The 248,518-nt window shown below is 34.6% G+C and overlaps 6 protein-coding genes and 1 non-coding gene across 9 annotated transcripts in view; 3 read left to right on the plus strand and 4 right to left on the minus strand.

The window, feature by feature from the left end:
• LOC136028626 (uncharacterized) overlaps positions 1-4,318 on the minus strand; it is a 14,400-nt gene extending 10,082 nt beyond the window's left edge. The window contains exon 1 of the mRNA XM_065706457.1: positions 4,199-4,318. The gene's annotated coding sequence lies outside the window, so the exon portion shown is untranslated. The remainder of the gene's footprint in view (positions 1-4,198) is intronic.
• A 32,348-nt stretch (positions 4,319-36,666) lies between these two features.
• Positions 36,667-80,354, minus strand: LOC136029282 (uncharacterized). 2 transcript variants are annotated; one of them, XM_065707534.1, is made up of 4 exons: positions 80,202-80,354; positions 67,474-67,585; positions 45,075-45,481; positions 36,667-36,937 (listed from the first exon to the last, which is right to left on the minus strand). In XM_065707534.1, exons 1-4 carry the CDS (start codon positions 80,240-80,242, stop codon positions 36,730-36,732), a joined length of 768 nt encoding a protein of 255 aa, XP_065563606.1. In that variant the 5' UTR covers positions 80,243-80,354; the 3' UTR covers positions 36,667-36,729. The 2 variants fall into 2 exon arrangements, with proteins under 2 accessions (XP_065563606.1, XP_065563607.1); XM_065707535.1 differs by lacking the exons at positions 67,474-67,585; positions 80,202-80,354 and adding an exon at positions 50,246-50,405.
• Positions 80,355-80,470: 116 nt separating this feature from the next.
• LOC136029283 (crossover junction endonuclease EME1-like) lies at positions 80,471-136,400 on the plus strand. The gene is made up of 7 exons (XM_065707536.1): positions 80,471-80,626; positions 86,862-87,279; positions 93,446-93,619; positions 97,388-97,674; positions 125,121-125,252; positions 131,826-132,024; positions 136,174-136,400. Exons 1-7 carry the CDS (start codon positions 80,589-80,591, stop codon positions 136,336-136,338), a joined length of 1,413 nt encoding a protein of 470 aa, XP_065563608.1. The 5' UTR covers positions 80,471-80,588; the 3' UTR covers positions 136,339-136,400.
• A 14,955-nt stretch (positions 136,401-151,355) lies between these two features.
• Positions 151,356-151,428, plus strand: Trnam-cau (transfer RNA methionine (anticodon CAU)). Its single transcript has one exon. It is a non-coding gene; the product is annotated as a tRNA-Met (tRNA).
• An 8,755-nt stretch (positions 151,429-160,183) lies between these two features.
• LOC136029286 (DCN1-like protein 4) lies at positions 160,184-182,083 on the minus strand. 2 transcript variants are annotated; one of them, XM_065707541.1, is made up of 3 exons: positions 182,023-182,083; positions 165,407-165,612; positions 160,184-160,916 (listed from the first exon to the last, which is right to left on the minus strand). In XM_065707541.1, exons 2-3 carry the CDS (start codon positions 165,514-165,516, stop codon positions 160,304-160,306), a joined length of 723 nt encoding a protein of 240 aa, XP_065563613.1. In that variant the 5' UTR covers positions 165,517-165,612; positions 182,023-182,083; the 3' UTR covers positions 160,184-160,303. The 2 variants fall into 2 exon arrangements, with proteins under 2 accessions (XP_065563613.1, XP_065563614.1); XM_065707542.1 differs by having other exon boundaries at positions 181,920-182,031.
• Positions 182,084-187,534: 5,451 nt separating this feature from the next.
• LOC136029287 (synaptic plasticity regulator PANTS-like) lies at positions 187,535-208,314 on the plus strand. Its single transcript, XM_065707543.1, has 3 exons — positions 187,535-187,716; positions 196,884-197,060; positions 208,051-208,314. Exons 1-3 carry the CDS (start codon positions 187,615-187,617, stop codon positions 208,282-208,284), a joined length of 513 nt encoding a protein of 170 aa, XP_065563615.1. The 5' UTR covers positions 187,535-187,614; the 3' UTR covers positions 208,285-208,314.
• Positions 208,315-213,099: 4,785 nt separating this feature from the next.
• On the minus strand, positions 213,100-245,682 carry LOC136029285 (beta-1,3-glucosyltransferase-like; the record flags this gene model as incomplete). Its single annotated transcript, XM_065707540.1, is given in 8 exon segments — positions 213,100-217,580; positions 222,930-223,045; positions 225,694-225,847; positions 231,390-231,525; positions 235,506-235,686; positions 239,232-239,356; positions 242,068-242,170; positions 245,502-245,682. Coding segments are annotated over 8 exon segments (1,292 nt in total), but the record flags the coding sequence as incomplete, so codon positions are not given.
• Between the last annotated feature and the right edge of the window lie 2,836 nt (positions 245,683-248,518).

Raw genomic sequence — 248,518 nt, forward strand, 5'->3', positions numbered from 1 at the left:
TGATTTATTTGAAGCTTCAACCCAAGATTCACTTAGCTAAACTCCCATTGATCTAGAACTTTGGTGTTTCAATTTAAAAAAACAAAAACAACAAAATTGGCCTATCCCTTGGATCTTAATAATTATCATCACCCTCTCATTAAAGCCTTGGAAATTGACACAACTGCACGTAACTCAAGATCATGTATGTCCCTCAAATTCATTTCCTCCCTCGGGAAAATCATCATCTATTATTTAACTTAAATTTTGATTTTGTCCAAGACAAAATCCTGATTTTGTCCAAGGCAGTTTGTAAAGGATGTTTTAACTAGTAATGTTTCTATATTATAGATATTCCTTTATTATGAAAAAAACGCTCTCCGAATCAAACATCTTTTTATAAAAGTGGTTTTATGATCTTAGGGTATCAAAGCTCTAAAATGAACAGAAATTAAATTATTCAATAATTCAAATTATGCATGCCAATACAATAAAGAAACATAATTTTCTGTGAATGGATACATGAAATCTAGTAAATCCAATAACGAGAATAAGCAATTACATGAAACAAAAATATCACAAAAGGCGTCATTTGTACCTTGCTGAAAAAAAACAAAACAAACAAACCATATTTTTTCCTTGTATGAGGGGGAGGGGTACCCCTTCTGGAACTAATTGCTCTTTGTATTGAAGTTTTAATACGCTTTATCAAAAATTAAATAAAAATAAAACTAGGTTTTTTAACTGAAAGTAAGGAGTGACATTAAAACTTAAAACGAACAGAAATTACTCTGTATATGAAAGGGGCTGTTCCCTCCTCAACGCCCCGCTCTTTACGCTAAAGCTTGACTCTTTCTCTCAACTCTACTTTTCAAAACAGTGAAACACTTGAGCGTAAAGAGCGGTGGCTTTAAGGAGGGAACAACCCCTTTCATATACGGAGTAATTTCTGTTCGTATTAAGTTTTAATGTCACTCCTTACTTTCAGTTTAAAAAAAATTGTTTTTTTTTACTTAATTTCTGAACTTTTTTGAATTAATACATGTTTTGATTTTGGCTCTCCACACACGGATAATTAAAACAAAATTTGCATATTAATTTAATTTTGACTAAATGGCTTTCTCATAGTTTTCATCGGATGATTTTGATAAAAAGGAGCAGGGGAGTAGGCCTAGTTATCCTCTAATTTTTTGGTTACTTAAAAAGACAACTGGAACTTCTAATTTTACGAAAGTGTTTATTATTAAAAATGTACATAACTTAGGAATAACTTACGTAACGAACTTCTAAATTCGTATGTTTTTATTACATATATGAGTGGTTTCGTCCTCTCGTCAATACCTGGCTCTTTACACTATAGCTTATATTGTGTCCCAATTCCCTAAGAATGACCCCTGAATTACAAAGGCCGTAGAGTAAATAGTTGAAATTAATAAAATTACTTTAGTGTAAAGAGCAAGGTATAAGGAGGAGGTGAACCCCACATATGCGTAACAATTTCTAAAATTCCCAGCAATAAATGGAAAAACAATCAGGAATTAAATAAAAAAATAAGTCTATTTGACAGAAAGTAGGGGTAACATTAAAACTTAAAACGAACAGCGATTATTCTGTATTTGATGGGGTTATCCTCTCTCTAAAACCCCACTCTTTGCGCTAAAGCTTGACTTTTGTCCCAAACTTGATCCTGAGATTTAAGACTTTTATGCCACAATTTGGAATTTCTTATGATGGGAGGGGGGGTGGACTTTCCAAAGAAAAGAACCTTGGGGGAAGTTATCGCTGGGGAAATTACTTGCAGACAACTTTATACTGGAGAGGGGAAAGAGGAATTCAGGAAAATTTTACCACAGGGAGAGGGTGGAATTTCCAGTATGATTCTGAAACGAACAGAAAGAAGTCCTTTTCAAACATGCTAAGGAGATTTTTCGCGCAAATTCTCTGCATGAAATTTCCCAGGGACAAATTTCCGGGCGGGGAGTATCATAAGTGGGATAAACTTTCGATGGAAGATCTTCCTATTGGGAAGGGAGTTGTACATGGAGGGGGTACCAAATTTCCCGGCATTATTTGAAAATCTGTCAAAAATTAAATTGAAAGAAAATAGTTGTTCAGCAGAAAGTAGGAAGTAACATTAAAACTTATTGCGTCATGAATCGTTTCGTATATGAGGGGTTACCCTCTCTACGACAGTCTGCTCGTTATGCTGAAGTTTTAGTTTTCGCCCCATTTCTTGAAGAACAACTCCTGAAAAGCAAGGGCCGTTTAATTAGAATAAGAAGTTTTTTCAGAGGAACTAAAAACTTTAGTGCAAAAAGTGAGTTTTGAGAAGGGAGTCCTCTCATACACGGAATAATTTCGGTTTGTTTTCAGTTCTCATACTATTTCTTGCTTTTAGTTGAGAAAACTATTATTTATTTTTTTATTTGGCACTAAAGACAAGGCTAGATGGTTGTCTTTGATAAGCTCAAAAATATGAAAACGAAGCAAAAACTAAGAAGATAGTGTTATGTGAAGTAACAGAATTGATGCAATGAATATTGATACAATGACGCAATTACAATGGATATTGACACAATGGATATAATAGAACGGAGTGTCACTTTACTACGCAGGAATTATTCCACATATGAGAGTGGTTTTGAACTTTGACATTAGATTCTTTCTAACGCAAGGGGTCATTGAGATGGAATTATAAATAATTACTTTTAACACAACATCACATATACATAAACAACAGGGGATTAAGGATAATCTCACTGTATTTTCAGTTTTAGTTTCACTTTCTACTTTTACCTGAAAAGAAAATTTTATTCGATAAAATCTGAAGAAGGAGTGAGGTATATAGCTAAAAATTTGATGGAGGATTTTTTGCCCCGCACTGAATTGGAAAAAAAACCTTAAGAGTGGACTTGGAATTTTTGTTGCATCGCCTAGGACCAATTAAAATAACCAAAATAAATGAAAACAGATGCACAAAAAAGGAGCCTTAATTTCTGTGTCTTCAATCAGCTTTAAATAGATGTTTCATAGATGACCGAGAAGAAAGAGAATAACGTATATAGATATATATATATATATATATATATATATATATATATATATATATATACGTATATATATATATATATATATATATATATATATATATATATATATATATATATATATACATATATATATATATATATATATATAATATATATATATATATATATATATATATATATATATATATATATATATATATATATATATATACTAGCTGTTGGGGTGGCGCTTCACGCCACCCCAAGCCCCCCCGCGCGCGTAAGTCGTTACGCACCATATTAGTTACGCGCCATTGTAGTTGTGTCCCTGTGTCCCACCTGTGAATATAGATAGATTTATATATGTGTTTCAAACGACGTAAAACTTGCGAATATACAACATTCTTGGCTTTCCCATTGTCTGTGCATATACAAAGCCTTATGTACTAATAATGACGCCATATGCAAACGCTCTTTTTACAAACAAAGAAACAAACATGCATACACACAACTTGTTTTTATATAGATAGATAGATAGATACAATACAAATTAACTGCGTAAAACTTGCGAATACACAACATTCTTCGCTGTCCTTGTCGCTGCATATAAATAGATTGTCAGGTTTGCGGACCCTCGAACATGCAACGTACAATTGTCCATGGGAAAAACAATCAGTATTAAGATCTATACCACATTTTTCTAATGATTGACCTTGAGCTTTGTTAATGGTGATTGCAAATGCTAATCGAATTGGGAATATATATATATATATATATATATATATATTATATATATATATATATATATATATATATATATATATATATATTATATATATATATATATATATATATATATATATATATATATAGTAGTATATAACTCCATTAACTCAAATTCTATAAAACCCAATCTGGAAACATCAACTCCAAGGAAAGCCGGGGATAACTTAACTTAGTTTTAGCGCTATAACATAGTACTATATCTTCGCACTCAAGGTGGTAAATTATTTTAATTTGAGTTCGGTTTGTGCTGCATTTAATCATTTACTACATTTATTTATTCAATTTCTGTTGATCTTGGTTTTTGACACGTACAATTGTCCATGAATGGACAATTGTACGTGGACAATTGTACGAATGGACAAAAATGAATAATTTTTCTAAGCAAATAAAGTGTAAGGACATACCAGAAATACGATGCTTTACTAAATCCTCGATAAGAAATAACATTAGCTCTATGACATGGTCTCTTTTATTATCTTCTTTTACCACTTCCAGTCTATTTTTAGCAGTTTTTAATCAATACTATCACTTTCAGATAATTATAGGCCTAGTTATGACGAATGGTGTATGCCTGTATTCCGGTTTTTTTTTAAGTTTCACAACAAATATTGCACAATTTAGTAGAATATGTCATACTTGTCATACATATGTCATACATACTGCCGTTTAATTGCGCTAACTAAATAAAGAGAGATATAGCTCCTAAGAGTCATATTTATGTTTTTTAGTTTCCCTTGTGTTATTTCTCGTTAGTTCATATTATTTCTCGGTTACTATTGAGCCGGATCGCGCTCCTTACTATAGTTCGTTACCGCAAATTGTTTTATATTTACTTTTTTCAATTTTTCTCATTTTAAGTTTTGCTCATATTTGGTTTCTCTATAAATGTCTATACTGACAATTTATCTTGAATTGACTGTTCTACTCCTGCTTTCCCTTGGTAAAATCCTTATAGGATATTAAAAACGGTCCAGGAGCTTTTAATGTTCGATTTAGCTCTCTCCAGATTTTCTAGGATCTTTGGTTTGATACGATCGAACCTAAGAAAAAAATTCAAAGGGAATAAGTATCAAACAGTTCGTGGTAACGAACTGTAGTAAGGAGCGACCCGGCTCAATAGTAACCAAAACTCTAAGAAATGGAATTTTGATACCAATACCTACATCAAAAGAATCGCATTTTAATGCTGATTTTAAATATATAAGTTTCATTAAGTTTAGTCTTACCCATCAAAAGTTACGAGCCTGAGAAAATTTGCGTTATTTTAGAAAATAGGGGGAAACGCCCCCTAGAAGTCATAGAATCTTAACGAAAATCACACCATCAGATTCAGCGTATCAGAGAACCCTACTGTAGAAGTTTCAAGCTCCTATCTACAAAAATGTGGAATTTAGTATTTTTTGCCAGAAGGCAGATCACGGATGCGTGTTTATTTGTTTTTTTGTTTTTTTGTTGTTTTTTTCCCAGGGGTGATCGTATCGACCCAGTTGTCCTAGAATGTTGCAAGAGGGCTCATTCTAACGGAAATGAAAAGTTCTAGTGGCCTTTTTAAGTGACCGAAAAAATTGGAGGGCATCTAGGCCCCCTCCCACGCTAATTATTTTACCAAAGTCAACGGATCAAAATTCTGAGATAGCCATTTTATTCAGCGTAGTCGAAAAACCTTATAACTATGTCTTTGGGGACGACTTACTCCCCCACAGTCCCCATGGGAGGGGCAACAAGTTACAAACTTTGACCAATGCTTACATATAGTAATGGTTATTGGGAAGTGTACAGGCGTTTTCAGGAGGATTTTTTTGGTTGGGGGAGGGGTTGAGAAGAGGGGGATATGCTGGGGGAACTTTCAATCGATAATTTGTCATGGGGGAAGAAAATCTCCATGAAGGGAGCGCAGGATTTACTAGCATTATTTAAAAACACAATGAAAAATAAATATGAAAAAGTTCTTTCAGCTGGAAGTAAGGAACAGCATTAAAACTTAAAAAAAACAGAAATTATTACCCACTTGAGGGGCTCACCTCCTCCTAATACCTCACTTTTTACGTTAAAGTATTTTTAGTAATTTCATCTATTTATTCTACGGCTTTTGTGATTCTGGGGTCATTCTTAATGAATTGGGACAAAATTTAAGCTTTAGTGTAAAGAGCGAGGATCTGACAAGGGGGCGAACCCCTCATACATGTAATAAAAATATGAGAATACAAAAATTCTTTACGTAAGCTAATTTATAAGTTACGTAAATCTTTTACTAATAAAAATATTCGTAAAAAATTAAAAGTTCTAGTTGCCTTTTTAATTAACCAAAAAATCGGAGGGCAACTAGGCTTCCTCCCACGCTCTTTTTCTCTCAAAATCATTCGATCAAAATTATGAGAAAGCCATTTAGCCAAAAAAAAAAAAAAAAATGCAAATTTCGTTTTAATTATTCCTCTGCGGAGAGCCAAAATCAAAACATGCATTGATTCAAAAACGTTCAGAAATTAAATAAAAAAAACAAGTTTTTTTAACTGAAAGTAAGGAGCGACATTAAAACTTAAAACGAACAGAAATTACTTCGTATATGAAAGAGGCTGCTTCCTCATCAACGCCCCGCTCTTTACGCTAAAGTTTTTTACTGTTTTAAAAAGAAGAATTGAGAGACAGTGTCAAACTTTAGCGTAAAGAGCGGGGCGTTGATGAGGAAGCAGCCTCTTTCATATACGAAGTAATTTCTGTTCGTTTTAAGTTTTAATGTCGCTCCTTACTTTCAGTTAAAAAAACTTGTTTTTTTTTATTTAATACATCCAAGGTCTTCTTCCCTGGGGTAAAATACAAAATTTCACATTTTTGTATATAGGTGCTAGATACCTCTAAGGTAGGGTTCTCTGATAAATCTGATAATGTGATCTTTACAAAAATTCTTATTTTTTTTCGAGCCACCAAAAGGTTTCCCCCCCCTTTTTTCCCAAAATTACTCGATTTTCTCAGACTCGTAATTTTTATGGGTAGGCAGGGACGGTAACTTTTGAGTATGAACCTTTAGAAATGTGAGGATCTTGACGAAAACCCACCTTAGAGGCTTCTGAGGTCTTGGAAAGGCTTCCTGGAATGAAATCAGAGCTTAAAATTTCCGCTTGGAATTTTTTTTTAAATTCCTTTCTATATTTCTTCTGTGGCCTATTCTATGGCTATTAAAATTGCATAAAAACATTTCTGCGGATATTTTAACACTGGAAAACAATAAATATTTCCACGGTTTTGGCTTGAGTTTGATTTACTTTTACTTTAGATTTCGGACACAATGGATTACGAATAAACGCCTATTAATTAATAATGATAAAACATATAATATATTAAATGAATGAGTCTTTTAACACTAATCATCGTCGTTAAAGATTTTATTGAGTTTTGTGTCATTTTGCTAGTATAATTAATCGCCCTTTCTATTTACGACATTTTTTTTTAAATGTATGAAAAAAGAAACTAAGAAAATGGTTCCTAAAATATATCCCCCACCCAAGACAAATATTTTGAGCTGTTTTCCCCCGGTGGAAAATCTTTTCAATTTTTCTGCAGGTGCCCCTGAGCACATGTGAAAGTTGTTTCGAGAGGAAGGGGGGGATTAATTACAAAAGAAGTTCTAGTTGGCATTTTGAATAAGAAGTATATACATATATATATATATATATATATATATAATATATATATATATATATATATATATATATATATATATATATATAATTGATAATAAAAAATTAAAAATAGACAAAAAGTGCTTTCTTTTTGTGCAAGTCTCTGGTCCACAGACTTATTATGTGAATTGGATCAATAGGTCACGAAGGCAATAATCTAACAAGTTATATCTTCTTTAATCTAAGTTTCTTCCAAATCTTTAGATTGTACGATTAAGTAACATCAAGCTATATTTTAATTAAATTTCTGTCTAAGATAGAACATTCTACCTGTAAGTTCAAAGCCTCATTGAAGAAAGGGCTTGGCTGTGAAAAAAAAACCCATCAATATTGCATGTCAATTAAATTCCAATTAGCTAGGTCTCAATTTAGAACACATCTGATTGATGTTAAGGCTTGGCTGTTTTACTTGTCATGCCAACGGTACTTTGGTTATTATACAAAATGTAGGTAAAAAAAAAAAAACAAGCCTAAATTTAGAATACATAATGATGAATTAATGAGTAAAGAAAATATGTGTCAATGTGTATCTAATTTTCTAGTTCAGAAGATTTGGTTTAAGCTTCTCTCAAGATAAGATAGAAAATATTTTACTAATTCAGCAACCCAAAATGGAATTAAACAAAAAATCAAACATCTATAAAGAATGCTATATGATATTACTAAATCAAAAAGGTGTCCCCCGTATTATTATACATCGCACAGATTAGAAATCAGACTTCTCAGAGAAAAAAAAAATCAGAAAATAATCAAATCATACATCAGTCCTCATAAAAGGATCTATGGTCTGTATGTGTTTTTGTTGAATTAACCTGTATGTAAAGTTGCTGTTTGTTTCTTTTTTTATAAATTTGTAGTTTTACAGAATAAGTTTGCTTTATTTATCTAAAAAGAACTCAGTCACAGACATCAAGAAGCTTCTATTCTTTTGTGAAAATGCATCGAAACTTTGAAACTACCAAATCTTGAATTCCATTGAGTTGTCAAAATCCTGATAAGTTGTCTATTGTACACTTCTATTACAGCATCTGTGGCTATTGAGCTCTTACTAACAGCGTTCCAGAGAGTAGTACATTTGACAGAAGCGGCATAGTACTGCCACTTATATGCAACATCATTTAAGAATTTATCAGTATCTATGGCTATTGAACTCTCACTAACAACGTTCCAGAGAGCAGTACATTTGACAAAAGCGGCATAGTACTGCCACTTATCTGTAACATCATTCAAGGCTTTATTAGCATCTGTGGCTAATGAACTCTCACTAACAACGTTCCAGAGAGCAGTACATTTGACAAAACCGGCATAGTACTGCCACTTATTTGCAACATCATTCAAAGCCTTATCAGTATCTGTGGATGCAAGCAAATTGAGTCTATTACTGATACATTTGAAATGCAAAGGAGGTGGGAGATACTCAAAGCATTCTTGCTCACTCCGGCTACTAAGAATATCTCCAAAATTTTAAAATGAGAATAAGCCATTTTGACCTGCCTCATCTTTAATCTTTTCGCCACTTACTTGACCTTTATCACTGGAGATCGTCGGAAATTCTCAAAATGCTTTACCGAAATTTAAAGCCTGTCAGTTAATATCCCGCTAACCTTTCTTTCAAATACAGTTTTATGTCTCGCAAAGACACCATTCGGTTACTCGGTGACTTTGTCGTAAGTATTTGAGTCCTTAAAACGTGAACATACAAGAGCAAAAGATTTTCACCTAAGATATTTATCAAGCAAATGGGCAGTCATTCCCAAGCACGTTATTCGGTTATCAGACCAAATGTCTAGCTATTTCAGGAAAATGAAATCCCTTGCTCAACGATCCAAAAGCGTCGCAGTGAGTGTCTTCCCAATGAAGGTACTATTGAATTAGAACACTGGTCTAAAATTACTTGAGTACTTAAGTACCCACAAATGCTTCTAGTTTTTGCCTAAGCACGAATATTAAGTTTTTTCAAAATATTTTACTCCAGTAGACTGCAAGTGCCGAGTACTTGAGTAATTACTTAAGCACCTTTTACATAAATAATTTCGAACACTGCTCTCGATAGTCTTTCACCGACTAATATATCGTTATGCAACTTTTAGTAGTATCATACAATTTTGGTTCTAAAAAAAATTTCGGTGAAGTACTAGCTTTTAGAATTGTGCTGATGTCATCACAAGTCAGTTTGTTTAAACCCGCTTTGTGTCTTGCTCAATCTGCAAAGTAATACTTTTTGTTCATTTAAATTTTCAACTTTGCTCTCCATTTCCGTGAAAAAAAAACTTTCGTTTTTGTAAACAAAACTGTTATGAAAAATAGATGGCTTTACATGGGTCATAAATAAAAGAAATGAACTGTAAGAAATCAAAATAAATCAGAAGAAATCAGCTTTTCGTTTGAATATGACTAAAAATATAGTATTTACGTTTTACCTCCCTTAAAGATTTTTACAAGATGTTTAGAACTTCATTGAATTAAGTTTTTTTTTTTAAAGATGTTTTTTCCCACTTGCTGAAAGGGCTTGGATGGGACTATACAAAAGGAGGTATTGTAAGCCTCCAGGTGGGGGTTTTTACTCTGAATATTACAATTTTACCCTTGTTTGCATCCCAGCCTTTACCCACCAAAAGGTGTCTAAAGACACAATACGTTTGAAAAATTAAGACTAACTTACGAGAGGTACGCAGAGGGACACAAGTAGGTTTTAGTGACTTTTTAGTGATATCTGTTTACGATCTTTCGGCAGCTTGCTAGCCTTGTCAGGAGAACAAATTTAGACATAAATAATAAGATGTACGTTATCCAAGTAAAAAAAATGATTTTCTTCTTTTTCCAAGATGAAGGATTCAAAACCTTCAGTGAAGAGTTTTGTACCACAATGATTATTTCTTGATGTTCTTGGCCTTGCAAGGGAAAAAGTTATGGTCTCTGGCCCAAAATGGCGGAAAATACCATTTTGCTGTTGCCCGGTATCTTTTGTTTCTAAAAAGGTCACCGTTTACTGATGATTATTCCAAACCCTAAGTAAATATTGCAGCACTTAGCTCATTATCAGCTTGTGATTTTTTTTTGTCATAGATTTTTGACTCAAAAATTGATTGGCTATCTTAAAATATTATTTTTAGGTATTTTTACCTTCTTTGGACAAAATTTGGTAATTTGTGACCAAAATACATAGAACATACCCTTTTACTAAGAAATGGTCCCTTAAGTATTTAGAATGGATACTAGATATGACAACTTCCTTTCATTCATTAGAATGGAAATCTTCCAACATATTACCTCTAGTAGTTCCTTGTAATCCCCCATGCAGGAATAAAGGAAACCGCGTCAGAGCTACCCATGCAAAAAGTCATTTTCCTTACTTTTCACGATAGGGGGCTGTAGTCGTTATGAGAAAGGTTTCCAATTATAATGATTTAATCGGTGCACTTTTTATTTTGATCAGACGCTATTTTCAGGGGGATTTCAGATTCTTTTTTCGGAATTTTGAAACTTAAGAATCCCAATAAAACTTTTCTCTCAAGATTATTTGAAATAATGATTACTACTCCTGAACTAGCATCAAAAGGCAATTTTCATTTAGACAGTTTTTTTTTTATTCAGATAAGTGACCTCTTGTTCGGTTGCACCTGTCACTGCAACCATAATATAATCAAACAGTTCGTGGTAACAAATCTTAGTAAGGGAGCGACCCAGCTCAATATTAAAGAAAACTCTGAAAAAACGGAATTTTGATACTAAGAGATACATCAAAAGAATTGTATTTTCATGCTCATTTTAAATGTATAAGTTTCATCTAATTTAGTTTTTGTCATCAAAAGTTACGGGTCTTAGAACATTTGCCTTATTTTGGAAAATAGGGGGGATACACCCCCTAAAAGTCATAGAATCTTAACAAAAATCACACCATCGCATTCACCGTATCAGAGAACCCCATTGCAATAGTTTCTAGCTCCTATCTACAAAAATGTGGAACTTCGTATTTTTTGCCAGAAGATATGATCATGGGCGCGTGTTTATTTGTTGTTTTTTCCCCAGGGGTCATTGTATCAACCAAGTGGTCCTAGAATGTCGTAAGAGGGCTCATTCTAACGGAAATAAAAAGTTCTAGTGCCCTTTTCAAAGGAGCAACATTGATTAGTAAAGAGTGGAGTTGAGAGAAAGAGTCAAACTTTAGCGTAAAGAGCGGGGCGTGGATGAGGAAGCAGCCCCTTTCATATACGAAGTAATTTCTGTTCGTTTTAAGATTTAATGTCACTCCTTACTTCCAGTTAAAAAAAACTTGTTTTTTTTATTTAATTGCGTTATAAATGCCTTATGAGTACAATGTTTTTTTTTCCCAGAGGCACTTCATATAGAAAAGGTGGTCATATAAACTTTGGAGAGGGTCATTTGATTTTAAATTGGAAGTATTAGAACCCTTTTAAAAGTGATGGGAGAGTAACTAGCCCCCTCCTGCCCTTTTACCAAATACGTCCCATAACAATTTGAAGATAGTCATTTTGCTAAAAATAGTTCAAAATAAAATAATGAAAACCCTGGGGTCGGCAAAACCCCCCAGAGCCCACGGGCAGGTATTGTAAGCTATATGGAAGGATTTTTAAAATAGTTCAAAGATCAGATAAGCCGAACCACCCCCATCTCCACTCAAAAGTATTAATAATATGTTATCCCAAAAATTATGAAAGCTCACCCTCTGGCTCTACTTGGTACCCCCCCCCCAAAAAAAAAACAACTTATTAGCAATAATTTATTCAAAAATTTGTAGGAGCTGACCCCTGGCCCTCCATTGCCGAATCTCCCTCCCCAAAAAATGCTTTGTGATATTTTATTTAAACGTAAGGGAGCTGATCCCTGGCCTTACATGCCCCACTCCCCTGACAAAAAACAACAGCAAAAAACAACTTATTAACGATATTACATTCCAAACTAATGGGAGCTGATCTCTGGTCCTTCATGCCCCCCCCCAAAAAAAAGAAACTAAGTGTATTTATTCCAAAACCTAGGGGAGCTGATCTCTAGTCCTCCGGGACCTGACACGCTACCCCCAAGAAAACTATTAATGATATTTCATTCCAAACCTTTGGGAGCTGACCTCTGGTCCTCCATTTCCCAATCTCCCTCCCTCCCCCAAAAAATTACTGATAGTTTATTCCAAAACCTAAGGGTGTTAGTCCTTGGCCCTTCATCACCCCCCCCCCCCAAAAAAAAAAAACAAAAAACAAAAAAAAACTTTTAACAGTAAATTATGGGAGCAGACCCCTGGACCTCCTTGGCGTGTCCCACTCCCCAAAAAATACCTATTAGCGATTCCTGACCTTGGTCCCCCTCCCACAAAAAATTTATAAATGATATTTTATTCCAAAGTTTAAGGGAGCTGACCCCCCGCCCTATATAGCCAGAACCCCACCCTCAAGAAAAATTTATCACCGATGACTTATTCAAGAGCTTATACGAGCTGACCAATGATCCTCCATGGCCTAACCCCCTCTTCCAAACAGCTATCAGTGATATTTTGTTCCAAAATTTATTGAAACTGACCCTTGGCCCTCCGTTGGCTGACCCACTCCCCTCCGAAAAATAATCACAGTATTTTATTCCAAAACTTACGTGAGCTGACCTCTGGCCCTCCATGGGATGACTCCTGCACCCCCCCTAAAAAAATTAGTAACGATATTTTACTCTGAAACTTGATCGAGGTAATGCCTGGTCCTCCACGACCCAACCCCCCTCGCTTAAAAAAAAAATAACGACACTTTATTCGAAAACTGACTGGAGCTGGAGCTGACTCCTAGTCTTACAAGGCCGGACCCGCTTCCCCCCAAGGAAAATATTAACGAAATTTTATTCCCAAACTTACGGGATGTGAACCCTGGCTCTCGATGGTCAAAGCCGCTCTCCCCAGAAAAAATTAATTGTATTTTATTCCAAAACTTGTGGGAGATGACCCCTGGTTCCTTCATGGCCTGAACCATACCCCTCCCTCAAAAAGAATTACTAAGGATATTTTATTCCATAACTTATGGGAGTTAATCCCCAGCCCTCCAGGGTCTGATCCCCCCCCCAAAAAAAAAAAACTTAATGATGATGATTTACTCCAATATATATATATATATATATATATATATATATATATATATATATATATATATATATATATATATATATATATATATATATATATATATATATATATATATATATATTTCACTAAGAATTCCCTCCAAAATACTCATGATATGTTATTCCGGAGCTTATGTGAGCTAACCTCTGGCGATCCATGCCGCCCCAGAAAAATACTCACGATATATTATTCCAAAGATTATGGGAGCTTACTTCTGACCCTCCACGGCCTATATCCCCGCACCCTCCGTCCAAAAAGTTATTAACAATATTTTTTCCAAAACTTGTGGGAGCTTACTGCTGGCCCTCCTCGGCCTGCTCCCCTCCTTAAAAAATATTTGCGATATTTAATCGCTGCTCCCCCAAAAAATATTAGCGCGATTTTATTCCGAAACTTATGGGAACTGACCCCCTATCGCTCCATGACCCAACCCGCTTCCCCCAGAAAAATATTAACGGCATTTTTTTTTCTTTCATTCTATTTCGTTTCATTGAACTGCCTCGTTTCATCACAATTTATTTAACAGTCCTGGTGGAACTTCTTTGAAGTAAGGATGCTAGGACTGTTTTTAAACAAAATTATTTTTGTTATAATGGTTGTATCTTGTTGTAAATTTTTCTTCTTCTGAGGACGGTCCTTGGACATTGGGCCGAAATAGTCGTTCTAATTAGTTTCCAACTGTTTCAAACAGTTCGTGGTAACGAACTGTAGTAAGGAGCGACCCGGCTCAATAGTAACCAAAAGTCTAAAAAATTAGTTTTTTAAAGTCTAAAAAATTAAGTTTAGCGACACTAAAACTTAAAACGAACAGAACTTACTGCGTACATGAAATGGGTTGTCCCCTCCGCAATCCCTTGCTCTTTACGCTAAAGCTTTTAATTGTTTAAAAAAGCAGAATTTTGGCAAAGAGTCAAACTTTAGCGTAAAGAGCAAGGGATTGCGGAGGGGACAACCCATTTCATATACGGAGAAAGTTCTGTTTGTTTTAAGTTTTAATGGGGCTCCTTACTTTCAGTTAAAAAAACTAGTTTTTTTATGTAATTCCTGAACGTTTTTGAATTAATGCATGTTTGATTTTGGCCCTCCACACATAAATTATTAAAATGAAATTTCCATATTAATTCCTTTTTTGGCTAAATGGCTTTCTCTTAGTTTTGATCAGACTATTTTGAGAAATAAGGGATGGGGAAAGCCTAGTTGCCCTACAATTTTTCGGTTACATAAAAAGACAACTATATATTTTAATTTTTAACGAATGTTTTTATTAGTAAAAAATATACGTAACTTAAGAATTAGCTTACGTAACAAATTTTTATATTCTTAAATTTTTATTATATATATGAGGGGGTTTGTACCCTCGTTAATACCTCGCTCTTTGCACTAAATTGTAAATTTTGTCCCAATCCTTTAAGAATGACCCCTGAATCTGAGAGGCCGTAGAGTAAATAGTTGAAATTACTAAAAATACTATAGCATAAAGAGCGAGGTATTTATCTCCTCCTAGATACCTCGCTCTTTATGCTGAAGTATTTTAGAGCCCCTCATATTCGTAATAATCTCTGTTCGTTTTAAGTTTCAATGCTACTCCTTGCTTTCAATTGAAAAAACTTTTCCATGTTTATTTTTTCATTGTTTTTTTTATAGTAATTAAATAAAAAAAAACTAATTTTTTTAGCTGAAAGTAAGGAGCGACATTAAAACTTAAAACGAACAGAAATTACTCCGTATATGAAATGAGTTGTCCCCTCCGCAACCCCTCGCTCTTTACGCTAAAGCTTTTAATTGTTTTAAAAAGTAGAATTGTGGCAAAGAGTCAAACTTTAGCGTAAAGAGCGAGGGGTTGCGGAGGGGACAACTCATTTCATATACGGAGTAATTTCTGTTCGTTTTAAGTTTTAATGTCGCTCCTTACTTTCAGCTAAAAAAATTAGTTTTTTTTTATTTAATTTCTGAACGTTTTTGAATTAATGCATGTTTGGTTTTGGCTCTCCGCACTTAAATTATTAAAATGAAATTTGTATATTAATTCTTTTTTTGGCTAAATGGCTTTCTCTTAGTTTTGATCAGACGATTTTGAGAAATAAGGGGTGGAGAAGGAGGCCTAGTTGCCCTCTAATTTTTTGGTTACTTAAAAAGGCAACTAGAACTTATAATTTTTAACAAACGTTTTTATTAGTAAAAAATATACGTAACTTAAGAATTAACTTACGTAACAAACTTTCATAACCTTATATTTTTATTATGTATACGAGGAGGTTTGTACCCTCGTTAATACCTCGCTCTTTACACTAAATCGTAAGTTTTGTCCCAATTCTTTAAGAATGACCCCTGAATCAGAAAGGCCGTAGAATAAATAGTTGAAATTACTAAAAATACTTTAGCATAAAGAGCAAGGTATTTATCTCCTCCTAAATACCTCGCTCTTTATGCTAAAGTATTTTTAGAACCCCTCATATGCGTAATAATCTCTGTTCGTTTTAAGTTTCAATGCTACTTCTTCCTTTCATTTGAAAAAACGTTTTCATGTTTATTTTTCATTGTTTTCTTATAGTAATGCTAGAGAATCCTGCGCCCTCGTCATTGAATTTTTCTTCCCCCATGACAGATTCCTCCAAGAAAAGATCCCCCAACATAGCCCCCTCTCCTCAGCCCCCTGAATAAAATCCCCCTGAAAACGTCTGTACACTTCCCAATAACCATTACTATATGTAAACACTGGTCAAAGTTTGTAACTTGCAGCCCCTCCCCCAGGGATTTTGAGGGAGTAAGTCATCCCCAAAGACATAGTTATTATGGTTTTCGATTATGCTGAACAAAATGGCTATCTCAAAATTTTGATCCGTTGACTTTGGGAAAAAAATGAGCGTCGGAGGGAGCCTAGATGCCCTCCAATTTTTTTGGTCACTTAAAAAGGGCACTAGAACTTTTCATTTCCGTTAGAATGAGCCCTCTCGCGACATTCTAGGATCACTTGGTCGATACGATGACCCCTGGGAAAAAAAACAAAAAAAAAAAAAACAAACAAACAAATAAACACGCACCCGTGATTTGTCTTCTGGCAAAAAATACAAAATTCCACATTTTTGTAGATAGGAGCTTGAAACTTCTGCAGTAGGGTTCTCTGATACGCTGAATCCGATGGTGTCATTTTCGTTAAGATCCTATGACTTTTAGGGGTGTTTCCCCCTATTTTCCTAAATAAGGCAAATTTTCTCAGGCTCGTAACTTTTGATTGGTAAGACTAAACTTGATGAAACTTATATATTTAAAATCAGCATTAAAATGCGATTCTTTTGATGTAGCTATTGATATCAAAACCCTATTTTTTAGAGTTCTGGTTGCTATTGAGCCGGGTCGCTCCTTACTACAGTTCGTTACCACGAACTGTTTGAAAAAAAATAATTCGGTATTTCGGGGCTTCTGACATTATTACTCCTTTGCGGAAATTAGGCTCAAAATTGGAAAAAGATTTTATTTTTTCTCTGGGCCCCCTTCCACCTCTTAGTTTGTTTATTTTCCCGTTAGTTTTCACCTGTTTTCGCTTTATAGTTGTGTTATCTCTTAGCAGTTCTTTCGTTAGTTGAGTTATGGTTGTGGTATATATGTTTTATCGCTCGTATAGTTGTGTTATTTTCAAATCGTACTCCATAATAGAGAGGCTCTGAACACCAAACATTGCATATTAAGCTCTGAATTTGACGTTTTTTCTAACGTGACCAGATTCGTCCTGCGCCCTTTTCATTGAATTTTTCTTCCCCCATGACATATTTCTCCAAGGAAAGATCCTCCCATATAGCCCCCTCCCCTCAACGCTACCCCAAAAACTAAAAAAATCCCCCTGAAATCCTCTGTACACTTCCCAATAACCATTATTATCAAACAGTTCGTGGTAACAAACTGTAGTAAGGAGCGACCCGGCTCAATAGTAATCAAAACTCTAAAAAATGGAATTTTGATACCAACAGCTACATCAAGAGAATTGCATTTTAATGCTGATTTTAAATATATAAGTTTCATCAAGTTAGGCTTAACCATCAAAAAGGTTTTTCAAAGAAAAATAAAGGCCATACTAAACTAAAGATTAGAGAAAATAAACTCCTACAATAATTCAAACTCAGAACGACCATAAATTATGAATATAGAATAAATGAAATCAAACAGTTCGTGGTAACGAACTGTAGTAAGGAGCGATCCGGCTCAATAGTAACCAAAACTCTAAAAAAATGAATTTTGATATCAATAGCTACATCAAAAGAATCGCATTTTAATGCTAATTTTAAATATATAAGTTTCATCAAGTTTAGTCTTACCCATCAAAAGTTACGAGCCTGAGAAAATTTGCCTTATTTAGGAAAATGGAATATGCATTCCTTTATGTCTTACCCATCAAAAGTTTAGTCTTACCCATCAAAAGTTACGAGCCTGAGAAAATTTGCCTTATTTAGGAAGATGAAATATGCATTCCTTTATGCCATATACCAATACCCTCCAAACAGACCCACAACCAAATATCCTCCCTTTTTCTTCTGATAAATCCTGCATTTGCAAAAGGAAAAATAGTATAATTTACAATCTCCTTAGGGACTAAGGAGAGCATTGCATTCCCGGAAGCATAGTTACTGGACCTTTTGTCTGTTTTGAACAAAATTGCTTGTTCAAGATTTTGATCGCTGAAGAGAGAAGGAAGCATTTGAAAATGGGTAAGAGGACTCATTGCCCTCCGATAGGTCTTCGACATCTCCCAGAAGTTTTAACTAGTAGCATAGTAATTTCAAACAGTTCGTGGTAACGAACTGTAGTAAGGAGCGACCCGGCTCAATAGTAACCAAAACTCTAAACAATTGAATTTTGATATCAATAGCTACATCAAAAGAATTGCATTTTAATGCTGATTTTAAATATATAAATTTCATCAAGTTTAGTCTTACCCATCAAAAGTTACGAGCCTGAGAAAATTTGCCTTATTTAGGAAAATAGGGAAAAACACCCCCTAAAAGTCGTAGGATCTTAACGAAAATGACACCATCAGATTCAGCGTATCAGAGAACCGTACTGTAGAAGTTTCAAGCTCCTATCTACAAAAATGTGGAATTTTGTATTTTTTGCCAGAAGACAAATCACGGGTGCGTGTTTATTTGTTTTTTTGTTGAAATGAAAAGTTCTAGTGCCCTTTTTAAGTGACCAAAAAAATTGGAGGGCATCTAGGCTCCCTCCGACGCTCATTTTTTCCCAAAGTCAACGGATCAAAATTTTGAGATAGCCATTTTGTTCAGCATAGTCGAAAACCATAATAACTAATTCTTTGGGGATGACTTACTCCCTCACAGTCCCTGGGGGAGGGGCTGCAAGTTACAAACTTCGACCAGTGTTTACATATTAAATAAAAAAAAACAAGTTTTTTTAACTGAAAGTAAGGAACAAAATTAAAACTTAAAACGAACAGAAATTACTTCGTATATGAAAGGGGCTGCTTCCTCACCAACGCCCCACTCTAGACGCTAAAGTTTGACTCTTTCTCTCAACTGTTCTTTTTAAAACAGTAAAAAACTTTAGCGTAAAGAGCGGGGCGTTGGTGAGGAAGCAGCCCCTTTCATATACGAAGTAATTTCTGTTCGTTTTAAGTTTTAATTTTGCTCCTTACTTTCAGTTAAAAAAAACTTGTTTTTTTTTATTTAATTTCTGAACGTTTTTCAATCAATGCATGTTTTGATTTTGGCTCTCCGCAGAGGAATAATTAAAACGAAATTTGCATATTTATTATTTTTTTTTTGCTAAATGGCTTTCTCATAATTTTGATCGAATGATTTTGAGAAAAAAAAGCGGGGGGGGGAAGCCTAGTTGCCCTCCGATTTTTTGGTTAATTAAGATAAAGGCAACTAGAACTTTTAATTTTTTACGAATCTTTTTTTTTAGTAAAAGACATACGTAACTTATAAATTAGCTTACGTAAAGAAGTTTTGTATTCTCATGTTTTTATTACATATATGAGGGGTTTCGCCCCCTCGTCAGTACCTCGCTCTTTACACTAAAGCTTAAATTTTGTCCCAATTCATTAAGAATAACCCCTGAATCACCAAAGCCGTAAAATAAATAGTTGAAATTACTAAAAATATTTTAGCGGTGAAGAGCGGGGTATTAGGAGGAGTTGAGCCCCTCATAAGGGTAATAATTTCTGTTTGTTTTAAGTTTTAATGCTGCTCTTTACTTCCAGCTGAAAAAAACTTTTTAATATTTCTTTTTTTATTTTTTTTTTTTAAATAATGCTAGTAAATCCTGTGCTCCCTTCATGGAAATTTTCTTCCACTATGACAAATTCCTCGATGGAAAGCTGCCCCAGCCTATCTCCCTATTCTCAACCCCTCCCCCAACCAAAAAATCCTACTGAAAACGCCTGCAAACTTCCCAATAACCATTACTATATGTAAGCACTGGTCAAAGTTTGTAACTTGTAGCCCCTCCCACGGGGACTGTGGGGGAGTAAGTCGTCCCCAAAGACACAGTTATAAGGTTTTTCGACTACGCTGAATAAAATGGCTATCTCAGAATTTTGATCCGCTGACTTTGGGAAAATAATTCGCGTGGGAGGGGGCCTAGGTGCCCTCCAATTTTTTTGGTCACTTGAAAAGGGCACTAGAACTTTTCATTTCCGTTAGAATGAGCCCTGTTGCAACATTCTAGGACAACTGGGTCGATACGATCACCCCTGGGAAAAAGAAAAAAAAAACAAACAAAAAAAAACAAACAAACAAATAAACACGCATCCGTGATGTGCCTTCTGGCAAAAAATACAAAATTCCACATTTTTGTATATAGGAGCTTGAAACTTCTACAGTAGGGTTCTATGATACGCTGAATCTGATGGTGTGATTTTTGATAAGATCCTACAACTTTTAGGGTGTGTTTTCCCCTATTTTCCTAAATAAGGCAAATTTTCTCAGGCCCCTAACTTTTGATGGGTAAGACTAAACTTGATGAAACTTATATATTTAAAATTAGCATTAAAATACAATTCTTTTGATGTAGCTATTGATATCAAAATTCATTTTTTTAGAGTTTTGGTTACTATTGAGCCGGATCGCTCCTTACTACAGTTCGTTACCACGAACTGTTTGATTTCATTTATTCTATAATCATAATTTGTGGTCGTTCTGAGTTTGAATTATTGTAGGAGTTTATTTTCTCTAATCTTTAGTTTAGTATGGCCTTTATTTTTCTTTGAAAAACCTTTTTTCGGAAAATTTTTTCATTAGTTAAACAGAAAAATGACTTTATTACGATGTTGAATTCATAGCCTTAATGAAGTGGTAGTTCATTTTACAAGATGTCTATGCCTGAAAATAAAAAAAATAGACGAATTTAACTAAACTAAATTGAATCAACTTTTTTGTTAATAAAAAAAACTTTAGTTTTCATTAAAAATGCTGCCCACTTGGTTTAGAAAAAAAAATTTTTATGTTCACTAAAAGAAATTGGAGCAAAAATTTTCAAAACCTGTTTTTGCGAATTGGCAAATGAAAAATTGTAGATGAACCACGATTAGGAATTTTTAGTTTTAAAAATCAAAGCAAAGGAAAAATAATAAACATAAGCATAAACTTTCTAGTAAGCATAAGCATAAACTTCATAAGCATAAACTTCATAAGCTTCATAAGCATAAACTTCATAAGCATAAACATAAGCATAAAGTTTCTACATAACTGTAGAGACTTCTGGTTTTCGCGTTAAGATATTTTGTCTAAATAAACCCTTTCATTCAACACATATCAAACAGTTCGTGGTAACGAACTGTAGTAAGGAGCGACCCGGCTCAATAGTAACCAAAACTCTAAAAAATGGAATTTTGATACCAATAGCTATATCAAAAGAATCGCATTTTAATGCTGATTTTAAATTTATCAGTTTCATCAAGTTTAGTCTTACCCATCAAAAGTTACGAGCCTGAGAAAATTTGCGTTATTTTAGAAAATAGGGGGAAACACCCCCTAAAAGTCATAGAATCTTAACGAAAATCACACCATCAGATTCAGCGTATCAGAGAACCCTATTGTAGAAGTTTCGAGCTCCTATCTACAAAAATGTGGAATTTTGTATTTTTTGCCAGAAGGCAGATCACGGATGCGTGTTTATTTGTTTTTTTGTTTTTTTGTTGTTATTTTTCCCAGGGGTGATCGTATCGACCCAGTTGTCCTAGAATGTTGCAAGAGGGCTCATTCTAACGGAAATGAAAAGTTCTAGTGCCCTTTTTAAGAGACCAAAAAAATTGGAGGGCACCAGGCCCCCTCCCACCCTAATTATTTTGCCAAAGTCAACGGATCAAAATTCTGAGATGGCTATTTTATTCAGCGTAGTCGAAAAACCTTATAACTATGTCTTTGGGGACAACTTACTCCCCCACAGTCCCCATGGGAGGGGCAACAACTTACAAACTTTGACCAATGCTTACATATAGTAATGGTTATTGGGAAGTGTACAGGCGTTTTCAGGAGGATTTTTTTTTGGTTGGGGGAGGGGTTGAAAAGAGGGGGATATGCTGGGGGAACTTTCCATCGATAATTTGTCATGGGGGAAGAAAATTTCCATGAAGGGAGCGCAGGATTTACTAGCATTATTTAAAAACACAATGAAAAAATAAATATGAAAAAGTTCTTTCAGCTGGAAGTAAGGAACAGCATAAAAACTTAAAACAAACAGAAATTATTACCCATTTGAGGGGCTCACCTCCTCCTAATACCTCGCTCTTTACGTTAAAGTATTTTTAGTAATTTCAACTATTTATTCTACGGCTTTTGTGATTCTGGGGTCATTCTCAATGAATTGGGACAAAATTTAAGCTTTAGTGTAAAGAGCGAGGATCTGACAAGGGGGCGAACCCCCTCATATATGTAACAAAAATATGAGAATACAAAAGTTCTTTACGTAAGCTAATTTATAAGTTACGTAAATCTTTTACTAATAAAAATATTCGTAAAAAATTAAAAGTTCTAGTTGCCTTTTTAATTGACCAAAAAGTCGGAGGGCAACTAGGCTTCCTCCCCCGCTCTTTTTTTCTCAAAATCATTCGATCAAAATTATGAGAAAGCCATTTAGCCAAAAAAAAAAAATGCAAATTTCGTTTTAATTATTCCTCTGCGGAGAGCCAAAATCAAAACATGATTGATTCAAAAACGTTCAGAAATTAAATAAAAAAAACAAGTTTTTTAACTGAAAGTAAGGAGCGACATTTAAACTTAAAACGAACAGAAATTACTTTGTATATGAAAGAGGCTGCTTCCTCATCAACGCCCCGCTTTTTACGCTAAAGTTTTTTACTGTTTTAAAAAGAAGAATTGAGAGACAGAGTCAAACTTTAGCGTAAAGAGCGGGGCGTTGATGAGGAAGCAGCCTCTTTCATATACGAAGTAATTTCTGTTCGTTTTAAGTTTTAATGTCGCTCCTTACTTTCAGTTAAAAAACTTGTTTTTTTTATTTAATCTGCACAAAAGTTGAAAATAGAATATCAAAAGTTTAAAAAGAAAGTTTGGATGAAGGTAGATTATGGAGGTACAAAAGGCACGAAGGCACGTACCTCTTGAAGAGGCACAATTATAAAATCAAGACTGTGGATTAGCATATACTGATTTTTTTTTATTATTTTTGCATTAAGTCATCTTTTACCCTTCAAGTTTTAGCGAAGAGGTGGTTTCATTGTCAGCTCCTTTGCTGTTTTTTCCAGTATTTTTTTTTCAATAGATTTATTTGTTTATTGAATTTTTTTGGAGGGTTGGTCATTTATTATTATTAATTCGGACACACACAAAAATGCTTTTTAATCAATAAACAATTTCAAAAGCTTTGAAGTGCCTTATTGAAACCTTAGATAAGAATTCCATATAAACTGTAAAACGAACAAAAATCCTATCAATTAATAAATTAAACCCCAAAATGAATAGAAAAAGGGTTACCATCGTTGGTGATTTCCCAATCTTTATGTGATTTATTTGGCGTTGTCTTTAATTTGGTGATCTTTGGGGATTTTTTACTTCATATCGGTGATTTTTGGTGATTTTCTTCCAGATTTTTAGAGTCAGATCAAAACAAGAAGTGCACTATTAGAACCACCTTGTTCGTAATACCTATATAGAAAACTTACCGTCTTTTGACTTGAACAACAAGGGAAATATATTTGCTTGAAAATCAAGAAAATTGATTGAAATCACATTCTGCAGATACGGCATCTTTTTTTCTCTTTTCTTTTCCTCAGATAGCGGGGCACTGGAACAACGTAGAGAGCTGTTTAATGAGTCTTTTTAAACGATATTAATATGATTAAAAGCTTTTTGTAATTAAAAAGCCAAATTTAAGAATATAATGAATTTTTGCACAAAAACCTGTATTTTCCCGTACAAGATTGATGAATGACGTCATAATCATAGGTTGTGGCCAGAGTGTCTCTTACTATTCCAACTAAGATAAATACACAGGCTTTTCCCTATTTGTTATTCAATTCCCATACTAAAATTTCCCATACCGAGAATCAAACCCGGACCAACTGGGTGAGAGTCAGCTATCCTACCCACTAGACCACTAGGCATAGGATTAATGGAAATATTCGATTTATGAATTTTTAGTTAAACAACCAACAAATAACAGATCAATATAGTTTTACATAAAGGATCGGTATCACTCCATATTAATGGGGATTACTTAAATTGTAACAACTTAGTAATTATATTAAAGAACAAGCTATAGTCTGTAATAATCCACTTAGTTTTTTAATAAAGAATAAACCTTAGCCTAAAATAACTGGATTACGTAAAGGATCTATATAGTTCAATATAAATGGGAATTATGGAAGTTTGTAAGTTTGATTGGTTATATCATAAGACAATCGTAAGAAGAACAAACCGTTGCAAACATTGGACTTAGTTAGCTGCCTAATTCTTTGAGGTCCGTTTCATTCTATTCCTAAGAGGAAAACCCATAGGTTTTTTCCTGTTAGTAATCAGGTATATATCTAGGTATACCCCGAAACTCACTAAAAATTTGAAGAAAAGTTTGCAGACAATCTGGGTTGCAGTGGTAGTTAGAAACTTAGTAAGAGACAATCACGTCCAAAACTAGAAATACAATAGCCTATAACTCCATGAATGGGTTAGAACAAAACTTATGTCGTTTACTATGAATCTACTCGCCTTCTTGATCCCACGGCTTTTACGGTGATTTCTTTTAACTTAAAAGGATCGCTTATCTTCCCCATTATAAGCTTATTTAGTTTGTGTAGCCAAACTATTCAGAATTGACTGGATGGTCTTAGCCTGTGTTCGCTGTTCTAACCTACCCATTACTACTTTATAATCCATAAAATAGTTCAGAACATTATACTAAAGAAAGAACTCTAGCCCACAGTAACTGAAATATTTCGTTTATTCTTTCTTTACAGGTATCGGGACACTGGGAAATCATAGTTAGCTGTCTAAGCGCTCATTTCATAAGGAAATTGCTACATTTATATGCTTTTAAAATTAACAAAAAAAATAGAATCTACTACGAAGTATTTGCATGACTTCATAAATACCAGAAAACACTTTTCTTTGAAAAGAGGTAATTTATGAAAGAGGCTTTTCCTCCTCAACACCACGCTCTTTACACTAAAGTTTGACTCTTTCTCTTAACTCTATTTTTTAAACCAGTAAAAAAAATTAATGTAAAGAGCGGGGTGTTGAGGAGGAAAGGCCCCTTTAACATACGAAGTAATTTCTGTTGGTTTCAAGTTTTAATGTCGCTCCTTACTTTCAGTTAAAAAAAACTTTTTTTTAAATTTAATTTCTTGACGTTTTTGAAATAATGCATGTTTTGATCTTGGCTCTCCGCAAATAAATAATTAAAACGAAATATGCATATTAATTTTTTTTTGGCTAAATGGCTTTCTCATAGTTGTAATCGGAAGATTTCGAAAAAAAAGAGCGAAGGAGGAGGCCAAGTTGCCCTACAATTTTTTGATTACTTAAAAAGGCAACTAAAACTTTTAATTTTGTAAGCACGTTTTCATTAGTAAAAAATATACGTAACTTACGAATTAACTTCCGTTACGAACTTCTATATTCTTATGTTTTTATTGCGTATATTTGGAGGTTCACCCCCTCGTCAATACCTTGCTCTTTACACTACAGCTTAAATTTTGCCCCAATTCCTTAAGAATTACCCCTGAGTCACAAAAGTCGTAGAATAAATAGTTGAAATTACTAAAAAAATTTTAGATTAAAGAGCGAGGTATTATGAGGAGGTAAACCCCTCATATGCGTGATAATCTCTGTTCGTTTTAACTTTTAATGCTGCTCCTTACTTTCAGTTGAAAAAACTTTTCATTTTAATTTTTTCATTGTTTTTTTTTTTAATAATGCTAGAGAGTCCTGCGCCAAAAAAAACAACCTGAAACGTCTGTACACTTCCCAATAACCATTACTATAGGTAAACACAGGTCAAAGTTTGTAACTCGCAGCCCCTCCCACGGGAACTGCGGGGGAGTAAGTCGTCCCCAAAGACATAGTTATTAGGTTTTTCGACTATGGTGAATAAAATGGCTATCTCAGAATTTTGATCTGGTGACTTTAGGGAAAAAATGAGCGTGGAGGGGGCCTAGGAGCCCTCCAGTTTCTTGGGCACTTAAAAAGGGCTCTAGAACTTTTAACGAGCCCTCTCACGACATTTTAAGACCACTGAGTCGATATGATCCCCTCTGGGGAAAAAAAAACAAACCAAAAAAAACAAACAAATAAACACGCATCCGTGATCTGTCTTCTGGCAAAAAATGCAAAACTCCACATTTTTGTAGATAGGAGCTTGAAACTTCTACAATAGAGTTCTCCGATACGCCGAATCTGATGGTGTGATTTTCGTTAAGATTCTATGACTTTTAGGGGATGTTTTCCCTAATTTTCTAAAATGAGGCACATTTTCTCGTGCTTGTAACTTTTGATGGGTAAGACTAATCTTGATGAAACTTATATATTTAAAATCAGTATTAAAATGTGATTCTTTTGATGTAACTATTGGTATCAAAATTTCATTTTTTAGAAATTTTTAGAAGTTTGGTCACCTTATTACAGTTCGTTACGACGAACTGTTTGATTCAGTTTAATTTATTTGTATTTCCCATGACTGTTTGAGACACATATAGTTTTCAGTAAAGCGCCTATGACGCAGGAGTTCATAAACTTTTACAGTGGGAGAAGAAGGCAAAACCTAAACTTTTTTTTGTAGTGATTTTTTATCTGTTTAAGCTTGATTTGCCTATTCAATTTAAGTTTAACTCATTTTAAAATTAATGTATTCATTTGTATTTGTACATTTTGTATGTTTGTTTGCTATGATTATTTATTTAATTCCTGTTTGTTTTGGGTTCCAATTATACTTCAATAGGAAATGTTTTTGTTCGTTTTAGGCGTGATTTGTATATTCAAATTAAGCTTTACCTGTTTAAAAGATGTATTTATTCATTTATATTAGTACCTGATGTGTGCTTTTTTGCTGATTGTTTATTTAGGTTTTGTTCATTTTAGGTTTGATTGATTCTTTAATAGTAATTTCTGGTCGGTTAGAGTTTGAGTTATTTCGGGTTTCTGTTTCTTCTGATCCTATTCTTCTGATTTTAATATGGCCTTTATTTTTCTTTAAAAAACGTCTTTTTCGGGAAGTTTTTTCTTAATTAATACCGGAAAAGCCCTTGGCTTTTCATAGCAGAAATTAGTAAAGCACAAACTACGTTGCCATCGATATTACACAAGATACCCTTTAAGTATATTTACATAATGTCAATTAAGTCAATAAAGGAATGTCCATATAGGAATGTATATAATGTCAATAAAGGAATGTAAAGAAAGTGGAGAAAAAATTAAAATATGAACTAAGGAGATGTGAATTGGAGGCCGTAGATAAAATTGCTGAGGATCTGGAAGATGCAGCTAGAAGGCATAATAGTAAAATATTTTACTGGTATGTTAATAAATTGAGAGGGGGTGGTCAATCCGGACTAGTCCCAGTTAAAGATAGGAATGGGGGCACAATTAGTGATAAGGAAAAAGTTAAAGAAAGATGAGGGGAACATTTTGAGAATGTGTTAAACAGAGATACAGTTGCAGGAAAAGATATAGATGAAAATGAAAAAGTTTGTGATACCTTGGATGTGAAGAAAAATTTGTTTTGTGAGGAAGAATTAGTGACAGTACTAAAAGGATTAAAAAAATAATAAGGCTCCAGGTGCTGATAGTGTGATAAATGAGTTTCTTAAATATGGTGGCTCTAAGGTTAGAAATAAGCTACTGAAGATCATGTATATGATTTTTGAAAAAGGGGAAGTACCTAATGATTTTAGGAAAACCTTAATTAAATCACTGCATAAAAGAGTAAGCGTAAGAGTAAGTGTCCCTTCGCTGTCAAACACCTTTGGTCCTCAGTTTTATCGATTATGAGCAAGCTTTCGATTTTGTTGATAAAAGAGCGTTAGCAAAAGTCTTATCCTTATATGGTATTAAATATAAAAAACAAGTTTTTTTAACTGAAAGTAAGGAGCGACATTAAAACTTAAAACGAACAGAAATTACTCCGTATATGAAAGGGGCTGTTCCCTCCTCAACGCCCCGCTCTTTACGCTAAAGTTTGACTCTTTATCTCAACTCCACTTTTTTAAAACAGAAAAAAAAATTAGCGTAAAGAGCAGGGCGTTGAGGAGGGAACAGCCTCTTTCATATACGGAGTAATTTCTGTTCGTTTTAAGTTTTAATGTTGCTCCTTAATTTCAGTTAAAAAAACTTGTTTTTCTTATTTGATTTCTGAACGCTTTTGAATTAAAGCATGTTTTGATTTTGGCACTCCGCGCTTGAATAACTAAAACGAAATTTGTACATTAATTAATTTTTTTGGCTAAATAGCTTTCTTATAGTTTTGATCGGACGATTTTGAGAAAAAAGGAGCAGGGGAGTAGGCCCTGCTCCTTTTTCAAAAGGCCCTGCTCCTGCTCTAAAAAATCGGAGGGGAGTTACCCTCCAATTTTTTGGTTACTTAAAAAGATAACCAGAACTTTTAATTTTACGAACGTTCCTATTAGTAAAAATATACGTAACTTAAGAATTAACTTATGTAACGAACTTCTAAATCCGTATGTTTTTATTAGGTATATGAGGGGCTTCGCCCCCTCGTCAATGCCTCACTCTTTACACTAAAGCTTAAATTTTGTCCCAATTTTGTAAGAATGACCCCTGAATCACAAAGGCCATGGAATAAATAGTTGATATTAATGTAAAGAGCGAGCTATTAAGAAGAGGTGAACCCCTCATATGCGTAATAATTTCTGTTCGTTTAAGTTTTAATGCTGCTCCTTCTTTCAGTTGAAGAAACTTTGTCAAATTTATTGTTTTATTGCTCTTTAAAAAAATGCTTAGGAAATCCTGCGCCCCCTTCATGTAAATTCTCTTCCCCCATGACAAATTCCTCAATGGAAATTTCCCTCACATAAACCCCTCCCCTCAACCCCTCCCCCAACGAAAAAAAACCTGAAAGTGTCTGTACACTTCCCAATAACCATTACTATGTATAAACAACTGTCAAAGTTTGTAGCTTGCGGGCCCTCCCACGAGGACTGTGGGGGAGTAAGTTGTTCCCAAAGACATAGCTTTAAGGGTTTTTGACTATATTGAATAACATGGCTACCTCAGAATTTTGACCGGGTGACTTTGGGAAAAATGAGCATGGGAGGGGGCCTAGGTGCCCTACAATTTTTTCCGTCACTTAAAAAGGTAAACACGCATCCGTGATCTGTCTTGTTGCAAGAGATACAAAATTCCAAATTTTTGTAGATAGGAGCTTGAAACTTCTTCTGCAGGGTTCTCTGATGCTCTGAATCTGATGGTGTGATTTTCGTTAAGATTCTATCACTTTTAAGGGGTGTTAACCCCATTTTCCAAAAAAGGGCAAATTTTCTCAGGCTCTTAAATTTTGATGGGTAAGACTAAACTTGATGAAACTAATATATTTGAAATTAGTATAAAAATGCGATTTTTTTATTTAACTATTGGTATCAAAATTCCTTTTCTTAGACTGTTGGTTACTATTGAGCAGGGTCGCTCCTTGCTACAGTTTGTTACCACGAACTGTTTGATACCAGAAAAATACACAAAGTGATTTGTGCTATTTAAGAGAATAATACTGCTGCGGTTAAGGTGGGAAATGGAAAGGTGGTTTTGTATTAAATCAGGAGTTTAGCAGGGTTGTGTTCTATTCCCCTTTATATGGATCATTTTGATGGAATTCGTCTTAAGGAGCAAAGGAAAGGCAATTGGATAACACGGAATCAAATGGGGAGGGAAAACGCTACTGTACTTAGATTATGCTGATGAATTAAGCATATTAGATGAAAGTGTGAGCAAAATGAATGAATTTTTAGAGGTTTTGCAAGTTCAGGGTGCTAGAAATGGCTTGAAAATTAATGTTAGGAAGACTAAGTCACTAAGGCTAGGAATAAGTGAAGATGAAAAAGTGACGTTGGGTTACGAAAAGTGATCAGGTTGGCAGCTTCATTTACCTTGGTAGTATTATTAATAAAGACGGTGGGAGCAGCGAAGATTTTAAAAGTAGAATAGCTAAGGCTCAGGGTGTTTTTTCACAGTTAAAAAAAGTTTGGAAGAATAGAAAGATAAGTCTACATACCAAGATTAGAATATTGGAAGCTACAGTGATGACAATGGTCAAATATGGCTTTGAAGCATGGGCGCTCCGAAAAGCAGACGAAAATTTACTAAATTTTTTCCAGAGAAATTGCCTACGGATTGTTTTGGGTACCCGTGTGACTGACCGTATTTCAAACTGTAGGTTGTACGAAAAATATGGTTCAATTCCGTTTTCTAGGGCTATAATGAAAGAAAGGATGAGATGGCTAGGTCAATTTCTGTGGATGAAGGATGACAGATTGCCGAAGATTTTCCTTTTTGGCCAACCTTCTGGGGCTACACGGAAAGCAGGTTGTCCTCGTCTGGGTTGGGAGGATGCAGTTACGTCATTTGCAGATGACACAGCCCTTACAGTGATCGTGAAATCTGTCGAAGATCTTATAGAAATACCTAAAGTAACTCTGGAGAATTAATCAGTTCACAAGGCATAGTTTTCTTGCACTGAATGTTGAAAAGACTAATTATATGATCTTAATCGTACTGGTAAAGTTGTAAATAATTGTCATAGTATTCTTTTATAAGGTGTTTCCATTAGTCAGGTTTTTCAATGTAGATATCTAGGATTTTATTTTGATGTAAATTTTGGTTGGATTCATCATTTTAAAGTTTTTATCTTCAAAATTGGCTTGCGGAGTTGGTATTTTAAGAAGATTTCATAATTTTTTTTCCTCTACGTTGTCTGAAAGCAATTTATTATTCAATTGTTCATCCTTATTTAGTGTATGGTTATTCATTGTATGCAAGCAATTTTTCTAGTCATGTGAAAAGGGTTCAGATTATGCAGAATAAGGCAATTAGAAGTTTAGGTGAGTATCTTGAGTGTGGCAGTACTAGATAGTGTTTTAGAGATTTAGATATTTTGAATATTGATTTTATTAAGTCTCAGCAGATTTTAATTTTGTTTACCAGGTTCTAAATGGATTGTCTTATCAGTATTTCAGAAGTTTTTATCGATGTAACTCAAATTATCACGATTATTCTACAAGGAATTGAACAATTTACTAATGAAATCAGGCATACAACGAGATCTGGGCTTATGATTAAACATGTAGGTGTTGATATTTGGAACTAAATTCTAGAGAGTGTTAGGTGGTCTGAAAACCTTATCAAACAGTTCGTGGTAACGAACTGTAATAAGGAGCGACCCGGCTCAACAGTAACCAAAACTCTAAAAAATGGAATTTTCATGCCAATATCTACATCAAAAGAATTGCATTTTAATGCTGATTTTAAATATATAAGTTTCATCAAGTTTAGTCTTACCCATCAAAAGTTACGAGCCTGAGAAAATTTGCGCTATTTTAGAAAATAGGGGAAAACACCCCCTAAAAGTCATAGAATCTTAACGAAAATCACACCATTAGATTCAGCGTATCAGAGAATTCTACTGCAGAAGTTTCAAGCTCCTATCTACAAAAATGTGGAATTTTATATTTTTTGCCAGAAGGCAGATCACGGATGCGTGTTTATTTGTTTTTGTTTTGTTTTTTTTCCAGGGGTGATCGTATCGACCCAGTTGTCCTAGAATGTCGCGAGAGGACTCATTCTAACGGGAATAAAAAGTTCTAGTGCCCTTTTTAAGTGACCAAAAAATTGGAGGGCACCTAGGCCCCCTCCCACGCTAATTATTTTCCCAAAGTCAACGGATCAAAATTTCTGAGATAGCCATTTTATTCAGCATAGTCGAAAAACCTTATAACTATGTCTTTGGGGACGACTTACTCCCCCACAGTCCCCACGGGAGGGGTTACAAGTTCAAAACTTTGACCAGTGCTTACATATAGTAATGGTTATTGGGAAATGTACAGGCATTTTCAGGAAATTTTTTTGGTTGGAGGCAGGGGTTGAGAAGAGGGAGATATGCTGGGGGAACTTTCCATCGAGGAATTGGTCATAGGGGAAGAAATTTTCCATAAAGGGAGCACAGGATTTACTAGCATTACTTAAAAAAATAACAATGAAAAAGTTTTTTCAGCTAGAAGTAAGCAGCAGCATTAAAACTTAAAACGAACAGAAATTATTACCCATATGAGGGGCTCACCTCCTCCTAATACCTCGCTCTTTACGCTGAAGTATTTTTAGTAATTTCAACTATTTATTCGGCGGTTTTTGTGATTCAGGGGTCATTCTTAATGAATTGGGACAAAATTTAAGCTTTAGTGTAAAGAGCGAGGTACTGACGAGGGGGCAAACCCCCTCCTATATGTAATAAAAACATAAGAATACAAAAGTTCTTTACGTAAGCTAATTTATAAGTTACGTATATTTTTTACTTATAAAATGATTCGTAAAAAATTAAAAGTTCTAGTCGCCTTTTTAATTAACCGAAAATCGGAGGGCAACTAGGCTTCCTCCCCCGCTCTTTTATTTCTTAAAATCATTCGATAAAAATTATGAGAAAGCCATTTAGCAAAAAAAAAATACAAATTTTGTTTTAATTATTCCTCTGCGGAAAGCCAAAAATCAAAACATGCATTGATTCAAAAACGTTCAGAAATTAAATAAAAAAAAAACAAGTTTTTTAAATCAAAGTAAGGAGCGACATTAAAACTTAAAACTAACGGAAATTACTCCGTATATGAAAGGGCTTTTCCTTCTCAACGCCCCGCTCTTTACGCTAAAGTTTTTTCACTGTTTTAAAATATCGAGTTAAGAGAAAGAGTCAAACTTTAGTGTAAAGAGTGGGGCGTTGAGAAGGAAAAGCCCCTTTCATATACGGAGTAATATCTGTTTGTTTTAAGTTTTAATGTCGTTCCTTACTTTCATTTAAAAAACTTGCTTTTTTTATTTAATCAAACAGTTCGTGGTAACGAACTTTAGTAAGGAGCGACCCGGCTCAATAGTAACCAAAACTCTAAAAAATGGAATTTGATACCAATAGCTACATCATAAGAATTGCATTTTAATGCTGGTTTTAAATATATAAGTTTCATCAAGTTTAGTCTTACCCATCAAAAGTTGCGAGCCTGAGAAAATTTGCGTCATTTTGGAAAAACCATCAGATTCAGCGTATCACAGATTCCTACTGTAGAAGTTTCGAGCTCCTATCTACAAAAATGTGGAATTTTGCTTTTTTTGCCAGAAGGCAGATCACGGATGCGTGTTTATTTGTTTTTTTGTTTTTTTTCCAGGGGTGATCGTATCAACCCAGTTGTCCTAGAATGTTGCAAGAGGGCTCATTCTAACGGAAATGAAAAGTTCTAGTGCCCTTTTTAAGTGACCAAAAAAATTGGAGGGCACCTAGGCCCCCTCCCACTCTAATTATTTTCCCAAAGTCAACGGATCAAAATTCTGAGATAGCCATTTTATTCAGCGTAGTCGAAAAACGTTATAACTATGTCTTTGGGGACGACTTACTCCCCCACAGTCCCCGTGGGAGGGGCAACAAGTTACAAACTTTGACCTGTGCTTACATTTAGTAATGGTTATTGGAAAGTATACAGGCGTTTTCAGGAGGATTTTTTTGGTTGGGGGAGGGGTTGAGAAGAGGGGGATATGCTGGGGGAACTTTCCATCGAGAATTTGTCATGGGAGAAGAAAATTTCTATGAAGGGAGAGCAGGATTTACTAGCATTATTTAAAAAAAATAACAATTAAAAAATAAATGTGAAAAAGCTTTTTAAGCTGGAAGTAAGGAACAGCAATAAAACTTAAAACAAACAGAAATTATTACCCATATGAGGGGCTCGTCTCCTTCTAATACCTCGCTCTTTACGCTAAAGTATTTTTAGTAATTTCAACTATTTATTTTACGGCTTTTGTGATTCAGGGGTCATTCTTAATAAATTGGGGAAAAATTTAAGCTTTAGTGTAAAGAGCGAGGTGCTGACGAAGGGGTGAATCTCCTCATATATGTAATAAAAACATGAGAATAAAAAAAGTTCTTTACGTAAGCTAATTTATAAGTTACATAAATCTTTTACCAATAAAAAGATTCTTAAAAAATTAAAAGTTCTAGTTGCCTTTTTAATTAATCAAAAAATTGGAGGGCAACTAGGCTTCCTCCCCCGATCTTTTTATCTCAAAATCATTCGATCAAAATTATGAGAAAGCCATTTAGCCAAAAAAAAAAATAATATGCAAATTTCGTTTTGATTACTCCTCTGCGGAGAGCCAAATTCAAAACATGCATTGAATAAAAAACGTTCAGAAATTAAATAAAAAAAAACAAGTTTTTTTTAACTGAAAGTAAGGAGCGACATTAAGACTTAAAACGCACAGAAATTACTTCGTATATGAAAGAGGCTGCTTCCTCATCAACGCCCCGCTCTTTACGCTAAAGTTTTTTACTGTTTTAAAAAGAAGAATTGAGAGAAAGAGTCAAACTTTAGCGTAAAGAACGGGGCGCTGATGAGGAAGCAGCCTCTTTCATATACGAAGTAATTTCTGTGCGTTTTAAGTTTTAATGTCGCTCCTTACTTTCAGCTACAAAAATTAGTTTTTTTTATTAGTTTCTGAACGTTTTTGAATTAATGCATGTTTGGTTTTGGCTCTCCGCACATAAATTATTAAAATGAAATTTGTATATTAATTCTTTTTTTGGCTAAATGGCTTTCTCTTAGTTTTGATCAGACGATTTTGAGAAATAAGGGGTGGGGAAGGAGGCCTAGTTGCCCTCCAATTTTTCGGTTGCTTAAAAAGGCAACTAGAACTTTTAATTTTTAACGAACGTTTTTATTAGTAAAAATTATACGTAACTTATAAATTAGCAACTTACGTAACAAACTTTCATAATCTTATATTTTTATTATGTATATAAGAGGGTTTGTATCCTCGTTAATACCTCGCTTTTTACACTAAATCTTAAGTTTTGTCCCAATTCTTTAAGAATGACCCCTGAATCAGAAAGGCCGTAGAATAAATAGTTGAAATTACTAAAAATACTTTAGCATAAAGAGCGAGGTATTTATCTCCTCCTAAATACCTCGCTCTTTATGCTAAAGTATTTTTAGAACCCCTCATATGCGTTATAATCTCTGTTTGTTTTAAGTTTCAATGCTACTCCTTCCTTTCATTTGAAAAAACGTTTTCATGTTTATTTTTCATTATTTTCTTAAAGTAATGCTAGAAAATCATGCGCCCTTTTCCTTGAGTTTTTCGTCCCCCATGACAGATTCCTCCAAGGAAAGATCCTCCAACATAGCCCCCTCCCCTCAGCCCACCCCCCAAACAAAATAAAATCCCCCTGAAAACGTCTGTACACTTCCCAATAACCATTACTATATGTAAACACTGGTCAAAGTTTGTAACTTGCAGCCCCTCCCCCAGGGATTGTGGGGGAGTAAATTATCCCCAAATACATAGTTATTATGGTTTTAGACTATGCTGAACAAAATGGCTATCTCAAAATTTTAATCCGTTGACATTGGGGAAAAAATGAGCGTGGGAGGGGGCCTAGATGCCCTCCAATTTTTTTGGTCACTTAAAAAGGGCACTAGAACTTTTTATTTCCGTTAGAATGAACCCTCTTGCGACATTCTAGGACCACTTGGTCGGTACGATGACCCCTGGGGAAAAAAAATAAATAAAAAAATAAACACACACCCGTGATTTGTCTTCTGGCAAAAAATACAAAATTCCACATTTTTGTAGATAGGAGCTTGAAACTTCTACAGTAGGGGTTCTCTGATACGCTGAATCTGATGGTGTGATGGGTAAGACTAAACTTGATGAAACTTATATATTTAAAATCAGCATTAAAATGCGATTCTTTTGGTGTAGCTATTGATATCAAAATTCAATTTTTTAGAGTTTTGGTTACTATTGAGCCGGGTCGCTCCTTACTACTGTTCGTTACCCCGAACTGTATGAAAAAGAAACCACCAATGCAACTGCACAAACACAGAAATAAACGTAAACAATAAAAAAATACAAACAAAAAAGAAAGACAGAAGGAGAAAGGAAGATTGTTTTCCTACTTTAGTAATAAACATAGATCAGTTCTTGAATGAGGCCTTAACCCTACTCATCCATCCAATTACATAGATCAAACAGCATAGCCATGCACAATCAAGCATAAAAAATAATCCATGGACAGGCAGTCGTGTCGTTCAAATAATATACATTATTTTTTATTAACAAGGATAAAATTGAATTTTGTTTTGCAACACAGCTGAAGGTCATATAGGCTCTTTTCAAATCTTATTTGAGCGAACTGACAAATATACTAGATAGCAGAATATCTTCAAAATTTTAGATTTAATAGAATATAATAATTTGGTTGTTAGGTCACGAAATACCCTAGTTTGAGGACTTAGTCAAATTATAGCTATTGATGCCACGAATTTTAACCAAACCTGTTTTTTTAAGAAGTATGCAAGATTTATAAATATCTGACGTTTTATTTAACAAAGTAGAATGATAAACGTGTGATTAATATATTCATGAAAATTATATTTATTTGACTCAATAATATAATAAATATGCAAAGACTCGACAAGGATTTAATTACTCGGACAAGGGTCAAGTCCAAGTTCCAACGGTGTGCATGTTAGGGTCACGGATTTTAGCTGTGTGGTTGTAATTATTGTTGAAATCGCCGTTAACGTCTGAGTAACAGTGTGAATCAAACTCAATGCTTTTATGAATCTTGGCTCAATTTCCTTCAATTCACGGGAACTTTCAATATCAGAATCTGCGGCTTTGCTTGTCCTGCAAGAAAACAAACTTAGTGGCAAATATTATTGAAAAAATAATATTCAATATTTAAATAATATTAAATTATAATAAAAAATAATATTAAAAAATATAATAAAAAATAATAATAAAAAATAATATTTAATATAAAATAATATGAAACACCGTCAACGATATTGTAAACATTTACTGTCAACATCTACTGTTACTGTCAATGCTACTATGAAGGTCTCAATTCTAGTGTGAATCAAACTCACTGATTTTATCAATCTTGGTTCTCGTTCTTTTAATTAATCTAAAAAAAAAATTCTGAAAAAGAAGCTTTTCAAAGAAAAGTAAGGAGTGACATTAAGCTTAAGAATAGCAAAACTAATTTCTATAGCAATTTTAAATTCAAAACGACGAGAAATTAATGCTAAATAATAAGTGACACCCAAACCGAACAGGAATTAAATATACAATCATAGCAAAGATAGAGATAATAGGTACTAATACAAATGAATAGATAAATCTTAAAACGAGTAAAACTTAAGTTGAATGCTTAAGTCAAATTTCTAAAGAACAAAATCACCGCAAACAGGACTTTGGCTACTGGCCCCTTTCCCCTACCTCAATCATGAAAGTCTAGGGGCTACTGTGTCTTTTGCATTTTATTGAAAACTATATGTGTCTTGAACAGTGGCCCTTTGTTTTTCCTAACAAAGACGACAAATAAAAAAGTTAATAACCATAGTAATCAAGATGACTGAAACTAAACTGATTATTTGATTTACATATAACGGTATTAATTGCTTAAAACTCAGCAAATCTAGATTCTAATTCACTGTAATTTTTATTTTTGTTTTTCAATGCTGTTATTGAAAAGAAAATATTTGCAATATAATTTGTTTTCTGTAAAATGCAAATGTAAAACCCAATTGACACAAGTAATTACTGTAGCAAGTGGTCAAAGTTGCAATTAGTCGCATCAGCAGATTCAAATAGTCATGGCCACGATGAATAAGTAATCGCAATTGCAATTAGTCCCAAGAAATCATAGTCGAAGTTGCAAATAGTTTCAGTTACACTCACAGTAGTAGTAGCAAAAGTGGTCATGAAAGTGTAAAGTTATACTCTTAGACGCTCTAACATATTGCAGATATACCATTTTGATAACCTGGATACACATAGTGGACAAAGTACTGGTCTGAAGTATAGGCAGTCGGAGTCACAAGTAGTCACACTTGAAAACAGTCCTGAGTAGTCATAGTTACAGTCACAGGTAGCCGCAGCAGCAGTCGAGTTGCATTTGTATTGGCAGTCGTAAGTAGCTGCAGTCATAGCTGTAAACTGTCTAGATTGAAAATAGTCTCAGTCACACGTATTCGTAGACTTAAGAACTCACAGTCGCAGGTAGTCATTGTCAGTTTGAATCACAGTCAGTTATAAAAGTTGCAAATAGTCTCAGTCGCAAGCATTCGTACTCACAGTTGCAATTCCAAGCAGTCTTAGTCACAGTCAATAGTAAGCACTTTTACTAGTATTTGTAGTCACTACTACAGTTGAATTATAGTAACAAATTGTTAAAGTTGTAAAGTAGTCGCATTAGCAGATACAAATAGTCACAGCTGCAGACTATGCGGCGACCAACTGCTTTGCAACTTGTATAGCTTACGCCACTTGCCTTAGTGGCTTTGGGAGGTCATGTCATCCCAAAGGCATATTTACTTGACTTTCCCACTTTTTTGGACAGGATTACTCAACCAAAATTTTTATCAGATATCTTTGGAGGGAGAGCAGATTAAAAAAGGAAATGGGACGGAACCAGTCACCCTCCGACCACTTCTTAACACTCCTTCAACATTTTCTGAGTCTTTAAACTTAATACCCTTGGCCGTTCTTGAGACATTGTAGATACACTTTTTTGATGAACTAGATGCACAAAGTATCTTTTGATTTAGTTCAATATGCCCCTCAACATTCCCCAAAGATTCACCTCAATACCCTGCCCTCCATATACCAATACCCTCCAAACAGACCCAGAACCAAATATCCTCCCTTTTTCTTCTGATAAAATTTGCCTGCTTGCCTGCTTGCCTGCTAGAACGGAGCTTTCCACTCGAAAGCAGAAACATGGTTTGATGAAACGAAAGCTTGGCTGCATAACTTCAGATAGTCCTCTCTGACATAGGCTATACAACTCCTCTTCACTTCACACACTATAGGCTCTGGCTCAAGGACAAGCAAAAACCATCCTTTTTGGCCCCAGGCAAGAGTTCTACGAAGCATTCCAAAATGTAAAGTCATATTCATCAATCCGGCCTAAGGTCCACACTTTCCGTAAAAACCGCAGAGGTTAGACCCTTACCACTTTCTAGGAATAAGCTGAAATCGGGGTGCTAGGAACAAAAAAAAAAAAAAACCACGACAAAACCAAAGTGTTGCTCTCGCAACACAATGAGCAATCATAGTAAAAAAAAACACAACAAGCACTAATATAGATGAATGAATAAATCTGAAAACGAGTAAAGCTTGAATTGAAAATGCAAATCAAGTTAAAAATAAAGCTCTCAAAAATTAGTCGAAAAAAAAACTGAATTTGGGTTGATACTGATTTATAATGTTATTCTAAGGTTGACACAAGTTTCAAGCATGCTAACTTAAAAACAACTTTTCGAAAGAGAAGATTTTCAAAGAAAAGTAAAAGCCATATTCAACAATATTGTACTTAATATTGAAAAAAAAGCATGAATATTAACGTAAAAATATGAATTGATGAGCTTTTAGTAATTAATGTCATTACACATTAATATTCAATCTAATTTTATTAGTTATTTCCAAGACTGTTCAAGATAAATATAGTTTCACTACAAACAAGAGTTTGGATATTGCCCCCTTCCTTAACTGTAGAAAATTAAAGCCTACTACGTCATTGGCGCTTCACTGAAAACGAATAATATTATAGATATTTTCTTTTCCCTTTTTGGAAATTAAAATAAAAACTACAGTGAAATAAAATCTCAAACTAATGATCTTTACCAAATCTATACCATTATTTTCACTTATCTTTACTTTCAAATATTCTTATCTTTACTTTTTATTTATTTTTATCATTATCTTTACTTTCAAAGACTGTTTTTTTATTCATTACATCTTAAAACGATAATAAATCATTGTTTAAACTAGAGGATAAAATGATAGACTCAATTCAATTCAATTATACTAAGTATAGTCACTGCTTCACCGAAAGCATTTAGAGAGCAAAAATACAAGCTCAACTACAAGCTTTATTAAGCGTAATTATGAGCTTAATACTAATTGATTATAGTTCAAGACATTTTCACCGAAAGCATTTAGAGAGCGAAAATACAAGCTTAACTACAAGCTTTATTAAGCGTACTTATGAGCTTAATGTTAATTGATTATAGTTTAAGACATTTTAACATAAGATTTTTTTTTCTTTGAAGCAATGTAAATAGCCCTGACGAATTATAATAAAAAAGCTTTTTTAATAATTATATATTAAAGCGACACGTAATCATTATTTAAATAATTGAACATTATGATACACTCAATTCATTGCTCATTATATTGAGTATAGTCAGTGCTTCACCGAAAGCATTAAAGAGCCAAAATGCAATTTTAGTTAAAAACTTAATTAAGCGTAATTACAAGCTTAATATTAATTGATTATAGTTCAAGATATTTCAACATAAGATTTTTTGAAGCAATGTAAACTAGCCCTGATGAATTATAATGAAAAACGTTTTGTTTTAATCATTATCAAACAGTTCGTGGTAACGAACTGTAGTAAGGAGCGATCCGGCTCAATAGTAACCAAAACTCTAAAAAATTGAATTTTGATATTAATAGCTACATCAAAAGAATCGCATTTTAATGCTGATTTTAAATATATAAGTTTCATCAAGTTTAGTCTTAACCATCAAAAGTTACGAGCCTGAGAAAATTTACCTTATTTAGGAAAATAGGGGGGAAACACCCCCTAAAAGTCGTGGGATCTTAACGAAAATGACACCATCAGATTCAGCGTATCAGAGAACCCTACTGTAGAAGTTTCAAGCTCCTATCTACAAAAATGTGGAATTTTGCAATTTTTGCCAGAAGACAAATCACGGGTGCGTGTTTATTTGTTTGTTTGTTTTTTTTTTTTGTTTTTTTTTCCCAGGGGTCATCGTATCGACCAAGTGGTCCTAGAATGTCCCAAGAGGGCTCATTCTAACGGAAATGAAAAGTTCTAGTGCCCTTTTTAAGTGACCAAAAAAATTGGAGGGCATCTAGGCCCCCTCCCACGCTCATTTTCTTCCCAAAGTCACCGGATCAAAATTTTGAGATAGCCATTTTGTTCAACATAGTCGAAAATCATAATAACTATGTATTTGGGGATGACTTACTCCCCCACAGTCCCTGGGGGAGGGGCTGCAAGTTACAAACTTCAACCAGTGTTTACATATAATAATGGTTATTGGGAAGTGTATAGATGTTTTCAGGGGGATTTTTTTGGTTTTGGGGGTAGGGTTGAGGGAGGGGGCTATGTGGGAGGATCTTTCCTTGGAGAAATATGCCATGGGGGAAAAAATTCAATGAAAAGGGCGCAGGACGAATCTGGTCACGTTAGAAAAAAACGTCAAATTCAGAGCTTAATATACAATGCTGGGTGTTCGGAGCCTCTCTATTATGGAGTATAATTTGAAAATAACACAACTATACGAGCGATAAAACATATATACAACAACCATAACTCAACTAACGAAAGAAGTGCTAAGAGATAACACAACTATAAAGCGAAAACAGGTGAAAACTAACGGGAAAATAAACGAACTAAGAGGTGGAAGGGGCCCAGCAAAAAAAATATAATCCTTTTTCAATTTTGAGCCTAACTTCCGCAAAGGAGTAATAATGTCAGAAGCCCCGAAATACCGAATTATTTTCTTTTCAAACAGTGCGTGGTAAAGAACTGTAGTAAGGGGCGACCCGGCTCAATAGTAAACGGAACTCTAAAAAACGGAATTTTGATGCTAAAAGATACATCAAAAGAATCGAATTTTTACGTTGATTCTAAATATATAAGTTTCAATTAATTTAGTCTTTGTCATAAAAAGTTACGAGCCTGAGAAAATGTGCCCTATTTTGGAAAAAAGGGGGAAACATTCCCTAAAAGTCATAGAATCTTAACGAAAATCACACTATCGCATTCGGCATATCAGAGAACTCTATAGCAAAAATTTCAAGCTCCTATCTAAAAAAATGTGGAATTTCATATTTTTTGCCAGAAGACAAATCACGGGTGCGTGTTTATTTGTTTGTTTGTTGTTTTTTTTTCTTTTCCCCAGGGGTCATCGTATCGACCAGGTGGTCTTAGAGTGTCGAAAGAGGGCTCATTCTTACTGAAATGAAAAGTTCTAGTGCCCTTTTTAAGTGATAAAAAAATTGGAGAGCAAATAGGCCCCCTCCCAGGCTAATTTTTTTCCAAAAGTCAACAGATTAAAATTTTAAGATAGCCATTTTGTTCCGCATAGTCGAAAACCCTAATAACTATGTCTTTGGGAATGACTTACTCCCCCACAATCCCTGGGGGAGGGGCTGCAAGTTACAAACTTTGACCAGTGTTTACATATAGTAATGGTTATTGGGAAGTGTACAGACGTTTCCATGGGGATTTTTTGGTTTGGGGGGTGGGGTTGATGGGAGAGGGCTTTGTGGGAGGATCTTTCCTTTGAGGAATATGTCATGGGGGAAGAAAAATTCAATGAAAAGGGCGCAGGATTTTCTAGCATTACTATAAAAAAAAACAATGAAAAAATAAACATGAAAACGTTTTTTCAAATGAAAGTAAGGAATAGCATTGAAATTTAAAACGAACAGAGATTATTACGCATATGAGGGGTTCAAAAATACTTTAGCATAAAGAGCGAGGTATTTAGGAGGAGATAAATAGCCTCGCTCTTTATGCTAAAATATTTTTAGTAATTTCAACTATTTATTCTACGGCCTTTTTGATTCAGGGGTCATTCTTAAAGAATTGGGACAAAACTTACGATTTAGTGTAAAGAGCGAGGTATTAACGAGGGTACAAACCCCCTCGTACACGTAATAAAAATATAAGAATATAAAAGTTTGTTACGTAAGTTAATTCTTAAGTTACGTATATTTTTTACTAATAAAAACGTTCGTTGAAAATTAAAAGTTCTAGTAGCCTTTTTAAGTAACCGAAAAATTGGAGGGCAGCTAGGCCTCCTTCCCCACCCCCTTATTTCTCAAAATCGTCTGATCGAAACTAAGAGAAAGCCATTTAGCCAAAAAAAAATTAATATACTAATTTCATTTCAATAATTTGTGTGCGGAGAGCCAAAATCAAACATGCATTAATTCAAAAACGTTCAGAAATTAAATAAAAAAAAACTAGTTTTTTTAACTGAAAGTAAGGAGCGACATTAAAACTTAAAACGAACAGAAATTACTCCGTATATGAAATGGGTTGTCCCCTCCGCAGTCCCTCGCTCTTTACGCTAAAGTTTGACTCTTTGCCACAATTCTACTTTTTAAAACAATTAAAAACTTTAGCGTAAAGAGCGAGGGACTGCGGATGGGACAACCCATTTCATATACGGAGTAATTTCTGTTCGTTTTAAGTTTTATGTCGCTCCTTACTTTCAGTTAAAAAAAAACTAGTTTTTTTTATTTAATATATTAAAAAGACAAGAAATCATTATGATGACAGACTCAATTCAATCCAATTATATTGAGTATAGTCAGTGCTTCACCGAAAGCATTTAGAGAGCAAAAATATAAGCTTGAGTAAAAACTTAACTGAGGGCAATTACGAGCTTAATATTTAATGGATTACATTTCAAGATATCTCAACTTAAAAGTTTTGTTGTTTAAGGCAATGTAAACGAACCCTGAAAAATTATGACAAAGAAAGTTTCTTTTTTTATCACTACACTCTTGTTTTACACTATTTACCCCTAAGGCACCGCGAAGAGCATTAGTTCCTTTCTTCTAGCATTTTAAAATAATTAATTTTTATTATTATTAAATTCTATTATTTTGTGTAATTATTTTAAAATTATTAATAAATTATAATTAGTATTGAAAGTATTTAAATACTAGTAGTAGTCTATTTTGAAACTTGAAATTATCCAAGTTTTAGCTCTTTACCTTAATTTGAAAAAATCTTGTTAAACAAGAACAATTTCTATTTCTTTATAATACCATATTTAGAATTATCCTAACCAGAAAAAAAAACTGTGCCCCTTTGTCATGTATAAAAAGAGGGAAGTTGGAGTCAATTTCCTAATTCAAATGAAAATGACTGTAAAAGCTGGAAAATTAGCCATTTGGTACCGTGAAGGTACTATGTAGTACTATAAAAGTACTATAAAGGTGCTTCATAGTGCTATAAAAGTAAATATAAACTAAATAAATTTTTCCGTTTCTGTTGAATTATGGAGGCTTATCTTAGTTTTGACAAGCTTTTTGAAGAAACTAAATTTCAGCTGGGAGGAAAGGCAAACTGGGGTCTGCGGGGGAGATAAACTTAGGTCTGGGAGGTGCGGTTGCCGCCCTTGTCCCATAGCAAATTACACCCCTGTTTTTACCTCCTTAGGTTTTGGAAAATACTATCTTCTGTGATATTTTCATTCAGAACGCGTTTTTTTGATGTTTTTTGATGTTTGCATATGAGAAACTAAAATACCAAAAATTTACCTCCCTCGCCAATCTGAATATAGAAAAATCCACCTCACGTCTAATATTTTGAATTGACGCCATTAGTTCCAAACACTTTCTAAAATAAAGAGATGCCCGTAGGGGGTTTAAGGGGATTAGCAAACATTTATTTCAAGTTATAAAATGGTTGTATTCACATTTAACTCGAATCATAGCAACATCCCTGACATAGATCTTACTTTCTATACAATTTACTGATTGATGGGTCTTTATTTATTTACAATTCTTCATTTATTTAAAAAAAAATTATTTACAAAATTTACAAAACATTGTTTACAAAATTTACTTCATTTATTTACTTCATTCATTTATTTACGAAAAAATTATTTACAAATTATAAAGATGGGTCTCTATTTATTAACAAATCTTATTGATTATTAATCTTAAAATTAAAATCTTGTGATTGATTAGGGTCTTTACTTACTTGTCAAGCGTAACAGCTGCGGTTATGTCCCCTTTTTCCCCTTTGGCGGCAACAGCAGATGGAAATAAAATTTCTTTTAATGATTTGTCAAAAGGGTTTTCAAAAGACCAGCGTCTCTTTCTGCAAGCAGACGCTGAATTGACAAAAATCGTATTTTCTCCAAGGTATGCATCAGAAGAAAATGTGCCTGTTGAAAACACTGGTATAAGACCCGAAACAACTGTGTAGCACCATGTTCGAAGACCCCCAGAGGTGGTGCTAGTTGTTATAATTAGGTTTGTAATTGTTTTTGTGATGAAAATGAACCTCGCTTGGCCATTCACGCTTTCCTCCATTGTGCTTTCAATTTCCGCTGCTAAGCTTGGCGAAAAAGCTACTACGCTGAGGAGCAATAAAGTTGTTCGCATCTAAAAAATAATAAAAAGTGATTTTTAAATGAGTGTTCAGCAAAAAAAAAAAATCTGAAAAATTCTCATAGTTTTGGGTTAAAAAGCACTCTTGAATTCTATTGGCTCATATTTTATTTTCTTGAATTTAGTATTATTTTCTGTTTTCATTTTAGTCTTTCTTTGGGACATGAATTTTGAACCCAGTCGCATTGTTGCTTGAGCAGAAAGAGAAGTAAAATAATCCTGCCTTTTTACCCGTTGAATATTTATTCCTAGTTGCTATGTCAACTTTTCAGCCCCAATTTAGCAAGCCCTTTAACAATTTTAGCTTAATACCCTTAGCCGTTCCTGAGATGTTGTAAACTTCGGAAAAAACTGCATGTTCATAGTGCCTATCGATTCAGTTCAACATCTCCAAAAATCTATACTACTTGGTGCCACCTGTGTCACAGCAAAAATTTATAGTCTGTAAGTCTGAAGTAATAGTGATATGAAACGTTCTACATTGAAGTATGGAAGCATCAAAAGGGCAATCTTCTTCCTTATTGCCGTTGATGATAGAGAAAGCCGATAAGATATAGAACATTACAGGGTTAAAAGTTCTTTTAATAAATCAAACAAAGAAAAACAAGCTTTTTCAATTGAGAGAAAGGAGCAACATTAAAATTGAAAAAGAAACAATTTTTTTTTTTAACTGAGACTAAGGAGCAACATTACAACTAAAAACGAACAGAAATTACTACGTGTATGAAGGGGGTTGCCCCCTCCTCAACACCTCGATCCTTAAACTAAAGTTTATTAGTACTTCTAAAAAAGTTTCCTATTGTTCTAATTAAGCGACCCTTGTATTTTAAGAGTCATTCTTAAAGGATTGGGACAGAATTCAAACTTTAGCATAAAGAACGAGGTGTTGAGGAGGAGACAATCCCCTTCATACACGTAATAATTTCTTTTCGTTTTCAGTTTTAATATTGCTCCTTACTTTCAGTTGAAAAAACTTGTTTTTAAAATTTAATTTCTGATCATTTTTTAGTAATGCCAGGAAATCTGGCCCATCCTCCATGAAGAAATCTCCCTCCCCACGGAAATATCTTGTAGACAATTCAATCCAAGTGAAAATTTATCCCGGACAATTACCCTTAACAACTCCACGCGTAAAATTGAGACGGAAAAGTAAAGCAAGACATTTAAAAAGAATTTTGTATAGGAATTCTGGCAAATTCCCCCATTGTACAATTCCCCAATGACAAGTACACCCCTGGAAACTTCCCTCCCCATAAAAATATCCCGTGGAAAAGCACCCAGCAAAAAATCCCCCCCACCCGAGGATGTATACATACTTCACAACGACAGATACTATGTGCGAAAAAGGGCAAATTTTATGACTCAAAGAACTTTCACCTGGGGCTCAGGGGGGTTATGTTACATCCAAAGGCATAGACATCGGGTCTTTTAAATATGATGAGCAAATTTCCCCTTTGGGAAAAAAGCAAAGGGGACAAAGGGGACATAACCGCAGCTGTTACGCTTGACAAGTAAGTAAAGACCCTAATCAATCACAAGATTTTAATTTTAAGATTAGCAGGAGGCAGATTTAAGATTAGGAGGGCAGGTTCCCATCCAATCTTTTTGGACACTTTAAAAGAGCACTAGAACTTTTAATTTTCGTTTGAATGAACACTCTGACGATATTCTAAGACCACTGGGTAGATGCTATCACCCCTGGTAAAAAAATTAAATAAACACGCATCCGTGATATGTCTTCTGGCACATTTTCCACATTTTTGCTGATAGGAGCTTGAAACCACTACATTAGGGTACTCGGATACGCTAAATCTGATGGTGGTTTTTATTAAGATTCTAATACTTTTGGAAGGGGATGTTTCCCCTTTTTTCGAAAATTAGGAAAATTTTCTCTGGTTCTTAGCCTTTAATCGGTGAGACAAAACTTAACGAAACTTATATATTTAAAATCAACAAAATAAGCCGATTCATTTCATATATCTATTGGTACTAAAATTACGTATTTTAGGGTTTCGGTTACTATTGAGCCGGTTCGCTCTTGACATACGGTTCGTTACCATGAACTACTTGATCCTAGCCAGATTTAGCACACAAGTACCGTTTAGCCACTTAATTATTCAGCACTGTATAAGTATTATTGATACTTGTCTGTTAAACGAAACACACTCAAGAACTACGCTGTGTAAGATCTGACAGAAACCGTTGTGCCTCTCTGGAATCGGTTATGATTTGCTTACTTTGAGTGAGAAAAACTACGATCAGTGTATATTTTTATTAAATGTTTAATATATTGAGGTGGCTAGGGTTTAGGTTAAGTTAGATTATTTATCTAAAATCATGCTTTCTGTGCGGCCGGCTTTCCATAATTCTTTGTCGTAGTTTCTATAATTTTGCTATTATATTGTCATCATGTTTTGGTATATTTCATTAAGACTAACTTCACTTCTTGGGTGTGTTTTGTTTATCAGACAAGTACCGTACTATTGACTTCAAACCAGAATAATTTACATAACAGTTTTTTTAAAACAGGACATTCGGTTAATTTTCACCCAAAATAAAGCTTTACACTATCTTACATGAGACATCTCGTAACTATGATTCCAATTAATCACTGCCTTGCTGCAGTAACAGCACGTATGTACATGTACGTATGTATGTACGTATGTACGTAGTGTACATGCAGTATGCTACAGTAACTTGCAGATGCAAGAGGTGTAGACCATAGAATGAGTATACCACTAGAGGGCTATCAAAAAATAGGCTCTTGATTGTTCTTCTAAGATTTTGTCGTTCTTATGACGAATACAAAAATCTGTTATCTTGTTATTTTTTTCTGTTGTTTTATATACACTATATTAATTTTTTTCACTCTTAAATTGACTTTCAATTACAACCCTCGTAACTAATCTAGGTTTTCACAATTTATTTCACTCTGAAAATTTTTCTCCTCTTCAAGAAAAAATTCTTTAGTTGTGGTTTTGGTGATTTTTAGCTTTGGAATTCTAAAGCTAAGATAATGATTTTTTTAGGTTACTTAAGAACTTTAACTAACAGACCTTACCAACATACAAAAACAAGTTTTATATCCGCTCATATTCTATTTTGTTCTCAAAATTAAGTAAGAAACCCTATTGCTCATAACTTAAAAATGATGTTTTAGTATAAAGAGAAATAATGATACTTCCTTGTTAGCTAGTGGACGCTCAAGAATTGAAGTTAGGTCAATCATAATGAAATATACCAAAATGTGGTAAAAATATAATAGTTTATTAACAAAATTATAAAAACTACAACAAAGAATTATGGAACGGGGCGGCCCAGACCATATTATATTAAATAAGTAACTTAAACTAACTTAACCAAAATACCAACTAAATATTCAATTAAAATATAGCTATAATGTAGTTTAGAACCGAGTCGAAGCTAATTGTCTGATAAAAAGACCAGGAAAACCGGTTATTGTCTCATGTTCACGATACAAATTCTCGAGTATTTACTAGCTAACAAGGAAGTACCAAAATAATTTATTAAAATTCCGCTATTTTGGCAATTGAGTTAATCCACATAAGCCTGTACGGTATGGTGACCCCCTAGGACACCAACTACTAAATATGAATCACAGCAATAAGCCGCGTGGGGCCGTCACAACTGCTCACGGATGTTTTCCACCCCAAGCCAGGCAAAGAGTAATTATTGCATCAATGGTTCTCCAGCTCCTTTAAATTCTGCCTTATGACCTCTTCTCCCTTCATTCGGAGGCAACCCCCTCCCTATTTTTGTCCCAATATGGATGGCCAAAAAACAGAATTGTTGAAAATTTGTAATCCTTCATCTTTAAACTTAATCAAGCTATGTTGACCGTTCCTTTGCTACAGCCCAAGAAAGCGGGATCCAACCATATTTCTTGCAAAGTTTAAAGGAGTAAGTATGCCTCTCTTATTATTATTCAGGCTTTTCTTTCCCTTTTTATTTTCACTGATGTTCTATTCTTTCTATTTCTCATTTAATTCACCATGTTATCAAACAGTTCGTGGTAACGAACTGTAGTAAGGAGCGACCCGGCTCAATAGTAAACGAAACTCTAAAAAACAGAATTTTGATGTTAAAAGATACATCAAAAGAATCAGATTTTCATGCTGATTCTAAATATATAAGTTTCATCAAATTTAGTCTTTGTCATCAAAAGTTACGAGCCTGAGAAAATTTGCCTTATTTTGGAAAATAAGCGAAAATAACCCCCTAAAAGTCATAGGATCTTAACGAAAATCACACCATCGCATTCGGCGTATCAGAGAACCCTATAGCAAAAATTTCAATCTACAATATCTAAAAAATCTAAAAAGCTCCTATCTACAAAAATGTGGAATTTCGTATTTTTTGCCAGAAGACAAATCACGGGTGCGTGTTTATTTGTTTGTTTTTTTTCCCAGGGGTCATCGTATCTACCAAGTGGTCCTAGAATGTCGCAAGAGGGCTCATTCTAACGGAAACCATATGGTTTCCATAACGGAAACCATATTTCTTGCAAAGTTTAAAGGAGTAAGAGTGCCTCTCTTATTATTATCCTGCCTATTCTTTCTCTTTTTATTTTCACTGATTTTCTATTCCTTCTATTTTTCTCATTTAATCCACCATGTTAGTTAATGATACAGCCCGTATAGAAGGTACACTATTAATGGTCTTAGAATATATTAGGCTTTATGATTCTGATGAAAATAAATGGTAAAAAAGTGGGAAAAATAAATAAAAAAAACTTACCATAAACATGGCGTTTTGTTACGTCCTTTGCAAAGAATGATCATAGAAATTTTACGACGGCCTATTTTATTCTCTTCGTGTTCCAGTTTTTTACGACTAGTTTTTAATTAAAAAAAACCACTTTGATGTTAATATAGGCGTGACAGCATAGGCCTGTCTTCCAGTTTTCATATACAACATAACTTGTCTTAAATCAAGTTTAGAAATTTAATACGGTCGTGTATTGACCAGAAAGTTATCAGCACAGACAAGCTAATCTACGTCTCAGTGCAGGGATGTACTCAAATTTGGTGGGGGGCTCAGTACCTAACCTTCCTCTTCGAACTTAGTTTCCTTAAGTCTATTGACCCTTTTATTCAAATAATTAAGTAATTCTTAATAAAATTAACCCCCCCCCCCAAAAAAAAAATTGTGCATGGACCTGACCTAGTGCATACTTTGGTCCTAACTTCTAAGTGTCTGAAAAATAAACTAGTTAAGCCGTGATTTGCAAAAGAAAGACTCCTAGAGTTATTATTCAGTGCAAAAATGATTTAAGGCCTGGTTCAACGCAAAACACTCGGTGTAAAATCAAGCTAACTCAAGACTGCGTAATTTATTTCCCATTATCAACTCTACTAGCAAAAAGGTGAACAAGAAAAAACTTTACTGAATTGAAAATATGGAAAAAAAAATTGTTGTTGGTACCAAGAAGGTGGGTTTTATGGTTGTTGGTGCCACAAGGTATTTTTTGATGCCAAAAAAGTGGGTTATGAGATTTCCCTTTTCTTCTTGGAAATAGCTTTTACGCTAAAAAGTGAACGTGCTACAGGTTTTTTCCGGATTGAAATCGCACAAGGACTTTCAATTTGGTTTATTCGAAAATCAAAGTGGGTCAGTTACCCCTTAAACGACTTTCCAACTCCGCTGCACTACCATCTTTGAACAGTAAGGTTGTACCTTGTTTGGAGTTTAATTGACCAAGAATTTTCAATATATGTGATTAGAAGACCAGTGTGCCTTCCAGCTCACTATAGCATTCTTGCCAAGTTCCAACTTCTTAGCATAAAAGTAGGCACCTGACACTTTGTTTAAGGTGTAATAATCCTTAGGTTTTCAAAGTATAAAATTGGAGGTAAGAATAAGTATATAGTAACTTCGACCCAATCGTAACTGACAGTTTTTCTACAGAAACGTGGACCGGTTTATTTTCTCCAATTAACTTGAAATTTATTAGGCAAGTACCTTAAGGCAATAACATTTTAGAATGTGGACTTTTCAGTCTAAGCTCATTTTTGAATTTTTTTCAAGAGAATGCTTGAATCCACATAAACTTTATGAGTCAAAAATCTTGAACATTAAATTTTCAAAATACAGAATCCTTCATACTACGAGCTTTAGATTCTGTTAATGCTCATTAGATGAGTGCCAGGGGGCATATGCACCATTTGGGCATTGACACGCCAGTGGGTGTATCAGGTGGTTACGCCTGGAAAGGGCAAAATTTTTGTTTTTGCATCTTATCGGCTAGTAACTCACAGTGCATGTAGAATGGGCTAGATGAACCTCAATGTATAACCAAAACATTTTAGAGATTAGTTGAATCGATTTTAGGATGTCATAAACTTTGCCAACATGACTTGTTTGCTCATATTAGCTTAAACTTAGCCTACAGTGCGAGCAGATAAGGGCGACCTTGTATTTTTTCAAGCTCTGTAAAAACAAAATTCTGTCAAGAATTGAGACTAGATACTTGTTTCTACCCTAATTTTACCAATTACACTAACTAAATTAGCTATTATCATCACTGCACTGATAAAAGTACCAAGTGTCGCCAAACGCTAGATGGCAGTGATAGTTTTTTGTCAACACTAGTGCCAGTTTCCACTCGTGTAAGTTGCTCATACTTTTCAGCAAAAGTGACAGAAAAAATTATTGCATTAATTCATAGCATTCAAAATAATCTCCGGTTTATTCAGTTTCGGTTATTCGGTTTTGACTAGCAGCCTAATACGATTTGTGAAACCTTGTGAATTTTCGATGCATGAAATCTTGCAATAGGCCAAACATTGTTTGTGCATCTGTGTCAAATACCATGTAGACACTTGACTTCAAATATCAGAACCTAGCGACCCCATTTATGATGAAAATAAAGAAATAAATGTGGTTGCAGTAATTTGTAGGAAAGTGGGTCATGTTTGACCCTGACTTTCTGAAAAGGCTATCAGTTAAAGCTTTAAAGAAATTAATTTGAGAAACAAGCATTTGGAAAAAAAAAGTTTTTCAAAGAAAAGTAAGGAACCCCTAATTAGTCTTTTTCTATATTCAATCCGTTATCTCTGTCTTAAATTGAATGAATGATTGAGCATACAAGATATTCTTGATAGTAAAGGAATATGCAACAGAATCCAGCGCTGCATAAGTGTTGCCAGTTGTTTAGCCTAAAGTTGCGCCACCTAAAAGTGAAAATGCGCTGAAAGCTCCATTTTTTTAGTGAAAATGCGCCAAATGAACGATTTCCCCCCTAAAAAAAAAACAACAAAAAAACGTCGTTTTGAAAAAGTCAATATATAATCGTCTAAAAAGATAGTGCAATTACGCGCCATCTAGCCACTCTGGCCCTGCAAAAACAGTAGCCATAACAAAACCAAGTGCCTACAAACTACAAACAGGGCTGTAACCAGACTGGGGACAACGAAACTTTGCATATTCCTTGAATGCCGAGGTTGCATTTGTTCTCAAATATTTTTTTTATTTACTGAAAATAGTCATTATAATATCAGCAAACATGGATGTTATCAATGCTGTACCATATAAACCAAGATTAATGAAAAGAACTAATGAAAGTGGACTGATTATTTAATCTATAATAATATTCATTCCTATACGTCTCAGCAATTTTGGATTGAATAATGTTATAAAAGTGTACAATACTCTAAAAATATATTTCGAATTCAGTAATTACGCTTTAATCTTTAGAAGGTTTAGGAGGTGTTACCCTTAATACAGTTTTTGATAATTTATGTTTGTTTTATGTTTGACTTGATTATTTCTTGAAAATTCTGCTTGTTTTGAGTCTCATTAATTTATGGATTGAAATCTGTGTTTGAATTTTGAACTCTTATTTAGTTTCTGGTTGTCTTACTTTGCCGTTTTATTTCTGCTTCTCAACTTTGAAAATTTTACTTTTCACTGAGCCACTTTTTTTGGGAAGTTTCTTGTTTATTTTTTTTTTTAGCTTTAGTTAACATTGCTTTCTATACTGACTATTAAAGGTATATTTGGGATGTTTCATTCAGTTTTTCTGCACAAGAATTTTGGCTTGCTATTTACTAACCAAATTTGGAACAAATTTTAATAATATTTGTACTATGGAACTTAGGATGGATGGGTAGAGGGAGCATTATTCAAACAAATGAGTTGGGAATCTGCGAAATTTTGCCCCTACCATCATTTGCAGGGCTGAAGGCATACTGACTTCCGTCATGTTACAATTTTGAATATAGACAAATACTGACAGAAATGATTTCATTATAACCATCTTGTTACGTTACATGTTATTTTGAACAACAAGCCAAAATTAAAAAAAAAACGACTTGTAGGAAGTCAAGAATCAATACAACCCGATTTGTTTCCTGTTGAGATTCCTTTGGTTCTAACAGTAATTGAGATGTGTTCATGGTCGAAAATGTTTCGCACATTAACATAAAAAGAATATTTCGCACCAAGAATTAATACAGCCACATTTTTCTAAAAAGAATTTATTATCCGCAATGAGCTCCCTTTGGTTCTTCTAAATCAAAACACAATTCATCTCCCTGTCCTACACTCCCTCATAGCTTCAGATGGGTCTCTTGAGCTGTTAATCTGCACCAGATGGGAAACCAGAATCTGCACCAGGTGCTCAAAGCTTCAGATGGGTCTCTTGAGCTGTTAATCTACATCCTTGGTCGTAGCTGGAATATTGAAGACACACCCTTTTGAACGCCTGGATGTCTGTAGTGCGTTTTGATTTAATCAAATGTCCCCTGAAAGTTTCGGTAACACCCCTAGCCATTCCTGATATTAGAGATACGCTCTTTAGACAACCTGCGTGCACGTGGAGAGCTTGATTTAGTTCAAGATAACCCTCAACATTACCTGAAAGCTTTATCTTAATAGTCGTCCCTGGGATTTTGCAGATACGCCATTTTGACAACCTAGGTACACATTGGTGTCTTTTGATTTAATTCAACATTTCCTAAAAATTTCAACTTAACACACGTAGCTACTGCTGAGATATTGCTAATAGGCCCTTTTGACAACCTGGATGCATATGCTGTCTTGTGGGTTAGTATCAAGATCCATATGAACACTAACTAAAAGATAGAACTAAATATTGTTAGACAATCCTGATTTATTGCAGATACACCTTTTTGACATCCTGGATGCACACAGTGTCTTCTGATTTAGTTCAACATGCCACTCAGTATTCCATGAAAGTTTCAACTCGATGCCCTTAGCCGTTCTTGAGATATTGCACATGCACCCTTTTTGAAGATGGACACACAAAGAATCTCCTGATCTAGTTCAATATACCCCCCATCATTCCTTAAAAGTTTTAGCTGGTTACCCTTAGCTATTCCTGAGATAATGCAGATAAATCCTTTTCATACATGGACATATTTTGTGTCTTTTGATTTAATCTAACATCCCTCTCAACATTCTCTGAAAATTTGAATTTAATATCCGTAGCCGTTCCTGACATTTTTCAGATATGCCCTTTTGACAGCATGAATACACTTAAGTGTCTTCTGATTTAGTTCAACGTGGCCTGAAAGTTTAAACGTAATAACCTTAGTTATTCTACAGATATTGGAGATATATCCATTCGAAAATCTGGATGCAGAGTTTCTTTTAATTTAGATCAACACCTCCCTGAAAGTTCCAGCTTGATACCCTCAGTCGTTCTCTAGATATTGCAGATACGTCCTTTTGAGAGACTGGATATGCATAATGTCTTTTGATTTAGTTCAATATTCTCCTAAACATTCCTTTAACGTTTAAACTTGAAACCCTTAGCTGTTCCTGGGATATTGCAGATACTTTTGAAACCTGGATACACATAGTGTCTATTGCTTTAGTCAAACATCCTCCTCAACATTCCTTCAAACTAGTCAACTTAATAACTTTGCACAGAGCCGTTTCCGAGACATTGCAGATACGCCCTTGTGACAACATGCACAAACTCACTTTCTTTTGATTTAGTTAGACCTCACTCCTCAAGATTCCTCGAAAGTTTCAAGTAACCTTAGCTGTTATTGAGACATTCCAGACACCCTTTTTACCGCTGGTAAAAAAACATTCCAGACACCCTTTTTACCGCTGGTAAAAAACATTCCAGACACCCTTTTTACCGCTGGTAAAAAACATTCCAGACACCCTTTTTACCGCTCTTGACTCAGCAGCATCACCCCTAACACCTCTATAGTAAGAACATCCACTGAGTACCAAATACAAGCGAAAATAAGTATTCAGTTAACATGTAAAAGGACAATTACCTAGAAATCGTAAATAGTAATTGCTTAGAGTATTCTGGTGCCTTGAATATCACAAAAAAACTCTCGTTACATCACTTTATTTGTACAAATCGTAATATAAATTACAAATCCGTTTAAACAATGACAATATTAGAAACGCAATTTTCGCTTTATCAAAATAAACATACTTTTTTTTAATTATTTACAGTCCTTCGTAAAAATAAGAATACAAAACATCAATTAAACTAGGTTCTGACTGGAGTCGAGTTGGCTTCGGCAGCCGGATTTTACGTCGCTCGACGAACAAAACGTCTTCATTTGGCTAAAATTTGCTTCACCTCTGTTTCAGATTAGTTTTGACAATATCCGTTATCCGGCCGGCAAAATTGGGTTTGAAAACTCCATGTTGTAATAATGCTCCATTGACATTTTTTTTTGAAAATAGTTACTCCAAGGCGATTTTTTTTCGAGAAAATTTCTAGGAAGACCTGAGATGGTTACAATAAAATCCTAATAGGAATTCACAAAGCAACGCTGCTTGGTCGTATATATTTGAAAAAAGTGTAGCAAAGAAGCGCTCGTAAAACTTGGTCATTGCCTCAAAGGAGATTCATAAGCGCCAATTTATGTCAAGAATTAAAAGCTAATAAAAAATTACAGCTTAAATAGTGCTTAAACAGCTTAATAACCATCACAGCTGTGTAAAATTACAGCAAAAAACTGTTCAAAATCAAAATCGTGGTTGCAGTGGTAGGTGAAGATAAGTAAATTGAAAATCCAAAGTCACTGAATCAATTATCTAGTTTTCAAAGTTTGATTTCAAATTAAATGACTATGTTATTTTGATTACGTAGCAAAAAAAGTTTGATTGCCACTTTTTTTTTATCTGACTTCTATTTTTTCTTCTGAGGTTGCGACTGTTTTAGTAGAACTGTAAATTCAAGAATTCAGTATTAGCAGTAACAATAAAAAGTTAAAATATGTAGCCCCAATAGTTTCAATTTTGAGGTTCAGTTCTGGTAACTCCACAATCCCTCTAAACATCCCTAATTAGCACCAGATAATATTCAGTAGTCATCAAAATTTGCTTTCATCATTTATCCTCAAATATTCACGTCTTTTGCGAAATAATTCAAAGAGCTTTAAAAAAGAAGAAAGAAATAAGGCTAGTTGAGATAGATCCCCAAACAAGAAACTAAGAAATTCGAAATCCCACTATTTCTTTGCTCTGGCCCCCTCCCCAGAAAGATTTTTTGATCAGAGCCCCATATAGAAATTTATAAATAAAAAACACGAAAAAGAGAGCCAGAAATAAAATCAGTGCCATACATGAAAAATAAGGAATATACATGATTTCAAAGAAAAAACAGCAAAAATACAACTTAATGAAGCATGCGAAAAAAAAAAAATAATCAACAAACATGATTCCAGAAAGAGTTCACCTTTGACCAATGTCCAATTTATTTGTACTTCAGAGAGTTTAAAAAAGTTTCAAATTTTAATCTGAAGTGCCATGTCAACATACTTAGTGCTTACAGGTTAATGAATATTTGACAGCAGCGAAATTTTTACACTTGCGAAGTACATAAATTTGACGCTTATGAGACTCATCTGAGTCCGACCGTAGTTTTATTCACTAGAAACAATTCGACGGTTCAGGTACATCACCCATCATATTTACTTGGTTGCCAAAATACCCCACCCCTCTTTGTTCTCTCAACATACAGTGCAAACAACATTTTATTGTTTTTATAATAATGGGGGCTGGCTTCAGGGGTTAAATCACAATTCATTTCAATATCCAAATTCGACTGACGATTATTGTTCTCTTCACAAGTTAAGTAGGGTCGACACAGGTTACAGCTATTCTCAAACTGAGATGTACTTGGGCGGCTATGACACTCACACAAAATGACTTCACCTTGTGTCTTTTGACCATAGCAACCCTAAAATGAAAACATAAAATGAGACACATGAAAACTGAATACATAGAAAATGAAAAACGGAAGTGGAATGAATGCGAAATGAAAAATGGAAGTGGAGAAAGAAGTAGAAGAGGTGAAATCTGCTATTTGAAAATAATTAAGCAAAAAACACTCATGAGCCAACATAAATACAACATTTACAATAGGTCATGATGTGAGTTTTCGAGACTTATTCATATAAGGCATGAGCTCCCTTGTTAGCAAATCGGCCGTAATCAAAAGGTCGTATCTTCATTTTCCGGTAAAACAAGTTAGTCTGCCCAAACTACACTGAAACTACAGCGCTATCTTAAAAGAATATTGCTTTATCACGTTTATGCGTGCAGTTATTTTTGCAAAAGCTAAGGGCACTGTTAAAAGTGATTTATACCTAAATTTAAGGCCTTTGCTGTGAATTTATCTCAAAGTTAACGTTAGATGCCAAACATTGTAGGAGCGCAGCTGCTCTTAGAAGTATTACAGGGTGTTTGAACAGCATCACACAGGCTGTTCTTTTCCAGCAACTCAACTCGCACAGCACAGGCTGTCCCAAATTCTGCAGCAACCGAAGTAGAAGCTTCAGCTTGTTCGAGTTCTGCTGAAGAAGACATAAAAGCTCCAAATACTGATTATACTTATCCTAAGACTCCTAGGAAAGCCAATAGAGACAGCTGAACACGGATTCGAAACAAGAATAAGCCACATAAGACAGAAGGAAACCCCTATATATTTTAAAAGAGGGAAGGGGGTAAGTCGAAACTGACTGAGAATGTAGAAGCTAAACTGAAGCCGACATGTGCCTCGACGAAATACCTGAACACCGCAGTTTTATAGAAGCAAATTCACAGAAGCAGAGAGACAAGAAATGCACAGTAGATTTTGGAGGATTGTCAAAAAAAAGATTACGTGTCCGGCCTTGTCACTGTGAGCAGCGCAAAAAGAGATCGAAGCCAGCAAGACAACTCAAGAATAAGTCTAACTTTTGAAAACTGTTTGGAAGATCAGTCCGGCAACACTTTTCGCGTTTATAAGAAAACTTTTCAAGACATGTATTCGCTTGAAGAGAGACAAGTCCACAACTGGATGAAAAAGGGACAGGCAGCGCATGGCACCCAGAGATTCCCACATCTTTATGCGAGAGTTCGGGGAAGGAAATGTGCAAAGGAGAAACAGAGCAGCTCTGACAAAGGGGTCCTTGGTGCACTTCTTGACAGCTTGTCGAAGCTGTCCAACCATTACTGCAGGGCAAATGCTTCAAAACTATATTTTGAACCCTGCTTCAAGTCAAAATCGGAAGCTTATGCATTCTATAAGGAAAGTTGCGTCGAAAAGAAGCAGAAACTACCAAGTGTAATGCTGTTCGATGACACCTTTTATCAGAAAAACATATCGATTTTTTCACCCAAGAAGGATTGCTGCTATACTTGTGTTGCACACAAAAAAGGAAATGTAACCGACGAAGTATGGAAGGAACATGTTGCATTGAAAAACAAAGCATGCGATACAAGAAGTGTAGACAGGACTACAGCTAGAATGTTATTGGTGTCTATACGTAAGATCAGCGGACTTTGTTACAGCTTCTGAAGATCAATACTGGAATGATGTACTACTGGAGCAAAATCAACGCGCACAGGGATGTAAAGTTTCTATTGTCACATCGGGGAGAAAACTCAAGGTAAAATAACGAGTGTTATTGTGGACTTCATAGAACCAGAGATTCAAATCAGAAAGAGGGTTCTTATCTTTTGGTCCGATAGCCGTGGTTAATAGAATAGAAACTGCACTCTTTCTAACGCTTCGGCCATTCCTACTGACAAATATAAAGAAAAGTATCTGATTATGGGACACTCGCAAATGGAATGCGACCCCATGCACGCTTGTATAGAAAGGAAAATCCCGAAGGAGGAGCCGTACCTCCCATACGAGCTTGTGAACCAGATTAAAGAGCCCGACAAGACAGGCCATACGACTGCAAGATCGCAAAAGTTTTCAAGGATAATAATACTCTAAATTTCATTCAATCCATGAGACCCAGAAGACAGGCCGGCGATACTCATGTACAGAACCTAAGAGGCCTCCGTTGTCATAGTGGAAACATCAAGTTCATCCTGAACATCACCCGGGAATAGTGCCCTCTTCCTCAGAAATTCAGAAGAGTGGAACCGTAAGCAGTTCCACGTACATACTATGACAGACAGCAGCTGAATCCACAGATGAACCACCCTTTTCAATAACGCCATATTATGCCTCCTGAGTTATGGTCTCACTAATAGCACATAGCTGGTGAAGAAACCGAGTAAATGTGCCAAATGCCAGTAGTTTTTTCCTTTTTTGATTATTTTTTAACGTTTTATGAGTGAAACAAGCAGTTATTGTATTTTTTTTAAAATGATAATTCAAACAGTTCGAAATGACATATCTCCTTGTTTTCTAGATTCACAAGATCGCCCCTCCCTTGCCATGTTTTCACACTGAATTTTTTGTTTTTGATTGGCTCAGTACGAACAGAAAACACTTTTACATATTAATCCAATCTTTGTTTTACGGTTATTCGAGGGGAAATAAAAAAAGGTTGTGAAGTCTTTGTTGCCCCTCTGAATATTTTCAAATATTGAGATGAGACCTTTTGAAACCCAACTGACCAAATACCAGTAGATTTTTTCCAATAAAATAAGCGTGAATGAAGCATCACAAAAAAGTGTGTTCCTTACATAGGAGTTAAAAGGTATTTCCAGGAGGGAAGGGCAAAGGGGGAGATAATTTCTTGTAAACAGACGCGTTTCAAACTTAAATAAATTCTGGGAGGTAGAAATGACAAGGGTTAACCTTAATATGGGTCCTTACTCGTGCCCCAGATAGTGGTAAAACAAATATATACCTCAACTTATAATTGTTAACAGAAAAGTAAAAGAATTGACGTTTGAACTCTATAAATTTTGATGGATACATAGGAGTCATATATACGGTAGGTGATGAGACCCCCCCCCAAGTATTCATCTGACAGTTAGAGCTTCACTGCATAAATAAAAGAAGCTGCTACTACATATTTTATGCTAAATCCTATTATTTATAGTAATAATATTATTTTAAGCCACACTTGATATTTAGTGAAAATAACAATGATTTAAAAATAGGATTCTGTGGAGCAAGGCATATTTTTATGACCGATTGTGTGGCTTTTTAAGACTGATTCTTATTATTACCTATTTTTTTTACGGATTGTCATATAAAGACAGAAGTGGAACAATGTAAACCCAGTCTCTTTAATTGAGCAGCTGTGTATTTATGTATACACATTTTATTCTTGAAGAGCTCCATTTTTTTTCTAATTGGCACTGTGGGATTTTCTGGCCTGAAGAAACAATCAAGATGAGAAACCAGTTTGAGAAAATTCGTTTAGAGCCTAAACGAATTTGGAAAAAATTCCATGCGAGTGACTTCACATATGAATTAAAATGAAATAGTTGTGATCATCAAGTCAATTGTAAATCATCAAGTAAAAATCATCTTGTATCATCAAGGCTAATTGTAGAAAAGGCCAAGACAGATAGTTCAATTGAGTGAGAAGCAAACCTGGCATTAATCCCCCCCCCTAATTAGGATTGTATAAAAATGATGCTAGTTCATTTGTTAATAGATATGTCTATCTATTATAATACATTTCAAGAGTAAAAATTAAGTCATTTTTTTCCTGGAGTGGTCGTATTGTAAATATTTTTTTTTCTAATTGGCACTGTGGGATTTTGTGGCCTGTAAAAACAATCAAGATGGGAAACCAGTTTGAGAAAAATTCGTTTAGAGCCTTTAATTTGGAAAGAAAATTTCATACGAGTGACTTCACATTTAATACATTTCAAGAGCAAAAATTACGTCATTTTTTTCCTGGAGTGGTCGTATCGTAAATAGTCTTTTTTTTTTGAATTGGCACTGTAGGAATTTCTGGCCTGAAAAACAATCAAGATGGGTAACCAGTGTGACATAAATAGTTCAGAGCCTTTATTTGAAAAAAAAAAAAATCCATTTGAGTGACTTTACATTTAATACATTTCAAGAGCAAAAATTACGTTACTTTTTTCCTGGTGTGGTCGTATCGTAAATAGTTGTTTTTTTTTTAATTGGCACTGTGGAATTTTCTGGCCTGAAGAAAACAATCAAGATGGGTAACCAGTTTAATAAAAATCGTATAGAGCCTTTATTTGGAAAAAAAAATTCCATGCGAGCAACTTCACATTTAATATATTTCAAGCGCAAAAATTATGTCGTGTTTTTCCTCGAGTGGTCGTATCGTAAATAGTATCTATACTACACGCAAAATTAAATAAGATGACATATAACTCTAAACGGCTAAGGGAAAAGGCATGGAACAAGAAATAAAAAAAATCACATTAAATGGCAAAGGAAAACACTGCACAACGGAATCTGCGGTTAGAGGACAAAGCAAAATTACAATAAAATGAAGGAACGTAAGGATTTTCTGACCTGAAGATAACAATCAAGATGGGTAACCAGTTTGAGATAAATCGTTTAGGGCCTTTATTTGGAAAAAAATTCCATGCGAGTGACTTCACATTTAATACATTTAAAGAGCATAAATTATGTCATTTTTTTCCTGGAATGGTCGTATCGTAAATAGTATCTATACCACACGCAAAATTACATTAGATGACAGACAACACTAAACAGCCAAGGAAAAAGGCATGGAACAAGAAATAGCAAAAATCACATTAAATTGTAAAGGAAAACACTGCAAAACGAAATCTGCGGTTAGAGGACAAAGCAAAATTAAACTAAAATGAAGGAACTTGTTAGTTTAGCTCGCTTAAGTCTGAGAAGGATAAATAGGAAGAAAGAGTTGAATTCATGCCAAAATTGCTTAAATCAATTGAAACTGCAGATTTTTCGCCTAGAATGAAGAAATGTTATTTTAGCGTCTGCAAAGATACACAATAAGAAGAAAATGAGATCACAACCGAATTTCTTAGCCACCCTGGAACGGAATGAAGTTATTTTGCTGTCTGTGAATAATAAACAGGAAGAAGGAATCAAATTCATGCTAGAGAAAAAATTGTGTGAGTGACGCCACATTTATATACATTCAAAGAACAAAAATTAAACTATCTTTTCCCAGGGCTGGTCGTCGGAACAAGAAACAGCAAAAACTACATTAAGTTAAAAACGAAAAGGTGACTTAAAACTAAAGAATAACATGATAATAATGCTATTTCGTAATTTAAATATTTCAGAAGTTACAATGGATTAAGAAACGTGTTATTGTAGCGTCAGTAAAGGATAAAACAGGAAGGAAACATTGATCTCAAACCAGAATTTGTTAATTAAACTGAAATTACTGATTTGCCACTGATAACTTGAAACTAAAGAATGAAACGATAATTCTGCCAATGAATAATTTAGATATTTCAGAGGCATATGCCTTGGCAACACCAGGTTGTTACTGAATTATATAACATTGCAATTAAAGGAAAAATAGAACAACTGGGGAAAGGCTGGAAAAGAAGTTTTTGGTATATATGACGTCATGTGAAACTACACATGATTATGAATGAATCCAAAAAGCAAAAACAAAAGGCACGGGAAAATGTCTGAGATAGTGATGCATGAAAATGAAGCATATCGAGATCTGTGGCTAGAAGACATGCAACAACAAACGCCACAATGGATTCCTATCGAAAGTAATCGACAAAAACTGCGGTTAGAAGAAAAGCAACAGTGGTGATCACATCGAATCATAAACGAATTCCGTGATTATTAAATAAGCAACAGTAAGAATCACAAGTCCCAGGAAATACCTAAAATGAATGATTCTTTGATGAATTACCAGGAAGGAGCAACAGGAATGACCTCTTTGTAGGAAACGATGCATACAGAGGAGTCATATACATGGTAGGGAGTTGCAAATGGATCCCTCCCTAAATGTGCTTATCCGATGTTAGAACCTTATCCTGTGAAACATAGGGGCCTGCTTTTACATCCCCTATTGTAAACGTTGTATTTACACTTGTCATTTCTTTTCCACTCACCATTCTGCTGAGGTTGTAGCCGCAGGAAATTCAAAGCTAAAACTTCGAATTTAATATTTGAAAAACTAATGAATCTGGGTTTGGATACCAAATTTTTTATTTAGGTGTTTCAATTTCAACAAACAACCAGAGCTAAGAGCTCATGTGGTATGACCTCTAAAAAATCCTAAGAATCGATAGATTGATTTAAAAGAAAAATCAAGGGTTTTATGCCGGTCAGGATTTAAAATAAGAGCTCTGAGTCACGATGTCCTTTTAAATATCAAAATTCATTAAGACCCGATCACCCATTCGTAAGTTATAAATACCTCATTTTTTTCTAATTTTTCCTCTCCCTTTAGCCCCCCAGATGGTCGAATCTGGGAAAACGACTTTATCAAATCAATTTGTGCAGCTCCCTGACACGGCTACCAATTTTCATCGTCCTAGCACGTCCAGAAGCACAAACTCGCAAAATCACAGAACCCCTCCCCCCAACTCCCTCAAAGAGAGCGAATCCAGTACGGTTACGTCGATCACGTATCAAGGACATTTGATTATTATATCCATCAAGCTTCATTCCGATTCCTCCCCTCCAAGCTTTTTCCAAGATTTCCCCCTCCAACTCCCCCCAATGTCAACAGATTTGGTCGGGATTTGAAATAAGAGCTCTGAGATATGAATTCCTTCTAAATATCAAATTTCATTAAGATCTGGTCACCTGTTCTTAAGTTAAAAATACCTCAATTTTCCTAATTTTTCCAAATTAACACCCCCTAGCTCCTCCAAAAAGAACGGATCCCTTCCAATTATGTCAATCACGTATCTAGAACTTGTGCTTATTCTTCCCATCAAGTTTCATCCCAATTTCTCCACTACAAGCGTTTTCCAAGATTTCTGTTTCCTTCCTCCAGCCCCCTATGTCCCCGGATACAATTCGAGTCGAAAATGGAGCATCTGAGACATAAGATCCTTCTATATATATCAAGTTTCATTAAGATCCGATCACCTATTCGTAAGATAAAAATATACGAATTTTCACGTTTTACAAGAATTCCGGTTTCACCCTCCAACTCCCCCCAATATCAAAGGATCTGGTCGGAATCTAAAATCAGAGCTTTAAAACACAAGATCCTTCTACATATTAAATTTCATTAAGATCTGGCGAACCATTCATAAGTTACAAATACCTAATTTTTCCGAATTATCCCCCCCCCCAACTCCACCAAAGAGAGCAGATCCGGTCCGGTTATGTCAGTCTCGTACCTTAGACAGGTGTTTATTCTTCCCATCCATTTTCATCCTGATCTCTCCTCTTTAAGTATTTTCGAAGATTTCCGTCCCCCCCCCCCAACTGCCCCCCCAATGACACTGGATCCGGTTGAGATTTAAAATAAGAGAACTGAGTTACGACGTCCTTCTAAATATGATGTTTCATGAAGATCCTCAACCCCCCACCCCCAATAGAGGGGATCCGTTCCAATTATGTCAATCATGTATATAAGACTTCTGCTTAATTTTCCCACCAAGTTTCATCCCGATCCCTCCAATCTAAGCGTTTTCCATGATTTTAGGTAACCCCCAAACTCCCCCCAATGTTACCAGATCCAGTCGGGATTTAAAATAAGAGCTTCGAGACACGCTATCCTTCTAAATATCAAATTTCATTGAGATCCAATCACCTGTTCGTAAGTTAAAAACACCTCATTTTTTCTAATTTTTCAGAATTAGCCCCCCCAACTACCCCAGAGGGAGCGGATCCGTTCCGTTATGTCAATCATGTATATAGGACTTGTGTTTATTTTTCCCACCAAGTTTCATCCCAATCCCTTCACTTTAAGTGTTCTCCAAGATTTTAGGTTTCCCCCTCCCAACCCAACCCCCCAATGTCACCAGATCCGTTCGGAATTTAAAATAATAGCTCTAAGATACGATATTTCCAAATATGAAATTTCATTAAGGTCTGATCAACCGTTTGTAAGTTAAAAATACTTCATTTTTTCCGAATTAACTGGCCCCCCACTCCTCCCCAGATGGTCAAATCGGGAAAACGACTATTTCTAATTTAATCTGGTCCGGTCTCCGATACGCCTACCAAATTTCACCGTCCTAGCTTACCTGGAAGTGCCTAAAGTAGTGAAACCAGGACCGACAGACAGACCAACAGAATTTGTGATTGCTATATGTCACTTAGTTAATACCAAGTGCCATAAAAAATGAAAATATGTACACTGAATGACAATTTATCATGTGATAAATTTTTATTTGAAGTAAGAGTAAATTGTCAAGTGATTGTCTGAACGAAATTTGAAAAGCCATAAAACGGCAAACCAAGTACTAGCCTCACTTTCTGTCCTAGCCACAGCAATACTACTCCCATAAAGATTACTAATCACTTGAATACACTTATCTCATATAGGAGAGGTAAGAAGGGGTAAAACTGGTGAATTAGAATTGGACAATAAAGAATGATGGGACCTTTACTTAAGCTTATTTATTAGCTGAGCCAAATGCCAGTCCATTCATCTATAGAGCTGAGGACTAAAGGGATCTGACAACGTATTGTCATGTCAACGAACTGAGAGGAATTAGTCATTCTGAACTTTTCCTAGTTAAACATAGGAACAGGGCATCACTTAGTGGTAATAAGGCGCCAAGAGCGGAAACTATTTAGTGACCAAGATAGGCCCAGGATTGCACAAAGCCTCCATTCAAATGAGATCCTTAGAACATTGGTTCCTAAGAACGAAGAGTACCTCTTCTGTTGTAGATCCATTTTTTGGCCAGCGCACCAGAATAGCTTGTTACTTAAATCCTGTACCATTGTTAGACTCGTCCAAAATCGTAAATCTTAAGACATTTGAGATGACAGTCTAGGCAAGTTTCTAGGCATGATTGTAGTTGACTGACACACTCCTAGGCTGGGAGCGTCTTTGTGTGGTTATTTTGATGTTTTTGTGTGGCTTGTGTGTCTAAGGCTGAGTAAGCCAAGCTCTTTTTGTTATTTTTTCTTTGAAAAGGGGCAGTACCCCACATATACAGAATAATTTATTTCCATTTTAAGCTGGGACTTCTTGCTGTCCACAGGTAATTTGAATTACAAAATATGACTGCCATGGATATTTCTATCAAATTTTTAATATGTGTTTTATTACAAATTAAATTACAAGTTAAATATTTTAATCTGTCCCACAATTTTTCATGCTCAAGTTTTTGGTCAACTTTGTTTTAAGAAAGCAAAGTATAATTCCACTAATTCTGGAAAAATCCCTTAGAGTTTCAAACATCAAAAGATTTCAATTTGGTAAAATTTGGACTGTAACAAACATGAGACTGACAACAAACAACAGACGATTAAATATTGTTTTCAATTATTGTGAAAGCATATTTACTAAAAATAAATGTTTAATAGCCAAACATCACTGCTGGTACTGGGGGGGGAGGGGGATACCAGGCTTGACTCACCTTAAATTTTTGGTTGACTTACAAAATTTGACAAAATTCATTGCATGTTCTTAAAGTTTTTTTTTACCCCCTCCCTGGACAAAAATTCTGGATACACCCTTGGGCTGAAGACTGTCGAATTCTTGCAGAGACACAAAAATTAAGAATAAATTCCTAGATCATATTTCTTTCAACTATGATTAGGATAATGCTTAATCTGGCTAAGTTAACTGATACGTCATTAAATTTCACATGAGATTCCACAAAATGTGGTTTTTGACAGATTCAATGAAAAATGTGCATACCTGGTGTGATAGCTTTAAAACATTTTCCTGTTCAAAACTTATATGTAAATTATTCAGCTTCTTGGACAAAGGCAAGAACTCTGGACCATCTGCTTGTGATCTTTGCCGCTTCCTGTAACACAACAATATAAATTGTCAGTTTAAACTAGGAAAAAATGAAGTTAAAAAACCAAAGACATATATAAACAATTTTTTATGAAGACCTTCAGTAACCACAGATGGTGTCCATGGCAGGGTATATAAAGTTGATTATTGCAAAAATGTATTAGTAAAGAAATGCCTTGTAAAAAAAATAATAATTTTGTTTGTGTTTTTTACAACTATGAGTATTATGTGTTTGGTTTTATTGTTTAAATTTGTTAAACAAATCAATACTTTGACCATTAGTTTATATATATATTTTTTTCTATCCTCTGTTTAATGTCGACTTTTACATATTTAAATATACAACTGAACATTGTGTTTTACCAAAATCTTTGCACTTTTTTTCAAAGCCACCAGTCAAGTCTCCTAAGTTGTTTTTCCCAGTTATTTGAAGTACAGAATGTTTCCTATTTATTAAATATATCATCTGTTTTTTTTTTTAATTTCTAATTGCATACTTTACAGATTGAAAAATTGCTATCCAAAACATGTTATTCTTCCAAGGTTTACCAAAATCATTAAGTAAATATCCTGAATTAAAAAAAAAAAAAGAAGAAAAATGAAAGATATGGAAAGACAATAACATAGTTTTCATGAATACACATCTCCTATTCTGGGGGCTAACATGAAAAATTTCAAATATGACGTCCACATTATGTTGCATATTTGGAACCCACAAAAAATTTATGATTTTTTTTTAAATATATTTTTCAGAAAATAATCCTATCAAAAATTAAGCATACATCTTTTCAGTATTTAGCATTAAAATTGACCAAAAGCAAACTTTAAGAACAAAAAAAATCTTCAAACACAGTTTGATACAGTTATGGTATAATTTTCTCACTTTAACGAACAAAGAATAGAGAGAGGGAGAGAGAGAGAGAGAGAGAGAGAGAGAGAGAGAGAGAGAGAGAGAGAGAGGGAGAGAAAGAGAGAGAGAGAGAGAGGGAGAGAAATTTTGCTAACTAACTGAATAGATTTAAACCCCCCATTGTCACATTGCCCCTTCCCTTCACACAAAAAATGCTCTAGATCCTCCTTTACCTTCAGTTGGCATGAGACAGGACAGGAACTTAATTTCTTCATACCCATTACCTTTCTCACACCCTCCCTGGTTACCATTTGCCCTCTTCAACCAGTTCAAGCATGAATAATTTTCCTAGGAGGATGATTCTGTAGTTTTTTTTTTATGTTACAAACTTTGCTAATTTAGTTGTATGCTGCACAATTTAAACTAATTTACCCTAGAATCAGTTTTTTATTTTTTTTTTTTATTTCCTTTCATCACAGGCTTCTTATCAGAAGCGAGTTTGCTCCAACCTTATACCCTGGGATGTTTTTTTTTTATTTACGTCATAGTTACCCTCAATGTTTTAATCAAATAAAATGACCATCCATGTCCTGGGTGGGGGGAAGCTACCCCTCCCCCTGCTTTCCTGACGAGAACTTCATTTTATTTTACATTTTTACACTTCTTTGGTATACCTTGCACCCCCCCCCCCCGATTATGAGACCAAAAACCACAATTGATCAAATACTAAATTAAATTCTGAATCCAAACATAACAGAATTCCCCCCTCCCAGTTGATAACTTCTGCTGTGGACAATTTCACCAGGGAAAATTTTTCTCATGGATAATCCCCCCTCCCATGGAAAATATCTTCCATTACAATTCCAACCCAGCTGAAAATTCCCCAGAACAGAGAGAAAGTAAGACACATGAAGGATTCATTTAGGATTTTTTTTTTTTATTATTATTTATGCCATAGGTTATCTCACTTTTTAATCAAATACATTGGCAGTTATAAGCCTTGGCAGGCGGGGCAAGTAGTTGTATTATTTATAAGTACTATTATTTATTGTATTATTATTTATTTATTATATATTAAATAAATAATATATATTTATTATTTATTAAATAAATAATTATTATTTATTTATAATTTATTTATTTATTTATAATAAATATAAATATATAAATATAAATATAAATAAATATAAATATAAATATATAAAATATAAATATAAATATATATAATTTATTTATAATTTATAATTTATTTATTAATAATTAATTATTATTTATTAATAAATTATATTTATATATTTATTATATATTGTATTATTATTATTTATTATATATTTATTGTATTATTTATTATTATTTATTGTATTATATATTGTATTATTTTATAGTATTTATAAGTAGTTGTATTATTTTACACCATTCTGGTGCATCTCTCCATTACAAGGCATAAAACCGCCACTGATCAAATATTAAACCAAGTTATTAATCCAAACAATTACATATAAACTATATACTTCCGACAATTGTTTTAGAGTAGGCCATCATTTGCCAATCTTTCTTCTCCTAGTCATTTTTATGTGATTCTCTCAACAGTCAAACTCAGATTAAATATGTTTTAACCCGTTTCTAGCCTTGGGTATGTCTCCAGCCAGGGGTGTAAAGTGGGGTTACATAAAACTGCAGAAACAAAATAAAAATTTCATCTGTTCTATAAAAAAAAATACAAAATTAACAATTTGGATTAGAAAGCTGAAAAGTTGGAAATACTGAAAATAAACGAAGAGTTACAATTTGAAGTTAATTTCAAGTTTGTTGCTTTTATTCACAACCTGCAAAACACCAAAATGTAAAAAACACAAAAATAATCATGGAGGAATAAATCTGAAAAATGTGGAATTTTCAATCCAGCCAATTGATTTTGAAGTATTTTTTCTTGGTTTTTAGCAGTTCTGATGTTTCCGAATTTTTCCATTTTTAACACTCCAGATCTTTTTCAAAAAAGCTACCAGGTTTCACTTAGGTTTTTTTGTCTATTTCCTGGGAATTAAATCAGAAAAGATAAACCCACAAAATTTTAGATCCTTTTTTAAACATTGCTTGTGCAAAAACTCATTTTGATGACATGTTGTGTCAGAGAGCAAGATCTCTTTTCAAAGCATATGAAAATTAACATTGCAATGAATTTAGCAACTTTCACATTAAAACAAACAGAAATTATTACATATAGGAGAGGGGTTCCCCCTTCATCAACACCTCACTCTTCATGCTACAGTTTTTTGGCACTTTAAAAGAAATTACTTATTGTTATAATTAAACAACACTTGTGTTTCAGAAGTTGTTTTTAAAGAACTGGGACAAAATTCAAACTTTAGTGCAAAGATTGAGCTGTTGAGGAGGGGGCAACCCCCTCATACATGTAATAATTTCTTTTCTTTTTAAGTTTTAATGTTTCTCCTTACTTTCAGTAAAAAAAAACTTTTTTTCTAAATTTCTGATCGTTTTTGAATAATGCCAGGATATCTTGCTTCACCTCAACAGGAAAATCCCCCTCCCCACAGAAATATCCTCCAGACAATACGATCCTGGCGAAAATTCACCCTGGACAATTATCTTTAACATCAAGCATAAAATTGAATCAGTAAAGAGAAAGCAAGATATGTAAAGAAATTTTGTATAGGAATTCTTGCAAATTCACACAGTGTAAAAATCCCCTGAAAAGTTCGCCCCCTGGAAACTTCCCCCCCCTGAAAAATTTCGTATATGAATTTTGACAAATTCACCAGGTGTAAAATTTCCCCTGAAAACTTCACCCTCTGGAAACTTCCCTCTCCATGGAAAATTCTCCCAGCAAAAAATGCATCCTTCCCTCCTCACCCAAAAATGTATATATACTTCCCAATAACAAATACTATACATAGGTAATGGGCAAATTTTATAACTTAAAAACCTATCCCTAGGATCTGTATGGGGTCATTTTATCTCCAAAGACATAGTTATTTGGTCTTTCAACTATACTGAAGAAGATAGCTATCTCAAAATTCTGATCAGTCAATTTTGGGAAAAAGTGGCACAAGAGGGGGCCTAGCTGCCCTCCAATGTTTTAGGTCATTTAAAAGGACACTATGCATAATAATTAAATATATTATTGATTAAATAAATTAATCACTTTGCCAGGAATCCTTTTTGTTTACAAATTGCTGTACTTTGTTTCATTTTGCAAGCAATTTAATTGTTCTTTTATTTAAGTTTTTTCCTAAAAATATTCAAAAATAAACTTATTCCTACAAAAACATATCATGAAATGTATTCCCTGTCACCCAACCACCACTGCTATTTTGGCGTCTGCCCCCCCCCCCTACTAGGAAATTTTCTGTTGTTGCCCATGCTAGAGCATGCACTCAATCCTTTCCATCAGGAATTGTCAACAGCTGGAAAAAAAAAATATTAAAGACTGGATGCTGAGTGGTCCTCCAGAGAGTGTAAACTCAATTGGGATAAAATCCTTAGATTGCTCCTAGCTGCAATTTAAGATAATTACTTTAGATCTTTATTACCTATGCCTTTTTTATTCTCTTTCTGAATATAATAATTGCTTTACTTGGAAATTCAATTTTAATCCAATTTATGGGCCCTTAAAGATGCTGTTTTTGTTGTATTAAAGGCTGCATTTTGCCATGCATCATTCTTGCTTCAAACTGCAAACCTATGAATTGAATAAACTATGAAAAAATCAAATACCAGAAAACACGTAGGAAATATATAATTTGAGCTATAGGGCGACCCCCAGTACTTGGCCAGATATTGTGATTAAAAAAGTATCTTTCCTATACATAGACAGCAAGCTCCTAATCTTTGACAATATGTGTATAGGGTTAGATTGTTGTGATTGGCTAATGTTTAGGACTAGAACATTTGGGATTGCCTGACTACAATCTTGGGAAAACTTGGTTTTGAGTGTCTGAGTTTATACACAAGTTATCTGTACACCCTAGCCTATTTAAATGCATTTATTCCATTTCACAGCAATTGTCTTATATTAAATCCAAGACCCACAAAAAATCCAACACAACCTAGACAATTTAAATTATTGGACTCTAGACTGGCTTCTCCAATTCAATACAACCAAATACTGTCTTTTGCACCTTGGACCCAATAACCCTATGGCTACCTACTCAGTTTTAAATCTCATCACTAAAATAAGGGAGCATCTAGAGAATAGAGAAGAAAAAAGAAACATTAGTGCCATCATTGATGACAGGTTGAGGTTCTACAGCCATGTTCAGCATGTTATCTCCCAAGCATATTCCATCCTTGGCCTATTTAAAAGTACCATCCATAGCCAAAAGGCAACAACATTCAGAACAATTTTAAGACTCTTGTTTGACCCCTTCTTGATTTTGGCATGTGCCTGGTTGGTCCCTCTTATCAGCAAGATGTAAGCCTCATCAAAAATGCCCAGAGGTGAGCAGCAAAGTGCATAAAAAGCCTAAAATCAGCTTCATACAAGGACTGCAACAAGCAACTCAAGCTACCTATTTTTGTCTACAGACACAAGTGTTGTGATATGATACTGACTTATAAATTCCAAAAGGAAAATTCTACCATCTTCATCAGCACCCACAGTACCAGCCATCATTTCACAAGGGGACAAAGAAGCTGCCAAAATTAAGCTCCAGATCAAGGGTTTGCAACATTTGACAATAATAGCCATTGATCCTTTATATACTAAGGATCAAATATTGCCATTTCCTACTATATAGAAAGCAGTATAAAGTCAAACAAAAGACAATATCATGCTTTCTCTTGTTATTTAGAATGACAGTCATACATACAACTTTTTACACCTCATTCTATTATAGACCCTTTATATACTAAGGATCAAATACTGCCCTTAGACAATATTTATGACATATTACAGAGCAAGCATGAATAAAGTCATACAGATGACTTTTTATGCCTCATTCTATTATAGATCCTTTATATATTAAATAAAAAAAAACAAGTTTTTTAAAAGAAAGTAAGGAACAACATTAAAACTTAAAACGAACAGAAATTACTCCATATATGAAAGGGGCTTTTCCTTCTCAACGCCCCGCTCTTTACACTAAAGTTTGACTCTTTCTCTTAACTTTACATTTTAAAACAGTAAAAAACTTTAGCGTAAAGAGTAGGGCATTGAGAAGGAAAAGTTAATTTCTGTTTGTTTTAAGTTTTAATGTTGCTCCTTACTTTCATTTAAAAAACTTGTTTTTTTTTTATTTAATTTGGCTCCCCAGAGAGGAATAATTAAAACGAAATTTGTATATTTATTTTTTTTGGCTAAATGGCTTTCTCATAATTTTGATCAAATGATTTTGAGAAAAAAAGAGCAGGGGAGGAAGCTAGTTGCCCTCCAATTTTCGGTTAATTAAAAAGGCAACTAGAACTTTAATTTTTTACGAATCTTTTTATAATTAAAAGATATATGTAACTTATAAATTAGCTTACGTAAAGAACTTTTGTATTCTCATGTTTTTATTACATATATGAGGGGGTTCGCCCCCTCGTCAGTACCTCGCTCTTTACACTAAAGCTTAAATTTTGTCCCAAATCATTAAGAATGACCCCTGAATCACAAAAGCTGCAGAATGAATAGTTGAAATTACTAAAAATACTTTAGCGTAAAGAGCAAGGTATTAAGAGGAGGTATGCCCCTCATATGGGTAATAATTTCTGTTTGTTTTAAGTTTTAATGCTGCTGCTTACTTCCAGCTGAAAAAACCTTTTTCATATTTATTTTTTCATTGTTTTTTTTTTAAGTAACGCTAGTAAATCCTGCACTCCCTTCATGGAAATTTTCTTCCCCAATGACAAATTCCTCAATGGAAAGTTCCCCCAGCATATCCCCCTCTAATCAACCCCTGCCTCCAACCGAAAAATTCCTCCTGAAAACGCCTGTACACTTCCCAATAACCATTACTATATGTCAGCACTGGTCAAAGTTTTGAACTTGTAACCCCTCCCATGGGGACTATGGGGGAGTAAGTCGTCCCCAAAGACATAGTTATAAGGTTTTTGGACTACGCTGAATAAGATGGTTATCTCAGAATTTTGATCCGTTGACTTTGGGAAAATAATTAGCATGGGAGGGGGCCTAGGTGCCCTCCAATTTTTTTGGTCACTTAAAAAGGGCACTAGAACCTTTCATTTCCGTTAGAATGAGCCCTCTCGCATCATTCTAGGACAATTGGGTCGATACGATCACCCCTGGGAAAAAAAACAAAACAAAAACAAAAAAAACAAACAAACAAATAAACACACATCCATGATCTGCCTTCTGGCAAAAAATATAAAATTCCACATTTTTGTAGATAGGAGCTTGAAACTTCTACAGTAGGGTTCTCTGATATACTGAATCTGATGGTGTGATTTTCGTTAAGATTCTATGACTTTTAGGGGGTGTTTCCCCCTGTTTCCTAAAATAATGCAAATTTTCTCAGTCTCATAACTTTTGATGGGTAAGACTAAACTTGATAAAACTTATATATTTAAAATCAGCATTAAAATTCGATTCTTTTGATGTAGCTATTGGTATCAAAATTCCATTTTTTACAGTTTTGTTTACTATTGAGCCAGGTCACTCCTGACTACAGTTTGTTACCATGAACTGTCTGATTTACTCATTTATATTAGTACCTTTTTTTTTTGGTTATGATTTTTAATTAAGTTCTTTTTGTTATATGTTTCATTTACATTCTTTTGATGTAACTATCGATATCAAAATTCAATTTTTTAGAGTTGTGGCTACTATTGAGCCGGGTCACTCCTTACTATGGTTTGATACCATAAACTATTTGATGATATAAAAGAACACGTTATTTTAGCTTGCATGAGTAATAGAGTAAACAGTAATAAAGAATTAAAATCACGTTAGAATTATTTAATTCAGTTTAAATTACTGATTTTTCACCATGGAATGAAGAAATGTGTCATTTTAGCGAATGCAGAATAAACAAGGAGGGGAAAATGAATTCACCCCTGGATTTATTAACCAATCATGAATAGAATGAAGTTATTTTAGCTTCTGTGATGGATGAATAGGAAAGAGGAATTAAATTTATTCAGTTTGTTACCACAAACTGTTTGACTAAGTATCAAATACTACCCTCAGACAATATGTATGACACTACTACAGAGCAAACATGAATAAAGTCATGCAGATAACTTTTTATATCTCATTCTATTACAGATCCTTTATATACTCAGGATCAAATATTGTCAACAGAATAAAGTCAAATAAAAGACAATATCATGCTTTCTTTCACTATTCAAAATGATAAAAAGTCATACATATGACTTTTTAAACTTTATTCTTTTATAGAGCATAAATAAGTCATACAAATCACCTTTTATAGCTTACCTCATTCTATTATAGAGCAAACATAAAATAAATAATATTGATAACTTTTTTATACATCATTCTAATATAGAGCAAATATAAATTAAGTCATACATATGTCTTCTTATACCTCATACTATTACAGAGCAAATATGAATAAATCTATACAGTTGGCTTTTTCATGCCTTATTATAGAGAAAACATAAATAGCCATACATATGACTTTTTATACCTTATCTCTTAAGGAACAGCATAGAAAAAGCCATAGAGATGACTTTTATGGTTTTCCTTATATATTTTAAAGCTTATTGTAGGCCTAGGAATATACAAACATTAGTATAAATGTATGACAATTCCACTACATAAGGAGACATGCTAAGAAAACAATTTCTACTTCATAATATGCAAAATAATCTCAGTAAACATATTTTCCAGCAGGAGAACCTTTATCTTCACTTCTTTTTCCAACTTTGTAATAAAACTTGTATAAAAAGCCATGCATTTGATAAAAGTTTTGTCTGTTTTCAAATTTATACTGAAAGATATGCCATCCAACAATTTTTTTGTAGATGGTATTCATCCAGGCTGTTCTGGTTTTGTAGTTTCCTAGTACCTTTTTTTTTTTTTTTTTTTTTTTTTAATGGTTGTTGAAAATGCTGTGGTGAAAATACATAATAAAGCACAATCTACATATTTGCTAAAAACCAGAATTGAGAACAAACATTATGAAAATGGATACAAAAATTACCCTTTTTGATTCTAGGATGATCTAGCAGTTTCACATTCAGAGGGAATTATGCATATGATTAATTTATAATAAATATAGATGATTATTTTTGGCTGAAATGTTATGAATCAAGATAATACATATGATAATTAACTTGATTTAATTTGATCATTGGCTGGTGCCAGGTAAACTTTGAACTAATGGCTACAAAACACATGGATGGTTAATAGATAGACATATGTATTAACAAATGAACTAATCTCCTTTTTATACAATCCCTATAAGGGGGCAATCAATGCCAGGTTTTTCTTCTCACTCAATTGGACTATCTGTCTTGGCTTATTATACAATTAGCAATGACTTGATGCCCACAACTATTCCATTTTAATTCAAACATCAACATATCAAAATATCAATTAAGCTCTGCAACAAAAATCAATTAATTGAAGAAAATCAATTCAAAAATCAACTTATCAACTTGTAGAGCTCAGCTGCCTATAGTAATAAATGATGTAATCTTATAGCTTTATTGGGGAAAAGTTTTCTAATAAAAATTGGCAAGATATTCAGCCATGTGGTCTCCCATTCTTGGGGATTGCTTCATGTATTGAATACAATATAAATTTGATATTTTTTGTGGGCCCTAGTCATAGGGTCCACAAAATTCAATGAATGGTTAACTGTTAGGAACTGAAAACCTTGTCTGTTTAATCTACTGTAAGCTCTCCAACAATCTGACATTATGGTTGTTTCTGGATGAATCTAATCACATATAGTGTATTAATTTAGATGGGAGATCTTAAAAAAAAATAAATAGGAACAGCCAAAATGAATGCATAATATAAAAAAAATTGGGTAAAATTATATTTAATTGATTTCTTGCTATCTCCAAAAGGGTTTAGGTTAGGAAAATGAAACTTTCAGGGATGAATCTACAGACTAAAGTATGTTCAGGGAAGATATTTTGAAGCAACTAGGCCTATCTCTACTCCTTCTTCCTCTAGAGGGCCCTGACCTTTGATGACCTTTAAAATATGTGTGTTATAGAAGTGGAACCATCCATTTTCTTTAGTTATTGCATTGTTGATTGAAAATTTATTTCCCTTAGTACTTTTTCAAATCAAATGCCACAAAGCTGAAAATCTTTAATTTGATTTGTAATTTATTGAACTTGCTTTTAGAAATCAATGAACTGATTTTTTCCTTATGCTTTATGTCTTAAAGCTACTGAACAATGCAATCTCAAATTCACCCTTCCATATTTTATACAAAAGGCAGTGATATTCAAAAATTGCTAAAAAACAGAATTGAGAATAAACATTATGAAAATGGATACAAAAATTACCCTTTTTGATTCTAGGATGATTCCTTTTTTTTAATGGTTGCTGAAAATGCTGTAGTGAAAATACATAATAAAGCACCATCTACATATTTGCTAAAAAACAGAATTGAGAACAAACATTATGAAAATGGATACAAAAATTACCCTTTTTGATTCTAGGATGATCTAGCAGTTTCACATTCAGAGGGAATTATACATATGATTAATTTATAATAAATGTAGATGCTTAATTTTGGCTGAAATGTTATGAATCAAGATAATACATATGATAATTAAAATGATTTAATTTGATCATTGGCTGGTGTCAGGTAAACTTTGAACTATTGGCTACAAAACATATGGATGGTTAAAAGATAGACATAGGCATTAACAAATGAACTAACCTCCTTTTTATATAATCCCTATAAGGGGGCAATCAATACCAGGTTTTTCTTCTCACTCAATTGGACTATCTGTCTTGGCTTATTCTAAAATTAGCAATGACTTGATGCCCAAAACTATTCCATTTTAATTCAAACATCAATAGATCAAAAAATCAATTAAGCTCCAGATTAATTGGAGAAAATCAATTCAAAAATCAACTTATCAGCTTGTAGAGCTCAGCTGCCTGTAGTAATAAATAATGTAATCTTGTACCTTTATTGGGGAAAAAAGTTTTCTAATAAAAATTGGCAAGATATTCAGCCATGTGGTCTCCCATCCTCCCATTCTTGGAGATTGTTTCATGTATTGAATGCAATAGAAATTTCATATTTTGTATAGGCCCTAGTCATAGGGTCCACAAAATTCAATGAATGGTTAACTGTTAAGTACTGAAAGCCTTGTCTGTTTAATCTACAGTAAGCTCTCTAACAATCTGACACTATGGTTGTTTCTGAAAAAATCTAATCACAGATAGTGTATTAATTTAGATGACAGATCTTTTGAAAAAAAAATAGGAACAGCCAAAATGAATGCCAGCTATAAAAAAAATTGGGTAAAATTCTAGTTAATTGAATTCTAGCTATCTCAGAAAGGGTTTAGGTTAGGAAAATGAAACTTTCAGGGATGAATCTACAGACTAAAATATGTTCTGGAAAGGTATTTTGAAGCAACTACCTCTACTCCTTCTTCCTCTAGAGGGCCCTGACCTTTGATGACCTTTAAAAATATGTGTGTTATAAAAGTGAAACCTTGCAAAATAGATGTTCTGCTTAATTGAAGTACAACAAAATTGTTTTCAGCTTCATAACTTTGCTCAATTCTATTTTATAAGGTTTTAAAGATATGCAAATACATCTCCTAAATTTTGAAGAAAAAACATTAATATGGCTCAAAATTCTACTCAAATAACAAGAATTACATTTTCACAACTAAAGGCAGAGAAAAAGCAAATAGTAACTGAAAATTAAGGTAAAATGTTGTTTTGTCAAGATTTCAATAGGTATTGACCTGTCATGTAGGCAAATTTCAGGGCCCTCTACAGGGAGAAGGAGTGGATGTGGGTACTTTAAAATACCTTCCCAGGATATACTCTGGCCTGCAGACCCATCTCTGAAAGTTTCATTTTTTTTAACCTAAGCCCTTTCCAAGATAGCAAGAAGTCAATTAACTAGAATTTTACCAAAAATAGTACTATGGTATATCTTTCAGCAAAAGTTTTAAAATGGACATTATGTTTATCAAAAGCATGACTTTTTTGTAAATTTTATTATAAAAATGGTGAAAGAAGGAAAAAAGCACTGCTGGGAAATATGTTAAATAAGATTTTATATATTATGAAAGAATAATTGTTTTCTTAATATGTCTTTTTATCCAGGGGAATGGTCATAAATTCACACCAAAACATATTTAAAATAAAAGCATATTTTGGTTTACTAATGTATGAATACATTTTTGGCTTTCCTTCTTGAAATTACCTCTCCCCCCTTAACTCTACCCTCAGGAATGGTGAAGAGGGGTCTCTATACCTTCCTCTTGAAGCAGGTCCCATTTATTTTCAATTCTGAATATTTTTAGTTTTCCCTCCAAAATTGACCCCTACCCCTGCCCTCAGAAATGGGAAAGGAGGGGTGTCTGAGCCTTCTCAGCTAAGGGATAACTGTAATAATATTTCATATTTTTTACATAATACATTTTTTGTAAAGGGCTGATAATTCCAGGAAGAGAGGTTTTGCCTGGCAGGTGTCATTGGAACTTCGTGCTGATCCCTGAAAGTTTGATTGCTAAGAACTTTCTTATGTAAATATTGCAAAAAGCCCTAAATATATAATCAGAAAAGGGATTGAGCCTAAATTCAGATTAACATCAGATCATTTATGGTTTAAATTTGGGTAGTCATAGACTCTACCTTCCAGCCTCATCTTCAAACATGCTGCTTAAAAGTTCCATCCGTTTTCTTTACTTTCTGGATCGTTGATTAAAATTTATTTCCCTTAACATTTTTCAAATCAAATGCCAAAAAGCCGAATATTTTCAATTTGATTTTTAACTTATTGAATTTGCTTTTAGAAATCGGTGAAATTATTTTTCCCTTATCTTTTTTTTTCTTAAGGCTACTGAACAATGCAATCTCAACTTCGCCCTTTCATATTTTATATAAAAGGCAGTAATATTCAAATATTCAGTTTGTGACGCTGGAAATGAATCATCCTTTCTCTTGGGCTGATAAATAATCATAAGAGCTGAAGAATAGCATTATCTGTGGAAACGGAAATACATATGGTTCAATATAGAAATGACTGAAATGTCATCTGATGAAGACATTGAAACTCTGTAATTAATCTATCAAACTAGCCCATTTGAAGACTGATATTAGGCCTATCCAGCTACCCTATAGGCTACTGAATTTTAAACTAAAGTAGTTGTAATATCTGTATTTAAGATTCAGGGTCTGCAGAACCAGGATTTAATTTGTAAATAATATTATACATAATCCATGGTGAGATTAAAACTAGACTAGCCTACAATTTAACTTTCTGAAACAGAAAAGTTGGGCAAATAAAAATATGTTGCTTTCAAAACTGCTAATCACTCTATATAAATAATAGCATTACCATTAAATTTCTTAGGCTATTTATGTGATTTTCTAATACCATAGTTGTTGTTAAGCAATCAAGAAATAGATAGAGGCTAGGCTAGTTATCTAATACAGGTAGCCTAAGCTATTTGAAAAGTTATTTCCAAGGAGATTTCAAGAATAATTGCAGAACCTGAAATATAAATCAGGTAGGTAGGCTATTACCAAGTTACCACATCTACTCTTTTCTTATTTCTAAGTTTTAAAAGAGGACACAGGCTACATGACAAAAGGATTAGCCTAGTATCTGTGTATGGCTAAGGCTGTTGAGAAGGAAACACCTTAGCATTTTAAAATAACTATAAAAAGTAGGCTTGGCTACTCAAATACTTAGACCTACTTACATCACTCCCAAAAGTATTACACTTTACTTTAAATTTAGGAAATGTTTTTGTAGATCTTTGAAGCCTTTTAACTTGGGATTGAGCAAAGTTATTAAACTGAAAACCATCAGCCCTGCAAAAATAACTGAAAAGCAAGCCTTATTACAAGCTGATGTTAAAACTTCAGAGGTTAGAATTATACATTAAGAAATGCAGGAAATTTTTTTTTGGCAAAAAGAATATGCTGGGTTAGTATCACATGTGTGGAATAGATAGTGTCGGGCAAATGGTTGGTTCCTCCCATGCTGAAAGAAAGGCCTGGGTAGACTTGTGGGTAGTAAATTGAAATTTGGTAAAATTGACTACTTGCTATCTTGGAAAGGGTTTAGGTTAGGAAAATGAAACTTTCAGGGGTAGGTCTACAGGCTACAGTATGTCCTGGGAAGGTATTTTCAAGTACCTACCTCCACTCCTTCTCCCTCTAGAGGGCCCTGACCTTTGATGACCTTTAAAAATATGTGTATTATAAAACTGAAACCTTACAAGATAGATCTTCTGCTTAATTGAAATATAACAAAACTGTTTTCAGCTTCATAACTTTGCTCAATCCCATTTTATATGGTTTTTAAGATATGCAAATACATTTCCTAAATTTTGAAAAAAAAACATTGATACAGCTCAAAATTCTACTCAAATAACAGGAATTGCATTTTCAGAAGTAAAGGCAGATAGAAGCAACTAGTAACTGAAAATTTCAGTTACTTTGCCTACCTGTCATGTAGGCAAATTTCAGGGCCCTCTAGAGGGAGAAGGGGTGGAGCTGGGTACTTTAAAATACCTTCCAGGACAAGTAAAAAATTTTACTTGTTACTTGTTACTTACCATTTAAGTTCTCCAGGGTAAGTAAAAGTTTAGCTTAAAGGTTAATGATACATGCAGACAAAGATTACAACAACTAAATTGAGTGTATATGCTCAATTGCTAACAGTATTACTACTACTACTACTACCAACTCACCATAGCACAAAGCTGCTGGAGGCCAACACAGCTACACATGCTTCTCCTCCATTCTAATCTACTCAAAGACTCCCTCTTTACATCCTCTCTGGAAGATCCCGTTTTCCTTAAATCTTCCTTTACAACATCCTCCTACCCCAACTGTGGATGACCTTCTTTCCATTTAGTCCTTGATGGTTGGCAGTAATTGACAATATTTGGTAATCTGTCAACCTTCATCTGCAGCCTGTGCCCTAGTCTTATCAACTTTTTTCTCATTATAGCCCTAGAAAGCAGGATTAAACCATGCTTTTTGTACAGTGTAGTGTTTAAATTATGGCTAATCAGACTGGTATCCAAAATAATTCATAGGCAATTTCTCTAGAAAACATTTAGTAAATCTTCCTCCATTTTTTTTTTTGAGAGCCCATGCTTCAGTACCATATTTGACCAGTGTTATCACTGTTTTATTACTGCTCATTTTTTTATGGCACTTGATATTAACCAAGTGACATATATATTAACTATCTGTGTTGGCAATAAATTTTATGAATTAACAAAAAAAAATCCTCAATTACTACCTGTTATTGCAACATGTATGTCATTGCTGATGTTTTTCATGTGTTTTTTTCTTAATATTAAATTTCTGTAAAAATAATTAGCAATTATTTAATAGCATGTTTGGATTTTGTTTGCAATACCTATTAGAACAACTACTTTCTTCTTTCATTCAGATATCCTTAAATGTAAACCAGTTATAAAGTAAAATTTAACTTTGATGTTGGGAATGATTCTTATAGATTAACTTAAGAACAGTAAAATAGAGCACATGTGGTCATTTATCATGAATATAGGAAGATATATATTGTTGCTGTTGAAATTTTTTTTAGAAATTCCCAAATATATAAAATAGTTCAGGTTAAATGTAAACCGAAAGTGTATATATATATATATTTAGCCACCTCTAAGAAATTCTCCTTTCTTCTTTTATTCAGTGATCCATAATTTTAGACAAGTCTTAAAGTAAAACTTTAACTTCCAGTTGGGTAATGATTGTTCTTGATTAGGCTAATATAAGAACAGAAAAAAATAGGCCTACCCTCTTGATTAACAGCAATGTTTAAGATATATTTACTTGTTGCTTAAAAATTTAGTTGAAATGTAGGATGAAAGTTCTTAAGCTGAACTGGCCAGACATGACAATAAACAAAAGTCTTTCCTCTCCACTGGCCGTCGTCTCGCTTGAAGTTTTCTTTTTGTAGAGTTTTATCTCTCTTTGTTGTTTATTGAAATGTAGGAATTTGTAAAATAATTATCTATAATTAAAAATTGTATTGGGATCTTCTTAGCTATATGCAAAAGAACTGCTGTTGTCTTATTATTACTCAGTTGTTTTTTACCTCCATTTTGGTGACCAATCTTGTAAATTAACTTAAAATGGTAAAACTGAGCAGATATGGGCAATTGCCACCCATTTTAGGAACATGTACTTCATTGCTGCTGATTTTTTTTAATGTCAAAACTTAATAAAATGATTAATATTAGAGTAACTGCAAAGCATATTTAGATTTCGTTATGTTTATTTCTTTATGTTTATGTTATGTTTTGTTATGTTATTTTGTTATTGGTTTGTTATACCAATAAGAAGAACAGCTTTCTCTTTTATTCAGCTGTCCATAAATGTAGACCAGTCATAAATTAGAAATTCAACTTCCATGCTGGTAATGATCCTTGTAGATTAACGTAAGGACAGTAAATTGGAAGATGTATTTGGTTATTTTGCCTTCAATTGCAGCTTGGAGTAATATAAGGATTTTTTGTCTTGTGAAACTTAAGGGTCAATGATCTATAAGTTGTTTTCATGGTGTTTAGTGACCAGGTGCAATTGGCTGACCAATAGCTTCTGAGTCAAGTTTTTACTTCTTCAATGGCCTACTCAGCATCCAGCCTTTGCTTGAAAATATGCCAGCCTTTGCTTGAAAAACTCCAGAGAATTTGTTCCAGTCAGTGAAGATTCATGACCAGAAAGCAAATAAGAGCTGCAAGGATTTTTTGTCAAAGTGAGCAATTTGGCACTTTACAACATTAACATTCAAGATGGTAAACCTCAGCCCATTGACCAAGCAGATCAAGATTATTCCATGAAAGGGTATGATCTTCACTTGAGAAGGTTTTTCCAAGAAACTTTGAGTCATCATTAAAGAGTGCAGTCTACTGCTGATAGTAAAAGGAGGATCATTAATAAAGACAATATACAGCATAGGGCCCAATACAATTTTCTTAGGCACTCTGCACAGAACTAATTTTGAAGAGGAAAGAATATGGTGACAAGAGCCATCAAATCGCCAAACATACGGATTTGGGATCCTTTGTCTGACAGGACGTGGGTTCGAATCCCGGTGTACCCAATTGTTCAGTTTGGGACGGGAGTCAATGGCGTGACTCTGTAAGCTTAGCCAGAGTCGACCCAGCTTTAAATGGGTACCTGGAGAAATCTGGGGAAGGTAAACAGGATGGGTGTGCGAAACCACAGGATGGTTGGCCCCCAACCCCCCATTGCACTTCCTGGCTGAAGGGCTAAGAAACGGAGATCAGCACTGCAGGTAGGGACTGTAAAGTCTAATGCTGTATCCTTTATCTTTTTAATTATATATATAATCATACATATATAATTATATATGTATAATTGTTATATATATATATATATATATATATATATATATATATATATATATATATATATATAATTGTGACAAATTTTATTCAAAGCCTTTGGAAAGTCATACAAAATCATATCAGCAGGCATCTCAGTATCAAGTAACTTAATAATATAGTTGTATGATTTCAGAAAATTGGTAATAATATAATTTTGCAATTTCAGAAGACAGATTTTCCATTACAATAGTGAGGCAAGTTTCCATGACCTTAATAATAATGTAAGCAATCCTTCTATGAACCTTAACAACCATAGATGTCACACTTGTGGTTCGATAAATTTCAGCAAGGTACTTTCTACCCTTCTTAAACGCAGGAGTGATATCAGCAGGCATCTCACCATCAAGTAACTTAATTTTATAGTCGTATGATTACAGAAAATTGATAGGAACCAATTTTCCATTACAAAAACAATGGACCATGCTATGCAAGATCTTGTTTTCTTCATGGTGCTGGATTACTGCAGAATTGTCTATTCTTTCATGAACCTTAACAACCATAGATGTCACACTTATGGCTGGATAAATTTCAGCAAGGTCCTTTCTATCCTTCTTAAATACAGGAGTGATATCAGCAGTTTCCCAGTCTTTTGGTAGTATGGATAGCAAATGATAAGCTGAATAGCAAGGAAAGTGGTCAGGGAAAGACTGCTTGGCATTCATGCAGAATACAAGAATGAATGCAGTCAGGATCCATCACTAAACGAATAGTAACCAAAGTAGATTCAATGTCTAAAAATTTTACTGCTAAAATATTTTGTAAAAATGTAAAAATTTATTAAATAATTTACTTCAAATAAAAACCTAGTTTGTATATTCTTTGTAATACCCATAAGAAGTACTGCTTTCTTCTTTCAGAACAGTAAAATTGAGCCAATGTTCTCAATTATATGCAATTTTGCTGATGTATTTCATTTCTGCTGAAAATTTTTATAAAAATTTGAATAATTGTAAAATGACTAACTGTAATTAAAAAGTGTATTTGGATTTGTTACAGACATAAGAAATATAGCTGTCTTCTTTTATTCAATTGTCCTTAAAGCAGATGGGTTTTAAATTGAAAGTTTGACTTTCATTTTGGTGATAAGTCTTGTAAGTTAACCTAGAATGGTAAAATTGAGCACATGTGGTCAATTGGCACCCAATTTTGAAGCATGTTTCTCATTTGCTGCTGATGTTGTTTTTTTTTTTATTTTACCAGAACTTTGTTAAATTATTAACTCTAATCAAAAAGTGTATTGGGATTTTTTTTGTAATACATATAAAAAGTACTTCTTTTTTCTTTTATTCAATTATTCATAAATTTATATTGGTTTTAAAGAAAATATTGGTTGGTGATGAATATGGCAAGTCAGTTTTGAAATAATAAATTGATCACTTGTGCTCAAATTTCTATCAGTGTTGGATTATGTATTCTATTGTTGGGTGAAATTTGAGGTAAAATGCATCAATTGTCAATAATAAAATATCTTTTAAGATTTCCTTTATAATATCAAAGAGAAAAAGAATGATTACTTTTCTACAGTTCCATAAACGTTGCCTCAATTTCATTGGTTACATCTGTGAATTATTTTTGTCTGCCAATCACATCATACCTTAGCATTTGTCAAAAAAAGAAGCCAAATAACTTCAGCTTTTTGAAACCCAAATAATTTTACTATCTTACTCTGCAACATTTTAAACCAGTAAAAAAGAGAGAAAAGTTAAAGTCAACCTGATTGGTTCTTCTATACAAAAATTTAAGTCAGTAAAAAGAATGAAGCTTTAAAGTCACAAGATTTTATACAAGTAGTCATTATGTTGCTTTGTGGTGATATTTGTAAGAAATTTTGCCATCTTCCTTTTCTTCAGGTGACATGACCCCTATTTTGCTAAAAATTATTTACACCCTTTTTTAGGTTATCTTTGCCACCTCTAAGTGAAAGACTAGCTACAACAACAAAATCTAATGAATTTCATAAAGGAAGTGATAAACCTCTGTTTGAAAAGCAAGTCAGTGGTTTATCAACTTCTAATGAGATAGAAGAAACTCTATCCATAGAAGATTATCAGAAACATCATCTATATGATGTGGAAGAAGGTGTTTTAATTAGATCAGAATCTCAAGACGAAACAGAATGTTGGACAAGCCACAGTAAAAAGTCCAGAAAAGATAGAACTACGAAAAAACTAGCTGTTAGTCAAGAAAAGGAAAGGAAAAGGCAAGAAAAGCTAGAAGAAAGGCAGAAGAAGATGGCTGAAAAAGAAAGGTTAAAAGCAATAAAAAACGCAGAAAAGGCTGTCAAAAAAGCAGTTAAACCTGGTGAAAACCTCAAGGTAAAGTTTTATGAAAACAAGTAATCTTTCCATTAGAAACCACACAATACTTGGACACAACAAATATATTCAATAATAAATAGAAAAAAGAGTCAAAGTAAAAAAAAAAAGAAAATACTATCACATAACTAGGTACCATTCTGTCACTTTCTCTTGAAATATGAGTGATTTTTCTTTTATTTTAGAAGCTAATGTTTATGCGTAACAAATTTCTGTCGATCTGACATTATTTTGATGGTTTTAAGCTTAGATAGGGGTTAGGCCTACGTGTTTTTTTGCATTTTATATAAGATGATGACAAGTGTTATTAGCTTTCCTAACTGTGGTTCCAAAGAATTTCTGCTCCCTTGATGGACGTCTACTTGAGCTGAAAAAATACTGAGCATACCATACCAGTATGCTCAGTATGAAACCATACCTGGTTTCATACCAGTATGAAAAACACACTGGACATTTTGAGTGTTGTAAATGATTTTGTATACCTGGACAATAGAAATACAACATTTTTTTTCGCCTTGGTAAGTTATCAATGCATTTCCAATTTAAAGATTGTTACTAAGTGTAATGAGCATGTTTAGGTGTTTATTGTCTTTCTGATGTTAGGACTACATGATGTTATTAGGCTATGTGAAACCTTTCTGAATGCTAGAAATGAAAGGTTGCTGGATATAGCAAATGTAAGATGGATTGACTAAATTGGTGGGGGACGGCAAGGAGTCATGCAAAGCAAGGAGTCGTGCAAGGCAAAGAGTGGTATATGTCTAATGACCTTCTACACACCGTCAGAATTTATCCATCCAGAATTCAGGAAGTGGTCTATGGATCAATTTTCATTGAGTATTAGACACTTGGGAAGGACCTCATTATAGGCAATGTTTACCAGTCTATTCACGTCTTTAAGATCCTTAATAAGCTGTTGAAAACAATATAAAGAATTCTCTGTGAGTTTACTACAACAAGTGATTTCAACCTTAGCTTATATTTTGTATCTTTGGCGACAAAGGATTTTTGGTCAATTTTGGCTTAATCTGAAATTCTACCAAAATTATGTATTCCGTTCAATTCAATTCAATTTATTTTCAAAACGGGCAGCAGACAAGCCGAATATTCGTTTAGTCGTCAAAACATAAATATACATACAATCTATGTCAACACTTATGAAATGATTTAAAATAGTTCTAGTCATCTGCTTAAAATCAGTACACAATAACTGACTAGTCAAAACATAATAAAATATAACTAACAAACTAACACAGCAGACAAGCCAAATATTCATTTAGTTGTCAAAATACATGTACAATCCATAGTCAACACTTATGAGATACTTTAAAATAAATCTAATTGTCCACTTAAAATCAGTACACTGTAATCAGTACGTCCACTTAAAATCAGTAAAATATGATATAACTATATAACATAACGAACTAAAGCTGTAGCTATTCTTGCTTACTAGCGCAGTAACATTAAAAAACTTCACAAATGAGGGAACAAAGCTTTTCAAATATAAGTTTCGAGACATATTGATTGGCCGTATACGAGGTACAGCTGCTGTCACTGCTCTTGCTGGTCTTTCTTGATGTGGTTTGAAATCAGAGGGCAAACCAAAGGCGGATCTAGAGCAAAATGCTGGGGGTGGCCCAATGTGACAAGAGTGCTAATAATTGACCAAATTAATAAATTTATTTAAAGAAGGTAAAAAAAAGATAACAAAAATTGTGGTGGGCCTGTAGTCTCCTGTCCCCCCCCCCCTGGATCGCCCCTATTCCAATCTGTGTAACTATGACTACACTATCATTGATCAACGTTGTTTTCTTTTCTCTTCTCTTTGATGTATTATTTTGGACCAGTAAATAACAGATCTGATCAATTTTCTTGTCTTTTCTCTATTCTCTTATAAAAAGATATTGAGTTGGAAGACCCCTACTTTATGTTCATGTGCCCTAAATTTGACAGAATTAGCCAACCCCTCTCAGATCCTGGGTATTAGCCCACAGAGACTTCATGGAAGGTTTTTGACAAGGATACGGAATTTTCCGCACAATGCTATTTTTTTCTACAAGCTTTTAAAACTTCTATTATCGTTGTAACTATATCCTCTTGTGCTTCTGTGTAAAAGACTCATTCTCTTGAATCCATGGATGACGCCAAACCATCTCAAAAAACCAAGCAGAAAAAATAACCTCTAGAAATATTACAATTCCACAAAGTCATTATGGAGTGCTGTTATTGTTCATCTTGAGCATTTGGAAGTCTATACAAAGATCCACAGTTCTTTGATTTGGAAGGTTAATCTCTTTGTTATTTCGAAGAATTTTGAAGTGTGGATAGGATATTTACAAAACTTGGCAGGTTGTCAATTCCATCCTTAGCTCTTTTTCTTCGTCTTCTGGCATTCCTCCAAGTTTGGTGGTTGATTGCCTGGTTGTTAAAGGTCAACTTAACGTTCAGGAAGCATTTACCTGCTAATTTGCTGTCATCAACTGCTGCTTCAGTTAGATCATCTCCTTCTAAAGCTCATTTCAAGTAGTATCTTGGTCCCTCGTGCCTGAAGTCGGTGGCCCTAAAGCTAGTGTCTGAGGTCTAGATAACTAGACTGGTTAGCAGGTTGAAAGGCTCAGCGTCTTCTGCTCCTACTTTTATTCCCACTAAAGTAGTTAAATTTGTCCTTCTCTTGATTTGTTCTCCTTTGACAAGACTTGTAAATCTGTCATTGGTGAGTGGAATTTTTCTCAATTTACTTGAGCGAGCATGTTTTATGTAAAGATGAATCTTGGAGTGACCAGCTAATTATCAGCCAGTATCTATATTATGTGTATTTAGCAAATCTTTAGAAAACGGCAATGGTTTCCCAAATGCTTGTCTTTTTCTCCTTGTCTTTTTCTTGTCATCTCTGTAGATCCTCTTTTTCACTCACCATCTCTAGTTCAGTATGGTGTTCTACAAGATTCGGGTCTTGGACTAGTTTTGGTATTGATTTATGATAATAATTCTACTGTTGCGATTAGGAACTAAAAACCAGAGGTTTATTGTCGTCTATGTTACCCTGAATCATCCCTTTCCCAGAAACGCAGATTTTCATCAGAAGATGATGACCCTTCTAGATGCTTCCACTGACAGCTGTACCCGTGGCACTGGTGTCAGACCCGAGTCTAAGGTTCGTATCAAATTGGTTGTTATGTTTGAGGGAGTAACTCGATGGTTTGAGGCTAATTGCCAGGTCCTAAATGTTTTTAAGTCAAGCTTTTGGAAACTGAAACAAATTTTTCCTTGAGAAACTTATCCTTGAAACAAATTTGGTGTGTTAATTTGCTGCTACTGGATTTAAAGTCTCTCTGTAGTCTTGCATTTTTCTTCAACTAAACGGTGATGCTTTTGTGACCCTCAGAACTAGTTCATCTCTTGTACCTGATTATTTTATTTATTATCTTTGTTATTGTGCCAGTATTCAAATTCAATTTATGCTGTCAGTTTTATTGGATTTGAATCCTTTTTCTGCCTGTAATACTCTGCCTGAATTATCTAAACAGTATCACTTTGGTACCTTCTGAAAAATTGTAAACACATTTTTAATTTCTGAGATTGACAACCTAAAAAAGATCACTTTGAATGAAAGTTTTTTTTCTGAGGGTTTTCTCATGCTATCATATTTTTTTAATACCATGGATCATTGATGTCCCCGGGCCAAGTTTAAATTGCATCCTGGTGTTATTTGCGCATGGTGCTTTGCTCTGACTTGGTTTTCGATTGATAGTGAGTTGTGGACGTCAGTTCTTCACTTATTTTTTAAAAAACAGATGCTATCAAGGATAGACGTCTGATTTTCCATTCTTTATAAATGAACACAAGTTTATGTTGGTCTGTTTTTCCTGCATGCATTGCTATACTGTTCGCCAAGAAACTTTAAAAAGCTGTTGAGCTCACTTTTGCAAAGGTTATAGGTTTATTATTTTTTGCCTAAATAAAAAAAAAATTGTTATTGTTTATATGCCTACTTAGCGCAGTGGATGGCGCGTCGGCCCTCTTTTCCGAGGGTTGCGGGTCCGACTCTTGGAGAAGTCGAGTTTTTCATTGGAATGTTTTTTTCTATGATCGATTTTTCCCAAGATTTTGCATATTAATGTCGTCACAAATACATGGAATAGCTCTAATATATTTTGCTGAAGACGAGTGTCTCTGCTAAACATTTTTAAAAGCACATCGCAGTAAATAAAGAAAATAGACACAAAAAATAAAACAACTCATTCAAATTTGTTCATTTTAATGCTCTTTATTTAATGCTTTATTAGTTTAATTATTTAATTTTTTATTTATTTAATTTTATTTAATTATTTATATAATTTTATTTATTTAATTGTTTATTTAATTATTTAATTATTTGATTTTTTAATGCTCTTTATATATATTTGTTTGAGTGCTTTGGGTGCTACAGTTTTTTTCGTCTGGCTTGTATACGAATATATCGGGAGGTTCTCCCACGTTTGAAGTGGCCACATACAGTTATCCAAGTGAGAAGGATGGAATCCTTAAAATCATTGGGTTTGCCAGGTATTCCACTGAACAGTTTAATATTAACAATTGTAGCGCCTTTCACTCTTCTCAAAAAATTAATTCACTAGGCTACGACTTAGTAATAATACAAGACCTTTGGCAATGAAAGAAAAATGAAAAATGTGATCAAAGGCCCAATTTTGTATGGCTTCATTTTCCAATCGCGCTTTTTTTTATTACGTTTATCGAATCGCTAAGAAACTCAATAAAGTTTGTCAACAGATATGCTATGTGAGTTTAAATATTTGTGGTTTCCGTTAACGTAACCATTAACATTTACAGGTCCTTTTGTAAGGAAAATAAACAAGGCATAAGGACAATTCCTGCAAGTATGTAGAATAGATTTCGAGTATCCGTGCTTCTCAAACGGACAACTGGGTGTGGCCACTTACTCGTGGCCAAACCTTCCGATTTATTCATCAGACGAAGTCATCAGATTTCGTCATCGGACGAAAAAAATATTGTACAACCAAAGTTCTAATAGATAAGTAAATGGTATTCAAATAAACCAGTTTCAGAGTGTTGTTTTAATTCCAAATTTGGTTAAGTACTAGTGTCACTCCAGCAACTAGTGTCACAACCAACACTAAGTACTAGTGTTGGTTGTACAATATAAAAAAATATTGTACAACCAAAGTTCTAATAGATAAGTAAATGGTATTCAAATAAACCAGTTTCAGAGTGTTGTTTTAATTCCAAATTTGGTTAAGTACTAGTGTCACTCCAGCAACTAGTGTCACAACCAACACTAAGTACTAGTGTTGGTTGTACAATATAAAAAATATTGTACAACCAAAGTTCTAATAGATAAGTAAATGGTATTCAAATAAACCAGTTTCAGAGTGTTGTTTTAATTCCAAATTTGGTTAAGTACTAGTGTCACTCCAGCTTCTGATATTTGACTTGAGGAATCGGACAAAAGAAAAACAATACATTTTCTTATTGGCATAGTGCCAAGCTGGACAAGACTGCTCCAAGGCCCGATGCATGAAAGGACAGTGTGCCTTTGGTAATTGATGTAGAGGCATCCCTTTTCTGGAAAGGAGCTTGAGGGGACAAAGATCTAGCAGAGGCCTAAGCAAGTTTTAAATACCTAGAGGCAATGTCAGTTTGTGTGCCCTTCCCTTTTATTAACGTTAATGGGCCTATGTTTCTTAAATTTGTCATATATATATAGATGATGCCCAACAGGTGCTGTGCCTGGGGGCTACTCCATTGCTCTTATAGCAATGACATTCAGATTTTGATAGAATTTTGAATTGTTCATCTTTTTGTTCTATCACAAATCCAAGGTAAGGCAGATTTAAAGGTGTTTTAGTTCACATCCGAAGACTTAGAGGGAATGATTTCATGGGACGGGGAGGGTGGCTCTAAACATGTACCCATTTTAGGAACGAAATTACCATTGCAAAAGACTTATTCATATTTTAAAGTCATTTTAAGCTTCTAGTAAGTTTTTGTACCCGTCCTCCCCCTGAACAATTTTTTCTTAATTTCTTATTTTGTCCATTGAAATTGCTCTTATTCTGTTTTGAAATGTGTCCTCCCAAGTTCTTGCGTACATACCTGATTAGTTGTGTAGTTTTTAAGTATTAAATAAATATATTTTTATTTATAGTATGTGACGGTCTTTTTAGATGCCAACATTCTAAATTTGTGGAAAAATAGTGAAATTATTGTTCAACTCCTAAATGATGCCAGTATTCAGTTCAAATTCGGTGATAATCTACTCCCAAATTCTGTCGTATGGGAGAAGAAATCTATTCAACATCTTGTATCTGAAGATGGAAAGGTAATCATTGTCATTAGTCTCATCATTTTATCAGTTCTGTAATTGTTATTAGTTGTCATTAATTTGTTGTTATTTCATCGTCATTAGTTATCATAATGTTACTATTAGTTTTCATTACAATGTCGTTAGTTTTCATTTTTTTTTTCCTCCTTCATCACGGTCATTAGATTTACTGGTCATCAATTTTTGACGGTACGCTTCCATTCCTGACATATAGGCTTTGTGTGTGTCTAGCTTATAATATTATCCAGAGACAACAGTGCTTCATAGTTCTGTTTTCTTTTTTTTCTTTTTTCAGCTAGAAAAATTTAAAGAAGTAAAAATATCCAGGTTTATATTTTAGGTATCAACATCAATATCAAGTTTTATGTAATAGTGATGATTGTGTCATATCATGTGAAATATTACGTAATAGCAAATGTCATGATTGTGACATGAATGATGTATGTTAACCGGATTTCTTACGTTCAGAGCTTGGAAGACTTATGAATCTGGCTTCAATGTGATGTATTCAAGGTGTTTATTTTCAATGTTCTAGGGTTTTTCGACATCTAAAAAGGGCATCATAACCGCTGTAGCTTATGCTATTTTGATGGTGATGATGATGAATATCGTGGAATTTTTGGTTACAAAAATTGAACTTCTTGGAAAATACTCTGTTTTTGACGTTACTCTTTTTTTAGTAATGCTTGTTATGAACGTTTATCGTCAGTTTTGACCTAAGCTCTTTTAATGTTAGAAAAGTCTCCATTTAGTCTCACGGATTCTCTTTACCCCATACACTACAAAATCCTTCTTGATATCTTGATGCTTTGACATCGTGTGACATGTTGGTATAGCATGTGACATCCATGATGCTACGATATGACATCATAGAATCAAGATGCTATGATGTCATGTGGGGATCCACTCACCTCTTTTCTCTCCCAATTTCTTTTAATGACTATTTAGCGTCCCTTTTTGAATTCACTTAACATTTGAAAGTATATTATGCTAGTAATAACAATCTTTCCTAAGGATTTTTTTCGATTGTTTAATGAAAATTCAAAAAAAAATTGAGCAACATTGAGCTAATATAACAAAACCAGAGGGTAGCAGTAATGTTGTGGCTTGGACATCTACTAATCTCCCCAAATTCAATGGAGGGAGCAAAAAAATATTTACAGGAAAAAATACGTTTTGTGATAAAATTGCAGCTGTAACCAAGAGCTTTGTTTTTGCTGATATTTAAATGAAAATATTTTTCACCTCTTTTATTTACATACTCCTTAATTTTTTCTTGTTCCCTGGGGTATTTTAAGAATGGCACCGTAATTGTCAAGTGGTGTCAATTTCTTATCGGTGTAGTTGATTAAGTTTAAGGTCTTGTGTAGTTTTTAAGAAACCATGTACAATGCGAAATGTATCATCCGTTGGGGTGAAGGTAGTAGATTTAAGGAAGAAAGGAAGCAAGTCTGAGGAAGTAGAAAGTGGTAGAAGAAAGTGACTGTCAATCATAGAATTGACTACAATTTCAAGTGAGTTGTCGAAATTTGACATACTGTCAAATATTGTCGTACTTATTGTCATATTTTCGTAGTTTATATGATCGTGAAAAATTCTCAAATCTTGCTTTGAAATAAGAAAAATGAATTATGTATAATTATGTATAAATAAGATTATATGAACTGTAACAGCGAAAATATTGATCCATTGATTTAAGAGCATATGTAAACCATCTTTAATTCGTTCTTTTCGAAAGCCTATTTTTTTTTTTTTTTTTTTTTTTTTTTTTTTTTTTTTTTTTTTTTTTTTTTTTTTTTTTTTTTTTTTAAGACAAGTCATGGTACAACAAACCTTGTTTTGGCTTTATTTTTGCAAATAACAGTTCAAATAGGGATAAAACTTTTATTAGACAGAGAAAAACAATGATAAAAAATCCGGATATTTCGATCACATATAGTGCGATAGTCATCGACAGATAAACTGATGATAAATTATTTATTTGCTGATAACGGTCGCTGTGTATGTGATTGAAATACTCAATTTTTATCATTGTTTTTTACAGTCTAATAAAAGGATTTATCCCTATTTGAACTGTTATTTGTACGTCATGGAAAGGGAGTGTGATCTTCGAAAATATACACATGGCTTTGTATTTATTTTAAATTTGGGCATAGCCTTATTTTTTGGGGGAGAGATGCCTGGGCCAGTTCGCCAAGAAGAGAGGACACTCCCAACAGAGTTTTGCAATACTATTTTGCATGTTCTTAGGGGTTTTGTTTGAGTCAATTCTGTCTCTCTTCTTCTTTTTCAGTTATTCGCTATAGTTAAATAAAACTATCATTCAGTTTTAACTGGATATGGAGAGGTACCAGTCATTTGCGTGATATTATAGTTAGGCATCTGGTAATATCTGTTGTGTTATTGTGAACACAGATTATCGATGCTTACACAGATTTCTCACTTCAGTGGTTTTGGAAACCTGAAATGCCATCCAATCAGATGACTTGAATTCATAAAGGTCGGCGATGTCTAATGACATTGAGTGGGCGGTGCATTTTTCAATTCAATCTAAGTGCGGATGGAGCGTTTTGCAATGCAATGACATTGCGTGGACGGGCTTGTTTTGTTAGATAATCATTATAATTGAGGAACCCCTCGGCCTTTGTATTTTACTAGGAGTAAGATATCTGGAGAAACCTAATAGTAAGTCTGTGATATGACCTCGCTGGCTGGTGGTGAGTCTTGCTGCCTTATTAGCAAGCGAATCACTGAACTTAGTGTATTTGATGCTACGAGGCATGTTCAGTGGGTCAAATAACCATAAAGGGCCGGTAAAAGTATATTTATTTTTAGTTTGAGTAAAATGCTTGATTGATGATCTTTTGACTAGTGACGTTGCCACTAATACATTGCCCTGAGCATATAAGAATCATGAATTTTTCATGTCATTTCGCCTCTAGTTAACCGACAAGTGTGCATTTTGTATTTGATTTAAAAAAAATCAAAATCAAATGCAAATGTGTGCGGTGTATAAAGTATCTGGAAAAATGTAAGTATGACGCAAAAATGTATGACGTATAAAAAAGTTCTGACTGTATAATTGTATAAATTAGCGCATGATTTGAGCCTTCTCGTGAGAATGTTTTGTTATTTCTTCCGGCAAAAATCTTTACTTTTGGAAAACACTTGGCTAAGGAATCTCTGTAAAATAGATTTTTATTTTATGCTATATTTTGTGCTTTGTCTGCATTTTATTGCAATCAAACAGTGAATTCCAAAAATAAAATGATCATAAAATTATTAGGTTCTGGTTTTTCAAAAACTGCAATTTAATAGAAAATAAAATGTGTTCTGATACGGAATGAACGGATTTAATATGAGCTTGCCCTGTCCGTTCTTCTAGAATAACTTAGTTATCTGTCTTTTTTATTTCTTTTAAGATAATTGTTTTGAACATAATTATAAGTTGTTGTTTTTTCAAAAAGTATTTTCTCAAATGCAGAAATGGGTAGAATTTGAAGCTTTTGATATCTTCATTGTTGTCATTTTATGTCACCACGAATCTGATTTAGTTCTTTAGATAATTTTGAACTTTATATCATTTTAATTTAAACAAAGAATTTTTCAAATGCAGAAATGGTTACAATTTAATGTCTTCGATGTCTCAACCGTTTTTATCTTATGTATCCTGTATCTAAGTTATTAAATGCAATGATTGGGTCAGAAACCTCTCTAAGAGGTCCGCACCTCCATTTTAATTGATTCATCAACTATGTATTATAGGTCAAAGAAAACGTCACAACCATTACAGAAGATTACGTATTGATAGTCGTAAGATTTTCAGAGTTTCTGGAAAGGATGGTTGGGGCTGATCAGTCTCTGCGCAGTTATGTAGCTGATTTGAGAAACTTGTTTAATGATAAAAGGATCACCTTGTTTATAACAGGAATGGCAGCATACTTCAGGTCAACTAAGGCAGCTGATAACAGGCATTTCCGTGACCAAGTCCGTGATACAACGTCTGGCACTCAAGGAGGAAGGAGATCAAAAAAGGTCCCTTGCGTTTCTAGGTAGTTCCTCCCTTTTTTATGCGCTGGTAAACGAAGCCAGAATGATGTGACTCGTGGATCTGTCAACCTTTTAAAGTTTGTTTTAGGTTATTTTAAACTTAAGTTTTTAAAGTAACTTTTTACAATATTAAAATCGGCCTTTCTGGAGCCTCATATGATCGAGGTAAAAGCCTGAATAGCGTAACTAAATAGTCTTAGATAATTTTTAAGAGTTCAAACGACAATCAAGATGTCGTAACGCATTCTCTGTTCGAAACTTGGCTTGGAATTCTAGTTGGGCTTAGGGTTTTTTAGGTTTTTTTTATACTTAAGTTTCTTTAAGTAACTTTTTCTAAAAGTATTAAAATTGGCCTTTCTGACGCCTCATATAATCTAGGTAAAAACCTGAATAGCGGAACTAAATAGTTTTAGATAATTTTCAAGAGTTCAAATGACAATCAAGATGTCGTAACGCCTTCTGTGTTTGAAACTTGGCTTGGAATTCTAGTTTAGTTTATGGTTTTTAAGGTTTTTTAATACTTAAGTTTCTTTAAGTAACTTTTTCATAAAGTATTAAAATTGACCTTTCTGACGCCTCACATAAGTTTTTGAAGTAATTTTTTTACAGTATTAAAATTGGCGTTTCTAACGCCTCATATAATCTAGGTAAAAGCCTGAATAGCGTAACTAAATAGTTTTCGATAATTTTCAAGATTTGAAACGACTATCAAGATGCTGCAACGCATGCCCTGTTTGAAACTTGGCTTGGAATTCTAGTTGGGCTTAGGGGCTTTTAGGTTTTTAATACTTAAGTTTCTTTAAGTAACTTTTTTTAAAGCATTAAAATTGACCTTTCTGACACCTCACATAAGTTTTAAAGTAACTTTTTTTAAAGTATTAAAATCGGCCTTTCTGACGCCTCACATAATCTAGGTAAAAGCCTGAATAGCGTAAAGAGTTCAAACGACAATCAAGATGTCGTAACGCCTTCTCTGTTTGAAACTTGGCTTGGAATTCTAGTTGAGTTTATGGTTTTTAAGGTTTTTTAATACTTAAGTTTCTTTAAGTAACTTTTTCTTAAAGTATTAAAATCGACCTTTCTGACGTCTCACATAAGTTTTTAAAGTAATTTTTTTACAGTATTAAAATTGGCGTTTCTAACGCCTCATATAATCTAGGTAAAAGCCTGAATAGCGTAACTAAATAGTTTTAGATAATTTTCAAGAGTTCAAACGACAATCAAGATGTCGTAACGCCTTCTCTGTTTGAAACTTGGCTTGGAATTCTAGTTGAGTTTATGGTTTTTAAGGTTTTTAATACTTAAGTTTCTTTAAGTATCTTTTTCTTAAAGTATTAAAATCGACCTTTCTGACGTCTCACATAAGTTTTTAAAGTAATTTTTTACAGTATTAAAATTGGCTTTTCTAACGCCTCATATAATCTTGGTAAAAGCCTGAATAGCGTAACTAAATAATTTTAGATAAGTTTCAAGAGTTCAAATGACAATCAAGATGTCGTAACGCCTTCTCTGTTTGAAACTTGGCTTGGAATTCTAGTTGAGTTTATGGTTTTTAAGGTTTTTTAATACTTAAGTTTCTTTAAGTAACTTTTTCTTAAAGTATTAAAATCGACCTTTCTGACGTCTCACATAAGTTTTTAAAGTAATTTTTTTTACAGTATTAAAATTGGCGTTTCTAACGCCTCATATAATCTAGGTAAAAGCCTGAATAGCGTAACTAAATAGTTTTAGATAATTTTCAAGAGTTCAAACGACAATCAAGATGTCGTAACGCCTTCTCTGTTTGAAACTTGGCTTGGAATTCTAGTTGAGTTTATGGTTTTTAAGGTTTTTTAATACTCAAGTTTCTTTAAGTAACTTTTTCTTAAAGTATTAAAATCGACCTTTCTGACGTCTCACATAAGTTTTTAAAGTGATTTTTTTTACAGTATTAAAATTGGCGTTTCTAACGCCTCATATAATCTAGGTAAAAGCCTGAATAGCGTAACTAAATAGTTTTAGATAATTTTCAAGAGTTGAAACGACAATCAAGATGCTGCAACGCATGCCCTGTTTGAAACTTGGCTTGGAATTCTAGTTGGGCTTGGGGTTTTTTAGGTTTTTAATACTTAAGTTTCTTTAAGTAACTTTTTTTAAAGCATTACAATCGACCTTTCTGACACCTCACATAAGTTTTAAAGTAACTTTTTTTAAAGTATTACAATCGGCCTTTCTGACACCTCACATAAGTTTTAAAGTAATTTTTTTTAAAGTATTACAATCGGCCTTTCTGACACCTCACATAAGTTTTAAAGTAACTTTTTTTAAAGTATTACAATCGGCCTTTCTGACACCTCACATAAGTTTTAAAGTAATTTTTTTACGGTATTAAAATCAGCCTTTCTGACGCCTCACATAATCTAGGTAAAAGCCTGAATAGCGTAAAGAGTTGAAACGACAATCAAGATGCTGCAACGCATGCCCTGTTTGAAACTTGGCTTGGAATTCTAGTTGGGCTTGGGGTTTTTTAGGTTTTTAATACTTAAGTTTCTTTAAGTAACTTTTTTTAAAGCATTACAATCGACCTTTCTGACACCTCACATAAGTTTTAAAGTAACTTTTTTTAAAGTATTACAATCGGCCTTTCTGACACCTCACATAAGTTTTAAAGTAATTTTTTTTAAAGTATTACAATCGGCCTTTCTGACACCTCACATAAGTTTTAAAGTAACTTTTTTTAAAGTATTACAATCGGCCTTTCTGACACCTCACATAAGTTTTAAAGTAATTTTTTTACGGTATTAAAATCAGCCTTTCTGACGCCTCACATAATCTAGGTAAAAGCCTGAATAGCGTAAAGAGTTGAAACGACAATCAAGATGCTGCAACGCATGCCCTGTTTGAAACTTGGCTTGGAATTCTAGTTGGGCTTGGGGTTTTTTAGGTTTTTAATACTTAAGTTTCTTTAAGTAACGTTTTTTAAAGCATTACAATCGACCTTTCTGACGTCTCACATAAGTTTTTAAAGTAATTTTTTTACAGTATTAAAATCGGCCTTTCTGACGCCTCACATAATCTAGGTAAAAGCCTGAATAGCGTAAAGAGTTGAAACGACAATCAAGATGCTGCAACGCATGCCCTGTTTGAAACTTGGCTTGGAATTCTAGTTGGGCTTGGGGTTTTTTAGGTTTTTAATACTTAAGTTTCTTTAAGTAACTTTTTCTTAAAGTATTAAAATCGACCTTTCTGACGTCTCACATAAGTTTTTAAAGTAATTTTTTTACAGTATTAAAATTGGCGTTTCTAACGCCTCATATAATCTAGGTAAAAGCCTGAATAGCGTAACTAAATAGTTTTAGATAATTTTCAAGAGTTGAAACGACAATCAAGATGCTGCAACGCATGCCCTGTTTGAAACTTGGCTTGGAATTCTAGTTGGGCTTGGGGTTTTTTAGGTTTTTAATACTTAAGTTTCTTTAAGTAACGTTTTTTAAAGCATTACAATCGACCTTTCTGACGTCTCACATAAGTTTTTAAAGTAATTTTTTTACAGTATTAAAATTGGCGTTTCTAACGCCTCATATAATCTAGGTAAAAACCTGAATAGCGTAAAGAGTTGAAACGACAATCAAGATGCTGCAACGCATGCCCTGTTTGAAACTTGGCTTGGAATTCTAGTTGGGCTTGGGGTTTTTTAGGTTTTTAATACTTAAGTTTCTTTAAGTAACTTTTTCTTAAAGTATTAAAATCGACCTTTCTGACGTCTCACATAAGTTTTTAAAGTAATTTTTTTACAGTATTGAAATTGGCGTTTCTAACGCCTCATATAATCTAGGTAAAAGCCTGAATAGCGTAACTAAATAGTTTTAGATAATTTTCAAGATTTGAAACGACAATCAAGATGCTGCAACGCATGCCCTGTTTGAAACTTGGCTTGGAATTCTAGTTGGGCTTGGGGTTTTTTAGGTTTTTAATACTTAAGTTTCTTTAAGTAACTTTTTTTAAAGCATTACAATCGACCTTTCTGACACCTCACATAAGTTTTAAAGTAACTTTTTTTAAAGTATTACAATCAGCCTTTCTGACACCTCACATAAGTTTTAAAGTAATTTTTTTTAAAGTATTACAATCGGCCTTTCTGACACCTCACATAAGTTTTAAAGTAACTTTTTTTAAAGTATTACAATCGGCCTTTCTGACACCTCACATAAGTTTTAAAGTAATTTTTTTACGGTATTAAAATCAGCCTTTCTGACGCCTCACATAATCTAGGTAAAAGCCTGAATAGCGTAAAGAGTTGAAACGACAATCAAGATGCTGCAACGCATGCCCTGTTTGAAACTTGGCTTGGAATTCTAGTTGGGCTTGGGGTTTTTTAGGTTTTTAATACTTAAGTTTCTTTAAGTAACGTTTTTTAAAGCATTACAATCGACCTTTCTGACGTCTCACATAAGTTTTTAAAGTAATTTTTTTACAGTATTAAAATCGGCCTTTCTGACGCCTCACATAATCTAGGTAAAAGCCTGAATAGCGTAAAGAGTTGAAACGACAATCAAGATGCTGCAACGCATGCCCTGTTTGAAACTTGGCTTGGAATTCTAGTTGGGCTTGGGGTTTTTTAGGTTTTTAATACTTAAGTTTCTTTAAGTAACTTTTTCTTAAAGTATTAAAATCGACCTTTCTGACGTCTCACATAAGTTTTTAAAGTAATTTTTTTACAGTATTAAAATTGGCGTTTCTAACGCCTCATATAATCTAGGTAAAAGCCTGAATAGCGTAACTAAATAGTTTTAGATAATTTTCAAGAGTTGAAACGACAATCAAGATGCTGCAACGCATGCCCTGTTTGAAACTTGGCTTGGAATTCTAGTTGGGCTTGGGGTTTTTTAGGTTTTTAATACTTAAGTTTCTTTAAGTAACTTTTTTTAAAGCATTACAATCGACCTTTCTGACACCTCACATAAGTTTTAAAGTAACTTTTTTTAAAGTATTACAATCGGCCTTTCTGACACCTCACATAAGTTTTAAAGTAATTTTTTTTAAAGTATTACAATCGGCCTTTCTGACACCTCACATAAGTTTTAAAGTAACTTTTTTTAAAGTATTACAATCGGCCTTTCTGACACCTCACATAAGTTTTAAAGTAATTTTTTTACGGTATTAAAATCAGCCTTTCTGACGCCTCACATAATCTAGGTAAAAGCCTGAATAGCGTAAAGAGTTGAAACGACAATCAAGATGCTGCAACGCATGCCCTGTTTGAAACTTGGCTTGGAATTCTAGTTGGGCTTGGGGTTTTTTAGGTTTTTAATACTTAAGTTTCTTTAAGTAACGTTTTTTAAAGCATTACAATCGACCTTTCTGACGTCTCACATAAGTTTTTAAAGTAATTTTTTTACAGTATTAAAATCGGCCTTTCTGACGCCTCACATAATCTAGGTAAAAGCCTGAATAGCGTAAAGAGTTGAAACGACAATCAAGATGCTGCAACGCATGCCCTGTTTGAAACTTGGCTTGGAATTCTAGTTGGGCTTGGGGTTTTTTAGGTTTTTAATACTTAAGTTTCTTTAAGTAACTTTTTCTTAAAGTATTAAAATCGACCTTTCTGACGTCTCACATAAGTTTTTAAAGTAATTTTTTTACAGTATTAAAATTGGCGTTTCTAACGCCTCATATAATCTAGGTAAAAGCCTGAATAGCGTAACTAAATAGTTTTAGATAATTTTCAAGAGTTGAAACGACAATCAAGATGCTGCAACGCATGCCCTGTTTGAAACTTGGCTTGGAATTCTAGTTGGGCTTGGGGTTTTTTAGGTTTTTAATACTTAAGTTTCTTTAAGTAACTTTTTTTAAAGCATTACAATCGACCTTTCTGACACCTCACATAAGTTTTAAAGTAACTTTTTTTAAAGTATTACAATCGGCCTTTCTGACACCTCACATAAGTTTTAAAGTAACTTTTTTTAAAGTATTACAATCGGCCTTTCTGACACCTCACATAAGTTTTAAAGTAACTTTTTTTAAAGTATTACAATCGGCCTTTCTGACACCTCACATAAGTTTTAAAGTAATTTTTTTACGGTATTAAAATCAGCCTTTCTGACGCCTCACATAATCTAGGTAAAAGCCTGAATAGCGTAAAGAGTTGAAACGACAATCAAGATGCTGCAACGCATGCCCTGTTTGAAACTTGGCTTGGAATTCTAGTTGGGCTTGGGGTTTTTTAGGTTTTTAATACTTAAGTTTCTTTAAGTAACGTTTTTTAAAGCATTACAATCGACCTTTCTGACGTCTCACATAAGTTTTTAAAGTAATTTTTTTACAGTATTAAAATCGGCCTTTCTGACGCCTCACATAATCTAGGTAAAAGCCTGAATAGCGTAAAGAGTTGAAACGACAATCAAGATGCTGCAACGCATGCCCTGTTTGAAACTTGGCTTGGAATTCTAGTTGGGCTTGGGGTTTTTTAGGTTTTTAATACTTAAGTTTCTTTAAGTAACTTTTTCTTAAAGTATTAAAATCGACCTTTCTGACGTCTCACATAAGTTTTTAAAGTAATTTTTTTACAGTATTAAAATTGGCGTTTCTAACGCCTCATATAATCTAGGTAAAAGCCTGAATAGCGTAACTAAATAGTTTTAGATAATTTTCAAGAGTTGAAACGACAATCAAGATGCTGCAACGCATGCCCTGTTTGAAACTTGGCTTGGAATTCTAGTTGGGCTTGGGGTTTTTTAGGTTTTTAATACTTAAGTTTCTTTAAGTAACTTTTTTTAAAGCATTACAATCGACCTTTCTGACACCTCACATAAGTTTTAAAGTAACTTTTTTTAAAGTATTACAATCGGCCTTTCTGACACCTCACATAAGTTTTAAAGTAATTTTTTTTAAAGTATTACAATCGGCCTTTCTGACACCTCACATAAGTTTTAAAGTAACTTTTTTTAAAGTATTACAATCGGCCTTTCTGACACCTCACATAAGTTTTAAAGTAATTTTTTTACGGTATTAAAATCAGCCTTTCTGACGCCTCACATAATCTAGGTAAAAGCCTGAATAGCGTAAAGAGTTGAAACGACAATCAAGATGCTGCAACGCATGCCCTGTTTGAAACTTGGCTTGGAATTCTAGTTGGGCTTGGGGTTTTTTAGGTTTTTAATACTTAAGTTTCTTTAAGTAACGTTTTTTAAAGCATTACAATCGACCTTTCTGACGTCTCACATAAGTTTTTAAAGTAATTTTTTTACAGTATTAAAATCGGCCTTTCTGACGCCTCACATAATCTAGGTAAAAGCCTGAATAGCGTAAAGAGTTGAAACGACAATCAAGATGCTGCAACGCATGCCCTGTTTGAAACTTGGCTTGGAATTCTAGTTGGGCTTGGGGTTTTTTAGGTTTTTAATACTTAAGTTTCTTTAAGTAACTTTTTCTTAAAGTATTAAAATCGACCTTTATGACGTCTCACATAAGTTTTTAAAGTAATTTTTTTACAGTATTTAAATTGGCGTTTCTAACGCCTCATATAATCTAGGTAAAAGCCTGAATAGCGTAACTAAATAGTTTTAGATAATTTTCAAGAGTTGAAACGACAATCAAGATGCTGCAACGCATGCCCTGTTTGAAACTTGGCTTGGAATTCTAGTTGGGCTTGGGGTTTTTTAGGTTTTTAATACTTATGTTTCTTTAAGTAACTTTTTTTAAAGCATTACAATCGACCTTTCTGACACCTCACATAAGTTTTAAAGTAACTTTTTTTAAAGTATTACAATCGGCCTTTCTGACACCTCACATAAGTTTTAAAGTAATTTTTTTACGGTATTAAAATCGGCCTTTCTGACGCCTCACATAATCTAGGTAAAAGCCTGAATAGCGTAACTAAATAGTTTTAGATAATTTTCAAGAGTTGAAACGACAATCAAGATGCTGCAACGCATGCCCTGTTTGAAACTTGGCTTGGAATTCTAGTTGGGCTTGGGGTTTTTTAGGTTTTTAATACTTAAGTTTCTTTAAGTAACTTTTTTTAAAGCATTAAAATCGACCTTTCTGACACCTCACATAAGTTTTAAAGTAACTTTTTTTAAAGTATTAAAATCGGCCTTTCTGACACCTCACATAAGTTTTGAAGTAACTTTTTTTAAAGTATTACAATCGGCCTTTCTGACACCTCACATAAGTTTTAAAGTAACTTTTTTTAAAGTATTACAATCGGCCTTTCTGACACCTCACATAAGTTTTAAAGTAATTTTTTTACGGTATTAAAATCAGCCTTTCTGACGCCTCACATAATCTAGGTAAAAGCCTGAATAGCGTAAAGAGTTGAAACGACAATCAAGATGCTGCAACGCATGCCCTGTTTGAAACTTGGCTTGGAATTCTAGTTGGGCTTGGGGTTTTTTAGGTTTTTAATACTTAAGTTTCTTTAAGTAACGTTTTTTAAAGCATTACAATCGACCTTTCTGACGTCTCACATAAGTTTTTAAAGTAATTTTTTTACAGTATTAAAATCGGCCTTTCTGACGCCTCACATAATCTAGGTAAAAGCCTGAATAGCGTAAAGAGTTGAAACGACAATCAAGATGCTGCAACGCATGCCCTGTTTGAAACTTGGCTTGGAATTCTAGTTGGGCTTGGGGTTTTTTAGGTTTTTAATACTTAAGTTTCTTTAAGTAACTTTTTCTTAAAGTATTAAAATCGACCTTTCTGACGTCTCACATAAGTTTTTAAAGTAATTTTTTTACAGTATTAAAATTGGCGTTTCTAACGCCTCATATAATCTAGGTAAAAGCCTGAATAGCGTAACTAAATAGTTTTAGATAATTTTCAAGAGTTGAAACGACAATCAAGATGCTGCAACGCATGCCCTGTTTGAAACTTGGCTTGGAATTCTAGTTGGGCTTGGGGTTTTTTAGGTTTTTAATACTTAAGTTTCTTTAAGTAACTTTTTTTAAAGCATTACAATCGACCTTTCTGACACCTCACATAAGTTTTAAAGTAACTTTTTTTAAAGTATTACAATCGGCCTTTCTGACACCTCACATAAGTTTTAAAGTAATTTTTTTTAAAGTATTACAATCGGCCTTTCTGACACCTCACATAAGTTTTAAAGTAACTTTTTTTAAAGTATTACAATCGGCCTTTCTGACACCTCACATAAGTTTTAAAGTAATTTTTTTACGGTATTAAAATCAGCCTTTCTGACGCCTCACATAATCTAGGTAAAAGCCTGAATAGCGTAAAGAGTTGAAACGACAATCAAGATGCTGCAACGCATGCCCTGTTTGAAACTTGGCTTGGAATTCTAGTTGGGCTTGGGGTTTTTTAGGTTTTTAATACTTAAGTTTCTTTAAGTAACGTTTTTTAAAGCATTACAATCGACCTTTCTGACGTCTCACATAAGTTTTTAAAGTAATTTTTTTACAGTATTAAAATCGGCCTTTCTGACGCCTCACATAATCTAGGTAAAAGCCTGAATAGCGTAAAGAGTTGAAACGACAATCAAGATGCTGCAACGCATGCCCTGTTTGAAACTTGGCTTGGAATTCTAGTTGGGCTTGGGGTTTTTTAGGTTTTTAATACTTAAGTTTCTTTAAGTAACTTTTTCTTAAAGTATTAAAATCGACCTTTCTGACGTCTCACATAAGTTTTTAAAGTAATTTTTTTACAGTATTAAAATTGGCGTTTCTAACGCCTCATATAATCTAGGTAAAAGCCTGAATAGCGTAACTAAATAGTTTTAGATAATTTTCAAGAGTTGAAACGACAATCAAGATGCTGCAACGCATGCCCTGTTTGAAACTTGGCTTGGAATTCTAGTTGGGCTTGGGGTTTTTTAGGTTTTTAATACTTAAGTTTCTTTAAGTAACTTTTTTTAAAGCATTAAAATCGACCTTTCTGACACCTCACATAAGTTTTAAAGTAACTTTTTTTAAAGTATTACAATCGGCCTTTCTGACACCTCACATAAGTTTTAAAGTAATTTTTTTTAAAGTATTACAATCGGCCTTTCTGACACCTCACATAAGTTTTAAAGTAACTTTTTTTAAAGTATTACAATCGGCCTTTCTGACACCTCACATAAGTTTTAAAGTAATTTTTTTACGGTATTAAAATCAGCCTTTCTGACGCCTCACATAATCTAGGTAAAAGCCTGAATAGCGTAAAGAGTTGAAACGACAATCAAGATGCTGCAACGCATGCCCTGTTTGAAACTTGGCTTGGAATTCTAGTTGGGCTTGGGGTTTTTTAGGTTTTTAATACTTAAGTTTCTTTAAGTAACGTTTTTTAAAGCATTACAATCGACCTTTCTGACGTCTCACATAAGTTTTTAAAGTAATTTTTTTACAGTATTAAAATCGGCCTTTCTGACGCCTCACATAATCTAGGTAAAAGCCTGAATAGCGTAAAGAGTTGAAACGACAATCAAGATGCTGCAACGCATGCCCTGTTTGAAACTTGGCTTGGAATTCTAGTTGGGCTTGGGGTTTTTTAGGTTTTTAATACTTAAGTTTCTTTAAGTAACTTTTTCTTAAAGTATTAAAATCGACCTTTATGACGTCTCACATAAGTTTTTAAAGTAATTTTTTTACAGTATTTAAATTGGCGTTTCTAACGCCTCATATAATCTAGGTAAAAGCCTGAATAGCGTAACTAAATAGTTTTAGATAATTTTCAAGATTTGAAACGACAATCAAGATGCTGCAACGCATGCCCTGTTTGAAACTTGGCTTGGAATTCTAGTTGGGCTTGGGGTTTTTTAGGTTTTTAATACTTAAGTTTCTTTAAGTAACTTTTTTTAAAGCATTACAATCGACCTTTCTGACACCTCACATAAGTTTTAAAGTAACTTTTTTTAAAGTATTACAATCGGCCTTTCTGACACCTCACATAAGTTTTAAAGTAATTTTTTTACGGTATTAAAATCGGCCTTTCTGACGCCTCACATAATCTAGGTAAAAGCCTGAATAGCGTAACTAAATATTTTTAGATAGTTTTCAAGAGTTCAAACGACAATCAATATGTTGTAACGCATGCCCTGTTTGAAACTTGGCTTGGAATTCTAGTTGGGTTTAGGGTTTTTCAGGTTTCTTAGAGTTTAAGTAAGTTTTTTTACAGTATTAAAACCGGCCTTTCTGACACCTTACGTAATCTAGATAAAATCATGCCAACGCTTAGAGGGAAAAAAACTTCATTACCCAAAGAGGAACAGAAAAAGTCAAATAGTAACTCAAGCTTAAAGAGGACAATTCACTCTAAATAAATAAATAAGTGAGACCCAAATAGATCAGAAATTGCATTAAATAACCAAGTTAAACTTAAAATAAACATAAACCATATGCACCCTAAGCACCAGAGCGCCATTTGTACTTTGCTGTAAATAATTGTTACTTAGGGTTGTGTTTTCATTTGTCACAGCACCAATAAAACAGAAAAAGAAAGAAAATTACCATAATAGTTAAGATTACTGAAAAGAACTAATGCGGTTTAGATTGACAGTTTGATATATTAATTCCTGGAAACCTTAGTAATATCTTATTTATTCACTTTATGAAAGTGAAAAAGTATTTTGTTTTCAGTAAGCTTTACCCCTGTTTGTAATAGTTTCTGTTCGATTAATTATTATAATTTCTGTTGGTTTCTGGTTTTGTTTTTTTTATTTATTGTGATTTTTGCATTTACGCATTTCGCATTTACGTTCGTTTTATGCATGAATTACTATTGAATCGTTTGAATTACTATTGACCCCGTGCACCCCCGTGGCCTTGAATTAGAATTTTCAGATACCCATTTCTCTCAGAATTGTCGGAAGATCCATCAAGTTTGCCTTTGGGGATGACGTGAAGCCATCTGCACCAGGAGTAAGGGTCTATACTTATGAACGTTACCAATAGCTGCATATGTTTTATAATGGAAAAACGTTGCATTCTCGATCTTAGATGTCTGGTTGATCTGAAACTTTCAGGGATCATCATCTAGCCCAATGGTACCATAAATTTTTACTGGGGGGCAGTGTTGCCAATTGCTTGGTCTAAAGTTGCGCCGCCTGGTTGTGAAAATGTGCCGAAAGCTCTTTTTTTGTGAAGATGTGCTGAATGAACGATTTTCTCCCTAAAGAAATGCGCCAATTTGAAAAATTCAATGGGCGACCGCCTCAAAAAAGTGCCAAAATGGCGCAAATTTGCCCATCTGGCCACTCTGCTGGAATGACGTGATGTAAAGAGAACTGGATTTCCTGATAAGCTTGAAACTTTCTGGGAAAATATTATATTAAATAAGGGAACCTCACACAATATTTAGGGTAGACAGGAGGATGCCCAAAAATGGTAGGCTTAAAATTTGCATGTCTACAGGACAAAGGGAACCTAGTAGACAAAAAACGGGTTTGGGGATGTACCCCCCCCCCTTAAAAAGTGCCAAACACTTTAGGTAACTTGAAGCTTCAATCCATATGCTCCTGGGCCAAAACGGGGACAGTTTAAAACAAATTATGTGTATTTCTGCATTTGCCTCTTGAAATTGGCCAAAAAAATTCCGATCAACTTGAAACTTTGAGTTCTTTTTGTAAATGATCTAGACAAGCATGTATTTAATACAGTAGCAGCTGTTACAAAACAGAAACTGAAAAGACTCAATGACTAAAATGGCCAATCAGAACACATCTGTATTTATAATTCTCTGCAGGATGGGACTTCGGATGGGTTCAACCCTAGAGAGGACAATGGTTTTGCAGATTTTCTATCCATGTGATTGAGAATTACCGTTCCCATCCACTTCAGATACTGAAGTATAATAGTATTAGAGAATCAATACATGTGATTGAGAATTATCGTTCCCATTCACTTCAGATATTAAAGAATAGTACTATTTTGGAATCAATAAATGTGATTGAGAATTACCGCTCTCATCCACTTCAGATACTGAAGCATAATAGTATTAAAGAATCAATACATGTGATTGAGAATTATCGTTCCCATCCACTTCAGATACTGAAGTATAATAGTATTAGAGAATCAATACATGTGATTGAGAATTATCGTTCCCATTCACTTCAGATATTAAAGAATAGTACTATTTTGGAATCAATACATGTGATTGAGAATTACCGCTCCCATCCACTTCAGATACTGAAGTATAATAGTATTAGAGAATCAATACATGTGATTGAGAATTGTCGTTCCCATTCACTTCAGATATTAAAGAATAGTACTATTTTGGAATCAATAAATGTGATTGAGAATTACCGCTCCCATCCACTTCAGATACTGAAGCATAATAGTATTAAAGAATCAATACATGTGATTGAGAATTACCGTTCCCATTCACTTCAGATATTAAAGAATAGTACTATTTTGGAATCAATAAATGTGATTGAGAATTACCGCTCCCATCCACTTCAGATACTGAAGTATAATAGTATTAGAGAATCAATACATGTGATTGAGAATTATCGTTCCCATTCACTTCAGATATTAAAGAATAGTACTATTTTGGAATCAATACATGTGATTGAGAATTACCGTTCCCATTCACTTCAGATATTAAAGAATAGTACTATTTTGGAAACAATAAATGTGATTGAGAATTACCGCTCCCATCCACTTCAGATACTGAAGTATAATAGTATTAGAGAATCAATACATGTGATTGAGAATTATCGTTCCCATTCACTTCAGATATTAAAGAATAGTACTATTTTGGAATCAATAAATGTGATTGAGAATTACCGCTCCCATCCACTTCAGATACTGAAGTATAATAGTATTAGAGAATCAATACATGTGATTGAGAATTATCGTTCCCATTCACTTCAGATATTAAAGAATAGTACTATTTTGGAATCAATAAATGTGATTGAGAATTATCGTTCCCATCCACTTCAGATACTGAAGCATAATAGTATTAAAGAATCAATACATGTGATTGAGAATTACCGTTCCCATCCACTTCAGATATTAAAGAATAGTACTATTTTGGAATCAATAAATGTGATTGAGAATTACCGCTCCCATCCACTTCAGATACTGAAGCATAATAGTATTAAAGAATCAATACATGTGATTGAGAATTGTCGTTCCCATTCACTTCAGATATTAAAGAATAGTACTATTTTGGAATCAATAAATGTGATTGAGAATTACCGCTCCCATCCACTTCAGATACTGAAGTATAATAGTATTAGAGAATCAATACATGTGATTGAGAATTATCGCTCCCATCCACTTCAGATACTGAAGTATAATAGTATTAGAGAATCAATACATGTGATTGAGAATTATCGTTCCCATTCACTTCAGATATTAAAGAATAGTACTATTTTGGAATCAATAAATGTGATTGAGAATTACCGCTCCCATCCACTTCAGATACTGAAGCATAATAGTATTAAAGAATCAATACATGTGATTGAGAATTACCGTTCCCATCCACTTCAGATACTGAAGTATAATAGTATTAGAGAATCAATACATGTGATTGAGAATTGTCGTTCCCATTCACTTCAGATATTAAAGAATAGTACTATTTTGGAATCAATAAATGTGATTGAGAATTACCGCTCCCATCCACTTCAGATACTGAAGCATAATAGTATTAAAGAATCAATAAATGTGATTGAGAATTACCGCTCCCATCCACTTCAGATATTAAAGAATAGTACTATTTTGGAAACAATAAATGTGATTGAGAATTACCGCTCCCATCCACTTCAGATACTGAAGTATAATAGTATTAGAGAATCAATACATGTGATTGAGAATTACCGTTCCCATTCACTTCAGATATTAAAGAATAGTACTATTTTGGAAACAATAAATGTGATTGAGAATTACCGCTCCCATCCACTTCAGATACTGAAGTATAATAGTATTAGAGAATCAATACATGTGATTGAGAATTGTCGTTCCCATTCACTTCAGATATTAAAGAATAGTACTATTTTGGAATCAATAAATGTGATTGAGAATTACCGCTCCCATCCACTTCAGATACTGAAGCATAATAGTATTAAAGAATCAATAAATGTGATTGAGAATTACCGCTCCCATCCACTTCAGATACTGAAGTATAATAGTATTAGAGAATCAATACATGTGATTGAGAATTATCGTTCCCATTCACTTCAGATATTAAAGAATAGTACTATTTTGGAATCAATACATGTGATTGAGAATTACCGTTCCCATCCACTTCAGATACTGAAGTATAATAGTATTAGAGAATCAATACATGTGATTGAGAATTGTCGTTCCCATTCACTTCAGATATTAAAGAATAGTACTATTTTGGAATCAATAAATGTGATTGAGAATTACCGCTCCCATCCACTTCAGATACTGAAGCATAATAGTATTAAAGAATCAATACATGTGATTGAGAATTACCGTTCCCATTCACTTCAGATATTAAAGAATAGTACTATTTTGGAAACAATAAATGTGATTGAGAATTACCGCTCCCATCCACTTCAGATACTGAAGTATAATAGTATTAGAGAATCAATACATGTGATTGAGAATTATCGTTCCCATTCACTTCAGATATTAAAGAATAGTACTATTTTGGAATCAATAAATGTGATTGAGAATTACCGCTCCCATCCACTTCAGATACTGAAGTATAATAGTATTAGAGAATCAATACATGTGATTGAGAATTATCGTTCCCATTCACTTCAGATATTAAAGAATAGTACTATTTTGGAATCAATAAATGTGATTGAGAATTATCGTTCCCATCCACTTCAGATACTGAAGCATAATAGTATTAAAGAATCAATACATGTGATTGAGAATTACCGTTCCCATCCACTTCAGATATTAAAGAATAGTACTATTTTGGAATCAATAAATGTGATTGAGAATTACCGCTCCCATCCACTTCAGATACTGAAGCATAATAGTATTAAAGAATCAATACATGTGATTGAGAATTGTCGTTCCCATTCACTTCAGATATTAAACAATAGTACTATTTTGGAATCAATAAATGTGATTGAGAATTACCGCTCCCATCCACTTCAGATACTGAAGTATAATAGTATTAGAGAATCAATACATGTGATTGAGAATTATCGTTCCCATCCACTTCAGATACTGAAGTATAATAGTATTAGAGAATCAATACATGTGATTGAGAATTATCGTTCCCATTCACTTCAGATATTAAAGAATAGTACTATTTTGGAATCAATAAATGTGATTGAGAATTACCGCTCCCATCCACTTCAGATACTGAAGCATAATAGTATTAAAGAATCAATACATGTGATTGAGAATTACCGTTCCCATCCACTTCAGATACTGAAGTATAATAGTATTAGAGAATCAATACATGTGATTGAGAATTGTCGTTCCCATTCACTTCAGATATTAAAGAATAGTACTATTTTGGAATCAATAAATGTGATTGAGAATTACCGCTCCCATCCACTTCAGATACTGAAGCATAATAGTATTAAAGAATCAATACATGTGATTGAGAATTACCGTTCCCATCCACTTCAGATACTGAAGTATAATAGTATTAGAGAATCAATACATGTGATTGAGAATTATCGTTCCCATTCACTTCAGATATTAAAGAATAGTACTATTTTGGAATCAATAAATGTGATTGAGAATTACCGCTCCCATCCACTTCAGATACTGAAGTATAATAGTATTAGAGAATCAATACATGTGATTGAGAATTACCGTTCCCATCCACTTCAGATACTGAAGTATAATAGTATTAGAGAATCAATACATGTGATTGAGAATTATCGTTCCCATTCACTTCAGATATTAAAGAATAGTACTATTTTGGAATCAATAAATGTGATTGAGAATTACCGCTCCCATCCACTTCAGATACTGAAGCATAATAGTATTAAAGAATCAATACATGTGATTGAGAATTACCGTTCCCATCCACTTCAGATACTGAAGTATAATAGTATTAAAGAATCAATACATGTGATTGAGAATTATCGTTCCCATTCACTTCAGATATTAAAGAATAGTACTATTTTGGAATCAATAAATGTGATTGAGAATTACCGCTCCCATCCACTTCAGATATTAAAGTATAATACTATTAAAGAATTATAGCTCAAGATTTTAGCTTTGACGTATAGATTGAATATTTAAATTTTCACTAAAACCTGATTTGCAATTCAACGTTTTAACTTTTTGGCGAAAAATCAAATGTTCCTTCGTAATATTCAAATACTCCAACAGTTAAACCATCATAAAACTACGTCAAATAAAAAATAAACAAAAATTAATCTAAAAAATCTTTTTAAGACCAAAGCAAACACCGATACTAAATCTTATAGGTGCAGACATAAAGTCATTTAATAAGTTAAACTGAAAAAGAACTGAAGCTACAATTAATGAATAGACGAAACCTAAAACGGAAAAAAATTAAATGAATATCCGAATCAAACTTTAAATAAACAGAATTACCACAAATAAAATTTGGGTTACCACCAATTAAAACCACCGAAAGGCTAGTAAAAAACAAAGCATATTTAAATACATTTTTATTGTTTATTGTTATTATTGTTATATTGTTATAAAAAAATTAATTTGTACATAATAATACTTTGAACAGTCAAAATAGTTCTGTTAGTGTGTTTTTTACTTTAAACACATTTCTTTCAAATGGATAGATATATTAATATTATAGAGTAATGATATATAGTAATGATAATGAGTATAGAAAATTTACTCATAGAGTATATAGTAATATGTAATGAGCATAGTATATAGTAATGATATAGTAATATTTTGAACAATTAATATAGTTATGTTAGTGTGTTTTTTACTTTAAATACATTTCTTCTTTCAAATGAATAGATATAGTTATATTATGTAGTAATGATAATGAGTATAGAGTATATACTCATAGAGTATATAATAATATGTAATGAGCATAGTATATAGTAATGATATTGTTGTATTTTGAACAATTAATATAGTTCTGTTAATGTGTTTTTTACTTTAAATACATTCCTTCCTTCAAATGAATAGAAATAGTAATATTACATTTTAGATACATTCCTCCCTTCAAATGAATAGAAATGGTAATATTATATAGTATTGTTAATAAGTATAGAGTATATACTCATAGAGCATATAGTAATATGTAATGAGCATAGTAAATAGTAATGATATAGTAATATTTTGAACAATCAAAATAGTTCTGTTAGTGTGTTTTTTACTTTGAATACATTTCTTTCAAATGAATAGAAACTTGTTTGGTGAATTATTATTGATTATATTATTATAATCGTTTTTTGATTAGCTAATCCTTGCTTCAACACACTAATACACTAAACATTAAACTAATACTAAACATATAAACACATTAAACAGATTGCTTCAAAAATCACCAATGCTTGTTTTAAGAGTTTTGTTCAGGCTTCAATTTTTGTATCCTTTGGTTTAAACAGAACTAAATGGAAAATTGTTTAGTTTAAAAGAGTTTAAATGAAATAAGTTCAGTAAAGTGGCAAGATGAAATGGAAAGTAATAATTCAATTAAATTTTTTTCGTTTCCTACAACCTTGATTAGTATTTACATTTTCTTCTTTTGTTGGAAGACGATAAATAAAAGACGTTGTTCGAAATATCTGTTGTTCTTATTATCGTGTAAATGACATTGACCTGTTGGAGCATTTGAGGGAGTGGTAGCCCAACTCTTATTTGTGAATTTTATTTGTAAAACTTTAATAGTATTTTTATTTCTATTTTCGTTGCTGCTGTTAAGAAATAAACTGTCTTAAATTCAAGTTGTTTTCAGTAAGGAGCAAATGACACTGTCCTTTTGAGGGTTTGTAGAAGATGGTAAATCCACTTTTATTTGTGGTAATTTCTGTTCGTTTATCGTCTAACCTGATTATATATTTAAGTTTATCTGCATTTGGGTTATATCTATTCACCCGTAATAGTATCTATTACTTTTATGTCGGATCCAACTATTTATATAGTTCAATTCGTTAGGTTTGTAAAGTTTTAATTATTATATGACTATTTCTTTTTTATTTTTCTTTCTTTGTTTCTTCTGTGTGTTTTCAGTAAAAAAAATAATGCAGTCTAACCTTAAGAGGGTTACAGATCTAAGGAGGTGGTAGCCCCACTTTTGTGTCTGTTAATTTCTGTTGAGTTACTATATGGCTTTATTTCTCCTCATTTTAGGTTTAATTGGGCTCTTTACTTTATTTGGAAAAACTTTCGTCTTGAAAATTTCTCTCTTAAATTAATACCGTGGAACTAAATAATTTGAAATAATAGTTAAACACCGAATATTAAAACTAAAAGTTGTCCTTCAAGATTTTCAGGCGAAACTTAAGTTAGGAAAACTTGTGAAAACTCACTTTGGGAATTATGAAATTTCCTTTTCAGTAAACTCTGTATTTGGTATTCAAAATACTTCTCAAATTTAAAAGTAATGTCGTTACCTTACGTGCGGGGGAAATTTTTCTCGGGATGGGGGGATTTTCCATATTAAAATGTATTTAATCTGCATATCTTTTTTTTTGGCTCTTTGCGTATTTAATCAAAATAAAGTATTAACACAAATCATCAATAGACAAATCCATGAGGCTACGCCAACGGCTTGAAACCTTTCGTTTTGCCTTGGCTCACCACGCATATGATACCTTCGCCATTTCATTTTATTTGATAAAACTTTCATTATTGTCCTCGTTAAAGGCACCGTGCAACTTTTCTGGGAGGGGGTTGAACATGAGGAACATTTACACCAAAAAATGCCCTTAGTAGAGATACCGGTAAATCTTATCTAAGCCCCATTTATAATGAACTTACAAATTCCGATCCTTTAAGACTTATTTCTTCTTCACTGTTTTATTAATTTTGTCATGCATAGCCAGTATGTTCTCAGAAATTATTTACGCTATTATTTTAAAGAATTTTTTTTATATATTGTTCAAAAACTGCTCGTATATCAGTATAAAAGCAGCAGGACCTGTTGTACGACAATCATATAAAGTAAAAATGTATACTCACTTGTGAGGATAGGAAACTTACTTAGTCCGATATTATGATGGACAAATACTGGCTGCAGCTAGTCTCTGTGTAACAATACCAAGTGGTGATCGTGGTAACTCTTTAGAAGTCATTCATTAGCACTTAATATATATTTATTTTTCTATTAACTATTTATTACATATTTTACTCTTTTTTTTGGGGGGGGGGGGTTAAATTTTCAAGTTTTATAGGTGTACTCTTTGAACCAATTTCAGGGGCTAATGGGGGGGCTGGTGATCCTCTCTTGTGTTTCGCTAGTGTGGAGGTATAATTTTGTAGATATGTAAGAAAATTAATAGAGGCTATGTGTAAAAGAATTTTTTTTTACCTTTTGTTCAATCACTGCTCGTATATCAGTATATACGCAGCTGGCCCTGTTGTACAACAGCCATATAAAGTAAAAAATGTATACTCTCTTGTGAGGACCAGAAACTTACTTCCTCTGGTGTTGTGATGGAGAAATGCTCGCTCCATCTTGCCACTGTGTAACGATACCAGGTGGCGATTGGGGTAATTCTTTAGAAGTCAGGCATTAGCGCTTATTATATACTAGCTGTTGGGGTGGCGCTTCGCGCCACCCCAACACCTAGTTGGTGGGGCGCTTCGCAAACCCCCAAGCCCCCCCCCCCCCGCGCGCGTAAGTCGTTACGCGCCATATTAGTTACGCGCCATTGTAGTTGTGTCCCTGTGTCCCACCTGTGAATATAGATAGATTTATATATGTGTTTCAAACTACGTAAAAATTGCGAATATACAACATTCTTGGCTTTCCCACTACTGGGAGCTTTCCCTTTCCAATTGCCAGCAATTGATCTGAAAATGTTTGACCAGAGTCATCGTTTTGCAATCGGACACGCATATTTGTAGTTAATTTTAATATTTTTACGTGTGCCCATAAATTAGAATTTTTCAGGCAAGCATTCATTTCGTCTGCAGGAGTTAAACTACGTAAAAATTGCGAATATACAACATTCTTGGCTTTCCCATTGTCTGTGCATATACAAAGCCGTATGTACTAATAATGACGTCATATGCAAACGCTCTTTTTACAAACAAACAAACATGCATACACACAACTCGTTTTTATATAGATAGATAGATAGATAGATAGATACAATACAAATTAACTGCGTAAAACTTGCGAATATACAACATTCTTCGCTGTCCAATTGTCGCTGCATATAAATAGATTGTCAGGTTTACCGACCCTCGAACATGCAACGTACAATTGTCCATGGGAAAAACAATCAGTATTAAGATCTATACCACATTTTTCTAATGATTGACCTTGAGCTTTGTTAATGGTGATTGCAAATGCTAATCGAATTGGGAATTGCAATCTTTTAAATTGAAAAGGCAGATCCGTTGGAATCATGGGAATGCGAGGAATAAGAACAGCCTCACCCTCAAAAGGCCCTGTCAAGATTGTGGCCTCTATTAGGTTTTCCATTGTTTTTTTTACGGCAAGTCGCGTGCCATTGCAAAGCTTTGGTGGGTATATATTTCTTAAAAGTATTATTGGTGCGCCTATTTTTAGTTGTAGCACGTGTGGTGGAAACCCTGAAAGATCTATGGAATTTAAAAATTCAGATGGATAATTAACCGCTTCATTTGGTTCCAAAACTGTGTCGACTGACTTGTAAAGGACTGCCTGGTCTCGAATCTTGGTCAAAACAATATTGTTGATTTCGTGGACGTCTATATTTTTGGGTGCGAGAATCGCTCTTTCACTTAGCCATTTATTATTTTTATAATTGTTTAGAATATTCGGAAATACTTTTTCAATCAATTCATTTTTGGACGTCACTAAATTACAGAAATCAGCAGATAGTTATATACGTCCTGAAATTGAGTCTACTGGGAATAGCGGCTAATACTATAGAGCCGGTTACTGGAGCTTTCCGTTTCCAATTGCCAGCAATTGATCTGAAAATGTTTGACCAGAGTCATCGTTTTGCAATCGGACACGTATATTTGTAGTTAATTTTAATATTTTTACGTGTGCCCATAAATTAGAATTTTTCAGGCAAGCATTCATTTCGTCTGCAGGAGTTGATCTAGGTATTATAGGTAATGTTTGCCTGAAATCTCCCGCAAGCAATATTAATGTGCTACCAAAGGGTTTCGACTTCCCTCTCAAATCTTTCAAGCACTGATCCAGAGCCTCGAGCGATTTTTTGTGTGCCATTGTGCACTCATCCCAAATAATAAGTTTGCATTGCTGCAATACTTTACCCATCCCAGATGATTTGGAAATATTGCACGTGGGAGTTTCTGTAGAATGCAAATTCAGAGGCAATTTCAAAGCGGAATGAGCAGTTCTTCCACCAGGCAGCAATGTTGCGGCTATTCCGGACGACGCAATTGCCAACGCTATATCATTTTTTGATCGAATTGACGCCAGAATCAGTTTTATCACAAAAGTTTTACCAGTACCTCCTGGCGCATCCAAAAAGAAAATTTCTCCAACGTTGTTATCGACACAATGCATTATCGTATCATAAATGTCTTTTTGTTCCGACGTTAACTTGGAAATGTTATTTTGTACATACGACAATAGATCACTCGTACTGTAACTTTGTTCACGATCCAGTTCTACACATGTCGAAACAGCAGCGATGCGGTTAGGTGAAGGCATTCCCAAATCCTGAAGAGGTTTGTTTGCCATACGTACGCACAAATATTCTATAATAACAAAAGTGTAGTTATAAATTTCTGATGTAAAATCAAAAGTCATATCTGACGTCTCTAACTGTTTTCGATGGAGTATATCTTCGGACATTTTTGACTTATATTTTTCCCATAACTCTGTAGGAGCTGATGGAGAGCAAGTTGTTAAAATGATGCCAAACTTCAGTCATTTTACAATTAGAAATTTCTCTTTCAACGGTCTTCTTACAATTCAAAATTTGTCTTTGAACGATATTCTTAAATACCTGTGTCCTGGTCGTCATTTATATTCCCTGTGTCCCGGTCGTCATTTGTGTCCCGGTATCCCAGTCTGTAATTTCTCTTTGAGTGTCCCGGTCGTTATTTATATTCCCTCTGTTTTTTCAGCTTCACTATGAAATACATATCGCCGAACCTTTGTTTTTTTTAACTAAAATCTGGTAGGCATTGATGACCTTATCCAAGTCAAAATCCCAAACCCAATCATCATCGCTATCATTTTCAGTTTTGATATGTTTTGACTCTCGCTGTCCAGGTGGATCTTCATCTAACTGCGTGGTTTTGCTTTCTTTAGCCTCAAGCCTGTTTCCTTGCTGTTCTTTTGATTCCTCGGCACGCTTTCTTTTCTGACTTTCTCTATCAGCAGCAAGTTTTTTTTGCATAGACTCTTGAGAATCTTCATCGGCTTTTGCCATTGTAAGTTCATCAGTCATTTTAAACTTAAACATTAATAGATTTCTACGTGAACATATATGTCTTAAGTATCTTTAATGACGTCACCGTCATAGCAGAAATGACGACAACTAACTTCATGACGTCAGTCGACACAGAAACATGACGTCACCTGACAGACACACAGACAGACAACTTATTTTTATATAAATAGATTAAATAAAAAAGCAAGTTTTTGCAACTGAAAGTAAGGAACTACATTAAAACTTAAAATAAACAGAAATTATTGCGTATATGAAGAGGATTGCCCCCTCTTCAACACCTCGCTCTTTACGCTGAAGATTTTGGTACTTTTAAAAAGGCTTCTTTTTGTTTTAATTAAACGACCCTCTTGTTTCAGGAGTCGTTCTTAAAGGATTGGAACAAAATTCGAATTTTAGCGTAAAGAGTGAGGTGTTGAGGAGGAGACAATTCCCTTCATATCTCCTTACTTTCAGTTGAAAGACTTGTTTTTTTATTTAATTTCTGATCGTTTTTTAAATAATGCCATGAAATCCGGCCCCACCGTCACGGAGAAATCCCCCTCACCACAGAAATATCCTCTAGACAATTAAATCCTGGTAAAAATTTACCCCTGACAATTACCCTTTACAATTCCACGTGTAAAATTGAGATGGAAAAGAGAAAGCAAGACCTATAAAAAGAATTCCGTTTAGGAATTCTGGCAAATTCCCCCTGTGTATAATTTCCACTGATAAGTTCACCCCCCCTGGAAGCATCCCTCTATATGGAAAATTAAATTAAAAAAAACTAGTTTTTTTAACTGAAAGTAAAGAGCGACATTAAGACTTAAAACGAACAGAAATTACTCCGTATATGAAATGGGTTGTCCCCTCCGCAGTCCCTCGCTCTTTACGCTAAAGTTTTTAATTGTTTCAAAAAGTAGAACTGTGGCAAAGAGTCAAACTTTTGTGCGTAAATAGCGAGGGATTGCAGAGGGGACAACCCATTTCATATACGAAGTAATTTCTGTTCGTTTTAAGTTTTAATGTCGCTCCTTTCTTTCAGTTAAAAAAAAACTAGTTTTTTTTATTTAATTTCTTAAGGTTTTTGAATTAATGCATGTTAGATTTTGGCTCTCCGCACATAAATTATTAAAATGAAATATGCATATTAATTCTTTTTTTGGCTAAATGGCTTTCTCTTAGTTTTGATCAGACGATTTTGACAAATAAGGGGTGTGGAAGGAGGCTTCCTGTTGCCCTCCAATTTTTCCGTTACTTAAAAAGGCAACTAGAATTTTTAATTTTTAACGAACGATTTTATTAGTAAAAAATATACGTAACTTAAGAATTAACTTACGTAATAAACTTTAATGTTCTTATATTTTTATTATGTATATGAGGGGGTTTTCCCCTCGTTAATACCTCGCTCTTTACACTAAATCTTAAGTTTTGTCCCAATTCTTTAAGAATAACCCCTGAATCAGAAAGGCCGTAGAATAAATAGTTTAAATTACTAAAAATACTTTAGTATAAAGAGCGAGGTATTTATCTTCTCCTAAATGCCTCGCTTTTTATGCTAAAGTATTTTTAGAACCCCTTATATGTGTAATAATCTCTGTTTGTTTTAAGTTTTGATGCTACTCCTTACTTTCAACTGAAAAAACTTTTTCATGTTTATTTTTTCATTGTTTTCTTTATAGTAATGCTAGAAAATCCCGCGCCTTTTTCATTGAATTTCTCTTCCCCCATGACATATTCCTCCAAGGAAAGATCCTCCTACATTGCCCCCTCTCCTAACCCCACCCCCAAACCAAAAAAATCCCCCTGAAAACGTCTGTGCACTTCCCAATAACCAGTACTGTATGTAAACACTACTCAAAGTTTATAACTTGCAGCCCCTCCCCCAGGGACTGTGGGGGAGTAAATCATTCCCAAAGACATAGTTATTAAGATTTTCGACTATGCGGAACAAAATGGCTATCTCAAAATTTTGATCCGTTGACTTTGGGAAAAAATGATCGTGGGAGGGGGCCTAGGTGCCCTCCAATTTTTGGTTACTTAAAAAGGGCACTAGAACTTTTCATTTCCATTAGAATGAGTCCTATTGTGGCATTCTAAGACCGCTTGGTCCATACGACGACCCCTGGGAAAAAAAGAAAACAAATAAACACGCACCCGTGATTTGTCTTCTGGCAAAAAATACGAAATTCCACATTTTTGTAGATAGGAGCTTGAAATTTTTGCTATAGGGTTTTCTGATACGCTGAATGCGATGGTGCGATTTTCGTTAAGATTCTATGACTTTTAGGGGGTGTTTCCCCCTATTTTCCAAAATGAGGCAAATTTTCTCAGGCTCGTAACTTTTGATGACAAAGACTAAAGCATGAAAATCTGATTCTTTTGATGTATCTTTTAGCATCAAAATTCCGTTTTTTAGAGGTTCGTTTACTATTGAGCAGGGTCGCTCCTTACTACAGTTCGTTACCACGAACTGTTTGATTTACCCGTGGAAAAACTCAGCAGAAAATGCGCCTCCTCCCCCCCCCCATACGAAAATGTATACATACTGCCCAATAGCAAATATTATGATCAAGCAATGGGGAAATTTATAACTTAAAGATGTTTTCCTTAGGGCTAGGCGGGGGTCATGTTATGTCCAAAGGCGTAGTTATTGGGTCTTTCAATTATCCTTCATTATCCCAAAAGTTTTGATCGGACGATTTTAGAAAAAGGGGCTGGGAGGGGGCCTAGTTGCCTTCCAAACTTCTTGGTCACTAGAACTTTTTAATTTCCGTTCGAATGAGCTCTCTCATAATATTCTAGAACCTCTGGGTCAACACGATCACCCCTGGGAGAAAAAACAACAACAAGTAAACACGCATCTGTGATCTTTCTTTTGGTAGAAATTACAAAATTCCACATTTTTACAGATAGGATCTTAAAACCTCTACAGTAGGGTTCTTCGATACTCTGTACCTGATGGTATGATTTTCATTGAGGATCTATGACTTTTATGGGATATTTCCTCCTTTTTTGAAAATCGGGCAAATTTTCTCAGGCTCGTAGCCTTTAATGGGCAAGACCAAGCTTAATTAAACTTATGTATTTGAAAACAGCATAGTAAGGCGATGATATCTATTGATCTCTGGATATATTTATTGGATATATCTATTGGTATCAAAATTTTAGTTTTTAGGGTTTCGGTTAGTATTGAGCCGGGTTTCTCCTTACTTACAGTTTGTTACCACGAACTGTTTGATGTATATTTTTTTTTAAATTAACTATTTAATGCATATTTTACATTTTTTTTCGGGGGAGGGGGTTGTAAATTTTCAAGTTTTATAGGTATACTCTTTGAACCAATTTCGGGGACTAATGGGGGGGGTCCTCTCTTATATGTCCCTAATGTGGAGGCCTGATTTTGTTGACATGTTAGAATCTATTAATATAGGCTATGTATAAAAGAAAAATGTTTTTACCTTTTGTTCAAATACTGCTCGTAAATCAGTATAGTAACAGCAGGGCCTGATGTACGACAACCATGTAAAGTAAAAAATGTATACTCTCTTGTGAGGACCAGAAACTTACTTCCTCTGGTGTTGTGATAGAGAAATACTCGCTCCAGCTTGCCACTGTATAACGATACCAGGTGGCGATTGGGGTAGTTCTTTAAAAGTCAGCTATTAGCGCTTATTACTTATATATATGAAAAATTGTAAGAGAAGTTGAACAGCTTAAATAGGAAAAAGAGCAGCTGAAGAAGCTGCTTTGTTTATTTATGTTACACCTATATTTTTTTTGAAGCTGTTGTTTTTTTTGTTTTTTTTTACTTTTAAACATTATAAAAGATATGGAAAAATGCATTAAATTAACTGAACCTATCAATTATATTTTTACGATTTGGGTTAGGTGCATATGCATACCTTTGTGTCTTAATATTTGAATTGGTTTTGTGTGTTTTTTTGTATAATATACTGCATTTCGGATTTTTTTGCCTGTTTTTGCTGTTTTGATTGTCACATTAGCCATTAATTTGCTGTTATTTTTCTTTTAATTTGCTTGAAGCTCTAGACATTTGGTATATTTTTTTTTAAGGGAAGAAATAGAAGATTTATTAGTACAATTGGAACTGGAGTATATGATATCGCATGTTGAAGTTGACTCTTCTAAGGATTTTGCCCAATTTGTTGGTAGCTATACAAAGGCCATCGCTGATAAAGAGTACAAGTATGTTTCTTAAACGTCTCTCTTTCTTACTCCCTCTCCCTTTCTATCTTTTTCTCTTATTCTCTTTCTGTCTGTTATATTATCTTTTATTATATTCTATTATATTTTCTCTTTATCTCCATTCTAGTTCTCTCGGTTCTCTTTTTCTCTCTCTCTTTCTTATGACCGATTTTCTTGCTGCCACAAAGATTTAGTTATCACTGAACCCGTTCGTAACAATATTTAGGTGATTGGGTAGTTCTAACTAGTTTTTTTATGGAATACTTTTCACCCTATGTTATAAGAAGTGAACTAGCCATTTGATTGATTTAACAGTCTGATTGATGGTAAAAAAAATTTCGAATTGGGACAAATCCTTTTATTAGACAGAGATAATAACATTCACAAAATATACTGGATATATTGATGACATATGCAGTGACCATCATCAGCAGAAATACTAAATAAAACAATTAAGGCCTAAGGTATGTGTACGAAATAAAATAATTACATCTTGTTTTTGCTTTTATTTAATTATATCTTGTTGCTCTTATTTGTTTCTTGCCCTTATTGCCCTTGTTTAATTACATCTTGTTGCTCTTATTTTTTTCAATGCACCACTGGAAGCCAATCTTCTTTACCTTCCAGGTTTCGGTTCGTTGGCTTTATTTGAACTAACAAGTGGGAAGGGGCTAAACGCCTTGGGAGAAATGAATCATACTTTATCTGACTTCGATAAGTTACCGTAAATAGAGTTCAAGCCCAATTCACCTGTGTGTATTCAAAGCGAGGCTCTTGAGTAAAATGCTCTTAATTTCAATCGTTTTCCGGAAAGTTTGCTTTAAGCCCCGGTCCCCATAAATCAAAAAGACATTATCGAACAAGATGAAATGGTCTGTAACATCAAAAATGTGTTCCGATAGGGCTGAAGGGAAATCTCCAGGTTCGGAATGTTGCTTTAAAGTCGACGTCATCTTATTAACACCTTGTTATGCATTAGCGTTTTTGAATTATTTAATCAAAGATCTTATTGATGTTATGGATAAAGATCTTAATTATATCTTAGAAATATAATGATCTTATGATGATGATCTTATTGATATCTTATTATGCATTAATGATCTTATTATGATCTGATTATGCATTAATTTCGTTGAATTATATAATCAAAGCTCTTATCGATATCTTAATGATAAAGATCTTATTATATAATCTTAATTATATCTTATAGATTTTATATCTTACTAGCTGTTGGGGTGGCGCTTCGTGCCCCCCCCCCCAAGACCCCCCCCCGCGCGTGTAAGTCGTTACGCGCCATTGTAGTTGTGTCCCTGTGTCCCACCTGTGAATATAGATATATAGATATATATATATATATATATATATATATATATATATATATATATATATATATATATATATATATATATATATATATATATAGATATATATATATATATATAGATATATATATAGATATATATATATATAGATATATATAGATATATATATATATATATATATATATATATATATATATATATATATATATATATATATATATATATAGTTTTACTACGTAAAACTTGCGAATATACAACATTCTTCGCTGTCCCATTGTCTGTGCATATAAATAGATTGTCAGGTTTACCGAATCTTGAACATGCAACATATAATTGTCCATGGGAAAAACAATCGGTATTCAGATCTATACCTCATGATTCTAATGATTGCCCTTGAGCTTTGTTGATGATGATTGCTAATCGAACATTCCCTGTGTCCCCGTCGTCATTTATATATCCCCCTGTGCCTTCCGGCGTCCGTGTTGTAGTTGTGTCCCTGTGTCCCGGTCGTCATTTATATTCCCTGTGTCCCGGTCGTCATTTGTGTCCCGGTGTCCCGGTCTGTAGTTTTTTTAGTTTTTTAGCTTTTTTAGTTTTTTTTATTAGTTTTTTTTTTAGTTTTTTTTTGTGGTGTTTACCTGATGAAATAATTCAGACGTCATATGTGGACAGACAGACAGACAGATATAACACACATACAACTTATTTATATATATATATAGACTATATATATATTTTGCTTTGACGGTGACGTCATTAACGGTATTTAAGACATTTGTTCACGGAAAAATGTTTAATTGTAAAATGATTGAAGAACCTATTGGGTTTGGGATTTTGACTTGAATAAGGTCATCAATGCCTACCAGATTTAAGTTAAAAAAACAAAGGTTCGTCGATATGTACTTCATAGTGACGCTAAAAATTAAAGAAGAAAAAGAAAACTGAAAAAAGAAAAAAGGTAAAAAACTAAAAAGAAAAAATACTCAAAGAGAAATTACAGACCGGGACACAAATGACGACCGAGACAGAGGGAATATAAGTGACGATCGGGAACCTCAAAGAGAAATTACAGACTGGGACACCCGGACACAAATCACGACCGGGACACAGGGAATATAAATGACGACCGGGACACAGGGACACAACTACAACGGGGACGCCGGGGGCACAGGCGGGATATGTAAATGACGACCGGGACACAGGGATTGTTCGAATAGAAATTACAGACCGGGACACCGGGACACAAATGACGACCGGGACACCGGGACACAGGGAATATAAATGACGACCGGGAGACTCAAGGAGAAATTACAAACTGGCAGCCAAGAATAAAGACGTCCACGAAATCAACAATATTGTTTTGACCAAGATTCGAGACCAGGCAGTCCTTTACAAGTCAGTCGACACAGTTTTGGAACCAAATGAAGCGGTTAATTATCCATCTGAATTTTTAAATTCCATAGATCTTTCAGGGTTTCCACCACACGTGCTACAACTAAAAATAGGCGTACCAATAATACTTTTAAGAAATATAAACCCACCAAAGCTTTGCAATGGCCCTCGACTTGCCGTAAAAAAAAACAATGGAAAACCTAATAGAGGCCACAATCTTGACAGGGCCTTTTGAGGGTGAGGCTGTTCTTATTCCTCGCATTCCCATGATTCCAACGGATCTGCCTTTTCAATTTAAAAGATTGCAATTCCCAATTCGATTAGCATTTGCAATCACCATTAACAAAGCTCAAGGTCAATCATTAGAAAAATGTGGTATAGATCTTAATACTGATTGTTTTTCCCATGGACAATTGTACGTTGCATGTTCGAGGGTCGGTAAACCTGACAATCTATTTATATGCAGCGACAATTGGACAGCCAAGAATGTTGTATATTCACAAGTTTTACGCAGTTAATTTGTATTTTGGAACCAAATGAAGTGGTTAATTATCCATCTGAATTTTTAAATTCCATAGATCCTTCAGGGTTTCCACCACACGTGCTACAACTAAAAATAGGCGTACCAATAATACTTTTAAGAAATATCAACCCACCAAAGCTTTGCAATGGCCCTCGACTTGCCGTAAAAAAAAACAATGGAAAACCTAATAGAGGCCACAATCTTGACAGGGCCTTTTGAGGGTGAGGCTGTTCTTATTCCTCGCATTCCCATGATTCCAACGGATCTGCCTTTTCAATTTAAAAGATTGCAATTACCAATTCGATTAGCATTTGCAATCACCATTAACAAAGCTCAAGGTCAATCATTAGAAAAATGTGGTATAGATCTTAATACTGATTGTTTTTCCCATGGACAATTGTACGTTGCATGTTCGAGGGTCGGTAAACCTGACAATCTATTTATATGCAGCGACAATTGGACAGCGAAGAATGTTGTATATTCGCAAGTTTTACGCAGTTAATTTGTATTTTGGAACCAAATGAAGCGGTTAATTATCCATCTGAATTTTTAAATTCCATAGATCCTTCAGGGTTTCCACCACACGTGCTACAACTAAAAATAGGCGTACCAATAATACTTTTAAGAAATATCAACCCACCAAAGCTTTGCAATGGCACGCGACTTGCCGTAAAAAAAAACAATGGAAAACCTAATAGAGGCCACAATCTTGACAGGGCCTTATGAGGGTGAGGCTGTTCTTATTCCTCGCATTCCCATGATTCCAACGGATCTGCTTTTTCAATTTAAAAGATTGCAATTCCCAATTCGATTAGCATTTGCAACCACCATCAACAAAGCTCAAGGGCAATCACTAGAAAAATGCGGTATAGATCTTAATACAGATTGCTTTACCAATGTACAATTGTATGTTGCATCTTTGAGGGTCGGTAAACCTGACAATCTATTTATACGCACAGACAATGGGACAGCGAAGACTGTTGTATATTCACAAGTTTTACGTAGTTAATTTGTATTGTATCTATCTATCTATCTATCTATATAAAAACGAGTTGTGTGTATGCATGGTTGTTTGTTTGTAAAAAGAGCGTTTGCATATGACGTCATTATTAGTACATACGGCTTTGTATATGGACAGACAATGGGAAAGCCAAGAATGTTGTATATTCGCAATTTTTACGTAGTTTGAAACACATATATAAATCTATTTATATTCACAGGTGGGACACAGGGACACAACTACAATGGCGCGTAACTAATATGGCGCGTAACGACTTACGCGCGCGGTGGGGCTTGGGGGGCGCGAAGCGCCCCACCAACTAGGTGTTGGGGTGGCGCGAAGCGCCACCCCAACAGCTAGGATACTTATATAAAGGCCAATAATATTACCTAATATAATATAATATTTACATAATACAATATAATATTTACATAAAGGAAGGAAACGATCAAAAATGGGATTTTTAAAGGCCAAACGAAAATACTGAAAAAAAACACAGAAAGTGAATATTTCGAGAGAATAACCGCTTCTTTTCGTCAGCGCGAGCAAAATAATATGATCAAGGAAGAAAACAAAAAACAAGCGCGGAAAGTACAACAAAACCAATGAAAGAAAACCGCCAAAATTTTAAATAAAAGACAAATTTAAGAAAAAGACAAATAAAGACATTTTAGATAAAATTTTAATTAAATAAAATATATAGTTTGGGCTATAGGGGTGGGATGGGGGTTAAAGTGTTAGTACAGTAAACAATTTCTACTTCATAAAGTGCATAATAATTGTAGCTAACACATTTTGCATGCAGGCCCTCTATACTTTATTCTAGACCCCTACCCCTTACCCCTAATGTGCAAATATATAGCCCAAATTTATTTCTGAAGTATTATATTTTTTTCATGCTTAGGAATATTTTATTAGGATTAACATAACTTCACTTCTTTAGTGATTGTGGGTATGTCATACAAGTACCGAATGGAATATTCAATTTATGTTTGTAAGTAAGAAACAGAAAAATATTACCATTTAAACTCCGTGAAAACAAAACTCCGGGTAGAACTAGTCTGAGAATCACCGGAAAATTCATTTCTTTGCGGTATTTATTGTTGTCAAAACTCCTCTTTAGAGGTTTAATTACTATTAGCACGAATCACTCCTAACTTAAAGTTTATCACCTCTACCCTGTAGTATAAAAAATTAATTTAAAAACCAATTTTACATTTAAACAGGGATAAAAGCAAAGTTACATATAATTATTTTCTGAACTTATTATTGAATTGGCTTATTCTTTAAATAATCAAAGAACGTTTGTCCGAAAAGCGATTGTTTACCTAAATATATTTATATAAAGGCCAATAATATTACATAATATAATATAATATATACATAATATTTACATAATACAATATAATATTTACATAAAGGAAGGAAACGATCAAAAATGGGATTAAAGGCCAAACGAAAATACTGAAAAAAACACAGAAAGTGAATATTTCGAGAGAATAACCGCCTCTTTTTGTCAGCGCGAGCAGAATAATATGATCAAGGAAGAAAACAAAAAACAAGCGCGGAAAGTACAACAAAACCAATGGAAGAAAACCGCCAAAATTTTAAATAAAAGACTTAAAATTAATAAAGATAAAATAGAATACCTATCTAACAATAAAGTGAGTTATCCGCCAATATCCGCGATTTGCACAGAATCCAAGCAAATTTGAACTGCCAACGACGGATACCAACGAAAAATTGAGAAATAAAAGAACAAATTCATTCACTCAAACAAACGAATCAGCGATTGAATAAATTGATGAACTCACTTGATTTCTGATTTTAAACATCGCATTTCTTGCGGATACCCTTTGAGATCTAAGGGGTTGATGATGTATTTGATTATGTGATTGGGGAAGTGGTTAAACGTTTATTTCAGGATTACTAAAGTATCGACTTCTCTTTTGAGAAAACCGAAATACGACTAATTTATTCTTAAATCACCTGAATCTCTGTTCAAAGCTAGACCTAAATATTGGTATTTATAAATTTCAACAGCTTCTCTGTAATGTTGGACAATACCTTTATCATATGAAATTAGGCTAGCTTGGTTAAATAAAACAGTAAAATGTATTTATATATTATTTAATTTATTCTTAATATATTTATATATTATATAATATATTATAAACATATTTATATGTACTATATAATGTATTATAAATAAATATATTCACATATTATATAATAATAATATATAATAATATTATAAATATATTCACATATTATATAATATATTATAAATATATTTATACATTTATATATTATAAAATGTATTAATATATTTTCAGATTGAATGAACGGCAAGCGTCTTTCACTTTTTATTCAAGTTCTGATATGGCCACTGATGTTCAAGCAGTTAAAGTTGACGAATCTGGAACGGGCTTGTCTAGACTCTGGGTGAATCAGCTCCGGCAGTTGCCTACGGTTGGACTAGATGCCGCTCATGCCATAGCTGCTGTCTATCCTCTGCCACTTACCCTTAGAAAGGTATCACGCTCTTTTGATATTGTATTTTCGACGTAATACCTTATGTTAGTTTCTTTTCTAAGACCACACTGCTTTTCTATGACGAGCAAATAAATATATTCATTTGAACGTTTATTTGTTGTGATAATAATGAGAACTATGCTACCTTTTCATGGGACAAGGGAAGAAAATTCTAAGAAATGAGAGCATTTCTAAGACATTGAAAGAAACCAACAAGGTTTTTTGACTGTATGATCAGTAATCGTCAAGGAAGTATCACCGCATCCAGGATTTTGTTTGGAAATGTGTGGGGATACAAAAAAAATGCTTCAAGTTTATGTGTTTACTTAATTTGCATTTTTGATGTCTTTTTAGCGTCAGGACAGGGAGTTCAAACCCTCCTCGTTCTCAATATAACCATAAAATATATAGAATAGGCTTGATAGAATTAAGTTAAGTATAAAATTGCTAGCATAGAATTTTAAAAATAATGTTGTCATTTTAAAAATTTTCACTACAGAGACAAAAACAGCCTCCTCGAAAAATAATATAACCCATACCTTTTTATTTGTCCTATTGGCTTAAAATTTCATAGTAACGACCAATCAGATTTTATATTCTTTTCATTGGCGCAAAATTTGAAATACAAAGTAATTTGGTTCAAGTTCTCAGCTTAAGGTCAGTCAGTATTTCTCTCAAGAAATCAGGAATAATGTCATTGGCTAATTTGGTCGAATTTTTCAGCTTAAAGTGACTTAATCTGTTTTTAAACAAGGTGGGGTTATTTTCTATAAGAAATAAGGATTAATAATAGCGGCTAATTATATTAGGTAATAATTATATTACGACTAATTAATAGGTCACAAAAAGTAACCAATGGAATTGAAGAACATTTTGACACGTAAGGATAAAGTTTGGTGTCCTAACACTGCTAGACACCAATGTCATCTTTATCGGAGGGAGGGGTTTTAAGGTAGGTAAAACCCAACGGAGGGCTAGACCTCAGTAAAATGCTATTAAATCTTAAAAACAAGGGTATTTTTGTAGGTTCAACTCTTTTTTTTTGCCTCTGAAGCAATGTGCGTTTGGGAATGAGGTAAGTAAGTATTTATGATTCTTCTCAAGTAGTTTTCATAATTTTTTAGAATTTCCTTCAATTATGCCTCTGTTCATAAGATTTACCAAACTGCCTCTTCTTATCTCTAATCTGGAAACCTCGGAATTCTAACTACTGAAGGATACCAAGCCTCAGGGGTATATATCGGTAAAACCCCAAACTGTCGTACCGACAGCAATATTTCCCTACACATCTGGGGAAAAAGTTTTCATATATCAAAAGCGTTCTCCAGTACCGTAGAGAGCCATTAAGGGATAGCTGCAATTGCCCTTACGTATTAATTTACGACTGAACTGCACAGGCTACCTTAGAACTAACTGAAACTAATGAAGAACACAACTACTAGGAAAGTTTGGGGTAGTTCTCTTATTAAAAACTTGAAAACGCGTTATCTACAAACAGCCCTCCCGGGGTTGTCACTGAAGAGTTGGCGTGAAAATACCCAACAGGTAGTGATCTTTCTTTTTCTCTGTCACTACCAACTAGATATTTTGACTGTCAATGGTTTTGCTCGGGAAAGAGATGAAAAATCCCCCCCCTTTTTTGTGTAATTTTCCATTTAATCAAATCAAAACCTAAAAAATGTCCCTGTAAAAAATCTCCCTGTAGAATATTCCCCCCGATGAGAACTAACCCTCGTTAAATCCCCCTCTCTATATAATTAACATCCCCCCTCCAAAAAAATCAAAATAAAACATATCTCCCCACATGTAAAATTGAGCAACTAAGGGTAAAGGAAGAAATATAAAGAATTAAAAAAGGGGTTCTGGAATATTTTACCTATATACCAAAATACAGGTAAAATGTATGCTTTTGAATGTTCTACAGGATTTATATTTATATTTCTACTAGCTGTTGGGGTGGCGTTTCGCGCCACCCCAACACCTAGTTGGTGGGGGCGCTTCGTGCCCCCCCCAAGCCCCCCGCAAGCGTAAGTCGTTACGCGCCATATTAGCTACGCACCATTGTAGTTGTGTCCCTGTGTCCCACCTGTGAATATAGATAGATATATATATATATATATTTTTAACTACGTAAAACTTGCGAATACACAACATTCTTGGCTGTCCCATTGTCTGTGCATATAAATAGATTGTCAGGTTTACCGACTCTTGAACATGCAACATATAATTGTCCATGGGAAAAACAATCTGTATTCAGATATATACCTCATTATTCTAATGATTGCCCTTGAGCTTTGTTGATGGTGATTGCTAATCGAACATTTCCTGTGTCCCCGTCGTCATTTATATATCCCCCTGTGCCCCCCGGCGTCCCCGCTGTTGTTGTTTCCCTGTGCCCCGGTCGTCATTTGTGTCCCGGTGTCCCAGTCTGTAATTTCTCTTTGAGTGTCGCGGTCGTCATTTATATTCCCTGTGTCCCGGTGTCCCGGTCGTCATTTTTTTCCCGGTCGTCATTTGTGTTCCTGTGTCCCGGTCTGTAATTTCTCTTTGAGTGTCCTGGTCGTCATTTATATTCCTTGTGTCCCGGTCGCTTTCTCTTTGAGTGTCCCGGTCGTCATTTATATTCCCTATGTCCCGGTCGTCATTTGTGTCCCGATGACCCGGTCTGTAATTTCGTCAGTCGACAAACATGACGTCAGTCGACACACAAACATACAGACAACTTATTTTTATATATATATAGATTTCTTAATTCTTTTTTGGAGGCTTGGATTTTGTTATTATAGCATTATAAGATAAAGATTAAAGAAAATAATTTGGTGGTTCATTTGAAATAAGGAGTTCTGTCCAACTCAAATTTGCGTGTTTCTGACTTGGAGTTTTACTAAATGTTGTTTAAATTAAGTTTTAATAGCACGTCCCCTAGATTTGAAAGCACCCTAAATGAGCATGCAGCAGCTTAGGGGAGGCAAAAGAAAACAAATTGTCAAATGGTAGATATCTTTTTTCTACGAGACAAGTCGCCATCATTAGGAGTTTCTTGAGCCATAGTGAAAAAAAAGGCTAAGGCAGTAGTGAGAATTGTTGTTGTATGATTGCTCTTGTTGAACGAATGAATGCTGTAGATAAGTTTTCTTTTCGAAACAAGGGCCAGTTCCCTTTCTTGGTAAGTTTTTGATATACAGACTAAATTCTGTCTACTTTATTCCGCTCATTTTCGTCGCCATCATTAGGAGTTTCTTGAGCTATAGTGAAAAAAAGGCTAAGGCAGTAGTGAGAATTGTTGTTGCATGATTGCTCTTGTTGAACGAATAAATTCTGTAGATAAGTTTTCTTTTCGAAACAAGGGCCAGTTCCCTTTCTTGTAAGTTTTTGATATACAGACTAAATTCTGTCTACTTTATTCCGCTCATTTTCGTCGCCATCATTAGGAGTTTCTTGGGCTATAGTGAAAGAAAGGCTAAGATGGCTAGGCCAAGTTTTACAGATGCAGGATGACAAACATTGTGCTTTTTCGGCATCTAACTGAGGCCAAACAGAAAGCCGGTCGGCCATCAATGGGATGAGGAGTGATCATATGGAAGGATTTAAAGGCGACTGGAACTTTATTGAAGGTTGTTAAGAGGGAAACTTTGAATAGCTTGGAATGGGGTTAGAGAGTGCACAGCTGCGTTGGTCTCAGGCTGCAGTGAGTTGTTAGTAGTAGTCGAAGTAGCATTAGATGTCACAGGACTCTTATAGAAAATTTAGACTTTGTGAAAAAATAACGGAATAAAATTTGTATTTCTTCAAACAAACACAATTTTTGATGTTTAAAGCGCATAATTCGTAACTGGCCTCATGAATTAGTTTTAAGAATTGTGCCACAGGTGATGCTGAGGAAAAAGGGAAATGCCCTGATGACTATAATTTTGATGATTTGAAGCAGAATTTTAAACCAGAGTATGGTCGTCTCTTTTCTGGTTGACAGGCCCCCATAAATGTCATAAGGGATTGCCGGGGGGGGGGGGGTTAAAACCTGTAAGTTTAAGATCTTATGGCCTAATCCCATTTCATATCGTCTGGTTTAAAGTCATATTTGACCTCAATTAGGTTCTTCAAGATGTATTTAAATGTCATGTTTAAAAGCTTAAACCATCTTTCTTGTAGGCATATACAAACTGCCCAGATTTGAAAAAAGCTCAACTGTTGTTACAAGACATTGTTGTCAGGCGTGGTGCTGGAGCCCTCACATCAACTAGGAGAGTTGGTCCAGAATTGAGTAAGAAATTGCACAAACTTATAACAAGCACAGATGGTAATGTGTCCTTATAATTTTATAAAAGAAGATATATTGGTAAAAATGAATCGAAAAATTAAAGTTATCATGAAAAATATCTTGCATTGTATTTTTATTGTTGGGTAGTTTTGTCATAGATCAGGGATTTTTATAAGCGTCTTGGATTAGACTTCTATGACTAGATGGTTATCTCGATCAACTAGGAGAGTTGGTCCAGAATTGAATAAGAAGGTGGACAAGCTTATGACAAGCACAAATGACAATGTGTCCTTGTAATTCTATAAAAGAAGATATATTGGTAAAAATTAAAGTTATCATGAAAAATATCTTGCATTGTATTTTTATTGTTGGGTAGTTTTGTCATAGATCAGGGATTTTTATAAGCGTCTTGGATTAGACTTCTATGACTAGATGGTTATCTCGATCAACTAGGAGAGTTGGTCCAGAATTGAATAAGAAGGTGGACAAGCTTATGACAAGCACAAATGACAATGTGTCCTTGTAATTCTATAAAAGAAGATATATTGGTAAAAATGAATCGAAAAATTAAAGTTATCATGAAAAATATCTTGCATTGTATCTTTATTGTTGGGTTAGTTTTGTCATAGATCAGGATTTTCATAAGCGTCTATGGTTAGACTTTTATGACTAGGTGGTTACCTCGATCAACTAGGAGAGTTGGTCCAGAATTGAGTAAGAATTTGCACAAGCTTATAACAGGCTCAGATAGTAATTTATTTATTTTATTTTCTTTATTTCCCTCAAAAAATGAGGAGTACGCTACAATATAATAAAAAGAAAAAACAAATGATAACACTTACAATCAAAACCTATCAAATATTCATTCAACACTTAAAAAAAAGATACAATAATACTTGCTAAATAGATTAGCCTATAAATCATGAAGATCCAGAACTGTTACTAAAAAACGGAAATAAATTGTGGCCTAAAAGGTTAATTTTCGCCCTATCTTCAAATGTTTTAGATTTTTTCTTTATACAGACAACAGGATCCTTCACATTAAGCTTTAAAACAATCTCAGTGTTACTAAAAGAAAGGGGGAAACCAAATAAAAATTTACAAAATTTAAAATAAGAAACTTTAATGGGCGAAAGATCAGACGGTCTGAAATTTCGGAAGAGGAGGGACGGGAACAATACGTGAGGCAGAGTAACAGCGCTATACATATGACCAAGGACGTCCCGACGGTAAAGACCCCGAAAACGAATTAAAAGACCAAATGCCTTGCGTAGTTTCATCTGAACATGCTGAACCAGGACTGGTTTGAAATTTCTTTTCGAAGCAGCATAAGGTAATCCCAAATAAGTGACTATTGGCGACGACTGAAAAATAACACCATTGCCGCAGTCGAGAGTCGCCCTGACATTATCCTCTAAACAATTTACAACAAAAAATTGACATTTTTCAAAACTGATAGAAAGGCCCAAACCTTTTAAACAATTAATTAAAATATTAAAATTAGAAACAACACTAGACTTGGACCGGCTTTGAAGGATAATGTCATCAGCATATGCAATGTAAGACAGATGTCGAAATAATGAAACAAACGAGCAGGAAAGAGAATTAAGGGCAGTAGCTAAACAAGAATTGAATATATAAGGAGAAATAATTCCTCCTTGTCTAATTCCTCTACCCACTTGAATTAATTTGGACTGAGATGAAGACGAACTCGGACAGATACGGATCTTTAAACCAGAATACCAAGAGCGAAGGACTCGTATGACAGCTAGGGGCAATCCAGCATGGATTAAAGTGAGCAGAGCGGATGCATGAGAAATGTTATCAAAGGCCCCTTTGATATCAATCAAGAGTGCGTATAGTGGTTGACCAGAGATTCTCGCTTCTTCGATAACTTTGCTGAAAGATGCATGGGCATGGTCACATCCCAAACCTCTCTTGAAACCAACTTGATTAGAACCAGTGTCAAGAATTTCAAGAAGATCCTTCAAACACAACTCGAACACTTTCCCAATCATAGAACCCCTAGTAATTGGCCTCCAGGAACTACAAGATGACAAGTCTTTTTTCCCGCTCTTAGGAATAGGCGTAACTATGCCAATATAGAATGACGATGGTACTAAACCAGTAGTAAGTAAAAGATTGAAAAATGCCAGTAGAGTAATAAGAAAAGAAGAAGGAGCAAGTTTGAGGTGATTAGCAAATAAACCATCATGATCCTTAGTCGACTGCGCCTTTAACGTTTTGATTGCTCCACGTAACATATCCTCAGAAATCCTGTAATCAGTTGAAAAATTCTTCAACCTTTCATCTAATTGCAACATAACACTGTTAGAATCGTACGAAGTCGACAACTTAGAAAAATGTTTTCCCACTCTTTTAGCGATGGTGTGGAATTAGTATCAGGCATGTTAATCCGCCTATTGCCTCGGAGAACATTCCAAAGGAGATTCTTGTCCTTGTCGTTATCAATGTTTGAAGAAGCTTCTTCTATGACCAGGTTATTATGACGACGGAGCTCCGCTTGGAATTCGGCCTTTCTGTTTTTCATTAGCAAAAAAACTGGATGCGAGTCTCTTGGCTTACCGAGGGCCCGCCATTCCCAATACGCTTGTTTAGCCGCCTTATTAGAATTTACCAAAAAAGGATTGAGGCTCCAAAAAGGTTTCTGCGCGCCCAATCTTATCCTATTAGTAGGAAAAACTGCCGCAGCACCATACTTTAAGCAATGGATTAATTCAAAATAAAGACAATTAATAGTCAAACAGGGATTACTGTCCATTGAATCCAAACTATCAGGGATATAAACTTTATCAATTAAAGTCCCAACTCTTTCTTGGTAAATCGGTCTAAAATTTGGATTCCAATCAACCCGATCAAAAAATTTAGGAAGCTTATTACCAGAAAAACGAACTGGGGGAGGACGAGAAGCCAAAGGGGGTATAAGGAACTGTAGCGGCATGTGGTCACTAACGGGGAAATCTTCGATTACACTAACCACAGGCAAAGGATCACTTGGGTTAGAAGAAAAAACATGATCAATATTAGTTGTACTACCACTCCAATGAATATAAGCAAAATCCTGGGATTTCGGTAAAACAGAAAAATTAGGAAGACAAGAAGATAAAATTGTACCCCTTTCATTTGCTATATTTGGATCACAGTTAAAATCACCTAAAATATAAGTACGCAAATTTGACTGTAAACTAGAGACAAAACGACTAAGATTAAAACAGCATTGAGTAAACGCATCAAAAGAAATATCATCATGGTAATCAGTCGGAAAATAACAATTAATTAAAACTACGTTTGAAAAACTACAAGCTAAAAAATTTGCATCAATTGCTAGAATAGCTGCATTAAGAGACTTGGGTAAAATAGTAGCTAAACCACCGGAGGGACGTCCACCAGTCGGTGTAGCGGGAACAGCAAAAATATCATGCTGAGTAGACAGACTAGAAAGCAGATTCAAGGAATGATCAAGGAGGTGGTGTTCCTGAAGACATAATAACGATGATTTTTCATTCAAAAAACTATGAAGTACAGGTAATTTCCCTAACACACCATTTGAATTAAAGGACGTAATACAAAGTAATACATTCATTTACAAAATTTCTTTAAAATCGGACACCTAAAGCTGTAAACTGGATGATCATTCGAGCCACAACTGGCGCATTTAACTGGCGCTTGACATGGGGAGTCTTTAGTCGAAATGTGATTACCGCTACATCGGGCACATTTGAAACATTCAGATTTACATTGATTTTGAACATGGTTAAAACTTTGACATTTAAAACAACGCCTAGGCTGAATACGATCACGTTCCACTCGGAAAAGCTCATAACCGAATTTGATGCCATGTTTGATGTAAAAATGCAGGTATTCTTCTGTTTGAAAAATAACTCTTACAGTATGCGATTTTCCTAGCCGGTTAAACTCGATTATACCCGGAAAGTCCAATGCGTAGGCACTAACATCAAAATCAATGTCCACACTCCTGATAATTCCAAAAAATCGCCGAGGCTTGGAAGTTATTATGCTTTCAGGAAAAGTAACCTTTAGATCACAACTGAGCTTCGATGCATCTTGACATGGTACCGATACCATAACACTATCCTTAGTTGCTTTAACATAACGAATATTTGCACACCCTGTCTTATCAAATTCTTTCTTGCGGCAGACAGTATCCTTCAGTTGGAGAGTGGGTGGGTTTTTTATCACTATGGTCTCTAATGGGACAGTCTTTAGTGGGAGAGGCGGCCATTCATGGTGGGGCACAGTGGGGGGATTGAGATCAAGATCATTGCCAGGCGTTATTTTTTTCTCTAAATTAGATTCGATACGCTCAATAGAAGAAAGTGTTTTTTCAAGCTTTCGGGAATAGTCATAAACAAGTTTATCAAGCCGGACGCTGATGTCAGGCTTTAATACTGGACATTCATTAAAGCTCCGTGGGACGATTACAGGCCATATGAACTGTTTCGAATCAAGTTCTATGATAACACGCATTATGTCCGAGGCAGTAGTCTTTTCAGCTGTTTTTCCTCTCCTTTCTTGCAATCTACCAGCTTTACGACAAGGACATGCGAGCAGCGTTTTTGCTACATTCAACTCCCCTAAACGATAGAATCCTGCCATTGCGTTAGATATTTCATCAACACTTATTCCTGCTTTCAACGAATCAAGAGCGAAGAATAATATCGAATTAACTACGACATGCGAAATTCCTGTCTCTGACACAAAAGTCTTATCAAAATCGCATGCATTGACTGGCTGGCTTGTGACGTCAGATATATTGTCACTTACAATTATTTCAGTGGAATGTTTATTTGGTCTTGAAATAGACTGGATTGACAAGTCCACGCTTCGACTGCATGAATTTTCAGCTACAGAATTAGTATTAGCGGGAATGGATTTTTGACTGCTGATTATCGGGGATATACAGGGATTATTATTAGAGATGCAAGATTCATGTACTTCATCGTTATTTGAACAGATTAAGCAAATCCAATTCGGTTTTTCTTTACGCTCAATTGGGGAAATGCCTGCACACTGTGGGTGAAACATCTCGAGACATTTTGTGCATTGCAGGGTAATCCCCTTGCCACAAGATCGACCACAACCAGGACAAATAAATATTGACATTTCTCACTCCTTAGATCTGGAGTTAAATAAGCGAGGCCAAAAAAGTGAAATCGCCTTTAGCGCTCCATTAAGCTTATAATGCAATATAATCCTTTATGTAGGTCAATAAGTATAGTAGGGATTATGCGTCACTGTAATCCCTATTGCGAAATTTTTAGTTTCTTCACATAAAACTTACTGAATTAATAATGTCCATGATCCAATTTAAATGTTGACACTTTGGACTCTGAATTGATACTGTTTTGATATGAATTGATAATTCTCTGACTCTGAATTGATAATTTGTTTTGAATAATTTCTTACGTCGTATTTTTTTTACTGTTGGGTTAGTTTTTTCATAGATCAGGCATTTTCGCAAATGTCTTAATTTATGATATTTGGGAGACAGCCAAATGGATTTTTGCAAGTGTCCTGGAATTTTTATTCCACAAAACCAACTAAGGTCTCTCCTTATCTTTAATGATGTTGTATGTTCCATGGGAGAAACCACCATTATTTCCAGCTATATGATGGCTGTAAATAATTTGTCAAAAATTGCATTTCATTTTAATAACATATTTTAAATACTTCCAAACGGACCAGATATACTAATTTTATTTAAAATAAGCCCTTGAATAGCTTTCTATGATGTTCTAGTGCCCTGCTAGCAGTAAAGAAAAAAAAACAGAAGAACCCGTTCATCAATCCTAACCATACAAAAAAGTTATATTCCTTGTTATGCAAGGCTGGGAGCTGTATAGTTTCTGGTTGGTGTTTTCGACAATTGTGATTCTATGATTTACTTTTCGTTTCGATCCGACACGATTTTCGAGGGTTTTTAGGCGGGCCGCATCCGGGACCTTTTCCGGGGGTGTTTTACACAAGGATTTTTTTTGGGGGGGGGGGGTTACACAAAACCTCAAAAAGCGCATAAAAATTTTGCTTATATCTGTTTTGTTATGTTTTTACGAGTCAGACAAACGTTCCGAAGGGGGGGGGGGGTAATTCTTGAACATAGCAGTGATCACTCTAATGTATTTATCTGGTATACCATACAATGATAGTACCTTCGGATAAGCTATTCTATCGGCTTAATCGAACGCTTGCTCGTAATCTACACAACTGTGCATTGAAGGCACTTGATTGGTTCTTTTCAATTATTAATCTAAGAATGAAAATTTGGTCGACGCATCCTCTACCCTTCCTAAAACCGCTCTGTTCATCTCTGAAAACCTTATCTACACCAACTCTAAATCTAAAAAGTATCATCATACTAAGTAATTTGCTTCCTAAAGAAACCAGGCTAATGCCTCTATCACTCACTCTTAACATCTTTTTTATTGATGAGTTTAATTCGAGTTTTCCTAAAATCACTAGGTACTTCCCCTTTTTCAAAAGTCTTATTTGCAATCTTCAGTAACTTATCCCTGACCTCACAACCTTCATATTAAAAAAAATCATTTACCACACTATCAGTACCTGGGACCTTATTATTATTTCAACCTTTTAGTACTGTACTAATTCTTTCTCACAAAATAAAGCCTCGTTCACATCCGAAGTGTCCCTGACAGTATTGTTATTTTTGAAAAGAACGTTGAATGGCCAATTGAAGGGTGTATTGTCGCGTAGACTGACTGCATATAATGCACCCCCCCCCCCTAAAATGGGGAGTAAAAAGGGAGAAGTGATGACATGAATGGCCATACGGCTAAAATTTCAAAACGATGTAGCATATAGTCTAAAAATCTGCAAAACTAAACATCTGAATTGGGAGGGGGGTATTGGGTAACAGACATAGTCGGTAGTTGCTGACCCATTGCTGGTTTCTCTGTTGTACATCCAATTTATATTTGGGGGTTCGGAGGTGATATCCCCTGACTGAAAGTGGCAACACGGGCAGGAAGGGTCAAAGGTTGAAGCTGCAATACGATGTAGCCTGTAGTAAAAAAAAAATACCAATTTCTAGAGTCTGCATTGCATTGAAACTTAAAGGTCCCCTCTAGAGTAGAAATTGCTTTTTCTTTCTAATCGTGATGAAATTTTAGCACGGAGAAGTCTTATTTTAGGAATGTACAAAAGTAAAAAATGGATTTTAAGGGGCTTTTTTTTAGAGTTATATAAAATTCTGCTCTTCAAAAAAGAAATTGTGACATTTTTCTTATTAGACCGTCTTGCTTTAAGTTTTGGTTACATAGAACTACAGTGTGCTCTTTATTAACCTGCAGCTGCAGCTATATTCTGTTTCATAGCTGCAGCTATGAAACAGAAGACGACAAAAGGCATTACAGTGACAAACATATATAATAGTATAATAATAATAATAATAATAATAATAATAATAATAATAATAATAATAATAATAATAATAATATTTATTGCCCACAAACGTACGAAAGTATAAACAGTGGAGTACAGAGAAAAAAAAATTAATAAAGAAAGCAAAACAAAAGTACACATGACTCAACAATAGCAAGCACGACAAAGCTAATATAACAAAGAAAAACAGTATAATAAAATAGACTAACAGATCAGTAGAACAGACGAAGTAAAGCTGCATTGATAACTATAAATATTTACAAACACAGTATAGACCAACACTCTTGTTCCACATTCATCATGATCATCATTTATTTTCAAGGAGGCACACTCGTGCCTCTATAAAGAGGCGACACACGACAATGTTAAGCGATCTTCCAGTGGTCGCAGAGGGATGGGGAGGGATGCATTTCGTAGCCCGAGCTCCAACTAAGAAACCTGCCAAATTTCATCCCCCTCCAACTTTTCCTTCATGGGGAAAATCTGGCCGAAAGTTTCGACCCGTCAACCCCAGCCCCCCTTTAACGTTGTCCGATTGGGCTGAAATTCACAAGTTAAGGTCCCCTAGGGCCCAGGAGCGTATCCGCGAAATTTCAGCTCGATCCGATAACTCCTTCCCTGTTTTCCAGAAACCACGCATAGGCACTTAAATTTCATTTTCTTTTTTTTCCTCGACGCCTAGAGGTCACAGCCGACATCGGATCTGGGTGTACGAGGACTCATTCGATGCGGAATTCTCCGAGTAATTTTCCTGGAAAATTTCGTAGGAAAATCTTAACCCCCCGAAATTTTCGACCCCCCAACCCCCCCCCTTTTAACGTTGTCTGATCGGGCTGAAATTCACAAGTTAAGGTCCCCTACGGCCCAGGAGCTTATCCGCGAAATTTCAGCTCGATCCGATAACTCCTTCCCTGTTTTCCAGAAACCACGCATTAGCTACTTAATTAACGCATTTCTCTCCATAAGAGCCCATGTTAATTTGAAATTTTTAAAAGTTATTGAGAAGTTATATTTACACACATGCAAGTGATTAGCTCAGTCGGTAGAGCGTGGGACTTTTAATCCTCTGGTCAAGGGTTCAAGTCCCTGACGGGCGGTTTTTTTCACAACATCAAAATAAAAGTGTATAATTTTGATAACACCTGGACAGCTTATCAATTGAGAGATAACAGAATATTAGCTTCTTATGAGCAAAAGAAACATTTCGGTCATTCTATCTATTTTTTCTCTATTTTATACAATGATTTAAAAGCGGGGGGGGGGGCGGCAGCCACCCAAGTTCCTCTCCTAATTCCTGTACGAGGAGTACAGGAATTATTAAATTACATCCACCATGGATTGTAGAAAAACATACAGAAATAATATGAAAAAAACTTCGTTTTCTTAAAGAGTTAAAGAGGCTGCGTCCCAAAGTCGAACCTTAAAACGTACAGGAATTAGAAGAGGCAGTTGGGGGGCTGCCGCCCCCCAAACCCCCAGCTTTTAAAGACTCTTTTGTACAGGTTTTTTGTTTTTTTGCTAACCCCCCGCTCTTGGCTTCGGAAAGGCCCTCTTTTAATTAACAAAAAATTGAAATGAATGAATAATGGAATAACTTCGAAAAATGTTAAACACAAGAGGACTGGAGAACCATTGCGCCGAAACTAGTAATTAGTAACAATGAAGTCCCCCCACAAAAAGAAACTGTACAAAAGAGTCTTTAAAAGCTGGGGGTTGGGGGGCGGCAGCCCCCCAACTGCCTCTTCTAATTCCTGTACGTTTTAAGGTTCGACTTTGGGACGCAGCCTCTTTAACTCTTTAAGAAAACGAAGTTTTTTTCATATTATTAACCCACAAAGATAACACTATGGAGAAAAGAAAAAGCAAACAGAAAACACAAATGATACATAAATAGCAATAGAAAATATAACTACACTAGAACGATAACTTATAAGAAGAAGAAGATATGTAAAAGTAATAATAAAAGTGGTGATGTAAATCACAAAAGTACCATCCAAGGTATACATGCTTAGATTGAATTTTTAAAATAGTTTTCAAAGAGCACGAAGGCTATATTTCCAATGTGATGCCGGGCGTAAGTTTTTAAGATAGGGGATTGTAAACCTCCGGTTAAAGATCTTCGACCATGGGATTTTAACGGTGCACTTTGTATTTCGACCTGCCGCCATTTTTAGACAGTTTTCAAGCTTTTCTTCAAAGTTTTGCAATTAAGTAGGTGTTAAAGCAACAGGGACAATTAAAATAAAATCTGAGGAATTGTCTGGAGAAGTGTAGTATCCCGTATCAGTTGCCCTTCGAAGTTCTTCTTTGTTGCCCTTCAAAGGTCCTCTTGATACTTTACACCAGCTAAACGGCGGAGACATTTCTTGTCGAAGCCCTAAACTTAGCATTCGTCCTCGACTTTTAGTGTCCACGTTTTGCAGGGGTATATGGCAATAAGAATGATTATCGAGTGGAAAAGTCGGTCTTAAATTGCATTAATAGGTGTTAATTTTTAAAGAGATCCTCTGGAAGCTCCCACTTCCCAGGGATAGGCAATGCCTAATCGCTGAAAATACGTCAATCAGATCTCGTAGATAATAAACGAACAAAAGTGCGAAAACAACATTAAAACTTATTAATTGAATTTATTAATAAAACTTAAAACAATTTAGATGAAAACTTATGCATCCATTTGTGTCTTAAAAAAAATAGAAACAATAAAGAAGTCAATTTTTAATGGAAAATAGCTATGTATGTAGTTATGAGTTTTTACTAAAAGTGGGTGTCAAATTGAAATTCACCTGTCTGATTTTTTATATAGGTGAAAAATGAGCGAAAAATAAGCTAAAAACAAATAACACCAAAGAGCTGAAAGGTGCAGCTTCACTTTGAAGGTGTAGTCATGAGAATCATTATTTTGACTTATTTCTTCTTGTACGGACAAAAACGCTGTGAAGTTTAACTAATTAGTTTTGCTTTTTTATTTTCAAGGCTCAACTTGGCAACATTGACAAAAATCTGATTTGAATCATCAATATCGAAAGGAGTAAAGGCTGTAACGAGACAAACACCCCATGATTTTCAAACAGTTCGCTGTAACGAACTGTAGTAAGGAGCGACCCGGCTCAATAGTAAACGAAACTCTAAAAGACGGAAATTTGATACTAAAAGATACATCAAAGGAATTGGATTTTCGTGATGATTTTAAATATATAAGTTTCATCAAATTTAGTCTTTGTCATCAAAATCTATGAGCCTGAGAAAATTTGTCTTATTTTGGAAAGTAGGGGGAAATACCCTCCTAAAAGTTATAGAAAATGTGGAACTTCGTATTTTTTGCCAGAAGACCGATCACGGGTGCGCGTTTATTTGTTTTGTTTTTTTTCCCAGAGGTTATCGTATCGACCAAGTGGTCCTAGAATTTCGCAAGAGGGCTCATTCTAACGGAAATGAAAAGTTCTAGTGCCCTTTTTAAGTGACCAAAAAAAGTTTTTTTTTACTGTTTAATAAAGTAGAATTGAGAAAAAGAGTCAAACTTTAGCGTAAAGAGCGGGGTGTTGAGAAGGGAACAGCCTCTTTCATACATGGAGTAATTTCTGTTCGTTTTAAGTTTTAATGTCGCTCCTTACTTTCAGTTAAAAAAAACTACTTTTTTTATTTAATACTTAAATAGAAACGCTTGAACAACAACAACAACAAAAAAAAAATACATATGACACTGAAACTGATCAAAGATAATCAGAATTGAAAGAAATTGATGATAAATGTTTATCAAGCTCAGATTAGGACTTAATTGATGATTCCTATCCATATTTACAAAAACAAAACTCCATAACGCTCTAAAGTTGTAGCCAAGGACATATCCATGATTTATTTCTTTTTTGGGGGGGAGGGGGTAATTTTAGTTGTGCGGGGGCATCAAGCCATGGTTAATTGTAGAAAAAGCCAAGACAGATAGTCTGGGTAAGAGGCAAATCTGGCATATGCCCTTTTTAGGATGGTATAAAAGTGATGTCATTTTATTTGTTGGAAGATAAGTCTATCTATGATTCATTCGTCCATGCATTATTCCTAGGGCAGAACTAAAGTAGATTGTCATAGAACTACGGGATAAAAGATTGCCTTGGTTTTGGGTTGATGCGTGACGGACAGTGTCCACTGGACTTGTATGCAAAATGGGGGACAGAATTTGCTTGGACTCACAGGCGAACAAGTGACCTAAGCCTAATAGACTTGGCCGCTTGTAGTCTATGGTGGAATACCGTGTCATAGGATTGACACATGACCAATAAGTGCCCTGGACTCGTAGGCGAACGGCGATGTTTGGTTAAATGGCACGGGTACAAAAAAGTCTTTACAAGTGACATCAAAAATTAGTTAATGTACATTTTGTTACTTTTTTTACAGGTCAGACTATTTTAGGGGGGTGGGTTAAACCCGGTTTCAGACCGGTGCTTGACCTTTTAAAAATAGGCAGAATAACAGATCAGTCCCTCAAAATGGTTTACATTGTTTACATAATTTGGTTTGCATAATTGGGAAATGGAGCAGAAAATCTTCAGATTTTTTCCGTAGGTGAAAATTCAGCGAAAAACAACAAAAAGTAGACAAAAAATTAGCGAAAAATAAGCTAAAAACAATTAACACCAGAGAGCTGAAATGGTGCAGCTTCACCTTGAATCATCATTTTTACTTCTTTCTACTTTTTACGGACAAAACTGACCTGAAGCTTAACTAATTAGTTTTGCTTATTTATTTTCATGGCTCAACGTGGCAACACTGACAAGAACCTGAAAATGCTGTTTAAACATGATAATTATGTCCCTATTTTTTTATTTAATACAAATAACGTGGTCGGTGTTCTCCCCCCCCTGGAAAATACCATCCATGAAAAATCATCCCTGGAAAAAACACTGCGTATTAAAAACCTATTAGAAACATATCAACAACCTATTATATTTTTTTTCTTTACGTGTTTAAAAATATAGTTTTATTCTTATGAAAGACGTAAAAAAAAATCCTCTTGGTGCCTTTTGGTAAACTGGTTTTTCACTCTCCGTTTGCTCTGGAGACTGATATGAGAAGTGTTGAAAAAAAAGGATTGTAAACATGCAGCAAAAGGTTTTTGACCCTGGAGATTTCAATGTCACAGTGTCTACGGTTCGAAGGCTTTCTACCTCAGAAGTGAGGCCATGTTGCACTTTATATGGCGTTGATTAGGTAAATTCATACAAATCACCTAGATGTACATTCCGTTACTCCTCTATCACCGGAGGAAAAAAAGTGACAGCATTGATACACAGGCTACAGTATGATTTTTTTTTCGAGTTTTCAAAATAGGGGGAGGGGGGCTGTCAGTTGAAATTGTCTGACGGTAAAATTTTCGTTTCGATGCGCCACCATTTTTGACGGGTTTCAAGCTCTTTTTCGAAATTTTCATAAAATTAATTTTGCAGTAAACCTTTGCTATTAGAAAGAACTATATAATAATTTTCTTTTGTTGAATCAGCTTTAAAATTTTTCTGACTCGATCGTTTTGTTTAGGAATGTTTTTAAATTGTTGGTTGCTATGGGCCTTGGTTCACTCTTTACTGACTTGCAACTATTGCTTCAACGATGATCTAATACACTGCTTCTCTTTTAATGGTTTAGATTTTGATTAGTGCTTTTAAACTGTATGATTAGGTCACTTTCAAGTTGAGTATCCGCATCCATATTCTGGAAAACAATAGCAGCTTCATGTACTTCAAGGGAATGCCAAATTTTAGAATTCACATGACAGGTGGCAAATACCAAGCGTAGTCAAACTGTGTGACCCATGTGGCGCTTTGAAATATACACCAGGTGTAGAGAGTGTATGGACCCTCGGTTTGCCCTTAGAGACAGGTATACACGTGGGAGTTTTGGAGGGGGAGCAATAGAAAAACAATTTTTTGGTAATTTGAATAAGGAGAACCCATAAATTCCACAGATTTTATGATTCCAGGGTTGAGTTAAGGCTCTAATGGATTTTGCTTTGTTTTATAGATGATAACCCTATGTTTAGAATAATTGAGAAAAATCTTAACGTTCCTCCCCCCTCGTCAATTTAAAATCAACGACAGTAGAAAGTATTTTAATAGACAGTTTGGTGCAGGATTCGCTTTCTAAACGAAATTTTTGCTAACGAAATTCTTACTCTGTTCTTACGAGGGCAACTTTATTTAAACGAAGCTATCTTTGCTTTCAGTTTAATCGAATCTTTACCCTCTTCCCCCCAATGATTGGAAGTCATCCCTGGTTAAAGACCAGTTTCGCATACCAATTCTGAAGAATGCTGACAGAGTCTCTCTCCTTCCAACCGCCTCCCCCCCCCTCTTTAATGCCTGGGAGTAGTCCTAAATCAAATACAACAGCTTTCTAACCTTGTTTTTTTTTTGTTATAATTCATATTATGAAGGAATTACTGATAAGAGATAAGTGCGCAAAATAATACAATCCAATAAAATCAAAGATAACACTTAAGTGGCTGACCACTTCTGAAGGAAAATTTAATAAATAAAATAAATTGTTTTACAATAAATTAACCACTTGGATAAATAAAAATAGTGCCATTAGATTCCTTATTTTATTTTCTTTCTGTCATGATTGATTTTATGACAATGCGTCCACTCCCTGGTGATCGCATTGCTTATATAGCCTTATGAATATATTCCTTCGTTGTTTTGGGTTTTGTCATACTTTTTTCTTTTTTAGAACCGATCGCATCCAGGATTTTTTTTTTTGGCGGACGGAGGGGGTGGTGGTGTTGTAAAACAAAACAAAAAACGCACCAAAACTTGTTTATATGTATTTTTATTAGGTTTTTACGAGGCGGGCTAAACTCTTGTTGGGGGGGGGTCCTAGCCTATAATACCCCCCCCTGGATATGGCCTTGCGACTGCGTGATTATTGTCAAATTAGATAAAGATATGGCATCAATTCGGTGGTTGACCACTTCAAAAGGAAACATGCTAAACAAGTGAAAGGAACCACTTGGTTCTTTTTTTATGTTTTTTGCGAATACCATGGTCACTTTTCAGAAAATGCATCCAACATGTCAAAAGCTGCCATGATACTAGGAAAGAGCAGAAAATAAGGAATCTCATGGTAGGCCTACTACTTTTATTTGGTACTTCTTTTCTATTGAGAACAAAACATACTAAGAAAACAATTCTCACTCCACAGCTTGCAGAATGATTGTAGCTAATTCTTTCGAATGCTACACTTTACCCCCCACCCCTAACGTGCAAATATATAACCCAAATTATATACATTCTATTTTCCGTCCCTCTCGTTTTTCCGGTTCTTGTTTTATCACAGTTGACTTAGTTTAGGTACATGGGTTGAAACAATGGAAACGCAGTTGGAGAACGCATGAGAAATTTATCATTTGGGTTATACATTTGCACTTTAGGGGGGGGGTAGTAGAATGGAGCTGCAGGCAAAATGTGCTAGCTACAATTATTCTGTACGCTCTATTATGTAGGCTAGTAACAATTGTTTCTTAATATATTTCCTTCTCAATAGTCCCTACTCCAAGCCTTTAACTTTTTATTACGCTTATATTTCCTGTAAGCGGTCACCAGGAACTATTATCTTCAAGTGGATTTCTAAATTGCGAATTTTATAAGCCTCGGTGGCTCAGTCGGTAGAGCGTAGGTCTCATAATCCTAAGGTCGTGAGTTCGAGCCTCACCCGGGGCATTGTTTTGGTCTTTCTAATTACTTTATCATGTCCAAAGTGACCGATTTCATACCTGTTTGAACTATTCACAGGACTAGATGAATATATACTGCAATGTTAACTTTTAGTCATTAGGATGATATGTCTAATTTACAGAAAAGTCAAAATAGGGTTTTTAAGCTTTTTATGGGAACCAGATAAAGCCCTAGGTTATATTTGCGAAAAGCAAATCTATATGCGTTGAATTTTTCCATACATCTTTCAAACGAAACTGAAGCAACTTTTAGTCTAGTGTAGTAAAATGAAGCAACTTGAAATACGAATTCGCCTATTTTTGTTCTTTTCTTGGAGCATGTGATAGTTGTTAGTCATAATGTATTATATATTTATCACCCTTCCTTCTGTATTTTTGCATTTAGTGAATATTAGTTCTTGGTCATTGTTTTTTTCTTGTATTTTACTAATCTGTGTTAAATTTTTATTTTCAATTTTTACGCCTGATTAATATTTTTAACTTTTGTCTTGCTGTAGCCAATGTTCCGATTTTTGTTACATGTCATATGAAGCATCGGCTTTAATGGAGCTTGTGATTGCCGTTTGAAAATAAATATTATGTTATCTTATCCTAAAGAGGCTAAAAGTCTTATGTAAAAAGGGTAAAAGGTATATCAGTTCACGGGCTCTAGCAGATTTCCCTATGTTCATCGGTAAAATGACTCATTGAACTATAGGATTAACGCAAATGATTATTCATAAAAATAATTTTTCGGGACAGTTTAAAATTAACTCACGTGTTCAGGAAGTGTTTCAGTCGTTCTGCCTGGGCATGTGCCTTATGGTTCTAGAAGACGCGAGGGTGAGCCATGACAGTCTTCAGTTTTGTTAAACTTGTCAGAACAAGCCAGAATTGACATATACTGACAATTGTTTCTTGAGGTTTTGATGTTTTCTTTATTTATGAAAGTAAGAAAGGTAAAACATTTCAAATATGTTTTGTTCCCAATAAATCGCAAATTTTGTTCTGGTCTTGAGAGGGTATGGGGGCTATTAGCCCTACTCGTGTTAATTTTTGCTCGTTTTGAATTTGACTCGGCTATTTATTGTAATTTCTATTCGTTTTGAGCTTTGTTTATTTATTGTTAGTGATTTGTGGTAGTTTTACGCTTTGAAGATTATTTGATTTAATTTTTGCTTATTCTTGGCTTAATGGAGCTCTTTACTTTTCTTTGAAAAACTTGTCTTGTGGAAATTTTTTCTAAATTAATTTCTGTTCGTTTTTTATTGACATAGTCTTTTTCATGGAAAAAATAATTATGTATATTTTTTCGGTTTTTTTTTATAAGAATCCACGGGTTGCTATTTGTATGTTGGAAGAACTTTTCAACAATTTTTTCTATCCTGACACAAACAGTATAATTTTTATAGCTTCTGAAGTTGACCTGAAAAATAAAACTTAATATCATTCCCAAAAGATTCTATCTATGCTCTTTGACAACCTGGATACACTTATACTCTTTTTATTTATTTAAGTTGTAAGAGCAAAAGTAGTAATAGTAGTATCCCCAAAAGTTTTAAATTAATACCCCTCGTCGTGCTCGATACATTGTTGAGGTGTCATATTGACAATCGTAAACAAAATATCTTTTGATTTATTTTAAAACAACATTTAGTTTTAAAGCATAATGGGCCAATTGTATGGGTAAGTTACGCCCGGGGGGCATATAAGGTATACATAGAACAGATGATCGTATAAATTTCGAAGGGGGCGAAGAGTGACAGGAGGGTTGATATCCCCCAACACGCCTCGTATTTCCCAAAATGCATCTGATAGAAATATTTAGATGGTCATTTGTTGTCGTAGAAAATTTGAAAACAGCTCATTCGATTGTGAATCGAAAGGTCCAATGCACTTTTTAATAGTTGAAAGTGATTGCAGGGCAACAAACCCCCTTCCACGCTCACCCTTTCCTCAAACGCACCTAATCAAAATTTTGAAATAGCAATTTTGTTCAACATAATTGAAAGGTCTGGAAATGATGTCTTTGAGGATGACAACCCCCCCTCCCAAAGCCAGAGGAGTGAAAGGACTTATTGGTTATCCATAAACCCTTAAACAAATTTTGGAACTGAAATGGAAAAAACATAATTTTGGCAAGTACTTTTTATTCCTCCAGACGCGCGGAGGATGGGATTGTAGTCAATAAGCACCATATATTCTTGACTTTTTATATTGTTTACATATCGTTAATGAAATGCAGCTTATTTCTCAAATGAATTAACTCGGAGATAATTTTTTAGTTTATTACTGTACTGAAATTGACATAAAGCAATTATTGTATTAACCAAAGGAATTTTTTAGCCAATATCAAGCAGGGGCAGTAAGCATTTCTTACTCTTAAAACAACATGGACAAGATAAAGCTTGTTTTTTCTACTTACCGCTTCAATGAGCGAATAAGCTGTATTGTTAAGTTTCATATCGTTAAGCCCCTTTAAGCCATCCCCACCAACTAGTCTAAAACCCAATTAGTTTTTCAGTCAGAAATCAAATTCGAACCCGATAATGCTAAAAAGAGTGACTGGAATAATTTCTGTGCAGATAAACCTAATTTGGATCCATGGAATACAATCCACAAAACTTGTAAAAACAGTAATTGCATTGTTCAGCCACTACAGGTAACAAAAGATGGCGACAGTAAGACTAACTCCATGACGGAAGCCGGGGAGGTGGATTGCTAAATAAGTGGTTTTTAAAGGAGGATCATTCAACTGATAGTAATTACCATGGTGAAGTTAGAGCAGAACTTACAGTTTTTTTATTAATAGCACATCAGGTGTTACCGAAGTCTTCTTGGATGAATTAAAAGAAATAATTAAAGGTTCAAAGCCATCAAAGGCCCCAGGCCCAGATGGAATTCTAAATTTAATCCTAATTAAAAATAGCAATGTCCTTGTTCCTAGTTTGGTAAAGTTAGTGAATAGTTGCTTAAAAATTTCATATTTCCCGAAAAGTTGGACAAATGCAAATATAATGGTTTAAAAAAAATATAATTTAATATAATTTAAAATATATTTTAATATATTTTAAAAAATATAATATAATTTAATATATAATATTAAATCAAATATAATTTAAAAAAATGATGGCAATTCAGCTTCGTATCGTCCGATAAGCCTACTCTCAAATCTTGGTAAAAATATATGAGCGTGCCGTTGCGAATAGAATTATTGCGATTAGCACAGAATATAGTTGGCTTTCGCCCCTGCACTTTGGCTTCCGTATACTATTGATGCAATTGATGGCATTGTTACCACGGCGGAGGAGAATATGCAGAAAAAAATCTTTACTTTATGCATATTTTTATATAAAAGGCGCATTTGACTCCGCATGGCACCCTGGAATGCTGAAAAAGTCAAATGCTAATTCGTGCCCTGATGGGCTTTTAAATTTGATTTATAGTTACTTTTCTGATAGAGTTGTTACGTATAAGGGTGAATATTCGTGCATTTTAGAGCGATCATGTCCTCAAGGTGGAATATTATCCCCCCTGCTATGGTCGGTTAATATAAATGATCTTCTAGAAATAAATATTCCTAATGTAAAAATTCAGGCATATGCTGATGATGTTTGTGCAATTATCACATCAAGTAAAATATCAACTTTAGAATCCTTGTCATCAATGGTATTTTCGTATTTCCGAACTTGGTCAGTAGATAACAAGCTCGTGTTTGACAAATCCAAGACAGAAGCAATTTTATTTTCAAGGAAGCATCAGCTTCCGGCTGTAAAGCTAATGCATGATGGAATTGAGATGCCTGTTAAAAATAAGGTTAAATATTTGGGTGTTATTCTTGATAGAAAGTTATTACAGGCTGACCATCTTAGGCATAAAAATAACTCTGCAAAATAATATTCTGCTCGTCTTTTAACGGTTGCCAAAAGTACTTGGAACCTGAAACCACATGCATTGAGGATGCTATATAAATCAGTAATCGAAAGCCATATTTCATACGCGTGTCCTATTTGGATCTCTGTACTGAGAAAAAAGAATATTCAGCGAATGCTACGGTCGGCGCAAAGATCTTCTATGATCATAATTTCTAAATCTTTCAATACAGCTCAAACGCATGTAGTAACCGCTCTCGCAGGAGTGCTTCCAATGGATTTAAGAGTATTGGAATTAAGTATATTAAGATACGGAAAAAATGGTCGACCTCAAAATTGGCCGAGGGTTTCGAGTCCTACCTTGAATGGAATTATTTATTCGGCACATCCTAGCCATTATACTGACCAAATTATTGCAAATTTTTGGGGTCCTTCTTTTAATGACCTTGGTGCATTTCAGCCCTTTCATATTGATCGTAAATCTTTAAGTGAGTTTTTGTATGCAAAATGGTTTGATGAGTTTAAAAATTATGTTAGCACATGGCCGGCTAACTGTTTTGAAAATAAAGATGACCTTATCTCTGCATCAAAAATTCCCCCAAATAGTAGATTAACGCAGCTTATTACAGGTCATAGTAGATTGCTTCATTTTTTAAATAGGATCGGGAAAGCTGACTCTCCATTGTGCTTGTGCGGTCTAATGGAAACATGTAGTCATCTTCTATTTGATTGCCCTGTTTATTGTTGAGCACGTATAGTAATGGAGTTCGAATTAAGTGTATATGAAATAAGTTTGTCGTTTCCTTTATCGCTGATAATTAGAAATAATAGAGTTCGGACTATTGTAAACAGATTTTTATCCCGCGCGAAGAGACTTGACTTCTAGTTAGTGTTTATGTTTTGCTTTAGATAGTGTGTACTCTTTTTCTCTTTTTTTTTTCTTTTTGTAGTGTTTTTTTTTTATTTCTGTGAAATGCCTGTTTTTGGTTTAATCACGAAATAAAGTATCTATCAAATCCATTTACCAAAGAACTGCATATCTTGCCAAGAAAGGGTACTTCTATGTTGTAATCACCCCACTGAAGTTCTTCATCCATTGACGCACTATAGAACCGGTTTCTTTCAGCTCAACGTGTGATAAGACAAAGACAAGTGACAGAATAGATGGAAAATATGCAATTTGGGCTATATATTTGCACATCAGGGGGGGGGGTGCGGCTAAAGTATTTAGACAGTGTGAAGTTACAAAACAAAAACAATTCTTACTTCATAATATGCAGAATAGTTATACCTAACACATCTTGCGTACAGAATCGCTATATTTTACCCCCACTTCTTAATTTGCAAATATATAGCCCAAATTTATTTATAAAGTATTTTATTTTCATCATATTTTGGTATATTTCATTAGGATTAACCTAACTTTACTTCTTGAGTGGGATCGCTATAACAGATGAGTGCCCGGGAAAATTATTATTGTTTATTTTAGATGCTTGAATGAGCAATATAAAGGGACTGGATTTAAAGTTTTAACGCTTCTAGGCCGAAGCGTTTTTGCCCCTATGTATTCATATCATAGGAGGGGGAGTTAATTTTCCTTAACCAAAATAATTTCAATGATGAAAATTTCTATTTTATCACAAAGTATCATTACTTATGATAATAATTTGAGAATCAAGTATTTGTAAATTAGGGGTATTATGTAAATTAAATAAACCAACAATTTATTATAAATAAGTTTAATCCATTGGTAGATAGCAACGCATAAATAAAGGTAAAAGGTAAAGAATACGGCATTAGACTTTAAAGTCTCTACCGGTGGTTCTGATCTCTGTTTCTTGGCCCTTCATCCAGGAAGTGCAATGGGGGTTGGGGGCCAATCATCCTTTGTTTTCGCACACCCTTCCTGTTTACCTTCCCCAGATTTCTCCAGGTACCCATTTAGAGCTGGGTCGACTCTGGCTGAGCTTACAGAGTCACGCCACTGACCCCCGTCCCTAATTAGATAAATTGGGTACACTACAAACCCTCGCCCTCTCAGACAAAGGATCCTGAATCCAGCGCACCAACCCACTCGTCCAGGACGGCGAACGCACAAATACATATACATACTATTTTTTAAGACTATTTTCAAAGCTAATGGATAAAGCCTTCTTCCTTGCTTTTTTTTCAGGCGAAGGTGTCTATGATTTCATCGTAGGGTTTCTTTTGAGTCAATCTGTAATGATCAATAATGATGTCAATCTGTTGCGGCTGATTGAAGATCTTCAGTAGTTCTTCACACGAGGAAGGGCGGAGAAAGATCTTTCTCCTATGGAGTTTGTGGCCGGCACACTAAGAACCATTTTTAAGGCGTGTCAATGCTTTGATAGATGTCAACTGCATCAAAATGACGCAAAACTTTGCTAACGTCAGTTAGAGTCTAGAGGATGATCTAGAGATGAATTATCATTTTTTCCTTCATCAGTATTTTTGCCTGAAAAGGCTTTGAAATTTAAGCATTAATCTACTATCATAGGCTCAAGGCTCAAGATAAAAACTCAGTAGCTCGCTTCCATGCTTCGTGACTTCTGAGGCGTAATTTGTGCGGGATGGAGTAGACCTGTCAATTCGACGGTAAATCACATCAGTCCGGTTTTTGTTTGTTGACATAAAAAAGGCATTTGACACGATGTCTCATTTTATTCTGAAGGTTAAGTTAGATCAACATGGAATAAGAGGTTTGAAAATACACTGATAACGTCCTACTTAAGACAGAAATCAGCATGTGGATGGGGTGATGTTATGTCATCCGAAGTGCTATAGTCAAATAATGTAGGTGTCCCTCAAGGTTCCATCCTAGGCCCTCTACTATTTCTAATTCATATAAATGACCTCGCTCATGCATTAGAGGAACTTGGATTGACTGTACTCTTTGCTGATGATACAGCGTGTTGCGTGAAGGCTCACAATGAAACCTCTCCAAGACAAAGTCTATCAGATATGACAACACAAATCATGGGATGGTTTAGCTGTAATCACCTCAGTGTTAACTGGGATAAGACAAAGTTTATTGCATATTCTAGAACCCAGAAAAAAGTTTCGAGACCTAAGTGAAATCTTGATCGAAAAATATGACTTGAAAGTGGAGAGAGTTGAAACGATACGATACTTAGGAATTATATTGGATGCAAATTTGTCATTTAAGATCCATTTTGACAAGCTTCGTATCAAGCTGACCAGAAATGTTGGGATAATGCGACACCTTCGTCATGTCCTACCATACCATTCAATGCGTTGCATATATTTTCCTCTGGTCCATTCATATACAAGCTACTGTGCCATGGTTTATGCGAATACATTCAAAAGACATCTTCATCCAATTCAAGTTCTCCAAAATAAAGCCATACGAATCCTTATGAGTTACCTTCCTGCACCATCATCTATTCCAGACTCATCTCCAACAAAGAGTGCATAATTGCACTCTCCAACAAATACCTAAATATTTTACCTATTACACTCCTTATACAATTTAATAGTGTATGCATGCAGTGAAATATAACGAAAATTTACTTCCATCTCTTCTTCACAAGTTTGACCTGCTTCCTTAGGAATCTACTCACCCCTACTCTACTCGACAAAATTTACTAATTCACCGGCCTCTTGTCAGATGCGAGCGATCGCGGTTTTCTTCGAGGTACAGATTGATAATAAATATAAAATAATATCAAGGGATTGTCTCCAATGAGCATAAAGAAGACATTTATAGAATTTTTGATAAGTGAATACTGAATTTTTCGATCAATTATAAATTATTATTACTTGTTTTATTTTGCGGTTGGTGTTTTTTTTTTTTTTTTTTTTTTTTTTTTTTTTTTTTTTTTTGATGGGTTCGTCCCTCTTGTCAGTTCTAAAGTTGTCTGTTTTTATTTTTTTTTTCTCCTTGTTTATGGTTGTTGTTTGATTGTGAGTTTGAACTGGTGAGTACTACTATTATTATTATTATTTTTTATTTCATTTTGAAGAATGTTGCTGTTTTCATTTATAACTCCCGTGTCCCTCGAGATATGTTCTCTGCCAGGAGTAGGTCACACTTATGTTGTAATTATTGTAAATAATAATAGAACCTTAACACATATTTTGAACTACAGATTTTGCCTCCTGTCTCCATTTTCGTAAACTGACGTCCCTCATGTCTTCCAGCTACTCCCTTTTCTCTCGTGGGTTAGGCCCTGTCCCTACGTCTTCGTTGCACAAAGCACTGTAGAGAATCAAGCAAGATTGATAGAGCAAGATTTGGAGCAAATTGATGGAGCAAGATTTGGAGAACGTTTGGATTCAATAATGGTCCAACTATATAAAGTCTTTTGAATTGGACCCAATCCCACCAAACAAGGAGATTGTGAGCTTTAATTTCGACCAGGTCAGATCACTTCGAAACCTTAAGGCTCATACATAAAATTTTAGCTTGGACTATTTTAGCCTTATGACGGACCTTAATCTTTAGCCTCATGACGTACCTTAATCTTTAGCCTTATGACGTATCCTATCTCACTTTGAACTAGTTATACGAACGCAACAATTTATTTACCAAATGTAGCAACATAAGAAATTTATTTTTGTTATACGGGAATTTAAGGTAATCTAAGTAAAATTAAAGTAATATACCTTAAATTGAGTGGTTTAAGTAAGTTAGTAAATTTACCAAAAAAAACTCTAGGGTTTATATAAGAACTATCTAAATAAATAATTATAAGAACTATCTAAGGATACGGGAAGAAGTTTAACTGGTTTCAAATATCTTCTTCCTTAAATAGCAGAATTAAGTAAGGTGGGTTTAATATATTTGGTTAATTGTTTTAGCATAAACTTATAACAGAAATTTAGCATGAAACTTTAAAGAACGACCAATTGTAAAAAAAATTTTAATGTTACTATTCAGTTTACACAAAAAAGGATACTTCACGAGCTTAGTAAAAACAATCCTAAAACTTTTCGAAGTCCACCAAAATGTATTTACAAAGCCAATTTCTACTCTGTCTTCCACTCATTTTTCAACCAATCCACAAATTCATCCAACATAACCGGCCAAGCCCCGTCCATATCGTAATTTGATAAGTCTGGCAACACCGACCGAGAGAATTCCAAAATATTTGACCACTGGTCTTTATTTATCACTTTGTAACGAGACTGATCCAAAAACTGTTGAAACGATGGAAATAAATTCCATCGTGGGGCTAGTAATAATTGCAGCATAATTTTAGCAGTATCAACATCCATTGAGCGTTGGTCTTTGTCACGGGCAAAGTCATAAGAGTACAAATAAATAGCTTTAAAATGATTTGGCTCACTAAGTAAAGCTTTAAGATAATCTAAACGATTTTGAAGTTTCTGAATCGAATCCGCTTGCATTTCAGATAGGCCCTTTAACCACTCTTGTTGAGTAAAGAACCCCATTTGTTTAGCCCCCATTTTCCAGGCTATGACAAGCATCACAACGTTTTCTGGCTCGACACCAATGTCTTCACAGAACTTTTCCATGCCTTCTGGTCCAATTGTTTCTTGATCATCGGGAGACACATATTCGCGGAACCACGCTAAACATTTTTTCTGATTGAAGCTAACCTCATCAGCGGCTTTTGACCTGAAAAGAAAACAAATGAAGTGACGGCAAGTCATGTTCAGCATGTATTGCTTCGGGCTTAAACAGTTCAAATAGAAAGTGGCAGCATATAATTCATCGGCACTGCCTTTTCGGCAAACATTATTTTTGGCTAAAAAAGTTAAACAGAAAGTGAAACTATATCATGCATCGGCACTGCCTTCTCGGCAAACATCATTTTTGGCTAAAAGACTTCAAATAGAAAGTGACAGCTTACTTCACGTTGGCAATGAACGTTAGGCAATAATTATTATTGGCTAAAACAATTCAAATAGAAAGTGAAAGCATGTCACGCATCAGCACCGCATTTTTGGCTAAAACACTTCAAACAGAAAGTGACAGCATCTCAAGCACTGACACTAAATGTTCGCCAATTATTATTATTGGCTAAAACAGTTCAACAGAAAGTGACAGCATGTCACGCATCACGCACTGCATGTTTGGCTAGCATTATTATTGGCTAAAACACTTCAAACGTGAACAGCATGTTCACGTCGACACTGCATGTTCACCAATTACTATTATTGGCTAAAACAGTTCAAACAGAAAGTGGCAGCATGTCAGGTACCGGCACTGCATGTTCTACTAGCATTACTCTAAGTCACCTCAAATTAATCAAACAAAGGCTGACTTTAGCTAATACAGTTGTGACAAAAGTCAGGGTATGTCATGCGCCAGCGACGCATGTTCAGCAAACATTAGTTTTGGAAGCAGAAATATTGATTTCAGCTAAAACACTTCTTGCATAAAGTGACGGCAAGTTAAGCACCAGCACTGTATGTTCAGTAAACACCATTTCTGGATAAATTCAAATGATGAAACCAAAAATAGTAATTTATGCCTAAACAGTTCCAAAATGACGGCACATCATGCACTGGCAGATTTGCCTAAAATAATTCAGACAGAACGAATCTGAAGACAGAATCTGATTCTTTTATTATACTAGAACTTTGCAAAATAGATACAAAAAAGAAAAATTGAGCTCAAAATTTATTTATGTTTCTACGTCTTCCGAACATTATGTACTTCTACCATTCATATTTATATTAAGGGTAATTTGATTAGATTAACTAATAACAATTAAACAAAAATATTCTACAGCCAAAAATATGTTTAATCAAGAGGCACATTCATGCCTTCTTAAACACGTGACAAGTGAAAACGCTTATCAATCTCTGACTCTAGTAGCTAGTGGCCTTTTCATACGCAATCTCCATAGCAAACAGACGGTAAACTTTGTATATGTAATTAATTTAAGTAACTAAAGCTAATCCTTTTTACCAAAACCTTAATGGACCAAAAATTGTCAAAAAGTACTGAAGCTGAAATACTTAATCCAATATTTAAGTAACTAGAGAGAAGAGGTGTTACCCAATCCATCAAGCTAGGCGATCCAGGAAAGGCTGAATACATCACTTGTGATAGGACTTGAATACGTGACAGGAAACTGGCAGTCTGAATCTAAAAGTCGGAGCAATTCGACTGACCACGTATGCAACAAAACAATATTGTGCTCCTGCCTATGGCGTTGTAGTACGACCTACGCGTCGGAGCACGGGCTTGGAGGAGGCGCCAAGTTCAGAGCTCAGTACCAAAGGGTTCTCATTGGCAAGATAGGAGTTTTCATAAGTGTATCGGTATCTAAGCTGTGATTAGCAGTCAAAGGTTGATTATTCATGATATACCAAATCTTAGACAAGCTGTGATTAGCAGTCAAAGGTTGATTATTCATGATATACCAAATCGTACACACAAGGAAAAAGAAGATACCTAATAATGGCAACCATAAGCCCATAAGCCAAGCTGAACCATCAGATGGTTATCAGGTCAGATATCAACTGGTGTTCTTTCTCCCATGGTGTCTGCAATACTTCTGTTTCTAAAGGTTATTTGCTACCTTTGGTAGCAAGTAACCTTTTGGTAACTTTGGTGGAGGTTCATGTACCAGAGAAATAGGGAAAAGAGGAGACGGCTCCGGACTGCGCCCTGTGGTTAAGACCTTTGGTTATTGTAGTTTTGGGTGAGAAGGCTAAACCTACACAAACAATGAAAATTCGATTTTCAATGAAAGATTTTTTAAAGGATACTAGCTTTGGGGGTAATCCAGGAATTGCAAGTTTAGCCAAAAGGATCTGGTGGTTCACATTGTCATATGCCCCTTCAAAGTCTAGGGATGCAGCAACTATATTATTTTTATATAGGGATTCATTTATTGCCTTTGTTAATACTATAAAAGCATCTGTTGAGGAGTGGTGTTTTTTTAAACCAGTTTGAGTATGAGGTATCATATTATTCTTCTCAACGAACCAAAGGATTTTTCCCAGCACAGGAGTAATCATTATAGACCTGTAAGACTCGGGGTCATTTTTGCATTTATTTTTCTTTAATATTGGTAGGAGGGATGAACATTTCCAAACATTGCGGAATATGAATGTAGCCCATGCACGATATATAGCAATTTAGGAGTTCCTGCTTATAAGAAGGGGTGACATTCTTTATCCATGTAGGGTGTATGTTATCGTAGCTACTAGAGCCTTAGCCCGAATATGTTGTATTACATTATTCAGTTCATTAATTGAGAATGGACGGGTTATATACTCCGATCCTGGGCGAGGCTGGTATATGGGATTTCTCGAGATTGGGGTGCTGATGCTGTCATTAATTGATGTTAGCTTATTTGAGAAAAGAGCTGCAAATAATTTTGTCTTTTCATTATCATGATGGGTATTATTATATAATTGCTCATACTGTAGTGGGAATTTTTTTTTTCCTTTTTTGGAGCTCCTAGAAAGGACCTCTTGAAAGTCATTTTCATTTTCATCATTGATTGTGACAAAACACCCCCACCTCCACCATTGCGGTATCCATTGAATTTGACCCATCATGTGAGTTTTGAGATAGTGAGCTTGGCCAGCCAAGATATGGAATATTTCCAGTAATATTTGGGGTAGGACTTTTTTGGGGGGTGTTCTATGCATTGCCTATTGGAAAAAGCTTTAATATTAACAAAAGAAGATTAGAATACCAGACCGTCTGCACTCTTATGAAGCGAGGAGTTCACTATCCACAAAAAACCACTAGAGTGGGGTTCAGAGGATGGTTTGGTGCACGATTGGTTGGATTGACTGCTGATAAATCGAAATCAATATTCAGAAGAAACATTTTTTTTAAATTTCTTTTGAAGTGTTGCTGTTGTGTGATATATACAAATATATACAAAATCATGAGCCAATTTCTTCTTCTGTTTTAGCTTATTTTAGCATGCTTTAGCTATTTTTCTGCTAATTTCCCACTCATAATTCTCATATTTTAATTTAACATCCATGGCTATCAGAAAGTACCTGGAGGTAACTGTCTATGAGGGTTTTGCAAGAATTTTTGAAATAACACACAGAGTATGATATTATATTTGTTAACACGAAAAGCCTTTATGAGCCAATGTTAATACAAAATACAATAATATAAAATTAAAAAAAAAAGACCTAACCTTAAAGACAAATTAATTTATCAATACATTGCAGAAAATAGTCCCTATGAGGTAAACCTGTATCAACAAAAGTTCCCAACTTCTTAATCCCCCAAAAATTCTATCATTCAATATAATATCCACCCATTCCGCCCTAATATCCCCGAAATAGGCACTTTTCAAAGATTCATCATAGAATTCGGCCTGGCTCAAATGGGCTAAATTTTCAGCCGTTTTCATATCAGTTCCCTAATTAAAGTGGTGAAGTTCCCTCTTCACCCCTTTGCAGGTCTTTCTCCCCGAAAAATTATGTCATTCAATATAATATCCATCCATTCCTCCCTTATATACCACCCAGAAACCATTAAATTCCTTAAAAACAAATTTAAAAATTAATTAGGTAATTCTCTACATCTCCATAAATTGGACAGTTCTTTTTTTACAACTGGGGATGTACATCCTCCTTCCAAGGACAAATTCAAAATTGATAACAGGACCCTATGTAGGAAAATGTGGCATATACAGAATCCAAAGGGAATACAAAATAGCTTTTAAAATTTTGCTGACTTACTTATCCCTCGGGGTTTTAAGCATATTTAGTTTTACTCTTAAAAATACTTTAACATTGAAATATTTAATAGACATTTGTATTTTTTCTACATTGCTTGAATAAAAAAAGAGCTTCCTTGTATCCCAGTAAAACTATCTCAGGATAGACGACAGCAGTGGTTTCCAACCAATTTTGGACCATTAATTATACTAAATTTTTGCCTACATACAATATCTTTTATACAATACATGATGTCATGGCAATACTATCATGTATCTTTTTTTGCTCTTTAAATGCATATAAGGGTGATGTCATTTAAATGGATTTTCTTTTTTAATTAGGGCTCTAAAGTAATGCACATCCTGGACATGACCCACCAAAATATCGCCATACTTTATTGATGGGGCCTGTGCCCCAAATTTGGAATCATATGATTAGAGCAATAAATGGTAATACCTGCTTGTACTTTTTGTTGCACCAATTTTGGACCGCTTTCCAAAAAATGAAAAATCATCACCCATATTATCTGCTTTTCTTTTATTGTTATTTGGCGATCCACGTGGCATCACATAGATTGCACAGCTAAAAGATAGTTCTGGCCACCTATTGCTAACACAGGCTCATCAGCTAATGATGTATTTTCTAAATGTGATAACTAAGCCCTGAAAGAGAAAAGCCAGTAAAAAATTACAGTACAGTCAAATAACAATGCCAAGGCTTCTGTGAATCAAAGCTGAGCCTAAGGAATGTACACACAAAGTGAGAAGGGGCGTTTGGGACTTATTCCCCTGAAATTTCAAGATTCATCCATAATTTGTTACATTTAACAAATAATTCATCTGTGTTTGGTACTTACCTCTCCTGTTCTCTTTGAAGTAAATCTGATCAGGGTCTTGCCTCAGATAATTTTTTGTATCCCCCCCCCCATCAATTACAACTAAATCTAGATTGGACAAACTTGAAGAGTGATGTTTGAGTAATAGGTTATCCGTGGCGTTAATAGGAAGGCGTTATTACCATCTCCAGTGCAGACGAGAGGCCCCCAAAAAAGAAGCTGACATAATAAAAAACATCAAATGTTGAACAGAAATTCAACAAGAAGAGAAGGTAAAAACTCTAAGAACTTTTCATGGCAAAAAAAAAACAAACAAACAAAACAACTAAAAAAAAACATAGACATGTGTTATGTTCATTAGGGTAAAAGTTGCTCTCCAGTTCTTTCATTTTTTTTCCTTTTTAGATGACTTTCATTCAGTTGTCTCTGAGAATATGTCTTATTTAATCTCCATTTGTGAATATGCAGAATTGTTTATACCAAGATAAGATTAGAAGAGTTGAATAACTTTTGTATAAATGTGTTTGCTGACAAGAAAACATCATTTTTATATATTTCTGAAAAAGACATAGCCAGGTTTGCCTCTCACTCAGACTATCTGTCTTGTTTTTTTTTATAATTAGTCATGGCTCTCAAGTCTTCTCCCCCCCCCCCCCAAATATCTAAAAACAGAGCTATCCCCCTGTTTTTATTGAATTAACATCAGTGTCAGCTAAGAGCTTAATGTTTTACAATATCCTATTAGTTTTGGTCCTCAGTTTTGTGTCAAATAAATTGAACTAGACTGAAAAAAAAGTACAGAAGTTGCTCCCCCTAATCCAGGTAGAAATACAGCATACAATTAATTATTGGTTATGTTAACCATTTTAAATATTGTCCTTCAGTACCTGATGTATTCTCAAGTTCACAATGTAAAGAGTATATTTGTTATACAATTTCAGACAAGGTTATCCTTAATCACATGGTTATTCTTAAGCACATGCTTATCCTTAAGCACACGTTCATCCTTAAGCACATGATTATCATTAAAAAGCTTATCCTTAAGCACATGGCTTTAGGTTTACAAATTTAACCTTTTTGTATGATAGTACTACTATTACTAATAATAACTCACTGCAGCACCAAGCCGCCTGAGGCCAACACAGCCACGCACGCTCCTCCTCCAGCCTAATCTATTTAAAGCCTCCCTCTTTACACCCTCCCAGGAAGTTCCCATTTCCTTTAAATCTTTATTTATGACATCCTCCCAACCCAGACAAGGACGACCTGCTTTCCGTGTAGCCCTAGATGGTTGGCCAAAAAGGACAATCTTCGGTAATTTGTCATCCTTCATCCGTAGAACGTGGCCTAGCCATCTCAACCTTTCTTTCATTATAGCCCCAGAAAGCGGGATTGAATCACACTTTTCGTACAACCTACTGTTTGAAATACGGTCAGTCAGCCGGGTACCTAGAACAATCCGTAGGCAATTTCTCTTGAAAACATCTAGTAAATTTTCATCTGCTTTTCGGAGTGCCCATGCTTCAGAGCCATATTTGACCACTGTCATCACTGTAGCTTCCAATATTCTAATCTTGGTATGTAGACTTATCTTTCTATTCTTCCAAACTTTTTTTTACTGTGAAAAAACACCCTGAGCTTTAGCTATTCTACTTTTAACATCTTCACTGCTCCCACCATCTTTACTAATAATACTACCAAGGTAACTGAAGCTCCCAACCTGATCAATCTTTTCGTTACCTAATGTCACCTGTTCATCTTCACTTATTCCTAGCCTTAGTGACTTGGTCTTCTTAACATTAATTTTCAAGGCTATTTTAGCACCCTGAACTCGTAAAACCTCTAAAAATTCATTCATTTTGCTCACACTTTCATCTAATATGCTTGAATCATCAGCATAATCTAAGTCCAGGAGTGTTCTTCCTCCCCATTTGATTCCATGGTTTCCAATTGCCTTTGATGTGCTCCTTAAGACAAAGTCCATCAAAATGATCCATATGAAGGGGGATAGAACACAACCCTGCTTAACTCCTGATTTAATACAAAACCAGTTGCTAACCTCATTTCCTACCTTAACTGCAGCAGTATTATTCTCGTACATAGCGCAAATCACTTTAATGTATTTTTCTGGTATACCATATAACGATAAGACTTTTGTTAACGCTGTTCTATCAACAGAATCGAAAGCTTGCTCATAATCGATAAAACTAAGGACCAAAGGTGTTTGACAACGAAGGGACTTCTCAATTATTAACCTAAGAGTGAAAACATGATCGACACTTCCTCTACCTTTTCTAAAACCGCATTGTTCTTCCCTTAAAACTTTGTCTACAGCATGTCTCAGTCTAAAAAGTATCATATTACTCAGTAATTTGCTACCTACAGAGACCAGACTAATGCCTCGGTAATTACGACACTCACTCTTGTCACCTTTCTTATACAGTGGTTTAATTAAGGTTTTCCTAAAATCATTGGGTACTTCCCCTTTTTCAAAAATCATGTTCATAATCTTCAGCAGCTTCACAAACAGTAGTCACAAACTTTTTCATTTTCATCTATATCTTTTCCTGCAACTGTATCTTGGTTTAACTTTCTTTAACTTTTTCCTTATCACTAATTGTGGCCCCATTTCTATCTTTAACTGGGACTAGTCCGGATTGGCTACTCCCTTTCAATTTATTAACACGCCAGTATAATATTTTACTATTATGCCGTCTAGCCGCATTTTCCAGATCCTCAGCAATTTTATCCATCGCCTCCACTTCACATCTCTTTAGTTCATATTTTAATGCTTTCTCCACTTTCTTTACATTCCTTTTGTTTTCATACGACCTATCACTCAGATAATTCTTATACAAACCCCTAGTACTCTCTATTAAACCTAAAGCTTTTTCACTAATATTCCTAGTTGCAGTCTTAGCACTCTTCCCTAGGACACCATCAGCAACTTCACAAATTGTTTTTCTGAAATTATTCCATCCATCTTCCACGTTAGGCTTTGTTAATTTCACAGAAATTTTAGGTACAAAGAAAAAATTTAAATAGATAAACCATTTAAAACTAAGAATGAGAGGCAAAAAACAGGTATTTCCAACACAATCAGAGGTAAAGCAGGCATATTACCAAAATAACGAGTAGTAAAAAAAAGGCATATTTCCAACATAGTCCAAAGCATAATAAACAATCTCAAATTGTAATTAATCCATAACTTTCAAGAAGTGTAATTTCTAACTAGCGATGAAATACAAAACAGTTTTTTCCCAACATGTTCCAAAGCATTTGTAATAGTAATTTCTAACAAGCAATGAAATACAAAATAGTTTTTTTCACAACATGTTCCAAAGCATTTGACCTGATCAATCTCCCAATTCTCCTTATTGCTTCAGTTGGTTCGTATCTTTTGTAGTTGCTACTCCAAAAGCATTATTCATGGTAAGACAGTATGTCAATTTCAACAAGAGCTAAGAGCTCATATGGAACTTGTGACGAGGCCAGAAGAGCTAAGAGCCGAGCGCTCATATGGTATGAGCTCTAACAAAATTCTAAGAATCAATAGATTGATTTAAAAGGAAAATCAGAGGCTTAATGCCGGTCGGGATTTAAAATAAGAGCTCTGAGTCACGATATCCTTCTAAATATCAAAATTCATTAAGATCCAATCACCCGCTTGTAAGTTATAAATACGTCATTTTTTCTATTTTTTCCTCTCCCTTTAGCCCCCCAGATGGTCGAATCTCGGAAAATGACTTTGTCAAGTCAATTTATGCAGCTCCCTGACACGCCTACCAATTTTACTCATCCTAGCACGTCCAGAAACACCAAACTCACCAAAGCACTGAACCCCTCCCTACAACTCCCCCAAAGAGAGCGAATCCAGTACGGTTACGTTAATCATGTATCTACGACATTTGCTTATTCTATCCATCAAGCTTCATCCCAATTCCTCCACTCTAAGCGTTTTCCAAGATTTCCGATTTCCAAATTACCCACACCCCCCCCCCAACTCCACCAAAGAGAGCGGATATGGTCCGCTTATGTCAGTCACGTATCTTAGACTTGTTTTTATTCTTCCCATCCAGTCTCATCCTGATCTCTCTGCTTTAAGTATTTTCTAAGATTTCCCCCCCCCCAATAGCACTGGATCCAATTGAGATTTAAAATAAGAGATCTGAGTTATGAGGTCCTTCTAAATACGAAATTTCATGAATATCCGATCACTCCTTCGTAAGTTAAAAATCCGTCATTTTTTCTAATTTCTCAGGATTAACCCTCCTCCCCCCCCCCCCAATTCCCCACAATAGAGCGGATCCGTTCTAATTATCATGAAAAGAGAAATCACCAATGCAACAGCACAAACACAAAAAAAAGAGAGAGACAGAAGGAGAAAAGGAAGACTGTTTTCCTAAATTAGTGATTAATATAGACCAGCACTTGAATGAGGCCTTAACCCTACTCATCCATACAATCACATAGGTCAAACAGCATAGCCATACACAATCAAGCATAAAGAATAATCCATGGACAGGCAGTCATGTCGTCAATAAGTATAAGTTGTCATTTACCAAACAATAGAAAAAATAATAAAGACAAATAATTCAGAGGCAAGAACCCAACACAAGGGCTCATCAGGAGAATACACTGGCCTATATAGGGTTTCGCCACTTTAAATTTTCTACCCAGCCAAGTGTTGTGGCTACCACAGAATATCCATGGCATCCCCGTGTCAGGTATCACCCCCAAAATACATGCCTATGAAAGAAAAAAAAAAAACAGCAAATGTAAAACAACCAAGTAACACCAAAACAAGCTTATCCTGTTAATATATCCCTCTTTTTAGCAACAATAAATAAACTAAATATAATTATATTAGTTCCCAGAAATCTCAGCAAATCATGACTTGAGATTTTACTAAACAGCATTTTTTTCAATGTTATAATTATAAAAAAGGAGTACCTATATATTTTTTTCTCAGTAAAGCACAAATGAGATAGTAAGGTTTAGAATGTTTATTATTAGGAGGGGACAGTATCCAAACTACTGTTTGTATTGAATTTTACTAGAAAATTCGTTTTAATTTCTACACATTTTAAAACTGATTTTCTTTTTGTCTAAGTCAATATCTGTTATCTTCATGTTTGATTATTTATTTTAATTTTTGTTCAAAGTTAGTTCTAGTTCAGGAAATTCATGGTTTAAATTTATTCTTGAAATAAGCTTTATTTGACTCTTGATTTTGATTGAACAGCAATTTCTAGATAATATACTTGAAAGAAGCCTCCTGGGATAATGTTCAAAAGATTAAATATGAATAAAAACGAAATAAGAGAATAAATATATATCTATATATAAATATTATATATTAGATATTATATGAATATATATCTCTTCATTTCATACTCTTTAACCTTTTTAAGTTGTAACTTTTGATTTATTTCACCCCCTTTTAGGGTGAAAGGGGGTAAAATTGGGGGTCACCCCCCTTTTAAGGGTCATAACAAACTTCTATTTTAACTTTCTTCACTTAAAGGACTAAAAATTTTATTATTATGGTATGTTGGACTAAGTCTAAAGACAGAATTTGTCCAATATTATCAAAAGGATACATCAGCAATATCCCAGGATCAGCTAAGGTAATTAAGCTCAAACTTTCAGACCATTTTGAGGGAAATGGCCAAATTAATATTCACTTATACTAAAGACTTTCATACAATAAGGGCCAAATTGACTTAAGCCTTATAGAAACCCAAAGACTAGGAAGATTTTCAGTCCATCTGTTTGAATAATATTCCCTGTATCCATCCATCCAAAGCTATATAGTGTAATTATAGCACAAAATTTGGTTCAAAATATAAATGGAGAGGCAATTCATGTTTCTTAAGGAACAAAATAACATAACAAAAAATAAGAAAAAATTCACAAATATCCCTTTTATCAAATAATATAAAAAACAAGAGCTTAGAGCTCATATGGCACTTGTGATGAGGCCAGAAGAGCCAAGAGCTCATGTGGCATGAGCTCTAGCAAAATTCTAAGAATCAATAGATTGATTTAAAAGGAAAATCAGAGGCTTGATGTTGGCCAGGATTTAAAATGAGAGCTCCAAGACTAGAGGTCCTTCTAAATATCAAAATTCATTAAGATCCAATCACCCCCTTGTAAGTTAAAAATACCTCTTTTTTCTAATTTTTCCTCTCCCTTCAGCCCCCCAGATGGTCAAATCTGGGGAAACGACTTTATCAAGTCAATTTGTGCAGGTCCCTAACACACCTACCAATTTTCATCATCCTAGCCCATCCAGAAGCACCAAACTCGACAATTCACTGGACCCCCCTAACTCCCCCAGAGAGAGAGCGGATACAGGCCAGTTATGTCAATCACATTTCTATGACATTTGCTTATTCTATCCACCAAGTTTCATCCCAAACTCTCCACTCTAAGCGTTTTCCAAGATTTCCGGTTTCCACCACCAACTCCACCCAATGTCACCAGATCTGGTCGGGATTTAATATAAGAGCTTTGAGACATGAGACCCTTCTAAATATCAAATTTCATTAAGATCCAGTCACCCATTCTTAAGTTGGAAATATCTCAATTTTTCTAATTTTTCTGAATTAACACCCCCCCCCAACTCCCCAAAAAGAGACCAAATCCGTTCCAATTATGTCAATTGTGTATCTAGAACTTATGCTTATTCTTCCCGTCAGGTTTTATCCCGATCTCTCCACTCTAAGCATTTTCCAAGTTTTCTGGCTTCCAAGATTTCTGTTTCCCCCCACCAACCCCCTTTGTCCCCGGATCCAATTCGAATTGGAACTGGAGCATTTGAAACATAAAATCTTTCTATATATCAAGTTTCATTAAGATCCAATCACTCAATCATAAGATAAAGATACCTCAATTTTCACATTTTCCAAGATTTCCGGTTTCCCCGCCCCAACTCCACCCAATGACACTGGATCCGGTCGGGATTTAAAATAAGAGATCTGAGTTATGACTTCCTTCTAAATATGAAATTTCATTAAGATCCAATCACTCCAATCACTAGAGAAACAAAAATGTTTGGCTAAACCTGGCTTTAGTCAATTTCCAAAAAGCGTTTGACTTAGTTGACCACAATATCCTAATCCGTTTACTACAGGATAACTTTGAAATTGACCCACTATTAGTAAATATTGTTATATTGTTCCTTTCAAACAGATCAGAAGTTTTAAAATCCAAAAATACTTACTCTAACCCTCTCCCTAGGTACTGTGGAACACCTTAAGGAACCTTATTGGGACCATTCTTTTTTCTTGTCATGATTAACGAAATTGGCAAGGAATGCCCCCAAAGATGGAAATATGTGGATGACTTGTTGATCCTTGAAGTATGTCATAGGAATATTAAGTGACCCCATTGAAATCCTAACCCAATTTAAATAGGAATTTAAATATTTAGGATGAATCTAAGAATTTAAAAATGACAGTAAATCCCACTAAATCACAGATAATGACAATTAACTTCTTGAAATCTACTCCTGTTTTTTGCGACCCGATCCCAAGCAAGATGCTAGTGAAACATGTTAAGCTCCTTGGTGTCACAATTTTTAATGATCTTAAGCAGGACATGCATTCTTCCAACATTGTTAAACAAGCAAATGTTTCATTATCCATGTTTAAGCTGCTAAACAAATTTAATTGTCCTAAGATACATTCCCTCCATCTTTACTTATCCTTTATCAGGCTGTTATTGGAATATGTTTGTCCAGTCTGGCATTCACAACTTTCAAATGAACTTATTGACAAAATCGAGTTGGTCCAAAAGCTTTCACTCAGGATCATTTACAAAGAAGGCAAAATTCCATACTCCTTCCTCCTTAAAGCTGCACACATTACCACCTTAAAAGAAAGGAGGGAAAAATTTGCCTTCTTTTTGCTAAATCAGTCATTTCCAATCCCCATACTGCGGACTTACTCCCTTATTTTCACAATCCCATTAGACTCCAACTCCCCCGGTCAGCCTCCTTAGCAATCCCAACTTACTCTCCAATCCATGCTGTTACAGAGAGGTTTTGTAAAAGTTTTATCCCCTTTATTCTGGAACACCTTAATAATAATAATAATTCATGATTATGTACATGCCAAATTCCCCTTTTCCTCTATTGCCGTTTTTATTTTTGATTTACTGTAATGTTTTTGTAATTTAATTGTCAAGTTTACTGATTTGCCCTTTATCTTGGATGATTTTGCCTTTTTAATTTCTTTTTAATTTTAAGTGTTTGACTTAATGTACTGATTGGAAATTTTTTGTTTTCTTAACTTTTACTGACATATAAAGTGAATTCGGCTCTATAGAGCTTGTGATAGTCTTTTGAAAATAAATATTATCTTATCTCTTACTCCTTTGTAAGTAAAAAATACCTCATTTTTTCTAATTTTTCAGAATTAACTCCCCCCCCTCCAACTCCCCTAAAGAAAGCAGATCGTTCCGGTTATGTCGATCACGTATCTAGGACTTGTGCTTATTTTTCCCAGCAAGCTTCATCCCAATCCATCCACTCTTAGTGTTTTAGGTTTTTGATTTTAGGTTTCCCCCTCCAACTCCCCCTACGTCATCGGATCCGGTCGGGATTTAAAATAAAAGCTCTGAGACACAATATACTTCTAAATTTCTAAATATCAAATTTCATTAAGATCTGATCACTCATTCATAAGCTAAAAATACCTCATTTTTTCTAATTTTTCCTTAACCGTCCACCCACTCTCCCCCCCCAGATGGTCAAATCGGGACAACGACTATTTCTAATTTAATCCGGTCTGGTCCCTGATACGCCTGCCAAATTTCATTGTCCTAGCTTAGCTGGAAGTGCCTAAATTAGCAAAACCAGGACAGACTGACAGAATTTACAATTGCTATATGTCACTTGATTAATACCAAGTGCCATAAAAAATTATGTGGATTCAAAACGAAGGGAAATTGATTTTAAACCTTTTAGCAAGTGGAACCAGTGTTTGATTTAACAGTGCTTGAAAAATATTTTAGTGTCCATATTAGACTACAGAACTAAACTGTTGAAATGATAGTTCTGTTGAAGGTTATCAGACTTAGTGCATGGACAGAACTCTTAAGTAAGAAGGTTCAAACGTTTTTGATCTTTCAATCTTTCAAATTTAGCATATTTGACCTTTGACATTTTTTATTACCCAATGACTTGTCATCCTGTACCCCCATAGTACCAATGACTCTAAATTCTTTTATTAGACACAAAAGGGATCTCAAAAGTCAGTTAACTTGGGAAGAGAAAAAGAACACAATCTTTATGGGTGTCACATGAATTATTGTACAAAACCCAACAGCTAAACCTATGCCTGACCAGAGGCACATATTTTGGCAGCTACCCTTTATGCATACAGTTTGAAGCTCAATTACAACCAAGCCCCCCATTCGAGAGCAAATTTTAAAACATTTGGCAAACATTTTCATCAAGTATTTTACAAGTTACTTGCACTTAATATATGTTAATCTAATGATAGTAAATTTAATCTTGAAAGTCTTAGTTAACTTATATACAATTATAGTTAATTTACTATATAATATATTAAATTAATAACAATATTTGAGATCAACCTTTTTGATGCATATGAATATGTCACTGAGCTTATAGACAAAGGCTCCCTGGTTGACATGCCTTTGCTGGACTTTGCAAAAGCATATGATTAGGTGTGTCAGAGGAGATTTCATATTAAGCTAGAAGCTATTGGTATTGATACAAAAACTATTGACTGGGTGATCCTTTTTCTTAGAAATAGAAAACAAGCAGTTAAAGCTTTTGGGAAAAAAGGCAATTGCCTTTTTTTAATTGCCTATTTTAAAAAAAATAGGCAATTATTTTTCTCTGATGTTGTGCAACTGAAAAGTAAAGTACCTCAAGGCACAGTCCTGGGTCCAACTTTATATAGCACTTTTATTGATGCTTCTAACATTAAATATAAAATAAACCTTTAAGCAAACAATTCAAATGTAATTGGTTTAGTTGAAAGTTTAGAAGAAATAGAAACCATTGAAGCAGACATGGACTCATTTACTGACTGGGCAGGGACTTAGAAGCTGAAATTCTATGTCCAAAATGAAAGGTTATCCACTTTGGTAGTAAGAACTCAAGATACTAGTACTCAATTGAGTCAGTGGACAAAATAAGGCAACCTATTAACAGTAATCATGCAGAACATAATCTGGTCCTTTCCTTTCATATGCTAATGGCAGAGGTGGATGTTGCAGCAATTACAGAAGTTGCACCTAAAAGCACCTTGTCTGTCAGCTTTATCACCTAATAAAATCCAATTCAATGGTTACCAACTCTTCTGTAACCTGAATTCCCCACTTTGTCACAGAGCAGTGTGTTTATATGTAAGAGATGGACTAAATGTTAGCCTCATTTATTTTAATTCTCTTATTACTGATGGAATTGAGCCTGTTTGGATAAAAATACATAATCAAACAATGTCAATTACAGTGGGTGTTGTTTATAGAAGCCCAAGCAGCAAAAAAAATGTCAATTACAAACTAGTCTCTGAAAGACTTGCCAATGTCAATTGGGAACAGATTATCACTAATGATATAGAGAAGAGTTGGTCTAATGTGAAAACTGTAATTTTGCATGCTGAAAAGTCATGCACCAGGATTTTTTGGGCTAAACAAGCCAAAAGTCTACTTTTTTTAACAACTGAAACAAGTAAGCTAATTAATAGAAAACACTGAGCATGGAATTGCTACAAGAAAAAGAAAACCTCAGAAAATTATCAATTCTTCAAAACTCTTTGTAACCAGACAACTAACCATATCAAGCAGTTGAAGAGCAGGTTTGAGGAACAATTGGCTGAGGATGTTAGGGATAATCCTAAATTTTTCTGCCATTATACCTCTCAAAATGTTGCAGCAGATGCACTGTCCCTGATATCCTATAGAATAGTCAACCAGCTGCTGATCCTGAGCTGAAAGTTGAAATTTGCAACCAACAATTTGCATCTGTATTTTCCTCCAATTCCAGTATTATTTTTTCCCACTTCCTATATATCATGTACCACATACTATGGAACCTACTCTGATTAATGATTCAATAGATCTAAAGGAACTTATGTCACTCAAACTGAATAAATTGGCAGGGCCAGACTGCATTCATCCTTGTATCCTCCATGAATGTTGAACAGTATTGTTTCAACGTCTTTCATTACTGTTCAGGTTATTATTAAATCTTTCAAGACTTCCTCTGGATTGGAAAACAGCCCATATTTTTCCTATATTTAAGAAAGGTAGAAAGGACCTAGCTGAAAACTATCAACCTATCAGAAGGACATCAGACATAGTTAATGTTCCTAAAACAATAGCCAATTCTTCAGTTATTAGGTGTCTTGAAGCAAATAATCTCTTGCACAGCTCACAGCATGGCTTTTGCTCTGGAAGACCTGTTGATACCAATCTCCTTGAATCATATGACCATATCACTAAGTTACTTGATGCTGGAGAACCTACTGACATGATTCTTTTTGGCTTTTCTAAAACTTTTGACAAAATTTGTCACAAGTGACTTTCAATCAAATTACATGCTGTCAAGCTTGAAGAGAAGTTCCTGTTCTGGATCCTTGATTTCCTTTATATGCAATCTCAATGTTTTCAATTATTTGATGACTCTGGCAGCTGTATTCTTTCTTTGTCAAAGCATGTTTTGAGTAGAGTTGCTCAAGGAAGTGTTTTGTGTCCTATGCTTTTTAATATCTTCATTAATGATGCTCCTTCCACTATCAGCAGTAAATTAACACTCTATGCTTATAACCTGAAGCTCATTAGATCACCCTTGTCCTGTCAAGATTATACCCTTCAACAAAACAATCTTGGACTGCTTGATCAATGGGCTGAGGCTTGGCTTCATAAATTTAATGTTGTCAAGTACCATGTCATTCACCTTGGTAATTGAATCCTTGTTGATCTTTTTGTCTCTCAGGTCACCCACTTTCCTCTGTAAATACTGAGCAAGATCTTGGAATCTTTGTTGACAATGAATTAAAATTCAGCACTCATGCTTAGATGCCTGCTGCTCATACTAATTCAGCCATGGAGCTGATTAAGTGTACTCTTTCCATTTGCTTCTCTAAAGTCATCAGTCTTCTGTATAAGGGACTTGTGCATCCAAAGCTTGAAGTTGGAATGTCTCTAGCCTCCCCTTAATTCAAAAAAGATATAAAAGTGTTGAAAAGGTGCACAGAGACATGCCACTAAAGTGTTATCTAGTATGTAGGAACTTTCCTGCCCTACAAGACTAGCAAAGCTGAAACTACCCACTTTTGTGTACAGGAGAAATAGAGGTGATGCCATACTCCCAGCATTGTTTCCCATTGTTGGTCCTAATTCAAGATTTAGAGGTCATTCAGTTGAAACTTGTTAAGCAGTCTACCCTACCCAGAGTCCATGAAGACTGGATGCTGAGTGGTCCTTCAGAGAGAGTAAACTCAAGTGGGATGCTATGAATCAGCACAGTGCACATGGTCACTAAAGAATTCTGAGTTAAACTCAAATTGTCAAATCTAGAGCTCTACAAGGAGAAATCTATTTCCTTAGATTGCTCCAAGCTTCAATTTAAGGTATTAGATAATGAAAAGTTATTAGTTTTTATGTCCTGACAGTTGCAGCAAAGGCTAGTCAGACTCTTGATCTATTTAAGAGAAATTTCAGTAGTAATTCTTGCTTAATTGTTGTAAAGTTTTTTAAACATTTAGTTCAGCCTAAGCTAGAGTTAGGTATTCCATAGCAAACCCAATTAATAAATCAGACTAAGAAACTCTAGAATTGGTTCAGAGGCATACAACTAACTGCATCAAAGATTTCTTTGACATTCTTTACCCCTCCTAGCTTGAAAAAATGAACTAACCCTCACTGGCTTATTGTCAAAAGAGAGGGAATATGATTATGGCATTAAAACTGCTCAACCATAAAAACTTACCCCAAACATCTTTCAGCCACACATTTCTTCAAGCACAAGAGGACACAATCAAAAACTTTTCAAGAAATTTGCCAACTCAAAGTTATGTAACAAATTCTTTTCTAATCAGATGGCAAGCATATGGAACTTGATAGACCACATAACAGTCTCTTCTGCCAGTACTGAGTCATTCAAACAATCAGTTGAAAAGGAATGATGCAACAAGTTCTGGTCATTAGTTTGGGAATCACCTGATGAGTCAGCACACTATCATCACTGACCAGCAACTACAGGATCATCCTGTCACTGGCAAGTGGTATTTAAGGTAAAAATGTGCCCCTTTTGTTCTGGCCAAATTTAGGTAATTTAACCTAAAGGCTATATATGGAACCATAACAACAAGCTGTATTTGCAAATTAAGCAATTTGTGTGTTCACCCTGTCCCTGCATCAGTAATGGAATCATGTGTGTATTTGATAGAACAGGCATTCTCCTCTGTCAAACTGGCATTTTTTCACTAATCTCATTTAATAGGTCTGAGTTGATCCTACCAAAAGTGTGGTAGTTTCTCAATCTTGTGAGTAACAAAAGAAAACTTCATAGAAAATTGAACGACCAACTAAGAAGCTTAGGTTAGGATTTAATTAAACCTAAAAGTTACAAACAAAATTGAATTAGACTCTTGAGATGTATTACAAACAAATTTAACTTGTTGTTGTTTGGGGTTTGATGTGTTCAACCAATAGGTCATATGTGTTCATATCACTGGGTTTATATGTGCCTTCTGTAATCACTAGCTTGCTTGTGTGTCACTTCAGTCAATATTCATTGAACTAGACAATGTGTCACCTAAATCAAGATGTAAAAATATAAACCAAATTAATACAAATAAGGCAAGAACAAAAAAATATGCAGGAAAATTTTTAGGGAATAAACTAAACCATTAGCCTTAACCAAATTAATTAATTAGTTTGTGCTTAGTCATCAAGGCCAAAATCAAGAAAACTGGTGGAGAGAGAACTAGTCAATTGTCTGAAAAGGGGTAACCTAGGTCTCTAGCCTATTTATAGCCTCTTCTGGGCTAGCTATGGACTCCTTTCCTTTATGTTTCTTTTCTCCTTTGCCAGGGCTGCTGGTAATTGCTGACATTATGGGAAGGCTTGAGCCTTTTCTATTTAGGTTCTAACTTAGTTATTCAGGCTACAGACAGCATTTTGAAAACATTTTGGTGCTAACTTAGAAATCAATTCACAAATTGATGTTATAATCTAAGTAAGATCAGAGATCTGCTTTGTAACACATTCAAACATGGTCATGTACCTCATGTTGAGTTCCTTAACAGGAGGTTGATTAGGAGTAAGTGGAGGGAAAGAGTCTGTGTGTACCATGGAGAATGCTCTGCATGAGTTGGAAGTACTTTCTTCAAGGCCTCAGCAGCATTCCTCATGGGGACATTATTGGTGAATGAGTATGTAACAATAGTTTTCTTTTCTATGAGCATCAGACACTCCTTGGAGTTAGCAGCATGCTTTCCATTGTAATGTGGGCACTGCCCAAATTAGTACCTGCTCTTCCTTCACTATCTTGGATTGTGAACTTTCTTCAAGGGTGTATTGTCAACTACATAGTAGACATCTTCTACCTCTATGGCTATTAGAAGCCATGTGAAATGAAGCACAACCTTGGCAATTGAAGCACTGTATTGCCTGGGGAATAAATTGCTTTAATGTAAACCCTGCACCCTAAACAGAGATTTCCAGTGAGAACTAAACATCCTGATTGAAGGTGTAAACCAGGGGGATAACCATAGGACTTGGAATTTTAAAGGCCATAGTCACTTGCTGGATTCTGTTAGCACCTTGGACCTCCCTAATAAATCATCCATAGTGGTGACCTCAGGCAGGGTGAATACAATACCTTTTCTGTTTCTGATTGAATTGGACTTGAGACTAAGCATGATTTTTACCTTACAGACATTTACTGCTATATCTGAGGTAGAAAGTATAGCACTAGCTACTGATTGGTTCAAAGCTATTATGAGAAAAGAGCCATCTGGTCTAAGTTTTTCTAGTATTGATAGCCATAATAGCCCTTACTCTTGTGTTTTGGAGGTGTTTAAACAGTTTTTTTGGTAAAATTCTAGTTTAGTGACTTCTTGCTATCTTGGAAAGGGGTTAGGTTAGGAAAATGAAACTTTTGAGGATGGGTCTACAGGCTAAAGTATATTCAGGAAGGTATTTAAAAGTACCCCATCACCACTCCTCCCTCTAGAGGGCCCTGAAATTTGTCTACATGACAGGTCTATACCTATTGAAATTTTGACAAAACAACCTTTTACCTTAATTTTCAGTTACCAGTTGCCTTTTCTCTGCCTTTAGTTCTGAAAATGCAATTCCTGTTATTTGAATAGAATTCTGAGTCATATCAATTTCAAAATTTAGGGAATGTATTTGCATACCTTTAAAACCTTATAAATTGGGATAGAGAAAAGTTGTGAAGCTAAAAACAATTTTGTTGTACTTCATTCAAGCAGAAAATCTATTTTGTAAGGTTTCACTTTTATAACACATGCATTTTTAAAGGTCAGGACCCTCTAGAGGGAGAGGGAGTGGAGTTAGGTACTTCAAAATACTTTCCCATGACATACTTTAGCCTGTAGACCCATCCCTGAAAGTTTCATTTTCCTAACCCAACCCCTTTCTGAGATAGCAAGAAGTCACTAAACTAGAATTTTTACAATTTTTATTTGCAATAACTGTTCTACTTCCAATGGTTAGTGGATTACTGTCTTATTTGAATCATTCAACTCTTAGGGCCAGAATCCTTACACTAAATTATTTAGACAAGGGGTAACAGAACTACTAACTGCCCTGTCAGTCATCACAAATAAAGTAACAATAGGTTAAAATAAACAGCTAGAAAAGAAAAGTGAAACAAACTCTATGAATACAAGCAGGGGGGGGGGCTTAGTCAATAATAGGCCAGCCTAGGCTATATAAATCATGCAAAATAAGTCAGAAGTAGGCACTGAACTATACGGTCAAACAGGGTAAAAATGAATAGACGAGCACAGTCAAAAGAAGCAAAGCTAAAATTCAATGCATAATAAGTGAACAGGCATAACGGACCCCAAGGGGAGAGCCCATTGTGATTTAATCAACAAACCATGCCATAGAACTAACCAAACTAGGGTAATAGCATTGATAAAAATATTTAAAATTCAATTCATCTCTTTTGGAAATGAATTTCAAGAGACGAAAAATCTAAAAATTTAACTTTTCTTGCCTATTTACAAATATGTGGTTGCTGTTATTAGTAAAATATTAAGGACAATATTGTCAATGAATGAATAAAGACAGGCAACTAGCCGGGACGAATAGTGACTTGCTAAAAAATCTAGATATTACTCAATTTTTTCAGCTTTTATTTTCTATTAACATATTTTTTTTTTAGCTCTATTCCAGCTTATTTGAGGAATCCATAGATGAATGGGTAGAACCCACTATTTTTGGGAAATCAAGATTTGGGTTTCATTGATTCATATATGGCAATTTCTATTCATTTCAAGTTTGACTTCACATACTTTCAGTTCCTTAAGCTTCGCAACGTAACCTTTTCTACATTACTCAACTTCCAAAAAAGAAGATGTAGAAATGATTTCTATGGTAATCAATATTTAGATTTAAAGGCTTGGGAAGTACTAGGGAAACAAATGAAAACAAAAATAATTTTTGTCTTCTTAACTGTACAAAAAAGGCCCTGCCTTAAAAAAAGCCCGATCCACCCATGGCATATTCAAATCACTTTTCGTCTAAGTTGGTTTCGTTGCGAATGTTAAGTTGAAATTTGTTCAACTTTGCAACTTGCTTCCGTAATGGAGCTCAGGTTAGCACAAGGTATGCTATAAAGCTTATGGGGCTTACGGATGTTAAGTGAGCAAGTGTGAAAGACCTATTTAGCTAATGTGAAACCAGCTTTATTGTATGAACCTGTTCATGGTCGTTTAAGATTTTGTAATGACTCTTTATCCTTCTTTGGAACCTCTTACTTTAGAAATTTTCTTAAAATTTAATCTTTGCGTGTTTTTAATTGACATACTTTTATTGTGGGCTATACTTAAATGCAGTAATTTAGTAGAGGTGACTATTTTCCGGAAATTTGTGACATTGGTAGACTCCAGGATGAGAATTTAACACAAAATTTCTAGGAATAGTCGAGAGAAGAATTTAGAATTTGACAATGTAGAACATGGATGGAGTGATTTTCGAAAAATTGTTTGTGAAGTCGCTAGTGGCGTCTTAGGAAAGAAAATGAAATTTTCTTGGAATAAGAGTGAAAATGCTTTATGTTTAATAGAGTGCTTAAAATAATTATATGACTTAAAATTCTTTATGTTCAATAGAGAGAAGGAGGGCTTGTACAAGAATAGATTATATTCCTGTACAATAATATATAGCGATAGATCATAAAAGAATAATAGGAAATATATTGAAACTGGAAAAAGTGTTAAAATAGGGTTTAAATAGGTGTGAAGTGGAGATCATAAATAAGATTGCTGGTATGACAGTAAAATATTATCATGGCATTTTAAGAAATTGAGAGAGAAAAGTCAATCTTGATTTGTACCACTTAAAGATAGAAAAAGAGCCACATAAAAACAGTAACAAGAAGCAGTAACAAGTAACAAGTAAAAAAACAAGTGAAACAGTAACAAGAAAAGATTTAAATACTGTTGGGTAGAGCATTTTGAGAATGTGCTAAGCTGTGATAGATTTCTATGAAAACTGTGTTACTGGCACTTTGGATGTTAAGATAGATTTATTGTGCGAGGGAGAAATAGTGACAGTACTAAAAGCATGAAAAGATAATAAGGTCTCAGCCGCTGATGGTGCGATTTATAATTTTTTAAATGTTGCGGTTATAAAATTAGAGATACATTACTAAAGGTTATTATCAAGATTTTTGAAAAATGGGAAGTATTTCGCATTATATGAAAACTTTAATTGAACCTCTTTAAGAAAAAGGGAGTAAGAATGAGTGTGGCAATCAGTGGCGGGGAAAAGGGGGCAATTATCCCCTGGGCTGGTTGCTTTTTGACCGCTTCGAGCCAGTCTTTTTTTTCAAAGTATAGAAGTGCAGTCGACGTAATGTTGAACAAAGAATTACGCTTGATAATTTTTTGGTAGTTTTATTATTAATCATCCTTTCCCAGAAAGGGACAGATGCTGCTGTCAAACGTTTGTGGGCTGAAATATGATAAATATGAAACAGAGCTTGTCACTGGACTCAGGGGTTGGATACTTGTGTGCTATTGTGTGCCCGATTCTGTTACAAGCTAGTGGAAGAGTCATTACATAATTGAGCGTCAAGGTTTTCTGTTAGGAAGTGTTAAATATTAAATTTGTCTCGTTTTTCTAATTAAAAGTATTTTAGCTTAAAATATATGCAACATTTTGGCTATTTTGTTCATCAATTTTCAACTTGTGAGAATATGGACGAGGTGACTCATGGAAATGTTTAGGTAGGTGTGGAAAAACTAAGATTGGGACGAGAAAAGAGCTTTCCGAGACTGGAAAAGGCCGAAAACAGAGAAAGCTTATATATATACGGAGATCTAAGGTCAGCAAAATTACTTGATACTTTTTTTCAATTTTCGGTAACTTGTGGTCTTAGATTCTGCATATTTTTTCGCATGGCTGTCACTATTGATTATTTAGGGACAGATCTTGATATCGAAAAGCCCATCAATCTATGAGGTTGTGTCCATTATATCATTTCTATTTGCACGATTATTGATCAAATGAAGTACTTATGTGACCATAGTTGGGACAGAGTTCCTCCAATTCGAAGTCTGTTGAGTTGACCCTATGAGTTATTGTTGCCTCGGTTTGAATTTTGTGTATTTAGGACATATTGTTTCAGTCTTGGGAAATCAGGCCTGACCACACGACACCTAAAAGGACAGCTTTTTTTTATTCAGCCATTTTTTCAGATTTTGCATAACAAAACCAGCACAAACATAAACAGCGCTTTGGTCAGTAAACGGAAAGAACAGATTTTGCAAAACATTAAAGTGCTGAACCGTGTTTTTGAGGCTGCGAAGCTGTTGAGGAGACAAAGATTACCTTTTAGAGCAAATGACGACCAGGAGAGGTTTAGGCTTCTATAAGGCTGTGAATAAACCAGGGAAACTTCCTTGAGGTCATACTTTTGCTCTCGAAATATGACGTCACACTTATGGAACATAAACGGGGAGGAAACTGGAAACTTTCCTCCCCGTGAAAAGTTCCCCCGTGAAACAGAAAATTTGTCTTTCCACCTTAAAATGTATACATGCTTCCCAATAACAAATACAATGCGTAAACAATGGCCAATTTTTATAACTTAAACAACTTTCCCTTGTGGCTGTGGGAAGTGGGGATCCGGTTATATCTAAAGGCATAGTTACTGGGCCGCTCAACTATGAACAAAATGGATATCTCACATTTCAATCGGACGATTTTGGGATAAAAAGAGGTCGAGTAGGGGGTCTAGTTACCTTCCAATTTTTTCATTCCCCTAAAAAGAGCACTAGAAATTTTAATTTCCGTTTAAATGAGCCCTCTTACGATATTGTAGGACCCCTGGATCGATACAGTCACCCCTGGAAAAAAAACCAAAAATACAACAAAAAACAAAAAACACCCATCCGTGATCTTTCTTTTGGTAAAAAATAAATGCCACATTTTTGAAGATAGTAGCTTGAAACCTTAACAAAAGAATTATCTGATATGCTGAATCTCATGGTGTAATTTTCATTAAGATTCTATGGTTTTTAGGGGTTTTAACCCTTTTTTAAAAACAAGGTAAATATTCTCTGGCTCGTATTTTTAGATGGATAAGACTAAACTTAATGAAACTGATATTTTTGAAATCGGCATGCGAATCCGATTCTTTCGATATATCTAATGGTATCAAAATTCCGTTCGGTTACTATTGAATTGGGTCGCTCCTTACTTTCAGTTAGTTATCAGGATCTGTTTGATTCTCTTCCCCCATGAAAAATTCCTCCAAGGAAATATCCTCCCTCGTAAACCCTTCCTCCGACGCCCCTACCTACCAGAGGAAATTCCCCTGAAAACGTAAGCATACTTCCCAATAACCAATACTATGAGTAAACAGTGGGCAAAATTCATAAATTGCAGTCCTTTCCCCGGGGACTGTCAAGAATTAGTAATTCTCAAGGACATATTTATTAGATTTCTTGACTATGCTGAAAAAATAACCATTTAAAAATTTTGATCTCATGAATTTGAGAAAAAAAGAGTGTCAGAAGGGGCTTAGTTGCCCTCCAATTTTTTCGGTCACTTAATTTCCATTAGATATCCACTTGAATAAGCTCTCACGTTATTCTAGAACCCCTGGGTCGATACGATCACCCCTGGAAAAAAACACGCATCCCTGATCTCTCTTCTGGCAGAAAAAAAATTGTGCAGATATATATTTTTCCATATTTTTGCACATAGGAGCTTGAAACTTCCACAGTAGGACTCTCTGATACGCTGAATCTGATGATGTGATTTTTATTAATATTGTGTGAGTTTTAAAGGTTGTTTTCCCCTTTCTTCAGAAACAAGGCAAATTTTCAGGATCGTAACTTTTGATGGGTAAAACTAAATTTGATGAAACTTATACATTTAAAATTGGCATAAAAATCCAATTCTTTTGATTTATCAATTGGTATCAAAATTCCCTTTTTTAGAGTTTCGGTTACTACTGAGCCAGGTCGGTCATTAATTATAGCTGTTACTACGACCTGTTTGATTGTTTGTTTCCTAAAGTCATGATATAAATGCCTGTCAAGATTATTCATAGTAACAGCTTTGTTTTATTTGTGCAAACAAAGAAGATCCGATCCATTAAAGTTGATTCATTTCTCTTTTTTTTTCAGGTAAATCAGACCCCTCTGGACTTTAAGTTCTGAACATGTGTATTGAAAATATTTGACCTTTATGAATTTGGATTCACAAAAGTTTTTTCTCTTTTCGGAAACAGATTCTGCTTTTTCCGGAAATAAGGCAAATTTTTCAGGCTTGTAACTTTCGATGGGTAAAACTAAACTTGATGAAACTTATACATTTGAAATCAGCATAATAATACAATTCTTTTGATGCATCTATTGGTATCAAAATTCTGTTTTTAGAGTTTCGCTTAATATTGAGCCAGGTCGCTCCTTACCTACACTTCGTTATCACGAAACTATTTGATATCTAGTTATTAAACATAGTTAAAGCATAATCAACTCTAAAATTCTTCTGACAAATATAAAAGTCGTTAAATTTTATAACATTCATTTGGTTCCCGTTGCTTCGTTAAACATACCCAATTTAAACTAAAAAAGCTAAGTCTGTTCCTGACCAAAAAAAAAGTTGTTCGCTTACCGAATTTATTGCTATTGCGCTGGTTTGACCTATCTTTTTTCACCGAAGTTGAACAACAAGCATTGGAATAAGCTCTTGACATCCAGAGTCTTTTGAAATTTTCCGCCCTTTAAATTCCCCACTGCCTTCTCTGTCTGTAAGCTCTTATTCCAATTTTCTGGTTACAAATCAATATCGACAGACTTTTACAAATTTTCTTAGCAGTCTAGCCCACCTAGCACACTGAAATTAACAAACTACTGCAAAAACATATACAAAAATATAGACAAGTCAGTGGTGCGCCACTGCGCCGACAATTAGTTTTTCTCCACACTGGCGCATCTTTCATTGGTGGCGTATTGCCGATAAATCGGCATGGCGTTGGGCTTTGCATATCCTAGAGGTTAAATTTTCGCTGCACGCTTTACCTGTAGGGTAAATTGTAAAAATTATGCAAATTATTTGAACTTGAATAAACATGGATGAATCCAACAAGGAAGAAGGAAACAGAGTTATTGAAGAAAAAGAGCACGGTCAATCAAATAACGAAAACAAAGCTCAAGCCTCACCATATATAAATGTAATTTTATATTGACTAGATTTAAGTGGTATCTTAATAGTCTAAACATGACAAAATTTTGCAAGGCTACTTGTCAAGATTTCAACATTTAGGCCTTAAATACTTGGCTATTGAGAAAAAAAAAACAACAACCAAGAATGAAATTGTAATCCAAATCATCTAACAAATAAACTTTCAAATGGGTATACATATATTTATTTAGAATTCATTTATGTCAGTCTCCTCCATACCTTCAAAATTAGACTATAGCTAAATTAGAAATTTTATGATGAACAGCTGGTTTACCATCATTTTCTGCAGCACATCCTTGGTGAACAGATTCAGGCAATATTTTGTACCAACCACCATGGATGTAAGATGGTTCAACCTCCTCCCAGAAATCAGAAATAATTTCTATAGATTTCATAATGTTGAAAATTTTCCCAAAACTCTAGCATGGTTATCTTATCTTGTCCATCAGTCTCACTCAAAAGAAGTTTAAATGTTTTGTCAAGACCAGGTTAAAGGAGACTAGGCTAGAAAAAAAAAAAAAAAAAAAAATCAAAACCTGAATCCAAAACAACACAACCTCAAATATGCAATGAAAAACCAATTGAGCAGCAATAGAATTTAAAAAAAAAAACACATTGCAAACCAAGATTATAATACTAGAAGGTACAGTGATGACACTAGTCAAATATGGCTCTGAAGAATGGGTGATCTGAAAAGCAGATGAAGATTTACTAGATGTTTTCCAGAGAAATTGCCTATGGATTGTTCTGGGTACCTGGTTGACTGATTGCATTTCAAACAGTAGGCTGTGCAAAAATTATGGTTCATTCCTGCTTTCTAGGGCTATAATGTAAGAAAGGTTGAGATGGTTAGAGCACATCCTACAGGTGAAAGATGATGGATTGCTGAAGATTTTCCTTTTTGGCCAACTGTCCAGCACTAAACAGAAAGTAGGTTGTCCTTGTCTAGAGTGGGAAGATGTTATAGAGAAAGATTTAAAGGAAATGGGAACTTTTTGGGAGGGTGTAAAGATAGAGGCTCTCAATAGGTTGGGATAGAGGAAGAGCAGTAAATTTATGACAGTTTATATAACTGACTTACCAATAAAGCAGACATACCACTCAATGCTTTTTTTATTTTCTTTGTAAATATAATAATTGCTTCTACTGCAAATTCAAATTTAAGCACTTTTTAACCTAAACTAAGCATACTATAAATAATTTTAGCACTGATAAAATATAACATTATTTTTTCAAAAACAACTAAGAAAAGATGGCACTGAGAAAATGTAGTATTATTTTGTGAAAAACAGGTGATAATTCAAACTTTGATTGAAAATTTGTCATTCTAAAGAGCTCAAAAATGCTTGAGTTTGTGATAGAAGCAATTATTATACTCATAACAAACTTAAAAAAAGGCATGAAGTGGTGTATTCATTTTATTAGTAAGTCAGTTATATTAACTACCATAATTTTTTGAAAATTTGTCTTTTTAAGAGCTCAAAAAAGTGCTTAAATTTGGATTTGCAGCAGATGCACTTATTATATTTGTAAAGAACAAAAAAGTCATCAAGTGGTATATTCATTTTATTGGTAAGTCAGTTATATAGACTGTCATAATTTTACCAGAAGAGCATGTATAGCTGTGTTGGCCTTAGGCTGCTTGGTGCTGTGGGGAGTTGTATATATATATATATATATATATATATATATATATATATATATATATAAAATGTTTCAATCACCAATTATGTTTCTATTAGAAATAGCATCACCTACTCAATCACATAATTATTCTCCCCAATGGCCTGTAGCTTAATTTGAAGTCTTTTATGGCAAACTGTGTCAAATGCCTTTGCCAAATCTAGTTATATGATGTTCATGGGGAACTACTGAAAAGATTGATGACACAATTGTAAGAATCAATCAGGTTTGTTTCAACTGACCAATTAGACCTAAAGACATATTGACATGATATCAATAGTTTATTGGTTGTCAAGTGTTTCAGGATTGCAGTGTTAATAATTGCTTCTGGTAGCTTCCTGACTGCAGAGGTGATACTGATTGGTTGCTCATTACTTGCATCCTCTTTCCTACCACTCCTGTGTACAGGGATCATGTGGGCTGTGCAACAATCTTGCAGCATATGTGTTTTTGTCAAGGGATTTTCAAAAACAGGTAATTGAGCAGTCCTAACAGTTTGATATGTAATTCTGTACCCTATCAGATTCTATTAATTTGTTTGGGTTCATATTTTTAGGCTTGTCTCTACATCTATCCTACTGACTGTAATTAGGGGCATAGGGATTATGGTATAGGTTGGGGATTTAGAAAAGGGATGTTATTAGTTGGAGTAAATGCAGGTTTAAACTGCCTATTTACAGCATCAACACTTTCCTTTGGGTCATCTACAACATGGTTATTATCCTTAAGCTGTGCAACCAAGTGTCTAGAACCTACTTATGTCATTCCTAAATGCACTTAAGTTTGTTTTTCATCTGCCCTCCCTCCCCCCAAATTAGGGTGGGTGGTACCCAGGGCATAATTAATTACAGCCCCTCCCCTCCTTACTCAAACATAAATAAGAAAAGACCAGCCAGAGCACCCAAGCAACTTGACTTGGTGGCTCTCCCCCCTCTTTGAACAGTCCTGCCCATAATATTCAAATATATAGCCAAAATTATATAGTTCCCATGCATTTTTCCATTTATTCACTTTACTAATTGGGCTTCTCTGCCATTAAATCTATTTAAACAAAATAGTTACATAATCAATAAACAAAAAAAAAGCATGGGAAGTATATAACTATGGCTATATATTTGTATATTAGGGGGAGGGGGGGGGGGTTGGTCGAAAATAAAGTGAAGTACCCTTAGGAATGATACAAGTAAGTATTTTTGGATTAAAAAAAAAAAATTTATGGTGGTTTCTTGTTAACACACCACTTGCAGTTTTCTACAGTTTAAAAGTGCTGGGAGCCTCTCTTAACATACAAGACATGATGCATCATGAGATGATAAACAGCAAAAATAAATATACTATATCTACAATCATCAAGTGAGGAGGAGAGGTGCTAATTTATAATTATGACTTTTTTAGTATAAAGTAGCATAAAATAAAGAATCAAGTAGTTGTGTCGTTTTTGTTTTGTAGTTTTTTCCTTTAGAAGAGCCACTTACAAATTTGAACTGTAGCATGCTTCCATTTGAAGACAAAATTCTCTTTGAAAGTTCTTAAGCCAAACTGGCCAGACATGACAACAAACAACAAGGAGAGATAAAACTCAGCAAAAAAAAAATCTCAAACAAGACTCCAGCCAGTAGAGAGAATAGAGATGAAAGACTAAAATAATACAGATATTTCTTCTGTATCTAAACTAGGCATCCTCAGCACATAATGAAAAAACAAATAAAACCACCACCAATAACAATAAATACAATTGTTGCTACTGATCCACGTAAAGAAAAGAAGATATTAGAGTTACTTCAATGAGAACATCAAAGCAACTAAGGAGAAATTATGAAAATTAAAACTAAGGTAGATATTCTATTGTGAAATAATCCTCTTATTTGTTAATATTGAAGCCACTCTTTTTGGTTCAGTAGTTAATCTTGTCCCCTGGTGATTATGTAAAATTTTATTTCCCTTATTGACTATTGGTTCCTTTTTCAAAAGGCAATCATAAATTGGGTCAATATTTAAATTCCCCATGTTTCTATGTATTGAAAGATTAGCAAACATATGTTTTTTAATTTCTATAGCCTCCATCACCCACTGAAAAAAAACTCTTATTATTAGAAATAGCTGTAGCCTCATCAAATTGTGTAAAATGTTCAGGATGAAAGAATGGATGTTCAGCCTGAGCCAAAAGAAAAGTTTCAGGGGGTTTTCTTAATTCTAGGGTTTTTTCTATTTGTGATGCTCAATAAACCTTTCAATAAATTGTTGATGAGTTCTATCAATGTAAAACTTTCCACAAGAACAAGGAATTTTATACATCTCACTAACTAAATCTCCCTGGGTTAAATCCTTCTCAGAATTAACAAAACTACCTAACGGTCTCACTGATGGGAGTTTCACAGTGTAATGAATTAAATATGTTGAAAAGTTTCATTTCTTTGTCTTATGTACCTATTTTGAAGGAGATGCTTAAACAAATTTTGTGTATGCATAACGTTAATACTTGTTTCCAATCAGTGAGACCATTAGGTAGTCTCATTAGTTCTTGGAGGGATTTAACCCAGGGACATTTAGTTAGTGGTGTATATAAAATTCATTGTTCTTTTGGAAAGTTTTACATTGGTAGAACTCACCAACAATTTATTGAAAGATTTATTGATCATGAATATTTGTTCAAAATTAATGATGAATAAGGAAGTTTTTAAGTCTTGCTTAGGTTGGGAAGATATTAATAATAGGATTCTAGTTGCTCATTTTATGTCCAAAAACTGCAATGTATCAGTCATAGTAGTTTATGGCCTAGTAAAACAAGCTCATGTAGATAGTAGTGACTAAGATGAACTGTACATGTGGTTATAAGAACAAATAGACAGGATTTCAGGTAGAGATATGGTATTTTTATCAGGGGAATATAATGTCCAGCTTGATAAAAATAGGTATAAATAGTGTCCTACCCTTGTTCAATTCGGTATAGGGAAGGAAAATAGCAGTACTTATACACTACTGCGATTTTGCAGGTATAGCAATCTAGTTACAACCAGTGCAGTATATAGTCATAAAATGGTCCATAAGTTAACACAATACTCACATGCATACATAAGACAGCAAACCTTATTTATTACGTTATTGCAAATCAAAGACTGTTAAGATCAATGCAAGACACTAGGATACATAAGAAAGGTAAAAAATACAGCACTGGGTTTTGTAATCACTACTGGTGGTGCAGATCTCCTTTTCATGGCCTTTCAGCCAGGAAGTGCAATATGGGGCTGGGGGCCAGCCATCCTGTGTTTTTGCTTTTTGTTTACCTTCCCCAGATTTCTCCATGTACCCATTTAGAGCTGGGTCGACTCTTGCTGAGCTTTAGAGTCAAGCTATTGACTCCATTCAAACGAAATAACCAGTAACACCAGGACTTGAACCATTGTCCTCATGGACAAAGGGTCTTGAATCTAGCACACTAACCATTCAGAAAGAGCTAAGGCATATAAGATTGCTGTTGTAAACTTTTAAAGTGAAGATCACCATCTAGTAGCATAGGGAGTTACTTCAAAGCTGATATTTGGAAGGGTAACTACCTCCCAGGAAGTTTAGTTCTGATTGCTTACAAGCTTTTTGACATTCAACTAATTTTTCCTTTTATGATTATATTTGCTTGTTTTTTTGTGCTTTTGACTCTAAAGTGCACATTCTTTCCATCTGGGCTTGTGATAGCTATTGCTCAGAAACACAATATTTATTTTAAGTTACAAGACGGTAGACTTGAAGCTGAGAATTTTAAACTGGTAGACTTCAAGCTGAAAATCATAAAAGAACTTTTCATAATATTCCCATAAATTTTAAATTTCCATGAATATAAAACTAGAGATTTAAAATTGGACCGTATAATGGACCTTAAATGGATTAAGTCGTTAAAGGAAAATATTTCTCTAATATGGGACCCAGAGCTTGAACTCAGCTGAAGCAACGCACTGCAGGGCCAATGCAAGGACCTTAGTGATCAAGAAGTATCATTAATCCAACACATAGACAAAAACATGCATAATAGTTTGCAAAGGAGCAGAACATGCATTTGAGACGATAATTGGAAACATAGCTAGCAATATTAGCAGAAACACTTTAAGCATGGTAGAAAAGAGGTAGGTTTTTACTCTACAAGTCTAGCCAAACCGTCATCATAAGTAGTATAGGACATTCCCAGTATAATTTTTATTGCTCTTTTTTGAATACTTTCAAGTTTAGAAATATTTTGATATTTATTTATTATGATACATAATGTTAGATCATGGTATGTCTTCAAAATTTTCAATTCAAATTTGTTAAAAATAAATGTTAGGTTAAGTCCTATGGTGGCGGAGTGGGTTTAATCTCAGCTTGGTAAAATGGAATCCAGACCTCAAACTCAGCTGTAACAACACACTGTAGGGCCAATGCAAGAGTGATCAAGAAGCATCATTAATCCAACACATAGACAAACACACGTGTAATAGTTTGCAAAGGAGCAGAACATGCATGAGATGCTAATTAGAAACGCATCTAGGAAAATTAGCAGAAACACTTTAAGCATGGTAGAAAAGAGGTATGTTTTTACTAGAAGTGTTGAGTGAGAGTACAGATGAGAATAAGAGGAAATTAAGGGAAATAGAGAAGGCAATAAAGTACAAATTAAAGAGATGTGAAACAGAGGCCATGGACAAAGCTGCTAGTGATCTGGGAGATGCAGTTAGACAATATAATAATAATATAATTAGGTTGGCATGTTAAGAAATCGGGTTACAGAAGTCAGTCCAGACTTGCCCTGGTTAAAGATAGGAATGGGGCTTCAATTAATGACAAGAAAAGTATTAAAGGGGAATGAGCTGAACATTTTAAGAATATATTAAACCATGATAAAGTTGTAGAAAATAATATAAGAAAGAATGACAGTTTTTTTGGCACTTCTAAAATGAAGCAATACTAATTTTGTGAAGAGGAGGTAGAGACTGTACTAAAAGGATTGAAAAATAATAAGGCATCAGTAGCTGATGGTGCTGTAAATGAGTCTTTGAAACTTGGTGGTTGCAAAGTTAGAGATAAATTATTGAAGATTGTGAGTATCATTTTCGAAGTTCGAAAGTACCTAGTGATTTTAGAAAAGCTCTGATTAAACCCCTTTATAAGAAAAGTGTTAAGAGTGAGTGTGACAATTATAGAGGCATTAGCTTGGGTCTTCTATGGAGCATATTACTGATGATAATATCACTTATTAGACTAAGAGATGCCATAAATGTAGTTTTAAGAGAATAATAGCATGGTTTTAGGAAAGGGAGAGACTGTGTTGACCAAATTTTTGCACTTAGATTAATAATTTGAAAGTTTTTTATGCCATCAGACCTCTTTAGTCCTTGGTTTTATAGAATGTGAACATGCATTTGGTTCAGTGAATAGAAGAGCATTACTGATGGTCCTATACTTGTATTATATGCCAGATAAGTGTATTAAATTGATTAGTATTATGTGCAAGATCAATATTACTGTGGTTAAGGTAGGAAGTGAGGTTAGTATGTGGTTTGCTATGGTTAAGTAGGGTTGTGTCATGTCCCTGTTTTTATGGATTATTTTTGAAAGACTTAGGTCTAAGAAACATGACAAAGGTTATGAGAGAGCATGGAATCAGTTGTGAAAATAAACCTCTCCTATATTTAGACTCTGCAGATGATTCTAGATAAAAATTCTAGTAAAATTAATGCATTTTAGGAGTTTCTGATAGTTCAAGGTGAAAGAATCAGCTTGAAAGTTAATGTCAATAAGAGTTAGTTGCTTACACTAGGAATAAATGAAGACAAAGAGGTGATGTTGGATGACAAGAAGGTAGATTGGTAGAAGGTAGATTAAGTAGATGGCTTTACTTACTTGGTTAGAATTATTAGTAAAGATGGTGGATGCAGTGAAGATATAAAAAGTAGAATAGCTAAGCCATAGGGTGTTTTTCCATCATTGAAAAAGGTTTGGAAGAATTGGAAGATAAGTCTTTGAACCAGACTAGAATATGTGAATGTAACAACAACAACACTGGTCAAACATCATTCTGGAACCTTCTGCACTTCAGAAGGCAGAGGAAGATTTGTTAAATATTTTTCAGAGGAATTATCCAGGGGTAGTTTTAGGTACCGGTTTGACTGACCATAAACCAAAGAACAAGCTGCTAAAAAAATTTGGTTCTACCCCACTTTATAGGGTTATAATGGAAGAAAGGTTGAGATGGCTAGGACACATTTTAGAAATGAAGGATGATAGATCAAAGCTTGTTCTTATTGGCCATCCATCTGCGTCCAAACAAAAAGTTTGCTGTCCCTGATTGGGGAGGGAAGAAGTCATAAGGAACAACTTAAAGTAAGTTAACCTCCTTGGGGAGAAGTGTAAAGACTGAAACTTTGGACAGATTGGGGGAGGAGGAGCTTGCGCAGTTGTGTTGGCTTCGGGTAGTCTAGTGCTGTAGTGAGGTTTGATTGTGATAGTCGTGATATATTGTTAAATTGAACCCGATTTTTGGCAGGTAGTTTGGTTTCTTTTACTATATAAAGGAAGCCCATTTCGTCATTACGTCAACACAGTTATGGTAATCTTTATCCAGTTTTGCTGTAATACCTTTTTTGAAGGGGCTTTGTTCTGAAATCTTGTTCTGGAAAAAATCTGGCAGCGTCCTATTGCTAACTTTTACTTGGTATTTCAAATAGTTTTTGTGTAAGACAGCCTTTTATCTTGTATGACATCCTTTGATCTGTGCTATTGTGTATATATAATAGAGTTGGTTCTCAGACTTGAGTGGAGGAGGAGCGTGTGCAGCTGTGTCATCATTGGGTTGTCTAGTGTTGCGATGAGTTGATAGTTGTATTAGTAGTCGTAGTTTCCCTTTTTGATCTTGATAACAAAAACCAAAAATCATGGTTTGCTCAGTGGTGTATCTCTGTCTATTGAGCGTTTGAAGGAAATATCCCATGTCAAATTTTACAATATCTGAAAAAAAAATATATTAACTCCCTGGCAAAGAACTGATCTTCAATCATTACCTCCTCGTCTATCAAATCATAAGAAACTTTGGGGGTGGTTTTTATCTATCTAACTAAATTCTAAGTTTGTTTTTTATATCTAGTAAATTCTATATTAAATTAGGTTAAATTACAATTTTATATTTCTAGATCAATTAAGTTTATTTCAAATTCTATTCATCGGTACACACTCAAGAATTACGCGTAGGTTAGGTATCAGGAAACCGGTTCCATAACCACAAAAACAAGTGACGGGTGATAGAATGCGTTGGACATGTATAATTTGCGCTATATATTTGCACATTAGGGGGAGGGGGTGGAATTAGGTTAGTGATTCTGTCCAAATAATTTACACACACCCCCCCCCTCCCTTATGTGGAAATATGTAAGCTGAAGGTTATATTTTATACTTCACTTCTTGGGTGTGTTTGTTTAATTAACAAGTACCTATTCATCTTCTAAATTCTAGTTCCAGACTTCTATTCGGAGGCCACATGAATACAAAGATGAATATAATGAATGTAGATCCATTCGAGGGCGTTTTCATCAATACTTTATCCTCGGAGAGACAACAGACTGCTCCAAGTGGAAGGAAGATTATGCAAATAGTGAACGCTGGGAGACTTTGAAAGATACTGAAGCCTTGGTAAGATTCTTGCCTATGTTGGTGCATGTTGGGTACTTGGCTTGCATTTGTGTTTATGCTTTTGTGACCTAGTTTCTTTACTATCAACAAAGCCTATTGCCTGACAGACATAAAGAAGAAACTATAGCATGCTGTCTTTTGTAAACATAGTCTGCCCTCTCCAAGCAAGAAATTCAAAGTTGCCTTACACCGAAATTTCATACGATTGTCTTATTTCTGAAGTACCAGACATTTAATACTACTGCTAACAGTTCATTGCAGCAACAAACCACCTGAGGTCAACACAGCTATGCACGCTCCTCCTCCTTCCTAATTACACTTACCAAATATGTAAGAAGAATCCAATAAAACAGCAATGAAAAGCTTAATATTTTTTGTTGTATAAAGATGGCAATAATGCACAAAAAGGGCAAAAGTACAGGGTGTCCATTTTATACTGATTATACTTTAGATATCTATAAAAAAAATTGAATAATGTCCCCTCCTCAACACCCCTCTCTTTAGGCTAAAGATTTAATTTTTTTTTCAAGTAGTGTTGTGAGAAAGAATCAAACTTTAGCGTAAAGAGCGGGGAGTTGAGGAGGGGGCAGCCCCTTTCATGTACAGAATAACCTCTGTTCGTTTTAAGTTTTAATGCCGCTCCTTACTTTCAGTAAAAAAAAACTTGTTATTTTTTATTTAATTTCTGAACGTTTTTGAATTAATGCAGGTTTTGATTTTGACTCAACGTACATGAATAATTAAAACGAAATTTACATATTTATTTTACATTTTTCTGGCTAAATGGCTTTCTCAAAGTTTTGATCGGAGGATTTTGAAAAAAATGGGCGGGGAGGGGGACTAGTTGCCCTCCAATTTTTTTTTGTTACTTAAAAAGACCACTTTAACTGTTAATTATATTAACGAACGTTTCTATTAGTAATAAATATACACAACTTACAAATTAACTTATGTAAGAACTTCTATATTCGTATATTTTTATTACGTATATGAGGGGGTTCACCCCCTCGTCAATACCTCGCTCTTTACATTAAAATTCAAATTTTGTTCCTATTCTTTAAGAATGACCCATGAATCACAATGGCCGTTTATTTAGAATAAATAGTTCTTTTGAAATTACTAAAAATAATTTAGCGTGAAGAGCGAGGTATTGAAGAGGGGACAAACCCCCTCATATACGTATTAATTTCAGTTCGCTTAAAGTTTTAATGTTGCTCCTTACTTTCAGTTGATTTTTTTGTATAACCTGAGGTTATGAAGGTAAACTTAGAGAATATTTCTGAAAATTTCTGTTTTACGGATGATGACCTGCCATCGGTATGCAGGTTGTCAAAAGGGCATTTCAGCAGTATCATAGGAACAGTTTCGTGTGTGAAATTAAAACTGTAAATGCTTGTTGTGGGGGATGTTGAACTAACCAAAAGACAATATTTACATCATAGTACTACTGCTTCTACTCCTAGAACTACTTCTACTATTATTATTACTCCTGCTACTACTACTGCTACTAAAGCTAAGACTACTCCTTTTAATTCTGCTGCTACTACTATAATTACTGGAGCTACAACTACTGCAACTAAACCTAAAGGCATTAAGGTGAATACTATGGGCAATACTGAAATTTTATTGAACTTAAACGAAACACACTATGCCCACATAGAATGTCAAAAGAATATATCAGGAACGCTCCAGGAACGGTTAATGGTATTAAGTTGGAACTTTCAACGTGTGTTGAAGGAGATTTGTGAAAAAAAATCGAAAGGTGCTATTGCAATCTGCTACTATTGCTACTACACAAGCTTAGGGTATTAATTTGAAGCTTTCGAGGAATATTTAGGCGGATATTGAATTAAATCGAAACGATCTATGATCATATAGATTGCCAAAAGGGCGAGAAAGCAATATCACAATAATGGCTTGCATTATTAAGCTACACCTTTCAGGGTAAGCCGTGGCCGATTTTGAACTAGCCAGAAGATGTAGAATCTTCTGAAGATGAAGAATCTTCAGAGAGAAGATTCTTCATCTTCATCTTTTAGAAGAAGATGTAGAATCTACATAGTCTTCATAGAAGACTATGTAGAATCTGGGAATAGTAATAAGTTTTACTTTTCAGGTCAACTAGAAGAGGTATAAAACTAAATTAAACACTTCTATTTGTGTCAAGATTTTCAAAAGGGTGTATGTTGTTGAAACTTGTTAAAAATATTTCTCCAGCATACAAATAGCAGGACCTTCTTTAAGAAAAAACCCAAAAAATTTAAATATTATTTTCTTTTTCCCTGAAAAAGTCTTTGTCAATATAACATGAACAGAAAACAATTAAAAAAAATCCACAAAATAAGTTTTTCAAAGAAAAGTAAAGAACTCCATTAAAGCAAAAACAAACAAAAATATAATCAAATAATATATCAATAGCAAAACTACCACGAATCAACAACATATATGTATGTATAATTTCATATAAGTTTATTATTGCGAATTTAAAGCAAATAAAAAAATTAAACAAAATTTTTGCGCTGGAGAACACCTATGAAGGTTTGCGGCTGCGCGAAAGTCCACATAACTACTTACCTATTAACCCGACTGTTTACTTAAACCTCAATTGTTTAATTAAAACCATTATGAATAAACCATAACCTATATACAAAATAGGTAAGTAAATAAATAACTGAATCAAAAATAATAATGGGTAAATATAAATATAAAAAGAATAGTAATAACAAATCCAGTCTTCATCATTCTTCGATACTCCCAACCCCCACCCTGCCCTCAAAATCCCATCTTAGTTCCTGCCTACCCTTACCTACTCAGTCCCCCTTACCTCTCTAGCTCCTCTTTCCCCCCTATCCAACCTACTAGCCATAGTAAAATTCAGCAAATTCCTCCCAAAAAATAATCTTTTAAATTCTTTTTAAACTGAGGTACGTGTTCCACCACCCTAATACTCAGTGGTAGCTCATTCCATACAGATGGACCAAGGTGTTTCATTGAAAATGAAGAGCTGGTACCACGACGCAAATCAACAACTATATTATCACTTTGCCTAGATCCATAATTATGCAGGTCACTATTAATTTGGTGAAAAAAAAACTCTTAAAAACAACACTAGGTGCGTAAACCTTTCATATACTGAAGCACAAAAACAACAGCTTTGTAATCTCATATCTGACTTACGTTAAGGAGCTTCAGGGACCCAAAACAAGCACAAGTGTCATGTACATCCTGGACATACCTACCGATTGTTTTAACAGCTTTGTTTTATAGAACTTGCACTCTTCTATAGTTGCATAAGAAGTTACTGTTCCATAGGAGGCAACCGTGGGAAATATATGGATAAGCCAACGAATAATATATATTTAGAATTATCTTTTGAGGGAGAAAGTGCTGCAGACATCGAAGTATGCCTATCCCATGGGCAATTTTTGATGAAATTGCGTTACTGTAATATTTCCATGTGAGATGGCAATCAAGATAAAAAACAAAGTAGCGGATATGATCAACTTGCTGAACTGGATTACCACATAAAGTTATCTGGGCAGACACATCCAGGGGTGTACCAACTCTACAAAACGTCATTAAAAATGTCTTGTACATCCTGGACATACCTACCGACTGTTTTAACAGCTTTGTTTTCAAGCTTATTCAACAGATCATTCAACACTACTTTGAGGGATCTCCCTGTGAGTCAAACCACTTTAAGCACTTTCCGCGGACGCCTAACGACTCCATTCGACTTAGTAGTGTTTGAAAATCAACTGTATCGAATGCTTTGCAAATATCTATAAATACAGACAGACATGTTTCATCTCTGTCCTTACCACTGTTAATTGATTCCATAAGTTATTTGAAAGTATTCGTCGTCGATTGCCCTTTGTGAAATCCGAATTGGGTCTCACTCAGCAAACCGTTAGCCTATAGAAAACTATATATATGCTTATGAACAACTTTTTCTAAAATTTCGAAAACAATGGAAGGATCGAAACCGGTCTCCGATTCTCAATTTACTTTTTAGGCCCACCTTTATAAAGTGGTATCACTTTTGCAACTTTTAGCTGATCAGGGAAAATGCCCCTTTTCAAGTGACAGATTTATAATAAAAAGCAGACACGGTAGAATGTAATGCATTAAAAATAAATACATGAAACCTAAAATGGATAGAAATTACAATAAACAACCGATTCAAACTCAAAACGAGCAGAAATGAACATGAATAGGGCTCACCATCCCTATACCTTTTCAAGACCAGAACGTAATTTTCATTTTACTAAAAAAAAAAAAAAAAAAAAAAATACAAATGAATATGCATTGTCAGTTTAATATACATATGCTAATATTTATTCCATAAATCTTAATTTTGATTCATTAGAGTTATAAAAGCGAAATCATTAAAAAAAATTATTCAAGTGAAAATTACGTTCTGGCCTTGAGAAGGTATAGGGGTTTTGAGCCCTACTCATGTTAATTTCTGCTGGTTCTGGTGCTGATTTGTGGTATTTTTGCGCACGATAGATTGTTTGATTCTATTTTTGCTCATTTTTGATTGAATGGAGTTCTTTACTTTTCTTTGAAAAACTCATTTTGTGGGAAAAGTTTTTTTAATTAATTTTTTCAAAGGTCGTAGGTGATGTCATCACAATTAAATCTATTGATAAGCTGTATGGCGCCTTTTGAATCATAGAGCTCCACAGCTTTCTTGACTGATGGTGGATTTATGTTCTTCAGCTTGAGAACCTCTAATTATTGCCGAAAGCTGCGCAGAAATGACAGTTGCATGGTCCAGAAATAGGGTTGTTATATTGATGGAAGCATTACTTGCAATGCTGGAGACAGATGTACATTTTTAATTCCTCTCTGACCTGTTGGTGTATGTTTGGAGAAAACCATGATACTAAGTCATCTTTTTCTCAGGGTATTTACACTTATGAAATAATATTATTTCATATAATATTATATGAAATATAATATATGAATGAAAATATATGAAATATATATTATATTATAATATATATTTATATAATCTATATATATAAAAATAAGTTGTCTGTGGATGGATGGATGGATGTGTCAGGTGACGTCACCTGAAAAAACTGGATCAGGTGACGTCAAAACTGAAAAAACTAAAAAAAGGCAAAAACTACAAAAAAAACTAAAAACTAATAAAAAAAATAAAAAAGCTAAAAAACTAAAAAAACTATAAAGGTAAAAACCAATAAAAAACTAAAAAAAAAACTGAAAAAACTAAAAAAAGGCAAAAACTACAAAAAAACTAAAAACTAATAAAAAAAGTACAACGGGGACACCGGGGGAAACAGGGGGATGTAAATGACGACCGGGACACCGGGACAGGGAATGGTCGATTAGCAATCACCATCAACAAAGCTCAAGGGCAATCATTAGAATCATGAGGTATAGATCTGAATACAGATTGTTTTCCCATGGACCATTATATGTTGCATGTTCAAGAGTCGGTAAACCTGACAATCTATTTATATGCAAAGACAATGGGACAGCAAAGAATGTTGTATATTCGCAAGTTTTACGTAGTTAAAACCATATATATATATCTATCTATATTCACAGGTGGGACATAGGGACACAACTACAATGGCGCGTAACTATTATGGCGCGTAACGACTTACGCGCGCGGGGGGGCTTGGGGGGGGCGCGAAGCGCCCCCACCAACTAGGTGTTGGGGTGGCGCGAAGCGCCACCCCAACAGCTAGTATATTATAATAATATAATATATAAATTATATTTCTATAAATAATATATATATAACATAAATTATATATCTATATATATAAAAATAAGTTGTCTGTGGATGGATGGATGGATGTGTCAGGTGACGTCACCTGAAAAAACTGGATCAGGTGACGTCAAAACTGAAAAAACTAAAAAAAGGCAAAAACTACAAAAAAAACTAAAAACTAATAAAAAAAATAAAAAAGCTAAAAAACTAAAAAAACTATAAAGGTAAAAACCAATAAAAAACTAAAAAAAAAACTGAAAAAACTAAAAAAAGGCAAAAACTACAAAAAAACTAAAAACTAATAAAAAAAGTACAACGGGGACACCGGGGGAAACAGGGGGATGTAAATGACGACCGGGACACCGGGACAGGGAATGGTCGATTAGCAATCACCATCAACAAAGCTCAAGGGCAATCATTAGAATCATGAGGTATAGATCTGAATACAGATTGTTTTCCCATGGACCATTATATGTTGCATGTTCAAGAGTCGGTAAACCTGACAATCTATTTATATGCAAAGACAATGGGACAGCAAAGAATGTTGTATATTCGCAAGTTTTACGTAGTTAAAACCATATATATATATCTATCTATATTCACAGGTGGGACATAGGGACACAACTACAATGGCGCGTAACTATTATGGCGCGTAACGACTTACGCGCGCGGGGGGGCTTGGGGGGGGCGCGAAGCGCCCCCACCAACTAGGTGTTGGGGTGGCGCGAAGCGCCACCCCAACAGCTAGTATATTATAATAATATAATATATAAATTATATTTCTATAAATAATATATATATAACATAAATTATATATCTATATATATAAAAATAAGTTGTCTGTGGATGGATGGATGGATGTGTCAGGTGACGTCACCTGAAAAAACTGGATCAGGTGACGTCAAAACTGAAAAAACTAAAAAAAGGCAAAAACTACAAAAAAAACTAAAAACTAATAAAAAAAATAAAAAAGCTAAAAAACTAAAAAAACTATAAAGGTAAAAACCAATAAAAAACTAAAAAAAAAACTGAAAAAACTAAAAAAAGGCAAAAACTACAAAAAAACTAAAAACTAATAAAAAAAGTACAACGGGGACACCGGGGGAAACAGGGGGATGTAAATGACGACCGGGACACCGGGACAGGGAATGGTCGATTAGCAATCACCATCAACAAAGCTCAAGGGCAATCATTAGAATCATGAGGTATAGATCTGAATACAGATTGTTTTCCCATGGACCATTATATGTTGCATGTTCAAGAGTCGGTAAACCTGACAATCTATTTATATGCAAAGACAATGGGACAGCAAAGAATGTTGTATATTCGCAAGTTTTACGTAGTTAAAACCATATATATATATCTATCTATATTCACAGGTGGGACATAGGGACACAACTACAATGGCGCGTAACTATTATGGCGCGTAACGACTTACGCGCGCGGGGGGGCTTGGGGGGGGCGCGAAGCGCCCCCACCAACTAGGTGTTGGGGTGGCGCGAAGCGCCACCCCAACAGCTAGTCTATATATATAAAAATAAGTTGTCTGTCTGTGGATGTGTGGATGGATGTGTGGATGGATGTGTCAGGTGACGTCACCTGAAAAAACTGGATTAGGTGACGTCAAAACTGAAAAAACTAAAAAAAGGCAAAAACTACAAAAAAAACTAAAAACTAATAAAAAAAATAAAAAAGCTAAAAAACTAAAAAAAACTATAAAGGTAAAAACCAATAAAAAACTAAAAAAAAACTGAAAAAACTAAAAAAAGGCAAAAACTACAAAAAAAAACTAAAAACTAATAAAAAAAGTAAAAAAGCTAAAAAACTAAAAAAACTAAAAAAACTAAAAAAAGGTAAAAAACTAAAAAAAATAAAAAATAAAAAAAAACTAAAAAAAAGGAAAAAACTGAAAAATAAGCTAAAATAAAGGTAAAAACCAATAAAAAACTAAAAAAAAAAAGGAAAAAACTAATAAATGACGACACTCAAAGAGAAAGCGACCAGGACAAAAAACTAAAAAAAAGGCAAAAACTACAAAAAAACTAAAAACTAATAAAAAAAATAAAAAAGCTAAAAAACTAAAAAAACTAAAAAAAAGTAAAAAACTAAAAAAACTAAAAACTAAAAAAAAACTAAAAAAGGTAAAAACTAAAAGAACTAAAAAAGAAAAAAATAAATGACGACACTCAAAGAGAAAGCGACCAGGACAAAAGGAATGTTCGATTAGCAATCAACAAAGCACCGGGACACAGGGAGTATAAATGACGACCAGGACACAAGTAAAAAAAAAAATTAACAAAACTAAAAAGAAGGTAAAAACTACAAAAAAACTAAAAAGAAAAAAAACTAAAAACTAATAAAAAAACTAAAAAATCTAAAAATCTAAATAAACTAAAAAAGAAAAAAAAAGGAAAAAAATAAAGGAGAAAAACAAAACTAAAAAACGAATGTATATACAGACCGGTACACCGGGATACAAATGACGACCGGGACACAGGGAATATAAATAACGACCGGGACACAGGGACACAACTACAACGGGGACACCGGGGGAAACAGGGGGATATAAATGACGACCGGGACAAAAAAACTAAAAAGAAATAAAAACTAAAAACTAATAAAAAAAACTAAAAAATCTAAAAATCTAAATAAGCTAAAAAAGAAAAAAAAAGGAAAAAAATAAAGGAGAAAAACAAAACTAAAAAACGAATGTATATACAGACCGGGACACCGGGATACAAATGATGACCGGGACCCGGGACACAGGGAATATAAATGACGACCGGGACACAGGGACACAACTACAACGGGGACACCGGGGGAAACAGGGGGATAACCTGACAATCTATTTATATGCAAAGACAATGGGACAGCAAAGAATGTTGTATATTCGCAAGTTTTACGTAGTTAAAACCATATATATATATATATATATCTATATTCACAGGTGGGACATAGGGACACAACTACAATGGCGCGTAACTATTATGGCGCGTAACGACTTACGCGCGCGGGGGGGCTTGGGGGGGGCGCGAAGCGCCCCCACCAACTAGGTGTTGGGGTGGCGCGAAGCGCCACCCCAACAGCTAGTATATTATAATAATATAATATATAAATTATATTTCTATAAATAATATATATATAACATAAATTATATATAAATAATATATAAATTATAATATATAAATAATATTTATATAGTATATAATATATTATTATAATATATATATTATATATAAATATATAATATATATGAAATAATATATGAAAATATTACTTTCAGCTAGGTGATCAGTTGTTGTGAAACTCGTTGCGTGTTCAGGCATAATTAAGTTTTTAGACCACTCTGGTTTTCCGTTTATGAAAAACTAAGAGAGAAAATGGGTTTAATTTAAATAAAGAAGTGGAGCAAAAAAGGCAAAGAAAAAAACTAAGTGAGAAAAATAGGTTTATTTTAAATAAAGCAGTGGAACAAAAAAGCCAAATAAAAAAAACAAATAGAGAGAAACGGGTTTAATTTAAATAAAGCAGTGGAACAAAAAAGCCAAAAGAAAAACAACAAAGCATTAATTAATCAAAAAATTCGATATTTAGCATGTGTTTAGAATCTGAGTTGTATTTGTTTGTTTTGTTTTTTAGTTGTTTTTTTTCTTTTTCTTTCTTCCGTGTGTTTAGTTTGTTGTAATTTAGATGGTTTTATTTTCAAAAAACAATTTTTTCTCCTTTAAAGTTGTTTTATTTTTCTTTCCTCTGAGAAAGGCTTCCGGATGTGAAGGCGAAGTGTTCGGATTTTCTTTTTTTCGTTGTTCTTTTTTTTCGTATTTTGTTCCACTGCGTCTTTTCAAAGATGAAAAAAATTGCATGAAATTACATGTAGAGAATAAGAGAGGGCGGGGGGGGGGGGGTAATTTTGATATGTTAAACACATCAATGGATTTTTAAATAGGTTAAGTTTACTGTAGATTACACGGATTTGTACATATGAGTGGAGTACACATGATAGTTGGCCACAGCTTTTCAGGTAACAAGTTGTCATATAAATATTTGTTGTTATCTTTTACACGTTACATCTGGGTAAGTTAGTGTTAAGCAGATAAGTTGGATAAGGGATGTACCATTTGCCTAGAAGTACTATTTGTTATCCCAGAGGGATACAAAAACAACTGAGACTGGGCGAATATGCTTTCTTGGAGGGAACATATCTTTGAATTAGCTCCTATAACCTAAGAGATCACAAATTATTTTTTTGGTAATCCTGGGTTCCTACTGATGCGATTTCACGCAAAAACAGTCGTTTTTGCGTGTCCGTCAAATTTCCTCCGCTTTTTTGCTGCAAGTTTCTGCGTCACAACAGTTCTACGGCTGCGTTGAAAAATTTCTACTGAGTCGTTGAAAATCGGATCCGTTATTTTAAATTGATTGCATTGTAGAATCATAAATTGCAGGCAATTGAGAAACTAAACATGTTTATCAAAAGTTTTCCGTTAACATTTGACAAACAACATAGGACTCTGTCCTTTCAATACAAAATTTTAATAGGCGAGTCCTGGGAGGATTTTTACAAGGAAAGGAGCCAAGGAGATAAGACTTATATTTTTTATTAGGCATAGTTAGCCAAAGCTACTGTAGGTTAGCCCTTTGAATATTTTTCTTGGCTTGTAGAGTTTGATTTAGTCTATTCCTATGCATATGCTTTTTGACTATATCATAGTATCTTGGCGCTTCAATGGCTGTAGTGAACCGTCTGTGGGAACATTTTTGCGATTTTTTCGTATCCGCTATACGTGCCGTTTTGCGTTAAAAAAAATCGCACCAGTGGGAACCAAAGGTAAGTTCTAGCAGTTGTCAATTGTTTGGCTTTCTTCATTGTCAGGTAGGTACATCAATGTTGGTCTTTTTGGGGTTCTTTGGAGGTTTGCCAGTTATCAAATACATGGTAGACAACAAACGATCCGAGAATGCGAAGAACTACATTGTTTTGGACAAGGAAAAACTGGTAAACTGGAGGATGGAGGAGTGTGGAAGGATGGAGGGTGGAGGAAGTGTGCGTAGCTGTGTTGGCCTCAGGCGGCTTGGTAATGTAGTAAGTTGTGGCAGTATTTGTAGTAGCAGATGATGGGAATTTACCGCACAATATCAAGTGGGTAGCATAATTTCTGAACGGACCGTGCATTTAGACACTGTAAAGAATTATTTTCTTTAAATTAACAACTAAATAACATAAGGTCTTCCTTTCAGGAGAAGGTCATGCAAAATGAACGTGAAAGGATACGACAGCGATTAAATCCACACTATAACAACCCCGTGTGGAAACCAAGGAAAGATACGCCAGCTGACTGGAATGCACCACTGCCAGACTATCTTACTCGGAACCATGAGGGGTCACTGTTGAAACAGTATTCTGCTGAGTTAAAGGGGGAACAACCGCCCATTCCTTTATTGCCCCCCACATCTTTCTGTTCTATTATGTAGAGTTAAATAAAGTTTGTAGTTCCATTTTAATACTGTATATCCATATGGTTGAATCCTATCTTTCCTTATCAATTAAGTAGACTAAGCGCTACTCATAATAAAGGTTCGCTATTGATGATTCATCGCCGACTTTCAGTTTAAACATAGAAAGTGCGCCTTGGCTAAAAATGGTGCTTTCAGCTCGCTGCGTGTCTTAGAATTCTCTTTGCCAAACATTTTTTGTTTTAATAATTGTTTTGGAAAGGGTTAGTCAATAGCTTACTGCTTCATTGCGCATGATTAAAATACGGCTTTTCTTGTCGAATATTGAGCCCTGAAGATAGTAAGACACAGTCATAATTTTATCGCCGGATACGTTGGTTTTTAATCTCTTGGCTGATTTTATAGGTAAATTCGCAAATGTTTTAATTTTTGCTTAAATTTGGTGTTTATTTGGCTAAAATGGTACTTTTTTCATTTGTTTTGAGCACAGTCACTGCAACTCTGAACATTGTGTGAACAACTATATATGTTGCTACGCACTGTTTAAAGATAAACTTTCTTATCGAATTGGTAGAGTAAGCACAGCGCATGCTCAGGGTTTCACCATTGATGATTTATTCCCATATAAGATTTGTTTTTCTCCCATGGGCAATACAACAAATAGAGTGATTTTTTGTAGATTTATTGTTGCAAATTGTTCTTTGTCCAAAAATAGTTTTTTTTTTTTTATCTATTTTGAAATTGGTCACTCAGTATTTGCATCACTCAACTGGATTTGCTCTTGATTATACGGCTTTCTTTTCAACCAGGAATCCAAAATTGTCAATATCAGAGATACCAAAAAGCGAGTATCATAAACTGACACTTCTTACTTTTATTGTTTAGCTACTCCGTCAGTCCAACGAAATGGTTCAGTTCTTGGGTAGTGAGGTAACTCAGATATTATTTGGAGAAGCGATTAATGCTACTACTACTACTACTAACAATTCACCGCAGCACCAAGCCACCTGAGGCGAACACAGCTATGCACGCTCCTCCATCCCTATCTTTCAAAGTCATCCTCTTTACACCCTCCCAAGGAGTTATCATTTCCTTTAAATTTTTCTTTATGAAATCTTCCCACCCCAACCGTTGACAACCTGCTTCCCGTTTAGCCCCAGACGGTTGGCTGAAAAGGACATTTTTCGGCCATCTATCATCCGCAGAACATGCCCTAGCCATCTCAACCTTTCTCTCATTATAGTCCTAAAAAGCGGGATTGTACTACACTTTTCGTACATTTTAGTATTTGAAAGACGGTCAGTAAGTCGGGTAACCAGAATAATCCGTTGGTAATCTCCCTGGAAAACATCTAGCAAATTTTTATCCGCTTTTCGGAGCGGCCTTGCTTCAGAGCCATATTTTACCATTGTCATCATTGTAGCTTCCAATATTCTAATCTTGGTTGGCAGGCTTATCTTCCTATTCTTCCAAACTTTTTTTTAACTATTTTACTATTTTAATTTAACTGTTAATTATTTTATGGCTATTTTACTTTTATTATCTTCACTGCTCCCACCGTTATTGCTAATAATACTACCAAGGTAATTGAAGCTGTCCACCTGATCAATCTTTTCCTTACCCAATGTCACCTTTTCATCTTCACTTGTTCCTAGCCTTAGTGACTTAGTCTTCTGAATGTTAATATTCAAGCCTTTTCTAGCACCCTGAACTCGCAAAACCTCTATAAGTTCATTAATTTTGCTCATACTTTCATCTAGGATGCTTATATCATCAGCATAATCCAAGTCCAGGAGAGTTTTTTCCTCCCCATTTGATTATGTGGTGTCCAATTACCTTTCCTGTCCTTAAGACGAATACCATCAAAATGATCCATATAAAGGGAATAGAACACAAACCATATTAACTTGATTTAATACGAAACCGGCTGCTAACCTCATTTCCTACCTTAACCGCAGCAGTGTTATTCGATTACATATCACTAACTACTTCAATGTATTTTTCTGTTATACCATGCAAGAATTAAGACCTTCACTAAAACTAGTATATCAACAGAATCAAACGCTTGCTCATAATCTATAAAGCTGAGGATCAAAGGTGTTGGATGACTCAGGCACTTCTCAATTATTAACCTAAGAGTGAAAATTTGGTCGACACATCCTCTACTTTTTCTAAACCACACTGTCTCTTATAACTTTGTCTACAGCATCTCTCAGTCTAAAAAGTATCATATTACTAAGTAGTTTGCTACCTACAGGAACCAGAATAATGCCTAGATAATTACCGCACTCACTCTTATAACCTTTCTTATATAATGGTTTAATTATGGTTTTCTTTAAATCACTTCGTGCTTCCCCTTTTTCAAAAATCATATAATCTTCGGTAACTTGTTTCTAACCTCAGAGCCTTATTTCAGAAACTGATTTACCACACTATCAGCACCTGGAGCCTTATTATTTTTTTGTCCTTTAAGTATTGTCGCCAATTCTTCCACACAAAAGAAATCTTCCTTAACATCCAAGGTACTGCAAACTTTTTCATTTTCCTCTATATCTTTTCCTGCTACTCTGTCTCGGTTTAGCACACTCAAAATGTTCTGCCCATCTCTCTTTAACTCCTTTCTTGTCACTAATTGTGGCCCCATTCCTATCTTTAACTGGGAGAAGTCCCGATTGACAACTCCCTCTCAATTTATTAACATCCCAGTACAATATTTTACTATTGTGCCGTCTAGCTACATCTTCTACATCCTCGGCAATTTTATCCATGGGTTCCACTTTACTCCTCCTTAGTTAATATTTTAATTCTTTCTACACTTTCTTTGCATTCCATTGATTTTCATGTGATCTATCACTCAGATAATTCTTGCACAAGCCCCTTCTCCTCTCTATTAAACAAAAAGCTTTATTACTAATATTCCTAGCTGCGCTCCTAATTTTCTTCCCTAAGACACCATCAGCAAGGTTACAAATCGTTTTCCTAAAATAATTCTATCCATCTTCCACATTGTCAAATTTTAAACTCTCCAGTTTATTATTCAACTGTTACTAGAAAGTTTCTCTCAAATTCCCATCCTGGAGTCTACCAGCATCATAACTTCCCGGGAGGTAGTTACCCTTTCGAAATCTTAGCTTTAAATTAATCTTAGTCTCTACCAGATGGTAATCTTTACTTTTACACCAATAACAGCACTCCTATATACCCTACTATCTTTTATTCAGCCTGCCAGTCTTCAGTTTACAATAACATAATCAATAAGGTTTGCTGTCTTACCATCATGTTAGCTTATAGGTAATTTTTTGACCAAACACCGTATTGGTTTTAATTAGATTGTTATATTAACAAAATTGCAGCAGTTTGCATCCATTACTGTTTTCTTTTCCTACACCAAATTTATCTAGGCTAGGACACCATCTATCCCTATTTCTAGCTGGTGTAAACCATATGGTAAATTGGTAATATACCAGAAACTTGTCCAGAGAGCACAATCCTTAAAGTACCCTGGAGAGTAAAAGTGATACCTGATTGTTTGCATTGATACTACATGGTGAACAATATGGTAAATTGGTAATATACCAGAAACTTGCCCAGAGAGCATAGCCCTTAAAGTACCCTGAACAGTAAAAGTAAAACCTAATTGTTTGCATTGGTACTACATAGTAAAACATATGGTAAATTGGTAATATACCAGAAACTTGCCCAGAGAGCATAGTCCCTAAAGTTCTCTGGCAGTAAAATTAAAACCCAATTGTCTGCATTGGTCCTACATAATAAAAAAAATTTTAAATTGGTAATATACAAAAAACTTTCCAAGAGAGCATAGCCCTTAAAGTACCATGGACAGCGAAAATGAAGTCTGATTGTTTGAATTGGTTACGTAGAAAATTATACAACCAAATATATATTTAAAAGAAAAACATGAATTCGATTTCCATGAACAAGAACAACATATGCAATTTTTTGGTTATTAGTTGAAGCGGTGCCAAACAAAAGAAAAAGGAAGGTGGGTGAAAAATCAGCAGAAAATAGGCTAAAAACACATAGCATCACATAGATTAAGAAGCTGTATCTTTCTTCCCAAAGTATAACTGCCTTCGGGGTTCAAAGATTGTTCATCTTTGATTTTTTTTTTTTCTGACAAAAAGCGTAGCTAAATTTAAGTAATTAGTTGTGCTGACTTGCTTTCATCGTTTACCTTGACAACACTGACAAAATGTAGCAATACCCACGGAATTTCATAATTTTGCGACAACCAAAAGAAAAATCGCAGTTTTAAGGCATCAATAGACTTAATGTTTTATTTGCTGTCGTTGGGACTTTAAAGAATATGCCTACTTTAAAAATTGTGAGGTTGTGAGGCTAAAAATGTGAGTCTGAGATTATTTAGATAGTCCTAGACATTCAAAGGAAGTCCTGTGGTGGCGCAATGGGTTTGATCCTAGCATGGTAATACGGAACCTAGAGCGAACACGGCTATAGAAACATACTGCAGAGTCGACGCAAGGACTTGAGTAGTCAAGAAGCGTCGTTAATCCGATAAACTACCGTTAAAACGTTAGTTAATCCGATAAATACTACCTTCAACAGAACTCCACATTTTAACAAATAAAAAATAGTGGTCTATTTCTGCTCACTAACATTGCGCTGTTTGCGGTGCTGTTTTTTTTTTACTCCTATTGCACTCGTCTCAACATTTACATCTTCCAACTAGTCTCCTAAATTCTTTTATTTTAAAAAGCCTTTTATTCCATTATTCCTGTTCATCCCCAATACCATTTATGCCTAGCGCGAGACTATTCCGTCAATAATTATCACCAGTTTAAAGAAAAATGCTACAGACGTTAACATTTATTAGATAAAATTGATTAAGTCGAACAGTACAATAAAAGTGATATGATTAAGTCCAAAAAGGCAAAAAGATAAAGTGACAACAACGACAATTCAAATTTAAAATAGATTGTCAATAAAAAACAGAGAAAGGTATCATAAAAAGTCAAAAATATAACAATAAAATGGCTGACAAGTATAAGGTATAAAAATGAATTTTCAAAAAGTTGAAAAGTATTTTAGAAAAAGAGAAAAACACGAACAAGAAAAACAGACACTTTTAAAATATATCAACATGCCAGAAACCATAGAGTTAGGAAGTCAAAGAGGCCGGGTTACCCTGCATAAGTACATGCTTTTAGTACATAAAGTAGTAAAAAAAATATCTTAATCTGCTATATGTACTGACTTAGTACTTATGTGTGTGAGATTTCATTTGCTTTTTGTTGCAAATTCACGCACCACGACATACTGTGACGAGTACGACATCTGTCATGATATTCGATAGATGTCTCTAATCGTGAAGGGCATGCGGAAGCCAAGGAAGAATTGAGAGCTTGAGCCTCGTCTTGATTGATATCATTCAACCTGCCACCAGCAGAGCTGTTTTTTTGGTTGAGCAGCCAATCATAGCCTATGAATTTTTCGAAGGCTATCCAATCATTTTGGCTATCCAAAAATGACCCTCCTCTAAAAAATGCTGCTGACAGGGAGAACGATGCCAATCAAGACGAGAATATGGCGATTGCGATTACCAATCAAGACGGAATATGGCGTTCGTTCATTCAACCCAAGGGCGTTAATTCGCAAAAGAGCGGGGGGGGGGTAAATTATTTTCCACAGTTCAGTGGAGGTACTATAGCGAACCCTCTTGTCCTTGCTCTCAATTGACGCCCCGATGCAACCACTACCAGCGAGAGCCTTGAGGCTAACCCGGCGTAGAATGAGTTGGAGAGTCTAACCGATTCCTGTAAACGTAAGTGAACACTTCAGCTGCGCCCAAACTACAAGGGGTGGGAGTAAAATCACCATAAGAAAGGGAATCATCATTTCAAATGATTAAAAATCTAAATTAATCTAAAGTGTAAATTAGCAAATTTAGTAAGCCGAAATGTAAAAGCAGGCGAATTAATTTCGAAAAAATTCAAATTTTCATTTTTTGCTTTAATTATGATCCTCGGAAAGAAGGAATCAAGTTCCTGACAGGTAGCAAAATTACAAAAAAGAACTTGAAACTATATTAATTATAAAGCTATGATGGAACTAATTATACAACATCAATTATTCATAATAAACTTATTATATTTGGTTATCAATCTACCAAGATCAATCTCTTGCAAGGAGAAGTCTGATTTTAAGTTCTTTTTTTGCTATCCTATCCGTTCTTTACGATAAGCATTAGTTTGGTACTAGTTTCTTCATTTGAATCCTTTCTCTTTATAATTAAAAAATTGATTATAAATAACGAATTGATTATAATTATATTGCATTGGTGATTTCTCTTTTCAACATAATTATAATTAGAAAAAAATAATTGTATATGAAAAGAATTAATATAAATTTTATTGAACTATATTACAATTAAATTGAACTAATTGGCTATTTTTCTTTGTGAAAATGAATGGGTTAGCCGGGACCAACTTATAAAGGCTTTTTTCGACGATAAATTATTTTGAAGATGAGAGTATTATCAAAGCTCTCGATACACTTCTTTATTCAAACTGTTTTGTGAGAATAGATGACCTAGTCGAGGAAATCCTCTAAGCACTCATCAAACCCCTTTATGAGATCAATTACGTTCAATGAGAACGGTTCCCCGGCTTCTTCTAAATGTCCTCTTCTCTTCATGAAAGGGTTTTCTACTTATTTTATTTTTTTATGGATTGCCTAGCAATTATTCTTTATTCAAACTTCCTAACTGGAATAAATCAGCTTGATGAGGTAATCCTCATCAAAACCCTTGGCATTATAAAAAGAACAATCACTAGTAGGTCACCTATAGTGATGACTAAATTATATAAGGCATTTGTTAGGCCTAATTCGGAGTTTGGCATGTGTGTTGCTAGTTCCCTTAACAAAGGTGACCAGCAGAAGTTAGAAGTAGTTCAGAGACGGGGTACGAAAGCAATTGACGGATGAAAATATTTTAACTACTCATCCCGTCTGAAGAGACTGAAACTCCCTACTCTTGTCTACAGACGTAAAAGAGGTGATATGATTATAACGCATAAGCTCCTGAATTCTAACCCTCCATCAAATAAGCCATTTCAACTTGACCAGTCTGCCAGAACTAGGGGGCGTAGCCGGAAACTATATCAGAAGAGAGCTGCCACTAGACTACACAATAGCTTCTTCACTAAAAAATAGTGAGTTTGTGGAATTCGTTTACCAAAAAAGCGGTCACTAGCTCCAGTACTGCTGCCTTTAAAAGAGCCCTCCATGGAGAATGGTAATCAGAGCCGTGGCAAATTGAGTGGGATGCCGTTGACACGTCCAACCATCGTCATCAATAACCACTGATTTTAAGGATTTAATCCTTATTTCGCTGGACAATGCGATTTAAGGTAATTTAAGGTAAAATATTTTATGAAAACAGAGAAATTTAATGCTAACGGTGCTCCTCAGGGTCCTATCCTATTTGTGGAAGGGTTTTCTACCTTTTTTGATATGAATTGGCTAGCAATAACGAAGTGACTTTCCACATTCTTTTTTTGTACTCGCACCTGAGTAGCCTACTGAAACATAAAAATAGAATCATGCGCGATAGCACGATAACGTCTGCTCAAGATGAACCGCCCACGCTGATCCATAGCTAACCAGCACAAATTTGATTAAACTCACGACGAGTTTAAAACATACGCATCAAAAGGAAATATAAAACAAAGTTAATTTGAAAAAGAAAAGACAACACTGGTCTTAAAAGTTATACCAACAAATAAACTACCACTTGCATTTTGTGGAATAACAGTTAGTACACCAATTTGGCTATTATTTAATCACTTGTTTATCGGACAACTGAACTGTTTCAAACTAAGATGCCATATTAAACCCTTATTTAACCTTTTTTTAACCATATTTATCAATAAACTAGTTTACTAAGTCCAAGAAAGTAAGAAGAAACGGAAGGTAAAAATTATAGACGTAAATTTAAAATTAATGCAGTAAAATTCGGACTTTCTTGTGCCATGTTTTTCAAGATGACAACGACAGTATATCATCATTAAACCCTTTTTATAAGTCGAAGAGTCGCCTTTAGTGTTAATAAGAAAAGAAGAAACACCAAGTAAGAAATTAAATAAGAAAAAGGAAAGTCAAAATCAATGCTAAAAAACATATTTCGCCAAGCGCTTTGTAGGATGAAAACGGCAGTATATCATCAATCAAGCCTTGATTAATGATATCTAGGGCCTTGACTGGGCTTTAACCTCCATCCCCGAGAATTTTTGTCCAACTCGGAAAAAAATGACAACATGCGTTTTTAAAGCTCTATTTTGTAAGCCCCCCTCCCCACAAAAATCCTGGATACGGCCTTGTCATCAATAGTTTTACTAAGTCCAAGAATCTCAATTAGTGTTAATAAAGAAAAGGAAAAACACTAAGTAACAAATTGAAAAAGAAAAAATTAAAAATCAAAGCTTAAGCAAATTGAATATGTTGGCGTAGTCGTTTTCAAAGTAAAACGCCGGTATATGACAAATAGATTATTTTACCCAATAATTAAAGTAAAAAAATCTAACAAATGATGAAATACTAATAGTAAAGTGAACAAGTAAAGTAAAATTGAGTACACTTCTGTTTGGACTCAGCAAAGTAACATACATTATTAGAGAAAGAGAAAGGTCAAGAAGAAACGAATATAGAAAGAGAATTTAGTAAGAAGAATAGAGAAAGAGAGGGGGTAAAGAAGAAACGAATACAGAAAGAGAACTGATAAAAAAGAAGAATAGAGAAAGAGAGGGGTAAATAAGAAATGAATACAGAGAGAGAATTGAGAAAGAAGAATAGAGAAAGAGAGGGATAAAGAAGAAACGAATACAGAAAGCGAATTGAGTAAGACGAATAGAGAAAGAGAGGGGTAAAGAAGAAACGAATACAGAAAGAGAGGTAAAAAAGAAATGAATACAGAAAGAGAATTTAAAAAGCAGAATAGAGAGAGAAGAAATGAATACAGAAAGTCCCTACAAAAAGAACTTAAAGCTCATCTTTACACTGTCTGCTCTTTCCAAACCATTCATCATAAATTTGAAGAGGGTCAACATTCAAGTGCTTATGAAAAGAAACAACAAATTCAGATTTCAGGCGAATGCTACTGTAGTCAACAGGTCTTGCTTGATGAAAACCATCGTGATGAATAATTTCAATTTTATGCCAATTTGCACACGCTCCAAGGTACATATCGTCCGGTGTGTCATCTGCTGGGCAACGGGTACATCCTCTATTAACTAGTTCAACCACAGCTGCTTTGCTGAAGACCATTCCGCCACCTCCTACGAAAAACGCAGTACGAGACAGCGTTGCCAAAATCTCAATTAGGTACTTTTTGGTTATCAGAAATACCCAAGAATGTGAAGTTAGGTTAATCCTAATGAAATATAACAAAACACGATGATAAAATAATATTTTAGAAACAAAAATTATGGAAACCTAACCCAAAATAAAGTAACCTAATCCCCCTCCTAATGTGCAATAATACAGCCAAAATTATACAAGTCCAATGTATTCTGTCTAAGTCCAATACATTGTATCATATATCATTGTTTTTGTAGCCCAATACCCGACAAGTACCTACAATTATACCGTTTTTGATACAATTTAGAGGTCCTGGTACAAAGTGATACGCTTGAAAACTTCATTATTCAAACTGATTTCGTCGGCCCATTTTGGTCTTATTCGCTCATTTCTAACTCTGATATTTGCTTTAGATTTACTTATTTCCAAATTTCTATCCCCTCCCCCCTGAAATTTTCCTATTTAACAAACCGATTTTTATTTTAACAGATTATTTTTATTTTATAACAATTATATTTTAACATTTTTATTTTTTATTTAAACAAAACTATTAAAATTTAACAAAACCAATATAACCAGAATTTTGACGTTTTTAAGTAACCCCCATCCCTCAACAAATCCTGGATACACCCTTGCCCAAACCTTCTTTAAGTATGGCAAGTAAATAGCTAAAACAAAATTAAAATGTATTTTAATCAAGTTATTAATTTGATTATTATGATTCAAATATAATTAAACATGGTTTAAAAGTAATTTTGTTTATTAAAATTGTAATTGTTGATAAATTATTATTTAATCAAATGATCAGGTAATTGTAACCAAATAAAACAGAAAGATGCAATAGACAATAAGCAAAAATTCGAAGGTATAGGTTGCGAGGTGCTGAACAAATAAATCAGTTATTAAGTAAATAAACAAACAATAAGAAAATACTAAATTATAAAATCGCTAAGAAAGGAGGGAAACGAGGACAATAAACAGCCAATGAAAGAGTTGAAAAATCCTGGAAATATTTCGGTCATTTCCTCAATGCAGAATAAAACTGATAAAAATATAAAAATCAAACCTTAAAACAAAACAGAAAACTAAAATAGGATGACCCTCTCTGAGTAACGGTGAAAGTGTAACTCACCGTTACTTAGAAAGGGTCATCCTATTTTTAGTTTAGTTGTAGCTATTCAGTTAGTTCCCTTTTTTTAGTTATTGTAGTTTCAGTTTGTTAATTATTATTCTAGTTTTATACAGCTAGCTATATTAGTTAGATTTTTTTACTTATTTTAGATTGACTTTAGTTAGTTTAATTTTTGGAATTTTTTTTATTCTGTTTTATCTTCATTAGTATTCTTTATTTATTGGCTAAAAATTCCATTCAGAACAAGAGATAAGAGCTCATATGGCACTTGTGACGCGGTCGGAAGAGCCAAGAGCTCATAGAATCAATAGATTGCTTTAAAAGGATAATCGGAGGCTTAATGCCAGTCGGGATTTAAAATAAGAGCTCTGAGACACGATATCCTTCCAAACGTCAAATTTCATTAAGTTCCGATCACTTCTTCGTAAGTTAAAAGTACCTCATTTTTTTTAATTTTTCACAACTAACCCTCCCCCCAACTCCCCCAAAGAGAGCGGATCCGTTCCGGTTATGTCAATCACGTATCTAGGACTTGTGATTATTTTTCCCACCAAGTTTCATCCCGATCCCTCCATCCTAAGCATCCCCCCAAGGATTTTAGATTTTAGGCCCCCCCCCAAATCCCCCCAATGTCACCGGATCCGGTCGGGATTTCAAATAAGAGCTCTGAGACACGATATCCTTCCAAACATCAAATTTCATTAAGATCCGGTCACTCCTTCGTAAGTTAAAAATTCCTCATTTTTCCTATTTAACCGTCCCCCCCACGCCCCAGATGGTCGAATCGGGGAAACGATAATTTCTAATTTAATCTGGTCTGGTTCCTGATACGCCTGCCAAATTTCATCGTCCTAGCTTACCTGGAAGTGCTTAAAGTAGCAAAACCGGGACAGACAGACAGACCGACAGAATTGGCAATCGACATATATCACTTGGTAGATACCAAGTGCCATAAAAACAGTAGAATTAGTCATTTAGTTTTGCTATTTATTTTTCATTTAGACACTTTAGTTTTAGTATATAAGTTTGTTTTTACTTTGATTTTAAATTTAGTTCTATTGAATTTAGTTGTCAGTTCAGTTTTTTTTTATAGTTTTTATTTTACCTTTATTGCTGCTCTTTTCAACACCGTTGAAAATTTTATTAGAAAAACAAAAGAAACAGTTGTTTAGTTAGTTTAGTTTTTTAGGTCTTTTGTCTAGTTATTGTAGTTAGTTTTTTTAAGTTATTTTAGTTTAGTTTTAGCAGTTTAGCTGTTACTTTAGTTTTCTAGAAACATATTTTTCATCTTATTATATCTTTAATGTTATTCTTTATTTATTTGCTGAAAATTCCATTTAGAAAAAGAATAAAACCAGTATTTCGTTACTTTTTGTAAGTTATTTTTGTTATTTAATTATTTTAGTTTTAATATTTTACTTTATTTTTATTTTAGCTTTACGTAATTACTTATATTTAGTTATATTGGATAGTTTTTTTTTTAACTATATCAGTTTATTTTTCGCTCGAAATCTTTTTTTTTATTTTTTGATAAAATTTAATTTAGAAAAAACAGTAGAGCCAGTTATTTCACTAGTTCAGTTCCTTTATTAATTTTTTTTAGTTATTTTAGAATTAGTGAATTAGTTTATTATTAGTTAATTTTATGCACCTAGTTATGTTTATTTATTTTAGCTAGTTTAGTTGTCATTTAAGTTTTTTAGAATTTAGTGTCATTTTATCTTTATTACTTTTCTTTATTTATTGGCTGAAAGTTACATTTACAAAAACAACAGGCTTCTCTTCTTGCATGCTTAACGAATAACGTGATCGCCCCCATACAGTAGAACCAATCAGGTTGGAAAAGGCGAGGCTTCTCATTCCGATATGTGCTTAACAAATAATGTGATTGGTCTGCGAATATACGTCACAGCAGACTTGCGTCTGTGAAATTACGGATAAAATTAATTCGCATATCGTCCTTTTTTTTACCAGCAAAGTAACAGGAATTATTCATATCGAATTAGTAACAGGAAAATTTATAGTTATAACCATGGAGCTTCACCTCTTCGACGCATTGTAACATCAAGGAAACGTAATTGCTGGAGACAAATAACGCCATCCTTTAAAACCTGATTGGTCCTCTGTTACAGAAGTTTACGCCACAAACCAGTAAAAAGCCAAAAGTCCAACCTCCTAAAAACCTCATTGGTTCCTGCATTAAGCCAGTAAAAAAAAAGTTAAATTCCACCTGATTTGTCTTCTTGTGTGAGATTTTACCCCAGTAAAAAGAGTGAAAAGGTATTGAGCAGAACACTTTGAGATAAAATTTTAACGGCTTTCTGACTAAATTCTACCAAAACATACTTTATAGCACAACTATAGCATTCTGTGTCAATTTCCACTTCACAAAAAAAAACTAAAATGAACTGAAAGGCAAGCAACATTTTTTTTCAATAATATCCTCATCCTACCTCATAAACCAAATTTGAGTGCTTTTTCTAGTGTGATGATTAGTTTGAAACTGGCAGAGATTTCCTTTTGAGCTACATCAACGAAATTTTTTTTTGCTTAAATCCCCAAGAGGATTTAACGATGAAATGACCAAATGTACGGCATTGTACATGGAATTTTAAATTGTGCCAATAACAGTACAATTGTACCATGTTGGCAATGCTGATTTCAGTCTGGTTGAGTTTTCAGTCTTATTTGCTTCCCTTAGAAAAGCCAAGATCAATCTAATTAGCAGGAAGATGGTAACACCGACCAAGCTCAACTTTTGGAATCTCAACTAATTTCCTGTAGTTTTGGGTTCAACACGATTGTCAAACATGTTAACATTTGAATTAAGTGTGTTTGAATTGAATCCGAAATTAATTCAAAGGAGCTAAAAAATTTTAATTTAGTGTCAATGTCATAGACAACTTTGTGTTACAATGAATCTTCTGTTGTTTTTTTTCACAGTTTAGTTTTCCATCCATTAACCTACGTGTTAGTTAAGTTAACTTGATTGGCTTAATTTTAAACCATTAACTTCGGGCCAAGTGTTAAGAAAATTCTCAGGAAGGCGTTGATCAATTTCTTTATTTAAGCAAGATCAGGATACCTCCAAACGATAAGCACTTCATGAATACATATCCTCGTCCCCTCCCCCCAAAACAGAAAAAATGATGAAAATCATTCCCATAGATCAGATGATAAAAAAATCTGGTTGCTGTAATTAATTCAATAATGAATATACATATTTAATTTATCACTTTAATGAATCAAAAAGTTATCATCCAATAGAATCAAATATTTATCAATTTATCAAATATAAAATCGTCAAGTTATCAAAATTATTAAATAATCAAACCAATCAATAGGATAGTTTTATTTAAAGAAGAAGTAAATAAATTACTAAAGTAATTTAATCGCTGCTTAATTAAAGAATGTTTTAGATCTAGTGACACACAAATTTTTTTTTGTCAGAGCTTATGAAGTCAGGCGAGTGAAGCTTTTCTAATTTCTAATCATGGCTTCCCAATTAAAAAGAATCACCAATAAATTTAGAAATTTATTTATACGGGGTCAATTGGGAGTTTCGAGGAGGAAGGGAGGGAGAAGAACTGTTTGCCCGTGCGGACGTCGTATGCAGTCGTATGTTGTGTCTGCGAATAGTTTATTGGAGAAGTAATCTAAACGTAAGACTTCTAGACGTAAAAATAAAGAAGGTAGACACGTAGAAGGCAAAAATAAAGCAGGTAGAAGCGTAGAAGGTAAAACTAAAGAATGTAGACGTGTAGAAGATAAAAATAAAAAAGATGGACGTGTAGAAGGTGAAAACAAAGAAGGTAGACGTGTAAAAGGTAAAAATGAAGAAGATAGAAGCGTAGAAGGTAAAAATAAAGAATACAGACGTGTAAAAATAGAAAAGGTAGATGTGCAGAAGGTAAAAATAAAGAAGGTAGACGTGTAGAAGGCAAAAATAAAGAAGGTAGACGCGTAGAAGGTAAAAACAAAGAAGGTAGACATGTAGAAGGTAAAAATAAAGAAGGTAGATGTCTAGAAGGTAAAAACAAAGAAGGTAGAAGGCAAAAATAAAGAAGGTAGACGTGTAGAAAGTAAAAGTAAAGAAGGTAGACGTGTAGGAGGTAGAAGATAAAAATAAAGAAGGTAGACGTGTAGAAGGTAGACTTCTAAAAGTTAAAAAAATAAAATTAACAGCTGTACTAGCCTGTAATGTAGTCATATCCAGAAGAACGGTCATTCCATCCATAGCCATATCGCTCACCAATGATCATAGGTTTTCCGGTATCGAAATCCGATAGGACTTCTCTCAAATTTTCCAAGCTTGAAAAGAAAATGGGGATTGTTTCTACTTTAGAACAAAGATGAATAGAATACTGGAAACATCCTTAGTATCATAATGCTAAGATGAAGATCACTAAATTGAACACATATTTTTGTTTTATTACTAATACTACTACTACTAATAATAATAGTTTATTGTTGCCCTTTGCACACAACAAAGACGCACTAAGACGAGGATAAAAAAAAGAAAAAAAAGGAGACTTAGCATAAATTTAACTTTTATTTAAAGATGTTACAATAATTATGTCTATTTTTATAAAATAATTACATTTTATAACTGAAAATTCCATTTCAGCACTCATTCAACAATGGTCAAATACTATAAGATTCGAAAACTTACGACACTAGGCACTTCACAAATACCACATCAGTGGAAAATCGAAAATTCTATTTCAGTGGTCAGCAAACCTACAAGACAGATCATAAATTTTTGGACGAATCTTAAAAACACCGTACTATCAAAAAATGTCAGAGGAAAAGAATGTCAAGAACATCAGAGGATTTGCTTTTTATCAGAGGCGGAGAAAAGTTCCCAAAAAGAAGGTCAAGAACAACACATAAGGAGCAAGAAACGCGTTATATAACCAACCAGGGGTTCTCTTATCAAATTGGCCCTTTACCATGGCGAGAAGTCCGTAAGATTTTCTTTGTTTTTCTTTTAAAGAATCAATTATAAGCCGTCTTGTTGATCTAATTGACGTTCCAAATGGACCGCCTAACTACCAAACTGACTACTCCTAACAACTCACAGCAGCACCAAGCCGCCCGAGGCTAACACCGCTACGCACACAACTACTCCATCCAATCTATTCAAAGCCTAACTCTTTATCCCATCCCAAGAAGTCCCAGTATCCTTTAAATCTTTCTGTATGACCTCTCCCCATTCCGTTGGGGGACGACCTGATTCTCGTTTGGCCCTAGATGGATGGTCGAAAAGAACAGCTTTAGGCAATCTGTCATCCTTCATCCTTAAAACACGTCCTGGTCATCTCAACTTATCTTACATTGTAGTCCTACAAAGTAGGATAAAACTACAGTTTTTTGCAAAGCTTGCTACTTGAAATACAATCATTAGAGCCATACTTGACAACTGTCATTACCATTGCTTCAAATCTTGGTGGGACATGTCATCTGACTATTCTTCACAGATTTTTTCGACTCTGAAAATCACACAGTACCTTGGTTATTCTACTTGTTGTATGTTCATTGCATCTACCATCTTCACTAAGAATACTTCCCAGTATTCTTAATCAAGTCCAATTAAAAACTTAATCAAGTCCAATTAGTATTGGATTAGAGGATTTGTTCCTATTAAAATTTTGATGTTCCACAAGAGTTTACTGTTAAACACTTCCAAAGTGTCAAATTTGGCACTGAGCCAAATGACAAGCCGAAACAACTTCAGCCCAAACACTGAGTTTACACCTAATGCCCTTGAACGCATTTTTGAGGGTGAAACATACCTCAAGCATCCTTTCTTAGTGACAGGGTAACTTGTCATGTTTCAAGTAAAATTAAGAACATACAATGCGAGAATATAGAGAATAAAACGCTCCTATGTGGTTAGATTGCCTCAGGAGGATGGTCCAAAACTAAATGAGCGGTGTGAAATGAGGTATGATAGAATAATCTTCTTCTTCTTCTAGCTCTGTCTTCTCCAACCAGCCAACAGTTACTGCAGGTGTTGCTTCAGTGCTTCTGACAACACAACTTTTGACTTTTGCAACCATCATTTTCTAGCCTGGTAGTGCATCACTACAATGGGTACCGCATGTGAATCAGTTCCTCAACCAAATATTCCAGACTTTTCATATTCAAGAAATTTGATGAGGCAGAAAAATTAAGAAAGTGAATTCTAAAGTTTGGGCTTAAATGAAGCTAGAACAAATTACCATTTTTAGTTTAATTTTTGATTGTTTTGGGAATAGTATGATTGCATTTCTTATTTAGTTTTTGCTTCGTTCTTCTTCCATTTCATTGAACTAATTAATGAGACAATTACCCCTCTCCCGTTCAAGCAAAAACTTCTTACTGGAATTCAGATAAAATCCGCGAAAAACAAACAATACAAAAAATCTACGAAAATGTTATTTTTGCAAAACAATTAATGACAAACAACTAAAGCCAATTTTGTGTTGTTTTTTTCAACAAAATACCAGAACACCATAGCTGGGGAATAGGTATTTAGGCTTAACAGTTAGGAATCGAAACCGAGTCTTCTGAAATCTTAGGAGATGAAGTCAGGCCTTTAATGATGTACCCAAGACACGTCCATACCGGAAATCCTTGATGATCCACGTATCTCCAACGTTTTGAACAAAAATAAATCTGTAGCGTAAAATAGTTACTTCTTAGTGCCTAAGAATTCATCCACCCAGAAACTAATCTTTTGCGAAGTGGCCTACTGGGCAAAGGAGATCTATGAAATGTTTGAGGGGAACAGATTTCGTGGCAACCCTTTTTCACGACGGTATCCCTATCACTGTTTCCACACCAATAAAAAAAGAGAATTTTAGTGGTATTTGGGAATTTGGTTTTAGGTAAACCAAAGGGTTTTAGGGTTTTGGGAATTTTGGTTTGGGAGTGGTTTTAAGGAATTTGGCTATAAAGAGCAAAACTCATCCTACCTGATTATCGTGTCATCATCGGCCACAAGGAGCCACTTTAGAACTGAATCCTCCAGCATCAACTGGCTGAAATATTCCAAAATAAAAGCAGTTTTACCACAGTGGCCACGCTCAATGTTCTTAATACCAGTGGATAAAGTTGGAATTGATGGATCTGAAGAAAAAACGGCGATTTATTCTAATCATATTGATAATAGAGACGACGCGACGAATAGAGCTGCACCTGAAGAGTCTGAGGCCTGTGGTTCCAACCTCCCCATCGCAAGACCGAGGAGTGAAGCCTTTGAGATACATTAAATAAAATTAAATACATTAAATTATTAAAACTTTAAATCAATAGGAATTATTATGCACACGAGGGGACTGTCCCCTCCTCAACTTCTCACTCTTTACGCTAAAACTTTCCTTCTTGTTAAAATTCTTTAAGAACAACTGAAAATAAAAACACAGTAGTCTCAATGAGACTTTACACCAATTACACCAATCTACACCAATTCGGCTTTACACCAATTAGCCATGGCTCACAGGTTTTTCATCACTTCCAACAAGTTGATTTAAATTTTTAAGTTTATTCTTAATTGTATGATTCAGATCTTGATCTTGGCATTCACTGTGATCTTGAACTTGTCCTAATGTAGCAGAAATTTAAATGAAGAAGAGAAGAAACCAACCCTGATTCAAAAATAAAAAACTAAAAACCGTTAAATCATGCCATTTCTGACAATAAAAAAGTGCGTATGTAGGTTTTTATTGATTATTATCGTTTCTTTTTGAATAGTCTAAGTAATTGAAAAAAATTCTAAGTTTAGTGAAAAGTTCACAAAAATTCAAGAACATTTGTGAATATGGGGGAGGGTATCTCATCCCCCGCGTGCGTCACTGATCAGTACAATTGTCAATGACAGATTCGGTCATAAAATAGGTTTTAAATTTTCATATTTCATTTTGATGTGTGTCGGTTGCATAAGTAGTAAGTACTTTTTGAGTTGTGTACTTGTAAATATTCTCCTGATTAATTTGATTTATTGTTACGTTTTAATCTAAAACAAGAAGCTTCATTAAAGCGCTAAAATACTCAGCATAACGAGCTAGGAATTGAACTGAGAGCAGATCCCCCTCCCCTACCGTTTTCATATCATGCCAGAAAATCCTCGTTCGAGGAGTTTCCCAGGAAAAATTTCCTCTGGAGAGTTATTCCAGTGCAGAATCCCTCAGGCAGAAAATCCGCTACCCCCCCCCAAAAAAAAACAACATTTGTATGCTTCCCAATAACCAATACTGCATGTAGGCAAATTGTATAGCTTACAGTCCTGCCCCAGGGTCTACAGGGGTCATGTCATCCCCAGAGGCATAGTTATTGGCCCTTTCAACAATGCTGAATCAAACGGCTATTTCAAAATTTTGATCGAATGTATTTGGGAAAAAAGAGGGTGTGGAGAGGGGGGGGGGGGGCTAGCTCTAATTCAATCCTTTTGGTCACTAAAAAAGGGCATTGGAACTTTCAGTTTCTGTTTGATTGAGTCCTCTCCCGATCTTCGAAGGTGATTGGCTCGGTACGATCAACTGAATCTGATTTTCATGAAGATCTCTTGAAATTTTTGGCCATTTCTTTCCCTTTTTTCCATAATCAGGAAAATTTTCTCCGGCGCGAAGCTTTTGATCAGTAACACTAAATATTTCATATGTTTAGAATCAGCATAAGAAGCCAATTCTTTTCATGTATTAATTCTTACAAGAATTTCCCCTTTTTTTTAATTTAGTTCACTATTGGGTCGAGTAGCTATTTGCAGTTTGTCATCATTAACTGTTCGATATAGCGAAAATACTGACAATTGCCAATAACTGTTGCTAATAACTCACCGCAGCACCAAGCCGCCCGAGGCCAACACAGCTAAGCACGCTCCTCCTCCAACCCAGTCTATTCAGAGCCTCCCTCTTTACACCCTCGCAGGAAGTTCCCGTTTCCTTTAAATCTTTATTTATGACATCCTTCCACTCCAGACGAGAAAGCGGGATTGAACCAGATTTTTCGTACAGCCTACTGTTTGAAATACGGTCAGTCAGCCGGGTATATGTCAGTATAAAATACTGACAAGACTTTATGTTTTGATAAATATAGCCAATACAGAAAAATACAGCCAATATATTTAAATATAGTAAATATAGATATATAAAAGTTCCGATTCTGACTCGGCTTTGTGCTGTATTAAAAAGAGCCAACACAGATAAATATAGATAAATATAGCCAACATAAATATAGATAAATATAGCCAAGATAATGATAAGGCTTTGTGCTCCAACGAGTTACTAATGTTAATATCAGTGTTTTACTATCATGTAAAATTGCAATTACCGACACACGGTTTTACTTAATTTATTATTATTGTGGATGAAATTCATTGTATCCAGTACTAAATAATGCTAGTGGATAAAGTTAGAACAGTGAGATCTATAGAGCAACCCTTGTTCCTACTATACCCCCAGAGACACCTAGGATATCCAGAAAGAGCTGCCAGTAATCTCTCATATGCAATGGCCTCCAGCCACATTCCAACTGGAGTTAAGACTATTTTGTTGATGAGCTTTAGACCCGGGTACGTGTGAAAACGTGCATTGTTCATCCCTTTTCTCCCTTGTTTTCCCTTGGATGCCGCTGCAATATCTTTTTGGGAGGTCAATCATCCACCATAGGGGTAAAACTTCCCAAGCAGCACCATCTTCGTTTGTTTATTACTTGCATTACTAGAGGCTGGCACAAGAAAGAGCGAGCTGCCTGGTTAGTAAGTCGATCTCTCCAGTCAGTACTAGAAGCATTACAGATAGGACCTGACAAGCTAACATAAAAGATATCGACGATATAAAACGAGGATGCAATAAAAACAAGATAATCATAATAACAAACGAATCGGACATAGTCTTAGAGTTAATTTAAAAATGGAGCCAATCTTCATGGAACCGTCGGAAGGGGACAGCATCCGTCAATCAATTTTGACTTTTCAGTCTTCCAGTTTTATTTCAAATCTTAAAACACCAAGTAAAACTGGAGTGGTTCTAGGAACTGGGGACTTGGTTGATTTACTTACTTCTACTTTGTACTTTCGGCATTTTCTCCATTTATCGTCTTACATCTTCATTGTAAGGCCTCTTTGCGTCACAACTTGTCACAGTCAAGTTCTTTATTCACAATCCTTCAAAGATTTTGGCTCGTTAGCCCATTCTTAAGAGTAAACGCAAAGTTTTAACTTAATGCCATCAGCCGGATTTAAGATACTGCAGATATGGGTCTTTGACAAACAGGATGCACAAAAATTCTCTAAATAACCCTTAATATTCCCCAAAGTTTCACCTTAATACCCTTAGCCCTTCGGACACACTCAGAATCAAACAGTCCCCCTTTTTTTAATTATATATCCTGCATGTAAATATTGCATCCCTGCAGACATACTTACTAAACCTCATGACTATTTTGAACAAGCTGGATTTTTCAAAATTTCGATCAGTGTTTAGGGGAGAGGAGACTTAAAAAAGGCAAGATGGCTGGTTGTCCTCCAATAACTCATCATCATACCCTGAAATTTTTTACTTAATAACACTAGCCGTTCCTTAGACACTGCTGATACACCTTTTTGACAACCAGCACACAAATAGGGGGTCTTAATTTTGGTCAATACCTCTCAACCATTCCTTAGAACTTCACCTTAATACACTCAGCCTTTTTGGAGACATAGGATCAAACATGCCCCCTTTACCCGATGAAAACTTGTTTTTAAACAAAAGGCAACTTGCATAACGTACAGCCTTTGCTACGGGGCTTTGATGGTTCATGTTAATTCCGGAGTTAGTTATTTGACCTCTGGACTATTTTGAACAAAATGGTTATTCTCAAAATTTTGATCGGATATGCTTAGGAGAAAAGAGCGTGGGAGGGGGGCTGGTCACCCTCTGGTCAATTTTGACTTTTAAAACCACCACTAGAACTTGAAATTCCCAATAAAATTAGCCCCCTTCGAATTAATCCTTCCATGTGAAGTGGGTCTGAAAAACAAAACATAATACATAGAAGCCTTATGGCTCTTTACTATGGGCAACGCTAGAACATTGCCTCTGATGTCGTAGACGTGCCATTTTTAGAGCCTGGATGCAAGGTTTCTTTTTATTTACCTTAATCCATCCCCTAAGTCGAAATTCGATATCCAATAGGCCCCTTAACACCACCTGGGGATTTCCCCTCGATATCGAAGGTTGATCCTGAGATAATGGAGATGTGTTATTTTGATAAACTGTGTACACATTGTTTCTTTCAGTCTACATCGCTACTATACCTCCCAGCATAAACAGAAGAAGAAGACCAATGACAGAATAAACAGATGAAATACTTGCATAAATAGAAGAAGAAGAAGTTCAATGAAACCTCAAACAGAAGAGCTGCATAAACAGAAGAAGAAGATCAATGAGACCATAAAGAGAAGAAATACCTGCATAAACAGAAGAAGAAGAAGATCAATAAGACCATAAACAGAAGAAATGAGTGCAAAAAAAATCTAAGGGACGACACTAGAAAAATGGTTCTTTTTATGGATCACTTATTTGCATTTTCGTGTTTTTGAAGATTGACATATATGTAGCAAAAAATCTAATTGTAAATGTTAATGACAGTGATACTTTTAAAATGCTTTATTGGTCTGTTTAGAGGATCACAGCTTCAAAGATCCAATCTTCAATAATTTAAAAGCCCGTTTTATGACATTCACCACATACACAATGCTATGGCTATCGGTTCTTTGGAAAAGATATAGGTATGCGTTTAAATTTTCTTAAAGGTAAAGGCAAGTTTTTCTTCTGCCCAGCATTAACTTTACAAGCAAGATTTGTTAAGTTGGAGGACATAGATGGACAAAGAAGACAGATCCTTGCGGTATATGGAATTTACCATACCCGGAAAGTTTAACTTAATGTCCTTAGACGTTCCTGAGTTATTACATACATGCCAATTTAACAACTACGATGTATTTAGCGTTTTTTAATTTAATTTAGTATCCCTGTCTTTAATTTAATTTTTAATTTATTTTAATTGTCATTTAATCGAATATAGTATAACTTCTGTAGCTTAGTATAATCTGGTATAACTAATATACATAATAATTACTGGTTCATTAGTAGTTATCATTTCATTTATTGTCAAATGAGCCAATTATCTATCAATATCTAAATGACACGCCAACAGAAGCTGTACCCGGGGGCAAATGTACTCTCTTTGCCTCCCCTAACTACGCCAAAGGTAACCTTCAGCTTTCCGTCTTTTAATACAAACTATTAATAAATTTGAAATTTGATAAGATTATTTTTTTTTAGATATTAGATCTCCTTATTTTCTGCCTTCGGCCGGAAGTACAATGCGTGGTTGTGGGCAGATCATCCAACGCTTCCTGAGTTTTTCCCAAAGATTTTTGCAGGTACCTATTTAGAGCTAGGTCGGCTCTGGCTGAGTTTACAGAGTCACACCATTGACCCCCCAAACAAAAATACCAAAACCAAACAGCCAAATGTCCTCAGGAATTCAAGTCTAGCGATCTAACCACTCGGCTAAGACGACTATCCTAATTAGCGTGAGAAATAAGTACAGAAAAGAATGCTGGAAACAGTTTTCGGAAATACAATTTTGGGAGGAAAACAGAGAAAATTCAACATATATTTACCTTCTATATCACTGAAAAACACAATCTTCTCGGCTGATTTACCCCAGGTTTTTTGAACAACCGGAACCCGAGAGGAATGAAATCCTGAAAATGTTTTGACACCAACAAAAATTTCATCCCTTCTAACTTTTGAACTCTGTAAGGAAATACAAACATTCGTATAAGAGCATAAAATAAACACCTATGAGCGGCAATGCTATAAAAATCGATTAAGTGGGTAAAGAAACAACGGGTAAAATGTCAAAGAAAATAATTGACATTTTTCATTAAAATCATCAGGCTAAATAATATTCAGAATTTTTTGTCTTCAATTATGTGCCTTGGGTTTATTGATTACAATATTTATTTCGGTATGTTTTTAGTATTGGTATATTGGGCCCCTAGCCCTGATTATGATGACCTTTTCATAAGTTTAAGATTGTTCCCTCTCTACATTCATTGCTACACCCCTGGTCCTATCTATTAAATAAAGATCTGTTTTTCCTTTCTAATAACTCCCTTTTAATATTTTTTTTTTGGCTGAGAATTCCTTCGCGTCTGGGAAGAATTCGCTAATTTGCTAAGTGTCCGAAAATACAGGCTGACTATGAGGTGTCGCGCTTGCGAGACAAAATTTTCAACCGTCGAAGACGGGGTGATCACGGGGAGCACCATCCCTTTCATTTGGACGGCAGAGCATCTCGCGCACAATCACCAGCATCGCAAATTGGTTCAGAGCCCACTGGGCGGCTTGCTGTGTATTTTAATGTTATTTTTTTCCTTTGAGTTCAGTTCACGATTTATATTCAGAGAAGTCAATAGTAAGTTTTCTTATTCTTTTATAAGTGCTTATATTTTAGTTTCTCACCAAAGTTATGGGTTTTGGGAAGTTTGATATGAGCTTCATATTGGAGGGTACTACTATGTTATTAAGATTTCTTCTACGAGAAAAGATACCTGGTGACATGACTCTAAAGATTGAGCCAGTTTTGTCAAGTACAAATAAGATCACCGTTCGGCAATGCCATCTGGTTTTCTCTCCCTCTAATCTCGCAGCAAGCGCGGGGATCTGAAGTGAGGTTTAGGAAGAGATTTCCTGAAAAATTTTCCGAAAGTTATCTTCTTCCAGAGAAGATCTGGTAGATAAGAAGGGTCTAATCGTAGAAGCCGTCGTTTATTTAGGTTGTTTTGCGTAGAATGTAAAGAGGGAGCTTCAGTAGTATTCCACCCTTTCATCCTCACCATCTATTACTGGTGGCCACCTTTAATAGTCATAAATAATATACTTAAGTTCACCCATCTATTACTGGTGGCCACATCTAATAGGTATAAATAATATATTTAAGTTCACCCATCTATTACTGGTGGCCACCTCTAATAGGTATAAATAATATACTTAAGTTCACCCATGTATTACTGGTGGCCACATCTAATAGGTATAAACAATATATTTAAGTTCACCCATCTATTACTGGTGGCCACCTCTAATAGGTGTAAATAATATACTTAAGTTCACCCATCTGTTACTGGTGGCCACATCTAATAGGTATAAATAATATACTTAAGTTCACCCATGTATTACTGGTGGCCACATCTAATAGGTATAAACAATATATTTAAGTTCACCCATCTATTACTGGTGGCCACCTCTAATAGGTACAAATAATATACTTGAAGTTGGCCATATTAGCTTTTATAAATTCAATATTTAGTTGCCCTAATAAATTTAATTATCTTGGAGGAGGAGAAGCTGTCGCTTCTAAGGAATGAGGATAAAAATTTAAAGAGCAATTTGAGTGCATTGCCACTAAAAAGCATTTTTGGATTTTATATAAAGCTTGCCAATTGGCTCCTGAGTGACATCTATATGTTTTCATTAATGTCGACAGAAAAAAAAATCACCAGAAAAATCAAGCGTTTCACTTTTCTTGGCATTCTTTCAATGTACTTATAGGGCAAAATTAGTGTGATTGAAAAAATTAGGGAAGAAGTGTTTGATATATTAAGTCGCATTATATGAAAGATAGTAAGTAAAAAAAAAAGGATAAAAATTGACAAAAAAAGGACTTCAATGAGCAGAAATGCTGTCTCCTGGCAAAGGAGTTTTCTTAATGGGGAGAACAAGTAGTGAAATCCGGAAAACCCATAGCAGATAAATTAGCTATGAAGAGGTTTTACAGCCCAAAAACGCCCGCAAAAACAGACCAAGACCAGAAGAATTATCCATTAATCAGAATCCCGTGCAAATGCTGTGTCGTTTACTAGACTATAATTTCCTTGAGGGGTGCTATTCCTCAAGTGGGAATAGAGTTGACCGCAAAGTCCCCAGTTTTTCCGGTACCCCTAAAGGGCCTAAACAGCCGTTTGCAGAGGCCGTTGTCCATAGATCTGGATCTTAAGTCCTGCTCCAGTTATCCTCCTATAAAGGATCCTCCCACGATGGTGTTCTGCGTCACCATACACTTTAACTCACTACTGAAAAAAGGTGTGTAACTCACGGGACGTGTGCACATACCAGTGAACCCTGCTGAGTGTATTTGAGGAGCCTTCTTCCTTCTCCATCTATTTATGACCGGCCGAAGGTACCCCAGTTTCTATTCTGGACCCCAGGGATAAAGTCCTCCCTTTTTCTATACCTCCTACGGAGGTACCTTACCTATCTATAGGGTATTCCCCTATCGCCACCTGGGAACATGCTACGTGGCCTGGGGGTGGCCTTTACTGAACATTAATCTCATAAATCTACTATGATAAGCCTAAATCTTAATAATGGTTTTAAAATGTTATATTGTGACCACGAAAAACGATTATTTATTTATTTTTATCTTTATCATTTTTTCAATGATAATACTGAAAAGGATGCTCCTCAACGAAAATACTTCCAAAAGGGGCATTTTCAAAACTAGTGGGAAGGGAAGGGGTGAAAACTCTGAGAGGACACATGGTTTCAAACATTTCACCAAACACGATTTCAAACAAACAAAAAAGAAAGAAACTGTATTGAATAATATTTTTTAGAATAAGATACCTAATCACTATATGATGAGAAATCCTTACTTTATGGTATTGTCTCCGGTTCCTGTTGTATGATCATTTTCTGGCTAAATTCTAGAATAGTGACTCTCCAGAGGGAGACATGGAGCGTGTATAGCTCCGTTGGCCTCAGTCAGCTTGGTTCTGCAGTGAGTTGTTAGTAGTAGTGGTAGTAGTAATTGACTTCAATCTCACTATTTTCGAATTTTCCGAAAGGGCCTTATTCCTAAGGCTATCATCATCTATTCAGTTTCACCGTAGGTGGCACTAGATATGCTTTCACATTCCATCATTATGTGGATCAAAGCCATTTTTCTCTTGTGGCAAGTTACCGTAGATTTTTGAGAAAAATTAAAATAAAAGGGCGCGCAAGCATATGTGCAATGGTGAGGTATATGAAAGATAGTAGATAAACAAAAGGAAAAAAAGAAAAACTCTGACAAAAAGAATTTTGATGATCAGAAATACTATCATGGGACAAACGAGTTTTCTTATTTGGGAGAATAAGGCATAGAATCTGGAAAAGCTAATTTAATTCACACCAATCTTACTATTTTAGAATTTTTTCGAAAGGGCCTTATTCCTGCAACTATCGCCATCTTTCCATCATAGGTGGTATTAGATACGCTTTCACATCCTATCATTATGTGGATCAAAGCCATTTTTCACGTTTGGCCTTTTGCCTTAAATTTAGAGAAAAAATGAAATATAAAGTGCGTCCAAGGATATATGCGACGTTGTGGTGATAAAAGATAGTAAATAAACCAAAAAAAAACACACACACAAAAAAAAACACAAAAAAGAACAAAAATGACAAAAAAGGGACTATAATTTTTTTATAAGCCTTTATATTAGGGGAGTTTTCTTGTTGGGGAGGATAAGGCTCAAAACCTTGAGAGCTTATTCAATTGACACCAATGTCAATATTTCTTAAGAGTCCTCTAGAACATCTTTATAAATGGAGATATTCCCCTGTTTCGTAGTTTTTTTTCCGGTAAGTAAAAACCGATTTTTTCCGTAATGTTTAGACAACGCAGAAAGTGTCCTACAATTATTTGGTGAAAGAAAAAAACGGCAACACTGTTAATAAAGCAAAAAACTTACTCGTTTGAATTTACTATGCGTTAGGACTGAAGTAAGGCATCCAGTGTCATCAGAAATGCAAAAACGTCTGTCACGTTTTAACTTGACACCTAGCTGCTTCTTTAAGTAAGCTGCAAACTCATAAACCACATCAATTGAAAAAGAGCTGCGAGGTATATCAGATGAAATAGCTGCAGCTAGCCTTGAAGAGACAGAGATAAACCAGTATTGATTATATCCAGATATCAGTATACGAGTACACTTTACTAGTATTGATTATATCCAGCCTACATATCAGCATTTAAGTACACTTTACCTGTCTTACTACTACTACTAACAACTCAATGTAGCACCAGGCTGCCTGAGACCAACACAGCTACGCATGCCCCTCCTCCATCCCAATTTATTTAAGCTTCTCCCTTTACAACATTTCAAGAAGCTCCAATTTCCCTTAAATCTTTTCTTTTGACATTCTCCCACCTTATTCGGGGACAAACTGCTAGTCATTTGGCCCTAGACGGTTAGCCGACAAGGGCAATCTCGTATCTTTCATCGACAGAACGTGTCCAAGCCATTTCAAATTTTTTCGCATTAAAGCCCTAGAAAGCGGAATTGAACTACGTTTTTCGTACAGCCAGGTGGACTGTCTTGCCCTCCAGCAAATAAAATAGGGGATAAATACAATTTCACCCTCCTCTTGCATTGGCCAATGTTTAACTTTAGCCACATTGTTTAGTTTGCTTTTAACTTTTTGGCGGAACGAAAACAGCATTGTACATAGTAATACTGCTCTTCTCACAAAAAAACGGCTTCTTTTTTGTATATTATCATTCTTTATATTACTAATTCTTCTTTAAAGTTTCGTAAGTCATTATTTAGAGCATGATTAGTCAAAATATCTGAAACTAAATATAGAAACCAATTTCAAAATGGATTCACAATAGGGAGAAATAATATATGTTCCAGAAGGCATACATCACTCTTCAGAGGACACTAGGGATTAAATTCGAATTAAAAATGGAAACCATACATAACATGTTATTCATTTATAACAAACAAAAATCAAACTAAAAAGCAAGTCAGATATTCCCTTTAACAATGTTGCAAAACTTCTGCAGATGAAGTGACGAGAGTTGGAAAAACGTCTTGTTCCAGCAAGCATTAAATCTTTTTCTAAATTTTGACCTTACTGCATACTTTTGGTCTATTAAGGGAGAAGGAAAGACCCCCTCCAGTGGGAACGCTGAGGTAAGTGCTATATCAAATGCTGGTTTTAGAAGTTTCAATGTGTTAAAAACTGTAATCATTTCTTTAAACTTGAAGTTAGGCCAAAAACATAAATAAAATATAAAATTTACAGTTTAAAAATAATTTTATATATATAATATTATGCACAAATTTAAAACTTTTTAATTTGAAAGTGTTTCATATGGCATCATAGGTGGTACTAGATATGTTTTCACAACCAAATTATGCTTTCACGTCAATCAAAGCCATTTTTAACTTGTAGCTTTTTCCCCATCAACTTTTTTAGAAGAAGCATATGTGCAACGTTGAAGTGGATGAAAGACAGTAAACAAACAAACAAAAGAGAATGGAGCTGAAAAAAAAGCCTTTAACGACATTTTTCAGCTATTATATCACAAGGCTTTTCTTATTGGGGAGAATAAGGCTCAAAATCTGGAAAAGCTAACTTAATTAACCCCAATTTAACAATTGTCCCGAGGGTTATCTATACCATATTTTGAGATGGAGAGATTTCCTTAATAAAAAGCTCACTTAATTAACCCCAATTTAACAATTGTTCCGAGGGTCATCTATACCATATTTAAAGACGGAGAGATTTTCAATCGTTTGTTGTTTTTCCTCTGGCAGGTAAAAACCGATTTTTTTTTTTTCGGTATAAATGTACAACATAGAGAGGGTTCTACGGTTACATTGCCAACAAAACCAGAAACTTACCTCGTTTGACGCTACCACGTGTTAAGTCAAGAAGAATCAAAATAGCATTTTATCCAAAAACTTTTTTTTTTCAGATTCCAAATATTTGATATTTTGTCTGGGGCATCATTTGCAATCTCCTCCAAAAGAGGGAGAGAGGGATACACCCAACAAGCAACCATGGTACTTTTTAGAAAATATTGTTTTTCCTTGCTCTAGTATGTGAGAATAAATCAATTAAGATTTACATTTATTAACACTAATTGACATTTATTGACATAACTAGCGCCATAACATTATTAGTAACTATTACCACTATGTTATCATTAACCCTACTTAACACTAAAAATCCAATCAATGCTAATTTTTAATCAACGCAGGAAAGAGGATTCCTTGAACAAAAAAGCTGTGTTTGACGTCCTAGTGAAGCATGATTTTGAATTACTCTTACGGGGGGGGGAGCCTTTAATAAGTACAAATAAATTCAACCACTCGACAATCTGGCAGAGATACGATCTTTTCATCTGTACCTAGAGACAAGAACAATAACCTGCCTTTGGTGATTGAAAGGGTTGATTCAAAATACTAATAGACATGCAAAAGGGGCGATTTTTCTCCAACTATGGTAAAATTGTTACTAAACAGACTTTGGCATCGAAGTAAAGCTGTGAACTTTTAATTGCCAAGTTGAAATATAATTAAAGATGTTAAGATTTAAGTTGCAATTAAACAAAAAGTGCTTTATGTTACTTCTGATAAAAGATTAAGACATACCTATACATAGAGGGAAGGGGGATAAAGGGAGGGTTCCCAGACACCTTCTGTCATTAAATCGGAAAATACTAGCACAAAATAATTTGTATCCTGTTTTTATCCCGTCTACTAAAGAAAACCTCTGTCCCCTCCGCTTAACAACCAAACTTTGGTGCATATGTGGGCTGAGATGTGGTCTTTCGATGATGTTACGGAAATGTGAAAGTTTACATTCAGATCTAGACATTCTTATAAGACATCATCTTAAATTGACTTGTGAAGGCCTTACCACAAATTTTGCTGACAAGGTTCAACAGGCATATAGGCTTAAATCAACGCGATGTTAAGCTTCGTACATAGCAAAGCCACCACCTATGATGCACCTATAGATGGCGATAGTCTCAGAAATAATACGCTTTCTATGTATGAAACATCTTTGTACTCTTTTTGTATTAGCAAATTCGTTAAAACAGTAAAAAAAAATTATATATACTAGAAATCACAGTTACAGGAAGGGGGAGACAACACGTCTTGAACATTGCCATTTTAAAACAGAAAACAAAATTCTTGCGTTCGAAAATATGTGCCTAAGGAGAATTTTAAATGTAGCCTGTAAACAGAGAGTTAGTAACTCTGAAATCGGCAGTAAAACGGGCCCGCCTCTCATTAGTGTGGTTTTAAAGAAGAATATTTGGACATATTTAGGTCATGTACCCCGCAATGAAGGCCTCCTTTTTCAAACAGCCTACGAAAACAGGGAAACAGGTGGCAAAAGAAGACGAGGTTGTTCAAACAACACCTTGAAGTGTTCTTTTGATCGCCACCTGAGGATGGCTGAGGCCTCATTAACATTTGAATGGGGAGACGCCACTGCTTCAAGGCGAGTGGGGAGACTGTCGGCCCCCTATGTGCCACCAATGGCTCCGGAGGAAATAAACTAAGGTACGGTTGTATTTAGACTTGGCAGCTGAAGCTTCAATTAGGTTTGATCCGAGCTGTCGATTCGAAGGTTGACTAAGGATAAATAAAGGTGGATAATTTGATAATACGTACCTTGATACAACCAACTTAGATAAAAGGAAGCCACTATTCTTAAGAGGATATGATAGTTGCGAGTCACTATAATGATGAATTATAGTCGGTTCCGAGTCTATTATAACGTGACCAATGAATTCGGGCTGTAAAGAGACCTCAATTTAAAAATTTAACCTGACAATACTACATAAAATACTTCAAAGGCTCTGATCACTTCCTCTATAGTTTTGCAACTATATTTGAACTTTGAATTTTTAATTCTTTATCTGACCGTACCTTGATGCTTATAGCGGTAAATAAAGAATTAAATAAGTTTATCTCGTGAACTGCATTGAAATATATTCGGTATCAACCGCTTTATGAACTCTTTTTTCCTTTTTTTATTGCAAGTGCATTTAATTTTTCGTAGTTTATTGACCTGTTGTTGCAAAAAATTGCACAATTTAGTTGCATCCTAGGCCAAAATCATACAAGCTGTTTTATTAAATGAATTTTGTAATGACAACTTAAAATTAATGAAAAACTGACAACATAAACAGGTGCTCAAAAGTCGGACCCTAAAATAAGAGATCAGACTTTTTTGACGAAGAAGATTAGGATTTTTTATAACAGGAGGGGGTTACTAGGTGAATTATAGTCAGTTCCAAGTCTTTTACAACAAGGCCAACGATCTCGGGCTGAAGAGAGATCTTGTTTGAATATCAAACTTGGCAATGGTGCACAGAGCATTTTAAACATTCTGTTCACTGGTCACTTCCTACTTAGTATGAATTGAACTACGAGTTTTAAATCAGTATCTGAAATTTGCTAGTAAAAGGAATAAAATAAAATTTCATAGTTTTACATCATGATTTTCACTGGAAATAGGCAATAAAAATAATTGAGATTTTGTTACTTGAAACAACTGCAATAATAAACACAGGTGCACAAAGTGCTTTTTCTATGGTGTCTTTTATCTTTTCCAAGATCTCTTTTCTAAGGGTTTTTACTAGACCGAAAAGGAGAAAAGCGTATATCTCACAAGGAGATATAGGTAACACTATAGCCATTAATATTGAGATTCAGGCACTGGCTAGCTCATTCTTTTCTTTCTTATTCTTATTTAGACGCTTTCGACGCTAGCTCGTTCTTTTCTTTCTTCTTCATCTTATTTAGACGCTTTTATATAATCTCATCACAAGAATCCAATTCCGAGCCCTGTATTGTATTGCTAGAGCTACTTTGATCCCCCGAACTACCAAGCTGAGATCCAACCTACTGCGCCACTAAATGACCTGACTAGTTCTAGCTAGCTGAGATGAAAAATTAAATTTTACTATATACTTTTTCCTATGCAGCTAAGGATTGATAACAAAGCTCTCTCATTGGCTGGCCATATTTGGATTCCAAAAAAGTTCAAATAAACTGACTTCAGTGCAGACTATGCCTAGCTCTAGAATTTAAGTAAATTTCATTATGAATGTCTCCAATGAATCCATAATCAGAATTTACTAATACCAAAAATTAGCTACCGCTAATTTGGGCCAATCCTATTTTCATTATATTTTCTGATTGGCTGAAAATTTATATGAAAGATTCTGACTGGCTTAAATTAGGACTAGCTAAATCTCTACTATTACTGCTACAAACACTTCACTACAGAATCCAGCCGGCTGACGCCAACACAGCTAGAATTAGAAAAGAAATTCAGATAAGAATCAATACTCAGCCATCGTTTAAAAACAATAAAATGATAATTGTCAAAAATTATGAAACAAAAAATGTAAGAATATTTAGCGTAAAGACAAAGAAAAGATAGTCATAAGCATGTGTTTTAGGGTACCACCATCTGGTTTATGATGAACCATTATGAATTTTATAGTGAATTTGTTCAAACTAGCTTAAGAAAAGCTATTTTTCGAAAAATGGCATGTTACATTAAAAACATAAAAGAATATAGCAATAATCGGATAAAAATTTACAATTTTAGGGCATTGTGCAGGCTAAACTCCTTGCCCATGCGGTTGATGTACCCCATTTTATGTTTGATATCCTAATTGAAAAATCAGAGAAATCAGAAAAAATCGTAAGACATCGACTTAGTATTGGACACTGAACCGAATGGCTAAGTATTTATTTTAATTCTACTAAATAAGATATAAGGAGCAAGATATCACTTTCAGGGTCCCTGGAAGGATCAAAAGTGCAGCTTACGAGGGCAGTAATTAGTATGTTCAGAAAGGACGTTAAAAAGCCAATCGAGTTGTATGCTCATCTTTTAGTTAATGAATTAATCAAGAAAAATACACAAAATTTGTATGCAACTGTAAGCTAAGTCCATAAAATATTGTGGGACCTTCAATGTGGATTGGGAACTGCAGATGAATATACACGACAAAATAAACATATACAACATATAAAATAGACAAATATACACACAAGAGGGATAGAGGGGACACTTCCCCTTAAGGCTAGTCAGAGAGACCTTTTCAAGAAAACCAAAAAAGTTCGGCGTTTTTATATAACTCCGTTTCTAAGTCCAGAAAGCATTGTGGATTGCTGCCCAACAAAAATAAACACGTACAAAGCTTGCAGTCGACCACACACAAAAGAAGGACTAGAATGAAAGACACAAAGAAAGAAAGAAAGAACACACAAAAGAAGGACTGTGGATACACACTAAGTCTGGTTGGAAGGACTCCCCCAAGAAAAAAGCTTAGACCTTTTCTGATGACTTTTTAACTAGCTCAAGGTTGCTACCTTTTACATGGATTAAGATCTGGCCAATGATATACTGCACATGGGCACTCTTAACCGACTTTCAGCAAAAGAGACACAATAAAGCTGAATAGCTAATACATACGTCATGACTCACCTCATTTTTGTTATACGAGCTGACAACGTCGAGTAATAGAGCAAGATTTAACTTTGTCTTCTCACTGACAATCAGAACCCAGTCAGCATTTAACAATGATAATCTATAAAACAGAAATATAACTTAAAATTAAAGTAAAGACAAACACCAAACCCATGGGGTAGGTTTGTAGAATTGGCCCCCTTCTGAAACCTTGAAAATTTTAAATTTATCAACAAAAATGATCGCACAATTTGTACGAATCGCTTGTAGAGATGCTTGCAGATGACGTGTAAATGCAGGTAGCTATTGAGCTACACATGTGGATATTTATAGATGCCACTCTTTGTGATAAAAATTGCAAAGCTAATCGAAAGAGATGCGTGCCATTCGCACTATAATAATGGCATATCTGAAATAAAAATGGGCTTGTTTTTCGAGGCATGTGTGTTTTCCCACTAAAGATGGAAGTCCTAATGCCTTTGCATGATTTATAGCAGTCCATTTCCCCTACATATATTTTTTTTGTTATCTAGAGCCAACCGAAAAGCAATTCATCCCCGAATTGAGTAGAAATACGTCGTAAGAAATGAATTAAAGGAAATTGGCACTTCTTGGGAGGGGAGCTTAGAAAAGATTGGGATGGAGGAAGCGGGCTTTCAGCTTTGTTGACTTCAGCGGCTCGGGGCTGCAGTGAGTTGTTAGTAGTAGTACTATTAATTATCTTCATAAGATAAACTGTTTACATGGATGCAAGGGTGTCTTCTCTCAACCGAAAATAGCCCATACTATACCAATCTTTGAAAAAGGGGACACACCTAAAGCAGAAGATTACAGATCATGATTACATTACAGATTCATATATGCTGTCATGAAAGTCCTTGGGAGGATAGTTAACGAGCTGCTTCTTCAACACCCTACACACAAGGATAAATTCTCTGACAAGCAACAGACACTTAGATACCTGAGGTCATCAGCCATTTAACCATCTACGCTGATCATTGAAAACTACTTGGTGTCTCCAACAAATTATCTATGTAATCTGATGTTGTACCGCATCCTAGCATAGGCAGATCCGAGGCTTCTCTCTTTAATATTTTAAAATGTCTTACCATACAATGTTGCCCGTAATAATCCGCTTCACCAATATAGCATGAAGGATAACCAGACTTCGTCTATCATACCACTTGCAACTTCCACCTGCGGTAAAGACCTGGGAGTCATGTGGATTACCTCCTAAAGTTCCATGAACATTCGTTACTCGCGGTCTCCAAATCAAACTCAAGGATTAGACTTTTCAGAAGAACAGTCACTAGTGGGCTATGTGGAATCCTCTTAGAATAATCGAGCTCAATTACCAGCTCTGGAATTCGGAACGTACTTTGCTGAGTCCTTTTACAAAGTTAATTTCGGCCGATTGAATAAGTATGGAGGAGGGCCGCAAAATGTCAATCTGTCCTTGGTAAGAAACCATACAGAGAATGATTACATGCCCTAAAGTTACCAGCTCTGACTTAATGCAGGTGCAGTGAGATGCTTCTAAAATAAAATGTATTTGCCAAAGCAAGAATTGTATTTCACAGAGCTTACCAATCGAACATGACGTCACTCAGAGAAGCTTCAGAAAGGTTTAATTGAAAGCAGAATCAGGCAGGAATTTTTTGTACAATTGTTGGTTATGATTAGAACAGTTGGGGTGAGAAAAAAATGTCCTCACCTCCAGCTGAAGCTTCAAAATAAAGAATCAGCAAAGAATGGGCAGTCATGCTCTAACGGTACAAATAGGACGGCCCATCACTCACTTCAATAAATTGTAACCGAATAATGAGTTTGGCTAGAAGGCTGTTGCTGCTTGTGACATGCAGCCATCCCACACACTCCACCTAAAACTGATGCTGTGTGGCAGTGTCAATTCTAAACTAGAAAAGAATAGGTCCTGGATAATACCAAAATGTAATCCCTGTTATCGCTCCGGCTACCTTCTAGCGTAGTTGCGTATAGCTGGGCTCTAAATAGAGCGATAAATAATATAAATTTTTTTTTTATTTATTTAGAATATGAAATTGATTACTAGTATCCACAACTGAGCTGAACATATCCACTTGACCCTAATTTCTTTATGAAGTGTGAATTAAAGTAACTAAGGTAAAAAGAAAAAAAAACTGAAAAGGTCAACTATAATCCATTTACATAAAACGAAAAATAAATAAAAGGGTGGTATTTCTAGGATAAGCACCAGTTTAACAGGAAGGAATATAGGCTTTCCAATGTGTCTAAACGCACAATAGAGTTCGACCCAAGTAGCACTTTTCAAGCTAAAAGTGGGCGTATTTTACCATAGGTGGGCCTGCTTTACCGTAGGTGGCCGCAACATAATTTACACTGCTTTTGACGAAGAAATTTTCCAGGGCAGGAATCCTTTTAGTGTTCCACACGCTCACTGTTTGAGAGTTTGTCTTATTTTGTTTTACATGTAAAAAATTTATATTTTCAGACCCTTGAAAACCCAATTCATAGTTCAATCATGGTCAATCCATTAGACATTGGGAATAACTATTGACTTTTGTGTATGCTGACCAATGGTCTAAATAGCACTTTTGCCGATCTCCTAATTTTATGCCTTCGCCCGGAGCGCAATGCGTGGTTGGGGGCAAATCATCCGACGGTTCCCGTGTTTTCCCCCAGATTTCTCCAGGTACCCATTTAGAGCTGGGTCGAGCTTACGCAGTCAACCATTGACCCCAGTTTCAAACCAAATAACCAGCGAAACCAGGACTTGAACCCTGTTCTAAGGATTTTAAGTCTATCGTGCTAACCACTCGGTTAGGACGGTTCGGCGCAAATTTATTTTGATGAAAAACGTCGACTATCCGTCGAGAAAGAAAAAATTAAGGTTCTATGCTACAAATCTGTTAAACAATACGGAACTCATCGAATCTACCCCCTCTCCACCCACTACACCCCTTCCAAAATACTTGACCTACCACTGTACAAGACACATCATCAGCTGATGTCATTTTTTTAATATTCCACTGAGATGGATCACTGAGGGAAATCGCTTGTAGTCTTTAGCATTGATAACAATAGTCAGATCAGTAGCAAATCTCAATTTATAACGAGGCGGCATCAAGTTTAAGTTCAAGATGCTAATTTTTTGCTGATTTATTATAACTACTTTATAATAGAATGTAGTTAACTTGCTGCTATAGAATAAACTATAAATATTCTTGCCTGACATACCTTGATTTTATCGTAATACTAGCTGTTGGGGTGGCGCTTCGCGCCACCCCAAATTTTAACTTAGTCATTACTTTATAAAATTGGGCATTTCTTCCAAATTCTTCACATGGGGATACAATACTGTTTTGATAGGCCCGGTCCCAGTGCCCCCTGGTAAGTTATGAGCGCCTGATGATTATCATTAATTCTTTGTATGGCAAAAAAATAAGTATTACCTTTCAATAAGAGGAAAAATTGTCCAGCCACCAGGTACATCCCAGTCTCCAGGCACTTTAATAAAAGATGCGTTAATGGAATCCTTTCTGATATGTTTCAACTCGTCATTGCTGTTGTGGGGGTTGTCCAAAAGTCTGATGATTGTAACATTATGGGATGTGCAAAATCCTAATGACAATCCTATGGGAAAAGAGTTTATTACTTGAAACAGAACACAGAAGCACCCTATATATGCAATATACATATTAATTATCATCATAAGGGGTAGAGAGATTCTCTATCTCCCAGAAGATCGTTATAGAAGGCCTCCCTACGAAAATAAACAAATGGTGGCTTTAAACACACCCTTCGAATTATCTTACCCTCCTCCCCCACCCGTAAGAAAAATCTTCTGATCTCCATACCCCCTAAAGCTCAGACTTGTGTGCCCCTGTAATTACAACCATGCCTGTACACAGTTGGGAAGCGGGAGTACCCTTCCAAGATTGGTCCAACGGGCCCCCACAAGGAGATCTCGTCTAGCACCTTTCAAAGAGTCTCAGAATCTAAAACTTTGCCATTTCCAATGCCTAAGAAAAAAGCACATCCATAAAGTGGACCAAAACTAACACTAATTTTAAGAACAAAATAATTTTATTCAATTAGAAGTAAAAAGCTAAAAGCAAATAAAAAGGTTTAGAAAAATTCATGCACTAAAATAGAACTAACAAAAATAGGAAAGGGTAGAGTAGCAGGTCAGACGTTTTTTCCCAGGGCAGGTCATTATAACTAAAAATACTTAACATTTACTTAAGGAAAATTAGGAGCAAAAGATTCCACCTGCTATAAGACTGGTAAAAATTACTCATTGCTAAATAGAGTCAAAACCATTTATTCTTAGTTATTCTTTTTTCGATTATTTGGGAGAAAAATACAGACACAAAAAAATATTCAGTAAAAATTGATTTGAGTCTGTCAGAAACAAGAGGTGTCAAACTGAATATCTGTAAGAGCATAATTTCATAAGAGCAGCAGTGGCAGATCCGAGATTTTCTGGAATGAGGCAGCTACCTAAAATTTGGAAGATTTCTTTAATCTGACAAGTGAAACAGAATTTGATAACATTTTTTTTGTTTAAGTGATTTGTGGGCTGGAAATTCTACGGTCTTTTTTTTTTTTTTGCTCAGGATATTAACAATAAATTTTAATGATGTATTTTTGCACAATAGTTAAACTAAAGTCAATGATAGCTGCACCTCAGCCAACAATAGGGGGGGATAGACCCCTGAAGACAGATCTAGGATATGCAAAACACAAAATTTACTCAGGAAACGTTTTCGTTAAGATTTAAAAGTTACACTTAACTTAAATGACATTAAAGTGTGATTTTGGATAACTGAAACCTTTGAATATGCACTTTGTGCATATTCTAAAAACTCTACTAAAAGAAATCTGAATTGTGCTTTACTTATAACTAAACAGATCACTTCAAATACTACCAACTGATATTTTTGATAGTTTTATGTGATTGATTGGTTACACATTTAATTTGAACGGAATTTTAAGTAAATAATTTCTTAGACGACGCTGCTTTTCTGTTTACAGAATTTAGGAGAGAAAAATGGGTATAAATTAAATAAAACAGTGGATCAATTGTACCGTTTATAACCGTTTTCTCTCTTTTAAAATTCTATAAATTCAAAGAAAGAAAACACTGATGAAAATAAATATTAAAAAAAAACTCTTCAAAATATATTTAGGTATTTAATTACAGACAGTTCTTATTTTCAGGGAACAGCCATAGTATTTATTTGTGATAATTTATGTTCAGTTTGAATTCACTACTCAATAGAATACCGAAAATCGTAATTTTTGACATACATCTGAGGCCAAACGAAAAGCAGGTCGTCCCAGAATGAAGTGAGAAGAGGTAATAAGGAGGGATTTTAGGGAAATTATAACTTAAAGGGGGAGAGGGTTAAAGAGTAATTTTTGGATAGATAGGGTGGATGAGGAGCGTAAGCAAATACACTGGCCTCAAGCAGCTTGGCGCTGCAGGGAGTTGTTAGTAGTAATAGTATAATTATTACTTTCTATCTATTGTAGGTTCAGTTTTTAATGTTTGCTGTGAGCTCAACATCATTGCTTTATCCTCAATCATTTTGGGTTTGATTCTTCACTGGCAGTAATTCTGTTCTGTTACTATAAGATTCATAGTGTTATCAGTTTTAGGCTTTATTTATTTGTTGACAATAATTTTTTCGTTTAAAGTTACACTTCTGATACAGGTTAAGTGTTTTTTTTTTTTTTTTTTTTTTTTAATTACTATTTCAAGATCAATACCTGAACTTCGAGAAAATGCATAATCTAAAGTGATTTATTTATAAATGATCTGTGACTTTTTTATGTTAACAGCGCGTTTTAAAGAAAAATTCAATAACTGAGTTTCAACACACATATGTCGTCAAAACTGAGCTAAAATTTGCACATAAGCTGACAAGCAATGACCATATCACAGAGAAACCATTTTTGAAACAAATATTCTGACTCAAAAATTTTTTTCCTCTTTGATTGGTTTAGAATTTCCCATAGAAGAGCAAAGTAGGTAGAATTTAGCTTTTCCTTTTTTTTTCACTGGCTTAAAATTTACTGGTTCACCCAGGGAAATCAGTCCAATTTGGTTGTTTTCTTGATTCGTCTGGAAAAGTTTCTCTTATCTTGGCTCGCTAATAAACTGTCGTGGAGGCTGTGACCTTGATGTAGAGAAAAGAATCAGCAAAACCCAAGCCACATTCTCTCAACTTCGCCACCGTTTATGGAAACAATGGGAGATAAGTTTGAAGACAAAATGTGTGTCCATAAAACAGCAGTTAGGTCTGTTCTATTCTATGCAGTTAAGACCTGGCCACTGAAGGCGCTTCATCTCCATCATTTGGGAGTCTTTGACCACTGCTGTTTACAAAAAATCCTGAGGATTCAATGCTCCAACAGAATCTCAAATTCTGATGTGCAGCACTGCTGCTGTGACATCCAGCCC

The sequence above is a fragment of the Artemia franciscana genome, chromosome 7 (genome assembly GCF_032884065.1).
Source record: "Artemia franciscana chromosome 7, ASM3288406v1, whole genome shotgun sequence".
NCBI lineage: Eukaryota > Metazoa > Arthropoda > Branchiopoda > Anostraca > Artemiidae > Artemia > Artemia franciscana.

Coding starts and splice junctions, on each gene's coding strand:
- LOC136029282 (XM_065707534.1), bottom strand. CDS start 80,242: ATGGAACTTTTAAGCAGCATGTTTGAAGATGAGGCTGGAAG. Junction 45,482..67,473: donor TTTTAAAGCTATCACACCAG/GTATGCACATTT, acceptor ATTATTTTTTAG/ATGCGAACAACTTTATTGCT. Junction 36,938..45,074: donor GCAGCTGTTACGCTTGACAA/GTAAGTAAAGAC, acceptor GTTTTCTTGCAG/GACAAGCAAAGCCGCAGATT.
- LOC136029283 (XM_065707536.1), top strand. CDS start 80,589: ATGACTGAAATGTCATCTGATGAAGACATTGAAACTCT. Junction 80,627..86,861: donor GATGAAGACATTGAAACTCT/GTAATTAATCTA, acceptor ACCCTTTTTTAG/GTTATCTTTGCCACCTCTAA. Junction 87,280..93,445: donor AACCTGGTGAAAACCTCAAG/GTAAAGTTTTAT, acceptor TTTTATTTATAG/TATGTGACGGTCTTTTTAGA.
- LOC136029286 (XM_065707541.1), bottom strand. CDS start 165,516: ATGCCACGTGGATCGCCAAATAACAATAAAAGAAAAGCAGATAATATG. Junction 160,917..165,406: donor GCAACAAAAAGTACAAGCAG/GTATTACCATTT, acceptor TTTTCTTTTCAG/GTCAAAAGCCGCTGATGAGG.
- LOC136029287 (XM_065707543.1), top strand. CDS start 187,615: ATGGATGAATCCAACAAGGAAGAAGGAAACAGAGTTATTGAAGAAAAA. Junction 187,717..196,883: donor AAGCCTCACCATATATAAAT/GTAATTTTATAT, acceptor TCTAAATTCTAG/TTCCAGACTTCTATTCGGAG. Junction 197,061..208,050: donor TGAAAGATACTGAAGCCTTG/GTAAGATTCTTG, acceptor TCTTCCTTTCAG/GAGAAGGTCATGCAAAATGA.